General features: G+C 42.5%; 2 protein-coding genes across 6 annotated transcripts; both read right to left on the reverse strand.

Annotated features, from left to right (window-relative positions):
* Positions 1-10,668: 10,668 nt before the first annotated feature.
* LOC124123598 (low-density lipoprotein receptor-related protein 4-like) lies at positions 10,669-210,542 on the reverse strand. Of its 5 annotated transcripts, none has more exons than XM_048400674.1 (24): positions 210,442-210,542; positions 150,035-150,145; positions 148,449-148,496; positions 143,596-143,715; positions 131,836-131,949; positions 126,126-126,272; positions 120,998-121,594; positions 115,707-115,994; positions 110,472-110,768; positions 109,994-110,183; positions 81,383-81,601; positions 73,341-73,462; positions 48,026-48,171; positions 44,893-45,040; positions 43,210-43,353; positions 35,762-35,944; positions 31,132-31,318; positions 26,794-27,024; positions 20,918-21,036; positions 19,480-19,569; positions 19,083-19,216; positions 12,004-12,145; positions 11,474-11,626; positions 10,669-11,100 (listed from the first exon to the last, which is right to left on the reverse strand). In XM_048400674.1, the coding sequence occupies exons 1-24, from the start codon at positions 210,506-210,508 to the stop codon at positions 11,093-11,095; spliced, it is 4,005 nt and encodes a 1,334-aa protein (XP_048256631.1). In that variant the 5' UTR covers positions 210,509-210,542; the 3' UTR covers positions 10,669-11,092. The 5 variants fall into 5 exon arrangements, with proteins under 5 accessions (XP_048256631.1, XP_048256634.1, XP_048256632.1 ...); XM_048400677.1 differs by having other exon boundaries at positions 210,460-210,529; XM_048400675.1 differs by having other exon boundaries at positions 143,602-143,715; positions 150,035-150,151; positions 210,442-210,523.
* On the reverse strand, positions 83,117-97,245 carry LOC125382164. Its single transcript, XM_048400679.1, has 2 exons — positions 97,188-97,245; positions 83,117-86,183 (listed from the first exon to the last, which is right to left on the reverse strand). Exon 2 carries the CDS (start codon positions 85,873-85,875, stop codon positions 84,502-84,504), a length of 1,374 nt encoding a protein of 457 aa, XP_048256636.1. The 5' UTR covers positions 85,876-86,183; positions 97,188-97,245; the 3' UTR covers positions 83,117-84,501.
* Positions 210,543-216,920: the final 6,378 nt, after the last annotated feature.

The following is a 216,920-nucleotide window of genomic DNA, read 5'->3' on the forward strand; positions in this document are numbered from 1 at the left end:
TCTGACAGTTGATCAACATAGGCTAGGTTCCCAACACTATCTGTCAGTGGATCGACATAGGCTAGGTTCCGAACACCATCTGACAGTGGATCGACATAGGCTAGGTTCCCAACACTGTCTGACAGTGGATCGACATAGGCTACGTTCCCAACACAATCTGACAGGTGGGTCGACATAGGCTAGGTTCCCAACACTATCTGACTGTGGATTGACATAGGCTAGGTTCCCAACACTTTCTGACAGTTGATCGAGATAGGCTAGGTTCCCAACACTATCTGACAGTGGATCGACATAGGCTACGTTCTAAACACTATCTCTGTGGGTCGACATGAGCTAGGTTCCCAACACTATCTGACAGTTGATCGAGATAGGCTAGGTTCCCAACACTATCTGACAGTTGATCGACTTAGGCTAGGTTCCCAACACTATCTGACAGTGGATCGACATAGGCTAGGTTCCCAACACTATCTGACAGTGGATCGACATAGGCTAGGTTCCCAACACTATCTGACAGTAGATAGACATAGGCTAGATTCCCAACACTATCTGACAGTGGATCGACATAGGCTGCTCAACACTATCTCTGTGGGTGGATATAGGCTAGGTTCCCAACACTATCTGACAGGTGGGTCGACATAGGCTAGGTTCCCAACACTATCTGACTGTGGATTGACATAGGCTAGGTTCCCAACACTTTCTGACAGTTGATCGAGATAGGCTAGGTTCCCAACACTATCTGACAGTGGATCGACATAGGCTACGTTCCCAAAACTATCTCTGTGAGTCGACATAGGCTAGGTTCCCAAGACTATCTGACAGTTGATCGACATAGGCTAGGTTCCCAACACTATCTGACAGTGGGTCGACATAGGCTACGTTCCCAACACTATCTCTGTGGGTCGACATCAGCTAGGTTCCCAACACTATCTGACAGTTCATCGACATAGGCTAGGTTCCCAACACTATCTGACAGTGGATCGAGATAGGCTAGGTTCCCAACACAATCTGACAGTGGATCGACATAGGCTAGGTTGCCAACACTATCTGACAGTGGATCGACATAGGCTAGGTTCCAAACACTATCTGACAGTGGATCGACATAGGCTAGGTTCCCAACACTATCTGACAGTGGATCGACATAGGCTAGGTTCCCAACACTATCTGACAGTGGATCGACATAGGCTACGTTCCCAACACAATCTGACAGGTGGGTCGACATAGGCTAGGTTCCCAACACTATCTGACTGTGGATTGGCATAGGCTAGGTTCCCAACACTTTCTGACAGTTGATCGACATAGGCTAGGTTCCCAACACTATCTGACAGTGGATCGACATAGGCTAGGTTCCCAACACTATCTGACAGTGGATCGACATAGGCTAGGTTCCCAACACTATCTCTGTTGGTCGAGGTAGGCTAGGTTCCGAACACTATCTGACAGTGGATCGACATAGGCTAGGTTCCCAACACTATCTGACAGTGGATAGACATAGGCTAGGTTCCCAACACTATCTCTGTGGATCGACATAGGCTAGGTTCCCAAAACTTTCTGACAGTGGATCGACATAGGCTAGGTTCCCAACACTTTCTGACAGTTGATCGACATAGGCTAGGTTCCCAACACTATCTGACAGCGGATCGACATAGGCTACGTTCCCAAAACTATCTCTGTGGGTCGACATAGGCTAGGTTCCAAACACTATCTGACAGTTGATCGACATAGGCTAGGTTCCCAACACTATCTGACAGTTGATAGACATAGGCTAGGTTCCGAACACTATCTGACAGTGGATCGACATAGGCTAGGTTCCCAACACTATCTGACAGTGGATCGACACAGGCTAGGTTCCCAATACAATCTGACAGTGGATCGACATAGGCTAGGTTCCCAACACTATCTGACAGTTGATCGACATAGGCTAGGTTCCCAACACAATCTGACAGTGGATCGACATAGGCTAGGTTCCGTACACTATCTGACAGTGGATCGACATAGGCTAGGTTCCCAACACTATCTGACAGTTGATCAACATAGGCTAGGTTCCCAACACTATCTGACAGTGGATCGACATACGCTAGGTTCCGAACACCATCTGACAATGAATCGACATAGGCTAGGTTCCCAACACTATCTGACAGTGGGTCGACATAGGCTAGGTTCCCAACACTATCTCTGTGGATCGACATAGGCTAGGTTCCCAACACTATCTGACAGTGGATCGACATAGGCTAGGTTCCGAACACCATCTGACAATGAATCGACATAGGCTAGGTTCCCAACACTATCTGACAGTGGGTCGACATAGGCTAGGTTCCCAACACTATCTCTGTGGATCGACATAGGCTAGGTTCCCAACACTATCTGACAGTGGATCGACTTAGGAAAGGTTCCCAACACTATCTGACAGTGGATCGACATAGGCTAGGTTCCCAACACTATCTGACAGTGGATCGACATAGGCTAGGTTCCGAACACTATCTGACAGTTGATAGACATAGGCTAGGTTCCCAACACTATCTGACAGTGGATCGACATAGGCTAGGTTCCCAACACTTTCTGACAGTTGATCGACATCGGCTAGGTTCCGAACACTATCTGACAGCGGATCGACATAGGCTACGTTCCCAAAACTATCTCTGTGGGTCGACATAGGCTAGGTTCCAAACACTATCTGACAGTTGATCGACATAGGCTAGGTTCCCAACACTATCTGACAGTTGATCGACATAGGCTAGGTTCCGAACACTATCTGACAGTGGATCGACATAGGCTAGGTTCCCAACACTATCTGACAGTGGATCGACACAGGCTAGGTTCCCAACACAATCTGACAGTGGATCGACATAGGCTAGGTTCCCAACACTATCTGACAGTTGATCGACATAGGCTAGGTTCCCAACACAATCTGACAGTGGATCGACATAGGCTAGGTTCCGAACACTATCTGACAGTGGATCGACATAGGCTAGGTTCCCAACACTATCTGACAGTTGATCAACATAGGCTAGGTTCCCAACACTATCTGACAGTGGATCGACATAGGCTAGGTTCCGAACACCATCTGACAGTGGATCGACATAGGCTAGGTTCCCAACAATATCTGACAGTGGGTCGACATAGGCTAGGTTCCCAACACTATCTCTGTGGATCGATATAGGCTAGGTTCCCAACACTATCTGACAGTGGATCGACATCGGCTAGGTTCCCAACATTATCTGACAGTGGATCGACATAGGCTACGTTCCCAAAACTATCTCTGTGGATCGACATAGGCTAGGTTCCCAACACTATCTGACAGTTGGGTCGACATAGGCTAGGTTCCCAACACTATCTGACAGTTGATCGACATAGGCTAGGTTCCCAACACAATCTGACAGGTGGGTCGACATAGGCTAGGTTCTCAACACTATCTGACTGTGGATTGACATAGGCTAGGTTCCCAACACTTTCTGACAGTTGATCGACATAGGCTAGGTTCCCAACACTATCTGACAGTGGATCGACATAGTCTAGGTTCCCAACACTATCTGACAGTGGATCGACATAGGCTAGGTTCCCAACACTCTCTGACAGTGGGTCGACATAGGCTAGGTTCCCAACACTATCTGACAGTGGATCGACATAGGCTAGGTTCCGAACACAATCTGACTGTTGACGACGTTGGCTAGGTTCCCAACACTATCTCTGTTGGTCGAGGTTGGCTAGGTTCCGAACACTATCTGACAGTGGATCGACATAGGCTAGGTTCCCAACACTATCTGACAGTGGATCGACATAGGCTAGGTTCCCAACACTATCTCTGTGGATCGACATAGGCTAGGTTCCCAACACTATCTGACAGTGGATCGACATAGGCTACGTTCCCAACACTTTCTGACAGTTGATCGAGATAGGCTAGGTTCCCAACACTATCTAACAGTGGATCGACATAGGCTACGTTCCCAAAACTATCTCTGTGAGTCGACATAGGCTAGGTTCCCAAGACTATCTGACAGTTCATCGACATAGGCTAGGTTCCCAACACTATCTGACAGTGGATCGACATAGGCTAGGTTCCCAACACTATCTGACAGTGGATCGACATAGGCTAGGTTCCCAACACTATCTCTGTGGATCGACATAGGCTAGGTTCCCAACACTATCTGACAGTGGATCGACATAGGCTAGGTTCCCAAAACTATCTCTTTGGGTCGACATAGGCTAGGTTCCCAACACTATCTGACAGTGGATTGACATAGGATAGGTTCCCAACACTTTCTGACAGTTGATCGACATCGGCTAGGTTCCCAACACTATCTGACAGTGGATCGACATAGGCTACGTTCCCAAAACTATCTCTGTGGGTCGACATAGGCTAGGTTCCCAACACTATCTGACAGTTGATCGACATAGACTAGGTTCCCAACACTATCTGACAGTTTATAGACATAGGCTAGGTTCCGAACACTATCTGACAGTGGATCGACATAGGCTAGGTTCCCAACACTATCTGACAGTGGATCGACATAGGCTAGGTTCCCAACACAATCTGACAGTGGATCGACATAGGCTAGGTTCCCAACACTATCTGACAGTGGATCGACATAGGCTAGGTCCCCAACACTATCTGACAGTGGATCGACATAGGCTAGGTTCCGAACACTATCTGACAGTGGATCGACATAGGCTAGGTTCCCAACACTATCTGACAGTTGATCGACATAGGCTACGTTCCCAACACTATCTGACAGTGGATCGACATAGGCTAGGTTCCCAACACTATCTGACAGTGGGTCGACATAGGCTAGGTTCCCAACACTATCTGACAGTGGATCGACATAGGCTACGTTCCCAAAACTATCTCTGTGGGTCGACATAGGCTAGGTTCCCAACACTATCTGACAGTGGATTGACATAGGCTAGGTTCCCAACACTTTCTGACAGTTGATCGAGATAGGCTAGGTTCCCAACACTATCTGACAGTGGATCGACATAGGCTACGTTCCCAAAACTATCTCTGTGAGTCGACATAGGCTAGGTTCCCAACACTATCTGACAGTGGATTGACATAGGCTAGGTTCCCAACACTTTCTGACAGTTGATAGACATAGGCTAGGTTCCCAACACTATCTGACAGTGGATCGACATAGGCTGCTCAACACTATCTCTGTGGGTGGATATAGGCTAGGTTCCCAACACTATCTGACAGGTGGGTCGACATAGGCTAGGTTCCCAACACTATCTGACTGTGGATTTACATAGGCTAGGTTCCCAACACTTTCTGACAGTTGATCGACATAGGCTAGGTTCCCAACACTTTCTGACAGTTGATCGACATCGGCTAGGTTCCGAACACTATCTGACAGCGGATCGACATAGGCTACGTTCCCAAAACTATCTCTGTGGGTCGACATAGGCTAGGTTCCAAACACTATCTGACAGTTGATCGACATAGGCTAGGTTCCCAACACTATCTGACAGTTGATCGACATAGGCTAGGTTCCCAACACTATCTGACAGTGGATCGACATAGGCTAGGTTCCCAACACTATCTGACAGTGGATCGACACAGGCTAGGTTCCCAACACAATCTGACAGTGGATCGACATAGGCTAGGTTCCCAACACTATCTGACAGTTGATCGACATAGGCTAGGTTCCCAACACAATCTGACAGTGGATCGACATAGGCTAGGTTCCGAACACTATCTGACAGTGGATCGACATAGGCTAGGTTCCCAACACTATCTGACAGTTGATCAACATAGGCTAGGTTCCCAACACTATCTGACAGTGGATCGACATAGGCTAGGTTCCGAACACCATCTGACAGTGGATCGACATAGGCTAGGTTCCCAACACTATCTGACAGTGGGTCGACATAGGCTAGGTTCCCAACACTATCTCTGTGGATCGATATAGGCTAGGTTCCCAACATTATCTGACAGTGGATCGACATAGGCTACGTTCCCAAAACTATCTCTGTGGATCGACATAGGCTAGGTTCCCAACACTATCTGACAGTTGGGTCGACATAGGCTAGGTTCCCAACACTATCTGACAGTTGATCGACATAGGCTAGGTTCCCAACACAATCTGACATGTGGGTCGACATAGGCTAGGTTCTCAACACTATCTGACTGTGGATTGACATAGGCTAGGTTCCCAACACTTTCTGACAGTTGATCGACATAGGCTAGGTTCCCAACACTATCTGACAGTGGATCGACATAGTCTAGGTTCCCAACACTATCTGACAGTGGATCGACATAGGCTAGGTTCCCAACACTCTCTGACAGTGGGTCGACATAGGCTAGGTTCCCAACACTATCTGACAGTGGATCGACATAGGCTAGGTTCCGAACACAATCTGACTGTTGACGACGTTGGCTAGGTTCCCAACACTATCTCTGTTGGTCGAGGTTGGCTAGGTTCCGAACACTATCTGACAGTGGATCGACATAGGCTAGGTTCCCAACACTATCTGACAGTGGATCGACATAGGCTAGGTTCCCAACACTATCTCTGTGGATCGACATAGGCTAGGTTCCCAACACTATCTGACAGTGGATCGACATAGGCTACGTTCCCAAAACTATCTCTTTGGGTCGACATAGGCTAGGTTCCCAACACTATCTGACAGTGGATTGACATAGGCTAGGTTCCCAACACTTTCTGACAGTTGATCGACATCGGCTAGGTTCCCAACACTATCTGACAGTGGATCGACATAGGCTACGTTCCCAAAACTATCTCTGTGGGTCGACATAGGCTAGGTTCCCAACACTATCTGACAGTTGATCGACATAGGCTAGGTTCCCAACACTATCTGACAGTTTATAGACATAGGCTAGGTTCCGAACACTATCTGACAGTGGATCGACATAGGCTAGGTTCCCAACACTATCTGACAGTGGATCGACATAGGCTAGGTTCCCAACACAATCTGACAGTGGATCGACATAGGCTAGGTTCCCAACACTATCTGACAGTGGATCGACATAGGCTAGGTCCCCAACACTATCTGACAGTGGATCGACATAGGCTAGGTTCCCAACACTATCTGACAGTGGATCGACATAGGCTAGGTTCCCAACACTATCTGACAGTTGATCAACATAGGCTAGGTTCCGAACACTATCTGACAGTGGATCGACATAGGCTAGGTTCCCAACACTATCTCTGTGGATCGACATAGGCTAGGTTCCCAACACTATCTGACAGTGGATCGACATCGGCTAGGTTCCGAACACTATCTGACAGTGGATCGACATAGGCTACGTTCCCAACACTATCTGACAGTGGATCGACATAGGCTAGGTTCCCAACACTATCTGACAGTGGGTCGACATAGGCTAGGTTCCCAACACTATCTGACAGTGTATCGACATAGGCTAGGTTCCGAACACAATCTGACTGTTGACGACGTTGGCTAGGTTCCCAACACTATCTCTGTTGGTCGAGGTTGGCTAGGTTCCGAACACTATCTGACAGTGGATCGACATAGGCTAGGTTCCCAACACTATCTGACAGTGGATCGACATAGGCTAGGTTCCCAACCCTATCTCTGTGGATCGACATAGGCTAGGTTCCCAACACTATCTGACGTTGGATCGACATAGGCTACGTTCCCAAAACTATCTCTTTGGGTCGACATAGGCTAGGTTCCCAACACTATCTGACAGTGGATTGACATAGGCTAGGTTCCCAACACTTTCTGACAGTTGATCGACATCGGCTAGGTTCCCAACACTATCTGACAGTGGATCGACATAGGCTACGTTCCCAAAACTATCTCTGTGGGTCGACATAGGCTAGGTTCCCAACACTATCTGACAGTTGATCGACATAGGCTAGGTTCCCAACACTATCTGACAGTTTATAGACATAGGCTAGGTTCCCAACACTATCTGACAGTGGATCGACATAGGCTAGGTTCCCAACAGTATCTGACAGTGGATCGACATAGGCTAGGTCCCCAACACTATCTGACAGTGGATCGACATAGGCTAGGTTCCGAACACTATCTGACAGTGGATCGACATAGGCTAGGTTCCCAACACTATCTGACAGTTGATCAACATAGGCTAGGTTCCGAACACTATCTGACAGTGGATCGACATAGGCTAGGTTCCCAACACTATCTCTGTGGATCGACATAGGCTAGGTTCCCAACACTATCTGACAGTGGATCGACATCGGCTAGGTTCCCAACACTATCTGACAGTGGATCGACATAGGCTACGTTCCCAAAACTATCTCTGTGGGTCGACATAGGCTAGGTTCCCAACAATATCTGACAGTTGATCGACATAGGCTAGGTTCCCAACACTATCTGACAGTTGATAGACATAGGCTAGGTTCCCAACACTATCTGACAGTGGATCGACATAGGCTAGGTTCCCAACACTATCTGACAGTGGATCGACATAGGCTAGGTTCCCAACACAATCTGACAGTTGACGACATCGGCTAGGTTCCTAACACTATCTCTGTTGGTCGACGTAGGCTAGGTTCCGAACACTATGTGACAGTGGATCGACATAGGCTAGGTTCCCAACACTATCTGACAGTGGATCGACATAGGCTAGGTTCCCAACACTATCTGACAGTGGGTCGACATAGGCTACGTTCCCAAAACTATCTCTGTGGGTCGACATAGGCTAGGTTCCCAACACTATCTCTGTGGATCGACATAGGCTAGGTTCCCAACGCTATCTGACAGTTGATCGACATAGGCTACGTTCCCAACACTATCTGACAGTGGATTGACATAGGCTAGGTTCCTAACACTATCTCTGTGGGTCGACATAAGCTAGGTTCCCAACACTATCTGACAGTTGATCGACATAGGCTAGGTTCCGAACACTATCTGACAGTGGATCGACATAGGCTAGGTTCCCAACACTATCTGACAGTGGGTCGACATAGGCTAGGTTCCCAACACTATCTCTGTGGATCGACATAGGCTAGGTTCCCAACACTATCTGACAGTGGATCGACATCGGCTAGGTTCCCAACACTATCTGACAGTGGATCGACACAGGCTACGTTCCCAAAACTATCTCTGTGGGTCGACATAGGCTAGGTTCCCAACAATATCTGACAGTTGATCGACATAGGCTAGGTTCCCAACACTATCTGACAGTTGATAGACATAGGCTAGGTTCCCAACACTATCTGACAGTGGATCGACATAGGCTAGGTTCCCAACACTATCTGACAGTGGATCGACATAGGCTAGGTTCCCAACACAATCTGACAGTTGACGACATAGGCTACGTTCCCAAAACTATCTCTGTGGGTCGACGTAGGCTAGGTTCCGAACACTTTGTGACAGTGGATCGTCATAGGCTAGGTTCCGAACACTATCTGACAGTGGATCGACATAGGCTAGGTTCCTAACACTATCTGACAGTGGATCGACATAGGCTACGTTCCCAAAACTATCTCTGTGGGTCGACATAGGCTAGGTTCCCAACACTATCTCTGTGGATCGACATAGGCTAGGTTTCCAACACTATCTGACAGTTGATCGACATAGGCTACGTTCCCAACACTATCTGACAGTGGGTCGACATAGGCTAGGTTCCCAATACTATCTCTGTGGATTGACATAGGCTAGGTTCCTAACACTATCTCTGTGGGTCGACATAAGCTAGGTTCCCAACACTATCTGACAGTTGATCGACATAGGCTAGGTTCCGAACACTATCTGACTGTGGATTGACATAGGCTAGGTTCCCAACACTATCTGACAGTGGGTCAACATAGGCTAGGTTCCCAACACTATCTGACAGTGGATCGACATAGGCTAGGTTCCGAACACTATCTGACAGTGGATTGACATAGGCTAGGTTCCCAAAACTATCTCTGTGGGTCGACATAGGCTAGGTTCCCAACACTATCTGACAGTTGATCGACATAGGCTAGGTTCCCAACACTATCTGACAGTGGATCGACATAGGCTACGTTCCCAACACTATCTGACAGTGGGTCGACATAGGCTAGGTTCCAAACACTATCTGACAGTTGATCGACATTGGCTACGTTCCCAACACTATCTGACAGTGGATCGACATAGGCTAGGTTCCCAACACAATCTGACAGTGGATCGACATAGGCTAGGTTCCCAACACTATCTGACAGTTGATCGACATAGGCTAGGTTCCCAACACTATCTGACAGTGGATCGAGATAGGCTAGGTTCCAAACACTATCTGACAGTGGATCGACATAGGCTAGGTTCCCAACACTATCTGAAAGTTGATCGACATAGGGTAGGTTCCCAACACTATCTGACAGTGGATCGACATAGGCTAGGTTCCCAACACAATCTGACAGGTGGGTCGACATAGGCTAGGTTCCCAACACTATCTGACTGTGGATTGACATAGGCTAGGTTCCCAACACTTTCTGACAGTTGATCGACATAGTCTAGGTTCCCAACACTATCTGACAGTGGATCGACATAGTCTAGGTTCCCAACACTATCTGACAGTGGATCGACATAGGCTAGGTTCCCAACACTATCTGACAGTGGATCGACATAGGCTAGGTTCCCAACACTATCTGACAGTGGGTCGACATAGGCTAGGTTCCCAACACTATCTGACTGTTGATCGACATTGTTGATTTTCTGGAATCGTGATGGTATGGCGTTAATCGATGTATGGTACAACTGAGAATCTTTTTGTTTTACATTTTATTATTCGGCAAATATATTACTACATGTTACTATTATGTAGATCATAATGTTTTTGGTAATCCTTTTGATTTTACTTTTGATGACGGTGAGTGTTTCTTTTTTAACATTATTTTCATATCATATTCAGAGTCAAGGTAACTGCGTCGTGAAATATTATGTAGATTCTGTTGGAGAAAATATCAGTTCAAAATTCAAATATAAACTGACGAGAACTTAACGAATAACGTTTCAAAGACCTGGATATTGGTTGATGAATTACGTTTTAAAGACCTGGTTATTGGTTGATGAATTACGTTTCAAAGACCTGGATATTGGTTGATGAATTAGGTTTCAAAGATTTCCATGTTGGTGGATGGTGACATTATTGTTTGTCTTCTTCACTTCAGATCGACCAAGAGTCAACATGTTAGGAATCTGAAATAAAACAAAAACATCAACATGATAACATCATCAAGTCACATGAGAAGTGCGATGCTCAAGTGGCGACATCTCGGTCTATTTTCACATTTCACAGAACTTATTTAACCAGGCAAAAAATGGTATTTGTGGTATTCACCGGACTTCAGCCGTATTTATAACATTGATCTGAGAAGCCTAAGTTCATCACGGGTCTCCCGATAAAGAATCAACAAGACCATGTTAGTTTCTTCTGTGTCTATGTTGACATTATCCTGCCTTACATTATCATCCATCAGAATCTGAACCATCAGAACTTGTCAACGTCCTGAACCACGTCTTACGAACTCAAGTAATGTGTGATGGAAGAACTTGGATACGTCTAACATACCGCCGCCAGCGCATGTCTTGTGATCTGACGACAACTGGTAAAGCCCATCATCAGGGCATTTACATAGGAAGCGTGGAGACTGTGCCGTGAGATGAGGCGAAGGGAGACACAGGTGTGAGCAGCCACCATTGTTGTCACCACACACATTCGATGCTGTAAACCAAGAGGTCATGTCTAAATACAGGCTGAACAGGACTGGTCGTCAACTGTTACTTAACCTTAGTCACGCTTACAAACACTTTAGTGTGGATAGGTAAGTGATCGGAATCCATACCAAGCAATACTTAGTCATGGAGAACATGCAGGACATACATTGCTACAGTGATGAAGAGGACTAACGGGATCAGGTGGTCAGGCTCGCTGACATGGTTGATGCATGGCGTCGAGGCCCAATTGCGTGGATCGATGCTTATGATGTAAATCACAGGATTGTCTGGTCCAGACTCGATTATATACAGACCGCCGTCATAGAGCTGGACTATTGCTGAACAACAAACAACAACTACAGTGATGAAAGAGTATCATCCCACCTTCTGGTTGTCGGTCAGGGTGGAAGACTTTGACATCAAAGGGGCTTCCCTTGCCAGTGTTGATGACTTCAACATTCTTCCCCGTCCTCTTGTTGACCTTTCTGAGAGTTGATGATCCCCAGTCGCTCCAGTAGAGGAAGTCCTGCAGTAGCAGCCCGAGTCAGTGATAGTCTAACAATTCAATACAAACTATGCTCCTGTATTTCAGGTTCTCTTTCCCAGGAACACCTACGCCCCTGCCCTTCCACCAACCTCCCTGGAACACAGCAGTGTATACCTTCTCTCAACCCTTCAACATGACGTTGTATATTGCAGCAATCTCACACAAAGACCCACTGTGTATTGACCGTCATCAGCGGACTCAACTGGTTATATGTAAATGAGTGAGATACTGTATAAAAAAACCCCTCCAATCAGCTATCTTTTTTCCCATAACGTGTTATTCAAGAGGCTAATAACTATATGTCCTTTTAACATGTTTTATTAAACATTAACACTGTGTAAAAACGATATGGCTGAAATACTGCCGATGTAACGTTAAATCTTAACTCACTCACTCACTCTGTAAAAAGGTTATATACTCTTAAAAAAAAGTGTTTAAGCCAACTCACTAACAGGTGTAGCCTTAAACTGTAGCAAATAACAAGAAACCTGTGATCTACCCTCCGCCACATCTCACCTGTTGTAGAACATCAGCAAATGAACGTCTTGTGTAACTGACGTAAAGTACGCAACAGTTGTGTGAAATGCATCGTGGAACCCTACCTTTCATTCATATTTGCAGATATTTTTCAAGAAACGTTTTTAAGTTTATATTTGTTTTTAGAAAAGATTACTTGATACACAACTTAACCATCTTGAAAAACAACCATATTTGAACAGTTGTGTATGATGTAAGCAGTCAGTAGACCACAAGGCCATGTCTCACTCCACGTAACTCATGTAATCAGTCAGTAGGACACAAGGCCTGGTGTCACCCCACGTAACTCATGTAAGCAGTCAGTAGACCACAAGGCCATGTCTCACTCCACGTAACTCATGTAAGCAGCCTTTAAACCATCAGGCCATGTGTCACTCCACGTAACTCATGTAATCAGTCAGTAGGACACAAGGCCATGTCTCACTCCACGTAACTCATGTAATCAGTCTGTAGACCATAAGGCCATGTCTCACTCCACGTAACTCATGTAATCAGTCAGTAGGACACAGGGGCGGTCGGGTAGCCTAGTGGTTAAAGCGTTAGCTCGTCACGCCGAAGACCCGGGTTCGATTCCGGACATGGGTACAATGTGTGAAGCCCATTTCTGGTGTCCCCCGCCGTGATATTGCTGAAATATTGCTAAAAGCGGCGTAAAACCATACTCACTCACTCACTCACTCACTCAGTAGGACACAAGGCCTGGTGTCACTCCACGTAACTCATGTAATCAGTCAGTAGGACACAAGGCCTGGTGTCACTCCACGTAACTCATGTAATCGGTCAGTAGACCACAAGGACATGTCTCACTCCACGTAACTCATGTAATCGGTCAGTAGGACACAAGGCCTGGTGTCACCCCACGTAACTCATGTAAGCAGTCTTTAAACCATAAGGCCACATGTCGCCCCACGTAACTCATGTAAGCAGTCAGTAGACCACAAGGACATGTCTCACCCCATGTAACTCATGCAAGCAGCCTTTAAACCATCAGGCCATGTGTCACTCCACGTAACTCATGTAAGCAGTTTTTACACCATCAGACCAAATGTCACCCCACGTAACTCATGTAAGCAGTCTTTAGACCACAAGGCCACGTGTCACCCCACGTAACTCATGTAAGCAGTCAGTAGACAACAAGGCCATGTGTCACCCCACGTTACTCATGTAAGCAGTCAGTAGACCACAAGGCCATGTGTCACCCCACGTAACTCATGTAAGCAGTCAGTAGACCACAAGGCCATGTGTCACCCCACGTAACTCATGTAAGCAGTCAGTAGACCACAAGGCCACGTGTCACCCCACGTAACTCATGTAAGAAGTCAGTGGGAGACAAGGACACGTGTCACCCCACGTAACTCATGTAAGCAGTCAGTAGACCACAAGGCCACGTGTCACCCCACGTAACTCATGTAAGCAGTCGGTAGACCACAAGACCACGTCTCACTCCACGTAACTCATGTAAGCAGTCTTTAGACCATAAGGCCATGTGTCACCCCACTCAACTCATGTAAGCAGTCAGTAGACCAAAAGGCCATGTCTCACTCCACGTAACTTATGTAAGCAGGCAGTAGACCATAGGCCACATGTCACCCCACGTAACTTATGTAAACAGTCAGTAGACCACAAGGCCATGTCTCAATCCACGTAACTCATGTAAGCATTCAGTGGACCATAAGACCACATGTCACCCCACGCAACTCATGTAAGCAGTCAGTAGACCAAAAGGCCATGTCTCACTCCGCGTAACTCATGTAAGCAGTCTTTGCACCATTAGGCAACGTGTTAACCCACGTAAGTCATGTAAGCAGTCAGTAGACCACAAGGCCATGTCTCACTCTACGTAACTCATGTAATCAGTCAGTTGGACACAAGGCCACGTGTCACCCCACGTAACTCATGTAAGAAGTCTTTAAACCATAAGGCCACATGTCACCCAACGTAACTCATGTAAGCAGTCAGTAGACCAAAAGGCCATGTCTCACTTCACGTAAGTCATATAAGCAGTCAGTAGACCAAAAGGCCATGTGTAACCCCTCTTAACTCATGTAAGCAGTCGGTTGACCACAAGGCCATGTCTCACTCCACGTAACTCATGTAATCAGTCAGTAGGACATAAGGCCATATCTCACTCCACGTAACTCATGTAAGCAGTCTTTAGACCATCAGACCAAATGTCACCCCACGTAACTTATGGAAGCAGTCAGTAGACCACAAGACCATGTCTCACTCCACGTAACTCATGTAAGCAGTCTTCAAACCATAAGGCCACGTGTCACCCAACGTAACTCATGTAAGCAGTCAGTAGACCACAAGGCCATGTGTCACTCCACGTAAGTCATGTAAGCAGTCAGTAGACCATAAGGCCATGTGATACCCCTCTTAACTCATGTAAGCAGTCAGTAGACCACAAGGACATGTCTCACCCCACGTAACTCATGTAAGCAGTCAGTAGACCACAAGGCCATGTCTCACACCACGTAACTTATGTAAGCAGTCAGTTGGACACAAGGCCACGTGTCACCCCACGTAACTTATGTAAGCAATCAGTAGACCACAAGACCATGTCTCACTCCACGTAACTCATGTAAGCAGTTTTTAGACCATAAGGCCATGTGTCACCCCACGCAACTCATGTAAGCAGTCAGTAGACCATAAGGCCATGTGTCACCCCACGCAACTCATGTAAGCAGTCAGTAGACCAAAAGGCCATGTCTCACTCCACGTAACTCATGTAAGCAGTCTTTAGACCATAAGGCCATGTGTCAACCCACGTAACTCATGTAAGCAGTCAGTAAACCACAAGGCCATGTCTCACTCCACGTAACTTATGTAAGCAGGCAGTAGACCATAAGGCCACGTGTCACCCCACGTAACTTACGTAAGCAGACAGTAGACCACAAGGCCATGTGTCACCCCACGTAACTCATGTAAGCAGTCAGTAGACCACAAGGCCATGTCTCACTTCACGTAAGTCATTTAAGCAGTCAGTAGACCAAAATGCCACCTGTAACATTCTTAACTCATGTAAGCAGTCAATAGGACACAAGGCCATGTGTAACCCCTCTTAACTCATGTAATCAGTCAGTTGACCACAAGGCCATGTCTCACTTCACGTAAGTCATTAAGCAGTCAGTAGACCACATGGCCATGTGTAACCCCTCTTAACTCACGTAGACCGCCTCCGTGGTCCAGTGGTAGAGCGTCCGCCCGGAGAGCGGAAGGTCCGGGGTTCGATCCCCGACCGCGTCATACCAAAAGACGTTAAAAGATGGAACTTGTTGTTACCCTGTCTCGCGCTCGGCATCGAGGGGCTTAAACAAGGACTGGTCGGCTCGGAGTATACAGTGTCTGAGTTGGGTATTCATGTTAAACTGCGGCATGGTATCTCAGTGGGCTAGCACTATAAATCGGCATAGGTCCGGACTAGTACAAGCAGCCACACACACACGTGCATGCACGTTGCTATATAAGTGCAATAATCTTGGACCCCATTTCACCTCACCTCACCTCACTTAACTCACGTAAGCAGTCATTAGAACACAAGGTCACGTGTCTTCCCCACGTAACTCATGTAAGCAGTCAGTAGACCACAAGGCCACGTGTCGCCCCACGTAACTCATGTAAGCAGTCAGTAGACCACAAGGCCACGTGTCGCCCCACGTAACTCATGTAAGCAGTCAGTAGATAGCAAGGCCACATGTCACCCCACGTAACTCATGTAAGCAGTCAGTAGATAGCAAGGCCACATGTCACCCCACGTAACTCATGTAAGAAGTCAGTGGGAGACAAGGACACGTGTCACCCCGTGTAACTCATGTAAGCAGTCAGTAGACCACAAGGCCACGTGTCACCCCACGTAACTCATGTAAGAAGTCAGTGGGACACAAGGCCACGTGTCGCCCCACGTAACTCATGTAAGCAGTCAGTAGATAGCAAGGCCACATGTCACCCCACGTAACTCATGTAAGCAGTCAGTAGACCACAAGGCCACGTGTCGCCCCACGTAACTCATGTAAGCAGTCAGTAGACCACAAGGCCACGTGTCACCCCACGTAACTCATGTAAGCAGTCAGTAGACCACAAGGCCACGTGTCACCCCACGTAACTCATGTAATCAGTCGGTAGACCGCAAGGCCACGTGTCACCCCGTGTAACTAATGTAATCAGTCGGTAGACCGCAAGGCCACGTGGCACCCCATGTAACTCATGTAAGCAGTCAGTAGACCACAAGGCCACGTGTCACCCCACGTAACTCATGTAAGAAGTCAGTGGGAGACAAGGCCACATGTCAACCCACGTAACTCATGTAAGCAGTCAGTAGACCACAAGGCCACGTGTCGCCCCACGTAACTCATGTAGGCAGTCAGTAGACCACAAGGCCACGTGTCACCCCACGTAACTCATGTAAGAAGTCAGTGGGAGACAAGGACACGTGTCACCCCGTGTAACTCATGTAATCAGTCGGTAGACCGGAAGGCCACGTGGCACCCCACGTAACTCATGTAAGCAGTCAGTAGACCACAAGGCCACGTGTCACCCCACGTAACTCATGTAAGAAGTCAGTGGGAGACAAGGCCACATGTCACCCCACGTAACTCATGTAAGCAGTCAGTAGACCACAAGGCCACGTGTCGACCCACGTAAGTCATGTAAGCAGTCAGTAGACCACAAGGCCACGTGTCACCCCACGTAACTCATGTAAGCAGTCAGTAGACCACAAGGCCACATGTCGCCCCACGTAACTCATGTAAGCAGTCAGTAGACCACAAGGCCACATGTCAACCCACGTAACTCATGTAAGCAGTCAGTAGACCACAAGGCCACGTGTCGCCCCACGCAACTCATGTAAGCAGTCAGTAGACCACAAGGCCACGTGTCGCCCCATGTAACTCATGTAAGCAGTCAGTAGACCACAAGGCCACGTGTCACCCCGCGTAACTCATGTAAGCAGTCAGTAGACCACAAGGCCACGTGTCGCCCAACGTAACTCATGTAAGCAGTCAGTAGACCACAAGGCCACGTGTCACCCCAAGTAACTCATGTAAGAAGTCAGTGGGAGACAAGGACACGTGTCACCCCGTGTAACTAATGTAAGCAGTCAGTGGGACACAAGGCCACGTGTCACCCCACGTAACTCATGTAAGCAGTCAGTAGACCACAAGGCCACGTGTCACCCCACGTAACTCATGTAAGCAGTCAGTAGACCACAAGGCCACGTGTCGCCCCACGTAACTCATGTAAGCAGTCAGTAGACCACAAGGCCACGTGTCACCCCACGTAACTCATGTAATCAGTCGGTAGACCGCAAGGCCACGTGTCACCCCGTGTAACTAATGTAATCAGTCGGTAGACCGCAAGGCCACGTGGCACCCCATGTAACTCATGTAAGCAGTCAGTAGACCACAAGGCCACGTGTCACCCCACGTAACTCATGTAAGAAGTCAGTGGGAGACAAGGCCACATGTCAACCCACGTAACTCATGTAAGCAGTCAGTAGACCACAAGGCCACGTGTCGCCCCACGTAACTCATGTAGGCAGTCAGTAGACCACAAGGCCACGTGTCACCCCACGTAACTCATGTAAGAAGTCAGTGGGAGACAAGGACACGTGTCACCCCGTGTAACTCATGTAATCAGTCGGTAGACCGGAAGGCCACGTGGCACCCCACGTAACTCATGTAAGCAGTCAGTAGACCACAAGGCCACGTGTCACCCCACGTAACTCATGTAATCAGTCGGTAGACCGCAAGGCCACGTGTCACCCCGTGTAACTAATGTAATCAGTCGGTAGACCGCAAGGCCACGTGGCACCCCATGTAACTCATGTAAGCAGTCAGTAGACCACAAGGCCACGTGTCACCCCACGTAACTCATGTAAGAAGTCAGTGGGAGACAAGGCCACATGTCACCCCACGTAACTCATGTAAGCAGTCAGTAGACCACAAGGCCACGTGTCGCCCCACGCAACTCATGTAAGCAGTCAGTAGACCACAAGGCCACGTGTCGCCCCATGTAACTCATGTAAGCAGTCAGTAGACCACAAGGCCACGTGTCACCCCGCGTAACTCATGTAAGCAGTCAGTAGACCACAAGGCCACGTGTCGCCCAACGTAACTCATGTAAGCAGTCAGTAGACCACAAGGCCACGTGTCACCCCAAGTAACTCATGTAAGAAGTCAGTGGGAGACAAGGACACGTGTCACCCCGTGTAACTAATGTAAGCAGTCAGTGGGACACAAGGCCACGTGTCACCCCACGTAACTCATGTAAGCAGTCAGTAGACCACAAAGCCACATGTCGCCCCACGTTACTGCATTAAGGTCATCATCAAGGCAAATGAACCGTCAATTGGGAACGGGCGCCTGTTGTCATATCTCACCTGAAACATCGTTATAGCAAACATATGTTCACTGGACATTCTGATGACCACCCTGCGGTCACCACCGTCCATATTGCAGCTGCTCACGGCATCATGTTTAGCATCGGTCCAGTACAAGCGGCGCTCGGAATAGTCTGTGCAAAATATCAAAGTTACTATACCCTAAACAATGATGACTTAATGTGAATGTATATAATATAGCAAGTTAGTGTAGTGACACATGAGACACTATATTGAGCGTCATGATGAGGAATCTATATTCAATTCAATTCAATTCAATTCAATTCTTTATTGTATGAATGGCAACAGGCCCATATACAACGGAGTTACATAACATATTTGATAAAATACAAAGGATTCTATAGGATTATTCAAATAATTATAATAATAATAAGACTCGGTTCTTCAAGGAGAGGCTTTCTGAACGACCACTGCATCGAGTTTAGCAATCCTACGGGAGTCCTTCCCTCGGATGAAGTCGTCTGGCCTGAAAAGTGAAACAGAAGGCTTTCTGTTTGCTGCTCAGGAACAGTCACTTCCCACTCGAAACCGACTATGTGTGATTTTGCATCAAAATGTGAATATGAAATGTAGATTATGTAATGAATTTAGTGAGACTGTCCAACACATCGTCAGTGGATGCCCAGCTTTGGCACATACACAGTATCTTAAGATACATGATAGGGTGGCTCGATCATTTTATTACCGTCTTCGCCATGCTTGTGGTTTTGACACAGAGGTCCACCAATGGTACGACCCAGAATATGAAGAGGGCGTCATGGAAAATGATAAATGCAAAATTCTTTGGAATAGGCCCATTTACAGCCTCAGACGTATCCAGGCCAACAAACCTGATTTTGTCCTTTTTGATAAATCCAATGAAATCATTTATATCATTGAATTTTCTGTCCCCTTTGACAGTAATGTGAATGACAAGATTGAGGAAAACATGGCAAATATGCGGACCTAGCTTTCGAAATGTCAGACTTGCATCCCAAGTACCAAGTTGTCCGACTCCTCATTGTTCTCGATGCCTCAGGTTTGGTACCTACCAATCTGTTGACTGACATTGGAAGAGTACCCGGGTTTGCTACCAGGAATACAACCGTTCTGATAATCTGGGTGATGCAGAAGGCTGCAGTCTTCTGTCATTGAATGTACTGTCACATTGTACCTATATGCCGACAAGGTAATGATAAAACAATCTATTTCTGAAATATGTATATCGAAATGCACCTTTCGATTCACTTCCGGGATCCTGACAGCAAAATGCTAATTCCAGTGAATTACAGGCATAATTTAGATGGACCTCATGATTAAATGTGAAATATCTTCTGTATTAGATACAGAGGATACCATTTTTTGTTTGTTTGAAATGTCCATCAGTGAAATGCACAACATGCTGTTTGTTCCCTATCAGCTGATGCGACTCATACTGCATGGATCTATGCTCTCTCCAAGCCTCGTTTTCGATCCAAGATGGCGAAAGTGTGAAAAAGGTCAATGCATCCTTCGGTGTTCGGGGGTATGGGTGGCCAAGTCGTCTAAGGTGCCGCAATTCGCTGTGCAGGGTTGCGTCCCTTGGGCACGCCAGAAACCTATAATCGTGGGTTCGAATCGCGGTTCGCCCCGATTATGTTTTTAAGTTTGTCTGCATCATACCGGTGCTCATGGGTTTCACCGAAGTTGTAAACGTCTGAAACCTGCATCATTTTCCGTTTGCTATTTTGAGGGATGGTTTCTACAGGGGTAGGTTGCTGCGGGGATAGCTGCACAGACAACATTAGGAGAGAGTTCACTTGTTGTTGAGTGTTTGACTTACAGTGTCTACTTACCGATAGTGAGACCATTAGGCCAGGTTATCATAGAGCTGACGATGATGCTTCGGTTGGATCCATCCATGCCACATCGCCCAATCATAGCTGGCTCCTCCCAGTCGGTCCAGTATATGTACCTGCAGCAAACATCTAGTATATGTAGCTGCAGCAAACATCTAGCATATGTACCTGCAGCAAACATCTAGCATATGTACCTGCAGGAAACATCTAGCATATGTACCTGCAGGAAACATCTAGCATATGTACCTGCAGGAAACATCCAGTATGTGTACCTGCAGCAAACATCTAGCATATGTACCTGCAACAAACATCTAGCATATGTACCTGCAGGAAACATCTAGCATATGTACCTGCAGCAAACATCTAGCATATGTACCTGCAACAAACATCTAGCATATGTACCTGCAGGAAACATCTAGCATATGTACCTGCAGGAAACATCTAGCATATGTACCTGCAGCAAACATCCGGTATATGTACCTGCAGGAAACATCTAGCATATGTACCTGCAGGAAACATCTAGTATATGTACCTGCAGCAAACATCTAGCATATGTACCTGCAGCAAACATCTAGCAAATGTACCTGCAGCAAACATCAGGTATATGTAGCTGCAGCAAACATCCAGTATATGCACCTGCAGCAAACATCCAGTATATGTACCTGCAACAAACATCCAGTATATGTAGCTGCAGCAAACATCCAGTATATGTACCTGCAACAAACATCCAGTATATGTACCTGCAACAAACATCCAGTATATGTACCTGCAACAAACATCCAGTATATGTACCTGCAACAAACATCCAGTATATGTAGCTGCAGCAAACATCCAGTATATGTACCTGCAGCAAACATCTAGCATATGTACCTGCAGCAAACATCTAGTATATGTAGCTGCAGGAAACATCTAGTATATGTACCTGCAGCAAACATCTAGTATATGTAGCTGCAGCAAACATCCAGTATATGTACCTGCAACAAACATCCAGTATATGTACCTGCAACAAACATCCAGTATATGTACCTGCAACAAACATCCAGTATATGTAGCTGCAGCAAACATCCAGTATATGTAGCTGCAACAAACATCCAGTATATGTAGCTGCAGCAAACATCCAGTATATGTAGCTGCAACAAACATCCAGTATATGTACCTGCAACAAACATCCAGTATATGTAGCTGCAGCAAACATCCAGTATATGTAGCTGCAGCAAACATCTAGTATATGTAGCTGCAGCAAACATCCAGTATATGTAGCTGCAGCAAACATCTAGTATATGTAGCTGCAGCAAACATCTAGTATATGTAGCTGCAGCAAACATCCAGTATATGTACCTGCAACAAACATCCAGTATATGTACCTGCAACAAACATCCAGTATATGTAGCTGCAGCAATCATCTAGTATATGTACCTGCAACAAACATCCAGCATATGTACCTGCAGGAAACATCAAGTATATGTAGCTGCAGCAAACATCTAGTATATGTACCTGCAACAAACATCCAGTATATGTAGCTGCAGCAAACATCTAGTATATGTACCTGCAACAAACATCCAGTATATGTACCTGCAACAAACATCTAGTATATGTACCTGCAACAAACATCCAGTATATGTACCTGCAACAAACATCCAGTATATGTAGCTGCAACAAACATCCAGTATATGTACCTGCAACAAACATCTAGTATATGTAGCTGCAGCAAACATCTAGCATATGTACCTGCAGCAAACATCTAGCATATGTACCTGCAGGAAACATCTAGCATATGTACCTGCAGGAAACATCTAGCATATGTACCTGCAGGAAACATCTAGTATATGTACCTGCAGCAAACATCTAGCATATGTACCTGCAACAAACATCTAGCATATGTACCTGCAGCAAACATCTAGCATATGTACCTGCAACAAACATCTAGCATATGTACCTGCAGCAAACATCCAGTATATGTACCTGCAGCAAACATCTAGCATATGTACCTGCAGCAAACATCTAGCAAATGTACCTGCAGCAAACATCCGGTATATGTAGCTGCAGCAAACATCCAGTATATGTAGCTGCAGCAAACATCCAGTATATGTAGCTGCAACAAACATCCAGTATATGTACCTGCAACAAACATCCAGTATATGTACCTGCAACAAACATCCAGTATATGTACCTGCAGCAAACATCCAGTATATGTACCTGCAACAAACATCCAGTATATGTAGCTGCAGCAAACATCCATTATATGTACCTGCAGCAAACATCCAGTATATGTAGCTGCAACAAACATCCAGTATATGTACCTACAAGAAACATCTAGTATATGTAGCTGCAGCAAACATCCAGTATATGTACCTGCAACAAACATCCAGTATATGTACCTGCAACAAACATCCAGTATATGTACCTGCAGCAAACATCCAGTATATGTAGCTGCAGCAAACATCCAGTATATGTACCTGCAACAAACATCCAGTATATGTAGCTGCAGCAAACATCTAGCATATGTACCTGCAGCAAACATCTAGCATATGTACCTGCAGCAAACATCCAGTATATGTAGCTGCAGCAAACATCTAGCATATGTACCTGCAACAAACATCCAGTATATGTAGCTGCAGCAAACATCTAGCATATGTACCTGCAGCAAACATCTAGCATATGTACCTGCAGGAAACATCTAGCATATGTACCTGCAGGAAACATCTAGCATATGTACCTGCAGGAAACATCTAGTATATGTACCTGCAGCAAACATCTAGCATATGTACCTGCAACAAACATCTAGCATATGTACCTGCAGGAAACATCTAGCATATGTACCTGCAGCAAACATCTAGTATATGTACCTGCAGCAAACATCCAGTATATGTAGCTGCAGCAAACATCCAGCATATGTACCTGCAACAAACATCCAGTATATGTAGCTGCAGCAAACATCTAGCATATGTACCTGCAGCAAACATCTAGCATATGTACCTGCAGCAAACATCCAGTATATGTACCTGCAGCAAACATCCAGTATATGTACCTGCAGCAAACATCCAGTATATGTACCTGCAGCAAACATCCAGTATATGTACCTGCAGCAAACATCCAGTATATGTACCTGCAGCAAACATCCAGTATATGTACCTGCAACAAACATCCAGTATATGTACCTGCAACAAACATCCAGTATATGTACCTGCAACAAACATCCAGTATATGTAGCTGCAACAAACATCCAGTATATGTACCTGCAACAAACATCCAGTATATGTAGCTGCAGCAAACATCCAGTATATGTACCTGCAGCAAACATCCAGTATATGTACCTGCAACAAACATCCAGTATATGTACCTGCAACAAACATCCAGTATATGTACCTGCAACAAACATCTAGTATATGTACCTGCAACAAACATCCAGTATATGTACCTGCAACAAACATCCAGTATATGTAGCTGCAGCAAACATCCAGTATATGTACCTGCAGCAAACATCCAGTATATGTACCTGCAGCAAACATCTAGTGATCATTCCAGAGGTGGAGAATACGGCCCGGTAACCATGTGGTATTGGCCATTAGCATGTTGTATATTTATCATGGAATTTTTAAAAAAGGATTCCAAACGCGTTTCCTCGTATGGTCATTCAGACCAGTGCAGTATGATGCAAACGTTGCGAAGAATGAATGCTTTACTGTGACGAGAAACTGGTCAAAAACACAATGTTAGTTCATAGTTTATTATGCACCACGAATAAAATGAAATTCTGAAACCTGGTGCTGCAGGGATAAAATGAGATTCTGAAACCTGGCGCAGCACTAATAAGAGATTCTGAAACCTGGTGTAGCAGGAATAAAATGAGATTCTGAAACCTGGTGCAGCAGGGATAAAATTGGATTCTGAAACCTGGCGCAGCACTAATAAGAGATTCTGAAACCTGCTGTAGCAGGAATAAAATGAGATTCTGAAACCTTGTGTAGCAGGAATAAAATGAGATTCTGAAACCTGGTGTAGCAGGAATAAAATGAGATTCTGAAACCTGGTGTAGCAGGAATATAATGAGGTTCTGAAATCTGGTGCAGCACTAATAAGAGATTCTGAAACCTGGTGCAGCACTAATAAGAGATTCTGAAACCTGATGGAGGACGAATAAAAGTAGATTCTGAAACCGGGTGGAACAGGAATAACTTGAGGTTCTGAAACCTAGTGGAGCACGAATAAAACGAGATTCTGAAACCCGTTTGAGTAAGAAAAAAAAGAGATTCTGAAACCTGGTGCAGCAGGAAAATAATGAGGTTCTGAAACCTGGTGCAGCAGGGATAAAATGAGGTTCTGAAACCTGGTGGAGCAGGAATATAATGAGATTCTGAAACCTAGTGTTGCAGGAATATAATGAGATTCTGAAACCCGGTGGAGCAAGACAAAATAGTGATTCTGAAACCTGGTGCAGCAGGAGGAATATAATGAGATTCTGAAACCCGGTGGAGCAAGACAAAATAGTGATTCTGAAACCTGGTGCAGCAGGAGGAATATAATGAGATTCTGAAACCTGGAGCAGCACTAATAAGAGATTCTGAAACCTGGTGCAGCACTAATAAGAAATTCTGAAACCTGGTGCAGCAGGGATAAAATGAGATTCTGAAACCTGGCGCAGCACTAATAAGAGATTTCGAAACCTGGTGTAGCAGGAATAAAATGAGATTCTGAAACCTGGTGCAGCAGGGATAAAATTGGATTCTGAAACCTGGCGCAGCACTAATAAGAGATTTTGAAACCTGCTGTAGCAGGAATAAAATGAGATTCTGAAACCTTGTGTAGCAGGAATAAAATGAGATTCTGAAACCTGGTGTAGCAGGAATAAAATGAGATTCTGAAACCTGGTGTAGCAGGAATATAATGAGGTTCTGAAATCTGGTGCAGCACTAATAAGAGATTCTGAAACCTGGTGCAGCACTAATAAGAGATTCTGAAACCTGATGGAGGACGAATAAAAGTAGATTCTGAAACCGGGTGGAACAGGAATAACTTGAGGTTCTGAAACCTAGTGGAGCACGAATAAAACGAGATTCTGAAACCCGGTTGAGTAAGAAAAAAAAGAGATTCTGAAACCTGGTGCAGCAGGAAAATAATGAGGTTCTGAAACCTGGTGCAGCAGGGAGAAAATGAGGTTCTGAAACCTGGTGGAGCAGGAATATAATGAGATTCTGAAACCTAGTGTTGCAGGAATATAATGAGATTCTGAAACCCGGTGGAGCAAGACAAAATAGTGATTCTGAAACCTGGTGCAGCAGGAGGAATATAATGAGATTCTGAAACCTGGAGCAGCACTAATAAGAGATTCTGAAACCTGGTGCAGCACTAATAAGAAATTCTGAAACCTGGTGTAACAAGAATAAAATGAGATTCTGAAACCTGGTGGAGCAGGAATTACATAATGTTCTGAAAACTGGTGCAGCAGGAATAAGATAAAATTTTGAAATCTGCAGCTGCAAGGGAGGCTTGTTACTCCCTCACTGAATGTAATCCAAAGGAACTGCTGTCCCACGTGACAGTAACTATTTTGCTAAAACCCTGCCAATTATGAACTGTATCTATTGAAAGCTTTAATTTTTATGGCATGTTACTCTTAACCATCAAATTCTTCAGATTTCTTTTGGAGTTTAGTGTAGTCGGAATCGTACAATGAATTATAGAAAAGGTTTGTCAATTGTATTTATTTGATATCCGAAAGAACAACTGTTGCTACAGAATTTAGTGTATTGGAAGTGAATTGTTTAACACCCTCATGAAGTTACTACTGGCTCCCTGATGGAAGATTTTTTCGAACATTGTTTCATTTGACGAGTTGGGGTATGTTTCTATTTCATATTGCTGTAATGACTTACTTTTCACTGATGTCGAGCTCAACAGCTCGCGGTTTACCCAAGGTGTGTGTGACAGTTGTGATATATTTCTTGTCCTGTAGCTTCAAGGTCATGACCCTTATCGACTTCCGGCGGCTGTCTGTCCAGTAGATGGCGTTGTGCACCCAATCATAAGCCAGGCCAGCGACCAACGAGCTGTCGTCTTGATAGATCCGGGTTGGTGACAGAAGGCGGAATCCTTCAATGTGAGCCCTGAAGAACATGAACTCATCCTGTTCACTTTCTGGACAACTCTAAACACAGGCAATGAATGAATTCTACCTACTTCATCACATATACTACGCAAAACAAGCAGAGGATGGTGGGAAGCATCAAGACATCTCCTTATTTATTTTGTATTGGCAAATGGAAATGGTATGATTATATATTCTGAGGATTAGGCGATCAGATCTATGGGGTTCTAATGGCTGGTGTGATGAGATTGTGGCGCAATAGGTAATTAAAGAGACCAACGTCACTAGTATCGGGTGAAACCACCTCTTTAAGCATGCCACACATGCAAGAATACTTCTTGTTTTTACACACCCTCTTAGGGGGACGATTATATGACACTACTTCACCGCCTACACAGGTTCAACCGCTGATAATCATATTTACTAATTAGCCTGTATCCACTTACAACATCTCTTCATACAAAACATCGTCGCGAATAGCTGCAAGATTACTCATGCGGCGTTAAGCAATAATCACTCACTCATTTGTACAAAACGTCAGTGTTTTCAAATAATACAGTTTCCTTAAAAAGTTAATTACTTAATGAGATGGAACAGTCTCTAAAATATCCATTTCAGATGCTGCGCTGAGCTATTGATCCCTGTATCACAATGGATACAGAGTTTAGGATCCTTTCCTCAATACAAACTCATGTGTATAGGTAATTATAAAGGCCAACGTCACTAGTATCGGGTAAAACCACCTGTGCATGAATTCTTCGAGACATGCTTCTGATGAGTCAATCAATGCCATCTGTACTCACGTTGTTCCACTCATCAGTGAGAGCAACACCGAGTTCACTGACAGCGGTAGGTCGATTTTGACGTTGACGTACACTCCTGCTAATAGCGTCTCAGACGTGTTCAATGGGGGAAAGGTCAGGGCTGTGTGCGGGCCATGGCATGACATTGATGTATTGCTGTTGGATGAATTGGGTCACAATCCTGGCACGAGGATTATGTGCATTATGATCTTGAAAGATCAACCGTTACCCAACACGTTGTGCAAATGACCAAGAGCAATTTTGTTGTCCCGAAAGCTTTGACCCGTGAATTCACCATGGACAATAAGGAGCGCCTTACCAACATGGACCCACCCCCAAAAAGGATCATGCTGTTCGACGTTAAGTCCATAAAGGCTCATAAGAACGTCTCCAAACTCGATTCCTTCTGTCATGGAAGTCGAGAGAGAACATCGATTCGTCAGAAAACATGACATTAGACCAACGTCGATCATCTCCGTGCTGATGTTCCCTACAAAACGTAGGCATGTGGCAGGTGGGCACACGTCTGAGTATTGTGGTCCCAAAACTGCATGTTCTTAATGTGTCATAAGCAGATTGTCGGTGTGAGACCCACAAGCTCATAACGTCGCTCTGGATGCCCAAGGGCAACATCTCCAACCCAGGGCAGATTAGTCAGAACGTTGGCATTATGAAATCGGTTGCAAACTGCCTCTCAGGCAAGGGAACATGTAGCAACAGACATCTTGTGTACGTACCCAGTTCGAAATCGTCTGCACATATGGCTTATGTATGTCCATCTTCAAGATGCCTACGTTCAGCACGTTGCAAACGTCATATGATCAATGCTGTTGCTTCCTTGATGATAAAATTTGTATTAATAAAGCGTCTTTGAGAGTTTGGTTCCAGGACAACAATTTGCATCTGCTCATAACCGAGTCTTAGTGACAATGGTAAATCTGTCATACCACTCCTTGCACGTGCTTCATGACAGTCACGGTGTTGTGTTTGGGAGCTTGATTTTTTTGGACATTTACTTTCAATGCTAGACATTGGTGTATTTTCCCGAAGTTTCACCTCAAAACAAAACATCCTTTACTTTTTTACACGCAATATTTTTTATCAGGATTGTGTTTGTTCCAATTGTCGGACATCAATTAATAAGTCAATCTCAGAAACTCTTACTTGCTCTTAAGATGAAGCTATGGTGCAGTGTCATGGCTTGACTATACATGTGTAAGATGAAACTATGGTGCAATGTCATGGCTTGACTATACATGTGTAAGATCAAAGTATGGTGCAATGTCATGGCTTGACTATACATGTGTAAGATGAAACTATGGTGCAATGTCATGGCTTGACTATACATGTGTAAGATGAAACTATGGTGCAATGTCATGGCTTGACTATACATGTGTAAGATCAAAGTATGGTGCAATGTCATGGCTTGACTATACATGTGTAAGATCAAACTATGGTGCAATGTCATGGCTTGACTATACATGTGTAAGATCAAAGTATGGTGCAATGTCATGGCTTGACTATACATGTGTAAGATCAAACTATGGTGCAATGTCACGGCTTGACTATACATGTGTAAGATGAAACTATTGTGTAATGTCATGGCTTGATTATACATGTGTAAGATGAAACTATGGTGCAATGCCATGGCTTGACTATACATGTGTAAGATGAAACTATAGTGCAATGTCATGGCTTGACTATACATGTGTAAGATGAAACTATGGTGCGATGCCATTGCTTGACTATACACGTGTTAGATCAAACTATTGTGCAATGTCATGGCTTGACTATACATGTGTAAGATCAAACAATTGTGCAATGTCATGGATCGTCACGCTGAAGACACGGGTTCGATTCCCGACATGGGTACAATGTGTGAAGCCCATTTCTGGTGTCCCCCGCCCTGATGTTGCTGGAATATTGCTAAAAGCGGCGTAAAACCATACTCACTCACTCACTCACTGCAATGTCATGGCTTGACTATACATGTGTAAGATCAAACTATTGTGCACTGTCATGGCTTGACTATACATGTGTAAGATCAAACAATGGTGCAATGTCATGGCTTGACTATACACGCGTAAGATGAAACTATTGTGCAATGTCATGGCTTGACTATACATGTTTAAGACCAACTATTGTGCAATGTCATGGCTTGACAATACATGTGTAAGATCAAACTATTGTGCAATGTCATGGCTTGACTATACACGCGTAAGATGAAACTATTGTGCAATGTCATGGCTTGACTATACATGTTTAAGATCAAACTATTGTGCAATGTCATGGCTTGACAATACACGAGTATGATCAAACTATTGTGCAATGTCATGACTTGACTATACATGTGTAAGATCAAACTATTGTGCAATGCCATGGCTTAACTATACACGTGTAAGATCAAACTAGTGTGCAATGCCATTGCTTGACTATACATGTGTAAGATGACACTATTGTGCAATGTCATGGCTTGACTATACACGTGTAAGATGAAACTATGATGCAAACTATGTAGTATCCTTGATCTGTTTTTGGCTGGCTGAATTCTTTTGATGTATATGGCGTCTCTAAATTTTCTGAGCTTGAAGTCTTCCTGGTTTGTTGTTAGGATGTTGACGTTGTCCCACTTAATATTAGGGCTGGGGTGGTATTTGGATGTGGTCAGAAATAGCAGTTTTAGAGTCTTTTTTTAGGACAGAGGCATGATGTTCTTTAGGCGTTGGTTGAGAGGTCTTGAAGTTTCACCTACATATGAGTCGCCGCATTCACATGGTACACAACACCAGCTGGATCTTGTTTACGTGTGCTAGGTGGTTTACCTGTGGCATTGAGGAGGTTCTGAATTGTCTGGCCTCTTCAGAAAGAATTCAGCAAGCCATAAACAGAGATCAAGGATACTACATCCCTCCAGCCTACCATGATCTCATCAGCTTGCCAAAACAACACTGAACTATTACCTCCCCACTGGCTTCCCGTACATTCCTTGTTAGCAATCCTTGTTAGTAATCCTTGTGTTAATCCCATACCCACCAATCACTGTACATCAACCCTACCTCTTGTATAAACTTGTCTTATCATAACTACCTAATCAATCAGTGTACATCAACCTTATCTGCTAATATATATATCTACACCGAAACGTCGCTCAATTGTAATAAAGAAGTTGTGTGATGTCATGTATCTCTGTAATAAATATAATTCCACCGTTTTTCATAATTCCTCACTTAAATGGTTTCAGATTTAATCATAGATATATGATGATGCAATATAAGGCCTTTGACACTGCGTGATATCATGATTCAATATTTGAAAGTAAGTACATATTCACGGTTCTTGTGTTCACGTCTGCCCAGAACACAGTGCTGTTTCTGACGTTGAAGGTTAAGGACACTGCATGTCGCAGCTTGTGTTTTTCCTCATTGAAGCTAAGTGTACGGTGGTATGTTGTCGTGATGTTCACACGCTTTATCGACCCTCCTTGCGCCAACAAGAGGAAAGCAGCGTTCACTGTCAATAGAAAGGCCAAAACACATACATTAGTTTATGAACGTTTCACTTTTGTGGATACTGTCGTTGACGATCTCACAAATAGGAAACGTCAACGTCAGAGAAGAAACGCTCTTCATTGTTTGTCGACACAGATTCCAACAGTGATGAACGGTATGAATGGATCACTCACGATCAGTTGTTGTACACACGCCTACCCATTGCTACAGTCTAAAGTCCAGTATCACCTGTACACCTATAGGACTATATTGTATGTCAGTTAATACGACTGTATCACCTGTACACCTATAGGACTATATTGTATGTCAGTCTATACGACTGTATTACCTGTACACCTATAGGACTGTATTGTATGTCAGTCTATACGACTGTATTACCTGTACACCTATAGGACTATATTGTATGTCAGTTAATACGACTGTATTACCTGTACACCTATATGACTATATTGTATGTCAGTCTATACGACTGTATCACCTGTACACCTATAAGACCTTATTGTATGTCAGTCTATACGACTGTATCACTTGTACACCTATAGGACTACATTGTATGTCAGTCTATACGACTGTATTACCTGTACACCTATAGGACTATTTTGTATGCCAGTCAATACGACTGTATCACCTGTACACCTATAGGACTATATTGTATGTCAGTCTATACGACTGTATTACCTGTACACCTATATGACTATATTGTATGTCAGTTAATACGACTGTATTACCTGTACACCTATATGACTATATTGTATGATAGTCTATACGACTTTATTACCTGTACACCTATAGGACTATATTGTATGTCAGTCTATACGACTGTATCACTTGAACACCAATAGGACTATATTGTATGTCAGTCTATACGACTGTATTACCCGTTCACCTATAGGACTATATTGTATGTCAGTCTATACGACTGTATTACTTGTACACCTATAGGACTATATTGTATGTCAGTTAATACGACTGTATTACCTGTACACCTATAGGACTATATTGTATGTCAGTCTTTACGACTGTATTACCTGTACACCTATAGGACTATATTGTATGTCAGTCTATACGACTGTATTACCTGTTCACCTATAAGACTGTATTGTATGTCAGTCTATACGACTGTATTACCTGTACACCTATAGGACTATATTGTATGTCAGTCAATACGACTGTATTACCTGTACACCTATAAGACTGTATTGTATGTCAGTCTATACGACTGTATTACCTGTACACCTATAAGACTATAATGTATGTCAGTTAATACGACTGTATCACCTGTACACCTATAGGACTGTATTGTATGTCAGTCTATACGACTGTATTACCTGTCCACCTAGAGGACTGTATTGTATGTCAGTGTATACGATTGTATTACCTGTACACCTATAGGACTATATTGTATGTCAGTCTATACGACTGTATTACCCGTTCACCTATAGGACTGTATTGTATGTCAGTTAATACGACTGTATCACCTGTACACCTATAGGACTATATTGTATGTCAGTCTGTACGACTGTATCACTTGTACACCTATAGGACTATATTGTATGTCAGTCTATACGACTGTATTACCTGTACACCTATAGGACTGTATTGTATGTCAGTCTATACGACTGTATTACCCGTTCACCTATAGGACTATATTGTATGTCAGTCTATACGACTGTATCACCTGTACACCTATAGGACTGTATTGTATGTCAGTCTATACGACTGTATTACCTGTACACCTATAAGACTGTAATGTATGTCAGTCTATACGACTGTATTACCTGTACACCTATAGGACTATATTGTATGTCAGTTAATACGACTTTATCACCTGTACACCTATAGGACTGTATTGTATGTCATTCTTTACGACTGTATTACCTGTACACCTATAGGACTGTATTGTATGTCAGTTAATACGACTGTATCACCTGTGCACCTATAGGACTATATTGTATGTCAGTTAATACGACTGTATCACCTGTACACCTATAGGACTGTATTGTATGTCATTCTTTACGACTGTATTACTTGTACACCTATAGGACTGTATTGTATGTCAGTTAATACGACTGTATCACCTGTGCACCTATAGGACTATATTGTATGTCAGTCTGTACGACTGTATCACCTGTACACCTATAGGACTGTATTGTATGTCAGTCTATACGACTGTATTACCTGTACACCTATATGACTATATTGTATGTCAGTTAATACGACTGTATTACCTGTACACCTATATGACTATATTGTATGATAGTCTATACGACTTTATTACCTGTACACCTATAGGACTATATTGTATGTCAGTCTATACGACTGTATCACTTGAACACCAATAGGACTATATTGTATGTCAGTCTATACGACTGTATTACCCGTTCACCTATAGGACTATATTGTATGTCAGTCTATACGACTGTATTACTTGTACACCTATAGGACTATATTGTATGTCAGTTAATACGACTGTATTACCTGTACACCTATAGGACTATATTGTATGTCAGTCTTTACGACTGTATTACCTGTACACCTATAGGACTATATTGTATGTCAGTCTATACGACTGTATTACCTGTTCACCTATAAGACTGTATTGTATGTCAGTCTATACGACTGTATTACCTGTACACCTATAGGACTATATTGTATGTCAGTCAATACGACTGTATTACCTGTACACCTATAAGACTGTATTGTATGTCAGTCTATACGACTGTATTACCTGTACACCTATAAGACTATAATGTATGTCAGTTAATACGACTGTATCACCTGTACACCTATAGGACTGTATTGTATGTCAGTCTATACGACTGTATTACCTGTCCACCTAGAGGACTGTATTGTATGTCAGTGTATACGATTGTATTACCTGTACACCTATAGGACTATATTGTATGTCAGTCTATACGACTGTATTACCCGTTCACCTATAGGACTGTATTGTATGTCAGTTAATACGACTGTATCACCTGTACACCTATAGGACTATATTGTATGTCAGTCTGTACGACTGTATCACTTGTACACCTATAGGACTATATTGTATGTCAGTCTATACGACTGTATTACCTGTACACCTATAGGACTGTATTGTATGTCAGTCTATACGACTGTATTACCCGTTCACCTATAGGACTATATTGTATGTCAGTCTATACGACTGTATCACCTGTACACCTATAGGACTGTATTGTATGTCAGTCTATACGACTGTATTACCTGTACACCTATAAGACTGTAATGTATGTCAGTCTATACGACTGTATTACCTGTACACCTATAGGACTATATTGTATGTCAGTTAATACGACTTTATCACCTGTACACCTATAGGACTGTATTGTATGTCATTCTTTACGACTGTATTACCTGTACACCTATAGGACTGTATTGTATGTCAGTTAATACGACTGTATCACCTGTGCACCTATAGGACTATATTGTATGTCAGTTAATACGACTGTATCACCTGTACACCTATAGGACTGTATTGTATGTCATTCTTTACGACTGTATTACTTGTACACCTATAGGACTGTATTGTATGTCAGTTAATACGACTGTATCACCTGTGCACCTATAGGACTATATTGTATGTCAGTCTGTACGACTGTATCACCTGTACACCTATAGGACTGTATTGTATGTCAGTCTATACGACTGTATCACCTGTACACCTATAGGACTGTATTGTATGTCAGTTAATACGACTGTATCACCTGTACACCTATAGGACTGTATTGTATGTCAGTCTATACGACTGTATTAGCTGTACACCTATAAGACTGTATTGTATGTCAGTCTATACGACTGTATTAGCTGTACACCTATAGGACTATATTGTATGTCAGTCTATACGACTGTATCACCTGTACACCTATAGGACTATATTGTATCTCAGTCTATACGACTGTATCACCTGTACACCTATAGGACTATATTGTATGTTAGTTAATACGACTGTATCACCTGTACACCTATAGGACTGTATTGTATGTCAGTCTATACGACTGTATTACCTGTACACCTATAGGACTATATTGTATGTTAGTTAATACGACTGTATCACCTGTACACCTATAGGACTGTATTGTATGTTAGTTAATACGACTGTATTACCTGTACACCTATAGGACTATATTGTATGTTAGTTAATACGACTGTATTACCTGTACACCTATAGGACTATATTGTATGTCAGTTAATACGACTGTATCACCTGTACACCTATAGGACTGTATTGTATGTCAGCCTATACGACTGTATCATCTGTACACCTATAGGACTATATTGTATGTCAGTCAATATGACTGTATCACCTGTACACCTATAGGACTATATTGTATGTCAGTCAATATGACTGTATTACCTGTACATCTGTATGACTGTATTGTATGTCAGCCTATACGTCTGCACTGAAAGGACAACTGTTCACCTTGTTCTTTGCATTCGGTTCCGTTCTCGAGAGTGTATCCGTATGTGCAGGAACAGCTGTAACTCCCAGGGGTGTTCTCACAGGTCTGGGAACATGGAGGCGGGAACACTGAGCACTCGTCCACATCCACACACGTCTCGAGGTCCAGTCGGAAGCCATCCATACACACAGGGCCGTCAGGATCTGTGGACACAGCTACATCATGCTGACCAAAGGCTAACTGGGCGTGGTCACACATTCCCCACTAAGTGCAACGTTCCTGAATTTTGAAGTCCCTGTGTCATAAATGTTTTTTGTACTATTTTCCAGAACGATACACATTCAGATATCTATACCAGGTACAGGTAAATACAGTCATGACAGACTCCGCACCAAAAGGTTATCAGAAATAATGATGTATGATTATGGATTCACGTGTAATGTAATTGGTCACTTTGAGACATGTCCACTGAATCAATATCCAAGTTACCATGCAATGTGAACGTATGTCATGACATAGACTTTGACAGTATTTGTTTATTGTGACGAAAGTTGACGGCCAATTGTGTCATCCAATAAAGGCCAATTGTGTCATCCAATAAAGGCCAATTGTGTCATCCAATAAAGGCTAACTTAAGACGAGGCACTAATGTTTATATTACATCATTAAATTTTTCCATTGGACTTATTGTTTCAGCTGCCTTTTGATGCTACACGTTCCACTGGGTGGAGAACACGGGGTGTGGTACACTGGGTGGAGAACACTGGGTGGAGAACAGTGGGTGGAGAACAGTGGGTGGAGAACACTGGGTAGAGAATACAGGGTTAAGAAGACTAGGTGGAGAACAGTGGGTGGAGAACAGTGGGTGGAGAACACTGGGTGAAGAAGACTGGGTGGAGAACAGTGGGTGGAGAACACGGGGTGGAGAACACTGGGTGGAGAACAGTGGGTGGAGAACAGTGGGTGGAGAACACTGGGTAGAGAAGACAGGGTTAAGAAGACTAGGTGGAGAACAGTGGGTGGAGAACACTGGGTGAAGAAGACTGGGTGGAGAACAGTGGGTGGAGAACACGGGGTGGAGAACACTGGGTGGAGAACACTGGGTGGAGAACACTAGGTGGAGAACACTGGGTGGAGAACACTAGGTGGAGAACAGTGGGTGGAGAACACTGGGTGGAGAACACGGGGTGGAGAACACTGGGTGGAGAACACTGGGTGGAGAACACGGGGTGGAGAACACTGGGTGGAGAACACTTGGTGGAGAACACGGGGTGGAGAACACTTGGTGGAGAACACGGGGTGGAGAACACTGGGTGGAGAACACTGGGTGGAGAACACTGGGTGGAGAACACTGAGTGGAGCACACTGGGTGGAGAACACTAGGTGGAGAACACGGGGTGGAGAACAGTGGGTGGAGAACAGTGGGTGTAGAACACTGGGTGTGTTACACTGGGTGGAGAACACTGGATGTGTTACACGGGGTGGAGAACACTGGGTGGAGAACACTGGTTGGAGAACACGGGGTAGAGAACACTGGGTGGAGAACACTGGGTGGAGAACACGGGGTGGAGAACACTGGGTGGAGAACACTGGATGTGTTACACGGGGTGTAGAACACTGGGTGGAGAACACTGGGTGGAGAACACTGGGTGTGTTACACTGGGTGAAGAACACTGGGTGGAGAACACTAGGTGGAGAACACTGGTTGGAGAACACTGGGTGGAGAACTGTGGGTGGAGAACACTGGGTGGAGAACACTAGGTGGAGAATAGCGGTTGGAGTACACTGGGCGGAGAACACTGAGTGTGTTACACTGGGTGTGTTACAATGGGTGGAGAACACTGGGTGTATAACACTGGGTGGATAACACTGGATGGATAACACGGGGTGGAGAACAGTGGGTGGAGAACAGTGGGTGGAGAACACTGAGTGTGTTACACTGGGTGTGTTACAATGGGTGGAGAACACTGGGTGTGTTACACTGGGTGGAAAACACTAGGTGGAAAACACTGGTTGGAGAACACTAGGTGGAGAACACTGGTTGGAGAACACTGGGTGGATAACACTGGGTGGAGCACACTGGGTGGAGAACACTACGTGGGGAAAACTGGGTGGAGAACACTAGGTGGAGAACACTAGGTGGAGAACAGTTGGTGGAGAACAGTGGGTGGAGAACACTAGGTGGAGAACACGGGGTGGAGAACACGGGGTGGAGAACAGTTGGTGGAGAACAGTGGGTGGAGAACAGTAGGTGGAGAACAGTAGGTGGAGAACAGGGTAGGAGAACAGTGGGTGGAGAACACTGGGTGGAGCACACTGGGTGGAGCACACTAGGTGGAGAACACTGGGTGGAGAACAGTGGGTGGAGAACAGTGGGTGGAGAACACTGGGTGGAGCACACTGGGTGGAGAGCCGTAGGTGGAGAACACGGGGTGGAGAACAGTGGGTGGAGAACAGTGGGTGGAGAAGATGAGGTGGGGAAAACTGGGTGGAGAACACTAGGTGGAGAACACTAGGTGGAGAACAGTTGGTGGAGAACAGTGGGTGGAGAACACTAGGTGGAGAACACGGGGTGGAGAACACGGGGTGGAGAACAGTTGGTGGAGAACAGTGGGTGGAGAACAGTAGGTGGAGAACAGTAGGTGGAGAACAGGGTAGGAGAACAGTGGGTGGAGAACACTGGGTGGAGCACACTGGGTGGAGAACACTAGGTGGAGAACACTGGGTGGAGAACAGTGGGTGGAGAACAGTGGGTGGAGAACACTGGGTGGAGCACACTGGGTGGAGAGCCGTAGGTGGAGAACACGGGGTGGAGAACAGTGGGTGGAGAACAGTGGGTGGAGAACACTGGGTGGAGAACACTGGGTGGAGCACACTGGGTGGAGAGCCGTAGGTGGAGAACACGGGGTGGAGAACAGTGGGTGGAGAATAGTGGTTGGAGAACACTGGGTGGAGAACACTGGGTGTGTTACACTGGGTTTGTTACAATGGGTGGAGAACACTGGGTGGATAACACTGGGTGGATAACACTGGGTGGATAACACTGGGTGGAGAACACTGGGTGGAGAACACTGGTTGGAGAACACGGGGTGGAGAACAGTGGGTGGAGAACAGTGGGTGGAGAACACGGGGTGGAGAACACTGGTTGGAGAACACAGGGTGGAGAACACTGGCTGGAGAATACTGGGTGTGTTACACTGGGTGGAGAAAACTGGGTAGAGAACACTGGGTGGAGAACACGGGGTGGAGAACAGTGGGTGGAGAACACATTTGGTTGAGAACACTAGGTGGAGAACACGGGGTTGAGAACACTGGTTGGAGAACACCGGGTGGAGAACACTAGGTGGAGAACACTGGGTGTGTTACACTGGATGGAGAACAGTGGGTGGAGAACACTGGATGTGTTACACGGGGTGGAGAACACTGGATGGAGAACAGTGGTTGGAGAACACGGGGTGAAGAACACTGGGTGGAGAACACTAGGTGGAGAACATTGGTTGGAGAACACTGGGTGGATAACACTGGGTGGAGCACACTGGGTGGAGAACACTAGGTGGAGAACACGGGGTGGAGAACAGTTGGTGGAGAACAGTGGGTGGAGAACACTGGGTGTGTTACACGGGGTGGAGAACACTGGTTGGAGAACACTAGGTGGAGAACACTGGTTGGAGAACACTGGGTGGAGAACACGGGGTGGAGAACACTGGTTGGAGAACACTAGGTGGAGAACACTGGTTGGAGAACACTGGGTGGAGAACACGGGGTGGAGAACAGTGGGTGGAGAACAGTGGGTGGAGAACAGTGGGTGGAGAACACGAGGTGGAGAACAGTGGGTGGAGAACAGGGTAGGAGAACAGTGGGTGGAGAATAGTGGTTGGAGAACACTGGGTGGAGAACACTGGGTGTGTTACACTGGGTGGAGAACACTGGTTGGAGAACACTGTGTGGAGAACACTGGTTGGAGAACACTGTGTTGAGAACACGGGGTGGAGAACACTGGTTGGAGAACACGGGGTGGAGAACAGTGGGTGGAGAACACGGGGTGGAGAACACTGGTTGGAGAACACAGGGTGGAGAACACTGGCTGGAGAATACTGGGTGTGTTACACTGGGTGGAGAAAACTGGGTAGAGAACACTGGGTGGAGCACACGGGGTGGAGAACAGTGGGTGGAGAACACATTTGGTTGAGAACACTAGGTGGAGAACACGGGGTTGAGAACACTGGTTGGAGAACACCGGTTGGAGAACACTAGGTGGAGAACACTGGGTGTGTTACACTGGATGGAGAACAGTGGGTGGAGAACACTGGATGTGTTACACGGGGTGGAGAACACTGGATGGAGAACACTGGTTGGAGAACACGGGGTGAAGAACACTGGGTGTGTTACACTGGGTGGAGAACACTAGGTGGAGAACACTGGTTGGAGAACACTGGGTGGATAACACTGGTTGGAGAACACTGGGTGGATAACACTAGGTGGAGAACACGGGGTGGAGAACAGTGGGTGGATAACAGTGGGTGGAGAACAGTGGGTGGAGAACACTAGGTGGAGAACACTGGTTGGAGAACACTGGGTGGATAACACTGGTTGGAGAACACTGGGTGGATAACACTAGGTGGAGAACACTGGGTGGAGAACAGTGGGTGGATAACACTGGTTGGAGAACACTGGGTGGAGAACACTAGGTGGAGAACACGGGGTGGAGAACAGTGGGTGGAGAACAGTGGGTGGAGAACAGTGGGTGGAGAACAGTGGGTGGAGAACACTGGGTGGAGAACACTAGGTGGAGAACACGGGGTGGAGAACAGTGGGTGGAGAACAGTGGGTGGAGAATAGTGGGTGGAGAACACTGGGTGGAGAACACTAGGTGGAGAACACGGGGTGGAGAACAGTGGGTGGATAACACTGGTTGGAGAACACTGGGTGGAGAACACTAGGTGGAGAACACGGGGTGGAGAACAGTGGGTGGAGAACAGTGGGTGGAGAACAGTGGGTGGAGAACACTGGGTGGAGAACACTAGGTGGAGAACACGGGGTGGAGAACAGTGGGTGGATAACACTGGTTGGAGAACACTAGGTGGAGAACACGGGGTGGAGAACAGTGGGTGGAGAAAACTAGGTGGAGAACACGGGGTGGAGAACACGGGGTGGAGAACAGTGGGTGGAGAACAGTGGGTGTGTTACACGGGGTGGAGAACACTGGTTGGAGAACACTAGGTGGAGAACACTGGTTGGAGAACACTGGGTGGATAACACTGGGTGGAGAACACGGGGTGGAGAACACGGGGTGGAGAACAGTTGGTGGAGAACAGTTGGTGGAGAACAGTGGGTGGAGAACAGTAGGTGGAGAACACGAGGTGGAGAACACTGGGTGGAGCACACTGGGTGGAGAGCCGTAGGTGGAGAACACGGGGTGGAGAACAGTGGGTGGAGAATAGTGGTTGGAGAACACTGGGTAGAGAACACTGGGTGTGTTACACTGGGTTTGTTACAATGGGTGGATAACACTGGGTGGATAACACTGGGTGGATAACACTGGGTGGAGAACAGTGGGTGGAGAACACTGGGTGGATAACACGGGTTGGAGAACACTGGTTGGAGAACACTGTGTGGAGAACACGGGGTGGAGAACACTGGTTGGAGAACACGGGGTGGAGAACACTGCCTGGAGAATACTGGGTGTGTTACACTGGTTGGAGAACACTGGTTGGAGAACACTGGGTGGAGCACACTGGTTGGAGAACACTAGGTTGAGAACACGGGGTGGAGAACACTGGTTGGAGAACACGGGGTGGAGAACACTAGGTGGAGAACACTGGGTGTGTTACACTGGATGGAGAACAGTGGGTTTGAGAACACTGGTTGGAGAACACTGGTTGGAGAACTGTGGGTGGAGAACACTGGGTGTGTTACACGGGGTGGAGAACACTGGGTGGAAAACACTTGGTGGAGAACACTGGTTGGAGCACACTGGGTGGATAACACTGGGTGGAGAACAGTGGGTGGAGAATAGTGGTTGGAGAACACTGGGTGTGTTACACTGGGTGGATAACACTGGGTGGATAACACTGGGTATATAACACTGTGTGGATAACACTGGGTGGATAACACTGTGTGGAGAAAACTGGGTGGAGAACACTGGTTGGAGAACACTGGGTGGAGAACACTGGGTGGAGAACACTGGGTGGAGAACACTGGGTGGAGAACACTGGTTGGAGAACACTGGGTGGAGAACACTGGTTGGAGAACACTGGGTGGAGAACACTGGGTGTGTTACACTGGCTGGAGAATACTGGGTGTGTCACACTGGGTGGAGAAAACTGGGTAGAGAACACTGGGTGTGTTACACTTGATGGAGAACAGTTGGTGGACAACACTGGATGTGTTACACGGGGTGGAGAACACTGGATGGAGAACACTGGTTGGAGAACACTGGGTGGAGAACACTGGGTGTGTTACACTGGGTGGAGAACACTGGGTGGATAACACTGGTTGGAGAACACTGGTTGGAGAACACGGGGTGGAGAACAGTGGGTGGAGAACACTGGGTGGATAACACTGGGTGGATAACACTGGGTGGATAACACTGGGTGGATAACACTGGGCGGAGAACACTGGGTGGAGAACAGTGGGTGTGTTACACTGGGTGGAGAACACTGGGTGGAGAACATTGGGTGTGTTACACTGGGTGGAGAACACTGGGTGGAGAACACTGGGTGGAGAACACTGGATGTGTTGCACGGGGTGGAGAACACTGGGTGGAGAACACGGGGTGGAGGACACTGGGTTGAAAACAGTGGATGGAGAACACTGGGTGGAGAAGACGGGGTGGAGGACACTGGGTTGAAAACAGTGGGTGGAGAACACTGGGTGGAGAACACTGGGTGGAGAACACTGGTTGGAGAACACTGGGTGGAGAACACTGGGTGGAGAACACTGGGTGGAGAACACTGGATGGAGAACACTGGGTGGAGAACACTGGGTGGAGAACACTGGATGTGTTGCACGGGGTGGAGAACACTGGGTGGAGAACACTGGTTGGAAAACACTGGGTGGAGAACACTGGGTGGAGAACAGTGGGTGGAGAACACTGGGTGGAGAACACTAGGTGGAGAACACGGGGTTGAGGACACTGGGTTGAAAACAGTGGGTGGAGAACACTTGGTGGAGAACACTGGGTGGAGAACACTAGGTGGAGAACACTAGGTGGAGAACACTGGGTGGAGAACACTGGGTGGAGAACACTGGGTGGAGAAAACTGGGTGGAGAACACTGGGTGGAGAACACTGGGTGGAGAATACTGGGTGTGGTACAGGGAAAACGAATGTTCAGGTTAACGAAATACGCTACAGAGTCTCCCTGACCAGGGGCTAACATTTAACTATCAACATCCACTGCTCTTCTCCATGGTTATCACTTACAAATTAATGTGTAAAGCCAAACATCAATATTATTATTTGCTTACTCGTGTTTCCGCACGTCCTGCCGTCCTTCTGTAAGTAGAGATGATCTGGGCATGCGCATTGGAACGTCATACTTCCATGGACGTCAGATGGCACTGGCAGACAAATCTCACACCCACCATTGATCGAACCACAACGACTGAAAACTGAATTAAATGACAAATTACTGCATGGTGAAACACACGGACACACTGTTCATCTCCATGGTGACACAAACGGACACACTGTTCATCTCCATGTTGCCACTCACGGATACACTGTTCATCTCCATATTGACACGCACTGACACACTATTCATCTCCATGGTGACACTCACGGACACACTGTTCATCTCCATATTGACACACACTGACACACTGTTCATCTCCATGGTGACACACACACTGACACACTGTTCATCTCCATGGTGACACACACACTGACACACTGTTCATCTCCATATTGACACACACTGACACACTGTTCATCTCCATATTGACACACACTGACACACTGTTCATCTCCATGGTGACACAAACGGACACACTGTTCATCTCCATGGTGACACAAACTGACACACTTTTCATCTCCATATTGACACACACACTGACACACTGTTCATCTCCATGGTGACACTCACGGACACACTGTTCATCTCCATGTTGACACTCACGGACACACTGTTCATCTACATATTGACACACACTGACACACTGTTCATCTCCATGGTGACACTCACGGACACACTGTTCATCTCCATATTGACACACACTGACACACTGTTCATCTGCATGGTGACACTCACGGACACACTGTTCATCTCTATATTGACACACACTGACACACTCTTCATCTGCATGGTGACACAAACGGACACACTGTTCATCTCCATATTGACACACACTGACACACTGTTCATCTCCATGGTGACACAAACGGACACACTGTTCATCTCCATATTGACGCACACTGACACACTGTTCATCTCCATGGTGACACACACTGACACACCGTTCATGTACATAGTGACACTCACGGATACACTGTTCATCTCCATATTGACACTCACGGGCACACTGTTCATGTACATAGTGACACACGCGGACTTCAGATTGTATCCATATCGACAATGGATATTAATGGCCATTAATGGCTATTCATCGTCCATCTTTCTTTCAAATTGTTTTGGCGTTTGCCGTAGTTGTGGTTGACATTTTTATCTTGTTTTCAACCTTTACAACATAACAATTGGTTTCATCAAAGGGAAATGTTGTCATGCGCAAATGAATGTCAAGGTCATCTATCTATGTACCCATATATATGTCCTATATATATATATATATATATATATACTATACCTATATGTCTTAAACATACTATATATACATATATATATATATATATATATATATATATATATATATATATATATATCTATCTATCTATCTATCTATCTATCTATCTATCTATCTATCTATACTATTCATACCATACCTATACGTCCTAAAAACTCTTTAGCTCTATGTCCTTTATGTCCGCTATATCCTACAGCAACGTATCAGGACATATGAGTGGACTCCAAGGCATCCACGCCATGTGTATATACGCCCAGTGATAAGAGAGGGGGAGCTTAACTTTCCAAGTGGATATATATAGTTTTGGAATCAACCATGGGGGAGATTGTGGAGACGTGGTTGATGGTGTACCTCTTGGCTGTATGTCTGAAGCGAACACCGCCAAACCTGACAATCTGTCGTCATCAGATGTTGAGACACGGACGGTGACTTTGTCCGTCTGATTCAGATCAACGCTCTGCAGCTGATTGTGGGCGAGGTCCACCAAGTAAAGCCGATCCTGTGGACAAAACAGGCGAGGCACAAAAGAGGGGAATGTGAGACAGACTCGACAGGGTGACATCACAACAGATACGTTAGGTATTTACTGTTACACCAGGAATCCGACAGTAAGATGTGATTTATTGCACAATGGTCGTAAACTTACATTACCTTTGACTGTTTTCTAGATAAACTGTATGATCCTTGATATTTCAGGAGACTTTTCACCTCAATGTACAATGTATGTTTTTTGTTATCATTGTGTTTGTTGTTGGCACCGTGTTTGGTGTTGTCGTTGTGTTTGTTGTTGGCATCGTCACCAGTAAAGATCCGGGGTAGAATGGGTCTTCAGCAACCCACGCTTGTCCTAAAAGGCGACTAATGGGATCGGATGGTCAGGCTCGCTGACTTGGTTGATGCATGTCATCGATCCCCATTGCGTAGATCGATGTTCATGATGTCAATCACTGGATTGTTTTCAGACCGCCGTCAAATAGCTGGAATATTGCTGAGTGCAGCGTTACGGAACAAACAAACAAACAAACATTGCGTTTGTAGTTGGCATTGTGTTTGTTGTTGGCATTGTGTTTGTTGTTGTCATTGCGTTTGTTGTTGCCATTGCGTTTGTTGTTGGCATTGTGTTTGTTGTTGTCATTGCGTTTGTTGTTGCCATTGTGTTTGTTGTTGTCGTTGTGTTTGTTGTTGTCATTGCGTTTGTTGTTGTCATTGTGTTTGTTGTTGCCATTGCGTTTGTTGTTGTCGTTGTGTTTGTTGTTGCCGTTGTGTTTGTTGTTGCCATTGTGTTTGTTGTTGCCATTGCGTTTGTTGTTGTCGTTGTGTTTGTTGTTGCCATTGTGTTTGTTGTTGCCATTGCGTTTGTTGTTGTCGTTGTGTTTGTTGTTGGCATTGTGTTTGTTGTTGCCATTGTGTTTGTTGTTGTCATTGTGTTTGTTGTTGCCAGTGTGTTTGTTGTTGCCATTGTGTTTGTTGTTGCCATTGTGTTTGTTGTTGCCATTGCGTTTGTTGTTGTCGTTGTGTTTGTTGTTGTCGTTGTGTTTGTTGTTGCCATTGTGTTTGTTGTCGCCATTGTGTTTGTTGTTGTCGTTGTGTTTGTTGTTGCCATTGTGTTTGTTGTTGTCGTTGTGTTTGTTGTTGCCATTGTGTTTGTTGTTGCCATTGCGTTTGTTGTTGTCGTTGCGTTTGTTGTTGGCATTGTGTTTGTTGTTGCCATTGTGTTTGTTGTTGTCATTGTGTTTGTTGTTGCCATTGTGTTTGTTGTTGCCATTGCGTTTGTTGTTGTCGTTGTGTTTGTTGTTGTCGTTGTGTTTGTTGTTGCCATTGTGTTTGTTGTTGTCATTGTGTTTGTTGTTGCCATTGTGTTTGTTGTTGCCATTGCGTTTGTTGTTGTCGTTGTGTTTGTTGTTGGCATTGTGTTTGTTGTTGCCATTGTGTTTGTTGTTGCCATTGTGTTTGTTGTTGCCATTGCGTTTGTTGTTGTCGTTGTGTTTGTTGTTGTCGTTGTGTTTGTTGTTGCCATTGTGTTTGTTGTTGCCATTGTGTTTGTTGTTGTCGTTGTGTTTGTTGTTGCCATTGTGTTTGTTGTTGTCGTTGTGTTTGTTGTTGTCGTTGTGTTTGTTGTTGTCGTTGTGTTTGTTGTTGTTGTTGTGTTTGTTGTTGGCATTGTGTTTGTTGTTGTCATTGTGTTTGTTGGTGTCGTTGTGTTTGTTGTTGGCATTGTATTTCTTGTTGTGTAGTGATATATCAGTTGTGTGTGGAGTGATATATCAGTTGTGTGTACAGTGATATATTAGTTGTATGTGTTTAATGATATATCAGCTGCGTGTGTAGTGATATATCAGTTGTGTGTGGAGTGATATATCAGCTGTGTGTAGCGATATATCAGTTGTGTTTGTAGTGATATATCAGTTGTATGTGCAGTCATATATCAGTTATGTTTGTAGTGATATATCAGTTGTGTGTGCAGTAATATATGTCAGTGGTGTGTGTGCAGTGATATATCAGGTGTGTGTGTGGTGATATATAAGTTGTGTGTGCAGTGATATATCAGTTGTGTTTGTAGTGATATATCAGTTGTGTGTGCAGTAATATATGTCAGTGGTGTGTGTGCAGTGATATATCAGGTGTGAGTGTGGTGTTATATCAGTTGTGTGTGCAGTGATATATCAGTTGTGTTTGTAGTGATATATCAGTTGTGTGTGCAGTAATATATGTCAGTGGTGTGTGTGCAGTGATATATCAGGTGTGTGTGTGGTGATCTATCAGTTGTGTGAGCAGTGATATATCAGTTTTGTGTGTAACGATATATCAGTTGTGTGAAGTGATGTATCAGTTGTGTGTGTAGTGATACATCAGTTGTGTGTGCAGTGCTATATCAGCTGCGTGTGTAGTGCTATATCAGCTGCGTGTGTAGTGATATTTCAGCTGCGTGTGTAGTGATATATCAGATGTGTGTGTAACGATATATCAGCTGCGTGTGTAGTGATATATCAACTATGTGTGTAGTGATATATCAACTATGTGTGTAGTGATATATCAGTTTGTGTGTGTAGAGACATTTCAGTTGTATGTGTAGTGATATATCAGCTGTGTGTAGTGATATAGCAGATGCTTGTGTAGTGATATATCAGCTGCGTGTGTAGTGATCTATCAGCTGTATGTGTAGTGATATATCGGCTGCGTGTATTGATATATCAGTTGTGTGTGTAGTGCTATATCAGTTGTATGTGTATTGATATATAAGCTGCGTGTGTAATGATATATCAGCTGTGTGTGTAACGATATATCAGTTGTGTGTAGTGATATATCAGCTGCGTGTGTAGTGATATATCAGCTGTGTGTAACGATATATCAGTTGTGTGTGTAGTGATATATCAGTTGTGTGTAGTGATATATCAGTTGTGTGTATTGCTATATCAGCTGCGTGTGTAGTTAACTATATGCATCTCAGTAATGTGTGTAATGACGTCAGTAAGCGAGGCCTCACCTTGTACACGTGTACGCGCGTTATGCCTGCTCCCCCTTTAGTTCGTTGTGCAGTAAAAACAGTGACGAGGTTGCTACCGTCGAGGTTGCAGCTGACCACTCGGTCAGGCCAGGCGTCTTCCAAGTAAATACGATCTGTTGTGAAATCTGGGCACAAGATTAAAACAGTTCGTTCAACAAACTTTGGTCCTGTATGATATGTTATGTTGTATGTTAGTAGTTGTCAGCATCGGTCTAGGACCGCTCCTGGCTTCTGATTGGTCGAGAGGATCACGTGACCTCTTTGACGTCACTTCCGGTCACGTGACCTGCGCATGCGCGCGGGGCATGATGGGTCCTGCGTGCGCCTCCAAGATGGCGGCCCATCCGTTTCAGGTGGCGTGCGCGTCCAAGAGGGCTGTGCCTCCGTTTCCGGTGGCGTGCGCCTCGAAGATGGCGTCGCCTCCGTTTCCGGTGTCGCGCGCACCTCCAAGAGGGCGTCGCCTCCGTGTTCGGTGGTGCGTGCACCTCCAAGAGGGCGTCGCCTCCGTTTCCGGGGGAAGAGGGAGGGGAAAAACCAGAGAAGCGGTCGTAAAAGGTGAACAAGAAAAGAGTTTTGTTGTTGTTGTTGTTCTAAAAATAGACGTGGTGGTGGTGAAGGGAGGGTGGTGGTGAAGGGAGGGAGGGAGGGAGGGAGGGAGGGAGGAGGTGGGTTCTTTGTTTGGGTTTGAGGGTCGTCAAAGCAAAGGATGAAAGCGTTCTTTCGGGAGAGATGGGTGGCCCTGAAAAGGGCCGTTTTGAAGAAGATGACTTCTTCACATGCACGTATACGTACACGCAACGGTACAAAGGCACGGGTGGGCTGTCATTTGGCGTCTTACAGGACACCTACTTGTGTGCGTTAAACGACGCATGTAGGTGTCCTTCAGGACAGTGTTGCAATAAACGCATTGGAAAGTCCCATCCCATGCCCTTGTGCCAAGGGCGTACACTGGCAGACGCCCTTGACATCTGCCGCATTGACATGGAGGTAGCGATTGCAATGCTACTGCTTCTTTCTTCTTCTCAAACTCTGAGTGACACCCTTTGCACAGGGGCAAAGGCTGTGTCACTGAGACGATCTCCAGATCCCAGTTTTCTTCAATGTTGTTGCTGCTGCTGATTATTTTCTTTTTTATCACAAGTGGCACTGATCCACTCGATTGGTTGTTCTTTTGTTTTATAGGAGAGGCACTGACACCCTGCTTCCCAGTAGGTTCCCCAGGCAGAAGCTCCGATTGGTTCGTTCCGGTGCCTGGCCTGCACCTCGGTTTTCCAAAACGGACCGACCCCTGTGTTTCTTTTCCATAGGAAATGAATTTTACCATGGGAGAGAAAGCACAACCCCGGTTCGACCAATCAGAGCCCGATGGCCAGAGCGCAGCCTCTGATTGGCCGACAACCCAGGCTTCGGATTGGTCAGATTTCGATCCGTTTTTTTTCTTTCTAGGGTAGTCTTGATATTTGTTTAGGTAGACGGTCGTCTGAATGCTAAAGGTGGACCGTCATAGGTAGGCATGAACGTGATATGGGAATGCCTACGTGATGTACGTTGTGTCATCCCCATGCCAATCGGGATGTCATGTGTATGTGTCTTCAAACAGACGTTGACGATGATCCATAGAATGATGATGCCATGCCTATGCGATGGACGTCATGTTGCCAGGCACACGCAGTATTCACGCATGTTGTTAGGCAAAACGTGGTTTCCTCTGTGTGTGTGTGTGTGTGTGTGTGTGTGTGTGTGTGTGTGTGTGTGTGTGTGTGTGTGTGTGTGTGTGTGAGACTACAAACATTTATTTAGTATTTAGATGGATAGAGAAAGATCGATAGACATACGTGACGTTTGCACACGTGATGTACTTCGTGTCGCGATGTGAACGTGGTGTTTCATACGAGTCTTCATGCAAACGTAGTGTCCTGTGTGTGTGTCTTCAAATTATTATTAGTATTTAATGATACCGAGGTGTTGGCACTCGTGTAGGTCTACAGACGTACTGTGACACGTGTTTTCATGCACACGGGATGTTTGCCGTGATGTACTGCGTGTCTCTATTTATAGATTTATATATATATATAGATTTATATATATATATATATATATATATATATATATTTATTTTATTTTGAGACATACCTTGGTGGTGTCACGCGTAGGCATGTGCCTCCAAGAGGCCTAGGGGGTGAGTGTGGGTTCTTTGTTTTGGATTGTTGTTATTGTTTGGGTTGGCAAAGCAAAGGATGAAAGTTGTCTTTTGGGGGAGATGGGTGGCCCTGAAAAGGGCCGTTTTGGGGAAAGAAAAACTTTTCTGCTGCTGTCAAAGAAGAGTCATCATGTCCAAGCTTATGACAAGACAAGGATCGTCGAAGCGGTACTTGCTGTCATCTGGGTATGTCATCTGGGAATGTCATCTGGATGCCCTACGTGGCACCACTTGTGGGTCCAACAAATAAAATAAAATAATTTTTGAACGGGAACTTGAACAGGAACACAGGAACACAGGAAACGGGAAACACCGTCCTAGACAGCCGACCGTGCTCCGCCATTCGTGTTCTTCTGATTCACCTTCTCCTCGCAGAGATGGTGTAGCTGTAGCTTCTTCTTGTGTTTCACCAGACCGGTTAGTCTGAGGTAGTCACAGTGCGGGGACCACCTGTGATGTTCCACCCAAGTATCGTCGTGGGGCGCCCATCGTCTCAGCCGCACGCCACAATGGAAACAGTACACGCCATTGGCACCCCCTGTGTAGGCAAAGCCCGCATGGGCCATCTCTTCAGGAGTCTGATTCATTTGCGTCGGCCACGCCTCAAACGAAGCGAGCCTTCTTTCAAACCGTAGAAAATAGGGCGATGGCGTGTTACTGAGCGGTGACATCCCATCCTCAGCATCCGTACTCTTACTCCAACATCCACGAGTATCTGCACTATCCATCACCACATCTCCGTCACGCGTCGTCGTACCACTCTTCTTTGTCTCAGCCATTCTTGATTTTTTCTTTTTCACTAGTGACACTGGCCCACTCGAATGGTTGTTCTCTTGTTTTATAGGAGAAGAACCGGATCGAAAATCGCTGCTTCCTGGTTGGTCCAAAACGCAACGCACTAATTGGTTTGTTCTGGTGCCTGGCCTGCACCTCGGTTTTCTAAAACGACCCGACCCTTGTGTTTCTTTTCCATAGGAAATGGATTTTACCATGGGAGAGAAAGCACAACTCGACTCGGGTGCCGTCTTCTGATTGGTCGGTGCTGTCTTCTGATTGGTCGACAACCCAGGCTTCGGATTGGTCAGATGTCGATCCTGTTTTGAGGAAGGGTTGTCCATAAATCAGACGTTCAGTTCATCTTGTAGTACAGACGTTCATCAGACACGCATTGCTATCATGACGAGCAACCAAAGTACGCCCTATCGTTTGGAGAGGAAAGACACCACACGCTCCAGACGGTTAAGAACTGCTAACCATATGTATCGTTTGACTTTCAACCCAGACTACTAGGACACCGTACCACCAGACCGCGTTCCCATGGAACTGCCAGCTTTATTTAACAGAGTGATCGATGACTTTTATCAACAGATGTCAGGCCAGAAGGGAGATCGTATTGGTCTAGGTATCGATCATCCTGCTTTGAACACTCCCATACGGATTCCCTTTCGTCGCTTTGAAGATCTCCATGGGTTAGATATTTTACATGCCATGGAAAAAGTCCAAGAGTCCAACAAAGCCCTGAACATCAATGCCACCATGGTTGTGACTTTAGTAAAAGTAGCAGATCCCAACAGGCTGGGATCGGGCAGTGGAGTCCCCGACTGAAAAACGTGATTGGACTCGAAACCTTTTTAACACGCAAAAAGGGCATTGTACGGATCAAGAACGAAGATCAATCCTGTTTGGCACAGGCCCTGGTGGTGGCACAGCATTATGCCCAGAAGCCCCACCCTTTGACCCAAAAATGGGAAACCCAGCGAAAAAGACTGACGAGAACGGATCACGTCGACGTTCAAGGCATATGGGCACGGGACTTGTTTCGACGCCTTGGCCTGCCTGAAGGTCCCTGTCAGGGCCTGGACGACCTCGCACGCGTGGGACGCGCCTTGGCCCACCTGAATTATCAACTGAAAGTCTACAGTCAAGAGGTGGACCAGAGACTGTTGTACAAGTGTGATGAGACTCAACCCAACGCCACCGTGCTACATTTATATCATCATGATCAGAACTACGATGTCATCACTTCCATGCCAGCTTTTTATGCGTCTGTCCATTACTGCGAATGCCGTGACCACCGTTATGACCATCCCGAAACCCATCCCTGCACCAAGCCATACCGCTGCCACTGCTGCCTCCACTCTAGCTATTGCGGACCCAAGGAAGAGCAAGGGATCCCTTGCTTGACATGTCAACGTTGGTTCCCAAATCAACAGTGTTACACCCAACATCTCCAGCAGTCACCGTCAGAGGGAAAACCCAGCGCCTGTCAATCGATTCACAGGTGCCCAACCTGTTTTCAGCTGGTCCGCATCTTGGAGACTCCCATGGTTCACCACAAGTGCTCAGATGAAGAACATCCCTGCTTGGTGTGCCGAGAACCCATGACCCCAGACCATTGTTGTTACATGACGCCTCTCTGTGAAGAAAATGAGGATGAGGAAGAGGGGGAGGAAGCGAGGGGGAGGGGGAAGAGGAACAACATCAAATACGAGACAACGTCCAATGCGTCTTCTATTATTTTTAATGCATGCAAGACACGAGGGAACACATTCCAAATTTGTGCGTGGTGCAGTTGGGATGTGGACGGTGCATCAGTGAAGTGAGCAAGGACTTGTGCGAACACTGTCCATGGAGAGAAGAAGGGTATGGTCCCAGCCGTGAGATCATGTTTCGAGGCCCCACCACGCGACATGATGTGTGTGTGTGGTTGACCACTCTAGCTGAAACACCCAAGAAGAAGAAGAATGAAGAGGAAGAGGAGGGCAGCAACCGCAAAGGGACAACAGCACACCTGGGGAAAAGAAAACAGGATGGAACCCCCTCAAGAAAGCACTCTTCAAAACGTCAACGACATTCATCACCCCAGCAGGAGGTGGTGGTAGAGGTGGAGGGGGAAGATGCCATGGAAGTGGAGAAAACAAAGAAGACAAAGAAGACAAACAAGAACAAGAACACCACTACCACGACAGTGCAGAAGGAGGATCACATTTATGTGATGGCCCACAATGCACGATCCTATGATTTACATTTGTTCCTGAAGGGTCTGTCCTTCAGGTGACCCTGGGACGGTTGTGTTTCGAAGACAGCTTAAATTTCATACCTTACCCCCTGAAAGCCTTTCCAAAGAGCTTCGGGCTGAAAGAACTGAAGCAAGGGTACTTTCCGCACTTTTTCAATATCGAAGCCAACCAGACCTACAGAGGTCCCTATCCACAAGCCGTCATGTCCGATCCCGATGGTATGTCTCCCGCGGAACGCACAGTCTTCCTCCAGTGGCATACCCAAAAAGTGCAAGAAGGAGCCTTGTTCGACTTACAAGGAGAACTTTAAGCCTACTGCCAGAGCGATGTGGACATTTTGAGACGGGGATGCGCTGACTTCCGACAGAACGCCATCAACTCGGTTGGCATGGATCCCTTTGTAGAAGTGATGACAGCTGCTGCGTTCACCATGAAATCCTTCCGAAAACATGACCTGAAACCCAATACCATCGCCATTCTTCCACCTCAAGGCTACCAACCAAAGAGAAACTATTCCCAAGCCTGTATGCACTGGCTCAATTATCTGATTGAAGCGGACCCCCATCTGCACCTCCAGCACGCCAGGAATGGAGGTGAAAAAGAGTTCACATGTGGAGAGGTCCAACATCAGTACAGTGTGGATGGCTACGATCCAGTGACAGGTACCATCTACGAATTCCTGGGCTGTTTCTGACATGGGTGCCAGGCTTGTCACAAGACCCAACGTGGAGAACCGCATCCCGTCCTGGGCACGTCGTTGGGAGCCCATTATACCGACACCCACTACCGCCTGAGTCTCTTGAGTCAACACCCTGAGGTGAAATGAATCGTCACCCTGTGGGAGCACGAGTTTACGAAAATGCAACAGGAGGACTCTGCTCTGCCTGCGTTCTTGCAGGGACCCCACTGTATCGGTTAGACTACAGTCAGAACGTCTATATGAACGATCCTGTACAGTACTTTGCCTTGTGGAGGAATGGACGCAATACCATCGAGGATGTCACCGTTGTCAACGAACACATGGTGGAAGTGACCTATACCCAGAAGGAAGAATTCCAAACCCCTCATTCTCATTTCAATGTCGCCATTGGTGCTGGGGTCACCGCCCAAGCACGTTTCAAGCTGTACGAGACCCTTGCCCTTTGACACGGACAGCGTCATTTACATTCATCGACCCCACAACGCGAATCCAGAAAGAGGAGGAGAAAATCAGCTTGGATTACTCTCATTCATAAAGGACCTTGGTACGGAAATGCTCTTGTGACCCGACCCACCCGAAAAGACTATCGTACCATGTACGACAAGCGACGTCTCGTCTACGACGAAACCACAGGGCTGCCTGTAAACACACTCCCCTTTGGGTACAGAGACGACTTTCTATAAATATGTGATACCATTGGGGTGTCACAACGGATTGAAACTGAATCGACATGAACCCCTACAGAAAAAACGGATTGAAATCTGACCAATCAGAAGCCTGGGTAGTCTGTACCAATCAGAGACCGTGCTCGAGTCATGGTGGGCTCTGATTGGTCGAAACGAGGTTGTGCTTTCTCTCCCATGGTTAAATCCATTTCCTATGGAAAAGAAACACAAGTGTCGGTCCAGTTTGGAAAAATCGAAGCTCAGACCAGGCACCCGAACAGACCAATCAGAAAGCAGGGCCTTAGTACCTTTTAATACGACCAACGCTCTCCGGTCATCACTTTTCACTGAACGGACCTAGCAACAACATCGTCCCTCTGATTGATGTTCCTCACATTGTGTTGGCTGTTGGCGTTTTATCTGGAAGAAACAAGTGTTGACACACATCCGTGAAGACTTGGAAAGAAACAACGAACAGAAAATCCGAACAACATCATGTCGAAACGATTGAATGCCAAGACACGGAGCGACATGAGTGGTAAAGGAAGCAGGGGAGATGAGAATGGTGACATGACTGCTGAACTGTGGGGTGAAGTGTACGACATGTTGTGTGCCAAGATAAAGGCCGACGACGCGTACGCCAAGATACGTTCAAAGATGAGGAAACTGACTGAACCCAAGAAAGTAGCACTGAAGAAGACGATAAAGAAAAACAAACAAACAAGCAAACCAGCAGCAGCAGCAGCATCAACCCCAACCACCACAGCAGCTGTTGTCACCACAGCAGCAGCAACACCCACCACCACCACCACCCACCACCACCCTCACAACAGCGCCAGTCACCACCACCACCACAACAGCAACAACAGCAGCAGCAGCAGACACCGAAACGAAGGGGACATCCTTTTTGAAACCTGCAACACCTGCAACACCTGCAAAAAGACGACCACGGAAGAAATTATCTCTGAAGATCTCATCAAGAACAGATGTAAGTACCATGCTCTTCTTTGTCTCAGTCATTCTTGATGTGATGATGATGTTGATGTTGATCATGAATATGGCTATTCATATGATTGACTATGTCATATGATTGACAAGACGCCAGATGTCAGTTGAACCAGTCCGTGCTAGAACAGTGGTGGGAACAAACCCCTTGGGAGCCAACCTATTCACCGAATGCACCTGTGATGATGATGACCAGTGACAGTGATGATATGAAGCGCTCAAGCTGGCAACTCTCCCTTCCATGGATCTGGACACGCTCCCCCTGCTTGATGCTTCTTGGTCACCTGCATCACCGGAAGATGTTCATGTCTTCTCCTCAGGTATGCCCATGGTTTGCAACAATGACAACGTTGAGCAGGATCCTTATGGAGAAGCTTAACTCACTCCCCTACAACGTGAATGTAGTGCTTGCCGACACAACAACATGTTAAGATACATAAGCTGCAACAGTGGTCAAGTGATGTGCCATGTCAGTTTCAGGGAGGCCATAGACTGTACTTGTTTAACTGATGGACCTCTCACATGTTTGGGACCTGTTTGGGACAGTATGATGGAGAACCACATCTTATGGTGACCCCATCTTCGATCGAAGAGCTTGAAGATAGAAGAGCTTGAAGATGAAAGAGGAAACGTTGTCGCGTTGTTGTTGTTGTAGGGACATGCAAAGAACTCCCTCCTCCATTGTCTTTTCGTATTTCCAATGTATCTGGTTGTGGTTGTTCATTATTAAACAGTGATTGATTGAACTGACTCTTTGTGTCTTGATTGATCTCAACTCCAATAGAGTGTCGAACCGAGGGTAGAGGTTGAGTTGAGATGTCGTCTACGTTGTCTGTCTGTGCGTCCGTCATGTCAGTGCACATGCTCGTTGTAAAAGAGAAAGATAAAAGGCCATGCTTGAAAGATCAGCTGCCTGGTGTCAGTCATTCCAAGTACACACCATCACTATCACTGTGTGTCATGTCATGTCATGTGTCATACCGTGTGACAGTCACCCCAAACACAGGATGATGACACGTGATGAGGTGGATGAGGTGGAGGAGGAGGTCATGACCTTCCGTTGAAGGGGGGTAGGGAGGAGAGTTTCATAAAAGCAGGCGAACCCTCAGACCTTCTTTCAGTGAAGTCACAGTCATCATGGAGCAAAGACGGTCTATGAATGCCATGTCATCCTGCAAAGATGTTGTCCCCGATTCCGAGTGGGTGTCTGAAAAGGCGGGAGAAGAAGCGAGAAAACGCATACTCTTTATGGACGACACACTCTTTATGGATGACACATGGCGACTCAGTGACATTCTGGAGGGACCTTTTCCTTCTTACACCTTGTGTCATCCTTCTAACTATGATTCATTTCAAGAACGTCTGAGGTCTTTTCAAACGTGGCCTAAACAGATGACCCAGACCCCTTATGACATGGCCATGGCTGGCTATTTCTATCCAGGATGGGGTGAACGTGTTATCTGTTATTGCTGCGGTGTGACACTCTGCCAATGGTAAGCCACAGACAAACCCTGGAAAAAACATCTGAAGCACGCCAAAGTCCCCTGTGAATACTGTGTGTGTTTTGTCCTGATGGAGAAGTGAACAAAAAATACAGACGTTGGTGTCCCAAGAAGCACGGAAGACAAGAGTTCACCCCAAGTGACAAAGTTTTTTTGTTTTTTTTTCAAAGTGTACAGACGTTCATACCCTCGTGGTCACCCTCGTGGTCACCCTCGTGTTCACAAAAACCACAGGGACGCTCCTAATCCTGTGACTTTTGTTTTGCTGTGTTGGTTCATGTGAGTGGGGGATAAAAAAAAAAGGTTTAACCAATAGTAGTGTTATGTTGTCTGTAGGATGTAGAAAAAACAAAACAGGATCGAAATGCACACTCCGATAAAAACCGGATCGAAATCTGACCAATCAGAGGCTTGGGTTGTAGACCAATCAGAGGCCGCGCTCGGGTCATGCTGGACTCTGAATGGTCGAACCGGGGTTGCGCTTTCTCTCCCATGGTAAAATCCATTTCCTATGGAAAAGAAACACAGGGGTCGGTCCGTTTTGGAAAACCGAGGTGCAGGCCAGGCACCGGAACGAACCAATCAGGGGCGCTGCCTGGGGAACCAATTAGGAAGCAGGGTGTCAGTGGCTCTCCTATAAAAACAAAACAAGAGCGAAGCCACTCACACACTGCATTCTATGAAGGCGATGCCCTCTTGGAGGTGCACGCACCACCGGCCACGGAGGCGACGCCCTCTTGGAGGTGCGCGCGTCATCGGAAACGGAGGCGACGCCATCTTGGAGGCGCACGCCACCGGAAACGGAGGCGCATCCCTCTTGGACGCGCACGCCACCGGAAACGGATGTGACGCCATCTTGGAGGCGCACACCACCGGAAACGGATGGGCCGCCATCTTGGATGCGCACGCAGGACCCATCATGCCCCGCGCGCATGCGCAGGTCACGTGACCGGAAGTGACGCCACAGAGGTCACATGATCCTCTCGACCAATCAGAAGACTTATGTTACTAGCCGCTTCATGATAGATATATGTTTTTGTTTACTAGCCGCTTCATGATAGATATATGTTATTGGTTACTAGCCGCTTCATTATAGATATATGTTAGTGGTCACTAGCTTCATCATGATAGATATATGTTATTGGGCACTAGCTGCATCATGATAGATATATGTAAGTGGTCACTAGGCGTGTCATGATAGATATATTTTAGTGGTCACAAGCCGTGTCATGATAGATATATGTTCGTGGCCTATAGGCGTGTCATGATAGATATATGTTAGTAGTCACTAGGCGTGTCATGATAGACATATGTTATTGGTCACTAGCTGCGTCATGCTAGATATATGTTTGTGGTCACTAGCTGCGTCATGATAGATATATGTGAATGGTCACTAGCTGCATCATGATAGATATATGTTATTGGTCACTAGCCGCTTCATGATAGATATAAGTTCGTGGCCTATAGGCGTGTCATGATAGATATATGTTATTGGTCACTATCCGTGTCATGATAGATATATGTTAGTGGTCACCTGCTGCATCATGATAGATATATGTTATTGGTCACTAGCTGCATCATGATAGATATATGTTATTGGTCATTAAGTGCATCATGATAGATATATGTTATTGGTCACAAACCTAGTTATGATAGATATATGTCATTGGTCACAAGTCTTGTCATGATAGATATATGTTATTGGTCCCTAGCTGCGTCATGATAGATATATGTTAGTGGTCCCTAGCTGCGTCATGATAGATATATGTTAGTGGTCACTAGCTGCGTTATGACAGATATATGTTAGGGGTCACTAGCTGCGTCATGATAGATATGTGTTATTGGTCACTAGCTGTATCATGATAGATATATGTTATTGGTCATTAGCTGCATCATGATAGATATATGTTATTGGTCCCTAGCTGCGTCATGATAGATATATGTTAGTGGTCCCTAGCTGCGTCATGATAGATATATGTTAGTGGTCACTAGCTGCGTTATGATAGATATATGTTAGGGGTCACTAGCTGCGTCATGATAGATATATGTTAGTGGTCACTAGCTGCATCATGATAGATATATGTTATTGGTCACTAGCTGCATCATGATAGATATATGTTATTGGTCACAAACCTAGTTATGATAGATGTATGTAATTGGTCACAAGTCTTGTCATGATAGATATATGTTATTGGTCCCTAGCTGCGTCATGATAGATATATGTTAGTGGTCACTAGCTGCATCATGATAGATATATGTGAGTGGTCCCTAGCTGCGTCATGATAGATATATGTTAGTGGTCCCTAGCTGCGTTATGATAGATATATGTTAGGGGTCACTAGCTGCATCATGATAGATATATGCGAGTGGTCACTAGCCGCGTCATGATAAATATGTGTTATTGGTCACTATCCGTGTCATGATAGATATATGTTAGTGGTCACCTGCTGCATCATGATAGATATATGTTATTGGTCACTAGCTTCATAATGATAGATATATGTTATTGGTCATTAGCTGCATCATGATAGATATATGTTATTGGTCACTAGCTGCATCATGATAGATATATGTTATTGGTCACAAACCTAGTTATGATAGATGTATGTCATTGGTCACAAGTCTTGTCATGATAGGGGGCGGTCGGGTAGCCTAGTGTTTAAAGCGTTCGCTCGTCACGCCGAAGACCCGGGTTCGATTCCCGACATGGGTACAATGTGTGAAGCCCATTTCAGGTGTCCCCCGCCGTGATATTGCTGGAATATTGCTAAAAGCGGCGTAAAAAACCATACTCACTCACTCACACTTGTCATGATAGATATATGTTATTGGTCCCTAGCTGCGTCATGATAGATATATGTTAGTGGTCATGAGCTGCGTCATGATAGATATATGTGAGTGGTCACTAGCTGCGTCATGATAGATATGTGTTATTGGTCACTATCCGTGTCATGATAGATATATGTTTTTGGTCACTAGCCGTGTCATGATAGATATATGTTATTGGTCACTAGCCATGTCATGATAGATATATGTTAGTGGTCACTAGCTGCATCATGATAGATATGTGTTATTGGTCACTATCCGTGTGATGATAGATATATGTTATTGGTCACTATCCGTGTCATGATAGATATATGTTAGTGGCCACCTGCTGCATCATGATAGATATATGTTATTGGTCACTAGCTGCATCATGATAGATATATGTTAGTGGTCACTAGCTGCGTCATGATAGATATGTGTTATTGGTCACTATCCGTGTCATGATAGATATATGTTTTTGGTCACTAGCCGTGTCATGATAGATATATGTTAGTGGTCACTAGCTGCGTCATGATAGATATATGTGAGTGGTCACTAGCTGCATCATGATAGATATATGTTATTGGTCACAAACCTAGTTATGATAGATGTATGTCATTGGTCACAAGTCTTGTCATGATAGATATATGTTATTGGTCCCTAGCTGAGTCATGATAGATATATGTTAGTGGTCACTAGCTGCGTCATGATAGATATATGGGAGTGGTCACTAGCTGCGTCATGATAGATATGTGTTATTGGTCACTATCCGTGTCATGATAGATATATGTTTTTGGTCACTAGCCGTGTCATGATAGATATATGTTATTGGTCACTAGCCATGTCATGATAGATATATGTTATTGGTCATTAGCCATGTCATGATAGATATATGTTAGTGGTCACTAGCTGCATCATGATAGATATGTGTTATTGGTCACTATCCGTGTCATGATAGATATATGTTATTGGTCACTATCCGTGTCATGATAGATATATGTTAGTGGCCACCTGCTGCATCATGATAGATATATGTTATTGGTCACTAGCTGCATCATGATAGATATATGTTATTGGTCACAAACCTAGTTATGATAGATGTATGTCAATGGTCACAAGTCTTGTCATGATAGATATATGTTATTGGTCCCTAGCTGCGTCATGATAGATATATGTTAGTGGTCACTTGCTGCGTCATGATAGATATATGTGAGTGGTCACTAGCTGCGTCATGATAGATATGTGTTATTGGTCACTATCCGTGTCATGATAGATATATGTTTTTGGTCACTAGCCGTGTCATGATAGATATATGTTATTGGTCACTAGCCATGTCATGATAGATATATGTTAGTGGTCACCAGCTGCATCATGATAGATATGTGTTATTGGTCACTATCCGTGTCATGATAGATATATGTTATTGGTCACTATCCGTGTCATGAGAGATATATGTTAGTGGCCACCTGCTGCATCATAATAGATATATGTTATTGGTCACTAGCTGCATCATGATAGACATATGTTAGTGGTCACTAGCTGCGTCATGATAGATATGTGTTATTGGTCACTATCCGTGTCATGATAGATATATGTTTTTGGTCACTAGCCGTGTCATGATAGATATATGTTAGTGGTCACTAGCTGCGTCATGATAGATATATGTGAGTGGTCACTAGCTGCGTCATGATAGATATGTGTTATTGGTCACTATCCGTGTCATGATAGATATATGCTTTTGGTCACTAGCCGTGTCATGATAGATATATGTTATTGGTCACTAGCCATGTCATGATAGATATATGTTAGTGGTCACTAGCTGCATCATGATAGATATGTGTTATTGGTCACTATCCGTGTCATGATAGATATATGTTATTGGTCACTATCTGTGTCGTGATAGATATATGTTAGTGGCCACCTGCTGCATCATGATAGATATATGTTATTGGTGACTAGCTGCATCATGATAGATATATGTTAGTGGTCACTAGCTGCGTCATGATAGATATGTGTTATTGGTCACTATCCGTGTCATGATAGATATATGTTTTTGGTCACTAGCCGTGTCATGATAGATATATGTTATTGGTCACTAGCCATGTCATGATAGATATATGTTAGTGGTCACTAGCTGCATCATGATAGATATGTGTTATTGGTCACTATCCGTGTCATGATAGATATATGTTATTGGTCACAAGGCGTGTCATGATAGATATATGGGAGTGGTCACTAGCTGCGTCATGATAGATATGTGTTATTGGTCACTATCCGTGTCATGATAGATATATGTTTTTGGTCACTAGCCACGTCATGATAGATATATGTTATTGGTCACTAGCCATGTCATGATAGATATATGTTATTGGTCATTAGCCATGTCATGATAGATATATGTTAGTGGTCACTAGCTGCATCATGATAGATATGTGTTATTGGTCACTATCCGTGTCATGATAGATATATGTTATTGGTCACTATCCGTGTCATGATAGATATATGTTAGTGGCCACCTGCTGCATCATGATAGATATATGTTATTGGTCACTAGCTGCATCATGATAGATATATGTTATTGGTCACAAACCTAGTTATGATAGATGTATGTCAATGGTCACAAGTCTTGTCATGATAGATATATGTTATTGGTCCCTAGCTGCGTCATGATAGATATATGTTAGTGGTCACTTGCTGCGTCATGATAGATATATGTGAGTGGTCACTAGCTGCGTCATGATAGATATGTGTTATTGGTCACTATCCGTGTCATGATAGATATATGTTTTTGGTCACTAGCCGTGTCATGATAGATATATGTTATTGGTCACTACCCATGTCATGATAGATATATGTTAGTGGTCACCAGCTGCATCATGATAGATATGTGTTATTGGTCACTATCCGTGTCATGATAGATATATGTTATTGGTCACTATCCGTGTCATGAGAGATATATGTTAGTGGCCACCTGCTGCATCATGATAGATATATGATATTGGTCACTAGCTGCATCATGATAGACATATGTTAGTGGTCACTAGCTGCGTCATGATAGATATGTGTTATTGGTCACTATCCGTGTCATGATAGATATATGTTTTTGGTCACTAGCCGTGTCATGATAGATATATGTTAGTGGTCACTAGCTGCGTCATGATAGATATATGTGAGTGGTCACTAGCTGCGTCATGATAGATATGTGTTATTGGTCACTATCCGTGTCATGATAGATATATGCTTTTGGTCACTAGCCGTGTCATGATAGATATATGTTATTGGTCACTAGCCATGTCATGATAGATATATGTTAGTGGTCACTAGCTGCATCATGATAGATATGTGTTATTGGTCACTATCCGTGTCATGATAGATATATGTTATTGGTCACTATCTGTGTCGTGATAGATATATGTTAGTGGCCACCTGCTGCATCATGATAGATATATGTTATTGGTGACTAGCTGCATCATGATAGATATATGTTAGTGGTCACTAGCTGCGTCATGATAGATATGTGTTATTGGTCACTATCCGTGTCATGATAGATATATGTTTTTGGTCACTAGCCGTGTCATGATAGATATATGTTATTGGTCACTAGCCATGTCATGATAGATATATGTTAGTGGTCACTAGCTGCATCATGATAGATATGTGTTATTGGTCACTATCCGTGTCATGATAGATATATGTTATTGGTCACAAGGCGTGTCATGATAGATATATGTTATTGGTCACAAGGCGTGTCATGATAGATATATGTTATTGGTCACTATCCATGTCATGATAGATATATGTTAGTGGCCACCTGCTGCATCATGATAGATATATGTTATTGGTCACTAGCTGCATCATGATAGATATATGTGAGTGGTCACTAGCTGCGTCATGATAGATATATGTTATTGGTCACTAGCTGCGTCATGATAGATATGTGTTATTGGTCACAGGGCGTGTCATGATGGATATATGTTATTGGTCACTAGCTGCATCATGATAGATATATGTTATTGGTCACTAGCCATGTCATGATAGATATATGTTAGTGGTCACTAGCTGCATCATGATAGATATGTGTTATTGGTCACTATCCGTGTCATGATAGATATATGTTATTGGTCACAAGGCGTGTCATGATAGATATATGTTATTGGTCACTATCTGCATCATGATAGATATATGTTATTGGTCATTTGCTGCATCATGATAGATATATGTTATTGGTCCCTAGCTGCATCATGATAGATATATGTTATTGGTCATTAGCTGCATCATGATAGATATATGTTATTGGTCACTATCCGTGTCATGATAGATATATGTTAGTGGCCACCTGCTGCATCATGATAGATATATGTTATTGGTCACTAGCTGCATCATGATAGATATATGTTAGTGGTCACTAGCTGCGTCATGATAGATATGTGTTATTGGTCACTATCCGTGTCATGATAGATATATGTTTTTGGTCACTAGCCGTGTCATGATAGATATATGTTAGTGGTCACTAGCTGCGTCATGATAGATATATGTGAGTGGTCACTAGCTGCGTCATGATAGATATGTGTTATTGGTCACTATCCGTGTCATGATAGATATATGCTTTTGGTCACTAGCCGTGTCATGATAGATATATGTTATTGGTCACTAGCCATGTCATGATAGATATATGTTAGTGGTCACTAGCTGCATCATGATAGATATGTGTTATTGGTCACTATCCGTGTCATGATAGATATATGTTATTGGTCACTATCTGTGTCGTGATAGATATATGTTAGTGGCCACCTGCTGCATCATGATAGATATATGTTATTGGTGACTAGCTGCATCATGATAGATATATGTTAGTGGTCACTAGCTGCGTCATGATAGATATATGTTATTGGTCACTATCCGTGTCATGATAGATATATGTTATTGGTCACAAGGCGTGTCATGATAGATATATGTTATTGGTCACTATCCGTGTCATGATAGATATATGTTAGTGGCCACCTGCTGCATCATGATAGATATATGTTATTGGTCACTAGCTGCATCATGATAGATATATGTTATTGGTCACTAGCTGCATCATGATAGATATATGTTATTGGTCACAGGGCGTGTCATGATAGATATATGTTATTGGTCACTATCTGCATCATGATAGATATATGTTATTGGTCATTTGCTGCATCATGATAGATATATGTTATTGGTCCCTAGCTGCATCATGGTAGATATATGTTATTGGTCATTAGCTGCATCATGATAGATATATGTTATTGGTCACAAGGCGTGTCATGATAGATGTATGTTATTGGTCACTATCCGTGTCATGATAGATATATGTTATTGGTCACTATCCGTGTCATGATAGATATATGTTAGTGGCCACCTGCTGCATCATGATAGATATATGTTATTGGTCACTAGCTGCATCATGATAGATATATGTGAGTGGTCACTAGCTGCGTCATGATAGATATATGTTAGTGGTCACTAGCTGCGTCATGATAGATATGTGTTATTGGTCACAGGGCGTGTCATGATGGATATATGTTATTGGTCACTAGCTGCATCATGATAGATATATGTTATTGGTCACTAGCTGCATCATGATAGATATATGTTAGTGGTCACTAGCTGCATCATGATAAATATGTGTTATTGGTCACTATCCGTGTCATGATAGATATATGTTATTGGTCACAAGGCTGTCATGATAGATATATGTTATTGGTCACAAGGCGTGTCATGATAGATATATGTTATTGGTCACTATCCGTGTCATGATAGATATATGTTAGTGGCCACCTGCTGCATCATGATAGATATATGTTATTGGTCACTAGCTGCATCATGATAGATATATGTTATTGGTCACAGGGCGTGTCATGATAGATATATGTTATTGGTCACTAGCTGCATCATGATAGATATATGTTATTGGTCATTTGCTGCATCATGATAGATATATGTTATTGGTCCCTAGCTGCATCATGATAGATATAAATGTTATTGGTCATTAGCTGCATCATGATAGATATATGTTATTGGTCACACGGCGTGTCATGATAGATGTATGTTATTGGTCACTATCCGTGTCATGATAGATATATGTTAGTGGTCAGCTGCTGCATCATGATAGATATATGTTATTGGTCACTAGCTGCATCATGATAGATATATGTTATTGGTCATTAGCTGCATCATGATAGATATATGTTATTGGTCACGGGGGGTGTCATGATAGATATATGTTATTGGTCACTAGCTGCATCATGATAGCTATATGTTATTGGTCATTAGCCGCATCATGATAGATATATGTTATTGGTCACTAGCTGCATCATGATAGATATATGTTATTGGTCATTAGCTGCATCATGATAGATATATGTTATTGGTCACAAGGCGTGTCATGATAGATGTATGTTATTGGTCACTATCCGTGTCATGATAGATATATGTTATTGGTCCCTAGCTGCATCATGATAGATATATGTTATTGGTCACTAGCTGCATCATGATAGATATATGTTATTGGTCACAAACCTAGTTATGATAGATGTATATGTTATTGGTCACAAGCCGTGTCATGATAGATGTATGTCATTGGTCACAAGTCTTGTCATGATAGATATATGTTATTGGTCCCTAGCTGTGTCATGATAGATATATGTTAGTGGTCACTAGCTGCGTCATGATAGATATATGTGAGTGGTCACTAGCTGCGTCATGATAGATATGTGTTATTGGTCACTATCCGTGTCATGATAGATATATGTTTTTGGTCACTAGCCGTGTCATGATAGATATATATTTGTGGTGACTAGCTGAATCATGATAGATATATGTTATTGGTCACAAGCCTGGTTATGATAGATATATGTTAGTGGTCACTAGCTGCATCATGATAGATATATGTTATTGGTCACAAGCCTGGTTATGATAGATATATGTTAGTGGTCACTAGCTGCATCATGATAGATATATGTTGTTGGTCACTAGCCACGTCATGATAGATATATGTTAGTGGTCACTAGCTGCATCATGATAGATACATGTTTTTGGTCACTAGCCGCGTCATGATAGATATATGTTAGTGGTCACTAGTTGCATCATGACAGATATATGTTATTGGTCACTAGCCGTGTCATGATAGATATATGTTAGTGGTCACTATCCGTGTCATGATAGATATATGTTAGTGGCCACCTGCTGCATCATGATAGATATATGTTATTGGTCAGTAGCTGCATCATGATAGATATATGTTAGTGGTCGTTAGCTGCGTCATGATAGATATGTGTTATTGGTCACTATCCGTGTCATGATAGATATATGTTTTTGGTCACTAGCCGTGTCATGATAGATATATGTTAGTGGTCACTAGCTGCGTCATGATAGATATATGTGAGTGGTCACTAGCTGCATCATGATAGATATATGTTATTGGTCACAAACCTAGTTATGATAGATGTATGTCATTGGTCACAAGTCTTGTCATGATAGATATATGTTATTGGTCCCTAGCTGAGTCATGATAGATATATGTTAGTGGTCACTAGCTGCGTCATGATAGATATATGGGAGTGGTCACTAGCTGCGTCATGATAGATATGTGTTATTGGTCACTATCCGTGTCATGATAGATATATGTTTTTGGTCACTAGCCGTGTCATGATAGATATATGTTATTGGTCACTAGCCATGTCATGATAGATATATGTTATTGGTCATTAGCCATGTCATGATAGATATATGTTAGTGGTCACTAGCTGCATCATGATAGATATGTGTTATTGGTCACTATCCGTGTCATGATAGATATATGTTATTGGTCACTATCCGTGTCATGATAGATATATGTTAGTGGCCACCTGCTGCATCATGATAGATATATGTTATTGGTCACTAGCTGCATCATGATAGATATATGTTATTGGTCACAAACCTAGTTATGATAGATGTATGTCAATGGTCACAAGTCTTGTCATGATAGATATATGTTATTGGTCCCTAGCTGCGTCATGATGGATATATGTTAGTGGTCACTAGCTGCGTCATGATAGATATATGTGAGTGGTCACTAGCTGCGTCATGATAGATATGTGTTATTGGTCACTATCCGTGTCATGATAGATATATGTTTTTGGTCACTAGCCGTGTCATGATAGATATATGTTATTGGTCACTAGCCATGTCATGATAGATATATGTTAGTGGTCACCAGCTGCATCATGATAGATATGTGTTATTGGTCACTATCCGTGTCATGATAGATATATGTTATTGGTCACTATCCGTGTCATGATAGATATATGTTAGTGGCCACCTGCTGCATCATGATAGATATATGTTATTGGTCACTAGCTGCATCATGATAGATATATGTTAGTGGTCACTAGCTGCGTCATGATAGATATGTGTTATTGTTCACTATCCGTGTCATGATAGATATATGTTTTTGGTCACTAGCCGTGTCATGATAGATATATGTTAGTGGTCACTAGCTGCGTCATGATAGATATATGTGAGTGGTCACTAGCTGCGTCATGATAGATATGTGTTATTGGTCACTATCCGTGTCATGATAGATATATGCTTTTGGTCACTAGCCGTGTCATGATAGATATATGTTATTGGTCACTAGCCATGTCATGATAGATATATGTTAGTGGTCACTAGCTGCATCATGATAGATATGTGTTATTGGTCACTATCCGTGTCATGATAGATATATGTTATTGGTCACTATCCGTGTCGTGATAGATATATGTTAGTGGCCACCTGCTGCATCATGATAGATATATGTTATTGGTCACTAGCTGCATCATGATAGATATATGTTAGTGGTCACTATCCGTGTCATGATAGATATATGTTTTTGGTCACTAGCCGTGTCATGATAGATATATGTTATTGGTCACTAGCCATGTCATGATAGATATATGTTAGTGGTCACTAGCTGCATCATGATAGATATGTGTTATTGGTCACTATCCGTGTCATGATAGATATATGTTATTGGTCACAAGGCGTGTCATGATAGATATATGTTATTGGTCACAAGGCGTGTCATGATAGATATATGTTATTGGTCACTATCCATGTCATGATAGATATATGTTAGTGGCCACCTGCTGCATCATGATAGATATATGTTATTGGTCACTAGCTGCATCATGATAGATATATGTGAGTGGTCACTAGCTGCGTCATGATAGATATATGTTATTGGTCACTAGCTGCGTCATGATAGATATGTGTTATTGGTCACAGGGCGTGTCATGATGGATATATGTTATTGGTCACTAGCTGCATCATGATAGATATATGTTATTGGTGACTAGCCATGTCATGATAGATATATGTTAGTGGTCACTAGCTGCATCATGATAGATATGTGTTATTGGTCACTATCCGTGTCATGATAGATATATGTTATTGGTCACAAGGCGTGTCATGATAGATATATGTTATTGGTCACTATCCGTGTCATGATAGATATATGTTAGTGGCCACCTGCTGCATCATGATAGATATATGTTATTGGTCACTAGCTGCATCATGATAGATATATGTTATTGGTCACTAGCTGCATCATGATAGATATATGTTATTGGTCATAGGGCGTGTCATGATAGATATATGTTATTGGTCACTATCTGCATCATGATAGATATATGTTATTGGTCATTAGCTGCGTCATGATAGATATATGTTATTGGTCCCTAGCTGCATCATGATAGATATATGTTATTGGTCATTAGCTGCATCATGATAGATATATGTTATTGGTCACAAGGCGTGTCATGATAGATGTATGTTATTGGTCACTATCCGTGTCATGATAGATATATGTTATTGGTCACTATCCGTGTCATGATAGATATATGTTAGTGGCCACCTGCTGCATCATGATAGATATATGTTATTGGTCACTAGCTGCATCATGATAGATATATGTGAGTGGTCACTAGCTGCGTCATGATAGATATATGTTAGTGGTCACTAGCTGCGTCATGATAGATATGTGTTATTGGTCACTATCCGTGTCATGATAGATATATGTTTTTGGTCACTAGCCGTGTCATGATAGATATATGTTATTGGTCACTAGCCATGTCATGATAGATATATGTTAGTGGTCACTAGCTGCATCATGATAGATATGTGTTATTGGTCACTATCCGTGTCATGATAGATATATGTTATTGGTCACAAGGCGTGTCATGATAGATATATGTTATTGGTCACAAGGCGTGTCATGATAGATATATGTTATTGGTCACTATCCATGTCATGATAGATATATGTTAGTGGCCACCTGCTGCATCATGATAGATATATGTTATTGGTCACTAGCTGCATCATGATAGATATATGTGAGTGGTCACTAGCTGCGTCATGATAGATATATGTTATTGGTCACTAGCTGCGTCATGATAGATATGTGTTATTGGTCACAGGGCGTGTCATGATAGATATATGTTATTGGTCACTAGCTGCATCATGATAGATATATGTTATTGGTGACTAGCCATGTCATGATAGATATATGTTAGTGGTCACTAGCTGCATCATGATAGATATGTGTTATTGGTCACTATCCGTGTCATGATAGATATATGTTATTGGTCACAAGGCGTGTCATGATAGATATATGTTATTGGTCACTATCCGTGTCATGATAGATATATGTTAGTGGCCACCTGCTGCATCATGATAGATATATGTTATTGGTCACTAGCTGCATCATGATAGATATATGTTATTGGTCACTAGCTGCATCATGATAGATATATGTTATTGGTCATAGGGCGTGTCATGATAGATATATGTTATTGGTCACTATCTGCATCATGATAGATATATGTTATTGGTCATTAGCTGCGTCATGATAGATATATGTTATTGGTCCCTAGCTGCATCATGATAGATATATGTTATTGGTCATTAGCTGCATCATGATAGATATATGTTATTGGTCACAAGGCGTGTCATGATAGATGTATGTTATTGGTCACTATCCGTGTCATGATAGATATATGTTATTGGTCACTATCCGTGTCATGATAGATATATGTTAGTGGCCACCTGCTGCATCATGATAGATATATGTTATTGGTCACTAGCTGCATCATGATAGATATATGTGAGTGGTCACTAGCTGCGTCATGATAGATATATGTTAGTGGTCACTAGCTGCGTCATGATAGATATGTGTTATTGGTCACAGGGCGTGTCATGATGGATATATGTTATTGGTCACTAGCTGCATCATGATAGATATATGTTATTGGTCACTAGCTGCATCATGATAGATATATGTTAGTGGTCACTAGCTGCATCATGATAAATATGTGTTATTGGTCACTATCCGTGTCATGATAGATATATGTTATTGGTCACAAGGCTATCATGATAGATATATGTTATTGGTCACAAGGCGTGTCATGATAGATATATGTTATTGGTCACTATCCGTGTCATGATAGATATATGTTAGTGGCCACCTGCTGCATCATGATAGATATATGTTATTGGTCACTAGCTGCATCATGATAGATATATGTTATTGGTCACAGGGCGTGTCATGATAGATATATGTTATTGGTCACTAGCTGCATCATGATAGATATATGTTATTGGTCATTTGCTGCATCATGATAGATATATGTTATTGGTCCCTAGCTGCATCATGATAGATATATGTTATTGGTCATTAGCTGCATCATGATAGATATATGTTATTGGTCACACGGCGTGTCATGATAGATGTATGTTATTGGTCACTATCCGTGTCATGATAGATATATGTTAGTGGTCAGCTGCTGCATCATGATAGATATATGTTATTGGTCACTAGCTGCATCATGATAGATATATGTTATTGGTCATTAGCTGCATCATGATAGATATATGTTATTGGTCACGGGGCGTGTCATGATAGATATATGTTATTGGTCACTAGCTGCATCATGATAGCTATATGTTATTGGTCATTAGCCGCATCATGATAGATATATGTTATTGGTCACTAGCTGCATCATGATAGATATATGTTATTGGTCATTAGCTGCATCATGATAGATATATGTTATTGGTCACAAGGCGTGTCATGATAGATGTATGTTATTGGTCACTATCCGTGTCATGATAGATATATGTTATTGGTCCCTAGCTGCATCATGATAGATATATGTTATTGGTCACTAGCTGCATCATGATAGATATATGTTATTGGTCACAAACCTAGTTATGATAGATGTATATGTTATTGGTCACAAGCCGTGTCATGATAGATGTATGTCATTGGTCACAAGTCTTGTCATGATAGATATATGTTATTGGTCCCTAGCTGTGTCATGATAGATATATGTTAGTGGTCACTAGCTGCGTCATGATAGATATATGTGAGTGGTCACTAGCTGCGTCATGATAGATATGTGTTATTGGTCACTATCCGTGTCATGATAGATATATGTTTTTGGTCACTAGCCGTGTCATGATAGATATATATTTGTGGTGACTAGCTGAATCATGATAGATATATGTTATTGGTCACAAGCCTGGTTATGATAGATATATGTTAGTGGTCACTAGCTGCATCATGATAGATATATGTTATTGGTCACAAGCCTGGTTATGATAGATATATGTTAGTGGTCACTAGCTGCATCATGATAGATATATGTTGTTGGTCACTAGCCACGTCATGATAGATATATGTTAGTGGTCACTAGCTGCATCATGATAGATACATGTTTTTGGTCACTAGCCGCGTCATGATAGATATATGTTAGTGGTCACTAGTTGCATCATGACAGATATATGTTATTGGTCACTAGCCGTGTCATGATAGATATATGTTAGTGGTCACTAGCTGCATCATCATAGATACATGTTTTTGGTCACTAGCCGCGTCATGATAGATATATGTTAGAGGTCACTAGTTTCATCATGACAGATATATGTTATTGGTCACTAGCCGTGTCATGATAGATATATGTTATTGGTCACTAGCTGCTTCGTGATAGATATTTGTTATTGGTCACTAGCCGCTTTGTGAAAGATATATGTTATTGGTCACTAGCCGCTTCATGATAGATTTGTGTCATTGGTCACTTGCCGCTTTGTGATAGATATATGACGCTAAACTGTTTAGAATTTAAACAAATTGTAAACATGCTGTAACGTGTGTATTACCTTAACACATTGTTGACAATGTACTGTATTTTACATCTGTCAGTTGACACGAGAATGAATGATAGATCTATCGTGAATATGTCATAAGACAAAAAACCTCGAATTGGATACTAATTTCCCATTTGAATATATTCTGGAACTGGTTATGCATGCCGATCTGCTCAGTGCACTCAAAGACGCTCATAACATACCAATGAGCATATCCTGGGGCCACACCATCTTGTCTCGCACAAGAACCTGCCTGTTGCTGCCGTCCATGCCACAGCGTTCAACCTTGATGCCATCTTTGTCCCAGCCTGTCCAGTACATCCACCTGTAACATTCCTTCATTTAAGTCAATACATCCATCTGTAACATTACTTCATGTCAGTCAACACATCCTCCTGTAACATTACTTAATGTCAGGCAATGTATCAACCTGTAACATTACTTAATGTCAGGCAATGTATCCACTTGTAACATTACTTAATGTCAGTCAATACGACCACCTGTAACATTACTTAATGACAGTCAATACATCCTCCTGTAACATTACTTAATATCAGTCAATTCATCCTCCTGTAACATTACTTCATGTCAGTCAATGCATCCACCTGTAACATTACTTAATATCAGTCAATTCATCCTTCTGTAGCATTACTTAATGACAGTCAATTCATCCTCTGTAACATTACTTAATGTCAGTCAATTCATCCTCCTGTAACATTACTTAATATCAGTCAATTCATCCTCCTGTAACATTACTTAATGACAGTCAATACATCCTCCTGTAACATTACTTAATATCAGTCAATTCATCCTCCTGTAACATTTCTTCATGTCAGTCAACACATCCATCTGTAACATTACTTAATATCAGTCAACACATCCATCTGTAACATTACTTAATATCAGTCAATACATTCTCCAGTAACATTACTTAATATCAGTCAATTCATCCTCCTGTAACATTACTTAATGTCAGTCAATTCATCCTCCTGTAACATTACTTCATGTCAGTCAACACATCCTCCTGTAACATTACTTAATGTCAGGCAATGTATCAACCTGTAACATTACTTAATGTCAGGCAATGTATCCACTTGTAACATTACTTAATGTCAGTCAATACGACCACCTGTAACATTACTTAATGACAGTCAATACATCCTCCTGTAACATTACTTAATATCAGTCAATTCATCCTCCTGTAACATTACTTCATGTCAGTCAATGCATCCACCTGTAACATTACTTAATATCAGTCAATTCATCCTTCTGTAACATTACTTAATGACAGTCAATTCATCCTCTGTAACATTACTTCATGTCAGTCAATTCATCCTCCTGTAACATTACTTAATATCAGTCAATTCATCCTCCTGTAACATTACTTAATGACAGTCAATACATCCTCCTGTAACATTACTTAATATCAGTCAATTCATCCTCCTGTAACATTTCTTCATGTCAGTCAACACATCCATCTGTAACATTACTTAATATCAGTCAACACATCCATCTGTAACATTACTTAATATCAGTCAATACATTCTCCAGTAACATTACTTAATATCAGTCAATTCATCCTCCTGTAACATTACTTAATGTCAGTCAATTCATCCTCCTGTAACATTACTTAATATCAGTCAATTCATCCTCCTGTAACATTTCTTAATGACAGTCAATACATCCTCTTGTAACATTACTTAATATCAGTCAATTCATCCTCCTGTAACATTACTTCATGTCAGTCAATACACCCACCTGTAACATTACTTAATATCAGTCAATTCATTCTCCTGTAACATTACTAAATGACAGTCAATACATCCTCCTGTAACATTACTTAATATCAGTCAATTCATCCTCCTGTAACATTACTTAATATCAGTCAGTTCATTCTCCTGTAACATTACTAAATGACAGTCAATACATCCTCCTGTAACATTACTTAATATCAGTCAATTCATCCTCCTGTAACATTTCTTCATGTCAGTCAACACATCCATCTGTAACATTACTTAATATCAGTCAATACATCCTCCTGTAACATTACTTAATGTAAGTGAATACACCCACCTATAACATTACTTAATGTCAGTCAATGCATCCATCTGTAACATTATATAAAGTAAGTCAATACATCCTCCTGTAAAATTACTTAATATCAGTCAGTTCATCCTCCTGTAACATTACTTAATATCAGTCAGTTCATCCTCCTGTAACATTACTTAATGACAGTCAATGCATCCTCCTGTAACATTACTTAATGTAAGTGAATACACCTACCTATAACATTACTTAATGTCAGTCAATGCATCCATCTGTAACATTACATAAAGTAAGTCAATACATCCTCCTGTAAAATTACTTAATGTCCGTCAATGCATCCATCTGTAACATTACATAAAGTCAGTCAATACATCCTCCTGTAACATTACTTCATGTCAGTCAACACATCCACCTGTAACATTACTTTATATCAGTCAATACATTCTCCTGTAACATTACTTAATGTCAGTGAATACATCCTCATGTAACATTAGGGGGCACGGGTGGCCCAGTCGTTTTAGGCGACTTGATTCACTGTGCAGACTTGCGTCTCTTGGGCACGCTAGAAACCTATGATTGTGGGTTCGAATCCCGGTTCGCCCCGATTATGTTTCTAGGTTTGTCAGCACCATACCCTTGCTCGTGGGTTTCACCGAAGTGGTAAACGTCTGAGACATGCATCACTTCGGGCTTTCCTCCCACATTAAGCTTACACGCCGCGATATAACTGGAATACTGTTAAAATCGGCGTTAAACCAAAACTCACTCACTCACTCACTCATGTAACATTACTCAATGTAAATCGATTCATCCTCCTGTAACATTTCTTAATGTCAGTCAACACATCCTCTTGTAACATTACTTAATGTCAGTCAATTCATCCTCCTGTAACATTACTTAATGTCAGTCAATACATCCACCTGTAACATTACTTAATATCAGTCAATTCATTCTCCTGTAACATTACTTAATGACTGTCAATACATCCTCCTGTAACATTACTTAATATTAGTCAATTCATCCTCCTGTAACATTACTTAATATCAGTCAGTTCATCCTCCTGTAACATTACTTAATGACAGTCAATACATCCTCCTGTAACATTACTTAATATCAGTCAATTCATCCTCCTGTAACATTTCTTCATGTCAGTCAACACATCCATCTGTAACATTACTTAATGTCAGTCAATATATCCATCTGTAACATTACTTAATGTAAGTGAATACACCCACCTATAACATTACTTAATGTCAGTCAATGCATCCATCTGTAACATTACTTAATGTAAGTCAGTACATCCTTCTGTAACACTTTTTTAATGCAACTCAATACATCCTCTGTAACATTACTAAATGTCAGTCAATACAGCATCCTGTTACACTACTGAATGTAAATCAGTACTTCCACCTGTAACATTACATAATGTAAGTCAATACATCTGGCTCTAACATTATATAATGTCAGTCAATACATCATCCTGTAACATTACTTAATGTCAGTCAATACATCCTCCTGTAACATTACTTAATGTCAGTCAATTCATCCTCCTGTAACATTATATAATGTCAGTCAATACATCCACCTGTAACATTACTTAATGTCAGTCAATTCATCCTCCTGTAACATTATATAAAGTAAGTCAATACATCCTCCTATAACATTACTTAATGTCAGTCAATACATCCACCTGTAACATTATATAATATCAGTCAATACATCCACCTGTAACATTATATAATGTCAGTCAATACATCCACCTGTAACATTATATAATGTCAGTCATACATCCACCTGTAACATTATATAATGTCAGTCAATACATCCACCTGTAACATTATATAATGTCAGTCAATACATCCTCCTGTAACATTACTTAATGTCAGTCAATACATCCTCCTGTAACATTACTTAATGTCAGTCAATTCATCCTCCTGTAACATTATATAATGTCAGTCAATACATCCACCTGTAACATTACTTAATGTCAGTCAATTCATCCTCCTGTAACATTATATAAAGTAAGTCAATACATCCTCCTGTAACATTACTTAATATCAGTCAATTCATCCTCCTGTAACATTTCTTCATGTCAGTCAACACATCCTCCTGTAACATTACTTAATGTAAGTGAATACACCCACCTATAACATTACTTAATGTCAGTCAATGCATCCATCTGTAACATTACTTAATATCAGTCAATACATCCTCCTGTAATATTACTTAATGTAAGTGAATACACCCACCTATAACATTACTTAATATCAGTCAATTCATCCTCCTGTAACATTTCTTCATGTCAGTCAACACATCCATCTGTAACATTACTTAATGTCAGTCAATATATCCATCTGTAACATTACTTAATGTAAGTGAATACACCCACCTATAACATTACTTAATGTCAGTCAATGCATCCATCTGTAACATTACTTAATGTAAGTCAGTACATCCTTCTGTAACACTTTTTTAATGCAACTCAATACATCCTCTGTAACATTACTAAATGTCAGTCAATACAGCATCCTGTTACACTACTGAATGTAAATCAGTACTTCCACCTGTAACATTACATAATGTAAGTCAATACATCTGGCTCTAACATTATATAATGTCAGTCAATACATCATCCTGTAACATTACTTAATGTCAGTCAATACATCCTCCTGTAACATTACTTAATGTCAGTCAATTCATCCTCCTGTAACATTATATAATGTCAGTCAATACATCCACCTGTAACATTACTTAATGTCAGTCAATTCATCCTCCTGTAACATTATATAAAGTAAGTCAATACATCCTCCTATAACATTACTTAATGTCAGTCAATACATCCACCTGTAACATTATATAATATCAGTCAATACATCCACCTGTAACATTATATAATGTCAGTCAATACATCCACCTGTAACATTATATAATGTCAGTCATACATCCACCTGTAACATTATATAATGTCAGTCAATACATCCACCTGTAACATTATATAATGTCAGTCAATACATCATCCTGTAACATTACTTAATGTCAGTCAATACATCCTCCTGTAACATTACTTAATGTCAGTCAATTCATCCTCCTGTAACATTATATAATGTCAGTCAATACATCCACCTGTAACATTACTTAATGTCAGTCAATTCATCCTCCTGTAACATTATATAAAGTAAGTCAATACATCCTCCTGTAACATTACTTAATATCAGTCAATTCATCCTCCTGTAACATTTCTTCATGTCAGTCAACACATCCTCCTGTAACATTACTTAATGTAAGTGAATACACCCACCTATAACATTACTTAATGTCAGTCAATGCATCCATCTGTAACATTACTTAATATCAGTCAATACATCCTCCTGTAATATTACTTAATGTAAGTGAATACACCCACCTATAACATTACTTAATGTCAGTCAATGCATCCTCCTGTAAAATTACTTAATATCAGTCAGTTCATCCTCCTGTAACATTACTTAATATCAGTCAGTTCATCCTCCTGTGACATTACTTAATGACAGTCAATACATCCTCCTGTAACATTACTTAATATCAGTCAGTTCATCCTCCTGTAACATTACTTAATATCAGTCAATTCATCCTCCTGTAACATTTCTTCATGTCAGTCAACACATCCATCTGTAACATTACTTAATATCAGTCAATACATCCTCCTGTAACATTACTTAATGTAAGTGAATACACCCACCTATAACATTACTTAATGTCAGTCAATGCATCCATCTGTAACATTACATAAAGTAAGTCAATACATCCTCCTGTAAAATTACTTAATGTCCGTCAATGCATCCATCTGTAACATTACATAAAGTCAGTCAATACATCCTCCTGTAACATTACTTCATGTCAGTCAACACATCCACCTGTAACATTACTTTATATCAGTCAATACATTCTCCTGTAACATTACTTAATGTCAGTGAATACATCCTCATGTAACATTAGGGGGCACGGGTGGTCCAGTCGTTTTAGGCGACGCGATTCACTGTGCAGACTTGCGTCTCTTGGGTACGCTAGAAACCTATGATTGTGGGTTCGAATCCCGGTTCGCCCCGATTATGTTTCTAGGTTTGTCAGCACCATACCCTTGCTCGTGGGTTTCACCGAAGTGGTAAACGTCTGAGACATGCATCACTTCGGGCTTTCCTCCCACATTAAGCTTACACGCCGCGATATAACTGGAATACTGTTAAAATCGGCGTTAAACCAAAACTCACTCACTCACTCATGTAACATTACTCAATGTAAATCGATTCATCCTCCTGTAACATTACTTAATGTAAGTCAGTACATCCTTCTGTAACACTTTTTTAATGCAACTCAATACATCCTCTGTAACATTACTTAATGTCAGTCAATACAGCATCCTGTTACACTACTGAATGTAAATCAGTACTTCCACCTGTAACATTACATAATGTAAGTCAAAACATCTAGCACTAACATTACACAATGTCAGTCAATACATCCACCTGTAACATTATATAATGTCAGTCAATACATCCACCTGTAACATTATATAATGTCAGTCAATACATCCACCTGTAACATTATATAATGTCAGTCAATACATCCACCTGTAACATTATATACTGTCAGTCAATACATCCACCTGTAACATTATATAATGTTAGTCAATACATCCTCCTGTAACATTACTTAATGTCAGGCAATACATCCTCCTGTAACATTGCTTAATGTCAGTCAATACATCCACCTGTAACATTATATAATTTCAGTCAATACATCCACCTGTAACATTATATAATGTCAGTCAATACATCCACCTGTAACATTATATAATGTCAGTCAATACATCATCCTGTAACATTATATAATGTCAGTCAATACATCCTCCTGTAACATTACTTAATGTCAGTCAATACATCCTCCTGTAACATTATATAATATCAGTCAATACATCTTCCTGTAACACTACTTAATGTCAGTCAATTCATCCTCCTGTAATATAACTTAATGTCAGTCAATACATCCATCTTTAACATTACTCAGTCAATCTGATCTGTGACATCACCTAATTAAATGTAGTCCATCCATCAGACCCTGTGTCTGACCCACATGAAGCAAGTCGTGATTTCTGCATTGACATATCAGTCGTGCCAGCCCCAGCACAACATATATCATCACTCAGGTTGCCCGGCCTGACCCTGGGAGCCCCAGCACAACATACATCATCACTCAGGTTGCCCGGCCTGACCCTGGGAGCCCCAGCACAACATGTATCATCACTCAGGTTGCCCGGCCTGACCCTGTGAGCCCCAGCACAACATACATCATCACTCAGGTTGCCCGGCCTGACCCTGTGAGCCTCAGCACAACATACATCATCACTCAGGTTGCTCGGCCTGACCCTGGGAGCCCCAGCACAACATGTATCATCACTCAGGTTGCCCGGCCTGACCCTGTGAGCCTCAGCACAACATACATCATCACTCAGGTTGCCCGGCCTGACCCTGGGAGCCCCAGCACAACATGTATCATCACTCAGGTTGCCCGGCCTGACCCTGGGAGCCCCAGCACAACATGTATCATCACTCAGGTTGCCCGGCCTGACCCTGGGAGCCCCAGCACAACATACATCATCACTCAGGTTGCCCGGCCTGACCCTGGGAGCCCCAGCACAACATGTATCATCACTCAGGTTGCCCGGCCTGACCCTGGGAGCCCCAGCACAACATGTATCATCACTCAGGTTGACCGGCCTGACCCTGGGAGCCCCAGCACAACATGTATCATCACTCAGGTTGCCCGGCCTGACCCTGGGAGCCCCAGCACAACATACATCATCACTCAGGTTGCCCGGCCTGACCCTGGGAGCCCCAGCACAACATATATCATCACTCAGGTTGCCCGGCCTGACCCTGGGAGCCCCAGCACAACATACATCATCACTCAGGTTGCTCGGCCTGACCCTGGGAGCCCCAGCACAACATGTATCATCACTCAGGTTGCCCGGCCTGACCCTGAGAGCCCCAGCACAACATATATCATCACTCAGGTTGCTCGGCCTGACCCTGAGAGCTCCAGCACAACATATATCATCACTCAGGTTGCCCGGCCTGACCCTGGGAGCCCCAGCACAATATATAGCATCACTCAGGTTGCCCGGCCTGACCCTGGGAGCCCCAGCAGTACAGAAATGTCCTACCCTTGTCTGGGGTCCACAGCGATGCCTCCGATCTGTGTGTAGCTGATGTTGAACGTTTTTTGTGACATCGTGTCGAGGGATAGAACACGGATTGTACCGTCCTTGTCGTGAGCCCAGAATAGGTTCTGGTGCACCCAGTCCAGTGTGAGGTGGGCAATGTGTAGTTGAGACAAGATCACCCGAGGGTTCTCCACCTCATGGTCTTGATTGATGTATCCACTGCAATTGAAAGATGTGTTCAGGTTTCACACATTCCACAAATATAATTTGTTGGCAAGGAACGTGTTGCTCTTAATCATGACATTTTGGAGAGCAAGGTGTTGATTGTAAATAGTTGAGACCATGAAGACACTATAAGGGAGATATTTGTTCTACCCAGCATTGAGTTAAAACAATGGATAAAACAAAAACAAAAACACACAAACAACAAACATTGACAGTGCTCCTCAATCTGTGGAGGTGAGTCCTCCAGACTCAGGTAACTCACGTGCAAATGATCCTCCCCTGCTCATCACACCAGCACAGGTAACTCACGTGTAAATATTTCTTCACTGCTCATCATACCAGCACAGGTAACTCACGTGTAAATATTCCTTCACTGCTTATCACACAAGTACAGGTAACTCACGTGTAAATATTCCTTCACTGCTTATCACACCAGTACAGGTAACTCACGTGTAAATGTTCCTTCCCTGCTCATCACACCTGTACAGCTAACTCACGTGTAAATATTCCTTCACTACTTATCACACCAGTACAGCTAACTCACGTGTAAATATTCCTTCACTGCTTATCACACCAGTACAGGTAACTCACGTGTAAATATTCCTTCACTGCTTATCACACCAGTACAGGTAACTCACGTGGAAATATTCCTTCACTGCTTATCACACCAGTACAGGTAACTCACGTGTAAATGTTACTTCCCTGCTCATCACACCAGTACAGCTAACTCACGTGTAAATATTCCATCCCTACTCATCACACCAGTACAGCTAACTCACATGTAAATATGCCTTCACTGCTTATCACACCAGTACAGGTAACTCATGTGTAAATGTTCCTTCACTGCTCATCACACAAGTACAGCTAACTCACGTGTTAATATTCCATCCCTACTCATCACACCAGTACAGCTAACTCACATGTAAATATTCCTTCACTAATTATCACACCAGTACAGGTAACTCACGTGTAAATATTCCTTCACTGCTTATCACACCAGTACAGGTAACTCACGTGTAAATGTTCTTTTTCCCGCTTTTCACAGCAACACAGGTGACTCCATTGTAAATGCTACTTCTCTGCTCATCACGCCACCACAGGTAACACATGTGTAAATATTCCTTCACTGCTCATCACACCTGTACAGCTAACTCACGTGTAAATATTCCATCCCTACTCATCACACAAGTACAGGTAACTCACGTGTAAATGTTCCTTCCAGTCCTATCGCACCAGTACATCTAACTCACGTGTAAATATTCCTTTACTGCTTATCACACCAGTACAGCTAACTCACGTGTAAATGTTCCTTCCCTGCTCATCACACCAGTACAGGTTAATCACGTGTAAATATTCCATCCCTACTGATCACACCGGTACAGCTTACTCACGTGTAAATATTCCTTCACTGCTTTTCACACCAGTACAGGTAACTCACGTGTAAATGTATCCAAGGTATATTTACGATGGTAAAATACGGTAATTGTTGTTGATTACCCGGATGGCAATTCGAGTACTTCTTCGACCTAACCACGGTAATCCCCTCGTTTCTGGTGCTGACGCTCGGGGACGAGCGAGAGGTACAATGTCAGTACCCGAGGGCCTTGGATTTATTACCGTAGTTACTCCAACAACTACAAAGAGTGATCTTCGTTCAACAGCTTTTATTCACTCTAGTGTTGTTGGTCAACCCACTCTATGGTCACTTGATAATTACAGGACTTCGGCCGCAAGGCTTCAATCCCTAGTCCAAATACTGGAGGTTTGTATGTTTCTTTTCGAATATTAGAACGCGACCACAGTGTTCAAGTGGGATCCTCCAGCCGTCCTGAACCCCCGTTTCCTTCTCTTTTTACTCCTGACTTACGTCATGGCCTTACTCATTTTTTCCATTGTCATTGGCCATCCACCTATCTCCCCTGACATTAGGTCGTCCTAGCCCACTGTTGTCTAATCTCTAGGTTCTTTTTAGGACTTGTGGTAATGTGACCGTCTTGACTTCCAGAGTCTGTACTGTCACCCCCCAAACCATATATGAATCCGAGGGCAATTTCCCTTACGTTTCTTTTCCCAATCTATTTCGTCTTTGGCAACCTGTATGTTCCCTTGTTATGTTACCTTTATTGTTTTGCTCTATCACCCCGACCCTCGACCTAGTACTGTCACCCCTGGTTAACAGTGACCCAGTATGTCTCCTGTGTTCAATTCCTATATCGCCTGCCCTTCCTATATCTTCCCATGTGTTATACCTATTTCTTACTCTGTTAGCCCCTCATCTTGTTTATTTATATAATTACTATGAGTGTCTTAATGACTTGTTAATTACTATTCTTTTATCTATTATTTTATGCCTATAATACGATCCCCGGTCTGACGAAGAGTGTGTCCTCACACTCTTAAGGTAGAGTGCCGTGGGAATCTGGGTTGGTTCAGTTTGGGTTGTTGTTGTTTGTTGTTTGTTTTTTTTGTTTTTTTACGTACTGTTTAAATAAATGGGTGTGACCATAGTGCTGGTTGACCTTGAACAATTACAGAAAATACACACACAATTGCAAAAAAAACCCACACACACGTGAATACAATTTCGATAGATATATACGTCTAATATACAAAGATTGGCATAGTTCTAATAACAATGATACACCCATTTTCATATATTTGTACTAGTTTGCACTGATTTAGGTGCAATAGGAGTAATAATCCTTGAATATATTCATGGGTACAACCTTAATACCAATAAATCACACAGAGTACACAGATGGACACAAGGAATATGTTACTTAAGATCGACATTTATACAATATAGAGTTAAGAGACATAAACTATTGATGGTGGTGACGCTTTGATTATGTGTGACCTCTCTGTGAGACGATTCTTATTGCCGCACAACTATGTTATGTTTCGTTGGGGTCATTGTGTAGATTCAACCAGTCTGTTAACCGCGTAACTGACACCCCCTTGTTCCAACAATATTCGTCCCAAAAGTCTGAACTTTGAGGGGGGTAGAACAATCTAATTTGTAGCGCCCTCGTTTCTACGAGCCTACGATTGAGCGGACCTATAAGGCGTCTGGTCTCGTCCATCAATGTTTTTGGAAATTCTATTGGAGGGGACGACTGGCTTAAATATATTCGTACCGGTTTCCCCGGTGGTATTCGTACTGTTGACGATCTGAAATAATTCATGAAGGTCCTTACGTCGAATCTATCGAGGGGATGTTTGGGCGGTGTGAAGGCCGGATTTTTGTACAATATAGGTGGAATGTCACTCGGCACCTCCATGAAATCACAGCCAAAAGGTACCCTACAGACTGAACACTGATCTAAATTGAATCTGAGGTCTAAAGGTGGAGAAACACGACCTTCCAGAAACCCTGGCTGCACGTCGAATGCTTCCGAATAGTGGCTGGTAGGGAAGTCGAGTTCTATATACTGGCGGGCATTTGGTGTTCCTGCGTTAAGTGTCACTATGCGGTAGGTTAAGCCAGACTGTTTTAGCAGGGCGGCTGCACATTCCACGTGTTGTATCCGGCGACACCATTTGCAAAAAGTTACCATTGGAAAATTTGTTCCCAGATCATTCATCGGAAATGTGTCTTTATAACAAAGGCCGCATCGCGTCAAGACATGCCGTAACGCCAATTGCGATTGACTACAAGTGAGATGGTCCCTTCCCCTTGTTAAACTTCCTAGTACTTCTGGCGTTATTGGTTTGGACAGAGTACGTCCGATGACTGATCTAGGAATATCCGCTAACTGCCAGAATATTTCTGTATAACTCTGTAGGTCGGCACCCATGTCCGTCTGTAATTGTTGTAATTGGAAAAGGATAGTCATGTCCAATTCTTCGATTGCCGTCTGAACACCTAATACTGTCAACATTCGTAAGTCATAGTATAAACCGTACATTAAAAGTACGGCCGCTCCTATACCTAACAAGTCGGGGACATCGGTCAGTGGTCCTGGGTTTGCTGCTAGATAAAGGGCCCTTCCTATACGGTCGGCCAAATCAGGGGGGCTGGGCGTAAACAGTATTGGAGGGTTCAATGTGAACTGACGACGTTTGTAAGTTTTGAACCTTCCGTCTGCTAAGTGGGTTTTTCCCCAATGTTCTCCCATATTAAAAATGTAGCCAGAAAGACATTTAAAGAATAGGGAGAGCCGACACAATTTTCGCCATAATTTTTCCGGAATGACAACAGGGGCGGTCGTTTTGCCGAATTCGTTATCAAAAGAAGTCACAACATGTTCAACCGTCTGCGTATCCATCACGTTACAGGGTTTCAAACCAATATGTATGTTAATAATCGCACACTAACAATATATTTGTATATAATTGCACTTAAAGTAACGATCGGTAGTCGCCGAATGTAGTTCCAGGCCTCTGCCGAGCTGAACACGAGTAACGGTCAATCCTTTATATATGGGTATGGTGATTTGAATGATTGTGCGGATTGCAAGGACTCGAAGTTCCAGGGGTAATACCCCTGTCGAACTTGATACGTACCGGCGTAGATGAGACTCCCGTCGAACTTGATACGTACCGACGTAGATGGTAGTACCAACCAACGCTTTATCTGCACATATAGATATTGCCAATTATTGTACGGATCGTATGAATGTGAAGTTCCAGGGATAACACCCCTGCCAAACTGATACGTACAGACGTAGATGAGTGTACCAACCAACATTGTTTTGTTGTTGTTTTTGTTTTGTTTTGTTGTTTTTGTATTTACATATATGTACCCAAGTAACCCACTGTGTCCGGTGTTGATTCACCTTGATATCCCACGTGTGTGCGAAGGACAACTTTAGGGTGTTAAAGTGGATGTAGAATATGCAGGAGCCCAATGTAGGGTTTGTTTTGTTGTTGTTGTTTTGTTTGTTTTTATAACAAGGACAGATTGGTTTTGTTCGGAGTCTTGCGTGTTTTAATTTTTTTTTTTTTAATTTTTTTTTATAGTTTATTTGTGGTTGAGTACTTGTATTATTTATCTAGCAAATCTTATCCTGTAAGGTTGCTTTGGAGGTGTTCATTGTATAAATGTTAACCATTTAGCGCTGGATATAGTCCGCCCCCCGACCTGTCCTTGTATTGACTTGCTGTTGGGGTTTGACTGGCATGGGAATTTGGGGGTCCGGCCGAAACAGGATAAGTCGTTCTAAATTGTACTAGGTACATAAACAATAAATATCTGCCCTGGAGGACCTTATACAGCCGTCCAGCCACATGTCGAGGGACAGTTAGTACTACAGGGAGGGCAATTTGGGTATCTGTAAGCGTGTTACACAGGGACACATTACTCATGGGCCATTTGATGTATATCTTGGAAGTGAGCCAGTGATGTGTAATCTGAATGTTTTCCGGGATATATTGTGACTGAGAAAGGGCCAGTACCATCGGCGGGGCGTCAACCTTGAGGAGGTTGAGTCTAAGATTGTCATGTGGAGTCGAAAAACTTAGGTAGAGCGTCGTGGTGGGGTTGGTTTGGACCCGGTAGAAATAAATTGCCAGTGTTATGAACAATATTATAACCAACAGTAATACCATCATTTCCAGATTCCAAAGGGGTTTGAATATGGCCGCTGCCGACAACCCAGGCGTGTCGGTTGTTGTGGTGGCGGTAGCAGGTTGCGTCCATACCAAAGGATTCTGAGGTATGGATATTCCCGCCGCCGTGGCCAACGCCGCTCTTAAAATTAGTTGTGCCTGTATTGCCGCTATGCGACGGTTCGTAAGAACTACCGAGACGAATAGCACAGCAATACAAGCCCACATTACGTAAGTGGAATAGGCTACTACCCCGAACCAATCGGTGTTCCCTTCAGTACTCGTCAGTGCATCCAGGTACAATGGATCGGCCGGGTTAGTGTAAATAATTTCATTGGCCTTGGCTTTGGCGACGGCATGTTTTAAGTTAATACTGATTTTTGCGTCGGTTTTCAGAAGATTAGTGAATGAAGTGTTTGACAACCGGAATGGTGCCGTTTTGTAAGCGACAGGTTCCTTTGCGACTAAGGACGGTAGTCTCTTCAGGATGTCTTCTGTCGAAAAGTAATGACGGAGCAGGGCCACATTTAACGTGTAATTTACAAAGGATGTGTCTTCAGGTTGTCTGCAACCAGTAAGGCGTGGGGGAAGCATCTTCCCTACTGCTTGAATAGAACAGTAACAATAGATAGGCGCTAGGCAATAATTACATCCCTGTTGGATTTTTGTTACATTTGCACATGTATAAATTACTTTGGGTATTTTGAGGAGGAGTAATTGTCCTGAACCTAATTCGTATAGTTGTGACTCCGCTCCGTCGGGTACCAAGTGGAAGTTGCATATTTCATGTACCAAGTCGATATCATTCTGAATGAGAGCAAGCGTACACGTGGGATTTACGAAGCTCCTTTCCGCTGGTAGACTACTACATTGTGTGGTGGTTGTGTCTATGCATGATTCGTACTCCTCCCTCGTAAATTCTACAAATCGTTTATCTCGCTGTGACACCGCAATGAACCTTGCCAGGTTTTTGACTATGGTAGTATCGTTCGAGTCTTCATGTAATGGAACTGGGATAGCTGTGGTCTGATAAAGGGTAGTGGCTTCCTTAAATGGGGTGATGGGGACTAATAGGGACAGGAAAAGAATATCCCCTTTCCGGGTGACTTTCACATGTGCCTGGGTGTAATATTGACGCGGGTCCTTATGCACGAGGTCAAAGTCGGGATAATGTAAGGCCAACTGAAGTCGAATTCTATTTATTACCACTCTGAGCGTAGATAATGGAATCAATTCTTGTGGTAGTTGGCCTTGTAGGAGTTTTGATGTACTGGTCAGGAGGTCCCGTGCGTGTGCGTTCAGTTCATTGGTAAGGTGCAACTGTTGTGTGGTTAATGTGAGTAAGGTGGCAAATAATTGTTTGTACCAGTCATTCTCCCGGAGGCTCTGTTGTGATGCTAGGACTATTTGGTTGTGATTAAGCGTTACAATTCTCACCAGGTTATTCAGGCGGGAGTTCGTTTGAGTCATATATGATGCCATGGTGTGTCCTGTGAGATTGAAGGCTATGTCTCGTAAGTGAACCTCTTTTGCTAAAAATCTGACCTGATCCACAATGATCTTTAAATCCCTTTCTGTGGCGACCCCCGCAAGGCCCTTAGTTATGGTACCCAAAAATGGTAATAAGCTGCGCTGTTGGCGCGATTGGCTTTGAGGTTCTGTACTTTCTGGTATGAAGTGTTTGATGGTGTCAAGGGTATCCTGTATGTGTTGGGTTGCGGCGTGGTGTATGTCCCGAGTGTAATTCAAAAGTGGTTCCGTTACGTCCTTTGTCTGTAAGCATCTGGCAGCGGTACCCTTAAATGCAGCGACACATCGCGGGAATTTGAATGTGAGATCTGCAGGAAGTGTTTTCGGCAGTGTCAGTGCAAATGTGTGTACCCAAGTTTGGTCGTATGTTTTAAGTCTCCCCAAATTTTTAAACAGAACCCCAAAATGTAATCTCTGGAGATCATTCTCCAGACTAATTGTCCCTTGTGTACTCCAAATCAGGCTTAGGGCGGTGGTCGTCAACAGCCAGAGCAACATCTCGCCTGGGAACAGATAAAGATGTCCTTAGTGATAGTATCTGGGGTCCTATTGATGCAATAACTTCATTATATACCAAAAAAAAAAATTCCCAATACTAGTTGTCAAGCTATTATGTGTGAGGTGAAGTTCCTATCAGTGCATTGTCCGTGTATCCTGGGCGTGATTGTGTCGGTGCAGTGGCTGAAATGCTTTGTTAAATCCCATGGAAGCAGGCACCCCCTATTACTTGATGCCAGTTTCTCACATGTCACCCACCCCCATTGCACACTGGTGGTAGGCAACATGTTCTTGATCCTGGCACCCTTGATATCTATCCCATGATACGCTACATAACTGAATCATGTTTGTCCCTTTACATGACTAATTATCACCCTATTGGCATCACTTCCTTGACAATAACCCATCCCGTCGGCATTATATCCTTGACAAGAACCCATCTCGTCGGTATCACATCCTCGACAAGTAGCCATCTCGTCGGCATTATATCCTTGACAAGAAACCATCTCGTCGGCATTATATCCTTGACAAGAACCCATCTCGTCGGTATCACATCCTCGACAAGTAGCCATCTCGTCGGCATTATATCCTCGACAAGAAATCATCTCGTCGGCATTATATCCTCGACAAGAAACCATCTCGTCGGCATTATATCCTCGACAAGAACCCATCTCGTCGGCATTATATCCTCGACAAGAAACCATCTCGTCGGCATTATATCCTTGACAAGAAACCATCTCGTCGGCATTATATCCTCGACAAGAAACCATCTCGTCGGCATTATATCCTCGACAAGAACCCATCTCGTCGGCATTATATCCTCGACAAGAAACCATCTCGTCGGCATTATATCCTCGACAAGAAACCATCTCGTCGGCATTATGTCCTCGACAAGAACCCATCTCGTCGGCATTATATCCTCGACAAGAAACCATCTCGTCAGCATTATATCCTCGACAAGAAACCATCTTGTGGGTATTACTTCTTGATAGTTTGTTGTTTTTTTTTCCCCAGCCTATTCTAGGTTCAAAGTGTACCCGCCACCATGCTATGCCCGTGTTTCACGTCCCTTCAATGTGTTTGCATTGTCTTGATGTGTTTGTGTCATGGCGTCTCAGGTGTCTCCTAACTCTGGTATTTTAAGCTGTCCCTGTAGTGCATGAGTTTTTGTGGGGTACTGAGTTGGGGGTTGTTGGTTGTGTTGTTTTCTGACGTGTTTTCATATTCCATGTGCGGCCAGCGTGGAAGTTCTCTGTCAACAAGTCCGGGAGTATTGTGTGAGGAACCCAACGGCTCCAAGTCTCCCCTGCATACTTAACTTTGTAGTGCCGGACCTTTCCCATTCGTTTGGATTGGAGTATTTTCTCCACGACCGGTTCATCCTTGGAAAGGTCGTGGCATGGTGGTGCTCCCGTTGCTTGGGTAGTTTCTTGGATTTTTCGTTGAAGGATGGACAACGGAACATCGTCGTCCGAATCCCATTCCTCCTCATCAGAGTCGGTGTTGGTGGAATCAGGGTCCTGTGTGCCAATGTGTTCTGGCAATACCACATCCGTCGGCCGGTTTTCCGGTCCAAGGTATGGTTTCAATCGGTTTGCATGGTCTGTGTGTTCCACAACGACGTAGAAGGTAGTTTGGTGATTTGTACGCGAACACAATGTAGAATGGCCCTGTGTATGTTCTTTGGAGCTTCCTCGACACGTGGGGTAACAGGTTGCCCTTCTTTAGCCACACCTTTTGTCCTACGGTAAAGCTGGGGTCCTGAGCCTTCAAATCATATCATGCCTTGTAGGCGTCCTGTGCGGCCTTGACGTTGGCCTGTGCAATATTCCGTGCCATTTCCAAATTGTCCAGTAATTGCCTGAGGTCAGTCCTAATTGCATAAGGAAGGTCCGCGGGTATAGGTTGTAGAATGTTGTCGATAGGGAGTCGTGGTTCCCTGCCATAAACCATGAAGTATGGTGAATAACCTGTGGAATTTATGGCTGGACTGAGACGATATCCTGCCATAATACTTGGGAGTAAGTGTGGCCATGCCTCTCTAGCATCGTCACAGTACACTCTGATGGCCTGTGAAATCACGCTATTCATTCGTTCCACCGCCGCATTTGTGGCGGGATGAAAAGGTGACGTCCGGAGTCGTTTGACTTCCAGGATTTTGCACAGTTCCGTGAGAATCCGTGAAATAAACTCCCCCCCATTATCTGTCAGTAACGCTCTTGGGGTAGAGTGTCTAGTGATGATGCCATCGTAGAAAGCGGTGGCTACTTCCTTGGCTTTCTTGGATTTGAGAGGGAAGGCTTCAGGCCATCTTGATGCTGAATCGACACAAACTAGGACATACTGATAACCTTCACTGGTGGTAGTAAATTTCCCAAGTAAGTCAATGGACCAACGGTCAAATACATCCACTATCTGTAGTGGTTTTAGTGGTGCCGGATGATAATGGAAGTCCCGTTTAGCTGTTTGGCATTGTACGCATGTGGCGACCCACATTTTGACGAAGGTGTACATTCCCTTCCAATAGTACTTCAGGCGGATGGCTGCATAACAGCGGTCTACCCCTGGGTGTGCGGCCAGAAGGTGGTCATGGTACGCCCGGACAATGTCTTGTTTGAGGGGCATGGGAATGCAAATTTGGCGATAAGTTCGCATTGGAAGCTCTGTGCGGTCCCTTGGTGTGTAGAAATGTATCAGTAGGCCATCATCGAGCTCGTAGTCCGCAGCTTCTAGTATAACTCTCCTGGCTGCTTGTTCGCCATCTGGCAGTGTCCCGTCGGCTAGGTAGTTCATGATATCCTGGAAGAGTGGATCAGCTTTTTGCAGGTCCTTCAGATGATCGGGTGATATTCCTTCCAAAAATTTTAATTTTTCTATGTTTGTGGCAGGAGTCAGATCCTTTGCTGTTTCCAGCTTGTCAAACGTTGTGTTGGGAGAGTCTGTAGGGTTAGTGATAGAGTCGATACCCAGTAGTTCCTCTCGTTCATCATCTTCCCGGCTGGGGTAGGGGCGTCGGCTCAAGGCATCAGCATTCCCATTTTTGGGACCTGGGACATAGGTAATATGTAAATCATACTGTGAAAGTAGTATGCTCCAACGACCCAGGCGTCCCGTTGCATCTTTGATCGTGTTCAAGTATTGCAGAGCTGCATGATCTGTGATCACAGTACAGTGGCTGTCAGCCAGGAAGGGGTGGTAATGTTTGAGGCCCAGAACAATAGCAAGACACTCTTTTTCTGTGATTGAATATTTCTTCTGTGTCGGGGTTAGGCTTTTCCCTGCAAATGAGATGGGGTGTTCCTTGCCGTCAGTACCTTTTTGTGATAACACAAACCCCACACACTGTTCTGAAGCGTCACACACCAGGATGAAGGGTCTAGAGAAGTCTGGGTATGCCAGGATAGGCGCGGAGGTCAATGCTGTCTTAAGTGTTGTAAAAGCGTTTTCTGCTGATGTGGTCCAAGTGTAAGGGATGTCCTTTCGTAGGAGATAGTGGAGTGGTTCCACAATGCTGGCATAACCTTTGATAAACTTTCGGTAGTATCCTGCCAACCCCAAGAAGGATCTAAGTGCTTTGGTGCCAGTAGGTTGAGGATAGTTGATGACGCTGTCTACCTTGGCGGGGTCCATTGCGACGCCATCTTTAGATATGACATGACCCAGATAATGGATGGTGGAGAGGGAAAAATGACACTTAGAAGGTTTAAGTTTCAAGTTTGCCATCCTGAGTTTGCCAAAGACCGCTTCTAAGTGGTCCAGATGTTCTTCGAATGTTCTGGAGTAGATCAAGAGATCATCCAAGTAGCTTAAGACAGATTTCCATGACATGGAGGAGAATAAGGACGAAATAATGAAGGAAAAGCAGCTTGGGGCATTTACCAATCCGAACGGCATGACCTTGAACAGATATGCCCCTTCCCCTTGTACGATAAAGGCGGTTTTCTGTTTACTGTCCTCGGCCATCGGAACTTGGTGATATCCAGCCATTAGATCCAGGCTCGTGTAGTAACTTGCTTGGCTTGTTCCGAGTGACATGAGGGATTGGTCGATATTAACCAAAGGCCAATGTTCAATTGAGGTGATTTTGTTAAGTCGGCGAAAATCTACACAGAATCTCGTCGTCGAGTCCTTTTTTTTAACCAGTAGTACAGGGGCGGCCCAGGGTGAGAAGGAAGGCTCGATGATATTATGATCCAACGTTTGTTGTAAATGTTTGCCAAGTTCTTCACGTTGGTTTGGGTTGACTGGATAAGGTCTTTGTCATAATGGATGGTGAGAACCCGTGTCAATGTGGCATTCGAAGAGGTGGGTGCGTCCCAATTCTGTGATGTCTTTGGCAAAGACGTCCCGATGTTGGCCCAAGAACAACAGCAAGATGTTTCGTTCCTTAGCAGTAAGGTTGGCCTGAGTTAAGTCTAGACTCAGTTCTGTAGCTTGGTTGCGGTATTCATTCTGCGTACATTCATCAAGCCGAAGAAGTTTGTTTAATATTGAGGGCGGCAAGGTTGACTTCTCGTAGTACTGGTCATCTATGTTGGTTGGAGTCCTAAGGTCACTGGGAATGGCCTTCCTATTGTCAGGTGACAACTCCGTCAGCGACTGATCATCAATGTTGACAGTTGACTTCCCGAGTGATGACCGATCATCCATGTTGACAGTTGACATCTTGACTGATGATTGACAATTTATGTTGACGGTTGGTTGAAGTGCATTTCGAATGACATCCATGTTGACGGTTGACACCTCTGTTGATGAATGAGCATCCATGTTATCAGTTGATACCTCTGATGGTGAATGGCCATCTATGTTAACAGTTGACACCTCGGATGGTGACCGTCCATCTATGTTGACAGTTGACACCTTTGATGATGAATGGCCATCTACGTTGACAATTGACCCCATTGATGAAGAATGGTCATCTGTGTTGACAGTTGACACCTTTGATGATGAATGGTCATCTATGTTGACAGTTGACACCTTTGATGATGAATGGCCATCTATGTTGACAGTTGACACCTTTGATGATGAATGGCCATCTATGTTGACAATTGACCCCATTGATGAAGAATGGTCATCTGTGTTGACAGTTGACACCTTTGATGATGAATGGTCATCTATGTTGACAGTTGACCTATCTGTATTCCGTATCTCTGAATCCTCCATCAATAAGTGGACCCCCAAATCAAAATCTTCCTCCAACGTTTCAAAATTTGCTACCACCGTTCCTGTGGGGATATTTACTGTGGTGTTTTGAGGATTTAACACTTGGAAGGGTGCGCTTGTCTTGTCTAAAGACACTAGACAGTGGCTGCCAACTATCGAATAAATTTGTGCAAGTGTGGTAGAAGGTTGCAATATGCCGGTGAGCCCATTGGTTCCGGATGTGATTTGTACTGAAAAACAAGCTTCTGTGTAGGGGGGAATGGTAAGCAAGCTTCCCGTACGAGCTGGTAAAGTGTGGTATGGTGTTAAGAAGGGTGTAGCTGTGAGACCCTTGTGTAGGACTAACTGTCGTTTGGTAAAATCTATCGAAGCTACGTGATCAGTTAGGAAATCTAATCCCAATATGACATCTTGTTGTAACCCCTCAACGACATAAAAAGTCTGAGACAGTTTTAGATGTGCTACTGTGACTGGTAGTGTCACCACTCCTGTTATTGTAAGTGGCGTGCCATCTGCCCCAACTAGTTTAACCCGTGGAGCTTGTGGGGGGTGTAGTGTTTCATTGATGCCCAAACTCTGGTAATGAGGTAAGTTGAGACATGAAGATGAAGCACCAGTGTCTACTAGTGCTCGGAAATCATGAGATTTAATGCTGATGGCTATCATACTGTTTGCCAGGTGTATACTGTTGATTGTCTGCAGGGACGGTACGATAACGGGAGGGGGGGAGGTGGTGTGAGGTCCCCCGTGGTTGGCTGAATGTCGTTGATGCTTGACGTCGATTCCTGTCTCAGAATGTATTCCATTACCAGTCACCGTGTGATGTTGTTCTGATTTGCTTCCAACAGCCCAATCTAAGTGAGTAGGGGATGCCATCTGTTTGGCTTCCCATGTCTAACGTAGGGGTGTCAGGTAGGTTATTCACATGTTGTTTCGTAGAGGACTGTGTTCTGGAAGAGTTTATTTGTTGGAGAAGGGAAGTGGGTAGGAGACTACCTGGGCCCTTATCGTGATGTTCCAACACTTGTTGTTCTACGGGAGTGTCCACTGGTGTGGAGGGGGAATCGAGGAGGAAACTAACTCTCCTCTCAGTGGATGGTTTCGATTTCGTGCACTCCAATGGGGGGGTTTGTCATTTGTGGGGGGTGGGTGGGTTGGAGGCTGCCTGTCTGACTATTGTCGGGGGCGGCTTGTACTGTCAACTGAGGGGAGGCAGCGGGTGTCGACCCCTGTATACTGATGGCTGAATGAGGAGCTGGCTCACTTTGCACATCTCTGCTTTGTGGAATGTCAGAATGTGGATAGCATTGTGTGTGGTAGTGAGTGGGACTATTTTCAATTACTTGGCGTCAAATTGGGGGTAGTTGTGTTGTACACTGTCGAGCAATGTGTCCCTGTTTATTGCAACGAAAGCAATGTATTAATCTGACCCTACATTCTCTGGGGTGGGTATGCGCCATACCGCATCCCCGACACGTATATGAACGAGTGTTCTGTATCGGATTCCGTTGGGGGGCATAACCTTCTGTCTTATACTGATAGTTCTTCTGAGGCAAGTACCGATCCTTACGATTGTTGGGTGATCCCACCTGGGTGTAAGTATAATTCTGTGCTTGGTAATTTCTTTGTCGAGTAGGTGTTGCCAGGTGTTCTGAGTAATTTGGTGTATCTTGTGGTATTTGGTGTTGTAAATACTGACTTAAATCTACCACATTTACAGGTTGTGTCGTACTTTGACGTGAGTTGGTGGTAAGCTCATCTACCTGTTCACTCAACAAATGAATGGCATGCATGACCTGTGAATCGTTTTCAGGGCAATCAGTCGCGTCAGCGATTTCCGCGCTTCGTACCACCTCCGCTAGGGTAGAGTGTGGCCTAGTGAGTACAAATCTTTTGACATTTTGGCAAGCATTCCTAAGAACGAGATCCCTGATAAAATCGTCATTGTTCCTGCCAATAATCGCTGCCTGGTGCCTGACTGCTTGTAGAAAGTCGGCAAATGGTTCGGCCTGTTTTTGTTTTCTATCAATAAGTTCATTTGCTCTATTTAGCATTACTATTGAATTTGGGGCGTAACGCTGGAGGAATGCCTTCTTAAGGCTTTGCAATGAGCAATTGTCTTTAGCTACTGTCCCTTCAAACCAGTGTGCGGCCTGTGCTGATAGATATAAGGGAAACAGTTCCTGCTTTTCCTCCTCCGTGTAACCATGTACTCTACAGTAACGTTCATACTTTTTTAACCATCCCTCAGCTTTTAGGGGATCCTGGCCATCATATGGATTCATTGGCACCGCGGACAGTGAAACAGCCCTTGTGATGGTGTGCGTGGGGTCCCCCCTCACTGGAGAACTGGAATTTGCGCTATACGGGGGAGCCAGTGTATTTGTCTGGTAAGCTGGGGGGGCAGTACAACTGGGAACGTTAACCGTACTCGTGATGGGGGTGGTAAATATATCCGGCTGTGTCAGCTGGGGGCCCGTTACAGGAGTGTTGAAGGGTGACCATTGAAATGGCAGAGGGGGGTGGTCCAGTATCAAGCTACTAGGCGCTGGAATAGGTGAGACCATTGACATTACAGTTGTAGTGCTAGTCATGGTTGTGGCGCTAGCTATGTCATCAGGGCATACTTCATTACTAGCAGGTGGTGATGAAAACAGTGCCGACCAGGCTGGGTTGGAAGTAGGGACTGGTGTCAGGCATTGTTGGTTTACCGGCTTCACCGATATTGGTTTATCAGTAACGTGAGGAGTAAGTGGCATGATTAATTCAGGGATCTCGCTCTTTTACAATGTATACACGTATGGATATATACAATCTCATGCATCAAAGATCTGCTTACCCGAATGACTTGGTCCCAAGAACTTGGCACCACGCACAAAAGTCAAACGTCAAAAATGTCACCACTTATGGTTCTGTTCAGATTTCTTTCACTTCTCCCGTCCTCTTGATTCGGCACCCTTCAGTCCCTTTCCCATCGTCCCCCTTGATCTCGGTGTGGTCGTGGCTGTGCAGCCGTCTGCACCGTTCCTTCCCGTGTCAGTGATCTCTTTCCCGGTGACCGTTCCAGAACGGTTACTTCACCCGCTCTACTTTTCTGCGTTATTAACTGACTGGCGTAATACTGTACGCAGTTACCTTACTTGTGCAACCGCTGCACAAGTCCAGTTTCACTTGCGCAACCGCTGCGCAATATTACTTTGTTCGTGCACCCGCTGAAAAACGTCACCCGACAATACCTTTTGTCATCAATCGCTGTACCACGTCACTTTTATCTGTGCGACCGCCGCACCGTTCTGCTTTCGCTTGCGCAACTGCTGCGCAGCGTTATCTTACTAGTGCACCCGCTGCACAACGTTACCCGACAATGCCTTTTGGACTGCCAGGGAAGATCGTACCCCGCATCAGTCCACCACGTATCCAAGGTATATTTACGATGGTAAAATACGGTAATTGTTGTTGATTACCCGGATGGCAATTCGAGTACTTCTTCGACCTAACCACGGTAATCCCCTCGTTTCTGGTGCTGACGCTCGGGGACGAGCGAGAGGTACAATGTCAGTACCCGAGGGCCTTGGATTTATTACCGTAGTTACTCCAACAACTACAAAGAGTGATCTTCGTTCAACAGCTTTTATTCACTCTAGTGTTGTTGGTCAACCCACTCTATGGTCACTTGATAATTACAGGACTTCGGCCGCAAGGCTTCAATCCCTAGTCCAAATACTGGAGGTTTGTATGTTTCTTTTCGAATATTAGAACGCGACCACAGTGTTCAAGTGGGATCCTCCAGCCGTCCTGAACCCCCGTTTCCTTCTCTTTTTACTCCTGACTTACGTCATGGCCTTACTCATTTTTTCCATTGTCATTGGCCATCCACCTATCTCCCCTGACATTAGGTCGTCCTAGCCCACTGTCGTCTAATCTCTAGGTTCTTTTTAGGACTTGTGGTAATGTGACCGTCTTGACTTCCAGAGTCTGTACTGTCACCCCCCAAACCATATATGAATCCGAGGGCAATTTCCCTTACGTTTCTTTTCCCAATCTATTTCGTCTTTGGCAACCTGTATGTTCCCTTGTTATGTTACCTTTATTGTTTTGCTCTATCACCCCGACCCTCGACCTAGTACTGTAACCCCTGGTTAACAGTGACCCAGTATGTCTCCTGTGTTCAATTCCTATATCGCCTGACCTTCCTATATCTTCCCATGTGTTATACCTATTTCTTACTCTGTTAGCCCCTCATCTTGTTTATTTATATAATTACTATGAGTGTCTTAATGACTTGTTAATTACTATTCTTTTATCTATTATTTTATGCCTATAATAAATGTTCCTTCACTGCTTATCACACCAGTACAGGTAACTCACGTGTAAATATTCCTTTACTGCCTATCACACCAGTATAGCTAACTTACGTGTAAATGTTCCATCCCTGCTCATCACACCAGTACAGCTAAATCACGTGTAGCTATTCCTTTCCTGCTCATCACACCAGTACAGGTAACTCACGTGTAAATATTCCTTTACTGCCAATCACACCAGTACAGCTAACTCACTTGTAAATGTTCCTTCCCTGCTCATCACTCCAGTACAGCTAACTCATGTGTAGCTATTCCTTTCCTGCTCATCAAACCAGTACAGCTAACTCGCGTGTAAATATTCCTTCACTGCTTATCACACCAGGACAGCTAACTCACGTGTAAATGTTCCTTCACTGCTTATCACACCAGTACAGCTAAGTCACGTGTAAATGTTCCTTCCCTGTTCATCACACCAGTACAGCTAACTCATGTGTAAGTATTCCATCCCTACTCATCACACCAGTACAGCTAACTCACGTGTAAATATTCCTTCACTGCTTATCACACCAGTACAGGTAACTTACGTGTAAATATTCCAGCACACACATCACACCAGCACAGCTAACTCACGTGTAAATATTCGTTCCCTACTTATCACACCAGTACAGGTAACTCACGTGTAAATATTCCTTCACTGTTTATAACACCAGTAGAGCTTACTCACGTGTAAATGTTCCTTCCCTGCTCATCACACCAGTACAGCTAACTCACGGGTAAATATTCCATCCCTACTCATCACACCAGCAGAGCTAACTCACGTGTAAATATTCCTTCCATACTTATCACACCAGTACAGGTAACTCACGTGTAAATATTCCTTCACTGCTTATCACACCAGTACAGCTAACTCACGTGTAAATATCCCATCCCTACTGATCACACCAGTACATCTAACTCACGTGTAAATATTCCTTTACTGCTTATCACACCAGTACAGCTAACTCAAGTGTAAATGTTCCTTCCCTGCTCATCACACCAGTACAGGTTAATCACGTGTAAATATTCCATCCCTACTGATCACACCGGTACAGCTTACTCACGTGTAAATATTCCTTCACTGCTTTTCACACCAGTACAGGTAACTCACGTGTAAATATTCCTACACTGCTTATCACACCAGTACAGGTAACTCACGTGTAAATATTCCTTTACTGCCTATCACACCAGTATAGCTAACTTACGTGTAAATGTTCCTTCCCTGCTCATCACACCAGTACAGCTAAATCACGTGTAGCTATTCCTTTCCTGCTCATCACACCAGTACAGCTAACTCCCGTTTAAATATTTCTTCACTGCTTATCACACCAGGACAGCTAACTCACCTGTAAATGTTCCTTCATTGCTCATCACACCAGTACAGGTAACTCACGTGAAAATGTTCCTTTCCTGCTCATCACACCAGTACAGCTAACTCACGTGTAAACATTCCTTCACTGCTTATCACACCAGTACAGGTAACTCACGTGTAAATGTTCCTTTCAGGCTTATCGCACCAGGGCAGGTAACTCACGTGTAAATGTTCCTTCCCTACTCATCACACCAGTACAGGTAACTCACGTGTAAATATTCCTTCACTGCTTGTCACACTTGTTTCGGTTACTCACGTGTAAATATTCCTTCACTGCTTATCACACCAGTACAGGTAACTCACATGTAAATGTTCCTTCCCTGCTCATCACATCAGTACAGCTAACTCACGTGTAAATATTCCTTTACTGCCTATCACACCAGTATAGCTAACTTACGTGTAAATGTTCCATCCCTGCTCATCACACCAGTACAGCTAAATCACGTGTAGCTATTCCTTTCCTGCTCATCACACCAGTACAGGTAACTCACGTGTAAATATTCCTTTACTGCCAATCACACCAGTACAGCTAACTCACTTGTAAATGTTCCTTCCCTGCTCATCACTCCAGTACAGCTAACTCATGTGTAGCTATTCCTTTCCTGCTCATCAAACCAGTACAGCTAACTCGCGTGTAAATATTCCTTCACTGCTTATCACACCAGGACAGCTAACTCACGTGTAAATGTTCCTTCACTGCTTATCACACCAGTACAGCTAAGTCACGTGTAAATGTTCCTTCCCTGTTCATCACACCAGTACAGCTAACTCATGTGTAAGTATTCCATCCCTACTCATCACACCAGTACAGCTAACTCACGTGTAAATATTCCTTCACTGCTTATCACACCAGTACAGGTAACTTACGTGTAAATATTCCAGCACACACATCACACCAGCACAGCTAACTCACGTGTAAATATTCGTTCCCTACTTATCACACCAGTACAGGTAACTCACGTGTAAATATTCCTTCACTGTTTATAACACCAGTAGAGCTTACTCACGTGTAAATGTTCCTTCCCTGCTCATCACACCAGTACAGCTAACTCACGGGTAAATATTCCATCCCTACTCATCACACCAGCAGAGCTAACTCACGTGTAAATATTCCTTCCATACTTATCACACCAGTACAGGTAACTCACGTGTAAATATTCCTTCACTGCTTATCACACCAGTACAGCTAACTCACGTGTAAATATCCCATCCCTACTGATCACACCAGTACATCTAACTCACGTGTAAATATTCCTTTACTGCTTATCACACCAGTACAGCTAACTCAAGTGTAAATGTTCCTTCCCTGCTCATCACACCAGTACAGGTTAATCACGTGTAAATATTCCATCCCTACTGATCACACCGGTACAGCTTACTCACGTGTAAATATTCCTTCACTGCTTTTCACACCAGTACAGGTAACTCACGTGTAAATATTCCTACACTGCTTATCACACCAGTACAGGTAACTCACATGTAAATATTCCTTTACTGCCTATCACACCAGTATAGCTAACTTACGTGTAAATGTTCCTTCCCTGCTCATCACACCAGTACAGCTAAATCACGTGTAGCTATTCCTTTCCTGCTCATCACACCAGTACAGCTAACTCCCGTTTAAATATTTCTTCACTGCTTATCACACCAGGACAGCTAACTCACCTGTAAATGTTCCTTCATTGCTCATCACACCAGTACAGGTAACTCACGTGAAAATGTTCCTTTCCTGCTCATCACACCAGTACAGCTAACTCACGTGTAAACATTCCTTCACTGCTTATCACACCAGTACAGGTAACTCACGTGTAAATGTTCCTTTCAGGCTTATCGCACCAGGGCAGGTAACTCACGTGTAAATGTTCCTTCCCTACTCATCACACCAGTACAGGTAACTCACGTGTAAATATTCCTTCACTGCTTGTCACACTTGTTTCGGTTACTCACGTGTAAATATTCCTTCACTGCTTATCACACCAGTACAGGTAACTCACATGTAAATGTTCCTTCCCTGCTCATCACATCAGTACAGCTAACTCATGTGTAAGTATTCCATCCCTACTCATCACACCAGCACAGCTAACTCACGTGTAAATATTCCTTCACTGCTCATCACACCAGTACAGGTAACTCACGTGTAAATATTCCTTCACTGCTCATCACACAAGTACAGCTAACTCACGTGTAAATATTCCTTTACTGCTTATCACACCAGTACAGCTAACTCACGTGTAAATGTTCCTTCCCTGCTCATCACACCAGTACAGGTTAATCACGTGTAAATATTCCATCCCTACTGATCACACCGGTACAGCTTACTCACGTGTAAATATTCCTTCACTGCTTTTCACACCAGTACAGGTAACTCACGTGTAAATATTCCTACACTGCTTATCACACCAGTACAGGTAACTCACGTGTAAATATTCCTTTACTGCCTATCACACCAGTATAGCTAACTTACGTGTAAATGTTCCTTCCCTGCTCATCACACCAGTACAGCTAAATCACGTGTAGCTATTCCTTTCCTGCTCATCACACCAGTACAGCTAACTCCCGTTTAAATATTTCTTCACTGCTTATCACACCAGGACAGCTAACTCACCTGTAAATGTTCCTTCATTGCTCATCACACCAGTACAGGTAACTCACGTGAAAATGTTCCTTTCCTGCTCATCACACCAGTACAGCTAACTCACGTTGAAACATTCCTTCACTGCTTATCACACCAGTACAGGTAACTCACGTGTAAATGTTCCTTTCAGGCTTATCGCACCAGGGCAGGTAACTCACGTGTAAATGTTCCTTCCCTACTCATCACACCAGTACAGGTAACTCACGTGTAAATATTCCTTCACTGCTTGTCACACTTGTTTCGGTTACTCACGTGTAAATATTCCTTCACTGCTTATCACACCAGTACAGGTAACTCACATGTAAATGTTCCTTCCCTGCTCATCACACCAGTACAGCTAACTCATGTGTAAGTATTCCATCCCTACTCATCACACAAGTACAGCTAACTCACGTGTAAATATTCCTTCACTGCTCATCACACCAGTACAGGTAACTCACGTGTAAATATTCCTTCACTGCCCATCACACAAGTACAGCTAACTCACGTGTAAATATTCCTTCACTGCTCATCACACCAGTACAAGTAACTCACGTGTAAATATTCCTTCACTGCTCATCACACCAGTACAGCTAACTCACGTGTAAATGTTCCTTCCGTGCTCATCACACCAGTACATCTAACTCCCGTGTAAATATTCCTTCACTGCTCATCACACCAGTACAAGTAACTCACGTGTAAATATTCCTTCACTGCTCATCACACCAGTACAGCTAACTCACGTGTAAATGTTCCTTCCGTGCTCATCACACCAGTACATCTAACTCACGTGTAAATGTTCCTTCCCTGCTCATCACACCAGTACAGGTTAATCACGTGTAAATATTCCATCCCTACTGATCACACCGGTACAGCTTACTCACGTGTAAATATTCCTTCACTGCTTTTCACACCAGTACAGGTAACTCACGTGTAAATATTCCTTTACTGCCTATCACACCAGTATAGCTAACTTACGTGTAAATGTTCCTTTCCTGCTCATCACACCAGTACAGCTAAATCACGTGTAGCTATTCCTTTCCTGCTCATCACACCAGTACAGGTAACTCACGTGTAAATATTCCTTTACTGCCAATCACACCAGTACAGCTAACTCACTTGTAAATGTTCCTTCCCTGCTCATCACTCCAGTACAGCTAACTCATGTGTAGCTATTCCTTTCCTGCTCATCAAACCAGTACAGCTAACTCGCGTGTAAATATTCCTTCACTGCTCATCACACCAGGACAGCTAACTCACGTGTAAATGTTCCTTCACTGCTTATCACACCAGTACAGCTAAGTCACGTGTAAATGTTCCTTCCCTGTTCATCACACCAGTACAGCTAACTCATGTGTAAGTATTCCATCCCTACTCATCACACCAGTACAGCTAACTCACGTGTAAATATTCCTTCACTGCTTATCACACCAGTACAGGTAACTCACGTGTAAATATTCCAGCACACACATCACACCAGCACAGCTAACTCACGTGTAAATATTCGTTCCCTACTTATCACACCAGTACAGGTAACTCACGTGTAAATATTCCTTCACTGTTTATAACACCAGTAGAGCTTACTCACGTGTAAATGTTCCTTCCCTGCTCATCACACCAGTACAGCTAACTCACGGGTAAATATTCCATCCCTACTCATCACACCAGCAGAGCTAACTCACGTGTAAATATTCCTTCCATGCTTATCACACCAGTACAGGTAACTCACGTGTAAATATTCCTTCACTGCTTATCACACCAGTACAGCTAACTCACGTGTAAATATCCCATCCCTACTGATCACACCAGTACATCTAACTCACGTGTAAATATTCCTTTACTGCTTATCACACCAGTACAGCTAACTCAAGTGTAAATGTTCCTTCCCTGCTCATCACACCAGTACAGGTTAATCACGTGTAAATATTCCATCCCTACTGATCACACCGGTACAGCTTACTCACGTGTAAATATTCCTTCACTGCTTTTCACACCAGTACAGGTAACTCACGTGTAAATATTCCTACACTGCTTATCACACCAGTACAGGTAACTCACGTGTAAATATTCCTTTACTGCCTATCACACCAGTACAGCTAAATCACGTGTAGCTATTCCTTTCCTGCTCATCACACCAGTACAGCTAACTCCCGTTTAAATATTTCTTCACTGCTTATCACACCAGGACAGGTAACTCACCTGTAAATGTTCCTTCATTGCTCATCACACCAGTACAGGTAACTCACGTGAAAATGTTCCTTTCCTGCTCATCACACCAGTACAGCTAACTCACGTGTAAACATTCCTTCACTGCTTATCACACCAGTACAGGTAACTCACGTGTAAATGTTCCTTTCAGGCTTATCGCACCAGGGCAGGTAACTCACGTGTAAATGTTCCTTCCCTACTCATCACACCAGTACAGGTAACTCACGTGTAAATATTCCTTCACTGCTTGTCACACTTGTTTCGGTTACTCACGTGTAAATATTCCTTCACTGCTTATCACACCAGTACAGGTAACTCACATGTAAATGTTCCTTCCCTGCTCATCACACCAGTACAGCTAACTCATGTGTAAGTATTCCATCCCTACTCATCACACCAGCACAGCTAACTCACGTGTAAATATTCCTTCACTGCTCATCACACCAGTACAGGTAACTCACGTGTAAATATTCCTTCACTGCTCATCACACAAGTACAGCTAACTCACGTGTAAATATCCTATCCCTACTGATCACACCAGTACATCTAACTCACGTGTAAATATTCCTTTACTGCTTATCACACCAGTACAGCTAACTCACGTGTAAATGTTCCTTCCCTGCTCATCACACCAGTACAGGTTAATCACGTGTAAATATTCCATCCCTACTGATCACACCGGTACAGCTTACTCACGTGTAAATATTCCTTCACTGCTTTTCACACCAGTACAGGTAACTCACGTGTAAATATTCCTACACTGCTTTTCACACCAGTACAGGTAACTCACGTGTAAATATTCCTTCACTGCTTGTCACACAAGTACAGCTAACTCACGTGTAAATATTCCTTCACTGCTCATCACACCAGTACAAGTAACTCACGTGTAAATATTCCTTCACTGCTCATCACACAAGTACAGCTAACTCACGTGTAAATGTTCCTTCCGTGCTCATCACACCAGTACAGGTAACTCACGTGTAAATATTCCTACACTGCTTTTCACACCAGTACAGGTAACTCACGTGTAAATATTCCTTCACTGCTTGTCACACAAGTACAGCTAACTCACGTGTAAATATTCCTTCACTGCTCATCACACCAGTACAGGTAACTCACGTGTAAATATTCCTTCACTGCTCATCACACAAGTACAGCTAACTCACGTTTAAATATCCTATCCCTACTGATCACACCAGTACATCTAACTCACGTGTAAATATTCCTTTACTGCTTATCACACCAGTACAGCTAACTCACGTGTAAATGTTCCTTCCCTGCTCATCACACCAGTACAGGTTAATCACGTGTAAATATTCCATCCCTACTGATCACACCGGTACAGCTTACTCACGTGTAAATATTCCTTCACTGCTTTTCACACCAGTACAGGTAACTCACGTGTAAATATTCCTACACTGCTTTTCACACCAGTACAGGTAACTCACGTGTAAATATTCCTTCACTGCTTGTCACACAAGTACAGCTAACTCACGTGTAAATGTTCCTTCCGTGCTCATCACACCAGTACATCTAACTCACGTGTAAATATTCCTTCACTGCTCATCACACCAGTACAAGTAACTCACGTGTAAATATTCCTTCACTGCTCATCACACCAGTACAGCTAACTCACGTGTAAATGTTCCTTCCGTGCTCATCACACCAGTACATCTAACTCACGTGTAAATGTTCCTTCCCTGCTCATCACACCAGTACAGGTTAATCACGTGTAAATATTCCATCCCTACTGATCACACCGGTACAGCTTACTCACGTGTAAATATTCCTTCACTGCTTTTCACACCAGTACAGGTAACTCACGTGTAAATATTCCTACACTGCTTATCACACCAGTACAGGTAACTCACGTGTAAATATTCCTTTACTGCCTATCACACCAGTATAGCTAACTTACGTGTAAATGTTCCTTCCCTGCTCATCACACCAGTACAGCTAAATCACGTGTAGCTATTCCTTTCCTGCTCATCACACCAGTACAGCTAACTCCCGTTTAAATATTTCTTCACTGCTTATCACACCAGGACAGCTAACTCACCTGTAAATGTTCCTTCATTGCTCATCACACCAGTACAGGTAACTCACGTGAAAATGTTCCTTTCCTGCTCATCACACCAGTACAGCTAACTCACGTGTAAACATTCCTTCACTGCTTATCACACCAGTACAGGTAACTCACGTGTAAATGTTCCTTTCAGGCTTATCGCACCAGGGCAGGTAACTCACGTGTAAATGTTCCTTCCCTACTCATCACACCAGTACAGGTAACTCACGTGTAAATATTCCTTCACTGCTTGTCACACTTGTTTCGGTTACTCACGTGTAAATATTCCTTCACTGCTTATCACACCAGTACAGGTAACTCACGTGTAAATGTTCCTTCCCTGCTCATCACACCAGTACAGCTAACTCATGTGTAAGTATTCCATCACTACTCATCACACCAGCACAGCTAACTCACGTGTAAATATTCCTTCACTGCTCATCACACCAGTACAGGTAACTCAAGTGTAAATATTCCTTCACTGCTCATCACACAAGTACAGCTAACTCACGTGTAAATATCCCATCCCTACTGATCACACCAGTACATCTAACTCACGTGTAAATATTCCTTTACTGCTTATCACACCAGTACAGCTAACTCACGTGTAAATGTTCCTTCCCTGCTCATCACACCAGTACAGGTTAATCACGTGTAAATATTCCATCCCTACTGATCACACCGGTACAGCTTACTCACGTGTAAATATTCCTTCACTGCTTTTCACACCAGTACAGGTAACTCACGTGGAAATATTCCTACACTGCTTATCACACCAGTACAGGTAACTCACGTGTAAATATTCCTTTACTGCCTATCACACCAGTATAGCTAACTTACGTGTAAATGTTCCTTCCCTGCTCATCACACCAGTACAGCTAAATCACGTGTAGCTATTCCTTTCCTGCTCATCACACCAGTACAGCTAACTCCCGTTTAAATATTTCTTCACTGCTTATCACACCAGGACAGCTAACTCACCTGTAAATGTTCCTTCATTGCTCATCACACCAGTACATCTAACTCACGTGAAAATGTTCCTTTCCTGCTCATCACACCAGTACAGCTAACTCACGTGTAAACATTCCTTCACTGCTTATCACACCAGTACAGGTAACTCACGTGTAAATGTTCCTTTCAGGCTTATCGCACCAGGGCAGGTAACTCACGTGTAAATGTTCCTTCCCTACTCATCACACCAGTACAGGTAACTCACGTGTAAATATTCCTTCACTGCTTGTCACACTTGTTTCGGTTACTCACGTGTAAATATTCCTTCACTGCTTATCACACCAGTACAGGTAACTCACATGTAAATGTTCCTTCCCTGCTCATCACACCAGTACAGCTAACTCATGTGTAAGTATTCCATCCCTACTCATCACACAAGTACAGCTAACTCACGTGTAAATATTCCTTCACTGCTCATCACACCAGTACAGGTAACTCACGTGTAAATATTCCTTCACTGCTCATCACACAAGTACAGCTAACTCACGTGTAAATATTCCTTCACTGCTCATCACACCAGTACAAGTAACTCACGTGTAAATATTCCTTCACTGCTCATCACACCAGTACAGCTAACTCACGTGTAAATGTTCCTTCCGTGCTCATCACACCAGTACATCTAACTCACGTGTAAATATTCCTTCACTGCTTTCCACACCAGTACAGGTAACTCACGTGTAAATATTCCTTCACTGCTTATCGCACCAGTATAGGAAACTCACGTGTAAATATTCCTTTACTGCCTATCACACCAGTACAGCTTACTCACGTTTAAATGTTCCTTCCCTGCTCATCACACCAGAACAGCTAACTCACGTGTAAATATTCCTTCATTGCTTTTCACACCAGTACATCTAACTCACGTGTAAATATTCCTTCACTGCTTATCACACCAGTACAGGTAACTCACGTGTAAATGTTCCTTCCCTGCTCATCACACCAGTACAGGTTACTCAGGTGTAAATATTCCATCCCTACTCATCACACCAGTACAGCTTACTCACGTGTAAATATTCCTTCACTGCTTATCACACCAGGACAGGTAACTCATGTGTAAATATTCCTTCACTGCTTATCAGACCAGTACAGGTAACTCACGTGTAAATGTTCCTTCACTGCTTATCACACCAGTACAGGTAACGGACGTGTAAATGTTCCTTCACTGCTTATCACACCAGTACAGGTAACGGACGTGTAAATATTCCATCACTGCTTATCACACCAGTACAGCTAACTCACGTGTAAATATTCCTTCACTGCTTATCACACCAGTACAGGTAACTCACGTTTAAATTTTCCTTCCAGGCCTATCGCACCAGTGCAAGTTACTCACGTGAAAATGTTTCTTCCCTGCTCATCACGCCAGTACAGGTAACTCACGTGTAAATATTCCTTCACTGCTCATCACACCAGTACAGGTAACTCACGTGTAAATATTCCTTCACTGCTCATCACACCAGTACAGGTAACTCACGTGTAAATATTCCTTCTCTGCTCATCACACCAGTACAGCTAACTCACGTGTAAATGTTCCTTCCCTGCTCATCACACAAGTACAGGTAACTCACGTGTAAATATTCCTTCACTGCTCATCACACCAGTACAGCTAACTCACGTGTAAATGTTCCTTCACTGCTCATCACACCAGTACAGCTAACTCACATGTAAATGTTCCTTTCCTGCTCATCACACCAGTACAGCTAACTCACGTGTAAATGTTCCTTCCCTGCTCATCACACCAGTACAGCTAACTCACGTGTAAATGTTCCTTCCCTGCTCATCACACCAGTACAGCTAACTCACGTGTAAATGTTCCTTCCCTGCTCATCACACCAGTACAGCTAACTCACGTGTAAATGTTCCTTCCCTGCTCATCACACCAGTACAGCTAACTCACGTGTAAATGTTCCTTCCCTGCTCATCACACCAGTACAGCTAACTCACGTGTAAATGTTCCTTCCCTGCTCATCACACCAGTACAGCTAACTCACGTGTAAATGTTCCTTCCCTGCTCATCACACCAGTACAGCTAACTCACGTGTAAATATTCCTTCCCTGCTCATCACACCAGTACAGCTGTCTGTTGACGACATCCACGTCAATGACACCGAATCCGATGTCTCCAGGTGCAGGGAAAGGTGCGAAGATCGTCTTCACGGAATAACGTGACAGGTCAATCATCCTTAGCTTTTGCTTCCCGAGGACTCCGGCAATCAACATCGGTCGGACTGGACACCCGGTATTGCCCATGTTAATCAGGGCAACAGACACATATTTGACAAACAAAAATAATTTTTTTCATTTGTTCCACAATATCGACTTATGATCTGTATACGATCAGAGGAGTCGGAGTGAATTCTGTCATTTATAAATTGTTTACACAGCAGCAGTACTTTCACTTATGCTGATATTGTATCAGACGAGGTTTAGTTGACAAATATTTTTTTGGTTGAATTACGTGAACAGCACAGTTGTAGATTTATTTAACGTGGAGAATGTTCTTCTTTGACACTGACCTTCATGTTGAGGCGATTGCGATGACTCATCACACATGTCTCGGCGCTCGTCACTTCCGTCCTCACAGTCGTAGTGACCGTCACACGTCAACGATGCGGAGTAACACGAGCCATCACTGCACGCGACGTCTCCTGTCTGGCACTGGGGAGGAGGACACGTGGACGGATCCTCGTCACTCCCATCAACACAGGACTTCTGTCCATCACAGACCCTATCACGTGCAATACATTTACCTTCATCGCATTGAAATTCGTCGCCCGTGCAGATGTTGCGATACCTCAACGCTGATGTTGGGTCTGAAATGAATTTTGTTTAACGTATTCATGTGAAGATAAACTTCACATAAAAAACAGGTAGTGTTTACATTGTATACATTGTCTCAAAGTGAATATCACTTACATCTTACATGATACAAAGAACATGGTAGTGGTAGAGATCACTTGTCAACAGGCAGATTCAAGTTTCTCGGTCGACATTATGTGTTGTAGCCCTAACTACTGACAGAACACATCACAAGAGATCACGTGTTGTAGTCCTAACTACTGACAGAACACATCTAAATAGATCACTTGTTGTAGTCCTAACTACTGACAGAACACATCTAAAGAGATCACGTGTTGTAGACCTAACTACTGACAGAACTCATCTCCAGAGATCACGTGTTCTGGACCTAACCACTGACAGAACTCATCTCCAGAGATCACGTGTTGTAGACCTAACTACTGACAGAACTCATCACCAGAGATCATGGTAGACAGAACTCATCTCCAGAGATCATGGTAGACAGAACTCATCTCCAGAGATCATGGTAGACAGAACTCATCTCCAGAGATCATGGTAGACAGAACTCATCTCCAGAGATCATGGTAGACAGAGCACATCTCCAGAGATCATGGTACATAGAACACATCTCCAGAGATCATGGTAGACAAAACACATCTCCAGAGATCATGGTAGACAGAACTCATCTCCAGAGATCATGGTAGACAGAACTCATCTCCAGAGATCATGGTAGACAGAACTCATCTCCAGAGATCATGGTAGACAGAACACATCTCCAGAGATCATGGTAGACAGAACACATCTCCAGAGATCATGGTAGACAGAACACATCTCCAGAGATCATGGTAGACAGAACACATCTCCAAAGATCACGTGTTCTGGACCTAACTACTGACAAAACACATTTCCAGAGATCATGGTACACAGAACACATCTCCAGAGATCATGGTAGACAGAAGTCATCTCCAGAGATCATGGTAGACAGAAGTCATCTCCAGAGATCATGGTAGACAGAAGTCATCTCCAGAGATCATGGTAGACAGAACACATCTCCAGAGATCATGGTAGACAGAAGTCATCTCCAGAGATCATGGTAGACAGAACACATCTCCAGAGATCATGGTAGACAGAACACATCTCCAGAGATCATGGTAGACAGAACACATCTCCAGAGATCATGGTAGACAGAAGTCATCTCCAAAGATCATGGTAGTCAGAACACATCTCCAGAGATCATGGTAGACAGAACACATCTCCAGAGATCATGGTAGACAGAACACATCTCCAGAGATCATGGTAGACAGAACACATCTCCAGAGATCATGGTAGACAGAACTCATCTCAAGAGATCATGGTAGACAGAACACATCTCCAGAGATCATGGTAGACAGAACTCAACTCCAGAGATCATGGTAGACAGAACTCATCTCCAGAGATCATGGTAGACAGAACTCATCTCCAGAGATCATGGTAGACAGAACTCAACTCCAGAGATCATGGTAGACAGAACACATCTCCAGAGATCATGGTAGACAGAACACATCTCCAGAGATCATGGTAGACAGAACACATCTCCAGAGATCACGTGTTCTGGACCTAACTACTGACAAAACAAATCTCCAGAGATCATGGTAGACAGAACACATCTCCAGAGATCATGGTAGACAGAAGTCATCTCCAGAGATCATGGTAGACAGAACTCATCTCCAGAGATCATGGTAGACATAAGTCATCTCCAGAGATTGCGTGTTCTGGACCTAACTACTGACAAAACACATTTCCAGAGATCATGGTAGACAGAACACATCTCCAGAGATCATGGTAGACAGAACACATCTCCAAAGATCATGGTAGACAGAAGTCATCTCCAGAGATCATGGTAGACAGAACTCATCTCCAGAGATCATGGTAGACAGAACACATCTCCAGAGATCATGGTAGACAGAACACATCTCCAGAGATCATGGTAGACAGAACTCATCTCCAGAGATCATGGTAGACATAACACATCTCCAGAGATCATGGTGACAGAACTCAACTCCAGAGATCATGGTAGACAGAACTCATCTCCAGAGATCATGGTAGACAGAACTCATCTCCAGAGATCATGGTAGACAGAACTCAACTCCAGAGATCATGGTAGACAGAACACATCTCCAGAGATCATGGTAGACAGAACACATCTCCAGAGATCATGGTAGACAGAACACATCTCCAGAGATCACGTGTTCTGGACCTAACTACTGACAAAACACATCTCCAGAGATCATGGTAGACAGAACACATCTCCAGAGATCATGGTAGACAGAAGTCATCTCCAGAGATCATGGTAGACAGAACACATCTCCAGAGATCATGGTAGACAGAACACATCTCCAGAAATCATGGTAGACAGAACACATCTCCAGAAATCATGGTAGACAGAACTCAACTCCAGAGATCATGGTAGACAGAACTCATCTCCAGAGATCATGGTAGACAGAACTCAACTCCAGAGATCATGGTAGACAGAACTCAACCCCAGAGATCATGGTAGACAGAACACATCTCCAGAGATCATGGTAGACAGAACACATCTCCAGAGATCATGGTAGACAGAACACATCTCCAGAGATCATGGTAGACAGAACACATCTCCAGAGATCACGTGTTCTGGACCTAACTACTGACAAAACACATCTCCAGAGATCATGGTAGACAGAACACATCTCCAGAGATCATGGTAGACAGAAGTCATCTCCAGAGATCATGGTAGACAGAACTCATCTCCAGGGATCATGGTAGACAGAAGTCATCTCCAGAGATCGCGTGTTCTGGACCTAACTACTGACAAAACACATTTCCAGAGATCATGGTAGACAGAACACATCTCCAGAGATCATGGTAGACAGAAGTCATCTCCAGAGATCATGGTAGACAGAACTCATCTCCAGAGATCATGGTAGACAGAACTCATCTCCAGAGATCATGGTAGACAGAACACATCTCCAGAGATCAAGGTAGACAGAACTCATCTCCAGAGATCATGGTAGACAAAAGTCATCTCCAGAGATCATGGTAGACAGAACTTATCTCCAGATATCATGGTAGACAGAACACATCTCCAGAGATCATGGTAGACAGAACACATCTCCAGAGATCATGGTAGACAGAACACATCTCCAGAGATCATGGTAGACAGAACTCAACTCCAGAGATCATGGTAGACAGAACACATCTCCACAGATCATGGTAGACAGAACACATCTCCAGAGATCATGGTAGACAGAACTCATTTCCAGAGATCATGGTAGACAGAACACATCTCCAGAGATCATGGTAGACAGAACACATCTCCAGAGATCATGGTACACAGAACACATCTCCAGAGATCATGGTAAACAGAACACATCTCCAGAGATCATGGTAGACAGAAGTCACCTCCAGAGATCATGGTAGACAGAAGTCATCTCCAGAGATCATGGTAGACAGAACACATCTCCAGAGATCATGGTAGACAGAACACATCTCCAGAGATCATGGTAGACAGAACACATCTCCAGAGATCATGGTAGACAGAACACATCTCCAGAGATCATGGTAGACAGAACTCATCTCCAGAGATCATGGTACACAGAACACATCTCCAGAGATCATGGTAGACAGAACACATCTCCAGAGATCATGGTAGACAGAACACATCTCCAGAGATCATGGTAGACAGAACACATCTCCAGAGATCATGGTAGACAGAACACATCTCCAGAGATCACGTGTTCTGGACCTAACTACTGACAAAACACATCTCCAGAGATCATGGTAGACAGAACACATCTCCAGAGATCATGGTAGACAGAAGTCATCTCCAGAGATCATGGTAGACAGAACTCATCTCCAGGGATCATGGTAGACAGAAGTCATCTCCAGAGATCGCGTGTTCTGGACCTAACTACTGACAAAACACATTTCCAGAGATCATGGTAGACAGAACACATCTCCAGAGATCATGGTAGACAGAAGTCATCTCCAGAGATCATGGTAGACAGAACTCATCTCCAGAGATCATGGTAGACAGAACTCATCTCCAGAGATCATGGTAGACAGAACACATCTCCAGAGATCAAGGTAGACAGAACTCATCTCCAGAGATCATGGTAGACAAAAGTCATCTCCAGAGATCATGGTAGACAGAACTTATCTCCAGATATCATGGTAGACAGAACACATCTCCAGAGATCATGGTAGACAGAACACATCTCCAGAGATCATGGTAGACAGAACACATCTCCAGAGATCATGGTAGACAGAACTCAACTCCAGAGATCATGGTAGACAGAACACATCTCCACAGATCATGGTAGACAGAACACATCTCCAGAGATCATGGTAGACAGAACTCATTTCCAGAGATCATGGTAGACAGAACACATCTCCAGAGATCATGGTAGACAGAACACATCTCCAGAGATCATGGTACACAGAACACATCTCCAGAGATCATGGTAAACAGAACACATCTCCAGAGATCATGGTAGACAGAAGTCACCTCCAGAGATCATGGTAGACAGAAGTCATCTCCAGAGATCATGGTAGACAGAACACATCTCCAGAGATCATGGTAGACAGAACACATCTCCAGAGATCATGGTAGACAGAACACATCTCCAGAGATCATGGTAGACAGAACACATCTCCAGAGATCATGGTAGACAGAACTCATCTCCAGAGATCATGGTACACAGAACACATCTCCAGAGATCATGGTAGACAGAACACATCTCCAGAGATCATGGTAGACAGAACTCATCTCCAGAGATCATGGTAGACAGAACTCATCTCCAGAGATCATGGTAGACAGAAGTCATCTCCAGAGATCATGGTAGACAGAACACATCTCCAGAGATCACGTGTTCTGGACCTAACTACTGACAAAACACATCTCCAGAGATCATGGTAGAATGTTTGGTACTCACGACACAATGCCGGGTGTTCATCACTCCTGTCCACGCAGTCGAACTCCCCATCACATTGCCACTCCTTGTTGTAACACGTGCCGTCCGTGCAGCTGACCTCTCCCTGACCGCACGGGGACGCCCCAGAGGGACACGTGTCACGTGACTCATCACTTCCATCCGGGCAGTCCCTCTCGCCATCGCACGTCCATGCCCGGGAGATGCAGATCCCTCTCATGCAGGAAAACTGACCCCCGGGACAGGCATCGTGAACAGATGATGTTGTCATCGTGGGAGCTGTTGTTGTCGCTGCAGTAGAAGATGTATTGACTCAATTATCATTTTAAATGGCTTTTCCTCTATCTTTTTCGTCCAAGGATAGAAATACTCGTAAGCTCAGAATCACTCTCGTATATGACCTTCAAGCTGTTTTCAAAGATGAAAAGTACCAATGTTTAAACTTGCTCTCGTTCAGCAGCATGACGTGGACCTTCTTTACACCAAAACCTTGTTGTTTCCTACAACTTTCTACATTTAAGTCAACACCTTTACAATGAATATAAAGCGACACAACCCTTTTCCACATCCAATATAAATCTCTTTTATTTCTCGAGCTCTCGATTTTACGATTCCGACTATATCATGAGCATGCGTTTATAATTCACTTTCAAATAGTTATGATGAACGAAAACGTCAACGTATCCTGGCCAATCGGTACTAGTGGCTCTAATACACCTACAAGTCAAGGGGCTACTGGTGGCTCTCATACACCCACCAGTCAAGAAGCTACTCGTCGCTCTCATACACCCACCAGTCAAATGGTCTACTCGTGGCTCTCATACACCCACCAGCCAAGGGACTACTCGTGGCTCTCATATACCCACAAGTCAAGGGTCTACTCGTGGCTCTCATATACCCACCAGTCAAGGGTCTACTCGTGGCTCTCATACACCCACAAGTCAAGGGTCTACTCGTGGCTCTCATACACCCACAAGTCAAGGGTCTACTCGTGGCTCTCATACACCCACCAGTCAAGGGTCTACTCGTGGCTCTCATACACCCACCGGTCAAGGGTCTACTCGTGGCTCTCATACACCCACCAGTCAAGGGTCTACTCGTGGCTCTCATACACCCACAAGTCAAGGGTCTACTCGTGGCTCTCATACACCCACAAGTCAAGGGTCTACTCGTGGCTCTCATACACCCACCAGACAATGGTCTACTCGTGGCTCTCATACACCCACCAGTCAAGGGTCTACTCGTGGCTCCCATACACACACCAGTCAAGGGTCTACTCGTGGCTCTCATACACCCACCAGTCAAGGGTCTACTCGTGGCTCTCATACACCCACCAGTCAAGGGTCTATTCGTGGCTCTCATACACCCACCAGACAATGGTCTACTCGTGGCTCTCATACATTCACCAGTCAAGGGTCTACTCGTGGCTCTCATACACCCACCAGACAATGGTCTACTCGTGGCTCTCATACACCCACCAGACAATGGTCTACTCGTGGCTCTCATACATTCACCAGTCAAGGGTCTACTCGTGGCTCTCATATACCAACCAGTCAAGGGTCTACTTGGCGCTCTCATACACCCACCAGTCAAGGGTCTACTCGTGGCTCTCATACACCCACCAGACAATGGTCTATTCGTGGCTCTCATACACCCACCAGTCAAGGGTCTACTCGTGGCTCTCATACACCCACCAGTCAAGGGTCTACTCGTGGCTCTCATACACCCACCAGACAATGGTCTACTCGTGGCTCTCATACATTCACCGGTCAAGGGTCTACTCGTGGCTCTCATACACCCACCAGTCAAGGGTCTACTCGTGGCTCTCATACACCCACAAGTCAAGGGTCTACTCGTGGCTCTCATACACCCACCAGTCAAGGGTCTACTCGTGGCTCTCATACACCCACCGGTCAAGGGTCTACTCGTGGCTCTCATACACCCACCAGTCAAGGGTCTACTCGTGGCTCTCATACACCCACAAGTCAAGGGTCTACTCGTGGCTCTCATACACCCACAAGTCAAGGGTCTACTCGTGGCTCTCATACACCCACCAGACAATGGTCTACTCGTGGCTCTCATACACCCACAAGTCAAGGGTCTACTCGTGGCTCTCATACACCCACCAGTCAAGGGTCTACTCGTGGCTTTCATACACCCACCAGTCAAGGGTCTACTCGTGGCTCTCATACACCCACCAGTCAAGGGTCTACTCGTGGCTCTCATACACCCACCAGTCAAGGGTCTACTCGTGGCTCTCATACACCCACCAGACAATGGTCTACTCGTGGCTCTCATACACCCACCAGACAATGGTCTACTCGTGGCTCTCATACATTCACCAGTCAAGGGTCTACTCGTGGCTCTCATATACCAACCAGTCAAGGGTCTACTTGGCGCTCTCATACACCCACCAGTCAAGGGTCTACTCGTGGCTCTCATACACCCACCAGTCAAGGGTCTACTCGTGGCTTTCATACACCCACCAGTCAAGGGTCTACTCGTGGCTCTCATACACCCACCAGTCAAGGGTCTACTCGTGGCTTTCATACATTCACCAGTCAAGGGTCTACTCGTGGCTCTCATACACCAACCAGACAATGGTCTACTCGTGGCTCTCATACACCCGACAGACAATGGTCTACTCGTGGCTCTCATACATTCACCAGTCAAGGGTCTACTCGTGGCTCTCATATACCAACCAGTCAAGGGTCTACTTGGCGCTCTCATACACCCACCAGTCAAGGGTCTACTCGTGGCTCTCATACACCCACCAGACAATGGTCTATTCGTGGCTCTCATACACCCACCAGTCAAGGGTCTACTCGTGGCTCTCATACACCCACCAGTCAAGGGTCTACTCGTGGCTCTCATACACCCACCAGACAATGGTCTACTCGTGGCTCTCATACATTCACCGGTCAAGGGTCTACTCGTGGCTCTCATACACCCACCAGTCAAGGGTCTACTCGTGGCTCTCATACACCCACAAGTCAAGGGTCTACTCGTGGCTCTCATACACCCACCAGTCAAGGGTCTACTCGTGGCTCTCATACACCCACCGGTCAAGGGTCTACTCGTGGCTCTCATACACCCACCAGTCAAGGGTCTACTCGTGGCTCTCATACACCCACAAGTCAAGGGTCTACTCGTGGCTCTCATACACCCACAAGTCAAGGGTCTACTCGTGGCTCTCATACACCCACCAGACAATGGTCTACTCGTGGCTCTCATACACCCACCAGTCAAGGGTCTACTCGTGGCTCTCATACACCCACCAGACAATGGTCTACTCGTGGCTCTCATACACCCACCAGACAATGGTCTACTCGTGGCTCTCATACATTCACCAGTCAAGGGTCTACTCGTGGCTCTCATATACCAACCAGTCAAGGGTCTACTTGGCGCTCATATACACCCACCAGTCAAGGGTCTACTCGTGGCTCTCATACACCCACCAGACAATGGTCTATTCGTGGCTCTCATACACCCACCAGTCAAGGGTCTACTCGTGGCTCTCATACACCCACCAGTCAAGGGTCTACTCGTGGCTCTCATACACCCACCAGACAATGGTCTACTCGTGGCTCTCATACATTCACCGGTCAAGGGTCTACTCGTGGCTCTCATACACCCACCAGTCAAGGGTCTACTCGTGGCTCTCATACACCCATAAGTCAAGGGTCTACTCGTGGCTCTCATACACCCACCAGTCAAGGGTCTACTCGTGGCTCTCATACACCCACCAGACAATGGTCAACTCGTGGCTCTCATACACCCACAAGTCAAGGGTCTACTCGTGGCTCTCATACACCCACCAGTCAAGGGTCTACTCGTGGCTCTCATACACCCACCAGTCAAGGGTCTACTCGTGGCTCTCATACACCCACCAGTCAAGGGTCTACTCGTGGCTCTCATACACCCACCAGTCAAGGGTCTACTCGTGGCTCTCATACACCCACCAGACAATGGTCTACTTGTGGCTCTCATACATTCACCAGTCAAGGGTCTACTCGTGGCTCTCATACACCCACCAGACAATGGTCTACTCGTGGCTCTCATACACCCACCAGACAATGGTCTACTCGTGGCTCTCATACACCCACCAGACAATGGTCTACTCGTGGCTCTCATACACCCACCAGTCAAGGGTCTACTCGTGGCTCTCATACACCCACCAGACAATGGTCTACTCGTGGCTCTCATACATTCACCAGTCAAGGGTCTACTCGTGGCTCCCATATACCAACCAGTCAAGGGTCTACTTGGCGCTCTCATACACCCACCAGTCAAGGGTCTACTCGTGGCTCTCATACACCCACCAGACAATGGTCTACTCGTGGCTCTCATACACCCACCAGTCAAGGGTCTACTCGTGGCTCTCATACACCCACCAGACAATGGTCTACTCGTGGCCCTCATACACCCACCAGTCAAGGGTCTACTCGTGGCTCTCATACACCCACCAGTCAAGGGTCTACTCGTGGCTCTCATACACCCACCAGACAATGGTCTACTCGTGGCTCTCATACACCCACCAGACAATGGTCTACTCGTGGCTCTCATACACCCACCAGACAATGGTCTACTCGTGGCTCTCATACACCCACCAGACAATGGTCTACTCGTGGCTCTCATACATTCACCAGTCAAGGGTCTACTCGTGGCTCTCATACACCCACCAGTCAAGGGTCTACTCGTGGCTCTCATATACCAACCAGTCAAGGGTCTACTTGGCGCTCTCATACAACCACCAGTCAAGGGTCTACTCGTGGCTCTCATACAACCACCAGTCAAGGGTCTACTCGTGGCTCTCATACACCCACCAGTCAAGGGTCTACTCGTGGCTCTCATATACCCACCAGTCAAGGGTCTACTTGTGGCTCTCATACAACCACCAGTCAAGGGTCTACTCGTGGCTCTCATACACCCACCAGTCAAGGGTCTACTCGTGGCTCTCATACACCTACCAGTCAAGGGTCTACTCGTGGCTCTCATATACCCACCAGTCAAGGGTCTACTTGGGGCTCTCATACACCCACCAGTCAAGGGTCTACTCGTGGCTCTCATACAACCACCAGTCAATGGGCTTCTCGTAGCTCTCATACACCTACCAGTCAAGGGTCTACTCGTGGCTCTCATATACCCACCAGTCAAGGGTCTACTTGTGGCTCTCATACACCCACCAGTCAAGGGTCTACTCGTGGCTCTCATACAACCACCAGTCAAGGGGCTACTCGTAGCTCTCATACACCTACCAGTCAAGGGGGTTCTTGTGGTTGTCATTCACGTACCGGTCAAGTCGCCTTGAGATGGGCTTGTTCTTGTTTCATCAGAAAAACGTGATGAGACATTCATGTGTTCACTGCCAATATTTGTGTTGTTGATGGGCAACGACGAGTTGTCTCTGCTGATGTTAGCGGGTAGATCTTGAAAACGTGTGTTGTTGATGGGCAAGGACGAGTTATCCCTGCTGATGTTAGCGGGTAGATCTTGAATACTTGTGTTATTGATGGGCAAGGACGAATTCTCCCTGCTGATGTTAGCGGGTGGATCGTGAATGCTTGTGTTGTTGATGGGGAAGGACGAGTTATCCCTGCTGATGTTAGCGGGTAGATCTTGAATACTTGTGCTGTTGATGGGCAAGGACGAGTTATTCCTGCTGATGTTAGCGGGTAGATCTTGAATACTTGTGTTGTTGATGGGCAAGGACGAGTTATCCCTGCTGATGTTAGCGGGTAGATCTTGAATACTTGTGTTGTTGATGGGCAACGACGAGTTATCCCTGCTGATGTTAGCGGGTAGATCTTGAATACGTGTGCTGTTGGTGGGCGAGGAGTTAGGTGAATAGCTGGTACTGTCAAACTGAAGCGGATTAATTTGAACTTGCCCTGAAAAAAACAGAGATTGTTACGCACCCATTAAACAGTATACCCACCCATTATTTGGATAATATGTTTACATTATATAATATTGAGTAAGTGAGTGGGTCTGTTTTAACGTCGTTTGGGGCAAGTTTTCTTCCAAATCAGGATCGCGCAAGCCATTGGCTTTCACACAGTAGAGACTGGAGAGATGGGGAGTCACCGGGCTGAGGCATATACAAGCCATTGGCCTTTACACAGCAGAGACTGGAGAGATGGGGAGTCACCGGGCTGAGGCATATACAAGCCATTGGCCTTCACACAGTAGAGACTGGAGAGATGGGGAGTCACCGGGCTGAGGCATATACAAGCCATTGGCCTTCACACAGTAGAGACTGGAGAGATGGGGAGTCACCGGGCTGAGGCATATACAAGCCATTGGCCTTCACACAGTAGAGACTGGAGAGATGGGGAGTCACCGGGCTGAGGCATATACAAGCCATTGGCCTTCACACAGCAGAGACTGGAGAGATGGGGAGTCACCGGGCTGAGGCATATACAAGCCATTGGCCTTTACACAGCAGAGACTGGAGAGATGGGGAGTCACCGGGCTGAGGCATATACAAGCCATTGGCCTTCACACAGTAGAGACTGGAGAGATGGGGAGTCACCGGGCTGAGGCATATACAAGCCATTGGCCTTCACACAGTAGAGACTGGAGAGATGGGGAGTCACCGGGCTGAGGCATATACAAGCCATTGGCCTTCACACAGTAGAGACTGGAGAGATGGGGAGTCACCGGGCTGAGGCATATACAAGCCATTGGCCTTCACACAGCAGAGACTGGAGAGATGGGGAGTCACCGGGCTGAGGCATATACAAGCCATTGGCCTTCACACAGTAGAGACTGGAGAGATGGGGAGTCACCGGGCTGAGGCATACACAAGCCATTGGCCTTCACACAGCAGAGACTGGAGAGATGGGGAGTCCCCGGGCTGAGGCATATACAAGCCATTGGCCTTTACACAGCAGAGACTGGAGAGTGGGGAGTACCCGGGCTGAAGCATACACAAGCCATTGGCCTTTACACAGCAGAGACTGGAGAGATGGGGAGTCCCCGGGCTGAGGCATATACAAGCCATTGGCCTTCACACAGCAGAGACTGGAGATATTTGGAGTCACTGGGCTGAGGCATATACAAGCCATTGGCCTTTACACAGCAGAGACTGGAGAGATGGGGAGTCACCGGGCTGAGGCATATACAAGCCATTGGCCTTCACACAGCAGAGACTGGAGAGATGGGGAGTCACCGGGCTGAGGCATATACAAGCCATTGGCCTTCACACAGCAGAGACTGGAGAGATGGGGAGTCCCCGGGCTGAGGCATATACAAGCCATTGGCCTTTACACAGCAGAGACTGGAGAGATGGGGAGTACCCGGGCTGAAGCATACACAAGCCATTGGCCTTTACACAGCAGAGACTGGAGAGATGGGGAGTCCCCGGGCTGAGGCATATACAAGCCATTGGCCTTCACACAGCAGAGACTGGAGAGATGGGGAGTACCCGGGCTGAAGCATACACAAGCCATTGGCCTTCACACAGCAGAGACTGGAGAGATGGGGAGTACCCGGGCTGAGGCATATACAAGCCATTAGCCTTTACACAGCAGAGACTGGAGAGATGGGGAGTACCCGGGCTGAAGCATACACAAGCCATTGGCCTTTACACAGCAGAGACTGGAGAGATGGGGAGTCACCGGGCTGAGGCATATACAAGCCATTGGCCTTCACACAGCAGAGACTGGAGAGATGGGGAGTCCCCGGGCTGAAGCATATACAAGCCATTGGCCTTTACACAGCAGAGACTGGAGAGATGGGGAGTCACCGGGCTGAGGCATATACAAGCCATTGGCCTTTACACAGCAGAGACTGGAGAGATGGGGAGTCACCGGGCTGAGGCATATACAAGCCATTGGCCTTTACACAGCAGAGACTGGAGAGTGGGGAGTACCCGGGCTGAAGCATACACAAGCCATTGGCCTTTACACAGCAGAGACTGGAGAGATGGGGAGTCCCCGGGCTGAGGCATATACAAGCCATTGGCCTTCACACAGCAGAGACTGGAGATATTTGGAGTCACTGGGCTGAGGCATATACAAGCCATTGGCCTTTACACAGCAGAGACTGGAGAGATGGGGAGTCACCGGGCTGAGGCATATACAAGCCATTGGCCTTCACACAGCAGAGACTGGAGAGATGGGGAGTCACCGGGCTGAGGCATATACAAGCCATTGGCCTTCACACAGCAGAGACTGGAGAGATGGGGAGTCCCCGGGCTGAGGCATATACAAGCCATTGGCCTTTACACAGCAGAGACTGGAGAGATGGGGAGTACCCGGGCTGAAGCATACACAAGCCATTGGCCTTTACACAGCAGAGACTGGAGAGATGGGGAGTCCCCGGGCTGAGGCATATACAAGCCATTGGCCTTCACACAGCAGAGACTGGAGAGATGGGGAGTACCCGGGCTGAAGCATACACAAGCCATTGGCCTTCACACAGCAGAGACTGGAGAGATGGGGAGTACCCGGGCTGAGGCATATACAAGCCATTGGCCTTTACACAGCAGAGACTGGAGAGATGGGGAGTACCCGGGCTGAAGCATACACAAGCCATTGGCCTTTACACAGCAGAGACTGGAGAGATGGGGAGTCACCGGGCTGAGGCATATACAAGCCATTGGCCTTCACACAGCAGAGACTGGAGAGATGGGGAGTCCCCGGGCTGAAGCATATACAAGCCATTGGCCTTTACACAGCAGAGACTGGAGAGATGGGGAGTCACCGGGCTGAGGCATATACAAGCCATTGACCTTCACACAGTAGAGACTGGAGAGATGGGGAGTCACCGGGCTGAGGCATATACAAGCCATTGGCCTTTACACAGCAGAGACTGGAGAGATGGGGAGTCACCGGGCTGAGGCATATACAAGCCATTGGCCTTCACACAGCAGAGACTGGAGAGATGGGGAGTACCCGGGCTGAGGCATATACAAGCCATTGGCCTTCACACAGTAGAGACTGGAGATATTTGGAGTCACCGGGCTGAGGCATACACAAGCCATTGGCCTTCACACAGCAGAGACTGGAGATATTTGGAGTCACCGGGCTGAGGCATATACAAGCCATTGGCCTTCACACAGCAGAGACTGGAGAGATGGGGAGTCCCCGGGCTGAAGCATATACAAGCCATTGGCCTTTACACAGCAGAGACTGGAGAGATGGGGAGTCACCGGGCTGAGGCATATACAAGCCATTGACCTTCACACAGTAGAGACTGGAGAGATGGGGAGTCACCGGGCTGAGGCATATACAAGCCATTGGCCTTTACACAGCAGAGACTGGAGAGATGGGGAGTACCCGGGCTGAGGCATATACAAGCCATTGGCCTTCACACAGCAGAGACTGGAGAGATGGGGAGTACCCGGGCTGAGGCATATACAAGCCATTGGCCTTCACACAGCAGAGACTGGAGATATTTGGAGTCACCGGGCTGAGGCATACACAAGCCATTGGCCTTCACACAGCAGAGACTGGAGATATTTGGAGTCACCGGGCTGAGGCATATACAAGCCATTGGCCTTCACACAGTAGAGACTGGAGATATTTGGAGTCACCGGGCTGAGGCATACACAAGCCATTGGCCTTCACACAGCAGAGACTGGAGATATTTGGAGTCACTGGGCTGAGGCATATACAAGCCATTGGCCTTTACACAGCAGAGACTGGAGAGATGGGGAGTCACCGGGCTGAGGCATATACAAGCCATTGGCCTTCACACAGCAGAGACTGGAGAGATGGGGAGTCACCGGGCTGAGGCATATACAAGCCATTGGCCTTCACACAGCAGAGACTGGAGAGATGGGGAGTCACCGGGCTGAGGCATATACAAGCCATTGGCCTTTACACAGCAGAGACTGGAGAGATGGGGAGTCCCCGGGCTGAGGCATATACAAGCCATTGGCCTTCACACAGCAGAGACTGGAGAGATGGGGAGTACCCGGGCTGAGGCATATACAAGCCATTGGCCTTTACACAGCAGAGACTGGAGAGATGGGGAGTCCCCGGGCTGAGGCATACACAACGCCCATAAGAGTTCAAAACTCTGTTGTTATCTGGAAACGAGACACCATAGATAAGTGTGCAATATCATGAGATTTAAACAATCTGTCCCAGGATATAGTGGAAACATATTTTTGTTTCAGGTTTCACAAACCACAATTGTTGACTTTGTTTGGTGTCCTGTGTCGTGAAACAAGCTGTTAAGCCAGAATCAGTCCAGAAGCCTTACTTCGTGTCTTGAAGCTGTGAATCAACAAGTAGTGGGTCTTTCACGCAAATTTCCCGTGATTATCATAGAAAATTTCCCAGAAAATTATATTGACCCCCTTAATGCTTTGGGACTCAATATACAGTATATGATGCTTCAAATGAAGACCCCGGTTCTTCAGGTTATTGTACTTAATCACGTCAAGATCTACTTTCTCTGTAAACTCACCAGACATGTCCGATGCATTTCCAACAATATTTACTTGTGTAGTAGTAGTGCCCGTGGTAGCAGGTGACGTCACAGTTCTAGTTAGGGCGTCTCCGGTAGCTGATGACGGTGTTGTCAGCGGGGGAGTTGTTGCGGTTGCGCTGGCCTCTTGATGCGCCAGAGACACATAGTATATCACATGATAAGGAACAGCTCCAAATGACAAAAAACGTCAGTCGCAGGTGGTAATAATGGGCGACATAACACAAGGAATTTTCTGAACACAAAATGAACACTTTTATAAACTAATTCTCAGTCTCATTGTGACGCGTGCTATGATTGGGACTGGAGGTGTTGTCAATATTAAAGTACATTTCCTTATTCAGCAATTACATATTTTCATCAGTTGTCATACAAAAACTAGTATCAAACATAATATTTCAGGATTACCACAAAAGGTTGTCTGTAATTAATGTGTGCCCATTCATTCCCGTGACACCCAGGCCATTCATTACACCGACATCCAGGCCATTCATTACACCGACACCAAGGCAGTTCATTACACCGACATCCAGGCAGTTCATTACACCGACATCCAGGCCATTCATTACACCGACACCCAGGCAATTCATTACACCGACATCCAGGCAGTTCATTACACCGACATCCAGGCCATTCATTACACCGACACCCAGGCAATTCATTACACCGACATCCAGGCCATTCATTACACCGACATCTAGGCCATTCATTACACCGACATCCAGGCCATTCATTACACCGACATCCAGGCAGTTCATTACACCGACACCCAGGCAATTCATTACACCGACATCCAGGCCATTCATTACACCGACATCCAGGCCATTCATTACACCGACACCCAGGCAGTTCATTACACCGACATCCAGGCCATTCATTACACCGACATCCAGGCCATTCATTACACCGACACCCAGGCCATTCATTACACCGACACCCAGGCCATTCATTACACCGACATCCAGGCCATTCATTACACCGACATCCAGGCCATTCATTACACCGACACCCAGGCAGTTCATTACACAGACATCCAGGCCATTCATTACACCGACATCTAGGCCATTCATTACACCGACATCCAGGCCATTCATTACACCGACATCCAGGCCATTCATTACACCGACACCCAGGCAATTCATTACACCGACACCCAGGCCATTCATTACACCGACATCTAGGCCATTCATTACACCGACATCCAGGCCATTCATTACACCGACATCCAGGCCATTCATTACACCGACACCCAGGCAATTCATTACACCGACATCCAGGCCATTCATTACACCGACATCCAGGCCATTCATTACACCGACACCCAGGCAGTTCATTACACCGACATCCAGGCCATTCATTACACAGACATCCAGGCCATTCATTACACCGACACCCAGGCCATTCATTACACCGACACCCAGGCCATTCATTACACCGACATCCAGGCCATTCATTACACCGACATCCAGGCCATTCATTACACCGACACCCAGGCAGTTCATTACACAGACATCCAGGCCATTCATTACACCGACATCCAGGCCATTCATTACACCGACACCCAGGCCATTCATTACACCGACACCCAGGCAGTTCATTACACCGACATCCAGGCCATTCATTACACCGACATCCAGGCCATTCATTACACCGACACCCAGGCAGTTCATTACACCGACATCCAGGCCATTCATTACACCGACATCCAGGCCATTCATTACACCGACATCCAGGCCATTCATTACACCGACATCCAGGCCATTCATTACACCGACACCCAGGCCATTCATTACACCGACATCCAGGCAATTCATTACACCGACATCCAGGCCATTCATTGCACCGACACCCAGGCCATTCATTGCACCGACACCCAGGCCATTCATTGCACCGACATCCAGGCCATTCATTACACCGACATCCAGGCCATTCATTACACTGACACCCAGGCCATTCATTACACCGACATCCAGGCCATTCATTACACCGACATCCAGGCCATTCATTACACCGACATCCAGGCCATTCATTACACCGACATCCAGGCAATTCATTACACCGACATCCAGGCCATTCATTACACAGACATCCAGGCAATTCATTACACCGACATCCAGGCAATTCATTACACCGACATCCAGGCCATTCATTACACCGACATCCAGGCAATTCATTACACCGACACCAGGCCATTCATTACACCGACATCCAGGCCATTCATTACACCGACATCCAGGCCATTCATTACACCGACATCCAGGCAATTCATTACACCGACATCCAGGCCATTCATTACACCGACATCCAGCCCATCCATTACACCGACATCCAGGCCATTCATTACACCGACATCCAGGCAATTCATTACACCGACATCCAGGCCATTCATTACACCGACATCCAGGCCATTCATTACACCGACATCCAGGCCATTCATTACACCGACACCCAGGCCATTCATTTCTTTGACACCCAGGCCATTCATTACACCGACATCCAGGCCATTCATTACACCGACACCCAGGCAATTCATTACACCGACATCCAGGCCATTCATTACACCGACACCCAGGCCATTCATTTCTTTGACACCCGTGCCACAGAGGCCATTCACTGAAGTGACACACAGGTCATTTATTACAATGTCACGAAGACAATTCACAACAGTGTCACACAGGTCATTCAGTACAGTGTCATTCAGGCCATTCACTGAAGTGACACCCAGGTCATTCATTTCTATGACACCCGTGCCATTCACTGAAGTGACACACAGGTCATTCACTACAGTGTCATTCAGGCCATTCACTGAAGTTACACCCGTGCCATTCACTGAAGTGACACACAGGTCATTCATTACAATGTCACGAAGGCAATTCACAACAGTGTCACACAAGTCATTCACTACAGTGTCATTCAGGCCATTCACTGAAGTGACAACAAGGCCATTCACTGAAGTTACACCCAGGCCATTCACTAAAGTGACACCCGGGTCATTCAGTAAAGTGACACCGAGGCCATTCACTGAAGTGACACACAGGTCATTCACTACAGTGTCAGCCAGTCCATTAACTACAGCAACACCTAGATGATTCACTACAGTGTCAACCAGGCCATTCATTACATTGACACCAAGGCCACTCACTGAAGTGACACCCAGGCCATTCATTACTGTGACACCAAGACGATTCACTACAGCTACACCTATACGATTCACTACAGTGTCACCAAGGCCATTCACTACAGTGCCAGCCAGGCCATTCACTACAGTGTCAGCCAGGCCATTCACTGCAGTGTCACCCAGGCAATTCACTACAGTGTCACCATGGCAATTCACAATTGTTTCACCAAGGCCATTCACTACAGTGTCAACCAGGCCATTCACTACAGTTTCACCATGACAATTCACAACAGTGTCACCCAGGCCATTCACTACAGTGTCAACCAGGCCATTCACTACAGTGTCAAAAAGGCCATTCACTGAAGTGACACCCAGACAGTTCACTACAGTGTCACCATGGCAATTCACAACAGTGTCACCCAGGCCATTCACTACAGTGTCAACCAGGCCATTCACTACAGTGTCACCATGGCCATTCACAACAGTGTCACCCAGGCCATTCACTACAGTGTCATCCAGGCCATTCACTACAGTGTCAAAAAGGCCATTCACTGAAGTGACACCCAGACAATTCACTACAGTGTCACCATGGCAATTCACAACAGTGTCACCCAGGCCATTCGCTACAGTGTCAACCAGGCCATTCACTACAGTGTCAACAAGGCCATTCACTGAAGTGACACCCAGACAGTTCACTACAGTTACACCCAGTCCATTCACTTCAGCGTAACACAGCCCATTCACTACAGTGTCAACGAGGCCATTCACTGAAGTTACACCCAGACAATATACAACAGTAACTCCCAGGCCATTCAATACAGTGACACCCAGGCCATTCAATACAGTGACACCCAGGCCATTCACTACAGTGACACCCAGACAATTCACTACAGTGTCACCGGGGCCATTCACTACAGTTTCATCCGGCCATTCACAACAGTGTCAGTCAGGCCATTCACTGAAGTGAGAGCCTGGCAATTCACTGAAGTGACACCTAGGCCATTCATTACCGTGTGAACCAGGCCATTCACTGAAGTGACAGCCAGGCCATTCACTACAGTGTCACCAAGGCCATTCACTACAGTGACACCCAGGCCATTCACTTCAGTTTCATCCAGGCAATTCAATACGGTGTCAACAGGACAATTCACTACAGTGTCAGCCAGGCCATTCACTACAGTGACACCAAAGCCGTTCTCTACAGTGTCACCAAGGCCATTCACTGAAGTGACACCCAGACAATTTACTACAGTGTCACCAAGGCCATTCACTACAGTGTCACCCAGGCCATTCACTACAGTGACACCTAGGCCATTCACTTCAGTTTCATCCAGGCAATTCAATACGGTGTCAGCCAGGCCATTCACTACAGTGACACCCAAGCCGTTCTCTACAGTGTCACCAAGGCCATTCACTGAAGTGACAGCCAGACAATTTACTACAGTGTCACCGGGGACATTCACTACAGTGATACCCAGTCTATTCACTACAGTGTCACCCAGGCCATTCACTACAGTGACACCCATGTCATTCACTACAGCGTCACCCGGGCCATTCACTGCAGTGACACCCAGACAATTCACTTAAGTTTCACCCATGCCATTCACTGAAATGACACCCATGACATTGAATGAAGTGACACCCAGGCCATTGACTACAGTGACACCCAGGCCATTCACTACAGTTTGCCCTGGCTGGGCCATTCACTACAGCGTCACCCGGGCCATTCACTACAGTGACACCCAGGCCATTCACTTCAGTTTCATCCAGGCAATTCAATACGGTTTCAACAGGACAATTCACTACAGTGTCAGCCAGGCCATTCACTACAGTGACACCCAAGCCGTTCTCTACAGTGTCACCAAGGCCATTCACTAAAGTGACACCCAGACAATTTACTACAGTGTCACCGGGGACATTCACTACAGTGATACCCAGTCTATTCACTACAGTGTCACCCAGGCCATTCACTACAGTGTCAACCGGGCTATCACTATAAGGACACCCAGGTCATTCACTACAGTGACAACCAGGCCATTTACTACAGTGTCCCCCAGGCCATTTACTACAGTGACACCCAGGCCATCACTATATCGTCACCCTTGCCAATCACTACAGTGACACCCAGGCCATTCACTATATCGTCACCCATGCCAATCACTACAGTGACACCCAGGCCATTCACTATATCGTCACCCATGCCATTCACTACAGTGACACCCAGGCCATTCACTATATCGTCACCCATGCCAATCACTACAGTGACACCCAGGCCATTCACTACAGTGACACCCAGGCCATTCACTACAGTGACACCCAGGCCATTCACTATATCGTCACCCATGCCATTCACTACAGTGACACCCAGGCCATTCACTATATCCTCACCCATGCCATTCAGTGAAATGACACCCAGGCCATTCATTACTCTATCGTCACGATATGGCTGAAATACTGCCGATTAAATCGTGATTGTTAATCCTAACTCACACGTTCACTCATTCATCACTGTGACACCAGGCCAAACGCCGGACTATAGGATCAGTGCACTGTAACGCATTGTGTCCTCACCACAGTGTAATTCGTCGGAGTGATCGGAACAATCTGGTTCTCCGTCACATCGCCACTTGTCGGGAATACACGCTGAGTTTCCACACCGGAACGATCTCTCGTCACAGCGCGGGTCTAGATGACAGTTTTAAAATAAGCAGCGTGTTAGGGAGCGATTCAAGCAAGTATATGCGTACATTGTGAGACAATATGTGAGAGATAAGAATATTTGATTCGAATATACGGACAATGGACCATGAAAACAACATTACACATTTAATGACACTGGTCTGGCATAGAAATGACGTGATGAAGATGTTACAACACTGTCTGTTGTAGGCTGGGAGATCTCTTATGAGGTGCCTGTATGTGACTGTAGGGTCGTTTCAGGTCCTACAAAACGACTGGTCTAGCATAGAAATGACGTGATCAAGATGTAAGAACAGAATTATCAATTCACACGTCAGTAGTGTGTGTCCCCCTCCTGCTTGGATGCCTACAATCAATCTTCCTCGTATTGAACGGATCAAAGGTCTAACAGTATTGTGGGGTGGCATCCCATATCTCCCCCAGTCTGTCTCTCAGTTCCTGTCTGTAGTCGGAGCACGTGGCGGACAGACAGACATTCTTTATTTCCTCAAATAACTGAATAGTACATATGACAGTAAGTTAGGTCAAATCATAGATGACCTGTAGTGAACAAAACGCAGATAACCAAAAAAATGAATACAATGTCCTTCTAAGTAGGAGCTTGTGAACAGTAACGGTTATCACATGTTTTGTTTGATGTGTAACCTGCAAATATGTACAAACTTTGAGACAACCAACACAAATCGTATCCAAGTGCTAAAATCAACACGACATAAGGTGTTGTCATCTCCTCCAAGCAAACAGTTCAACATTGCAGTGTCATCCTGGTCACAAAAGTTAATAAAATCGTTTATATGCAGCAGTGAAGAAAGTTTATCGCACATCTGATTTCTCTGTTGTATGGGTCCTTCACAGTCAATGATGACATGTTTTGTACAGTCCGGTACTATGTTGTGACATAGTGTACATGTGACATAACCAGGTTTTATTGATGCCAGATATATCATGGATGATATGTAGAGTTTGTGTGTTGGATGAACGTATGCTATTTTCCACAAATGATGCATACGCACTGTCGGGTGAATTTCATAAAAGGTTTGTAGCCCTGGTTTGTTGTGAGGCACGCTGGAGTTTAATGACTGTTCATATTGATTAAGAACCTTCTTGACCACAGAGCACCATCTCTGTTTGTCCATAAAAGTGCCATATTTAAGATAAGCAAGCAGTATTTCTTTTATATTATATTTTCTAAACAGTTAAACTGTCTCTTGTATAAAACTGCTGTTGATGTTGAATCCTGCTATACAGTTGCCTAATAGCCATAAGAAAAGTTTCTTCGTTATAAAGGAATTATTCTGTTTTACATAGTCGACCAAAGAATAACAGTTTACATTTGTCTATATATGTATGCATGGACCATAGTCCAACTGCTGTTATGGTGGGCTCCCATGCTGATCTACAAGGGAATCCTTGTGCACGTCGGGCAAACGTTCTCTGGGTGGTTTCCAGTTTTGTGTATGAAGCATCAGTTATGTTGGTGAACAACTCACATGAGTAGAGAGCATTTGGCAAGATAACAGTTCGCCATATCTTTGCACTAATGATAGGATTAAACCCATGGACATTTAATCTGAATGTATATAGAGAGTTTAGAGCTTTCAATGCTTTGTGACATGCTGATTCAATTCGTCGTTTAGTCAAGGTGTTATGGGAGAAGATAACTCCTGCATATCTCGTCTGCTCAACTCTATTAATTGTTTCTCCGCCTATGGTGAGGTTAAATGACAATAGCAGTTTAACGCTCGTGTTGAAAGCAATGACACAGCTTTTGGACAGGTTGTAGGTAAGTCTCCATCTCAGAGCATACACGTCTACAGTGTCTATGAGGTCCTGCATGCCTTTAAGTGTAGTACAAAGTAAGGTAGTATCATCTGCCAGCAGTAACGTCGGAATGGTCATGTTTGCTATTTGGATGCCAGTGCCTGTACGTTTCAGTTCTTTAATAAGTTCATCAACGTAAACCAGAAAAAGCCATGCTGATAGGACTCTTCCTTGTCCAACACCTCTACATATTGCAAAGTATTCTGATTGCTGACCTTGAAATGTAATATAAGATCTTGCTGTGGTATAAGAATGTTTGATAAATCGCCAGCACTTTCCATTTATTCCAAGAGTGAATAGTTTTTTCAGCACTCCATTGTGCCAAATCTTATCAAACGCTTTTTCGTTATCGAGAAAAGTGCAGTAGAGTACTGACTTGCATTGTTTGAAATATGCAATACATTCTTGCAGAGTTAGTGCTGCAAACTGAGCCCCACTACTCTTCCGAAATCCAAACTGTAAGTCATCGGGGAATATAATGTTACAGTTGATCCAACTCTGTATTCTCTCCATGATTACTTTCTCTAGCAGTTTTCCGATAGCTGATGTAATGGTGATACCGCGGTAGTTTTGGGGGTCACATTTGTCTTTTCCATTTTGTTTACAAAGTGCGATTGTGAATCCAGTTCTGTAAGGTAACGAAGAATACTTGTGTTTTAGTATTAGGTTAAAGAGAATCACAAGATGATGTAGTAACCTATCTCCAGCATGCCTTATATGTTCATTAGTCACTCCATCAGGACCGGAGGACTTTCGGTATTTTAGTGTCTTCACCACACAGCTAATCTCTTCTGATGTAAATGGGTCTTTCAGGATAGTGTTATCTTGTCCTGTTTGAATAGTCAGGAGTTGCTAAATCCCTGAAATAGTCTTGCCAAGTGTTAACACTACTGATAGGATCATCTGCTACTTTGTCGTTGTACTTCAAGTGTTGATTGTTGACTGTTTCCTTCTGATACTTTTGATTCTCCTGTAAAAGTAGTCCACATCTACATTACAACTCTGTTCAATATCCCTGTATAGCGCTTCTGCAAGTCTACATTCGGCTTGACGTTTATTCCTGCGAAAGTTTCTTTTAGCATTTTGGTAGTTTTTATATAGTATTGACTGCTCATCACGTGGTCTACCTGCTCGTTTCCATTCTCTGCGGTGACATCTCATATCATAATGGTAGGCATCCAGTTTATCCGACTTCCAGTAAGGTCGAAGGTAATGTCGATAAACACCATTAGGGATTGTTGTTACCGAGGCTGAGAGGAGACTGTTTGTTACACGTGAGTTGTATCTCTCTATCAAAGATACCATGTCTGTCTGCTGGTTACTGTCCATGGTGAAGTTCAGGAGCTTATCAACTTCGCTGCTGTACAATTTAATATCTGTATCATCAGTTTTGACCATTTGACTGAGATCTTAGAGGAGCGATAGTTGAAGGACGAGCAACGTTGTATACGAAGTATGCTGCATACCGGATAGTGATCAGATACATCATATGACACGTCAGTATTGACATTGTAGCTATCTGTGTAGCCTCGCATATATTCAGGGACGCATATGTAGTCCACAGTTGACTTCCTCGTATTGTCCTTGGAGCGAAAGGTAGCTTTGGGCACTTCAGGGCAGATAGTGGATGTTGTTATTATATTCCTTTCGTTGAATAGGCGTTCCGTTAGAAGCTTTGTCCTTTGGCTAGTTGGATAGTGGTTAATATCAGCGTTGAGGTCGCCAGCTATTACACATGTTCCGACACAGGAATATTTGTCATAAGTGTTACATATTGCATCCAAGGCGTCTCTATACTGGCTAGTGCTCCGATTAGTTGAAGGTAGCCTTGTCCCAAGTACATATAAATCTTCAAACGTAGGTCTAACAATCCTTGTTATCACAACGTGATTATCTTCAGAGGGTACTTGCTTCGCTGTGTATTCTGTTGATGTCCTGAGTAAAATAGCAATACCCCCAGATCCACGATTACTGGCACAGGTATCATCACAGATCACTGCGCTTACATTAAATTTATTATCCAATGAATGAAGATAGTTGAGATTGTCTGCTTTTAGCCAGTGTTCGGTAATAACAACCACATCGTTGTTATTAAGGAGCGAGATGAGCCGTGGTGTTCCATACATAACTCCCCTGACATTCCAGGTCGATATTCGAAGGGTGCACATTAAAATGTATAGGGTACAAATGAAGTTTATGTTCATGGTGAATATATGTTATATCCTAGTGGTCACTTTTCCAATATCGTTCACGTTGTCTTACAGGATCGCGTGACCATACTCCGTCACGACCACGTGACCAGTCCTCATCGTTGTTCCGTGGCCACTCTTCATCACGTTCACGTGAATAGTGTTCAGCTTGCTTACGTGGCCTGTAGTTATCCGAACGGTTCATCTCGGATCTGGGTACATATTGTCTGCAGAGTACACCTTCAGGCCAGAAGTCATCAGTTATTTTATCAGCATCTTCAGCATCAATGTTTACTTGTATTGTGTAGGATGTGTTGTTGCCGCGGTTGTCACGCCATGTTTTCATGAGACGAATATGAGTAACTCTTGCATGATTATCTGAGGCGTAGTTACCAATAGCTCTTTCAATGGTGTCGAATGGAGAGTCCATTTCGATTCGTGATAGAACTAGTTTGAGAACTCTTTTCCTCTTAATTCCAGTGAACATTAAGTTAACACCTGTACTACTGTTAGTTTTGCTGGTTAAGTTTCTTGGTTTGGAAGGCGATCGTTGAACGACTTGGTTCTGAATGTAGGAATTTGTATTAGAGTCCTTTGATTTCAAAGCTTTGATTCTAGATATTGAAACACTGTCTGTTGTAGGCTGGGAGATCTCTTCTGATGTGCATGTATGGACTGTAGGGTCTTTTCAGGTCCTACAAAACGACCGGTCTGGCATAGAAATGACGTGAACAGAATTATCAATTCACACGTCAGTAGTGTGTGTCCCCCTCCTGCTTGGATGCCTACAATAAATCTCCCTCGTATTGAACGGATCAAAGGTCTAACAGTATTGTGGGATGGCATCCCATATCTCCCCCAGTCTGTCTCTCAGTTCCTGTCTGTAGTCGGAGCACGTGGCAAACGTGGGAGATAGCGGTCCATTTCATTCCACATGTGTTCAATTGGAGAAAGATCTGGAGAGCGAGCAGGCCATGGGATCCCATTCACGTTGTTCTGTCCAAGTGCTTGTTGAACAGCCCGGGCTACATGGGGTCGGGCGTTGTCAGGATGAAAAATCATGCTAGGTGCATGTTGATTCAAAAACGGAACAGCGAAACGCTAGATGACCTCGTCACGGTAACGCAGCCCATTCAAATTGCCATTGATCACTTGCAAACGAGTTCTGGGTCCCTCGGTGATTCCTCCCCACAACATAACACTGGCTTCTCCGAAACAGTCTTCCTCCACAACACAGTTTTGAGCGTAACGTTCTCCACGACGTCGGTATACACGTATTCGGCCATCGCTGTGGGGCTCCACTGAATTGCCTTTCAACGCACTTGCTGTCAAAGTCATGTCAAAGAAGTTTGTTGTACAAAAGGCCACCGGCCCATATACAAGAAAGAGTTACGCATGTAGATACAATTATATTTGTTACACATTGGGATATACACGTTGTTTGAGTAATTCATTTCTTTTGGCTTATGCATGCTTAATATAAAGAGAAAGATTTAATATATAATAATCCGTTCTTTGTCGTCAGCATAACTACAAAGGCGTTTATCGGTGACATTGCTATTAAATAATCTTTTATATATTTCTTTCGGAGATCATTGTAAAATGGACAGACAAACACAAAATGAATTTCATTTTCTATCTCTAGCTTACCAATTGGACAAATTCTTTTCATTTTTTCAATGGACAGTTTTCTTCCTTCATTTACAAATAGGTCTAGCAAACCAAGTCGATATTTAATTAACTGTTTTCTTAAGTTTTCCGTAGGGAGTACTGATAAATATATTTCTGGTTGAAGTAAAGTCTTGAAAGTTTTGTAATATTCATAACTTGAACTATCCTCTAAAGTGGAGTGCCATTCTTGGTAGAACATATTTATAGACCGATTCCGAAATTCATTAAGAAACATATTTACATTTCCAACTGACTGACATAGCCATATAAAACCAAAACCATGCGAAAATAAAAGATTTCTTATATGCGATGTCTTTCCCATGTTATCTAAATGTAGAAGCATGTTATAAGTTAATTTGGGGAGACGTTGTTCATGCATATGAAGAATTTTAAACTAGTATTTTAAACATCTGATCTGAGAATTAATATATAATGGGTATCTACCACATTCACCATAAACCATGCAATTTGGTGTAGAAGATCAGACACAAAGAAACTTTTTACATGCTAATAAATGAACCTTCTCTGAACAGTCATAACGTTGAAATCCCCATACTTCAGAACCATACAATAAAATTGGTTGTATCTGGGTATCAAAAAGCTTAAAGAAGATATTAGGTGACATCGATCCCACTTTATGAGAAATAGACATTACACTTATTAAAGCTTTCTTTGCATGCAAGGACAAGTCAAGGGCACATTTTTTCCAATTCATTGTGTGTGAGAACCAGATTCCTAAATATGAGTAGTGATCTACTATATTGACTAACTGACCATCGAATGACCATCTCTCTTTCGACGCTATTGGACCACCTTTTCTGAAGATCACAATTTTAGTTTTTTCCAAGTTTACTGATAATTTCCATTCTTTGGTGCACGTACTTAAAATATTCAATTGCCTTTGAAGACCAACAACAGTATCTGACACTAGAATGACATCATCTGCGAAAAGTAGCATTAGTATTTCTATCCAATCTGGGAACATTTGGATACCATGTTTACCACTGCAGCTATTTCGTAATATAATTCATTAATGAAAAATGAAAATAAGATCGGACTCAAAATACAGCCTTGACTTAGGCCCAAAGGACAATCAAAGAAATCTGTTAAACTATCCCCACAACGAACACATGATCTCACATTAGAATACATTGATTTTAGAATAGTAAACATTTTCCCACGTAAACCAGCTTTTCGTAGACATGTCCATAGCTTAAAGCGATTGACAGAATCAAAAGCCTTTTTAAAATCTACAAATGCTACATACAGTTTATGCTTACGCCGTGACAAGGTTTTTTGAATAAGTGCATAAAGTGTAAATACATGATCTACGGTGGAATAACTTTTTCTGAAGCCAGCTTGAAATTCAGGAATCTTAACACGCATGGTCGCCCATTTCGAATTCTATTGTTTAATATTGTAGTAAATACTTTTCCTAAAATGCTCATTAATGAAATACCTCTATAGTTATCTGGGTCACTCCTGTCTCCTTTTTTATGCAGGGGGATTATTATAGAACATGACCACTTGCTTGGGAAAACTCCATTTTCAAATAGCTTATTAAAACATTTGCAAAGAAAAGGCATAACTTCAAACTGAGAACACTTCAACATTTCGATAACTACATCATCAGGACCAGCTGCTTTTCCCTTCTTGAGGTGATTTATCGCATCTAATATTTCGTTTTCAACAATGGGTGAATCTAGCAGAACTTCATCAACATCCGTGTAGCATTCACTAAAATAATTTTGCATATCATCAGTTGCCATAGTGAATATTGCATCATTTGAAAAAACCTTCTTAAAATGACTAAGCCACTGCGACTTTGTTATGTCATCTGTAGCAGAAGCTCTATTCTTAAGAGATCGTACTTGTTTCCAGAACGCAGAAGGGTCGTTAATAGACCTTTTTCAGTTTGTCTTGTCTATGTCTACGCATATCGAATTTGTATTTCCGAAAGCAACCTTTATATTTATTCCTACTTTCGCAATATTTTTTTCTGTCAAGACTAGTACGGGTTGTTCTAAATCTTCGCAGCGCTTTGCGGGCGTTATGCCTTGCAATTCTACATCCAGTATTAAAAGTTTTAGTTTTATCCATGTTCAGTTTTAATTCTTTTCTCATACAAGCTGCTGAAGTTAGCATAATTTCAACAAAGTCATCAAATGCCCCCTCAATATTGTTATCAAGTTTATCTAGAAGTAACTGTTTAAAATATGTTATACTTTCTTGTAGTTTGCTTAGAAAGTTGTTCGAAAGTTCGTCATTCCATATTAGTTTCTTCTTAGTGACACCCTCATATTTTAATTTGGTATGTATTTGATTCATATGAGGGAACTTACAGGTCAATTCCAAAGGTAAATGATCAGATTCTAGACGATCGCCAATATTCAACATCTTAATATAATCGAAAAAATCGGGGGAACATATAAAATAATCATTAACGCTCGCACCTTGGTTTCCACAATAGGTAAATTCTCCAAGGGTATCCCCATACACTCTCCCTTTGACAATGAACAACTGAAATGTATACAACATATCTAGCAGTATCTGACCAAATTTATTGATGACGGTGTTATGGGATTTCCGATCTCCAACACATACGTTTTCATCTTCTGGGAATGAACAGTTACTATGAACAAAATCGTTTTGTATATCGACTAGAGGATTGTTTTGTTGACCAGTACGAGCATTCATATCTCCACAGACTACACTGATAGAATCTTTAAGCTTCGACTGATTATCTAACATAAACTCTTCAAGATGATCAATACTACAATTTGAGACCACATGGTTATAATACGGCGAACCAGCTGGTGGTATGTATGTACATAGCAAGTTTACGTTCTTGTCAATTGTAAGTAACACTTTTGATATGTTCAAGCACAGGAGATTATCTACATCTGATTTAAATACTTACAGAATTTACTGACGGATTGATGGACACATACCACCTGACAGCCTTCCGTAGTCAGATAATTTTATTGCTGGACTATAATAGATATCATAACCAACTAACCAGTTATTATCAAAACTACAGTCGACAAAAGTTTCCACAAGACATGCTATTTTAAATTGTTGTAAGTACATACGCAATCGGCAGTGATTGTTGGTCATAACTGGGCGTCTGGCTGGTCTCCTCGCAACAATCCCGTTACGTCTAAGACGGCGACATACAGTCTGTCCCGATAATCGACAAAGGCCAGGGATGGCTCTCGCAGTGATTGGTGCAGGCTGGAACCAATTTGACAAATGGGTGGTTCGAATCCAACGATCTTGACGGATTCTCGTAACGGATGGTCTGTCGCTCCTTGGCCGGTCTCTGGCAGTGTTAGGTTGCTACCACCGCTGCCATAACGTCCTAAAGGTGTTTTCTCTGCACGTTCAATTGCCCAGCAACTTCACGCTGCGACGTTCCTGACTGGGGAATACCAATGGCTCTCAAGTAGTCAATTTAAGACAGGCGTGGCATCTCCAAACCTCAAATAATGATTGAAATTTGATGTTTTTCCGTGTTGCAATTGTCAAGACAAGCAGAAACAATGCAAACGGTACCCCTAACACATGCGTGCTCTTATACCCTGGTTTACATCATGAATGTCATGCTTGCTGCATGGAAGACGCTTATTGCCATCAGGTCATGCTTGCTGCATGAAAGACGCTTATTGCCATCAGGTCATGCTTGCTGCGTGAAAGACGCTTATTGCCATCAGGTCATGCTTGCTGCATGAAAGACGCTTATTGCCATCAGGTCATGCTTGCTGCATGGAAGACACTTATTGCCATCAGGTCATGCTTGCTGCGTGAAAGACGCTTATTGCCATCAGGTCATGCTTGCTGCATGAAAGACGCTTATTGCCATCAGGTCATGCTTGCTGCATGAAAGACGCTTATTGCCATCAGGTCATGCTTGCTGCATGAAAGACACTTATTGCCATCAGGTCATGCTTGCTGCATGGAAGACACTTATTGCCGTCAGGTCATGCTTGCTGCATGGAAGACACTTATTGCCGTCAGGTCATGCTTGCTGCATGAAAGACGCTTATTGCCATCAGGTCATGCTTGCTGCATGGAAGACACTTATTGCCATCAGGTCATGCTTGCTGCATGAAAGACGCTTATTGCCATCAGGTCATGCTTGCTGCATGGAAGACACTTATTGCCATCAGGTCATGCTTGCTGCATGAAAGACGCTTATTGCCATCAGGTCATGCTTGCTGCATGGAAGACACTTATTGCCATCAGGTCATGCTTGCTGCATGAAAGACGCTTATTGCCATCAGGTCATGCTTGCTGCATGAAAGACGCTTATTGCCATCAGGTCATGCTTGCTGCATGAAAGACGCTTATTGCCATCAGGTCATGCTTGCTGCATGAAAGACACTTACTGCCATCAGGTCATGCTTGCTGCATGAAAGACACTTACTGCCATCAGGTCATGCTTGCTGCATGGAAGACACTTATTGCCATCAGGTCATGCTTGCTGCGTGAAAGAGACTTATTGCCATCAGGTCATGCTTGCTGCATGAAAGACACTTACTGCCACCAGGTCATGCTTGCTGCATGGAAGACACTTACTGCCATCAGGTCATGCTTGCTGTATGGAAGACACTTATTGCCATCAGGTCATGCTTGCTGCATGGAAGACGCTTATTGCCATCAGGTCATGCTTGCTGCATGGAAGACACTTACTGCCATCAGGTCATGCTTGCTGCGTGAAAGACACTTACTGCCATCAGGTCATGCTTGCTGCATGAAAGACACTTACTGCCATCAGGTCATGCTTGCTGCATGAAAGACACTTACTGCCATCAGGTCATGCTTGCTGCATGGAAGACACTTATTGCCATCAGGTCATGCTTGCTGCATGAAAGACACTTATTGCCATCAGGTCATGCTTGCTGCATGAAAGACGCTTATTGCCATCAGGTCATGCTTGCTGCATGAAAGACGCTTATTGCCATCAGGTCATGCTTGCTGCATGGAAGACACTTACTGCCATCAGGTCATGCTTGCTGCATGAAAGACACTCACTGCCATCAGGTCATGCTTGCTGCATGGAAGACACTTATTGCCATCAGGTCATGCTTGCTGCGTGAAAGAGACTTACTGCCATCAGGTCATGCTTGCTGCATGAAAGACACTTATTGCCATCAGGCCATGCTTGCTGCATGGAAGACACTTATTGCCATCAGGTCATGCTTGCTGCATGGAAGACACTTATTGCCATCAGGCCATGCTTGCTGCATGGAAGACACTTACTGCCATCAGGTCATGCTTGCTGCATGGAATACACTTACTGCCATCAGGTCATGCTTGCTGCGTGAAAGACACTTATTGCCATCAGGTCATGCTTGCTGCATGGAATACACTTATTGCCATCAGGTCATGCTTGCTGCATGGAAGACGCTTATTGCCATCAGGTCATGCTCGCTGCATGGAAGACACTTATTGCCATCAAGTCACTACAGTGTTTGTTTATAATACAGGATATTGACCCCCCCCCCCCCCCCCCCCCCCCCCCCCCCCCCCCCCCCTTCACGATATAACATCAGTGAGTGAGTATGGTTTTAGCAATATTCCAGCAATATCACCGCGGGGGACGCCAGAAATGGGCTTCACACATTGTACCCCCGTGGGGAATCGAAGCCAGGCCTTCAGCGTGACGATCGAACGCTTGAACCACTGGGCTACCCAACCGCCCCCGATAAAACATCAAGGTTTTTATCATTTTATATGTGTGACACTTCAATTTTGTTGACTATAGTATTTTTCAGTTGTATAACATTGTCACGTGGGTCCACAGTGATTGTGATCTGTTAAAGCTGCCGATTCTTGTACGTCCATAGAAAACAGAAGCTAAGTGTCCGTGTGGCAATATACATTATGCCATTCATATACGAAGTTAAATAAAACTACATCAAATGTTACATCAATATCAAATACGCACTTCTACCTGGAGTACAGTCCTGCTCGTCCGACCCATCAACACAGTCCACGTCCATGTCGCAGCGCCACCTTTCGGGAATACAGGCTCCGGAATAACAACGGAAGGAGTTTTTCTTGCAACCTTCAACGCAAAGGTAAAATACAGATAATGTGGTAAAGGTGTTCGTGGTGAATTACTGATGTGGAGTAAAGGTGTCATGTTAAAATACAGAGAATGTGTTAAAGGTGTTATGGTAAAATACAGATATGAGGGAAAGGTGTTCATGGTAAACTACAGATATTGTGGTAAAGGTGTACATGGTAAAATAAAGGTGTTATTGGTAAAATACAAATGTCTGGTAAAGGTGTTCGTGGTAAAATACAGATATTGTAGGAAAGGTGTTCGTGGTAAAATAGAGATATTGTGGTAAATGTGTTCGTGGTAAAATACAGATATTGTGGGAAAGGTGTTTGTGGTAAAATAAAGATATTGTGGGAAAGGTGTTTGTGGTAAAATAGAGATATTGTGGTAAATGTGTTCGTGGTAAAATACAGATATTGTGGGAAAGGTGTTTGTGGTAAAATACAGATATTGTGGGAAAGGTGTTTGTGGTAAAATACAGATATTGTGGTAAAGGTGTTTGTGGTAAAATAGAGATATTGTGGTAAAGGTGTTCGTGGTAAAATACAGATATTGTGGGAAAGGTGTTTGTGGTAAAATACAGATATTGTGGTAAAGGTGTTCGTGGTAAAATAGAGATATTGTGGTAAAGGTGTTCGTGGTAAAATACAGATATTGTAGGAAAGGTGTTCGTGGTAAAATACAGATATTGTGGTAAAGGTGTTCGTGGTAAAATAGAGATATTGTGGTAAAGGTGTTCGTGGTAAAATACAAATGTCTGGTAAAGGTGTTCGTGGTAAAATACAGATATTGTGGGAAAGGTGTTCGTGGTAAAATACAGATATTGTAGGAAAGGTGTTCGTGGTAAAATACAGATATTGTGGGAAAGGTGTTTGTGGTAAAATAGAGATATTGTGGTAAAGGTGTTCGTGGTAAAATAGAGATATTGTGGTAAAGGTGTTCGTGGTAAAATAGAGATATTGTGGGAAAGGCGTTCGGGGTAAAATCATATAAGAGGTAAAGTTGTTCATGGTAAAATATAAACGTGGTAAATGTGTTAATTGTAAAATACAGATAATTTGGCAAATGTGTTAAGGGCAAAATACAGATAATGTGGGAAAGCTGGTCCTGGTAAAATACAAATATTGTGGTAAAGGTGTTCTTGGTAAAATATACATAATACGGTAAAGGTGTTACTGGTAAACTACAGATGTGGGGTAAAGGTGTTCTTGATAAAATATACATAATACGGTAAAGGTGTTACTGGTAAACTACAGATGTGGGGTAAAGGTGTTCTTGGTAAAATATACATAATACGGTAAAGGTGTTACTGGTAAACTACAGATGTGGGGTAAAGGTGTTCCTGGTAAAATGTCGATAATGTGATAGAGGTGTTCCTGGTAAAATGTCGATAATGTGATAGAGGTGTTCCTGGTAAAATGTCGATAATGTGATAGAGGTGTTCCTGGTAAAATGTCGATAATGTGATAGAGGTGTTCCTGGTAAAATGTCGATAATGTGATAGAGGTGTTCCTGGTAAAATGTCGATAATGTGATAGAGGTGTTCTTGGTAAAATACAAATATTGTGGTAAAGGTGTTCTTGATAAAATATACATAATACGGTAAAGGTGTTACTGGTAAGCTACAGATGTGGGGTAAAGGTGTTCCTGGTAAAATGTCGATAATGTGATAGAGGTGTTCCTGGTAAAATGTCGATAATGTGATAGAGGTGTTCCTGGTAAAATACAAATGTGGGGTAAAGGTGTTCTTGGATAAATACAGATAATGTGGTAAAGGTGTTCATGCTAAAATACAGATGTGTAGTAAAGGTGTTAAAGGTAAAATGCCGATGTGGTAGAGGTGTTCCTGGTAAATACAGATGTGGTAGAGGTGTTTCTGGTAAAATACCGGATAATGGATTGAAGGTGATCATGGTAAAATACAGACTTGGGGTAAAGGATTTTTGTGGTACAATACAGATGTGGTAGAGTTGTTCATGGTACAATACAGATGTGGTAGAGTTGTTCATGGTACAATACAGATGTGGTAGAGTTGTTTATGGTACAATACAGATGTGGTAGAGTTGTTCATGGTACAATACAGATGTGGTAGAGTTGTTCATGTTACAATACAGATGTGGTAGAGTTGTTCATGGTACAATACAGATGTGGTAGAGTTGTTCATGGTACAATACAGATGTGGTAGAGTTGTTCATGGTACAATACAGATGTGGTAGAGTTGTTCATGGTACAATACAGATGTGGTAGAGTTGTTCATGGTACAATACAGATGTGGTAGAGTTGTTCATGGTACAATACAGATGTGGTAGAGTTGTTCATGGTACAATACAGATGTGGTAGAGTTGTTCATGGTACAATACAGATGTGGTAGAGTTGTTCATGGTAAAATACATAAAATGCGGTAAATGTGTTCTTCTTAAAATACAGATGTGGGGTAAATGTTTTCCTGGTAAAATACAGATGTGGTAAAGGTGTTGTTGGTGAAATACAGATGTGGTAAAGGTGGTTAAATAGAGCTAACGTGGTAAAGGTGTTCATGGTAAAATACATATAATGCGGTAAAGGTGTTCATCGTAGAATACAGATGTGGGGTAAAGGTGTTGTTGGTAAAAACAGATAATGTGGTAAAGGTGGTCAAGGTAATATACAGATGTGGTAAATGTTTTCTTGGTAAAATACATAACATGTGATAAAGATGTTCATGGTAAAATACAGATAATGTGGTAAAGGTGTTCATGGTAAAATACAGATAATGTGGTAAAGGTGTTATATAAATACATACATCTGTAAAATACAGATGTATAGTTGGGGTTAATGGTAAAAACAGATGTGGGGTAGGGGGTAACGATATAGGTAAAATGAAGGTGTTGGGTAACGATGTCATGGTAATATTCAGATGCGGGGTAAAGGTGTTCATGATAATATTCAGATGTGGGGTAACGATGTCATGGTAATATTCAAATGTGGGGTAACGATGTCATGGTAATATTCTGATGTGGGGTAACGATGTCATGGTAATATTCAGATGTGGGGAAAAGGTGTTCATGGTAATATTCAGATGTGGGGTAACGATGTCATGGTAATATTCTGATGTGGGGTAACGATGTCATGGTAATATTCAGATGTGGGGTAAAGGTGTTCATGGTAATATTCTGATGTGGGGTAACGATGTCATGGTAATATTCAGATGTGGGGTAAAGGTGTTCATGGTAATATTCAGATGTGGGGTAACGATGTCATGGTAATATTCAGATGTGGGGTAACGATGCCATGGTAATATTCTGATGTGGGGTAACGATGTCATGGTAATATTCAGATGTGGGGTAACGATGTCATGGTAATATTCAGATGTGGGGTAACGATGTCATGGTAATATTCTGATGTGGGGTAAGGATGTCATGGTAATATTCTGATGTGGGGTAACGATGTCATGGTAATATTGAGGTGTGAGGTAAATGTGTTCATGGTAATATTCAGATGTGGGGTAACGATGTCATGGTAATATTCAGATGTGGGGTAACGATGTCATGGTAATATTCAGATGTGGGGTAACGATGTCATGGTAATATTCAGATGTGGGGAAACGATGTCATGGTAATATTCAGATGTGGGGAAACGATGTCATGGTAATATTCTGATGTGGGGTAACGATGTCATGGTAATATTCAGATGTGGGGTAACAATGTCATGGTAATATTCAGATGTGGGGTAACGATGTCATGGTAATATTCTGATGTGGGGTAACGATGTCATGGTAATATTCTGATGTGGGGTAACGATGTCATGGTAATATTCAAATGTGGGGTAACGATGTCATGGTAATATTCAGATGTGGGGTAACGATGTCATGGTAATATTCAGATGTGGGGTAAAGGTGTTCATGGTAATATTCAGATGTGGGGTAACGATGTCATGGTAATATTCTGATGTGGGGTAACGATGTCATGGTAATATTCTGATGTGGGGTAACGATGTCATGGTAATATTCAGATGTGGGGTAAAGGTGTTCATGGTAATATTCTGATGTGGGGTAACGATGTCATGGTAATATTAAGATGTGGGGTAACGATGTCATGGTAATATTCTGATGTGGAGTAAAGGTGTTCATGGTAATATTCAGATGTGGGGTAACGATGTCATGGTAATATTCTGATGTGGGGTAACGATGTCATGGTAATATTCAGATGTGGGGTAACGATGTCATGGTAATATTCAGATGTGGGGTAACGATGTCATGGTTATATTCAGATGTGGGGTAACGATGTCATGGTAATATTCTGATGTAGGGTAACGATGTCATGGTAATATTCTGATGTGGGGTAACGATGTCATGGTAATAATCTGATGTGGGGTAACGATGTCATGGTAATATTCTGATGTGGGGTAACGATGTCATGGTAATATTCAAATGTGGGGTAAAGGTGTTCATGGTTAATTATTGATTAACATTTCGTTATTTCTACTTTTATGGGTTCGTTACGCCACTCTGAAGAGAATCTCGGTTATATCACGGCGTGTCATGTTCATGTGGGAGCAAAGTCCGAAGTGATTTACCAGACATTTACCAACTTGGCTAAACCCTATAGCTCTGGTAAGGTGCTAACAAACATAAACATGGTAATTCGGGATTCGAACCCACGACCATAGGTCACTATCTGAGTCACCACAACGAATGGTAGTGGCTCAGATGACTGGTCCACGCGTGGCCTTGACCTTCAGCTGGTCCTACTCACCAGGCGCTTGGGTTGTCGGAGGCTGGGATGTAGTAGACTGTCCTTGTCCTGCAAACACAGAGCCCATGTCAGGGGATGCCCACGTATATGTCTCTTATTGTTTTTGGTTTGAGAAAGTTACATGGGAATGATTTGGGTTGGAAAGACATACAAAATCGTTTAAGAGAAACCTTATCTTTATCACCGACGTGGGTAATAATATGTGTATATGCGAAATACATACATAATTATGAAAATATGTTTTTACATTTTTCCCCCCTAACTGTAAATTATTCCACTAAACAAAATTTTGTTGCTCGACCACAGCGACCGAAGAGAGCGAACTCGACGAAATGAGTAATTGTTAGATAGATATAAACACAGGTGTAAGAGAAACCCTATTCATGTTTCACACATTATATATATGTGTACGTACGAAATGCAGAAATCTTTATAAAAATATTTCATAAAACATTCCTACCTTTAACTTATTACACTAAACATATTCGTGTCAGTCGGGCTCAGTGATCGAAGGGAGGCAAAACTCTGTCACAGGGACAGCAGGGAAAAGTTGACCCAGTTTCCGTGTAGCGAGGTATGAGCACGTATGTACAGCTGGAATAATTGACGTGTCAGGCCACAGGAGTAAACATACATACACTCCACACTTGGGAGGTAATTCTCAAAGAGAAGTGTGATTCAAGGTTATATAAATACCACGCACTCACAACGTCGTGGGTTTCAATTTTGACAATAACTGCATGTCTCCACTGATCTAGTTCATTGTGAAATAATATTACAACAATCTAACTAAAATTTTGAAAATAATAATTATTAAAAAATATGAATAACTTTACCACTGTAGATATACAAAACATGTTTTATGCCTTTCCGTCCAGCAATTCTGTCACTGCCTGAATTGTTCGTTCAGTTCTAGACAATGCAGCATATGTTGCTGACGTAGTGTGCCAACAAGAGTTTTATACCATTCCATTCAGTTAAAATGTAAAACAATTATTGTGTATACCACTATGATTGTGTCAACTTCATACCTCTTGTCCCTTGAAAACAATAGCAAATGTTTCCGAGGTCATTGTTGTGAAAATATGTTACGACACTGACGGCCAAAAGAAACTTAACTTTACCTAAAAAATTAAGTTGAAAAAACAACACCCCACCGCGCTATGCAGAGAAAGGGGCTGCCCTCTGTTATAATTTGCTGATTCTTCTTTTATTACCTTAGCATTATGGTAACCTGTATTATTACATGGTCATTTTAAATTAAGTTAAAGTAATGATTTATTCTTAAATAAGCAACTGTGCTCTGGGAAGTACCGGGTCTGGGAAGTACCGGGTCTGGGAAGTAACGGGTCTGGGAAGTAACGGGTCTGGGAATCCGCCGTGAAGAGTGTGTGACCTTACAGATATATATGGCGGGAAATATTTTAACCGTGATGTGTGTGACGTCAGGGTATTGAACAAACAACCTAGTTGTACCATTGCCCCAACCCGTCACACCCTAGGTGCCTTATACAGCATGTCAGACAACCCACAGGAAACACTCCATGGTAGACATCTAACTGATATCAAGCTGGCCGTGCACTCACCACAGTCTAGTTCATCTGTGCCATCCCTACAGTCAATTTCGCCGTCACAGCGCCACCTGCTGGGCAAACACTGAGTGTCCGAACACTGGAACATGTCCTGCTTACAGGTGGCTGGAACTCACACATGTACACACATTACTGAACACACATGTACACACATTACTGAACACACATTACTGAAAACACATGTACACACATTACTGAACACACATGTACACACATTACTGAAAACACATGTACACACATTACTGAACACACATGTACACACATTACTGAACACACATGCACACACATTACTGAACACACATGTACACACATTACTGAACACACATGTACACACATTACTGAACACACATGTACACACATTTCTGAACATACATGTACACACATTACTGAACACACATGTACACACATTACTGAACACACATTACTGAAAACACATGTACACACATTACTGAAAACACATGTACACACATTACTGAACACACATTACTGAACACACATGTACACACATTACTGAAAACACATGTACATACATTACTGAAAACACATGTACACACATTACTGAACACACATGTACACACATTACTGAAAACACATGTACACACATTACTGAACACACATTACTGAACACACATGTACACACATTACTGAACACACATGTACACACATTACTGAAAACACATGTACACACATTACTGAAAACACATGTACACACATTACTCAACACACATTACTGAACACACATTCCTGAACACACATGAACACACATTACTGAACACACATGAACACACATTACTGAACACACATGAACACACATTACTGAACACACATTCCTGAACACACATTACTGAACACACATGAACACACATTACTGAACACACATGAACGCACATTACTGAACACACATTCCTGAACACACATGAACACACATTACTGAACACACATGCACACACATTACTGAACACACATGAACACACATTACTGAACACACATGTACACACATTACTGAACACACATGTACACACATTACTGAACACACATGTACACACATTACTGAACACACATGTACACACATTACTGAAAACACATGTACACACATTACTGAACACACATTACTGAAAACACATGTACACACATTACTGAAAACACATGTACACACATTACTGAACACACATGTACACACATTACTGAACACACATTACTGAACACACATGTACACACATGTACATACACTACTGAAAACACATGTACATACATTACTGAACACACATTACTGAACACACATGTACACACATTACTGAAAACACATGTACATATATTACTGAACACACATTACTGAACACACATGTACACACATTACTGATCACACATGTACACACATTACTGAACACACATGAACACACATTACTGAACACACATGTACACACATTACTGAACACACATTACTGAACACACATGTACATACATTACTGAACACACATTACTGAACACACATTACTGAACACACATTACTGAACACACATTACTCAACACACATTACTGAACACACATGTACACACATTACTGAAAACACATGTACACACATTACTGAACACACATGTACACACATTACTGAACACACATGTACATACATTACTGAACACACATTACTGAACACACATTACTGAACACACATTACTGAACACACATTACTGAACACACATTACTGAACACACATGTTCACACATTACTGAACACACATGTACACACATTACTGAACACACATGTACACACATTACTGAACACACATTACTGAACACACATGTACACACATTACTGAACACACATGTACACACATTACTGAAAACACATGTACACACATTACTGAACACACATTACTGAAAACACATGTACACACATTACTGAAAACACATGTACACACATTACTGAACACACATGTACACACATTACTGAACACACATTACTGAAAACACATGTACACACATTACTGAACACACATGTACACACATTACTGAACACACATGTACACACATTACTGAACACACATTACTGAACACACATTACTGAAAACACATGTACACACATTACTGAACACACATTACTGAACACACATGTACACACATATACATACACTACTGAAAACACATGTACATACATTACTGAACACACATTACTGAACACACATTACTGAAAACACATGTACACACATTACTGAACACACATTACTGAACACACATGTACACACATGTACATACACTACTGAAAACACATGTACATACATTACTGAACACACATTACTGAACACACATGTACACACATTACTGAACACACATGTACACACATTACTGAATGCACATGTACACACATTACTGAACACACATGTACACACATTACTGAACACACATGTACACACATTACTGAACACACATTACTGAACACACATGTACATACATTACTGAACACACATTACTGAACACACATTACTGAACACACATTACTGAACACACATTACTGAACACACATGTACACACATTACTGAAAACACATGTACACACATTACTGAACACACATGTACATACATTACTGAACACACATTACTGAACACACATTACTGAACACACATTACTGAACACACATGTACACACATTACTGAACACACATGTACACACATTACTGAACACACATTACTGAACACACATGTACATACATTACTGAACACACATTACTGAACACACATTACTGAACACACATTACTGAACACACATTACTGAACACACATGTACACACATTACTGAAAACACATGTACACACATTACTGAACACACATGTACACACATTACTGAACACACATGTACATACATTACTGAACACACATTACTGAACACACATTACTGAACACACATTACTGAACACACATGTACACACATTACTGAACACACATGTACACACATTACTGAACACACATGTACACACATTACTGAAAACACATTACTGAACACACATGTACACACATTACTGAACACACATGTACACACATTACTGAAAACACATGTACACACATTACTGAACACACATTACTGAAAACACATGTACACACATTACTGAAAACACATGTACACACATTACTGAAAACACATGTACACACATTACTGAACACACATTACTGAAAACACATGTACACACATTACTGAACACACATGTACAAACATTACTGAACACACATGTACATACATTACTGAACACACATTACTGAACACACATTACTGAAAACACATGTACACACATTACTGAACACAAATTACTGAACACACATGTACACACATTACTTAACACACATGTACACACATTACTGAACACACATGTACATACATTACTGAACACACATTACTGAACACACATTACTGAACACACATGTACACACATTACTGAACACACATGTACACACATTACTGAACACACATTACTGAACACACATGTACACACATTACTGAACACACATGTACACACATTACTGAAAACACATGTACACACATTACTGAAAACACATGTACACACATTACTGAACACACATTACTGAACACACATTCCTGAACACACATGAACACACATTACTGAACACACATGAACACACATTACTGAACACACATGAACACACATTACTGAACACACATGAACACACATTACTGAACACACATTACTCAACACACATTACTGAACACACATTACTGAACACACATGTACACACATTACTGAAAACACATGTACACACATTACTGAACACACATGTACACACATTACTGAACACACATGTACATACATTACTGAACACACATTACTGAACACACATTACTGAACACACATTACTGAACACACATGTACACACATTACTGAACACACATGTACACACATTACTGAACACACATGTACACACATTATTGAACACACATGTACATACATTACTGAACACACATTACTGAACACACATTACTGAAAACACATGTACACACATTACTGAACACACATTACTGAACACACATGTACACACATGTACATACACTACTGAAAACACATGTACATACATTACTGAACACACATTACTGAACACACATGTACACACATTACTGAAAACACATGTACATACATTACTGAACACACATTACTGAACAAACATGTACACACATTACTGAACACACATGTACACACATTACTGAACACACATGTACACACATTACTGAACACACATTACTGAACACACATGTACATACATTACTGAACACACATTACTGAACACACATTACTGAACACACATTACTGAACACACATTACTGAACACACATTAATGTACACACATTACTGAAAACACATGTACACACATTACTGAACACACATGTACATACATTACTGAACACACATTACTGAACACACATTACTGAACACACATTACTGAACACACATGTACACACATTACTGAACACACATGTACACACATTACTGAACACACATTACTGAACACACATGTACACACATTACTGAACACACATGTACACACATTACTGAAAACACATGTACACACATTACTGAAAACACATGTACACACATTACTGAACACACATTACTGAACACACATTCCTGAACACACATGAAGACACATTACTGAACACACATGAACACACATTACTGAACACACATGAACACACATTACTGAACACACATGAACACACATTACTGAAAACACATTCCTGAACACACATTACTGTACACACATGAACACACAATACTGAACACACATGAACGCACATTACTGAACACACATTCCTGAACACACATGAACACACATTACTGAACACACATGCACACACATTACTGAACACACATGAACACACATTACTGAACACACATGTACACACATTACTGAAAACACATGTACACACATTACTGAACACACATGTACACACATTACTGAAAACACATGTACACACATTACTGAAAACACATGTACACACATTACTGAACACACATTACTGAAAACACATGTACACACATTACTGAAAACACATGTACACACATTACTGAACACACATGTACATACATTACTGAACACACATTACTGAACACACATTACTGAAAATACATGTACACACATTACTGAAAACACATGTACACACATTACTGAACACACATGTACACACATTACTGAAAACACATGTACACACATTACTGAACACACATTACTGAACACACATGTACACACATTACTGAAAATACATGTACATACATTACTGAACACACATTACTGAACACACATGTACACACATTACTGATCACCTATGTACACACATTACTGAACACACATGTACATACATTACTGAACACACATGTACACACATTACTGAACACACATTACTGAACACACATGTACATACATTACTGAACACACATTACTGAACACACATTACTGAACACACATTACTGAACACACATTACTGAACACACATTACTCAACACACATTACTGAACACACATGTACACACATTACTGAACACACATGTACACACATTACTGAACACACATGTACACACATTACTGAACACACATGTACATACATTACTAAACACACATTACTGAACACACATTAATGAACACACATTACTGAACACACATGTTCACACATTACTGAACACACATGTACACACATTACTGAACACACATGTACACACATTACTGAACACACATGTACACACATTACTGAACACACATGTACATACATTACTGAACACACATTACTGAACACACATTACTGAAAACACATGTACACACATTACTGAACACACATTACTGAACACACATGTTCACACATGTACATACACTACTGAAAACACATGTACATACATTACTGAACACAAATTACTGAACACACATGTACACACATTACTGAAAACACAAGTACATACATTACTGAACACACATTACTGAACACACATGTACACACATTACTGAACACACATTACTGAACACACATGTACACACATTACTGAACACACATTACTGAACACACATTACTGAAAACACATGTACACACATTACTGAAAACACATGTACACACATTACTGAACACACATGTACATACATTACTGAACACACATTACTGAACACACATTACTGAACACACATTACTGAACACACATGTACACACATTACTGAACACACATGTACACACATTACTGAACACACATTACTGAATACACATGTACACACATTACTGAACACACATGTACACACATTACTGAACACACATGTACACACATTACTGAACACACATTACTGAACACACATGTACATACATTACTGAACACACATTACTGAACACACATTACTGAACACACATTACTGAACACACATTACTGAACACACATGTACACACATTACTGAAAACACATTACTGAACACACATGTACACACATTACTGAAAACACATTACTGAACACACATGTACACACATTACTGAACACACATGTACACACATTACTGAAAACGCATGTACACACATTACTGAACACACATTACTGAAAACACATGTACACACATTACTGAAAACACATGTACACACATTACTGAAAACACATGTACACACATTACTGAACACACATTACTGAAAACACATGTACACACATTACTGAACACACATGTACAAACATTACTGAACACACATGTACATACATTACTGAACACACATTACTGAACACACATTACTGAAAACACATGTACACACATTACTGAACACACATTACTGAACACACATGTACACACATTACTGAACACACATGTACACACATTACTGAACACACATGTACATACATTACTGAACACACATTACTGAACACACATTACTGAAAACACATGTACACACATTACTGAACATACATTACTGAACACACATGTACACACATGTACATACACTACTGAAAACACATGTACATACATTACTGAACACACATTACTGAACACACATGTACACACATTACTGAAAACACATGTACATACATTACTGAACACACATTACTGAACACACATGTACACACATTACTGAACACACATGTACACACATTACTGAACACACATGTACACACATTACTGAACACACATGTACACACATTACTGAACACACATTACTGAACACACATGTACATACATTACTGAACACACATTACTGAACACACATTACTGAACACACATTACTGAACACACATGTACACACATTACTGAAAACACATGTACACACATTACTGAACACACATGTACATACATTACTGAACACACATTACTGAACACACATTACTGAACACACATTACTGAACACACATGTACATACATTACTAAACACACATTACTGAACACACATTACTGAACACACATGTACACACATTACTGAACACACATGTACACACATTACTGAACACACATGTACACACATTACTGAACACACATTACTGAACACACATGTACATACATTACTGAACACACATTACTGAACACACATTACTGAACACACATTACTCAACACACATTACTGAACACACATTACTGAACACACATGTACACACATTACTGAAAACACATGTACACACATTACTGAACACACATGTACACACATTACTGAACACACATGTACATACATTACTGAACACACATTACTGAACACACATTACTGAACACACATTACTGAACACACATGTACACACATTACTGAACACACATGTACACACATTACTGAACACACATGTACACACATTACTGAACACACATTACTGAACACACATGTACACACATTACTGAACACACATTACTGAACACACATGTACATACATTACTGAACACACATTACTGAACACACATTACTGAAAACACATGTACACACATTACTGAAAACACATTACTGAACACACATGTACACACATTACTGAACACACATTACTGAACACACATGTACACACATTACTGAACACACATTACTGAACACACATGTACATACATTACTGAACACACATTACTGAACACACATTACTGAAAACACATGTACACACATTACTGAACACACATTACTGAACACACATGTACACACATTACTGAACACACATGTACACACATTATTGAACACACATGTACATACATTACTGAACACACATTACTGAACACACATTACTGAAAACACATGTACACACATTACTGAACACACATTACTGAACACACATGTACACACATGTACATACACTACTGAAAACACATGTACATACATTACTGAACACACATTACTGAACACACATGTACACACATTACTGAAAACACATGTACATACATTACTGAACACACATTACTGAACACACATGTACACACATTACTGAACACACATGTACACACATTACTGAACACACATGTACACACATTACTGAACACACATGTACACACATTACTGAACACACATTACTGAACACACATGTACATACATTACTGAACACACATTACTGAACACACATTACTGAACACACATTACTGAACACACATTACTGAACACACATTACTGAACACACATGTACACACATTACTGAAAACACATGTACACACATTACTGAACACACATGTACATACATTACTGAACACACATTACTGAACACACATTACTGAACACACATTACTGAACACACATGTACACACATTACTGAACACACATGTACACACATTACTGAACACACATTACTGAACACACATGTACACACATTACTGAACACACATGTACACACATTACTGAAAAGACATGTACACACATTACTGAAAACACATGTACACACATTACTGAACACACATTACTGAACACACATGTACACACATTACTGAAAACACATGTACATACATTACTGAACACACATTACTGAACACACATGTACACACATTACTGATCACCTATGTACACACATTACTGAACACACATGTACATACATTACTGAACACACATGTACACACATTACTGAACACACATTACTGAACACACATGTACATACATTACTGAACACACATTACTGAACACACATTACTGAACACACATTACTCAACACACATTACTCAACACACATTACTGAACACACATGTACACACATTACTGAACACACATGTACACACATTACTGAACACACATGTACACACATTACTGAACACACATGTACATACATTACTGAACACACATTACTGAACACACATTAATGAACACACATTACTGAACACACATGTTCACACATTACTGAACACACATGTACACACATTACTGAACACACATGTACACACATTACTGAAAACACATGTACACACATTACTGAACACACATTACTGGAAACACATGTACACACATTACTGAACACACATGTACACACATTACTGAACACACATGTACAAACATTACTGAACACACATGTACATACATTACTGAACACACATTACTGAACACACATTACTGAAAACACATGTACACACATTACTGAACACACATTACTGAACACACATGTACACACATTACTGAACACACATGTACACACATTACTGAACACACATGTACATACATTACTGAACACACATTACTGAACACACATTACTGAAAACACATGTACACACATTACTGAACATACATTACTGAACACACATGTACACACATGTACATACACTACTGAAAACACATGTACATACATTACTGAACACACATTACTGAACACACATGTACACACATTACTGAAAACACATGTACATACATTACTGAACACACATTACTGAACACACATGTACACACATTACTGAACACACATGTACACACATTACTGAACACACATGTACACACATTACTGAACACACATGTACACACATTACTGAACACACATTACTGAACACACATGTACATACATTACTGAACACACATTACTGAACACACATTACTGAACACACATTACTGAACACACATGTACACACATTACTGAAAACACATGTACACACATTACTGAACACACATGTACATACATTACTGAACACACATTACTGAACACACATTACTGAACACACATTACTGAACACACATGTACATACATTACTAAACACACATTACTGAACACACATTACTGAACACACATGTACACACATTACTGAACACACATGTACATACATTACTGAACACACATGTACACACATTACTGAACACACATTACTGAACACACATGTACATACATTACTGAACACACATTACTGAACACACATTACTGAACACACATTACTCAACACACATTACTGAACACACATTACTGAACACACATGTACACACATTACTGAAAACACATGTACACACATTACTGAACACACATGTACACACATTACTGAACACACATGTACATACATTACTGAACACACATTACTGAACACACATTACTGAACACACATTACTGAACACACATGTACACACATTACTGAACACACATGTACACACATTACTGAACACACATGTACACACATTACTGAACACACATTACTGAACACACATGTACACACATTACTGAACACACATTACTGAACACACATGTACATACATTACTGAACACACATTACTGAACACACATTACTGAAAACACATGTACACACATTACTGAAAACACATGTACACACATTACTGAAAACACATGTACACACATTACTGAACACACATTACTGAACACACATGTACACACATTACTGAACACACATTACTGAACACACATGTACATACATTACTGAACACACATTACTGAACACACATTACTGAAAACACATGTACACACATTACTGAACACACATTACTGAACACACATGTACACACATTACTGAACACACATGTACACACATTATTGAACACACATGTACATACATTACTGAACACACATTACTGAACACACATTACTGAAAACACATGTACACACATTACTGAACACACATTACTGAACACACATGTACACACATGTACATACACTACTGAAAACACATGTACATACATTACTGAACACACATTACTGAACACACATGTACACACATTACTGAAAACACATGTACATACATTACTGAACACACATTACTGAACACACATGTACACACATTACTGAACACACATGTACACACATTACTGAACACACATGTACACACATTACTGAACACACATGTACACACATTACTGAACACACATTACTGAACACACATGTACATACATTACTGAACACACATTACTGAACACACATTACTGAACACACATTACTGAACACACATTACTGAACACACATTACTGAACACACATGTACACACATTACTGAAAACACATGTACACACATTACTGAACACACATGTACATACATTACTGAACACACATTACTGAACACACATTACTGAACACACATTACTGAACACACATGTACACACATTACTGAACACACATGTACACACATTACTGAACACACATTACTGAACACACATGTACACACATTACTGAACACACATGTACACACATTACTGAAAAGACATGTACACACATTACTGAAAACACATGTACACACATTACTGAACACACATTACTGAACACACATGTACACACATTACTGAAAACACATGTACATACATTACTGAACACACATTACTGAACACACATGTACACACATTACTGATCACCTATGTACACACATTACTGAACACACATGTACATACATTACTGAACACACATGTACACACATTACTGAACACACATTACTGAACACACATGTACATACATTACTGAACACACATTACTGAACACACATTACTCAACACACATTACTCAACACACATTACTCAACACACATTACTGAACACACATGTACACACATTACTGAACACACATGTACACACATTACTGAACACACATGTACACACATTACTGAACACACATGTACATACATTACTGAACACACATTACTGAACACACATTAATGAACACACATTACTGAACACACATGTTCACACATTACTGAACACACATGTACACACATTACTGAACACACATGTACACACATTACTGAAAACACATGTACACACATTACTGAACACACATTACTGGAAACACATGTACACACATTACTGAACACACATGTACACACATTACTGAACACACATGTACACACATTACTGAACACACATGTACACACATTACTGAACACACATGTACATACATTACTGAACACACATTACTGAACACACATTACTGAAAACACATGTACACACATTACTGAACACACATTACTGAACACACATGTTCACACATGTACATACACTACTGAAAACACATGTACATACATTACTGAACACAAATTACTGAACACACATGTACACACATTACTGAAAACACAAGTACATACATTACTGAACACACATTACTGAACACACATGTACACACATTACTGAACACACATTACTGAACACACATGTACACACATTACTGAACACACATTACTGAACACACATTACTGAAAACACATGTACACACATTACTGAAAACACATGTACACACATTACTGAACACACATGTACATACATTACTGAACACACATTACTGAACACACATTACTGAACACACATTACTGAACACACATGTACACACATTACTGAACACACATGTACACACATTACTGAACACACATGTACACACATTACTGAACACACATTACTGAACACACATGTACATACATTACTGAACACACATTACTGAACACACATTACTGAACACACATTACTGAACACACATTACTGAACACACATGTGCACACATTACTGAAAACACATGTACACACATTACTGAACACACATGTACATACATTACTGAACACACATTACTGAACACACATTACTGAACACACATTACTGAACACACATGTACACACATTACTGAACACACATGTACACACATTACTGAACACACATTACTGAACACACATGTACATACATTACTGAACACACATTACTGAACACACATTACTGAACACACATTACTCAACACACATTACTGAACACACATGTACACACATTACTGAAAACACATGTACACACATTACTGAACACACATGTGCACACATTACTGAACACACATGTACATACATTACTGAACACACATTACTGAACACACATTACTGAACACACATTACTGAACACACATGTACACACATTACTGAACACACATGTACACACATTACTGAACACACATGTACACACATTACTGAAAACACATTACTGAACACACATGTACACACATTACTGAACACACATGTACACACATTACTGAAAACACATGTACACACATTACTGAACACACATTACTGAAAACACATGTACACACATTACTGAAAACACATGTACACACATTACTGAAAACACATGTACACACATTACTGAACACACATTACTGAAAACACATGTACACACATTACTGAACACACATTTACAAACATTACTGAACACACATGTACATACATTACTGAACACACATTACTGAACACACATTACTGAAAACACATGTACACACATTACTGAACACACATTACTGAACACACATGTACACACATTACTGAACACACATGTACACACATTACTGAACACACATGTACATACATTACTGAACACACATTACTGAACACACATTACTGAAAACACATGTACACACATTACTGAACATACATTACTGAACACACATGTACACACATGTACATACACTACTGAAAACACATGTACATACATTACTGAACACACATTACTGAAGACACATGTACACACATTACTGAAAACACATTACTGAACACACATGTACACACATTACTGAACACACATTACTGAACACACATTACTGAAAACACATGTACACACATTACTGAAAACACATGTACACACATTACTGAACACACATGTACATACATTACTGAACACACATTACTGAACACACATTACTGAACACACATTACTGAACACACATGTACACACATTACTGAACACACATGTACACACATTACTGAACACACATTACTGAATACACATGTACACACATTACTGAACACACATGTACACACATTACTGAACACACATGTACACACATTACTGAACACACATTACTGAACACACATGTACATACATTACTGAACACACATTACTGAACACACATTACTGAACACACATTACTGAAAACACATTACTGAACACACATGTATACACATTACTGAAAACACATGTACACACATTACTGAACACACATGTACATACATTACTGAACACACATTACTGAACACACATTACTGAACACACATTACTGAACACACATGTACACACATTACTGAACACACATGTACACACATTACTGAACACACATTACTGAACACACATGTACATACATTACTGAACACACATTACTGAACACACATTACTGAACACACATTACTGAACACACATGTACACACATTACTGAAAACACATGTACACACATTACTGAACACACATGTACACACATTACTGAACACACATGTACATACATTACTGAACACACATTACTGAACACACATTACTGAACACACATTACTGAACACACATGTACACACATTACTGAACACACATGTACACACATTACTGAAAACACATGTACACACATTACTGAACACACATTACTGAAAACACATGTACACACATTACTGAAAACACATGTACACACATTACTGAAAACACATGTACACACATTACTGAACACACATTACTGAAAACACATGTACACACATTACTGAACACACATGTACAAACATTACTGAACACACATGTACATACATTACTGAACACACATTACTGAACACACATTACTGAAAACACATGTACACACATTACTGAACACACATTACTGAACACACATGTACACACATTACTGAACACACATGTACACACATTACTGAACACACATGTACATACATTACTGAACACACATTACTGAACACACATTACTGAAAACACATGTACACACATTACTGAACATACATTACTGAAAACACATGTACACACATTACTGAACACACATTACTGAAAACACATGTACACACATTACTGAACACACATGTACAAACATTACTGAACACACATGTACATACATTACTGAACACACATTACTGAACACACATTACTGAAAACACATGTACACACATTACTGAACACACATTACTGAACACACATGTACACACATTACTGAACACACATGTACACACATTACTGAACACACATTACTGAACACACATGTACATACATTACTGAACACACATTACTGAACACACATTACTGAACACACATTACTGAACACACATTACTGAACACACATGTACACACATTACTGAAAACACATGTACGCACATTACTGAACACACATGTACATACATTACTGAACACACATTACTGAACACACATTACTGAACACACATTACTGAACACACATGTACATACATTACTGAACACACATTACTGAACACACATTACTGAACACACATGTACACACATTACTGAACACACATGTACACACATTACTGAACACACATGTACACACATTACTGAACACACATTACTGAACACACATGTACATACATTACTGAACACACATTACTGAACACACATTACTGAACACACATTACTCAACACACATTACTGAACACACATTACTGAACACACATGTACACACATTACTGAAAACACATGTACACACATTACTGAACACACATTACTGAAAACACATGTACACACATTACTGAACACACATGTACAAACATTACTGAACACACATGTACATACATTACTGAACACACATTACTGAACACACATTACTGAAAACACATGTACACACATTACTGAACACACATTACTGAACACACATGTACACACATTACTGAACACACATGTACACACATTACTGAACACACATGTACATACATTACTGAACACACATTACTGAACACACATTACTGAAAACACATGTACACACATTACTGAACATACATTACTGAACACACATGTACACACATGTACATACACTACTGAAAACATATGTACATACATTACTGAACACACATTACTGAACACACATGTACACACATTACTGAAAACACATGTACATACATTACTGAACACACATTACTGAACACACATGTACACACATTACTGAACACACATGTACACACATTACTGAACACACATGTACACACATTACTGAACACACATGTACACACATTACTGAACACACATTACTGAACACACATGTACATACATTACTGAACACACATTACTGAACACACATTACTGAACACACATTACTGAACACACATTACTGAACACACATGTACACACATTACTGAAAACACATGTACGCACATTACTGAACACACATGTACATACATTACTGAACACACATTACTGAACACACATTACTGAACACACATTACTGAACACACATGTACATACATTACTGAACACACATTACTGAACACACATTACTGAACACACATGTACACACATTACTGAACACACATGTACACACATTACTGAACACACATGTACACACATTACTGAACACACATTACTGAACACACATGTACATACATTACTGAACACACATTACTGAACACACATTACTGAACACACATTACTCAACACACATTACTGAACACACATTACTGAACACACATGTACACACATTACTGAACACACATGTACACACATTACTGAACACACATTACTGAACACACATGTACACACATTACTGAACACACATGTACACACATTACTGAACACACATGTACATACATTACTGAACACACATTACTGAAAACACATGTACACACATTACTGAAAACACATGTACACACATTACTGAAAACACATGTACACACATTACTGAACACACATTACTGAACACACATGTACACACATTACTGAACACACATTACTGAACACACATGTACATACATTACTGAACACACATTACTGAACACACATTACTGAAAACACATGTACACACATTACTGAACACACATTACTGAACACACATGTACACACATTACTGAACACACATGTACACACATTATTGAACACACATGTACATACATTACTGAACACACATTACTGAACACACATTACTGAAAACACATGTACACACATTACTGAACACACATTACTGAACACACATGTACACACATGTACATACACTACTGAAAACACATGTACATACATTACTGAACACACATTACTGAACACACATGTACACACATTACTGAAAACACATGTACATACATTACTGAACACACATTACTGAACAAACATGTACACACATTACTGAACACACATGTACACACATTACTGAACACACATGTACACACATTACTGAACACACATTACTGAACACACATGTACATACATTACTGAACACACATTACTCAACACACATTACTGAACACACATTACTGAACACACATTAATGTACACACATTACTGAAAACACATGTACACACATTACTGAACACACATTACTGAAAACACATGTACACACATTACTGAACACACATGTACAAACATTACTGAACACACATGTACATACATTACTGAACACACATTACTGAACACACATTACTGAAAACACATGTACACACATTACTGAACACACATTACTGAACACACATGTACACACATTACTGAACACACATGTACACACATTACTGAACACACATGTACATACATTACTGAACACACATTACTGAACACACATTACTGAAAACACATGTACACACATTACTGAACATACATTACTGAACACACATGTACACACATGTACATACACTACTGAAAACATATGTACATACATTACTGAACACACATTACTGAACACACATGTACACACATTACTGAAAACACATGTACATACATTACTGAACACACATTACTGAACACACATGTACACACATTACTGAACACACATGTACACACATTACTGAACACACATGTACACACATTACTGAACACACATGTACACACATTACTGAACACACATTACTGAACACACATGTACATACATTACTGAACACACATTACTGAACACACATTACTGAACACACATTACTGAACACACATTACTGAACACACATGTACACACATTACTGAAAACACATGTACGCACATTACTGAACACACATGTACATACATTACTGAACACACATTACTGAACACACATTACTGAACACACATTACTGAACACACATGTACATACATTACTGAACACACATTACTGAACACACATTACTGAACACACATGTACACACATTACTGAACACACATGTACACACATTACTGAACACACATGTACACACATTACTGAACACACATTACTGAACACACATGTACATACATTACTGAACACACATTACTGAACACACATTACTGAACACACATTACTCAACACACATTACTGAACACACATTACTGAACACACATGTACACACATTACTGAACACACATGTACACACATTACTGAACACACATTACTGAACACACATGTACACACATTACTGAACACACATGTACACACATTACTGAACACACATGTACATACATTACTGAACACACATTACTGAAAACACATGTACACACATTACTGAAAACACATGTACACACATTACTGAACACACATGTACATACATTACTGAACACACATTACTGAACACACATTACTGAACACACATTACTGAACACACATGTACACACATTACTGAACACACATGTACACACATTACTGAAAACACATGTACACACATTACTGAACACACATTACTGAAAACACATGTACACACATTACTGAAAACACATGTACACACATTACTGAAAACACATGTACACACATTACTGAACACACATTACTGAAAACACATGTACACACATTACTGAACACACATGTACAAACATTACTGAACACACATGTACATACATTACTGAACACACATTACTGAACACACATTACTGAAAACACATGTACACACATTACTGAACACACATTACTGAACACACATGTACACACATTACTGAACACACATGTACACACATTACTGAACACACATGTACATACATTACTGAACACACATTACTGAACACACATTACTGAAAACACATGTACACACATTACTGAACATACATTACTGAAAACACATGTACACACATTACTGAACACACATTACTGAAAACACATGTACACACATTACTGAACACACATGTACAAACATTACTGAACACACATGTACATACATTACTGAACACACATTACTGAACACACATTACTGAAAACACATGTACACACATTACTGAACACACATTACTGAACACACATGTACACACATTACTGAACACACATGTACACACATTACTGAACACACATTACTGAACACACATGTACATACATTACTGAACACACATTACTGAACACACATTACTGAACACACATTACTGAACACACATTACTGAACACACATGTACACACATTACTGAAAACACATGTACGCACATTACTGAACACACATGTACATACATTACTGAACACACATTACTGAACACACATTACTGAACACACATTACTGAACACACATGTACATACATTACTGAACACACATTACTGAACACACATTACTGAACACACATGTACACACATTACTGAACACACATGTACACACATTACTGAACACACATGTACACACATTACTGAACACACATTACTGAACACACATGTACATACATTACTGAACACACATTACTGAACACACATTACTGAACACACATTACTCAACACACATTACTGAACACACATTACTGAACACACATGTACACACATTACTGAAAACACATGTACACACATTACTGAACACACATTACTGAAAACACATGTACACACATTACTGAACACACATGTACAAACATTACTGAACACACATGTACATACATTACTGAACACACATTACTGAACACACATTACTGAAAACACATGTACACACATTACTGAACACACATTACTGAACACACATGTACACACATTACTGAACACACATGTACACACATTACTGAACACACATGTACATACATTACTGAACACACATTACTGAACACACATTACTGAAAACACATGTACACACATTACTGAACATACATTACTGAACACACATGTACACACATGTACATACACTACTGAAAACATATGTACATACATTACTGAACACACATTACTGAACACACATGTACACACATTACTGAAAACACATGTACATACATTACTGAACACACATTACTGAACACACATGTACACACATTACTGAACACACATGTACACACATTACTGAACACACATGTACACACATTACTGAACACACATGTACACACATTACTGAACACACATTACTGAACACACATGTACATACATTACTGAACACACATTACTGAACACACATTACTGAACACACATTACTGAACACACATTACTGAACACACATGTACACACATTACTGAAAACACATGTACGCACATTACTGAACACACATGTACATACATTACTGAACACACATTACTGAACACACATTACTGAACACACATTACTGAACACACATGTACATACATTACTGAACACACATTACTGAACACACATTACTGAACACACATGTACACACATTACTGAACACACATGTACACACATTACTGAACACACATGTACACACATTACTGAACACACATTACTGAACACACATGTACATACATTACTGAACACACATTACTGAACACACATTACTGAACACACATTACTCAACACACATTACTGAACACACATTACTGAACACACATGTACACACATTACTGAACACACATGTACACACATTACTGAACACACATTACTGAACACACATGTACACACATTACTGAACACACATGTACACACATTACTGAACACACATGTACATACATTACTGAACACACATTACTGAAAACACATGTACACACATTACTGAAAACACATGTACACACATTACTGAAAACACATGTACACACATTACTGAACACACATTACTGAACACACATGTACACACATTACTGAACACACATTACTGAACACACATGTACATACATTACTGAACACACATTACTGAACACACATTACTGAAAACACATGTACACACATTACTGAACACACATTACTGAACACACATGTACACACATTACTGAACACACATGTACACACATTATTGAACACACATGTACATACATTACTGAACACACATTACTGAAAACACATGTACACACATTACTGAAAACACATGTACACACATTACTGAAAACACATGTACACACATTACTGAACACACATTACTGAACACACATGTACACACATTACTGAACACACATTACTGAACACACATGTACATACATTACTGAACACACATTACTGAACACACATTACTGAAAACACATGTACACACATTACTGAACACACATTACTGAACACACATGTACACACATTACTGAACACACATGTACACACATTATTGAACACACATGTACATACATTACTGAACACACATTACTGAACACACATTACTGAAAACACATGTACACACATTACTGAAAACACATGTACACACATTACTGAACACACATTACTGAACACACATGTACACACATTACTGAACACACATTACTGAACACACATGTACATACATTACTGAACACACATTACTGAACACACATTACTGAAAACACATGTACACACATTACTGAACACACATTACTGAACACACATGTACACACATTACTGAACACACATGTACACACATTATTGAACACACATGTACATACATTACTGAACACACATTACTGAACACACATTACTGAAAACACATGTACACACATTACTGAACACACATTACTGAACACACATGTACACACATGTACATACACTACTGAAAACACATGTACATACATTACTGAACACACATTACTGAACACACATGTACACACATTACTGAAAACACATGTACATACATTACTGAACACACATTACTGAACAAACATGTACACACATTACTGAACACACATGTACACACATTACTGAACACACATGTACACACATTACTGAACACACATTACTGAACACACATGTACATACATTACTGAACACACATTACTCAACACACATTACTGAACACACATTACTGAACACACATTAATGTACACACATTACTGAAAACACATGTACACACATTACTGAACACACATTACTGAAAACACATGTACACACATTACTGAACACACATGTACAAACATTACTGAACACACATGTACATACATTACTGAACACACATTACTGAACACACATTACTGAAAACACATGTACACACATTACTGAACACACATTACTGAACACACATGTACACACATTACTGAACACACATGTACACACATTACTGAACACACATGTACATACATTACTGAACACACATTACTGAACACACATTACTGAAAACACATGTACACACATTACTGAACATACATTACTGAACACACATGTACACACATGTACATACACTACTGAAAACATATGTACATACATTACTGAACACACATTACTGAACACACATGTACACACATTACTGAAAACACATGTACATACATTACTGAACACACATTACTGAACACACATGTACACACATTACTGAACACACATGTACACACATTACTGAACACACATGTACACACATTACTGAACACACATGTACACACATTACTGAACACACATTACTGAACACACATGTACATACATTACTGAACACACATTACTGAACACACATTACTGAACACACATTACTGAACACACATTACTGAACACACATGTACACACATTACTGAAAACACATGTACGCACATTACTGAACACACATGTACATACATTACTGAACACACATTACTGAACACACATTACTGAACACACATTACTGAACACACATGTACATACATTACTGAACACACATTACTGAACACACATTACTGAACACACATGTACACACATTACTGAACACACATGTACACACATTACTGAACACACATGTACACACATTACTGAACACACATTACTGAACACACATGTACATACATTACTGAACACACATTACTGAACACACATTACTGAACACACATTACTCAACACACATTACTGAACACACATTACTGAACACACATGTACACACATTACTGAACACACATGTACACACATTACTGAACACACATTACTGAACACACATGTACACACATTACTGAACACACATGTACACACATTACTGAACACACATGTACATACATTACTGAACACACATTACTGAAAACACATGTACACACATTACTGAAAACACATGTACACACATTACTGAACACACATGTACATACATTACTGAACACACATTACTGAACACACATTACTGAACACACATTACTGAACACACATGTACACACATTACTGAACACACATGTACACACATTACTGAAAACACATGTACACACATTACTGAACACACATTACTGAAAACACATGTACACACATTACTGAAAACACATGTACACACATTACTGAAAACACATGTACACACATTACTGAACACACATTACTGAAAACACATGTACACACATTACTGAACACACATGTACAAACATTACTGAACACACATGTACATACATTACTGAACACACATTACTGAACACACATTACTGAAAACACATGTACACACATTACTGAACACACATTACTGAACACACATGTACACACATTACTGAACACACATGTACACACATTACTGAACACACATGTACATACATTACTGAACACACATTACTGAACACACATTACTGAAAACACATGTACACACATTACTGAACATACATTACTGAAAACACATGTACACACATTACTGAACACACATTACTGAAAACACATGTACACACATTACTGAACACACATGTACAAACATTACTGAACACACATGTACATACATTACTGAACACACATTACTGAACACACATTACTGAAAACACATGTACACACATTACTGAACACACATTACTGAACACACATGTACACACATTACTGAACACACATGTACACACATTACTGAACACACATTACTGAACACACATGTACATACATTACTGAACACACATTACTGAACACACATTACTGAACACACATTACTGAACACACATTACTGAACACACATGTACACACATTACTGAAAACACATGTACGCACATTACTGAACACACATGTACATACATTACTGAACACACATTACTGAACACACATTACTGAACACACATTACTGAACACACATGTACATACATTACTGAACACACATTACTGAACACACATTACTGAACACACATGTACACACATTACTGAACACACATGTACACACATTACTGAACACACATGTACACACATTACTGAACACACATTACTGAACACACATGTACATACATTACTGAACACACATTACTGAACACACATTACTGAACACACATTACTCAACACACATTACTGAACACACATTACTGAACACACATGTACACACATTACTGAAAACACATGTACACACATTACTGAACACACATTACTGAAAACACATGTACACACATTACTGAACACACATGTACAAACATTACTGAACACACATGTACATACATTACTGAACACACATTACTGAACACACATTACTGAAAACACATGTACACACATTACTGAACACACATTACTGAACACACATGTACACACATTACTGAACACACATGTACACACATTACTGAACACACATGTACATACATTACTGAACACACATTACTGAACACACATTACTGAAAACACATGTACACACATTACTGAACATACATTACTGAACACACATGTACACACATGTACATACACTACTGAAAACATATGTACATACATTACTGAACACACATTACTGAACACACATGTACACACATTACTGAAAACACATGTACATACATTACTGAACACACATTACTGAACACACATGTACACACATTACTGAACACACATGTACACACATTACTGAACACACATGTACACACATTACTGAACACACATGTACACACATTACTGAACACACATTACTGAACACACATGTACATACATTACTGAACACACATTACTGAACACACATTACTGAACACACATTACTGAACACACATTACTGAACACACATGTACACACATTACTGAAAACACATGTACGCACATTACTGAACACACATGTACATACATTACTGAACACACATTACTGAACACACATTACTGAACACACATTACTGAACACACATGTACATACATTACTGAACACACATTACTGAACACACATTACTGAACACACATGTACACACATTACTGAACACACATGTACACACATTACTGAACACACATGTACACACATTACTGAACACACATTACTGAACACACATGTACATACATTACTGAACACACATTACTGAACACACATTACTGAACACACATTACTCAACACACATTACTGAACACACATTACTGAACACACATGTACACACATTACTGAACACACATGTACACACATTACTGAACACACATTACTGAACACACATGTACACACATTACTGAACACACATGTACACACATTACTGAACACACATGTACATACATTACTGAACACACATTACTGAAAACACATGTACACACATTACTGAAAACACATGTACACACATTACTGAAAACACATGTACACACATTACTGAACACACATTACTGAACACACATGTACACACATTACTGAACACACATTACTGAACACACATGTACATACATTACTGAACACACATTACTGAACACACATTACTGAAAACACATGTACACACATTACTGAACACACATTACTGAACACACATGTACACACATTACTGAACACACATGTACACACATTATTGAACACACATGTACATACATTACTGAACACACATTACTGAACACACATTACTGAAAACACATGTACACACATTACTGAACACACATTACTGAACACACATGTACACACATGTACATACACTACTGAAAACACATGTACATACATTACTGAACACACATTACTGAACACACATGTACACACATTACTGAAAACACATGTACATACATTACTGAACACACATTACTGAACAAACATGTACACACATTACTGAACACACATGTACACACATTACTGAACACACATGTACACACATTACTGAACACACATTACTGAACACACATGTACATACATTACTGAACACACATTACTCAACACACATTACTGAACACACATTACTGAACACACATTAATGTACACACATTACTGAAAACACATGTACACACATTACTGAACACACATTACTGAAAACACATGTACACACATTACTGAACACACATGTACAAACATTACTGAACACACATGTACATACATTACTGAACACACATTACTGAACACACATTACTGAAAACACATGTACACACATTACTGAACACACATTACTGAACACACATGTACACACATTACTGAACACACATGTACACACATTACTGAACACACATGTACATACATTACTGAACACACATTACTGAACACACATTACTGAAAACACATGTACACACATTACTGAACATACATTACTGAACACACATGTACACACATGTACATACACTACTGAAAACATATGTACATACATTACTGAACACACATTACTGAACACACATGTACACACATTACTGAAAACACATGTACATACATTACTGAACACACATTACTGAACACACATGTACACACATTACTGAACACACATGTACACACATTACTGAACACACATGTACACACATTACTGAACACACATGTACACACATTACTGAACACACATTACTGAACACACATGTACATACATTACTGAACACACATTACTGAACACACATTACTGAACACACATTACTGAACACACATTACTGAACACACATGTACACACATTACTGAAAACACATGTACGCACATTACTGAACACACATGTACATACATTACTGAACACACATTACTGAACACACATTACTGAACACACATTACTGAACACACATGTACATACATTACTGAACACACATTACTGAACACACATTACTGAACACACATGTACACACATTACTGAACACACATGTACACACATTACTGAACACACATGTACACACATTACTGAACACACATTACTGAACACACATGTACATACATTACTGAACACACATTACTGAACACACATTACTGAACACACATTACTCAACACACATTACTGAACACACATTACTGAACACACATGTACACACATTACTGAACACACATGTACACACATTACTGAACACACATTACTGAACACACATGTACACACATTACTGAACACACATGTACACACATTACTGAACACACATGTACATACATTACTGAACACACATTACTGAAAACACATGTACACACATTACTGAAAACACATGTACACACATTACTGAAAACACATGTACACACATTACTGAACACACATTACTGAACACACATGTACACACATTACTGAACACACATTACTGAACACACATGTACATACATTACTGAACACACATTACTGAACACACATTACTGAAAACACATGTACACACATTACTGAACACACATTACTGAACACACATGTACACACATTACTGAACACACATGTACACACATTATTGAACACACATGTACATACATTACTGAACACACATTACTGAACACACATTACTGAAAACACATGTACACACATTACTGAACACACATTACTGAACACACATGTACACACATGTACATACACTACTGAAAACACATGTACATACATTACTGAACACACATTACTGAACACACATGTACACACATTACTGAAAACACATGTACATACATTACTGAACACACATTACTGAACAAACATGTACACACATTACTGAACACACATGTACACACATTACTGAACACACATGTACACACATTACTGAACACACATTACTGAACACACATGTACATACATTACTGAACACACATTACTCAACACACATTACTGAACACACATTACTGAACACACATTAATGTACACACATTACTGAAAACACATGTACACACATTACTGAACACACATTACTGAAAACACATGTACACACATTACTGAACACACATGTACAAACATTACTGAACACACATGTACATACATTACTGAACACACATTACTGAACACACATTACTGAAAACACATGTACACACATTACTGAACACACATTACTGAACACACATGTACACACATTACTGAACACACATGTACACACATTACTGAACACACATGTACATACATTACTGAACACACATTACTGAACACACATTACTGAAAACACATGTACACACATTACTGAACATACATTACTGAACACACATGTACACACATGTACATACACTACTGAAAACATATGTACATACATTACTGAACACACATTACTGAACACACATGTACACACATTACTGAAAACACATGTACATACATTACTGAACACACATTACTGAACACACATGTACACACATTACTGAACACACATGTACACACATTACTGAACACACATGTACACACATTACTGAACACACATGTACACACATTACTGAACACACATTACTGAACACACATGTACATACATTACTGAACACACATTACTGAACACACATTACTGAACACACATTACTGAACACACATTACTGAACACACATGTACACACATTACTGAAAACACATGTACGCACATTACTGAACACACATGTACATACATTACTGAACACACATTACTGAACACACATTACTGAACACACATTACTGAACACACATGTACATACATTACTGAACACACATTACTGAACACACATTACTGAACACACATGTACACACATTACTGAACACACATGTACACACATTACTGAACACACATGTACACACATTACTGAACACACATTACTGAACACACATGTACATACATTACTGAACACACATTACTGAACACACATTACTGAACACACATTACTCAACACACATTACTGAACACACATTACTGAACACACATGTACACACATTACTGAACACACATGTACACACATTACTGAACACACATTACTGAACACACATGTACACACATTACTGAACACACATGTACACACATTACTGAACACACATGTACATACATTACTGAACACACATTACTGAAAACACATGTACACACATTACTGAAAACACATGTACACACATTACTGAACACACATGTACATACATTACTGAACACACATTACTGAACACACATTACTGAACACACATTACTGAACACACATGTACACACATTACTGAACACACATGTACACACATTACTGAAAACACATGTACACACATTACTGAACACACATTACTGAAAACACATGTACACACATTACTGAAAACACATGTACACACATTACTGAAAACACATGTACACACATTACTGAACACACATTACTGAAAACACATGTACACACATTACTGAACACACATGTACAAACATTACTGAACACACATGTACATACATTACTGAACACACATTACTGAACACACATTACTGAAAACACATGTACACACATTACTGAACACACATTACTGAACACACATGTACACACATTACTGAACACACATGTACACACATTACTGAACACACATGTACATACATTACTGAACACACATTACTGAACACACATTACTGAAAACACATGTACACACATTACTGAACATACATTACTGAAAACACATGTACACACATTACTGAACACACATTACTGAAAACACATGTACACACATTACTGAACACACATGTACAAACATTACTGAACACACATGTACATACATTACTGAACACACATTACTGAACACACATTACTGAAAACACATGTACACACATTACTGAACACACATTACTGAACACACATGTACACACATTACTGAACACACATGTACACACATTACTGAACACACATTACTGAACACACATGTACATACATTACTGAACACACATTACTGAACACACATTACTGAACACACATTACTGAACACACATTACTGAACACACATGTACACACATTACTGAAAACACATGTACGCACATTACTGAACACACATGTACATACATTACTGAACACACATTACTGAACACACATTACTGAACACACATTACTGAACACACATGTACATACATTACTGAACACACATTACTGAACACACATTACTGAACACACATGTACACACATTACTGAACACACATGTACACACATTACTGAACACACATGTACACACATTACTGAACACACATTACTGAACACACATGTACATACATTACTGAACACACATTACTGAACACACATTACTGAACACACATTACTCAACACACATTACTGAACACACATTACTGAACACACATGTACACACATTACTGAAAACACATGTACACACATTACTGAACACACATTACTGAAAACACATGTACACACATTACTGAACACACATGTACAAACATTACTGAACACACATGTACATACATTACTGAACACACATTACTGAACACACATTACTGAAAACACATGTACACACATTACTGAACACACATTACTGAACACACATGTACACACATTACTGAACACACATGTACACACATTACTGAACACACATGTACATACATTACTGAACACACATTACTGAACACACATTACTGAAAACACATGTACACACATTACTGAACATACATTACTGAACACACATGTACACACATGTACATACACTACTGAAAACATATGTACATACATTACTGAACACACATTACTGAACACACATGTACACACATTACTGAAAACACATGTACATACATTACTGAACACACATTACTGAACACACATGTACACACATTACTGAACACACATGTACACACATTACTGAACACACATGTACACACATTACTGAACACACATGTACACACATTACTGAACACACATTACTGAACACACATGTACATACATTACTGAACACACATTACTGAACACACATTACTGAACACACATTACTGAACACACATTACTGAACACACATGTACACACATTACTGAAAACACATGTACGCACATTACTGAACACACATGTACATACATTACTGAACACACATTACTGAACACACATTACTGAACACACATTACTGAACACACATGTACATACATTACTGAACACACATTACTGAACACACATTACTGAACACACATGTACACACATTACTGAACACACATGTACACACATTACTGAACACACATGTACACACATTACTGAACACACATTACTGAACACACATGTACATACATTACTGAACACACATTACTGAACACACATTACTGAACACACATTACTCAACACACATTACTGAACACACATTACTGAACACACATGTACACACATTACTGAACACACATGTACACACATTACTGAACACACATTACTGAACACACATGTACACACATTACTGAACACACATGTACACACATTACTGAACACACATGTACATACATTACTGAACACACATTACTGAAAACACATGTACACACATTACTGAAAACACATGTACACACATTACTGAAAACACATGTACACACATTACTGAACACACATTACTGAACACACATGTACACACATTACTGAACACACATTACTGAACACACATGTACATACATTACTGAACACACATTACTGAACACACATTACTGAAAACACATGTACACACATTACTGAACACACATTACTGAACACACATGTACACACATTACTGAACACACATGTACACACATTATTGAACACACATGTACATACATTACTGAACACACATTACTGAAAACACATGTACACACATTACTGAAAACACATGTACACACATTACTGAAAACACATGTACACACATTACTGAACACACATTACTGAACACACATGTACACACATTACTGAACACACATTACTGAACACACATGTACATACATTACTGAACACACATTACTGAACACACATTACTGAAAACACATGTACACACATTACTGAACACACATTACTGAACACACATGTACACACATTACTGAACACACATGTACACACATTATTGAACACACATGTACATACATTACTGAACACACATTACTGAACACACATTACTGAAAACACATGTACACACATTACTGAAAACACATGTACACACATTACTGAACACACATTACTGAACACACATGTACACACATTACTGAACACACATTACTGAACACACATGTACATACATTACTGAACACACATTACTGAACACACATTACTGAAAACACATGTACACACATTACTGAACACACATTACTGAACACACATGTACACACATTACTGAACACACATGTACACACATTATTGAACACACATGTACATACATTACTGAACACACATTACTGAACACACATTACTGAAAACACATGTACACACATTACTGAACACACATTACTGAACACACATGTACACACATGTACATACACTACTGAAAACACATGTACATACATTACTGAACACACATTACTGAACACACATGTACACACATTACTGAAAACACATGTACATACATTACTGAACACACATTACTGAACAAACATGTACACACATTACTGAACACACATGTACACACATTACTGAACACACATGTACACACATTACTGAACACACATTACTGAACACACATGTACATACATTACTGAACACACATTACTCAACACACATTACTGAACACACATTACTGAACACACATTAATGTACACACATTACTGAAAACACATGTACACACATTACTGAACACACATTACTGAAAACACATGTACACACATTACTGAACACACATGTACAAACATTACTGAACACACATGTACATACATTACTGAACACACATTACTGAACACACATTACTGAAAACACATGTACACACATTACTGAACACACATTACTGAACACACATGTACACACATTACTGAACACACATGTACACACATTACTGAACACACATGTACATACATTACTGAACACACATTACTGAACACACATTACTGAAAACACATGTACACACATTACTGAACATACATTACTGAACACACATGTACACACATGTACATACACTACTGAAAACATATGTACATACATTACTGAACACACATTACTGAACACACATGTACACACATTACTGAAAACACATGTACATACATTACTGAACACACATTACTGAACACACATGTACACACATTACTGAACACACATGTACATACATTACTGAACACACATTACTGAACACACATTACTGAACACACATTACTGAACACACATGTACATACATTACTGAACACACATTACTGAACACACATTACTGAACACACATGTACACACATTACTGAACACACATGTACACACATTACTGAACACACATGTACACACATTACTGAACACACATTACTGAACACACATGTACATACATTACTGAACACACATTACTGAACACACATTACTGAACACACATTACTCAACACACATTACTGAACACACATTACTGAACACACATGTACACACATTACTGAACACACATGTACACACATTACTGAACACACATTACTGAACACACATGTACACACATTACTGAACACACATGTACACACATTACTGAACACACATGTACATACATTACTGAACACACATTACTGAAAACACATGTACACACATTACTGAAAACACATGTACACACATTACTGAACACACATGTACATACATTACTGAACACACATTACTGAACACACATTACTGAACACACATTACTGAACACACATGTACACACATTACTGAACACACATGTACACACATTACTGAAAACACATGTACACACATTACTGAACACACATTACTGAAAACACATGTACACACATTACTGAAAACACATGTACACACATTACTGAAAACACATGTACACACATTACTGAACACACATTACTGAAAACACATGTACACACATTACTGAACACACATGTACAAACATTACTGAACACACATGTACATACATTACTGAACACACATTACTGAACACACATTACTGAAAACACATGTACACACATTACTGAACACACATTACTGAACACACATGTACACACATTACTGAACACACATGTACACACATTACTGAACACACATGTACATACATTACTGAACACACATTACTGAACACACATTACTGAAAACACATGTACACACATTACTGAACATACATTACTGAAAACACATGTACACACATTACTGAACACACATTACTGAAAACACATGTACACACATTACTGAACACACATGTACAAACATTACTGAACACACATGTACATACATTACTGAACACACATTACTGAACACACATTACTGAAAACACATGTACACACATTACTGAACACACATTACTGAACACACATGTACACACATTACTGAACACACATGTACACACATTACTGAACACACATTACTGAACACACATGTACATACATTACTGAACACACATTACTGAACACACATTACTGAACACACATTACTGAACACACATTACTGAACACACATGTACACACATTACTGAAAACACATGTACGCACATTACTGAACACACATGTACATACATTACTGAACACACATTACTGAACACACATTACTGAACACACATTACTGAACACACATGTACATACATTACTGAACACACATTACTGAACACACATTACTGAACACACATGTACACACATTACTGAACACACATGTACACACATTACTGAACACACATGTACACACATTACTGAACACACATTACTGAACACACATGTACATACATTACTGAACACACATTACTGAACACACATTACTGAACACACATTACTCAACACACATTACTGAACACACATTACTGAACACACATGTACACACATTACTGAAAACACATGTACACACATTACTGAACACACATTACTGAAAACACATGTACACACATTACTGAACACACATGTACAAACATTACTGAACACACATGTACATACATTACTGAACACACATTACTGAACACACATTACTGAAAACACATGTACACACATTACTGAACACACATTACTGAACACACATGTACACACATTACTGAACACACATGTACACACATTACTGAACACACATGTACATACATTACTGAACACACATTACTGAACACACATTACTGAAAACACATGTACACACATTACTGAACATACATTACTGAACACACATGTACACACATGTACATACACTACTGAAAACATATGTACATACATTACTGAACACACATTACTGAACACACATGTACACACATTACTGAAAACACATGTACATACATTACTGAACACACATTACTGAACACACATGTACACACATTACTGAACACACATGTACACACATTACTGAACACACATGTACACACATTACTGAACACACATGTACACACATTACTGAACACACATTACTGAACACACATGTACATACATTACTGAACACACATTACTGAACACACATTACTGAACACACATTACTGAACACACATTACTGAACACACATGTACACACATTACTGAAAACACATGTACGCACATTACTGAACACACATGTACATACATTACTGAACACACATTACTGAACACACATTACTGAACACACATGTACACACATTACTGAACACACATGTACACACATTACTGAACACACATGTACACACATTACTGAACACACATTACTGAACACACATGTACATACATTACTGAACACACATTACTGAACACACATTACTGAACACACATTACTCAACACACATTACTGAACACACATTACTGAACACACATGTACACACATTACTGAACACACATGTACACACATTACTGAACACACATTACTGAACACACATGTACACACATTACTGAACACACATGTACACACATTACTGAACACACATGTACACACATTACTCAACACACATGTACACACATTACTCAACACACATTAGTGAAAACACATGTACACATATTACTGAACACATATGTACACACATCCCTGGACACACATGTACACACATTACATCAATGTGTCATCACTGAACACACATGTACACACATTACATCAATGTGACATCACTGAACACACACATCACTGGACACACATGTACAGACATTACATTAATGTGACATCACTGAACACACATGTACACACATTACATCAACGTGACATCACTGAACACACATGTACACACATTACATTAATGTGACATCACTGAATACACACATCACTGGACACACATGTACACACATTACATCAATGTGACATCACTGAATACACACATCACTGGACACACATGTACAGACATTACATTAATGTGACATCACTGAACACACGTGTACACACATTACATCAATGTGACATCACTGAACACACACATCACTGGACACACATGTACACACATTACATCAATGTGACATCACCGAACACACATGTACACACATTACATCAATGTGACATCACTGAACACACATCACTTGACATACACGTACACACAACACATCAATGTGACATCACTGAACACACACATCACTGGACACACGTGTACACACATTACATCAATGTGACATCACTGAACACACACATCACTGGACACACGTGTACACACATTACATCAATGTGACATCACTGAACACACACATCACTGGACACACATGTATATAGATCACATCAATGTGACATCACTTAACACACATGTACAAACATTACATCTATGTGACATCACTGAACAAACACATCACTGGACACACGTGTACACACATCACATCAATGTGACATCACTTAACATACATGTACACACATTACATCAACGTGACATCACTGAACACACACGTACACACATTACATCAATGTGACATCACTGAACACACACATCACTGAACACACATGTACACACATTACATCAATGTGACATCACTGAATACACACATCCCTGGACATACATTTACACACATTACATCAACGTGACATCACTGAACACACACATCACTGAACACACACGTACACACATTACATCAATGTGACATCACTGAACACACACATCACTGAACACACACGTACACACATTACATCAATGTGACATCACTGAACACACACATCACTGAACACACATGTACACACATTACATCAATATGACATCACTGAACACACACATCACTGGACACAACAATCTACAACACAGGGAAAGATGGGGTCTATGTAATCTACAACACAGTGAAAGATGGGGGTGTATGTAATCTACAACACAGGGAAAGATGGGGTCTATGTAATCTACAACACAGTGAAAGAAGGGGGTGTATGTAATCTACAACACAGGGAAAGAATGGCGTCTATGTAATCTACAACACAGAAAAAGATGGAGGTCTATGTAATCTACAACACAGGGAAAGATGGGCGTCTATGTAATCTACAACACAGAAAAAGATGGGGTTCTATGTAATCTACAACACAAGGAAAGATGGGCGTCTATGTAATCTACAACACAAGGAAAGATGGGGTCTCTGTAATCTACAACACATAAAAAGATGGGCGTCTATGTAATGTACAACACAGAAAAAGATGGGCGTCTATGTAATCTACAACAAAAGGGAAGATGGGGGTCTATGTAATCTACAACACAAGGAAAGATGGGCGTCTATGTAATCTGCAACACAGGGAAAGATGGGCGTCTATGTAATCTACAACACAAGGAAAGATGGGCGTCTATGTAATCTACAACACAGAAAAAGATCGGGGTCTATGTTATCTTAACACAGGGAAAGATGGGGGTCTATGTAATCTAGAACACAGGGAAAGATGGGGTCTATGTCATCTACAACACAAGGAAAGATGGGCGTCTATGTAATCTACAACACAAGGAAAGATTGGGGTCTATGTAATCTAGAACACAGGGAAAGATGGGGTCTATGTCATCTACAACACAAGGAAAGATTGGGGTCTATGTAATCTACAACACAGGGAAAGATGGGCGTCTATGTCATCTACAACACAGAAAAAGATAAGGGTGGCGTCTATGTAATCTACAACACGAGGTAAGATGGGTGTCTATGTAATCTACAACAAGGAAAAAATGGGGGTCTATGTAATCTACAACAAAGAAATAGATGGGGGTCTATCCAATGTACAACAGAAAAAAATGGGGGTGTATGTAATCTGCAACACAAGGAAAGATGGGCGGCTATGTAATCTACAACACAGAAAAAGGTGGGTGTCTATCCAATGTACAACACAGAAAAAAAATGGGGGTCTAAGTAATCTGCAAGACAAGGAAAGATGGGCGTCTATGTAATCTGCAAGACAAGGAAAGATGGGCGTCTATGTAATCTACAACACAAGGAAAGATGGGGGTATATGTAATCTACAACACAATGAAAGATGGGCGTCTATGTAATCTACAACACAAGGAAAGATGGGCGTCTATGTAATCTACAACACAGAAAAAGATGGAGGTCTATGTAATCTACAACACAGGTAAAGATGGGGGTCTATGTAATCTAGAACACAGAAAAAGATGGGCGTCTATGTAATCTACAAAACACAAAATGAAGGGCGTCTATGTAATCTACAACACAGAAAAAGATCGGGGTCTATGTTATCTATAACACAGGGAAAGATGGGGGTCTATGTAATCTAGAACACAGGGAAAGATGGGGTCTATGTCATCTACAACACAAGGAAAGATGAGCGTCTATGTAATCTACAAGACAGAAAAAGATGGGTGTCTATCCAATGTACAACACAGAAAAAAAATGGGGGTCTATGTAATCTGCAACACAAGGAAAGATGGGCGTCTATGTAATCTGCAAGACAAGGAAAGATGGGCGTCTATGTAATCTACAACACAGAAAAAGATGGGTGTCTATCCAATGTACAACACAGAAAAAAATGGGGGTCTATGTAATCTGCAACACAAGGAAAGATGTGCGTCTATGTAATCTGCAAGACAAGGAATAATGGGCGTCTATGTAATCTACAACACAGAAAAAGATGGGTGTCTATCCAATGTACAACACAGAAAAAAAATGGGGGTCTATGTTATCTGCAACACAAGGAAAGATGTGCGTCTATGTAATCTGCAAGACAAGGAAAGATGGGCGTCTATGTAATCTACAACACAAGGGAAGATGGGGGTCTATGTAATCTACAACACAGGGAAAGATGGGCGCCTATGTAATCTGCAACACAAGGAAAGATGGGCGTCTATGTAATCTACAACACAAGGAAAGATGGGCGTCTATGTAATCTACAACACAGAAAAAGATCGGGGTCTATGTTATCTTAACACAGGGAAAGATGGGGGTCTATGTAATCTAGAACACAGGGAAAGATGGGGCCTATGTCATCTACAACACAAGGAAAGATGGGCGTCTATGTTAGCTACAACACAAGGAAAGATTGGGGTCTATGTAATCTACAACACAGGGAAAGATGGGCGTCTATGTAATCTACAACACAAGGAAAGATGGGCGTCTATGTTAGCTACAACACAGAAAAAGATGGAGGTCTATGTAATCTACAACACAGGGAAAGATGGGGGTCTATGTAATCTAGAATACAGAAAAGGTGGGCGTCCATGTAATCTACAAAACAGAAAAAGATGGGCGTCTATGTAATCTACAACAGAGAAAAATATCGGGGTCTATGTTATCTATAACACAGGGAAAGATCGGGGTATATGTAATCTAAAAGAGAGAAAAAGATGGGGCTCTATGTAATCTAGAACACAGGGAAATTTGGTGGTATATGTAATCTAAAAGACAGAAAAAGATGGAGGTCTATGTAATCTATAACACAGGGAAAGATTGGGGTATATGTAATCTAAAAGACAGAAAAAGATGGGGCTCTATGTCATCTACAACACAGGGAAAGATGGGCGTCAATGCAATCTACAACACAGGGAAACATGGGCGTCATAGTAATCTACAACACAAGGAAAGATGGGCGTATATGTAATCTACAACAGAGTGAAAGATGGGGGTCTATGTACTCTACAACACAGGGAAAGATGGGCGTCTATGTAATCTACAACACAGAAAAAGATGGGTGTCTATCCAAGGTAGAACACAGAAAAAAAATGGGGGTCTATGTAATCTGCAACACAAGGAAAGATGGGCGTCTATGTAATCTGCAAGACAAGGAAAGATGGGCGTCTATGTAATCTACAACACAGAAAAAGATGGGTGTCTATCCAATGTACAACACAGAAAAAAATGGGGGTCTATGTAATCTGCAACACAAGGAAAGATGGGGGTCTATGTAATCTGCAAGACAAGGAAAGATGGGGGTCTATGTAATCTACAACACAAAGGAAAGATGGGCGTCTATGTAATCTACAACACAGAAAAAGATGGGTGTCTATCCAATGTACAACACAGAAAAAAAATGGGGGTCTATGTAATCTGCAACACAAGGAAAGATGGGCGTCTATGTAATCTGCAAGACAAGGAAAGATGGGCGTCTATGTAATCTACAACACAGAAAAAGATGGGAGTCTATCCAATGTACAACACAGAAAAAAAATGGGGGTCTATGTTACTTGCAACACAAGGAAAGATGTGCGTCTATGTAATCTGCAAGACAAGGAAAGATGGGCGTCTATGTAATCTACAACACAAGGGAAGATGGGGGTCTATGTAATCTACAACACAGGGAAAGATGGGCGTCTATGTAATCTGCAACACAAGGAAAGATGGGCGTCTATGTAATCTACAACACAAGGAAAGATGGGCGTCTATGTAATCTACAACACAGAAAAAGATCGGGGTCTATGTTATCTTAACACAGGGAAAGATGGGGGTCTATGTAATCTAGAACACAGGGAAAGATGGGGCCTATGTCATCTACAACACAAGGAAAGATGGGCGTCTATGTAATCTACAACACAAGGACAGATTGGGGTCTATGTAATCTACAACACAGGGAAAGATGGGCGTCTATGTAATCTACAACACAGGGAAAGATGGGCGTCTATGTTAGCTACAACACAGAAAAAGATGGAGGTCTATGTAATCTACAACACAAGGAAAGATGGGGTCTATGTAATCTAGAATACAGAAAAGGTGGGCGTCCATGTAATCTACAAAACAGAAAAAGATGGGCGTCTATGTAATCTACAACAGAGAAAAATATCGGGGTCTATGTTATCTATAACACAGGGAAAGATCGGGGTATATGTAATCTAAAAGAGAGAAAAAGATGGGGCTCTATGTAATCTAGAACACAGGGAAATTTGGGGGTATATGTAATCTAAAAGACAGAAAAAGATGGGGCTCTATGTCATCTACAACACAGGGAAAGATGGGTGTCAATGCAATCTACAACACAGGGAAAGATGGGCGTCATTGCAATCTACAACACAGGGAAACATGGGCGTCATTGTAATCTACAACACAAGGACAGATGGGCGTATATGTAACCTACAACAGAGTGAAAAATGGGGGTTTATGTACTCTACAACACAGGGAAAGATGGGCGTCTATGTAATCTACAACACAAGGAAAGATGGGCGTCTATGTAATCTACAACACAGAAAAAGATGGAGGTCTATGTAATCTACAACACAGGGAAAGATGGGGGTCTATGTAATCTAGAACACAGAAAAAGATAGGCGTCTATGTAATCTACAAAACAGAAAAAGATGGGCGTCTATGTAATCTACAACACAGAAAAAGATCGGGGTCTATGTGATCTGTAACACAGGGAAAGATGGGGGTATATGTAATCTAAAAGACGGAAAAAGATGGGGCTCTATGTCATCTACAACACAGGGAAAGACGGGCGTCTATGCAATCTACAACACAGGGAAAGATGGGCGTCTATGTAATCTACAACACAAGGAAAGATGGGCGTCGATGTAATCTACAACACAGAAAAAGATGGATGTCTATGTAATCTACAACACAGGGAAAGATGGGCGTCTATGTCATCTACAACACAAGGAAAGATGGGCGTCTATGTAATCTACAACACAGAAAAAGATGGGTGTCTATCCAAGGTAGAACACAGAAAAAAAATGGGGGTCTATGTAATCTGCAACACAAGGAAAGATGGGCGTCTATGTAATCTGCAAGACAAGGAAAGATGGGCCTCTATGTAATCTACAACACAGAAAAAGATGGGTGTCTATCCAATGTACAACACAGAAAAAAATGGGGGTCTATGTAATCTGCAACACAAGGAAAGATGGGGGTCTATGTAATCTGCAAGACAAGAAAAGATGGGGGTCTATGTAATCTACAACACAAAGGAAAGATGGGCGTCTATGTAATCTACAACACAGAAAAAGATGGGTGTCTATCCAATGTACAACACAGAAAAAAAATGGGGGTCTATGTAATCTGCAACACAAGGAAAGATGGGCGTCTATGTAATCTGCAAGACAAGGAAAGATGGGCGTCCATGTAATCTACAACACAGAAAAAGATGGGAGTCTATCCAATGTACAACACAGAAAAAAAATGGGGGTCTATGTTATCTGCAACACAAGGAAAGATGTGCGTCTATGTAATCTGCAAGACAAGGAAAGATGGGCGTCTATGTAATCTACAACACAAGGGAAGATGGGGGTCTATGTAATCTACAACACAGGGAAAGATGGGCGTCTATGTAATCTGCAACACAAGGAAAGATGGGCGTCTATGTAATCTACAACACAAGGAAAGATGGGCGTCTATGTAATCTACAACACAGAAAAAGATCGGGGTCTATGTTATCTTAACACAGGGAAAGATGGGGGTCTATGTAATCTAGAACACAGGGAAAGATGGGGCCTATGTCATCTACAACACAAGGAAAGATGGGCGTCTATGTAATCTACAACACAAGGACAGATTGGGGTCTATGTAATCTACAACACAGGGAAAGATGGGCGTCTATGTAATCTACAACACAAGGAAAGATGGGCGTCTATGTTAGCTACAACACAGAAAAAGATGGAGGTCTATGTAATCTACAACACAAGGAAAGATGGGGTCTATGTAATCTAGAATACAGAAAAGGTGGGCGTCCATGTAATCTACAAAACAGAAAAAGATGGGCGTCTATGTAATCTACAACAGAGAAAAATATCGGGGTCTATGTTATCTATAACACAGGGAAAGATCGGGGTATATGTAATCTAAAAGAGAGAAAAAGATGGGGCTCTATGTAATCTAGAACACAGGGAAATTTGGGGGTATATGTAATCTAAAAGACAGAAAAAGATGGAGGTCTATGTAATCTATAACACAGGGAAAGATTGGGGTATATGTAATCTAAAAGACAGAAAAAGATGGGGCTCTATGTCATCTACAACACAGGGAAAGATGGGCGTCAATGCAATCTACAACACAGGGAAAGATGGGCGTCAATGCAATCTACAACACAGGGAAACATGGGCGTCATTGTAATCTACAACACAAGGAAAGATGGGCGTATATGTAATCTACAACAGAGTGAAAAATGGGGGTCTATGTACTCTACAACACAGGGAAAGATGGGCGTCTATGTAATCTACAACACAAGGAAAGATGGGCGTCTATGTAATCTACAACACAGAAAAAGATGGATGTCTATGTAATCTACAACACAGGGAAAGATGGGGGTCTATGTAATCTAGAACACAGAAAAAGATGGGGGTCTATGTAATCTAGAACACAAGGAAAGATGGGCGTCTATGTAATCTACAACACAGAGAAAGATGGGCGTCTATGTCATCTACAACACAAGGAAAGATGGGCGTCTATGTAATCTACAACACAGAAAAAGATGGGTGTCTATCCAATGTAGAACACAGAAAAAAAATGGGGGTCTATGTAATCTGCAACACAAGGAAAGATGGGCGTGTATGTAATCTGCAAGACAAGGAAAGATGGGCGTCTATGTAATCTACAACACAGAAAAAGATGGGTGTCTATCCAATGTACAACACAGAAAAAAATGGGGGTCTATGTAATCTGCAACACAAGGAAAGATGGGGGTCTATGTAATCTACAACACAGAAAAAGATGGAGGTCTATGTAATCTACAACACAGGGAAAGATGGGGGTCTATGTAATCTAGAACACAGAAAAAGATAGGCGTCTATGTAATCTACAAAACAGAAAAAGATGGGCGTCTATGTAATCTACAACACAGAAAAAGATCGGGGTCTATGTGATCTGTAACACAGGGAAAGATGGGGGTATATGTAATCTAAAAGACGGAAAAAGATGGGGCTCTATGTCATCTACAACACAGGGAAAGACGGGCGTCTATGCAATCTACAACACAGGGAAAGATGGGGGTCTATGTAATCTACAACACAGAAAAAGATGGATGTCTATGTAATCTACAACACAGGGAAAGATGGGGGTCTATGTAATCTAGAACACAGAAAAAGATGGGCGTCTATGTAATCTACAACACAGGGAAAGATGGGCGTCTATGTCATCTACAACACAAGGAAAGATGGGCGTCTATGTAATCTACAACACAGAAAAAGATGGGTGTCTATCCAAGGTAGAACACAGAAAAAAAATGGGGGTCTATGTAATCTGCAACACAAGGAAAGATGGGCGTCTATGTAATCTGCAAGACAAGGAAAGATGGGCGTCTATGTAATCTACAACACAAGGGAAGATGGGGGTCTATGTAATCTGCAAGACAAGGAAAGATGGGGGTCTATGTAATCTACAACACAAAGGAAAGATGGGCGTCTATGTAATCTACAACACAGAAAAAGATGGGTGTCTATCCAATGTACAACACAGAAAAAAAATGGGGGTCTATGTAATCTGCAACACAAGGAAAGATGGGCGTCTATGTAATCTGCAAGACAAGGAAAGATGGGCGTCTATGTAATCTACAACACAGAAAAAGATGGGAGTCTATCCAATGTACAACACAGAAAAAAAATGGGGGTCTATGTTACTTGCAACACAAGGAAAGATGTGCGTCTATGTAATCTGCAAGACAAGGAAAGATGGGCGTCTATGTAATCTACAACACAAGGGAAGATGGGGGTCTATGTAATCTACAACACAGGGAAAGATGGGCGTCTATGTAATCTGCAACACAAGGAAAGATGGGCGTCTATGTAATCTACAACACAAGGAAAGATGGGCGTCTATGTAATCTACAACACAGAAAAAGATCGGGGTCTATGTTATCTTAACACAGGGAAAGATGGGGGTCTATGTAATCTAGAACACAGGGAAAGATGGGGCCTATGTCATCTACAACACAAGGAAAGATGGGCGTCTATGTAATCTACAACACAAGGACAGATTGGGGTCTATGTAATCTACAACACAGGGAAAGATGGGCGTCTATGTAATCTACAACACAGGGAAAGATGGGCGTCTATGTTAGCTACAACACAGAAAAAGATGGAGGTCTATGTAATCTACAACACAGAAAAAGATGGGTGTCTATCCAATGTAGAACACAGAAAAAAAATGGGGGTCTATGTAATCTGCAACACAAGGAAAGATGGGCGTGTATGTAATCTGCAAGACAAGGAAAGATGGGCGTCTATGTAATCTACAACACAGAAAAAGATGGGTGTCTATCCAATGTACAACACAGAAAAAAATGGGGGTCTATGTAATCTGCAACACAAGGAAAGATGGGGGTCTATGTAATCTACAACACAGAAAAAGATGGAGGTCTATGTAATCTACAACACAGGGAAAGATGGGGGTCTATGTAATCTAGAACACAGAAAAAGATAGGAGTCTATGTAATCTACAAAACAGAAAAAGATGGGCGTCTATGTAATCTACAACACAGAAAAAGATCGGGGTCTATGTGATCTGTAACACAGGGAAAGATGGGGGTATATGTAATCTAAAAGACGGAAAAAGATGGGGCTCTATGTCATCTACAACACAGGGAAAGACGGGCGTCTATGCAATCTACAACACAGGGAAAGATGGGCGTCTATGTAATCTACAACACAAGGAAAGATGGGCGTCGATGTAATCTACAACACAGAAAAAGATGGATGTCTATGTAATCTACAACACAGGGAAAGATGGGGGTCTATGTAATCTAGAACACAGAAAAAGATGGGCGTCTATGTAATCTACAACACAGGGAAAGATGGGCGTCTATGTCATCTACAACACAAGGAAAGATGGGCGTCTATGTAATCTACAACACAGAAAAAGATGGGTGTCTATCCAAGGTAGAACACAGAAAAAAAATGGGGGTCTATGTAATCTGCAACACAAGGAAAGATGGGCGTCTATGTAATCTGCAAGACAAGGAAAGATGGGCGTCTATGTAATCTACAACACAAGGGAAGATGGGGGTCTATGTAATCTGCAAGACAAGGAAAGATGGGGGTCTATGTAATCTACAACACAAAGGAAAGATGGGCGTCTATGTAATCTACAACACAGAAAAAGATGGGTGTCTATCCAATGTACAACACAGAAAAAAAATGGGGGTCTATGTAATCTGCAACACAAGGAAAGATGGGCGTCTATGTAATCTGCAAGACAAGGAAAGATGGGCGTCTATGTAATCTACAACACAGAAAAAGATGGGAGTCTATCCAATGTACAACACAGAAAAAAAATGGGGGTCTATGTTACTTGCAACACAAGGAAAGATGTGCGTCTATGTAATCTGCAAGACAAGGAAAGATGGGCGTCTATGTAATCTACAACACAAGGGAAGATGGGGGTCTATGTAATCTACAACACAGGGAAAGATGGGCGTCTATGTAATCTGCAACACAAGGAAAGATGGGCGTCTATGTAATCTACAACACAAGGAAAGATGGGCGTCTATGTAATCTACAACACAGAAAAAGATCGGGGTCTATGTTATCTTAACACAGGGAAAGATGGGGGTCTATGTAATCTAGAACACAGGGAAAGATGGGGCCTATGTCATCTACAACACAAGGAAAGATGGGCGTCTATGTAATCTACAACACAAGGACAGATTGGGGTCTATGTAATCTACAACACAGGGAAAGATGGGCGTCTATGTAATCTACAACACAGGGAAAGATGGGCGTCTATGTTAGCTACAACACAGAAAAAGATGGAGGTCTATGTAATCTACAACACAAGGAAAGATGGGGTCTATGTAATCTAGAATACAGAAAAGGTGGGCGTCCATGTAATCTACAAAACAGAAAAAGATGGGCGTCTATGTAATCTACAACAGAGAAAAATATCGGGGTCTATGTTATCTATAACACAGGGAAAGATCGGGGTATATGTAATCTAAAAGAGAGAAAAAGATGGGGCTCTATGTAATCTAGAACACAGGGAAATTTGGGGGTATATGTAATCTAAAAGACAGAAAAAGATGGAGGTCTATGTAATCTATAACACAGGGAAAGATTGGGGTATATGTAATCTAAAAGACAAGGAAAGATGGGCGTCTATGTAATCTACAACACAAGGGAAGATGGGGGTGTATGTCATCTACAACACAGGGAAAGATGGGCGTCAATGCAATCTACAACACAGGGAAACATGGGCGTCATTGTAATCTACAACACAAGGAAAGATGGGCGTATATGTAATCTACAACAGAGTGAAAAATGGGGGTCTATGTACTCTACAACACAGGGAAAGATGGGCGTCTATGTAATCTACAACACAAGGAAAGATGGGCGTCTATGTAATCTACAACACAGAAAAAGATGGAGGTCTATGTAATCTACAACACAGGGAAAGATGGGGGTCTATGTAATCTAGAACACAGAAAAAGATAGGCGTCTATGTAATCTACAAAACAGAAAAAGATGGGCGTCTATGTAATCTACAACACAGAAAAAGATCGGGGTCTATGTGATCTGTAACACAGGGAAAGATGGGGGTATATGTAATCTAAAAGACGGAAAAAGATGGGGCTCTATGTCATCTACAACACAGGGAAAGACGGGCGTCTATGCAATCTACAACACAGGGAAAGATGGGCGTCTATGTAATCTACAACACAAGGAAAGATGGGCGTCTATGTAATCTACAACACAGAAAAAGATGGATGTCTATGTAATCTACAACACAGGGAAAGATGGGGGTCTATGTAATCTAGAACACAGAAAAAGATGGGGTCTATGTAATCTAGAACACAAGGAAAGATGGGCGTCTATGTAATCTACAACACAGAAAAAGATGGGGGTCTATGTAATCTAAAAGACAGAAAAAGATGGAGGTCTATGTAATCTATAACACAGGGAAAGATTGGGGTATATGTAATCTAAAAGACAGAAAAAGATGGGGCTCTATGTCATCTACAACACAGGGAAAGATGGGCGTCAATGCAATCTACAACACAGGGAAAGATGGGCGTCAATGCAATCTACAACACAGGGAAACATGGGCGTCATTGTAATCTACAACACAAGGAAAGATGGGCGTATATGTAATCTACAACAGAGTGAAAAATGGGGGTCTATGTACTCTACAACACAGGGAAAGATGGGCGTCTATGTAATCTACAACACAAGGAAAGATGGGCGTCTATGTAATCTACAACACAGAAAAAGATGGAGGTCTATGTAATCTACAACACAGGGAAAGATGGGGGTCTATGTAATCTAGAACACAGAAAAAGATAGGCGTCTATGTAATCTACAAAACAGAAAAAGATGGGCGTCTATGTAATCTACAACACAGAAAAAGATCGGGGTCTATGTGATCTGTAACACAGGGAAAGATGGGGGTATATGTAATCTAAAAGACGGAAAAAGATGGGGCTCTATGTCATCTACAACACTGGGAAAGATGGGCGTCTATGCAATCTACAACACAGGGAAAGATGGGCGTCTATGTAATCTACAACACAAGGAAAGATGGGCGTCTATGTAATCTACAACACAGAAAAAGATGGGCGTCTATGTAATCTACAACACAGGGAAAGATGGGGGTCTATGTAATCTACAACACAGAAAAAGATGGGGGTCTATGTAATCTACAACACAGGGAAAGATGGGCGTCTATGTCATCTACAACACAAGGAAAGATGGGCGTCTATGTAATCTACAACACAGAAAAAGATGGGGGTCTATGTAATCTACAACACAGGGAAAGATGGGCGTCTATGTCATCTACAACACAAGGAAAGATGGGCGTCTATGTAATCTACAACACAGAAAAAGATGGGTGTCTATCCAATGTAGAACACAGAAAAAAATGGGGGTCTATGTAATCTGCAACACAAGGAAAGATGGGCGTCGATGTATTCTACATCAGAAGGAAAGGTGGGCGTCTATGTAATCTACAACACAAGGGAAGATGGGCGTCGATGTAATCTACAAGACAAGGAAAGATGTGATTCTATGTACTCTACAACACAAGGAAAGGTGGGCGTCTATGTACTCTACAACACAAGGAAAGGTGGGCGTCTATGTAAGCTACAAGACAAGGAAAGATGGGCGTCTATGTACTCTACAACACAAGGAAAGGTGGGCGTCTATGTAAGCTACAACACAAGGAAAGGTGGGCGTCTATGTAATCTACAACACAAGGAAAGATGGGCGTCTATGTAATCTACAACACAAGGAAAGATGGGCGTCTATGTACTCTACAACACAAGGAAAGGTTCGCCTCTATGTAAGCTACAACACAAGGACAGATGGGCGTCTATGTACTCTACAACACAAGGAAAGCTGGCGTCTATGTAAGCTACAACACAAGGAAAGATGGGCGTCTATGTAATCTACCACACAAGGAAAGATGGGCGTCTATGTACTCTACAACACAAGGAAAGATGGGCGTCTATGTACTCTACAACACAAGGAAAGGTGGGCGTCTATGTAACCTACAACACAAGGAAAGATGGGCGTCGATGTACTCTACAACACAAGGAGGTGGGCGTCTATGTAAGCTGCAACTCAAGGAAAGGTGGGCGTCTATGTAATCTACAACACAAGGAAAGATGGGCGTCGATGTACTCTACAACACAAGGAAAGATGGGCGTCTATGTACTCTACAACACAAGGAAAGGTTGGCGTCTATGTAAGCTACAACACAAGGAAAGATTGGCGTCTATGTACTCTACAACACAAGGAAAGGTGGGCGTCTATGTAAGCTACAATACAAGGAAAGATGGGCGTCTATGTAATCTACAACACAAGGAAAGATTGGCGTCTATGTAATCTACAACACAAGGAAAGATGTGATTCTATGTACTCTACAAGACAAGGAAAGGTGCGCGTCTATGTAAGCTACAAGACAAGGAAAGATGGGCGTCTATGTACTCTACAACACAAGGAAAGGTGGACGTCTATGTATGCTACAACACAAGGAAAGGTGGGCGTCTATGTACTCTACAACACAAGGAAAGGTGGGCGTCTATGTAAGCTACAACACACGGAAAGATAGGCGTCTATGCACTCTACAACACAAGGAAAGATGGGCGTCTATGTAATCTACAACACAAGGAAAGGTGGGCGTCTATGTAATCTACAACACAAGGAAAGATGGGCGTCGATGTAATCTACAACACAAGGAAAGATGTGATTCTATGTACTCTACAACACAAGGAAAGGTGGGCGTCTATGTAAGCTACAAGACAAGGAAAGATGGGCGTCTATGTAATCTACAACACAAGGAAAGATGGGCGTTTATGTACTCTACAACACAAGGAAAGGTGGGCGTCTATGTAAGCTACAAGACAAGGAAAGATGGGCGTCGATGTAAGCTACAACACAAGGAAAGATGGGCGTCTATGTACTCTACAACACAAGGAAAGGTGGGCGTCTATGTAAGCTACAAGACAAGGAAAGATGGGCGTCGATGTAATCTACAACACAAGGAAAGATGGGCGTCTATGTACTCTACAACACAAGGAAATATGGGCGTCTATGTACTCTACAACACAAGGAAAGGTGGGCGTCTATGTAAGCTACAAGACAAGGAAAGATGGGCGTCTATGTAAGCTACAACACAAGGAAAGATGGGCGTCTATGTACTCTAAAACGCAAGGAAAGGTGGGCGTCGATGTAAGCTACAACACAAGGAAAGGTGGGCGTCGATGTAATCTACAACACAAGGAAAGATGGTCGTCTATGTACTCTACAACACAAGGAAAGGTGGGCGTCTATGTAAGCTACAAGACAAGGAAAGATGGGCGTGTATGTACTCTACAACACAAGGAAAGGTGGGCGTCTATGTAAGCTACAAGACAAGGAAAGATGGGCGTCTATGTACTCTACAACACAAGGAAAGGTGGGCGTCTATGTAAGCTACAAGACAAGGAAAGATGGGCGTCGATGTAAGCTACAACACAAGGAAAGATGGGCGTCTATGTAAGCTACAACAAAAGGAAAGATGGTCGTCTATGTACTCTACAACACAAGGAAAGGTGGGCGTCTATGTAAGCTACAAGACAAGGAAAGATGGGCGTCGATGTAATCTACAACACAAGGAAAGATGGGCGTCTATGTACTCTACAACACAAGGAAAGGTGGGCGTCTATGTAAGGTACAAGACAAGGAAAGATGGGCGTCGATGTAATCTACAACACAAGGAAAGATGGGCGTCTATGTACTCTACAACACAAGGAAATATGGGCGTCTATGTACTCTACAACACAAGGAAAGGTGGGCGTCTATGTAAGCTACAAGACAAGGAAAGATGGGCGTCGATGTAAGCTACAAGACAAGGAAAGATGGGCGTGTATGTACTCTACAACGCAAGGAAAGGTTGGCGTCTATGTAAGGTACAAGACAAGGAAAGATGGGCGTCTATGTAATCTACAACACAAGGAAAGATGGGCGTCTATGTACTCTACAACACAAGGAAAGGTGGGCGTCTATGAAAGCTACAAGACAAGGAAAGATGGGCGTCGATGTAATCTACAACACAAGGAAAGGTGGGCGTCTATGTACTCTACAACACAAGGAAGGGTTGGCGTCTATGTAAGCTACAAGACAAGGAAAGATGGGCGTCGATGTAATCTACAACACAAGGAAAGATGGGCGTCGATGTAATCTACAACACAAGGAAAGATGGGCGTCTATGTACTCTACAACACAAGGAAAGATGGTCGTCTATGTACTCTACAACACAAGGAAAGGTGGGCGTCTATGTAAGCTACAAGACAAGGAAAGATGGGCGTCGATGTAAGCTACAACACAAGGAAAGATCGGCGTCTATGTAATCTACAACACAAGGAAAGGTGGGCGTCTATGTAAGGTACAAGACAAGGAAAGATGGGCGTCGATGTAATCTACAACACAAGGAAAGATGGGCGTCTATGTACTCTACAACACAAGGAAATATGGGCGTCTATGTACTGTACAACACAAGGAAAGGTGGGCGTCTATGTAAGCTACAAGACAAGGAAAGATGGGCGTCGATATAATCTACAACACAAGGAAAGATGGGCGTCTATGTACTCTACAACGCAAGGAAAGGTGGGCGTCTATGTAAGCTACAACACAAGGAAAGATGGGCGTCGATGTAATCTACAACACAAGGAAATATGGGCGTCTATGTACTCTACAACACAAGGAAAGGTGGGCGTCTATGTACTCTACAACACAAGGAAAGGTGGGCGTCTATGTAAGCTACAAGACAAGGAAAGATGGGCGTCGATGTAAGCTACAACACAAGGAAAGATGGGCGTCTATGTAATCTACAACACAAGGAAAGGTGGGCGTCTATGTAAGCTACAAGACAAGGAAAGATGGGCGTCGATGTAATCTACAACACAAGGAAACATTGGCGCCTATGTAATCTACAACACAAGGAAAGATGGGCGTCGATGTAATCTACAACACAAGGAAAGATGGGCGTCTATGTACTCTACAACACAAGGAAAGGTGGGCGTCTATGTAAGCTACAAGACAAGGAAAGATGGGCGTCGATGTAAGCTACAACACAAGGAAAGGTGGGCGTCTATGTAAGCTACAAGACAAGGAAAGATGGGCGTCTATGTAATCTACAACACAAGGAAAGATGGGCGTCTATGTACTCTACAACACAAGGAAAGATGGGCGTCTATGTACTCTACAACACAAGGAAAGGTGGGCGTCTATGTAAGCTACAAGACAAGGAAAGATGGGCGTCGATGTAAGCTACAACACAAGGAAAGATGGGCGTCTATGTACTCTACAACACAAGGAAAGGTGGGCGTCTATGTACTCTACAACACAAGGAAAGGTGGGCGTCTATGTAAGCTACAAGACAAGGAAAGATGGGCGTCGATGTAATCTACAACACAAGGAAAGATGGGCGTCTATGTACTCTACAACGCAAGGAAAGGTGGGCGTCTATGTAAGCTACAAGACAAGGAAAGATGGGCGTCTATGTACTCTACAACACAAGGAAAGGTGGGCGTCTATGTACTCTACAACACAAGGAAAGGTGGGCGTCTATGTAAGCTACAAGACAAGGAAAGATGGGCGTCGATGTAAGCTACAACACAAGGAAAGATGGGCGTCTATGTACTCTACAACACAAGGAAAGATGGGCGTCGATGTAATCTACAACACAAGGAAAGATGTGATTCTATGTACTCTACAACACAAGGAAAGGTGGGCGTCTATGTAAGCTACAAGACAAGGAAAGATGGGCGTCTATGTAATCTACAACACAAGGAAAGATGGGCGTTTATGTACTCTACAACACAAGGAAAGGTGGGCGTCTATGTAAGCTACAAGACAAGGAAAGATGGGCGTCGATGTAAGCTACAACACAAGGAAAGATGGGCGTCTATGTACTCTACAACACAAGGAAAGGTGGGCGTCTATGTAAGCTACAAGACAAGGAAAGATGGGCGTCGATGTAATCTACAACACAAGGAAAGATGGGCGTCTATGTACTCTACAACACAAGGAAATATGGGCGTCTATGTACTCTACAACACAAGGAAAGGTGGGCGTCTATGTAAGCTACAAGACAAGGAAAGATGGGCGTCTATGTAAGCTACAACACAAGGAAAGATGGGCGTCTATGTACTCTAAAACGCAAGGAAAGGTGGGCGTCGATGTAAGCTACAACACAAGGAAAGGTGGGCGTCGATGTAATCTACAACACAAGGAAAGATGGTCGTCTATGTACTCTACAACACAAGGAAAGGTGGGCGTCTATGTAAGCTACAAGACAAGGAAAGATGGGCGTGTATGTACTCTACAACACAAGGAAAGGTGGGCGTCTATGTAAGCTACAAGACAAGGAAAGATGGGCGTCTATGTACTCTACAACACAAGGAAAGGTGGGCGTCTATGTAAGCTACAAGACAAGGAAAGATGGGCGTCGATGTAAGCTACAACACAAGGAAAGATGGGCGTCTATGTAAGCTACAACAAAAGGAAAGATGGTCGTCTATGTACTCTACAACACAAGGAAAGGTGGGCGTCTATGTAAGCTACAAGACAAGGAAAGATGGGCGTCGATGTAATCTACAACACAAGGAAAGATGGGCGTCTATGTACTCTACAACACAAGGAAAGGTGGGCGTCTATGTAAGGTACAAGACAAGGAAAGATGGGCGTCGATGTAATCTACAACACAAGGAAAGATGGGCGTCTATGTACTCTACAACACAAGGAAATATGGGCGTCTATGTACTCTACAACACAAGGAAAGGTGGGCGTCTATGTAAGCTACAAGACAAGGAAAGATGGGCGTCGATGTAAGCTACAAGACAAGGAAAGATGGGCGTGTATGTACTCTACAACGCAAGGAAAGGTTGGCGTCTATGTAAGGTACAAGACAAGGAAAGATGGGCGTCTATGTAATCTACAACACAAGGAAAGATGGGCGTCTATGTACTCTACAACACAAGGAAAGGTGGGCGTCTATGAAAGCTACAAGACAAGGAAAGATGGGCGTCGATGTAATCTACAACACAAGGAAAGGTGGGCGTCTATGTACTCTACAACACAAGGAAGGGTTGGCGTCTATGTAAGCTACAAGACAAGGAAAGATGGGCGTCGATGTAATCTACAACACAAGGAAAGATGGGCGTCGATGTAATCTACAACACAAGGAAAGATGGGCGTCTATGTACTCTACAACACAAGGAAAGATGGTCGTCTATGTACTCTACAACACAAGGAAAGGTGGGCGTCTATGTAAGCTACAAGACAAGGAAAGATGGGCGTCGATGTAAGCTACAACACAAGGAAAGATCGGCGTCTATGTAATCTACAACACAAGGAAAGGTGGGCGTCTATGTAAGGTACAAGACAAGGAAAGATGGGCGTCGATGTAATCTACAACACAAGGAAAGATGGGCGTCTATGTACTCTACAACACAAGGAAATATGGGCGTCTATGTACTGTACAACACAAGGAAAGGTGGGCGTCTATGTAAGCTACAAGACAAGGAAAGATGGGCGTCGATATAATCTACAACACAAGGAAAGATGGGCGTCTATGTACTCTACAACGCAAGGAAAGGTGGGCGTCTATGTAAGCTACAACACAAGGAAAGATGGGCGTCGATGTAATCTACAACACAAGGAAATATGGGCGTCTATGTACTCTACAACACAAGGAAAGGTGGGCGTCTATGTACTCTACAACACAAGGAAAGGTGGGCGTCTATGTAAGCTACAAGACAAGGAAAGATGGGCGTCGATGTAAGCTACAACACAAGGAAAGATGGGCGTCTATGTAATCTACAACACAAGGAAAGGTGGGCGTCTATGTAAGCTACAAGACAAGGAAAGATGGGCGTCGATGTAATCTACAACACAAGGAAACATTGGCGCCTATGTAATCTACAACACAAGGAAAGATGGGCGTCGATGTAATCTACAACACAAGGAAAGATGGGCGTCTATGTACTCTACAACACAAGGAAAGGTGGGCGTCTATGTAAGCTACAAGACAAGGAAAGATGGGCGTCGATGTAAGCTACAACACAAGGAAAGGTGGGCGTCTATGTAAGCTACAAGACAAGGAAAGATGGGCGTCTATGTAATCTACAACACAAGGAAAGATGGGCGTCTATGTACTCTACAACACAAGGAAAGATGGGCGTCTATGTACTCTACAACACAAGGAAAGGTGGGCGTCTATGTAAGCTACAAGACAAGGAAAGATGGGCGTCGATGTAAGCTACAACACAAGGAAAGATGGGCGTCTATGTACTCTACAACACAAGGAAAGGTGGGCGTCTATGTACTCTACAACACAAGGAAAGGTGGGCGTCTATGTAAGCTACAAGACAAGGAAAGATGGGCGTCGATGTAATCTACAACACAAGGAAAGATGGGCGTCTATGTACTCTACAACGCAAGGAAAGGTGGGCGTCTATGTAAGCTACAAGACAAGGAAAGATGGGCGTCTATGTACTCTACAACACAAGGAAAGGTGGGCGTCTATGTACTCTACAACACAAGGAAAGGTGGGCGTCTATGTAAGCTACAAGACAAGGAAAGATGGGCGTCGATGTAAGCTACAACACAAGGAAAGATGGGCGTCTATGTACTCTACAACACAAGGAAAGGTGGGCGTCTATGTAAGCTACAAGACAAGGAAAGATGGGCGTCGATGTAATCTACAACACAAGGAAACATTGGCGCCTATGTAATCTACAACACAAGGAAAGATGGGCGTCGATGTAATCTACAACACAAGGAAAGATGGGCGTCTATGTACTCTACAACACAAGGAAAGGTGGGCGTCTATGTAAGCTACAAGACAAGGAAAGATGGGCGTCGATGTAAGCTACAACACAAGGAAAGATGGGCGTCTATGTAATCTACAACACAAGGAAAGGTGGGCGTCTATGTAAGCTACAAGACAAGGAAAGATGGGCGTCGATGTAATCTACAACACAAGGAAACATTGGCGCCTATGTAATCTACAACACAAGGAAAGATGGGCGACGATGTAATCTACAACACAAGGAAAGATGGGCGTCTATGTACTCTACAACACAAGGAAAGGTGGGCGTCTTTGACTCTACAACACAAGGAAAGGTGGGCGTCTATGTAAGCTACAAGACAAGGAAAGATGGGCGTCGATGTAAGCTACAACACAAGGAAAGATGGGCGTCTATGTACTCTACAACACAAGGAAAGGTGGGCGTCTATGTAAGCTACAAGACAAGGAAAGATGGGCGTCGATGTAATCTACAACACAAGGAAAGATGGGCGTCTATGTACTCTACAACACAAGGAAAGATGGGCGTCTATGTACTCTACAACACAAGGAAAGGTGGGCGTCTATGTAAGCTACAAGACAAGGAAAGATGGGCGTCGATGTAAGCTACAACACAAGGAAAGATGGGCGTCTATGTACTCTACAACACAGGGAAAGGTGGGCGTCTATGTACTCTACAACACAAGGAAAGGTGGGCGTCTATGTAAGCTACAAGACAAGGAAAGATGGGCGTCGATGTAATCTACAACACAAGGAAAGATGGGCGTCTATGTACTCTACAACGCAAGGTAAGGTGGGCGTCTATGTAATCTACAACACAAGGAAAGATGGGCGTCGATGTAATCTACAACACAAGGAAAGATGGGCGTCTATGTACTCTACAACACAAGGAAAGGTGGGCGTCTATGTACTCTACAACACAAGGAAAGGTGGGCGTCTATGTAAGCTACAAGACAAGGAAAGATGGGCGTCGATGTAAGCTACAACACAAGGAAAGATGGGCGTCTATGTACTCTACAACACAAGGAAAGGTGGGCGTCTATGTAAGCTACAAGACAAGGAAAGATGGGCGTCGATGTAATCTACAACACAAGGAAACATTGGCGCCTATGTAATCTACAACACAAGGAAAGATGGGCGTCGATGTAATCTACAACACAAGGAAAGATGGGCGTCTATGTACTCTACAACACAAGGAAAGGTGGGCGTCTATGTAAGCTATAAGACAAGGAAAGATGGGCGTCGATGTAAGCTACAACACAAGGAAAGATGGGCGTCTATGTAATCTACAACACAAGGAAAGGTGGGCGTCTATGTAAGCTACAAGACAAGGAAAGATGGGCGTCGATGTAATCTACAACACAAGGAAACATTGGCGCCTATGTAATCTACAACACAAGGAAAGATGGGCGTCGATGTAATCTACAACACAAGGAAAGATGGGCGTCTATGTACTCTACAACACAAGGAAAGTCGGGCGTCTATGTACTCTACAACACAAGGAAAGGTGGGCGTCTATGTAAGCTACAAGACAAGGAAAGATGGGCGTCGATGTAAGCTACAACACAAGGAAAGATGGGCGTCTATGTACTCTACAACACAAGGAAAGGTGGGCGTCTATGTAAGCTACAAGACAAGGAAAGATGGGCGTCGATGTAATCTACAACACAAGGAAAGATGGGCGTCTATGTACTCTACAACACAAGGAAAGATGGGCGTCTATGTACTCTACAAGACAAGGAAAGGTGGGCGTCTATGTAAGCTACAACACAAGGAAAGATGGGCGTCGATGTAAGCTACAACACAAGGAAAGATGGGCGTCTATGTACTCTACAACACAAGGAAAGGTGGGCGTCTATGTAAGCTACAACACAAGGAAAGATGGGCGTCTATGTACTCTACAACACAAGGAAAGGTGGGCGTCTATGTAAGCTACAAGACAAGGAAAGATGGGCGTCTATGTACTCTACAACACAAGGAAAGGTGGGCGTCTATGTAAGCTACAAGACAAGGAAAGATGGGCGTCGATGTAAGCTACAACACAAGGAAAGATGGGCGTCTATGTACTCTACAACAAAAGGAAAGATGGTCGTCTATGTACTCTACAACACAAGGAAAGGTGGGCGTCTATGTAAGCTACAAGACAAGGAAAGATGGGCGTCGATGTAAGCTACAACACAAGGAAAGATGGGCGTCTATGTACTCTACAATGCAAGGAAAGGTGGGCGTCTATGTAAGGTACAAGACAAGGAAAGATGGGCGTCGATGTAATCTACAACACAAGGAAAGATGGGCGTCTATGTACTCTACAACACAAGGAAAGGTGGGCGTCTATGTAAGCTACAAGACAAGGAAAGATGGGCGTCGATGTACTCTACAACACAAGGAAAGGTGGGCGTCTATGTACTCTACAACACAAGGAAAGGTGGGCGTCTATGTAAGCTACAAGACAAGGAAAGATGGGCGTCGATGTAAGCTACAACACAAGGAAAGGTGGGCGTCTATGTACTCTACAACACAAGGAAAGGTGGGCGTCTATGTAAGCTACAAGACAAGGAAAGATGGGCGTCGATGTAATCTACAACACAAGGAAAGATGGGCGTCTATGTACTCTACAACACAAGGAAAGATGGGCGTCTATGTACTCTACAACACAAGGAAAGATGGTCGTCTATGTACTCTACAACACAAGGAAAGGTGGGCGTCTATGTAAGCTACAAGACAAGGAAAGATGGGCGTCGATGTAAGCTACAACACAAGGAAAGATGGGCGTCTATGTACTCTACAACACAAGGAAAGGTGGGCGTCTATGTAAGGTACAAGACAAGGAAAGATGGGCGTCGATGTAATCTACAAGACAAGGAAAGATGGGCGTCTATGTACTCTACAACACAAGGAAATATGGGCGTCTATGTACTCTACAACACAAGGAAAGGTGGGCGTCTATGTAAGCTACAAGACAAGGAAAGATGGGCGTCGATGTAAGCTACAAGACAAGGAAAGATGGGCGTCTATGTACTCTACAACGCAAGGAAAGGTGGGCGTCTATGTAAGCTACAAGACAAGGAAAGATGGGCGTCGATGAAATCTACAACACAAGGAAAGATGGGCGTCTATGTACTCTACAACACAAGGAAAGGTGGGCGTGTATGTACTCTACAACACAAGGAAAGGTGGGCGTCTATGTAAGCTACAAGACAAGGAAAGATGGGCGTCGATGTAATCTACAACACAAGGAAACATTGGTGCCTATGTAATCTACAACACAGGGAAAGATGGGCGTCTCTGTAAGAAGAGTAAGACACAATGTTAGGAAGAGTTAATGTACAGACAGCTCGGACAACACAATTGGTTTAACATTAGCAGTATTACTTGTGTAAGGGACAATATATTCCAAAGCTATTTACTGCACGTTGTACATTGTTCACACAATATATACACTTAATTATTTACAAACCACTCTGTGCAGCGACACCTTGCACTGTCAGCAGAACCAAAGTCCACCAGAGGATCCTGTGTTCCATAGCTGTGTCCCATCAGCCGCGACCCAGCACTGCCTGGACGAGGGGAGGATTGGGAGCGACGTGAAACGCGAGAAGGGGGACAGGAGAGAACTAAATGTACGCGGGCCGTCTCACAAGCCTGCCCTGATGTTGGACCCATGGTGTCCATGGGATTCAGGCTCTTTACGCTGTCGTGGTTGCCTTTGCATGGGATTGTGACGGGTGCCACCGACTGGACAGGATACTCTCACCCTTTCGCGAAAATCTGGCAAAATCACTATTTGATAGTGATTCATAAACACATGTACATGTTCATGATAAAGTCAAAATAGTACAATAGAAAAATATGTCGTGTAATTTAGCTGTAGCTAAGACTGAATAGGCCCATTTCCCCCGTGCTTAATGTACAATGTTGAATACTTTGTGCGACCTGCTGTAGTAGAATAGGCCCGCCTTCCCTGTGCTTGTTGTACAATGTTGAATACTTTGTGCGACCTGCTGTAGTATAAAAGGCCTATTTTCCCCGTGCTTGTTGTACAATGTTGAATACTTTGTGCGACCTGCTGTGGTATAATAGGCCCATTTTCCCTGTGCTTGTTGTACAATGTTGAATACTTTGTGCGACCTGCTGTAGTGAAATAGGCCCGCCTTCCCTGTGCTTGTTGTACAATGTTGAATACTTTGAGCGACCTGCTGTAGTGAAATAAGCCCGCCTTCCCTGTGCTTGTTGAACAATGTTGTATACTTTATGCGACCTGCTGTAGTGGAATAGGCCCGCCTTCCCTGTGCTTGTTGTACAATGTTGAATACTTTGTGCGACCTGCTGTAGTATTGTTTGAGTGTCAATCATATTATTGCAATGTCATATCGAGGGTCTGATCACGTGATCCTCACAGACGGAGGCTGAAATTCAGTAACTGGTGTGTCCTCCTTGTGCGTTGATAACGGCCCGGCATCTTCTGTACATGGAGTGGCACAAACGGTTTACAGACGCCATTGGAATCTGCGCCCAGACCCTGAGGAAAGCTGTACTGAGTTATGCAGCATTTCTTGGACGCGGTTGGATCTGGTTTAGTGGTCTTTGGATGTCATCCCACAAGTGTTCAATTGGGTTTAAGTCCGGGCTGAGTGAAGGCCATGGCATTACTCTGATGTTATGCTGTTGGAGGAAGGTCCTGTTGGCTATGGCAATGTGTGGACGGGCGTTGTCATGCTGGAAGGTGTGGTTTCGGAGTCTTGCAAAATGAGGTACAACGTGGGTCGGAGAACCTGGTCGATGTAACGGGCGGCTGTGACTCCATGGCCTCTGCCTGGGCCAATTTTCTGGAAGACAACAGGTCCAAGTTTCTGATTGATGTCGATTGCACCCCATACCATAAAGCTTGGTCCTCCCCACTGGTCTCTTTCAACCACACACTGTTCTGTAAAACATTCACCACTCCGTCGCCACACTCGTACTCTGCCATCTGCGGTGGAAATGCAGTACCGACTCTCATCTGAGAACACGTGGGTCCTCCACTGCTGATGCCGCCAATGTTGTCGTTGGGTGGCCCACGCAAGACGTTGCTGACGATGATGTGTGGACGGCGACAAGACAGGTTCTGGGAGGCGAGCCGATTTCGAACAGTGTCGGCACTGATGGGTCGCTAATGGTTGCCAATGGTCTGACGAGCTGTCTGTGCCGCTGTGGTGAATCTGTCCTGCAGATGTTGCCGCAGGATGAAGCGATCTTGTCTTGGTGTTGTGACTCGGCGACGACCACTGCGTGGACGGTCATTAGTGCTGTTGGTGGTGTTGTAACGAATCCGAAGTCTTTCAATAGTTCGTACACTGCAGTTAAAAGCATTGGCAATGACTTGGGTACGTTGTCCGGCAATTAATCGTCCGATGGCTTGTTCACGTTGTTCGAGGATAGTCATGGCATGGTCGCTGTCTTCTCAAAGCAACTGAATTCTCAGTAGGTGTTAGGTGGTTCTTATACAGAACCCTGGCACATGTTTCACGTGCATTTCAATTTTCCTGTGCATCACTTGCAACTTGCTCCCTCGGGCATCTCACAGTTCCCAAGGTTCACAACTGTTACACCGAACGCAACCGGTATTATCAGTTGAATGTCACAAACTGGCTTTTCCTAAAGTCTAATAAACATATTCATGAAGAAAAATTACATTTTGATCATGCACAATTATGTCCTAATAAGCCAAAAAATACGACGTTTCTTTATCTGTTCAGTATATATAGTTTCGGTTAAAAAACATTCGTGTTTCTGAGAGGAACTTGCTGTGCTGCATCGGCAGTTACCGAGTGCAACAATGTGGCACATGCTGCCCTTGTGTGTTCCCAGTGTCCTCCATCCCCTATTGGACATCCACCTCCAATCACAGCAATGTGGCACATGCTGCCCTTGTGTGTCCCCAGTGTCCTCCATCCCCTACTGGACATCCACCTCCAATCACAACAATGTGGCAGATGCTGCCCTTGTGTGTTCCCAGTGTCCTCCATCCCCTACTGGACATCCACCTCCAATCACAGCAATGTGGCACATGCTGCCCTTGTGTGTCCCCAGTGTCCTCCATCCCCTACTGGACATCCACCTCCAATCACAACAATGTGGCACATGCTGCCCTTGTGTGTCCCCAGAGTCCTCCATCCCCTACTGGACATCCACCTCCAATCACAACAATGTGGCAGATGCTGCCCTTGTGTGTTCCCAGTGTCCTCCATCCCCTATTGGACATCCACCTCCAATCACAGCAATGTGGCACATGCTGCCCTTGTGTGTTCCCAGTGTCCTCCATCCCCTACTGGACATCCACCTCCAATCACAACAATGTGGCAGATGCTGCCCTTGTGTGTTCCCAGTGTCCTCCATCCCCTACTGGACATCCACCTCCAATCACAACAATGTGGCAGATGCTGCCCTTGTGTGTTCCCAGTGTCCTCCATCCCCTATTGGACATCCACCTCCAATCACAACAATGTGGCAGATGCTGCCCTTGTGTGTTCCCAGAGTCCTCCATCCCCTATTGGACATCCACCTCTAATCACAACAATGTGGCACATGCTGCCCTTGTGTGTTCCCAGTGTCGTCCATCCCCTATTGGACATCCACCTCCAATCACAACAATGTGGCAGATGCTGCCCTTGTGTGTTCCCAGAGTCCTCCATCCCCTATTGGACATCCACCTCCAATCACAACAATGTGGCACATGCTGCCCTTGTGTGTTCCCAGTGTCCTCCATCCCCTATTGGACATCCACCTCCAATCACAACAATGTGGCACATGCTGCCCTTGTGTGTTCCCAGTGTCCTCCATCCCCTATTGGACATCCACCTCCAATCACAGCAATGTGGCACATGCTGCGCTTGTGTGTCCCCAGTGTCCTCCATCCCCTATTGGACATCCACCTCCAATCACAACAATGTGGCATATGCTGCCCTTGTGTGTTCCCAGTGTCCTCCATCCCCTATTGGACATCCACCTCCAATCACAGCAATGTGGCACATGCTGCCCTTGTGTGTTCCCAGTGTCGTCCATCCCCTATTGGACATCCACCTCCAATCACAGCAATGTGGCACATGCTGCCCTTGTGTGTTCCCAGTGTCCTCCATCCCCTATTGGACATCCACCTCCAATCACAGCAATGTGGCACATGCTGCCCTTGTGTGTTCCCAGTGTCGTCCATCCCTTATTGGACATCCACCTCCAATCACAGCAATGTGGCACATGCTGCCCTTGTGTGTTCCCAGTGTCGTCCATCCCTTATTGGACATCCACCTCCAATCACAGCAATGTGGCACATGCTGCCCTTGTGTGTTCCCAGTGTCCTCCATCCCCTATTGGACATCCACCTCCAATCACAGCAATGTGGCACATGCTGCCCTTGTGTGTTCCCAGTGTCCTCCATCCCCTATTGGACATCCACCTCCAATCACAGCAATGTGGCACATGCTGCCCTTGTGTGTCCCCAGTGTCCTCCATCCCCTATTGGACATCCACCTCCAATCACAACAATGTGGCACATGCTGCCCTTGTGTGTTCCCAGTGTCGTCCATCCCCTATTGGACATCCACCTCCAATCACAACAATGTGGCACATGCTGCCCTTGTGTGTTCCCAGTGTCGTCCATCCCCTATTGGACATCCACTTCCAATCACAACAATGTGGCAGATGCTGCCCTTGTGTGTCCCCAGAGTCCTCCATCCCCTACTGGACATCCACCTACAATCACAACAATGTGGCACATGCTGCCCTTGTGTGTTCGCAGTGTCCTCCATCCCCTATTGGACATCCACCTCCAATCACAGCAATGTTAAGTACACGAATCTTCCAAATTCACTTTTCGGTTACAATGCCAGCTTTATTTACGGACTATGTAAATGCACTTATAACTTTAATTTTAATGTCAATTTGGATAAAACACATGCCATATTTCAAAGGGGTGGACAGTTTGGGTTGAATGATAAATTCCATATCAAAGGTTCATATGTCAAACAGTATTTGTTACACCAGGACAAACGTGATCAATTCCTGTTCTAAAAGGTCGAACAATACTTCTCCCAAAGAATTGTGATTTGACGGATCCTAACAACGTTGTGCCATCATACTGCGCTTCCAATGTTATTTATATGGAGCACAAAGGAGCAAGAATAGGATGGCTAAAACTTACCATCGAAACCTCTCAATGAGTTGCATAGAATACAGAACATCTTATGATTCTGTACCTCAAAATTGGATTATGAAGTCACTGCAATGTATTGACCTCCCCGAGCGACTACTTGTTTTACACAAGTCTTTTATGAATCGTTGGTCAACCCAACCTGAGATGTTATCGCAGGGGCAGGTGGTGACTTCATACCCCATTTCTATCAGAAGAGGAACATTTCTGGGTTATTCTTTTAGTCCTTTGCTTTTCTATTTGTCACAAAATCCCTTTCTCTGGCAAAGAGGATGGTTATTATCCGGACCTCCTCAGCAAAGATCACCACCACCTCTTGCTCACCTCCTTCACATGGATGACCTTGAACTTCTTGATAAAGGCGAATCCACACTAACAAAACAGATTCTCCTTGTCGAGCTCTTTCCTCATGATATTGAGATGTCCTTTGGACTCAACAAATGCAACATTGTTCATCTGAAACGTAGCAAGGTAGAAGAGGGAGGGTCAGTCAGTTTACTTGGGGGAGGAGTTATTAGCCATCTCGTGGAAGGTCAGGCCTGTACGTACTTAGGGATACAGCTTAGAGACAACCTGCAGAATGCCAATATAAAGAAAAGAAACCATGGGGAAGAATACAAATGTCGACTTACGAAAATCTGGAGTTCACAGCTTAACGCTAGTAATAACGCCAAAGCCACAAATACTTATGCTGTACCACACGAAGAATCATGTCAGACAATAGACCCCACCATCTTGGCTCAACCCACAATTCCCTCAATCGCTCATATTTACTAAGTATAATGGGAGGGCGTGGTTTGATTGGAGGCTCTTCAAGACAGAAGTTTATTATGCACTTTTGCACTCATTGTATTGTCTGATGGTCTTTTTGTGAAGAACGTCAGGATGAAAACAAGGCATTCCACAGTTTTTTCTTAAACGAGCCAAGGATGTAGGACACAAAGTCAATGTCATGTTGATCTTGTTGATGATTCTGCACTGCTGGATAGCACAGAAATGAGTGTCAACCAAGCAAAGCGACATATAAAATCGGCACAAGCCTGGTTTTGCAAGGGAATACTCTATGATCGTTTATGTGCAGCAACCCTGCAAAGAACTCGTTTGGATGAAGTAAAACAGAAGGCTTTCTGTCGCTGCTCAGGACCAGCACTTCCCACTCGAAACTGTCAATGTGTAATTTTGCATCAAAATGTTAATATGAAATATCAATAATGCAATGAATTTAATGAGACTGTCAAACACATTGTCAGTGGATGCCAAGCTTTGAAACAAACACAGTATGTTAAACACCAGGGTCCTAACAAGCAAAATACCCATGGGTTTCCAACTGGCCTCTGATTGGCTACTTCTCTGCCGGGAAGATCTTATCTGCCTGTGACAGATATAATGGCTGTAGATATACTACAGAATCATCACACCACAAAACATTTGCTAGAATACTCGAGTTCCATGCTGACACAGGAGGAAAGAAGTCACGTCTTCCTGTCTGGTTCATGGGTAGAGGCACTGTGCACAGGAGACGGTTTGCGAAACATGTTGCAGAATAGCTGGCAGTGGCGAAGATGTCTGTTGAAAGTCTAACGTTGGTTGGTTTGTTGTTAAACATCGCACTCAGCAATATTCCAGCTATATGACGGCGGTCTGTAAATAATCGAGTCTGGACCAGACAATCCAGTGATTAATATCATGAGCATCAATCCACGCAATTGGGATCGATGGCATGCATCAACAAAGTCAGCGAGCCTGACCACCCG

This window comes from Haliotis rufescens, unplaced genomic scaffold (genome assembly GCF_023055435.1).
Source record: "Haliotis rufescens isolate VD_foot unplaced genomic scaffold, xgHalRufe1.0.p SCAF_2, whole genome shotgun sequence".
NCBI lineage: Eukaryota > Metazoa > Mollusca > Gastropoda > Lepetellida > Haliotidae > Haliotis > Haliotis rufescens.

What these genes read in the sequence shown, in the direction of transcription:
- LOC124123598 (XM_048400673.1), bottom strand. Translation starts at nt 210,508, where the DNA reads ATGGAACACAGGATCCTCTGGTGGACTTTGGTTCTGCTGACAGTGCAA. An exon ending in TGAACACCCGGCATTGTGTC is followed by an intron (nt 110,769 to 115,706) that starts GTGAGTACCAAA and finishes AATTCATTTCAG; the next exon opens with ACCCAACATCAGCGTTGAGG. An exon ending in GCTGTGGACCCCAGACAAGG is followed by an intron (nt 73,463 to 81,382) that starts GTAGGACATTTC and finishes GGAATGTTACAG; the next exon opens with GTGGATGTACTGGACAGGCT.
- LOC125382164 (XM_048400679.1), bottom strand. Translation starts at nt 85,875, where the DNA reads ATGGATACGCAGACGGTTGAACATGTTGTGACTTCTTTTGATAACGAA.